Source organism: Falco cherrug, chromosome 9 (assembly GCF_023634085.1).
Source record: "Falco cherrug isolate bFalChe1 chromosome 9, bFalChe1.pri, whole genome shotgun sequence".
Classification (NCBI taxonomy): domain Eukaryota; kingdom Metazoa; phylum Chordata; class Aves; order Falconiformes; family Falconidae; genus Falco; species Falco cherrug.
This window is the reverse complement of record NC_073705.1, coordinates 18,096,515-18,330,218: the sequence shown is the minus strand read 5'-3', so window position 1 is coordinate 18,330,218 and position 233,704 is coordinate 18,096,515. Positions and strand designations below refer to the sequence as shown.

At 43.5% G+C, this 233,704-nt stretch overlaps 1 protein-coding gene across 13 annotated transcripts; it reads left to right on the top strand.

Moving 5' to 3' along the window:
* The first annotated feature begins 11,214 nt into the window (after positions 1–11,214).
* On the top strand, positions 11,215–233,347 carry SORBS1 (sorbin and SH3 domain containing 1). 13 transcript variants are annotated; one of them, XM_055719727.1, is made up of 39 exons: positions 11,215–12,335; positions 12,454–12,541; positions 12,974–13,150; positions 13,926–14,110; positions 53,490–53,589; positions 105,218–105,274; positions 161,715–161,770; positions 163,008–163,073; positions 165,213–165,308; positions 168,277–168,396; positions 169,927–169,953; positions 170,112–170,227; positions 172,629–173,432; positions 174,005–174,376; positions 177,318–177,465; positions 182,541–182,570; positions 186,138–186,313; positions 187,173–187,236; positions 188,344–188,418; positions 188,753–188,815; positions 192,786–192,833; positions 192,948–193,077; positions 195,148–195,262; positions 198,457–198,540; positions 202,367–202,432; positions 203,007–203,108; positions 204,450–204,499; positions 207,423–207,598; positions 209,127–210,647; positions 211,377–211,462; positions 213,058–213,225; positions 214,675–214,721; positions 216,417–216,531; positions 216,639–216,764; positions 217,838–218,032; positions 227,899–227,958; positions 228,745–228,803; positions 230,225–230,337; positions 231,156–233,347. In XM_055719727.1, exons 5-39 carry the CDS (start codon positions 53,495–53,497, stop codon positions 231,221–231,223), a joined length of 5,694 nt encoding a protein of 1,897 aa, XP_055575702.1. In that variant the 5' UTR covers positions 11,215–12,335; positions 12,454–12,541; positions 12,974–13,150; positions 13,926–14,110; positions 53,490–53,494; the 3' UTR covers positions 231,224–233,347. The 13 variants fall into 13 exon arrangements, with proteins under 13 accessions (XP_055575702.1, XP_055575706.1, XP_055575704.1 ...); XM_055719731.1 differs by lacking the exons at positions 11,215–12,335; positions 12,454–12,541; positions 12,974–13,150; positions 13,926–14,110 and adding exons at positions 85,431–85,507; positions 145,213–145,323 and having other exon boundaries at positions 53,531–53,589; XM_055719732.1 differs by lacking the exons at positions 11,215–12,335; positions 12,454–12,541; positions 12,974–13,150; positions 13,926–14,110; positions 53,490–53,589 and adding exons at positions 60,107–60,212; positions 85,431–85,507; positions 145,213–145,321.
* Positions 233,348–233,704: the final 357 nt, after the last annotated feature.

Sequence of the window (233,704 nt, the reverse complement as noted above, 5' to 3'; positions counted from 1 at the left end):
GTTGGCTCACACAAAGCCCACTTAGTACAAAGCTTGCATAAATTTAATGATAAGAAAATCAGTCCTGTGATAGTGCTTGGAGCAGATGTGCCCAAGCTACGAAACTGTTTTTCCTTGCTGAATGGCTACTGAAAAATAAAGATCTTAATAATTAATGTTCCACAAAGGACCAGTTCACTAGTTACCAGTTACACACATTAATGGTGCCTGTTGCTGAAAACTTAGTGTCCATCTAGTGAGATGATTAAGATGTTCAGGTACTACCTTGTTACAGTAACATCTGCCTGCCTAGAGGAGAAACAGGAGACACATCTGTACATGAGCACGGATCAGCGTGGTAACTCAGGGCCTTCTGATTTTACACGTTTCCTTGCATCTGATTTTGGTGATTAATATAATTAACCTCCTAGCTCTGCTCTTGTATAATTTCTTCTTGTAGTCCTTACATGTGGCTGAGTCATTATTATTGCATTTGCTGTCATGTCAGCTGCATTTTTGCAGGTGATGTGTAATTTCTTTATCTTCTCATCTTGCTTGTGTTACTGGAAGTAACATCATCTCTTGCTCTAAGGAAAAATATTTCTTATGTTGCATTACAGGTAAAATATTTACAACTTGCTTGAAGTGTACTGTTGTCTAGGTTTTAGGTTTGAAAATGGAGGGAAAATGCAAGAAAGGAAACAAAAGGATGAAATAAGAATAAAAAAATATATAGGACATGGAGAAAAAGAAACAGGATAACAAGAAATAGGATTGTTTGGGAAATGCGAAGCTTCTTGTCCTGTGAGATTGCTGGCCATTGAGTGATGGGAGAGCTTGTGGCGGCTGCTAGAAGACAGACCTGGCGTGTCTGGGTGCCCCACCGGCAGTGCTTTCCCTCAGGCCGATGGCCCTGACCGACGGTACTGTCCCCCCGCCCCAGGGAAAGGCCGTTCATCCCGGTGTTCTGCGGGCGGTCTCCTTGGGCTGACCCTTCTGGGCAGCGGGAGCCCCTGCCCGGCTCCGTGTTCCCACCCGCGGCCGCAGACGGAGAACGTGCTGCGCTGGGCTCCCCGTCGGCACCGACGGCTCTGGGCGTCCTGGGGTGGCGGCGGGGCTGCAGCCGGCGCTGCCCGCCAGGTGGCGACAGGCACCCGCGAGCTCGCCCTCCCGCCCGCCGGCGCTGCCCCTGCAAGTGTTTCGTGCTTAATTGGATTTACTGATCATTGCTAAGAGACGCAATTTTATTTTCCTCTGATACTAAAGCAATTAGGTAGTCAAGAATACAAACCACATCCTTTGTAATCAGTGCTAATTAATTAGGGACTTAACTCTGCCTGCTTCGAAGTAAGTAGCATAAGTGGGAATTTGTGCGTAGTACTTTTCACAGTAATATTTATTATATGTATTTGACTTGCCATTTTCTTTCTTGAGTTAATGAAGTAGGATCAGTGGGGTGGAATTCATTAATTTTACCCTAATTCTACCTTAATTCTTCTGTGCCGTTTCACATAATGTCACAGAGAGATTTACTTATGGATGTTACGGCTGTGCAATCCTAAAATGTGCTGTACAACCCCAAATTTTATTGAAATATATGGTAACGAAAGGTGTTTTGGGTCTCTGATGAAAGCACAAACTCCAGCCTCTCAGGACACTCCTGCTTCTTAATCTATGGTTCTGATTATTTTCTGCTTTTGACTGAAATCATGTTGAGAGTCAGCTTTCAAGTGAGAGGCGTTTTATATACTACTTGTACTTAAAACTAAGAATGTGCTTGCAGTGACCTAGTGAGACAGTTGGGCGCGCTACCTTGCAAGATCAGACCTTGTGTCATTATATTATATTACATTCTTCCTGCCTACCCCATGCAGTGAGAACTGAAGAAAACCTAGATATGACTCCTGGCTTTTTTTTTTTTTTTTCCCAGGGAGTATAGGGTAGAAGTGTGGCAGTGCTGCTGTCCTTTCCATGTAATCAACTTGAATAAGTAATCTCTGGCAGGCAGCCTTTAACACAGTGTCCCTTTGGTTACTTGCTGCTACTGTGCTTGACTTAAAAGCATTTGTAACAGAGCAGTGCTGTGTCCTTGAATACCTACCGACTTCCAAATAAAATGAAGTGTAATGTCACTGATAACAGATAAGTATGAAAGCTCTGTGCAGGCAGATTTCAAATATTAAAATTTTCTAACATTTGTAATCAAACAATGTATCAGTGTGCTGTTTGTTGGAAAAATGATCTCTTCTCTCAGTCCTTTATTCTTCTAAAATCACTTTACAGCTTCTTTTATCAACAAGCATGTCTTTTCCTTGGTGTCCTTTACAGCGTGGGTTAAAATCACCACTTTCCATACATTTGAGCCCAGACCAAAATTGCCTATGTCCCCAGAAGCATTGAGCTAGACCATGGGACTGGAACTGTTAGCTACGTCACTCAGCACAAACATTTGCTTTGGTGCCTTGAGATGGAATCTGCATGCAAAAGTGAAGTAGCTAGACTGGAAAATACATATTTCATTTGATGGTGTGGGGAAGGCTACTGAGAGAATGGCAAAAATGTTTTTTTGTGAACTCTAAGGATTATATAATTTTTACGTCACCAGAGTCTGCCAGTGTTGTCTGTCCCTTCACAGCTCTGGGTTCTTTTTCCAGTTTGAGGCAGCTGCATCATGATGTGCTGGATGAATAAGCAGGCAATCAGGGAGAAGGTTAGAAGATAAGCATTTACATACAGAAATGGGAGCTGAAAAGGAACAGTGGTAATAAAATCTAGGGGACGGTTTCTGTGTAGGAGGCTGAGACACCTGAGGTCCCATTGCATTTCTGTTACTGGCATCTTGGGCAATGTTAAGGCAAGTCATCCACACAACTGAAGTAATGACTGAGACATGCTTTGGGCAGTGTTTTAGCTCTTTCAGTGTGAAGTGTTTGATAACAACTAGAGAGTATTTTCCTCCTATCTGTGCTACTGACTTTGGGGAAGTCATTTAACATTTAGATCTCAGGTTTCCACTTCAGCAAAATATGACTAATGATATTGTAGTGGCTAGGTTTGTATATTGGACAGGCACAGTCTACTGAGGAAAAGCAGGAAAGACCTTACTCTTTGAGGAAACAGCTTTGAGAGGAAGATGAAGAGTGCATTTCCTGACTCAGAGACTGTACACTTTGGAGAGGGAGGAAGTGGTTGAGTAGCCTAAGCAGGAGAACAATAATTTTATACTGTTTTCCGGTAACAAACAGAAATAATTCTTTAGCTGAGGTGAATTCATGATGCTACCTCAGGTGTAGCAGCAAAATTTGATTGCATTTCATATCAAACCTGTTCATCACAAAAGCTTGGACTATACTATAGTATTTGCAAGGGCTGGTTTTGCTAAATGCTGTCCTAACCAATCTGTCTGTAGATTTGGAATACCCCAAGGGCTGACATATAAATTCACCTTCTATATTCTGTTTGCCAGTTTGTCTTTCTGCATCAGAAAGCATGATACAGCATTGGCTGAGTGTACTACATGGGACTGGTTGGACTGGTCTGCACAAATAGAGAATTGACTGTGCTCCAGCTGAATGACAAGGCTTTACAGCTCTGATCAACGTTATTGTGGCAGAGAGGGGAGTGCACAAACACAATTAATTAGGCTGTTCAGGTGAGATTTCCAGCCCCCTCTGAAAAGTCAGATTTCTGTTTGCAGATACCAGTTCACAGCCTTTTTTTTTTTTTTTCCTGGTGTAATTTGACCTGAAAAGTTCAGAATTTGCCTCATTTTTAAATGTACCAGTATCTTACACTTCATCTATATACACCTTGGGATATTCTGTAGAGTTCATTAACATAATGGTCAGGTTCAATAAGTACATCTTATGTTAAAGACAGTGGAAGTCACAATCTTTTGCATTTTTATGTCTTGTCCCAGTTTAGCAAATATGAGAAACAAATCTCTTCCTTGTTTCTGAAAGGAAGGATTTTTGAATGGTAAGAGAAACTTACCCAGAAGAAGATATTTCTTTGACTTCCTAGTAAGAAGTCTCTCAATTGCTTTAAAAGATAAGAATAGGTAGATGTTGCAGCCTTACTATTCAGTTCTAATTCCTCTTATACCTCATTTGATATTTTAAAAATTAGGTAACAGAAAAGTTACTGGGTGATACTTTTCTAATAACTTCTGGCCAAGGGACAGAAGCATAGGTAGTATTTCCATAGTCTACCTTCTGTCTTGGGTGATTGCCCGTGTTTGGAGCCTAAAGCCTGTATGTTCTCTCTGTGATCAATGGTAAGAGAAGTACTTCCAGAAGGCCAGTCAGTCACCTTGCTAAAGTTTAATATAGTTGTTCGTAGTTGCCCTCTTCAGGCAATTGTGACTCTGAGTATTGATTGAATGGATAGTCTACAGAGCCTAGATGGCTAATGTAAGCATCTAATGTACATGCTTAATGCAAACCATCTGAACATAGCCCTAACCTGTGAAAACAGGATGAAAGCACGAAACGAAGAACTGAGGTGGCATCAGCTTGTGATAGAGCTGGCCAGCAGTGGGTTAGCAGATTTCTGAGTATTTGGGAATGAAAGGGAGACTGAGCTAGCAGCCTGCTTTTCTGTTCTTGCTTCTGCACTCTAATCACTGTACTCGAGTTCATTATTGCATCCTATCTTGTTCTGAGCATGCTGGCTGCTATGGTTTCAAATAAATCTTGTCTGTATAGCTAAAAAAAATGTTTTATTGCAAGAATCTAATTTTTGGGGAAAGTCTTCATTTGTTTCTATTTTTTTACTTTTTTAAAAAACATTTTTAGTTCTTAGAATTGAAGAACTGATAAGAAACAGGAGAACAGAAGATAGAGACTCATTTGAAGAGCTGCACAGCATCTCTCCAGCAAAATGAGTCTGGAGCACTGGACTTAGAAACATATGTTCTCAGAGTGGTAGAGGTTAATGTACATTGTGCCCAGTGGAACTGAGTCAAATTTTACCTCAGTCCCTTCACTGAGTTCTGTATTGGATACTAGTCTGTAGGAAACACTAAACGTAGGGACATGGGTGAAATATTGGTCATCTGAATATAGCCTAGAGCCTTTCTGCATCAGAGTAAGGTACGGATAACAACACCGCCTTGCTTTGCAGGAGAATCATGGAGGCAATTATTTTAGTTTGTTAGATCTTGGACGTTCTGTCCTGGGAGTTGTATTGTGGTAGATAAATTGAGGGAGTGAAAAAAGCTTCTCTGTATTTCTTCTGTAGAACATTCCTGAGACTGGCAGTCTGCAACCTTTCAGCAGTGTTTGAATTCACTGTCTTGAAAAGCAAAGCGTCTTGCTCTCTGTGGTACTGTTTGCTGTTTCCCTGTTTGAAACTAACTAGTAGAACCCCAGAGGATTTCTGAAACAGCTGACCGTTAAACACATTGAGGAGCAAAGATCAATAGAAAACACATTTAGATTTAAGCTTCCTGGTCTGCTTTCAATTTTTTCAAGTCATCATTGGGAGTTATTACCATGGTCGATCTTGTTTTATGGCTTATTCATATAAACAATCAACTTCAGGGATGCCCAACTGCTTTCTGGGGGTTTTAATTTGCTTTTAATATCTTCCAAATATTCCCAAAATTAACAAAGGATTATGGTTTTAAGTGCAGAAAATGTTAAATAGAAGCATGCTATTGGACACAGAACTATATTTATGAATTTAGAGGGAGCCTGCAAGAAACTCACTTTGCAAGCAGAATTTGGGTCATGGCACCTGAAAGCTTCAGTAGCCTTCTTGAGTCTGGGATCTGGATTATTATTTCTGTTCAGATGGAGCTATACAGGCACAAAAGGATATATAGCTCCAAAGAGTATGCATTTCAGATAGAAATCAGGAATAGTCGGTGGTTTGGCTGAGCTTACTTATGCCTTTAGGGGACAGGAAAGAATCCTAAATATAGTTTGTAGCAATCCCATGGCATTAAAATGACTGAAGCACCTGCAGTTCTGTCCATGGCTGTTCTGAGCCCTGAACTCTTTCTCTTGTGTCAGATGCCATGCTACTGTATTGCCACCAGAAGTGTGATGCCAAACACATCATTTTTTTGCAAGTCTTGCAATAGTTGCTGTTTTTGGCGTTGGGTTTTGTTTCTTTTTCTTTTACAACAAGCTACTGTAGTGCTAAAGTTAAGTGGTAGTATCCGCTTTTAGAGTTTTGTATTATGTTTTTAAGTCATGTTACAAAATAAAAGTATGACTATAGGAATACTGTATCAAGCAAATATTGTTTTGTCAATATGCAAAAGCTTTCACTCACTTTCACAGTTTTGGGAATCGTTAGGCTATGTGAGTGTTGAAAGCTGATGGCAATATAGCATCACTGTCAAGAAGAAAATAGTAATTAAAAAACATACATATGTTTGTGTTATATATGTTAGAACAAATACGTTGGCAAATACATTGCAATGCAGACACGCTCAAAATAGTTAAGGTACAAGAAGCCCTAAAACCACGTTAGTACAGTAGCCTTCCTGGGCTAATATGCCCTTCACAGGGGGGCCACTTCATTTCTGTGCTCAGTCAGCTGTACTATTTCCATACCCAAGCTAACCTGCTCAGGTACCACAGCTCTCACTGTATGGCGATGTTTGCAATGCAGGCATGTAACTTCACGAAAGGCCAAGCACATGGGAATGAACAACATCCCCAGCAGAGATCCCAGGCTCTGAGTCAGTATGCTAAATCTTTTTAAGGGAATAGCATTAGTGATAGCTTCAATATACAGCAGGGTATTCATTATTAATAATGGTAGCCTAGAGCCAGCTAATTATATTTGCAGAGTGGTTTCCCTAAAAAGCAGATGTTGGACAGATGGTAGTCAAATGATCAGTCACGCCACCACCTACAGCAAGTCCAAGGGCTGTGGGGAAAAAGGTAGTGTGTGGAACATATGTCTCCGTCCTGTGGGAGCCTTGTACTTTTTTACAGGTATACAAAGGCTCACAGTAATCTATAAAGTGTTGGTTAAGAATTGTAGAGCTGCTGATGGTTGGATACAGCAAGTGGGCAAAGCTTCACCTTAATGTGCTTGTTACCCTCGGATGCCTGAATCCTCTAACAGAGCTCTCCAGAGATGATGAGACTGCATGCTAGCCAGAGCTTTGCAGAAGCCTTTGTTAGGCTGGAACACTTCTTGCCCCTCTCCTTATTCCTTTGCAAACTTTTCTATACTTTTTTCAGTCTGCTTTCTCATGGAAGTTCTCTATGCTGTTGTGTTGCATGCCAATAGTACGGGAACAGCATGCCTTCAAGCGAAAACTGTAGTTCAATATTCTGTTGCAACTGAAGTGCTTAAAGCAAACATGACTGCCCATGTAGATGACTTGTAGCATAGTCCAGTTTTTAAAAGTGCTTTTGTAAGGTAGTGTTCAGCCTTTATCATCTTTGTTCAGCAAGGGAACTAGAATTTTATTTCCTGTGTAATAGCAAGCCTTTCCTAAGACATAATTCTGATCATTGTTTCATAACAATACTGATTTTAATGTATCTTAATTGTTGCTAAATACATCTATTTTGTCAACTGAAGTAAAATTACAGGACACATGCTATGCAAATAGAGCATGGTACTTAATTGTTTGAAGTGGTATGTGCAGTTTGTGTTGCCACAGGAGTTGTTCTTCTGGGTTTTGGGTAGAACTTTTGCAAAGGCTCAGGACTGCTCCATTAAAATTAAATCTTTGATTTCCATTGCCCTGTAATCAAATGCAAGCCAGAGCTTCCAGGGATCGTAATGGTTTGTAATAATGTCTCAAGTTGAATTCAGCTCTTTCGCAGCCCATCAAAAGAAGTTGTCCTTGACAAAAACAATATTTTAAATATCTGCTCACAAGCACTGGAGCCAGAAGGTTGCTATTTCGTTTGGCAAAACACCTTCCCAAGAACAAGACTGAGACCTGAAGCTGAGCCAAAATAAGCTCTAACAGATGCTTAGCCTAGAAAGCACTACACTGAATGGCTAAAATTGTTGAAAGAGGGTACAGGAAAAGGGAAGGGCAGCTAGCTAGCTCTGCTTCTGACTTGCTGTGTGGGCAAGCTGCATCCCTTCTGTCCTAGTGCTCTGCCAGCTAGAGGACCTGTCTTGTCAGTCTGCCACTTCAGCTTCTGGGGATTAATCCATTTCTTGCTGTGAGTACTGCTGTAGTCAACAATAGACTTTCATCAGTTCATAATAGCTGAAGAGTCTAATCTTGTCCTTTCCTAATGGACTCTGTTCAGCTTGAATAGCAAAACCTGTTTGGATCAAGAGGCTCTGCTGTGGCCTTCCATTCACACTTTCCATGCTGCATGTTATACTTGAGCTTGCAAAAAAAAACCCCACCAACTTTCAGATGCTAGTGAGATTTGAGAATTGTAAAAGCTGTGCTCCTGTGATGACTGAGGTTGATCTAGTTGGCCACACAGGCCTCCTTTCCTTCCCATTTTCTGGTTCTGGCCTTTATCTGTCCTCATATAATGCTGTCTTTGCTCTCAGATCTGGTGAGAAAGTTAGTAACTTTCTTGGTGTCTTTTCTGTTAATGCAAAGAAGGTGTGTGGGATTCTGAGGCAAGGACAGGGCAGGCCCGTGGAGGCCAGCAGTTGGATTGGTTCAGGTTGTTGGAAACATACAGCCTGATGATGTTGTTCTGTGAGTTTCTATGAAACTGCAGCTTAAGTACTTGGTCATTCTCCAGATCCTGGCAGTGATAGGAGGTGAGGACAAACAAGCTAAACAGCTTTCCTGGGGTACAGAGATGCCTGATCCAAAACGAGAAGTGAAGCCCTGGGTTCTTAAGTCAGACAGTAATCACAGATATCACCAGGATATAAACAGCTAATTGCTCTTTTGGAAACAGTCAGTCTAGATGGCTTTGTTCAAGTTAAGAAATGCCAAGCGTCAGTGCTCAAGGGAAAAGCTAAATAAAAGCTGGTTATGCTGCAGTAGAGGGTGGTACAGATTCTTATCTCATTGACTTTGATGCATGTCAGGAGTAGGCCATCTATCTGGTGTAATTGATACCAGGGTGTCTTATGAAATTAACATTTTCTAGAGCTTGAGGCAGAGAGAAGAGCAAGTGGCAAGGATACCAACTCTGTTCATAAATCTCCAAATTCAAAGAAGTAGGTGTGTGTTTCGGTATGTGGCTTGCTTTATTTATGGTGGCTTTGACATTGGGTTTCCTCCCTGGGCAAAGTTCAGAAGGAGCTTTGCCTTAACTGCTTCTGTGAAGGCTGTGCCCATGGAAATAACACAATACGACTGATGCTCCTTTGCAGAAGCTCCAGTGTGGCTGAATCCAAGGAACAGGTAATCTCATTTGGTAACTGTAACTCCCAACATCTGAAAGCCAGGGTTACAGTGGAGAATAGTAGTGGGAGAAAGATAGATTGCTTAAAAAAAAAAAAAAAAGGTGCCATTTGCTCTTAAGAATAGCTAGCATACACTTTCTCAGAAGCATGCCATGCTGTGATGTGATATATAACAAATTAAGGTAACATTAGTGGCCAAAAAGTACTCATAATGAACAGGAGATATCCTTTGGAAGGTGTTGGTTTACATTGGTTTCAGTATCTTACTGGACAAAGGTGGTTCCAAAAGCACTGACTTGGACTTGTCACAATTCTGGTGAATTGTTATCCTGATATTGCTCTAATGAGGTGCTATGAGCATGGTGATAGCAGGCAAAGCTCTTGGGAAGCTGGGACTCAGGGAAGCCATTGAAAATCTCAACTTGATTAGGAGCATCTGACTGTCCTTAGAAAACTGACTTTGTACTAAATATATGGCAGCACTGTGTTAACCAAGAGTGCACCTCGGAAAAGGGCACTGCCAGAAAAATCTCTTTCCCAGTATTTCCTAGGAGTCAGTTTGACCACATCTGGAACAAGATCACTGCACTGCAGACTGCTTGGTTTGTGTGACTTGGCTGGAGCTGCGCTTGGGGGACACTTGAGCTTTGATTTGCTCACTGGTCCAGACTGAGGTCTGGTAGAAGAAGTTGCTTTCTCCATCCTATATTTAAACAAGCCTTAGTGGGTTGCTCTAAAGAATGGGGATATTGGCTTCAGCTTCAAGTTAATGAAACCATAGCAACATGCTGTGGGATGCAGCAGCTGACAGGCTATATATCAAGAATTGTTCAGTCTCTGTGAAAAGTGGGAATGAACCTCCAATACCTGATTTTAAAGAACTCCTACAAGTTTGGCTAAGACTCTGCATTTAACAGTCAGGGGTCTAGGACATAAAATAAGCTATTTAGGTTCCATCTAGCAGAAGCTAGATGTGCTTGCTTTAATGTAACTACAAGAAACTGTATATTCACAGAGGGACTAAGAATAATCTGAAACCAGAAACCAGTTGTCTATAAGCATAGACAAAATCACAAGAAAGACATGCTGATCATTGGCTAGAAAAAGCCATGAAAAAAGTTGGTGGCTCAAGGAGCAGGCATGTTATTCTCTATAATGGGAGGAAAGTATTTTTTTTTTGCTCTGATTTGACCTCAAATCGTATTGTTCATTCTGTTATCAGAACTAGTGGCCTATAAACCCAGGACACTGTCTTTTAAATGATGCCCGTATCATTTATCACAGTTTTTCTCCCTAGTTCATCTCTTGACATTGCGAAACACTTCAGTAAAACCTAAATTGCTGAGGTTAACTTTTGTGGTGTGTTTGTGGGATTTTTGAGTGCTACCCTGAAGAAGCCATTTGCAATGCCCCAAACACTGATGCTCTACAAAACCAAATTACAAGCAGTGTTTATTCCTAAGCATTATTCACTTGCAGTGTTTCTGGTTTATAGGAAGTCTTAGCTCAAGTTTATCCCAACTCAGAATAAAAACATGGCTTCCAGTAATCTGCAAATCAGAAATTTTCACATACCCCCTTGGAAATGACAGTTTCTGATTGAAATCACCTGTTTGCTTGTTACACAAGGAAGTGTTGAGCAAGGCAGAACAGCTGATTAGAACTTGGAAGCTTTGAGTTTTCCTCTCAGAGCTGCTGCTCTGAGAGGAGTGTTGGAAGCACTAAAAGTCTGTGCTTCACCTTGAGTTCTTCAGGTTCCAGCTTACATTGGAAAAGAAGCCTAAAAGCCCTTACTGTCTGTAGTCCTGGTTACTGCACTAGTTTACTAGTCAGGCTAAACTAGAAATCAGAGTAGATAGGGCTTGAATTAATTTGGTTTCTTTTTAATTTTTGACCAGATCTACCAGTGAGGTCCTACCTGCTGCGTGGTCCTCTAGCAACTAATGAAACAGAAGTGTTGTGTGTACATAGAGGTATTATAACAGGATGTGTTGTGCTGTCCAAAAAGGTAACAAAAATCTGCTGTGGTTTTTTTTTCCCTTGCCAAATTCAGAGATATCAGCCATTTGAGGCTCCTTTTTAAAATCAGTTCTGTATTGCAGCTCTGCTTGTGCTTTCTATGTCCCGTATGTGTTTTACCTTGAGAAGGTGCTTGGGTTTCTTAGTCCTGAGACTGGGTTGAAATTTAGCACAGACAAGTGCACTGGCAATTAGGGAAGAATTAAATACAGCAATGCCCCTGACTTGGGGTGTATGTTTATATTGGGGATCTGTGGTCCTGTTCTACTCTCTGGTTTTGGTGTGTGGGTTGGGAGTGAGGAAGGTAAGGACACTGATGCATAAATATAAGGGTTTCTTTGTATTGCAGCTCATAGCAAGCTCATGTGCTTGCAGAGTCTAGTGTGACAAAATTAAACCAATTTGTTTCTCAGTAAGAGAAGCTAATAGAAAATGTGCCAATAAGCATTTTTTCCTGAGTATCGATTGTGATTGTATATGTCTGCTCAAGGAATGTGGGTATGGTGACCGGTCATGGGTGCGGTGTCTGGTCACATAGGCACACAGCTTTGAGGAGACGCCTGCCCTTCTTCCTCTAACAAAGGGGCTATTTAAAAAAGAATGAGAAAAGGATGAGAGACATTCAAATGCTATCTAGAGGGAGGGAATGCTAAGTCTCCTTGCTGGAGAAGATCAGACGGTCACAAGGACATGAATCACCTACAAACCTGCAAGACCACCACATTCCAGGCAAAGGACTGGTAAGCTAATTAACATACGAAGCGGGAGTAAGCGGGTTTAGGTAACGAGTATGTATAGGCGTTAATTGAATATTCATTTGTTTTATTGTATAAATGTGAGATGGTTCGTCACTTCGGGCACGCACGCTTGTGGAGGAGCGATCCCCCGTGCATCTGCGCGCAAGAAACATACCTACTTTATAACTTTCGAGTTATAGAGTCTAATTCCGTACGCCAATGTAAAATTGCAAGTGTGTTTCCATGAAAAGCTATCATACTCCACCTGACTATGAATACAACATCAGGGTAAGTCGGCTGGTGGCATTGGGTGGAATAAAAAAGCTGTTTCTCGAGAGGAACTTATCTTGAGGCTTTTGTCACTTTTTATAAAATGACATTGTCTGTGTTGCATCCTCTGTTTTAGCTGACATTTCCTGTTTTCAATTTTGCTGATGGACTTCAGTAGTATTTTTGTCCTACAGGGATCAATTAAGGAGTTCACCCTCTGTGTTGTAAGTAAATGGCCTCATGCGGTGGGAGTTTAAGTCACTATTAGTTGTAGCAGGAAAATGATGAGGGTTATACATCAGCTGTCTAGCTCTGTCCATATGACTGAATTAGAGGAAAGTTGATGACTTTGTGTTACAGGAATTTTGAGAACTTTATTTGGACAAGTGACCTGTTTTGCTGGGATACCTTGCATCTGACAACTGCATGCAGAGCAAGCAAGTAGGAGCTACCACCTGTGGTTGGTTTGGGTTTACAGGCCAGCACTTCTGTCCCCATTTACACATACTTGCAATTCCTTCTTGGCCGTTGCAAGGGATGGGCAGTTACTGTGCACCGTGAAGGTGTCTTCCCAAAGGAATAAAAAAAATTTATCTAAATCACCAAAATAATTGGAAATAACAAATTCCTCTGTATATCATCTATTGCCTTTTCAGACCGAGGGATGCAGCTTGAAGACTCCATGAACATTTGAAGAATCGCTAGATCCACCCTCAATCCAAACATCTCTGGGTGGTTCTACTGTGCTTGGAGGGAAGGAACCAATTCCAGGAGCACACTCCCCAGACTGTTATGCAACCCAAGCATGCAGGCATTCAAAGCATTTCCCATAGGTGAGCTTGATGGTTTCAGCTCCCTAAAGAGACCAGACTTTTTGCCTCCACTTTGATGAACTCTGGCTGCCTTCTCTACATGTCAGGGAGGGCAATAGGAGTGGCTTCTGATCTCTCCTGTGAGGCACTGTGGGATGCCATAGTGCATGGCACTATAGAGGTCCCACAAGAAGGACGCTTGCAGCAAACAGTGGCAAGGGAGAGCTGGCAAATGTAATTTGCCTAGAGTTTCAGTCTGCAAGACGTGAAGAACCTTATGAGCTGTGCTTTATGTGGGTAAGGCTAAGCTGTTTAACCATGCTTTGTGGGGCTTGTTTTTAGCTGTAGCAGACGCTGTTAGAAATATTTAGACAGATCGTCAAAGCATCACCAGTCAGCTCAGTGGGCCTCATTTTTATTAATATGGTATTTGATACTAATAAAAATCAATACACGAGGGCATTTACAGCAGAGAACACAGTTATGACAGTAGAAAGGCAGGATATTGCAGTTTGTCAGCCTCATATGTACAATGCCATTGATTTGAAGATATATACTGTAATTTTGCTTCCTAGTTGGCCATTTCTCTTCTTAGAATGGAGAATGGATGAAAGGGTTTCCTGGAGAGCTGGGGGCTAGGAGTGAGTCAGGAACTGGAGGAAGTATGGCCAGTTTAATGGACCACTGAGGTAGCAATGGTGGTGCTAGTGTTAAGACACCAAAATAAAGCATTCTGGAGATTTGTCTGTGAAAGGTCTGAGTATATCTGGTGAGAAAGCTTTTTTCTTGGTTTCAGTGGAAACCCAGGTGCTGAGGAAAAAGCGAAAGAATAAGAAAAGACATGAAAGAACTTGTAACCAAGATTGCTTGTGTTGGACTTTGGATGAACAGCAAGATCCAGTTCCCATTGCTGTTGGGAATCTTTTAACAGGAAGAAGATGAATACGTGAAGAAGGAAACATACAAAGCTCCAAGATGGAGGTATGTGGGAATTCTTGGCATAGCCAAGAAATGTGAAATTGGTCTTAGTATATCTATTTAATAAATCCTCTATTAGAGTTCTTGCTGCTCCTCAGAAAATTCTGCCTCTTTCAAACTGTATCTTGTATGCAGGAAAGCACAGTGTTTACAGCTCTGTGAAGACTTATCCTGGGTTTCCTGCAGACTTGTAAATCAGCTGGTTTTTTCCTTCAGTCTTAATCTTAACGCTTGTAAGAAAAAGTGTTTGGAAGCATGAAGTTGGGCTGAATTGTCATCCCATTCCTTCAAATCATGGTCACAGCAGCTGGTTCTGATGCTTATTACTAGTTAACCATGGTATCCTAACTGCTGAATTTGTCTTGTTATCTCTATAGACAGGCTGCTCTGTTACCAGGCACTGTTAGATTGAAGAAGGGAAGGGTCTGGCAAAATAATTTGAACAGTTGTGTTTGTTTAAATATTTAGATCTAACCACCAATTTCTTGTGATTGTGTTTTTATTTCCTGTCTATAAAATGTGACAAACACTTTCTTCTTCCCATCAAATATAAAATTATTTGCTTTTTAGGATAGTGACTTTTCAGCCGTAAGGCTCAGAGGACCCCTTGTTGACCCTTAAGCACGCCAGTGCTGTCACCAATAAAATGATCTTAAATCTTCAGCCACTGGCTCATTATTCAAGAAAAGCAGCATGGTCAGAGTTAACACTTGCAGGGACCATATCCTAAATGAGCTCTTGGTGTAAAGCAAAGCACTATTTCATGCTATTCTTGACATCAACTAAATACTATTATGGTGTTTCGGGGTCATTTTTTTGCAGCCTGTCTTATTTTGAAGAGTGGGAAGAAGAATGTTTTCTCTGTTGTTGTGTATTTCTTCATGGAGTACTCTGTTGCCTTAGCAAGTTAAAAAAACACACAACCACCCACCCTGGAAGTGTTCAAGGCCAGGTTGGAAAGGGCTTTGAGCAACCTGGTCTAGTGGATGGTGTCCTTGCCTGTGGCAGGGGGGTTGGAACTAGATGGTCTTTAAGGTTCTTTCCAACCCAAACCATTCTGTGATCTGGCTTAAGTGTACTGTTCTGCAAATGCAATTTCTACTGGCATGAATTAACAGGCTTCCAAAAAACAACTATTACATGGAATATACAGTTCTGTTTTGACATCGCATATATCTAGCATTATATATTTATCTAAAAGATAACTGACAAAATGAAAGTAGCTCAATACCATCTCCAGCTGAAAAAACAGATTTTATACAGCATAGCCCTTGGGAAGGTTGTGTTTGTGTCTTTTGGATCAAATTACTTTTCAAAGTTGGAGACCACTTTGGAATTTTGGATCCTTTTTGTTGAGTTTAAAATATGATCAAAAGGGCAAACTTGGCATGTATCTACTGGTTCAGAATTTATTGGTAGGAGTTCTTTGAAGGATCAGTTCAGTATAATTTTTGGAAAATAATCAATTTTAATAAAGTATTATACAATGAGAATATACATGGCTGATTCTGTACTAGACCTCTATGTGTCCCCAGAGATGAGTTTCTAGGCAATTGGCTGTATGCTAAAGCAACTGCATGGAGAGGAAATTGGGTAAATGTTAGCTAACATGATGCCTGTCTGAGGGAGGTCTGAGTCAGGTTTGCTGGGATGTGGAATATCTTCACTATAAATACCAACAGTCACTGCAAAGTTGGTTAGGCATGCTGGCAGGAACTGCACGGTTAGGTGTGTACTGCTGACCACAAAATTCCTCAGAAAATCAAAGCAACAGCCATAGAATGGAAAACTATTAGATGAGTGTGCTGTAGAAGACACAAGGGTATAAACTTAGTGTCTAGTCCTTCCCTTTGTTCCTCATTTAATCTTCCCTTAGGTTGAGTACCTAAGTTCAGTTTAAGTTGTGAGTTCTAAATCTGTCAAAACTACTTGAATATTTGATCAGTAAATATAGGTCACCTGGAAGACAGAGAAGATGATCTCTCACTTGCCCATCGTAAACATACTGCATAATACTGTAATGCAGTTTGTGGTATTTGAGGTTGACCTTTCTCTTCTGGCAGTGCAGAGTATTTTCCAAAATAGGCACAAGTCAGTAAGTTCCAACTCGAGAGCTCTCTGAGCTGTGAATCCATTCCTAGCAAGCATCTAGCTTTAAGTTGTCTTGAGATGCAACTCCTTATTCTTTCCAGATAAGGAGTGGTGTTGTTCTCTTGTAGGGAATTAAAATGTCCTGGAAAAATTACATTTTTAACTATCTTTATTTTTTTAGAGTTCTGAAGTTTATTGCTAAGTTGATAAATTGTGTTTTTCATTCCTCCCCGTTCTTTATATCATTTTTTCCCCACAGACATTCAGGTTTTATTTTAATCATTATTTGCCTAAAACCTATCTAGCTATGACACTGGAAATACTAAATATAACTGATTACTTCACACTGCCAGACTCTGCAATACTTCTTTCTCCTGTCCTAGTTAAGATTAAAACATGCAGCACAGTGGCAACAGGGAACATCTTGCATGTTTGAGAATTACAGGATGGCATTTTGGTACACTGGCTTGCAGCAGGACCAGGAGTTAACTTTGCTGGAATACCTGACAACCAGTGGGGTCAGAGATCCCCTTAGTAGCGATCTCTCTGTTTCTGATGAAGGTTCTAATGTTTGTCTGCTGCACCTGCAGAAAAGTCAGTGGTGTGCCCAGATAGGCAGTAGTTTGATGCTTCCTACCACACAGAAGACCTGTGCACAGACTACTTCCATGAGACAACATACAAGGAGAAAGAAGATGGTTTTCATTTTTTATTCACCTTTTAAAAGCATCCACTACCTTTTGGCTTAAGGGAGTTGTACATATGATGACTTTCAGAAAACAAGTAAAGCTTTGTTGTCAGAAGAGGAAAGCAAAGGACAGGAGATAAGAGAACTTTCCTGTTAGCCAATTTCAGTCTATTCCTGACTATTCCCTGCATGTATTTAGTCTTTGTTCCTGTATTTTTTTTTTCCCCAGGGGGACAGCATGATGTAAATACCAATCTGAATACATGATTCACAGCCTAATGTTCTTGCAAATCTAGTGTCCCTTAACCGCTGCAATTTAATTGGAGTTTTGATCCAGGGCTGGAGACTATGGCTGATCTAAAAAAAAAATATAATCCTTTCTTTTGATGGCTGGTGGGTAGTGTTAAATGATGGCAAGGGTACTCACCTGTGTGTCAAAAAAAGAAAATAATATCAGCTTGGTTCATATGATCTATGTTTGTTGTATAAACTCTGAAGTCCGCTTATTGTTAGAGAAGTGATGGGTGTAGCAATCAAAGAGGCTCTGTTAATTAAACAGTTTTCTCCCAAAAATGCATGGAATGATCAAACAAATATGAGCAAGTTTGAAGGTACAGGACCACTTTACTGTTTACAGCAAATATTTTGTGGTAGCAGAGAGAAGCTTCTACAGTGGTACTAAATTTTGTTGCCAGTGTGATGACATGAGTAAACTGGCCATAACAAGCAAAACCTCAGTAAGCAACATGGCCTGTGAGCTTGTGTTGGTGTCACTGTCATTCACATTATGCAATGGACAGTGTAGAAAACTACCTAGGGTCAGCAGAACCTGAAGACGGGTTCCTCATGTGGCCCTATTTGCTGCTTTTTTGTCACTAACTTGTTTGTTCTGGTAACATGATGTGTTTCCAGGGCACAAAAAGAAGGTTCTCTGCTACTTCCTGGAAAACTGATAGCCCATACTATTAACTTTCTAGTGTTTGATTCCTTCTTTTATACACAGAAAACTGTTAATTCATTTGCATTCTGACACAAAACTATGTGTTCCTGCAGGCAGTTGAGAGAATAATCTGTAAGTATTGTGGTTTTGGCTAGTATACTAGGAATGCTGGCTCAGGCCAGGCTGCCTAGGGGCATTCCTGGGACTGCAGAGCAGTCCCAAGGGCATATTGAGAGCAGTTGTAACAAAAGGCAAAGGGCAGTAGCTAGAGAGCTGGAAGTGTCTCCCCTCCATGGATTTTAAGGTAGCGCCAGTGTGGAGAATAAGAGACTCCAGTTTCTTGTGAGCGATTTTTGTTTTGGAGGAAGTAGCATGTGTGTGTTGAAGTGAGCTTTCTTTATGGAAATGGATGGAGAAAGGCTTTTACAGAAGATTTCAGGATGTATCACTGCAAACTCAGAGTAGCTCACTGAGTAAGTGATCAACAGATTTTTTAAGGTCTTCTTGGAAGACTTTCAGTGATCTGCATGTACTGCCTGAAAGGAGCTAAAAACCAGTCTGTCAGCAGTACACATCTGCACTACCCTTCTGCAGGCCCAATGTGAAGAAGGTTATCTAAGGTTAGTTGGTAGTGGCATGAGTTAAGAAAGATCTTGAATTACCCAAATTCATAATGTGAATGAAAAACATACTACAGAAGTAGCTTCAGTGGTAATTTGTTCTTGCTTTTCCTTCTGATTTCTTTTACCTTTAAGCTTCCCCTCATGAACCATATCCCAAGAAGGCAGCTGGAAAGGAATAAGGAAATGTAGAAATAAAGGCTAAGCACTGAATGCTGAATAGCATTGCCTCCCTGATAGCTATGCTTGCTTAGCATAGTCCGACATTTGGGAGGGTGCTGGTTTCTTTGTAAGTTTTTGGGTTTTTCTGTTTTACTAACATAACATTGTACATAATACATAACATTATTCATGTACTGCAGTTTAAGGAAACTCTGGTAGAGTGATGACTCTATGAGCTAGTTTGGTCTTTTTTCCTATGTAACACTTTCCAGGAAAATGCTGAATTATTTTAGAAAAACTTATACCACTTGTGGATTTTTTTATGCGCCCCCCCCCTTTCCCTTTTCAAAGAGAAATGGTAGCTGGGACTATTGGGAACACTTTTTGCAGCTCGTTATTGATATTCAAAAGCTTCTATTCTCAGAAATGATGCTTCCAAACTTGTCATGCAGCATGAATTCCAACTTGCTGGTGAGCATAAAATTGCCTGATTTCCCTGTAACAGAGAAGACCTTCTGTTTAGTGGTTTCTGCTGTTACTAGGCTTTCAGGTATTTTTCACAGATTGTGGAGAGACTCTACAGAGCTCTAAACCACCAGTTTTCTTTTTCATTCAAGGATCAAATGCATGTCCTCTGGGGCAGTTTTATGTGGAGAAGGAAACTGAGGGGGAGAGGAGGGGGAATATCAGCTGAAAATATTGCAGTGAGTTAAACCTCCAAAATTATACCAAGACTTAAGTAATCTACTGTCAATTTTAAATGATAAATGCCATTATTTTTCCAATGCAACTGATCAGGTGGTAAAGCATTGTCTTGTTAAGTTTGCTAGCAACTGCAGAATAATATCACAGTATAAAAGCACAAATCAGTGGTTGGCACAACAAAATTGATTTGCAAATTGTGTAGCTCTGTTGAAAAGCTATATGAGGAATCCTTTTTTTCCTTTTTTTTTTTCTTCTCCCCAGTTCTGCAGAACATTTTTCTATTTCTGCAATGTGGCTTAAGTTCTTAGGGTTTGGTATTTAAAGGACTGATGGTGCATGCAAAAATCTGAGCACAGAAATGTTGCTGTTGGAAGGATATTGTAGTTGAAACTGGAGAGACACTGAACTAAAGAGCTACGGCAGACTAGGAAGGAACAAAAGTACTGAACCTTGGATTTGTTAATGTAGTTTCCACTCCATGAAAACAGAGCTGCCCCAGAAACTTAACTACTGTTCTGAACAGACTTCACAATGAATCCCTACAGCTTTAAGCTGGCCTGCATGAAAAGCCCGGTATTTTATGGGACATCTCTTATTCATGTGCTAAATGAATGACTTAGCTGTTCAGTAGCTTGAACTCTGCAGAAAACCACTAAGAAATATTGTTACCAAACACACTCTCTTCTTAGTGTGGATTTCCACCTGAAAAAGCCTTATGTTTGATCTTAACTCGCTATATTAGGTTCAAGTGTGTTGTCTGAAGACTGTACTTAAAATAGTAGAAATTGGGGGGAGGGGCGGCAAGAAATCATGGATGTATTTGAGACTTTGCCATTGAAATTACAGGTCAGGGTAAGACATATTTTGTACTTGTGACCCAGACAAAGAAATGACATACCTTGTACAGACATCTGAAAAGGCTCTTTAATGAGTATGTAAACAGCAGGTAGACAGTGATATATCTGAAATCTTTCAGCTGATAGTATTTCCATGATAGGGCTTGTTGGAGGCATGATTTTGCAATAACTCATCTGACTGGGCCGGCGTTTCTAGGTAGAGGCCTTCTGGAAATTGTTGTCTGGGTCCAGAGGCTATCACAGTGGAAAACTTTACCTCTGGGGGACTTGTTGTTGCCATGCTGATAATAAGTGGCCTGAGGGAAAGGTTCAGGGTTGAATGAGAATTGGAAAATGAAATTGCTTCCTTCAAAGTTGAGCTGGGAGTCAGGCTTGGAAGACATTCAGAGAAGAAGGCTTTGTAGAAGTTTTGGGATGATGGAAGTACCAAATGCCTAATATCTCAAATAACTTCTGAATGATGGAATCTTTTTGGGAGCACTTGACTGTGATTTCAAATTATACTTCATTTTGCAGGCTTTGAATATCTGGAAATGGGTGTGTTGTCTTCATCCCCAGCTTTTCCCCAGCACCCATAGGGATCTCTTAAACTCTGTAGCTGAAGGAATTTTGAATGTTTTTCACAGGTTAGAAACACTTTTGTACATTGGACAAGGACTTTGTATTTGCAGCTAAGCTCTTTAAAGATTTCTAAAATGATAGGCAAACTATAATGATGATACAAATACTAATTATTGGGAAAATAGGACGAGTTCTAATTTTAAGACTGCTAAATACTCAGAACTGCTAAGAACTGTTTTTTCAAGACAGCTTCAAATTAACTTCACTTTTAATTTAAGTTGTCTTATGAAATTGATTGCAATATTTTGGAATGTTATAACTGGTGAACTTTAATAGTTCAAAGTAATTCATAGTTGAAGCGGATAGAGACTTGTGAATGGGGAGAATCATAACTCTTTGAAGGGAGTACACTTGCTATAAAATATCCTGTAGAAGAGATGTAGTAACTTTTACTTTTAAAGAAACATGCTTGTACTAGAACAACTAGTGACTGACCTTGATATGGAGCCAGCCTCTATGAGTTCTGTGCATCCTTTGCTGTTCCATTCTCTGTCCCGTGCTACTATAACCCATGGCATTGCTAGCGGTTAGCTGGAGCTTCAGCAGATTGTAGACAAGTCCTGCCCACTGATGCCTGTGCAAGAAGAAATGAGTGGAGAAATAACAACAGGGATGCTCTAGGTACTCATTATCACAAACACTGAGCCTGTTCACTTCTTTTAAATTGTATTCCAGTATATTACTAAAGTTCTCTTTAAAATGTTTGGGTTTTCGTCTTTGTAATTAAAAGAAGCAATGTGTGAAAGTACAAAAGACATGTAATCTCTGCGACCCAGCAAATGGCACTTTATATCCCCAAGCAAGGAATCAATTGGATGTAAATTGATAGCTTATGAGGTTTGTCAAACATGATATATAGTATGAATTGGAATATAAACCACGTGGATTAACAAGTCAGTTGCCATAGAAACTTCTTCTGAAATTGGATCTGAAACTTGCTGAAGAACACAGCCCATGACATTTCGCTGGTTCTAAGCTTTTTATATGTAATAGCTGCAACAACAGCTATGTGATGGGATTTCTTTTTTTGTCCTCCTAACTTCTATTAACACTGGAAATGGGTTTTTTATGGTTAACTCTGCAGTTGCTCTGGTTGTTCGAGCTGCTAGGGATCTCCCCATACAAGTGATCACTCCAAGTCCTGTTGTAGCAGGTATTTTGTAGGCAATAATAGGCTGCAATTACTTAATATTATTAATATAGTAATATTAATATACTTAGAATATTAATATATTGCATCCAAATGGCTTTGACAGCCACAGGCCAACTTCAAGAATATGCATGGACCTAGCAGTTATATATAGCTTTTAAAGAGCGAACGCTATATAGCTGAATTCACCAGCTTTCACAACTCGACTGCTAAACTGGATCTAGAGCGACCCTATATGCAATAACAATTAGCTGGTTCAAATGGTGGATGGCAGCATGTGGACCTTACATTTCTGAGACAGTATTTTAAATCTTGGTGTCTTATTGCTGTCAGTCCTGGATTTTTCAGTTCAGTGCATCTGCAAATTAGACATCTACAGCTTTTGAGAGGCTTCCATTACAGTATGCAGAGACACATGTTGCTGAAGTGGAAGTCTGCATTTAGAGCGAGTCCATGTTCATATCCACTAGCTGAGTCATGGTTAGGGGGATGAAAGGCTGCTCTGCTATTCTGCTGTGCTGTGTGCTCTCTGTAGCCAGGTCTTTTGTCTTCAGAGCTGTTAGTCCAATATTTCTTGTGCTAAAGTCACTTGAAATAGAAATAGAGCTGCTAGGATATAAAACTAAAATAACTTTGAAGTTATTTACTGCAAGAGAGAATGTCAAATCATTGTTCCACTGAAAGTGAAGGGGTTATAAGACAAGAGTTTTGATCCAGCCTTTAAGTGGGCTTGAAGTCAAGCAACAAACATCCTTAGCCATAACTTTGTTCAAAGTTGTTATTTTCAGCAGTTTTGTCCTGGAGAAATCTGAGACTTGGCTTGAAAAGAGATAGCAAAATCTTTAAGTGATGACTAGACACCCAGGCCTGGCTAACCCAGATAGCTTTTTAACAGAGCCTACATTGCTGACCTATTGGTTTGCTTACACTTTAAGCCTTTGGATACCTGGATATCTGGATGAGGCATCCATGGATTAATGAAATCTCTGTGTAGTAATAGCTGAGTCCCTCTTTAACCTGTAGCTTGCTGCTTAACACATATTTACAAGTGCTCGGTGTTTTGTGCTTGCCCAAAATATAATGTACTCATTGCTATTAATCAATGCAGAATCATATTTGAAACAGTACTGTCTTGTGCACCCCGATTCCTCAGTTAAACTAAGTTTGATTCATTCATTTTCAGCATTTTTACAAGTTGTAGGATCTAGCCTCTTGCTGCTGTTTTCAATATGTTGTTCTTCTAGGACTGTTGTTTAGATTTTAACTATTTATAGGGGCCTTGTGATGTGCATTTTGGCTGTTCTTACCTCTTACTGGAAACTGAGACTGGAGTATTATGAAAACATAACTGGTGCATGCAGTATTGGGCTGTGTGCCAAAACAGAGAAGGGACTGAGAGGTGGGAGGAGGTAGGAATAACTGGAATGGAAAAGGTCACGTTCTCAGAATCAGTAGCTGCAACTTGGAATACATTTGGAAATGGCATCTGTTTACGCTAGTGACAGATTTGGCATAAAGTAGTCGCCGGTTCTCTTCAGTCTAGAACTTAGTTCTGTAGCCCTTCTGATTATCAAGTGGAATTCTAATCTTGACCCCCTGAGTCTTGTTTCCTTTATTTCTCTAAAGTTGATGGATTAATTTGGTTGGTTGGCTAGGTCAGAAGATTTGGAAAATTATTTGCACATTTAAAGGGACGGAAATCCTAAAGACTCCTCAAGTGAATGCAGATATAGCAAGAGCCTTTAATAGAGACTCTGTAAAATAATAATTTTTAAAAAATCATTACAGCTGTAGTTAATGGATATAGTGGACAGAGATATTAGTCCCTTTTGAGGCCATATTTCTAACTGGACAAGAATCCAGAAAAAAAGAGGTGGGCTCTGTTACATAAACAATTGATGCAGTTGAGACTTTGATTCTTTATGGAGCTTTGCAGAAAATATGCAGTTTGCAGGACTGAGACATAGACTTTTTAGTGTGTGAAACCGTTGTGGTAAATACCCTTTTAGCATATTGCAGCTTACTATTTTCATGGATCAGATAATCTGCATAGCAGTAACAGTGAGCACTTAATGCTATTGGAGTTAACAAGTCTGGACTAGTTTCTGTTGTTGTGACAGTGCTGCTGTATCAACAGGAGCAGATTCAAAAACCTTTTCTGCAGATGGGTTTCTCTTTTTTTTTTTTTTTTTTTTAAACTGTTCAATTTATAGCCCAGCAAGTTACTATGCAATAGTAGAGAATATAATTCCTTAGTGTCTAAAAGCTAAACAATTGTTTATAGAGTTTATTTATACTTGAATCTTTAGCAGTAGTGGAGTCGGGGATGGGGGATGGTGTGGGGAATAACATAACTGTAAAAACAAATATAATTGGAGTGACATTTCATAAAATGATGAAATAGACGAATGGAAAACTACAGATAAAGAATGGCAGGAAATGTATACAAAACCTGATTCTGTGGGAATTGCTTTCCACAGCCCTCCCCTTTTGACAGGACATTAAGGGCTGGATCCTCAGTTGGTGTTAGTCGTCCCCTCAGCTGAGTCAAAAGAGCTGCAAGGATTGCCGGCTTAGGCTCTGACATAGCCCAGCTGGCTTCCAGCTTGCACTTGTGCATCCAATGATAGATACTTCATAGGTGTAGGATATAAACACATGCATGGCAGAAATAGGAAAATGACACTTTTTTTCTGCAAGAATAAAGCCTGGCAAACATGAATCCCACCCCCCTTCCTGACAAACAAACAAACCAGCCACCTCCCTGACAACCCTTGAATCTTACTTTATTTTCTATTAGTATTTATCCTTGCAAACTTTTGCTTACAAGAACATTCCTAGAAAGAGAAGACTAAAATCTTTGCAAGAAGTGTTTGCATGAGTACTTGTGTGTGATTTTGTGTAGTCACTATGATTTGAGTCATGCAACGAGACGCAAATTGATACCATATAGGATACGGGAATGAACATGAATGGTGGGTGATTGATGTAAAACAGCCTTGAGTTGGCATAAAATTGTGAATTTGCTCATCCTATTAGGAGTTCAAACAATGAATAAGGACCACACTTCTAAATAAAAAGTCTGGTCAAATGTTTATCTGCAAAAAAAATTAGTTAATATTTGTTGAAGATTTCTGTTGTTATGAGCAATTATTTGGATCAGTTTTCATGCATGTTTTGCAAAATTTATTAGAACCATGACTTTGTAGAAGTGCACACTTAAAAATCTGAATCAAAACTTTTGCAGATAGATTTATATGCTGTTATTATTCCCAATGCAGTTGACCACTTTTCAGGAACAGTTCCACCGAATTCAACCGGATTATTGATGGAATAATAAAAATAAAGTCCAGTGCTGAGACCTAAGTAAGAAAATGTTTCAAATGCTATAGCTAAACATAGGTGTGCAACATCACGTTGAGACAATGTTACAGACATAAGGGGATGTGGATCTGCTGTGGTCATTGCATCCTCCATCCTTAGCTACAATTTATTATAAACTTTTGGTCCTGACAGTGATTTTCACATAAGTACCTTGAAACAGTAACATTAGAGACTTGCTGCTACTTTATCGCGTGATATTGCTTCCCAGCTGTAAGAATTGACCTTACTTTCTGAAAAGCTTAATCCTAAGGAGTACAGATGTCTGTCTTTACCTAGTCATAAAATATCTGTGCCCAAGAGTGATGCAAAAATTCTGAGAAAAAATCTTTCTTACCTGCTTCACTGAGATTCCCTGAATCTCATTTGCTAGCACCTTTTTGCAGCTATGAATAGGAAGCCTAAAAGGAAGGTCATGTTGTGCTCAACTACAGAGGCAAAAATGAATTCACAAGGCGGCCTGTGAAAAAATCAGTCTTTTTTTGTTGTTGTGGTTTAACCCCAGCCAGCAACTAAGTGTCTTGCAGCCACTCACTCACTTACCTACATCCTCAGTGGGATGGGGAGGAGAATTGGAAAAAGGTAGAATCCATGGGTTGAAATAGCAACAGTTTCATAACTGAAATAAAGTAAAATATAATAATAATAGTAATGAAAAGAGGGATAACAAAAGACAGAGAGAGAGAGAGGAATAAAACCCAAGAAAGAGAAGTGATGCACAATACAATTACTCACCACTTGTTGACGGATGCCCAGCCAGTCCCAAGCAGTGATCAGCAGGCCCTGGCCAACCACCCCCAACCCACCCCCAGTTTATATATTGAGCTTGATGTTCTATGGTATGGAATATCCCAGTGGCTAGTTGGGGTCAGCTGTCCTGGATACGCTCCCTCCCAGCTTCTTGTGCACTTGCTCACTGGCAGAGCATGGGAAAACTGAAACATCCTTGACGTAGAGTAAGCACCACTTAGCAACAACTAAAACGTCACTGTGTTAGTAACATTATTCTCATACTAAATCCAAAACACAGCACTGTACCAGCTACTAGGAAGAAAACTAACTCTGTCCCAGCTGAAACCAGGACATTTGTACAACCAGATGCAAGTTTGCCAGAAGAAAGGATATGGGAGACTAAAACCTCCATAGGCTTCCTATAGTACTACTTAATGCACACAAACTGGCGGTCACATAACGCTTTTACAGTCATGTTGGTTCATTGCTCCAGTGTCTTCAAAGTGTCTCAATGCAGAACCATAGGCAGTGCTGAAATGTCCTTCTTGGCGTGACCTTGCACAAGTATGGCCAACTGTGCACGATGATATGAATGTTGCCTAATAACATTGATGCATGAAAAAACTAACAGAATATTCTCCACAGGGAATACTTGCTTAAGGCTTAGTAGACTCAGGGAACGCTTAAAATGCATATTTTAAAAATATGTGACTACATTAATATGTTTACTCATTCCTTAACTTCTAATGTGAGGTAACACTGAGATGCTGATAACATTGATATTGGCCTCATTTTCTACAATATGCTACTCAAGCTGGCTCAGTGCTAAAAGTCACTATATCGTTATCTGTGATAAGGGTAAAATGATGGTCATTTTTAATTTTATCTTTCATTTGCAGAGAGATGTTCAGGCAGTACTAATGATGTCAATGTTCCATTGCTGTCTTGTAGAATTTGCACAATGCAACAGATGAGAACCTTTTTCTTGTCTTTTGTAACATTTCAAGCAGCAATTTCTTTGCCTGTTAAATGTGTTTCTGAGCATTTGAAATGTTGAAAAATGATTCAAGAGTAAAAACCTAAATACAAAACACCTTAGATCATCACGTTCCTTTTGTCTAGTAAGCCACAGTAATCACTATGTACCCCAGGATTATCTCTAAAGAAGAAAATTGACTTCAACATTTTGCCTTCGCTGAGTTATTAAGACCTGGCAAGTCATGTGTAATTGTGTTAAACTATGCTTTGTGTAAAGCTTCTAAGCTGACCATGGTGACTAGTTTAATTTTATTTCAAAAGTGTAAACTGAAAGCCTCTTACTGGTCTGATGAACACACAACTGAGGATTCAAAAGCTTAAGGAGAAAGTTTGAAAGGCAAGAGATGACTGGACAAGATCACTGTATTAAAAAAAAAAAAAGGAAAAAAATGCATGGGGATATGGAGTCAGTAATGTTTTCTAATCTAATGTTGTTATCAGGCACTGAATTTGTCCTGTTTGTAGGCATTCTGTATCCTGCAGGGAGAATTACTGAGGTGGGAGTCTCTGAAATAAGCCAGAACTTAGTTTCTATCTTGCCTATGCAGCTGAATTTAACCCTGATAAAAAAACCAACAGTTACTTTTCAGCTCTCTGTTGGAGCTCCTAGTAACTGCTATTAAAAATATAATGAACTGAATATGGCTTTGTCAGTAAGGCTCTGAAATTTTCTACATTAGGTACAAATCTGATGCAATTTGAATAATGGAATATTCTTGGGGTTTGTGGTTTTAGCTGAAGTTGGCAGAGTGAAATATCTCACAAAGGAAAAGCAATCTCGGTAGCTCAGACTGAAGCACAGATAGATGTGGTAACTGGAAATCAGCAAATTTAAGCTAGAAGTTAATGCCATGGATAAATGAACAATTGCAAAATGTTCCTAGAATGCAGTGGATATGTAGTTTGACATCTTTATATCAAGACTGGCTCTCGCTCTAAAGTCTTTGAATAGTTGAGTTACTGTCTTCCTCCTCCTTAACAGGCAGTGCATGGTATTTTTGTGTGGCAGCCATGAAACACCAATGCCTTGGAAAACAGTGTCACAGTCAGCTTTAAGGGGGTGAAGGAAGGTGAATCCCTGAAAGATAGATCATGGTATACCAAAGCAGTGTTGTGGCTTGACTGGTAATTTTTGTTTGCCCAAGTTGATGCTAGCTATGGGAAACTGTGCAGCAGTCTTCGCATTCAGCTGTGTGCTTTGTCCCTAGCTACCTAACCCATGGCCTCCTGCAGATATAGATGTTCTGCAGTTTGAAGTTTAGGAACTTAGCACACATTTTGGAGACTGCTTAGTATTTCTGTGTGACTTGCATGCACACTGTGAGTCTTGGCTGCCAGCTGTCAATAGTGGTTTGTAACCAAAACAGACCAGAGGGGTCAGGGTCCTAACATGAGGAATGTCATGGCCTGATGTGAGTCCTCACGTGGGGGGGAGGCTGTCTAGGCAAGGCAGACTCAGTGCCTACCTCAGGCTGTGCTGTACTTGGGTTTAGACATGCATTATGGAGACGATGCCGTATGTCAGAGTGATAATTTCCCTTTTCTGGCTCCACGGGGAGCAGGCTGAACCCTCTGATAAGGATGCTGAGCTGACTTTTAGCCCTCTCAGGCAATGGATTCTGACACCCTCATGCAGATCATTTGGACAAGTTCAGCTTGTTAGAACAGGAGATTACATTTAAGCTACTGCAAGTAAGGACTTTGCCTGCTGTCGCTTTGTTTTGCCCACAATGTATAGCAGTCCAGCACAGAGTACAAATCCATTTTTGTCTTGCCTTCTCTGAAACAAGATTACCTTTGTTTCACCCTAGAGTGAGGAACCTGTTGCTTTTAAATACCTTATGGTAACACCTGCTGTTTCCCTTACCAGTACTTTCAGCATCTTTAGCACTGTATGCCATTTTCCACTTGCCATGCACGTGGATTTATTAACTTATCAAAGATGATAAATTTACTTGGAGAACTATTTTCACCCCAGATCACAGTCCTGCTTTTATTTGCTGATGGGCCTCTGTATTTCTCTGCCAACATTCCTGCATGTTTCTGGTTCTTATTTATTTTTCTAATGCTAGTTTCCTCTCATTAATCACTCTAAACCTATACAGAAGTGATTTTCTCATATTACAAGAAATATCTTACAGGGCATGAACCTTATGTTATGTCCTGAATATATTATAATATCTTAATTAGGCTGCATATTAAATAGCAAAATACTTGATTAGATCACTTACTATTTCTGTCTACGGTAAACTAGTATCTGCAAGCTTAACCCTAGAGGCTGATTCTGGCTAATCATATAGTGCATAAATCATGAGTGGCCTCAATGTAAGCAGCTTTGTAATTCCTCCCTTTCTGAGCTCTGATGGGACTCTTCCCTAGAGGACAATTCAACACCTCGTTATTAAGTATGAAAAGACGGAAGTATGTAAGGTAGATACATTTGCCTCCTCCTTACTGAGCATAAAATGAGCTGGCTAGCTCTGATTTTTGGGAACCTGGTCAGGGTCTAAAATAAGGTTGGGCTTTTTTAGCATTAGGTGATTGAAGTACATAAAGCAATCCCTGCAGCACAAATATGTCTCAGTTATAATTAAACATCATCTGTATGTAGCAGGGGGAAGAGGACTGATATGAATGATTTAAGAGCAAGTTCCTCCTACACTGCATCACCTAATGAGAATGGGCTGAACCTTGCTGCACTGCAGTGGTTTTTAAATTTCTTCTGTTTCTGAGGACCCAAAAAGTAATCAGGAAACAAGTGAGCACCTAAATGGAAGGGAAAGAAGGGATTATAGGGAAAGAATTCAAGGCGTACTTATCCCACTTGGTAAGTCTGTGTCAGTCTGTAAGGTTTGGGACAACTGTGTGTTGGGAGGATGGTCACTAGAATTTCAGGAACCAGCCCTTGTTGAAGAGGAAAGTGACTTCTTGTGCCAAGTTGCATTTTCTGGTTATTACTCATTCATCCCCATTTGAGGTTCATGCAAGCAATTTTGGGGAGTAAAACTACATTACTTTTAAAATGCACTTTCTTATACTGAAAGAACAGGTAGTTTGGAAGGGGGAAGGAGGAATACTGAGGGAAGGATCAATCTCATTCCCTGCACAAAGCACTGCTTTGGGTTGTACCTGCTGAGCTCTGTGCACAGTTATTGAGTATGCACAGTATGGCTTTCAGGAGCAGAGAATAAACACTTCCAGCAAATTTACTCAGGAGGAGCCTGTCTGCCAAGTGGAACCACCTCCCTCCTTGGTTGTGTTTATGAAAACGTTGTTTAAACGGGGAAAACAAGAGAAGAGCAAACAGATTCCATGACCCACCCAGCACTTCTCTCTGCAGCACAGCCACTCCTGCTGTGTGGGATCCATCACATGATGAGGAGATGCTTCTGGGAGCTGTTATTTTAAAATACTGGCAGCACATCATTGGGTGGGACTGCTCTATCTTGTATCTTCTTACATTCTCCTACTAGCTACTTTTCCTGTTTTATACATCTTCTTGCTCTAGCTGTATCGGCTATAACAACATAATTCTTGTTTGTCCTCTGTGTGACTGTGTTCGTATGCTTTGATTGAGGGTTGTTCTGTGGATGATGTGCCAAAGACCAGTCACCGAATCTGACACTTGTGAGCCTCTGGAACCCCGATGAGGAAACACTGATCTCCAAATGGCATGGGTGGCTTTTGACACTGTATTAATGCATGTGGACGGGCCAGAGTCTGTCTGTGCGCAGATGAATGAAGAGGTGGTGTTATTCCAAACACAGAGTATCTATGCAAGGCATGATAAATGTCATTGCGTGTGCTTGTTCCCTGGTACAGTGGCATAGCCAGATCTTCAGTCTGACTCCAGGTTCCTGCTGTGCATTTTACAGCAGCTTGCACTTAACTCTGAGCCTGGCTTCAGGAGGTCCTGCCTTACAATATCCTGTTGCATTCACTAGACAGCAGCCTCCTGCCCTTTTATTGTTTGAGGCAGTGGTTGTACATAGGGAGAGGGAATGGCAGAGAAGTGATAAAGCATATGTAAGCCCTCGCATTCTGTTTTTTCTTGCTGGTTTGAATAGTAGCCAATGATATTTGCAAAGCTTCTTGCTACTAAATGGAGTTATTCCATTCCAGTGAAGGAGACCCTTTGCTTCTTGCTGGGTGTTCAGAAACAATGGACCTGTCACAAAAGGATTTTGCTTTAGCAGTTATTTCTGTTGGCTGGCCTGTTCCTGATAACATCTCCTGCTGTGTACAAAGAGTGCTTGAGCTAAGGGCTTTAGTATCTTGTATGGTCAAGGTTTTGTTTTAAAGGGTGTAGTAGTTTATTTTTGGAAGGAACAGAGGAGCGGCCACATAGCATTGAACTCTCCTATCCTGTTTATCACCTCCAAGCCCAGCCCTTCTCCCAAAATGGGTTTTCAAGATGCAGCACTGTGCTGAACTACAAGATAAGATTTGGCAGTCAGTTTTCTGCTTTTGGCAAAGTATTACTTGGCACAGGAGTTTGAAAATGGAAGTTGCTTGGGGATAAACTACTTAGGCTAATTCACACCTAGAATAATATTAGACACTAGTGGAGTTCCTTTACAAGTGAATTTATTCTCTTTTTTCCATGTGTTGTTTTAAATCTGCTGGAATGTGGCTGCCATAGCCACCATGGAAGGACTGATTAAGTCGAAGAAGGGCTAATCCACACCTTAGCTGAAAGCATTTTTTAAGAAGTTGAATTCTAGAATTTTCTTGTCTTATATATCTGGTCCTGTCTCATGTTTTGCTTGTGCTCTTGGCAGAATCCTGCACAGGGCTTTTTCTGCATTGCAGGCAATGTAAGAGAAGAAAGTAGAGAGAAAATTGCTAGTTAAAAAAGCTGTTTAAGCTAGACGGATGGATACCAGCAATCTTAATTTGCAGAGTCCTGGAGTTCTGAATAATCTAATTTAGCTGTCTGAGAAGTATAATTTTGCTAGACTTCCAGTTGTGTGCTCCAGGAGCATGACTAGAATGCTGCAGTAGGAACTCTGGTGTGCCTAAATGTATCGCCTGTAATAGTGTCATGAATGGATGCTGATAAGCAATGCCGCAGCAGCCCAGGTGCTTAGATCTGTTGACTTTAATGAGACTTAAGACCCTTCTTCTCAAGTGCCCTTCTTGAACTGGTGTCTGAATACTCCAGGACTTCCTAAGTGGTTGAATCCAAGTCAAGAGAAGTAAGAAAACTCAAGTTGAGCAAAGCTCTGAAACCTGCCTCGGTTAAAGGGCAAGTGTTGAATATTCATATTGCAGTGATGGGCAGGAGATAAGGAATACAGAAGACTGTAGTGTGTTCCCTATTGCTTTAAATGCATCTTTTAAAACATTACCAAAATCCCCTGCCTATCACTTTGACTAATTAATTGAAATAGGGCAAACCTTTTTGTTTTGAGTGTCATCCAGCCTGAGGTAACAGGGCTTCTCTTTGTACAGGGCTATCTACCAATACCTGTCTACAGAAATGGGTCTTCCAATTTTAGAAAAAATTCATGAGTGTTTTAATCATGTTCTGCTTCCCTTCTGCAGAAGAGCTTGGCATATGCATTTGAAATGGTAGTCGAGCACAGAGCTCAGTGCCAGCCACTGTAACAGTGAACAGATGTTATCTAGTGAGGTTCTGAATTAATTGGAAACACCAGCTCCCTGGAAGTCTTGCATGCTACAAGACTGTTTTCTTAAATGTAATTAAGTGCTGAATGCAAATGGAAATAGCGTTGGGGACAAGGTTAGGGGTGCAGAGAACACAGTAGTTTCCCAGTTTTGTGGCAAGCTGTTCTAAACTTGCCCCAGCAAAATTTGTCAGTTTGTACCTTGCTCTGAAAGTTACATGAATGGTTGCTGACCCGTTATTCTGGAAGCTGGGAGCAGGGGAATTGTTGCTGTCCAGGCCTTACTAACTTTCCCAGCTGCATTTCCTATAGCAGGGGCCAAGGAAGGAAGAGCTGCAATTGTCTTATGCTACAAAAGGACTCCATTTCACAGGAGAAATCCTCTGGTGAGTGGATTCTCTACATTTTAAGCCTGCTTAGTGCAGAGCATCAGACACAGGGCAGCTGTAACAGCTACAGAATTGGGTCTTTCAAAGATAACACTAGATATATAACAGTTGGTTTCTGAGAGGTGGTGTTAGGGATACTTTTTCTGATTTTCCTCTCTCATGGATTTTGGTGCATACTTCTTGTGCATCCTGCTAGGCACTATGTATGTGGCTTGCAGTTCTCTCTAGTTAGCACAGTTAATCCATAACCATGAGGTTTCTGGGCCTTGTAAGTAGTACCGTCTCTGACAGTAATGCTCTACTGTCCCCCAGAAAGGATTTTTTTCTCCTGAATACTGTATGAAACTACAGCCTTTTTTGGAAACTGTTCATCTAACTGTAAGCAGTCTCTTTCAATAACTTAATCTATGACCTTTGCCTTCTCTAGATGCTGTGTGATGACCGTCTTGTTCCTAACAAGTGACATATGTAGCTATCCATGTGCACTACATAGGTATTTCACCTTTGTCTCCCCTTCCCTCAGTCCCTCTTCTTTATTAAAAATAAAGGTGATCTCTTCTTTATTAAAAATAATAATATTGACTGGGTCTGTTTCACAAAGAATTAGAGGGATTAGTGGCAGAAACTAAATGCCGAAGCAGTTGCTGTTTCTTCAAGAGGTCAATTTGGCTTGTTAGAAGTGAGAAGCCTCTAGCAGTTCCCCTGCATCCTTGCTCTTTGCATACAGATCTTGGGCTTAGAAGTGTTTAGCAGAGGCTTGATGCTAGGTTAAAACAACTGTAATGAAAATAGAATATTTATGTGTATTGGAAAACATTTTAACAGGTCCACAGATTGTTGAAAACTGGTCAGAGCAACTGAAATGGGTTATGCTAAGTGTTGCAATTTCGTTGTGTGTTTTGAACAACAAACATTTTAATGAGTGTTTGAATATACATCATAGGGATAAAAATTATCACCAAATTTTCCATTCCTTTTAATAAAATACTGCCACCTGTCCCAACCGATGCTGCAGTAGTTCCTTTTCCTGCTGAAGGTTGTCTTGTTCCTTGAACAGTATTTACTTAAGCATAGTAAATTCCTTCATGTTTCCTGATAGTTTGCTTGGAAAGCAGTAGTAAAACCTCAGTGCAAGCCACATAATTATTGTGGTAGTAAACTGCAATATGATGCCCATGCATTTTCTGGTATTTAATTCCTGTAAGCTTTTGTTATGAAACACTTTGTAACGCAGATCAACACATGCTAGATCAGAGGTTTCCAGACTTTTGCTGTGACAGCACATGTGGCTACAGAAAGTGCACAGTGGATGGAGTCCTGATGACAGCACTAGTAGTTACTTGAAACTGTGCTGGCCTTGCACAATGTTTCTGGTGGCTTCATTTGAGAGATGCTGTCCCAAGCCTGTTCCAACTTGAAGGTCTTTAGGACAATAATTTTCATCCCATCTTTTGTCCTGTGAGCTATGGAAGGGAAATGAGCGTGGGGCAGAGGGACTTGCCTAGAACCAGACTGCAAGCCAGTGGCAACAGCGAAATACAATATGTGATGGTGGGAGGACTGCAGTGAATCGCCTCTCCTGCTAGTTTATCTGCAAGATCTTCTGTGACTGGGAGAGAACAGATGGGATTGCTACAAAAACACTGACTGCCCCATTACCCAAGCCAGACAGCTGAAGCAGAATGAGGCAACGTTTAGCTAATGTTGCTGCAGCAGCACAAGGGAACAGTACAGGCGAGCTCCCAGCACACCCATTTGAAAGAAAGGCAGGTATTGTTGCTGAAGGCTTTATTTTGGGCTGTATCTGTGCTAGCAAAATAGAAAGCCATGTTTCTCTTCCCCAGCTAGGTCTCCAGGTGTTCTTATCGCCATGGTATCTAACGTTATTTTGATATCAGTGTTGCTAAAGGCAACACAGGCAAGATTGCCTGTGGTTTGAACTCTTATCGTTGGAGCAGACTCAGGGTCATCTTTGCTGGGGAAAGCCATTCTCCACAGCCTCCTGGGACACACTGCAATAGGAAGAGATTTGGTCTCTGGAATTCCCATAAAAGAGACTTGCTTGACACCTTTTCATCCATGCTAGTGGTCTCATGCTGCAATGATTTACTGCTTTGAAAGCCTCAGATGATTTTAAGCTGCGATTGGATATGCTCATTGGCAAAATTACATGAACTGCAGTAGCAAAGTTCATGCCATCTATGCTATGACTTTCATTACTGCTGAAGTTGCTTATGTGTGGACAGATTCCTAGAGGATCTATAAATAGCACAGCTTTCAGTGGGCTAGAGCTGATATACACTCCCAAAGGATTTGGTTCTTTTTGTCTGGAAGACACTGGGTGATGACATTTCTGTCAGAGAGAGGGTCTCTGTCTGTAGCAGCTGTGTTGGCTGGAGCACTAGAAACTGATCAGTCACCTAACAGGCCCTTGAGTAGCTGCAAGAAGCATTCACTAAGAGGAAAACCTTAAATTTGCCAGACTAGTACCATCCACTTAGATGCACTTCGACCTTCACTGTGCAGCCTCCTCTCCAGAACTGATGCTGCAGCAGCAGCAGCAGCACACCAGTGATGCACTGACTTGGGAGACAGGTTTCTTTCGTCCGATGAATGAACTGCTAGAGTTCATCCAAGTACTGCTGCTCTCCTTTGGGTTGTGAAATTCACAGAAAGTTGTAACAAACGCAAAGTTTTGTCCTGTGAGTTTGCAAAGTGCATTTTTTTCCTCCATAACAAGCAGTTGGAGAAGTTTTCTTGTTAGGTGCTGTCCTAAGCTTGGATCAGCATTACGCAAACAGATTGGTGCTTGATGTGCTCTTTGTTGCAATTACTTTTAAAGGAAGTTTGTGCTTATTTGGAGAAGCTGTGTGTCAGATATGACAGCTAAAAACAATTACTCTTTCATCTGTACAGTCCAGTATTTAGGTAGTGTTTGGAATATAAAAGCATGTGCCTAAAAACACCCTTCCCCTGAAACAAGACTTTATTTTGGATATTTATCTTTCCCACTCCTATTGTATTTGAGAGGCTACAGTCTTTATGTAGCAATCATCTGAGTGAAAACAAGCAATGCATCTGGGAGCTAGGGAGGTGTGGTAATAGGTTGCTGGATGACTTTGGCTTTGATATGTAATGTTCATTTTAAACATGAGTAGATAAAAAGACTTATCACTGGAGCTTTCTAGCTTTTTCTCAGCACTTGCCATAAATCAAGAGATGCTTCTGTGAGACATACACTCTGCTTTGTGATCAAATGGCATTGCTGAAGAAACCTCAGTATTCTCCTTGTGCTACAGCTTTGTGTGATGTGACCTGAAGGCTGTGACAATGAGACCCTATACTCTGGCAGCACCAGCCAGGGCTCTTGATACTGCCCTCAGCAAAAATGCTAACAGAAATTATTTCCTGAAGTACGTTTTAGCAGCTGCCTTGACACAGAACAATCTGTGAGCAGAATACTGTGTGTGATTGAGCTTTAACCATAGACAGGTGAAGGGAAGAAAAAAAAAAGTGTCTGCCCAAGCATTACAAAGGAGGAATAAATCTCAGCAAGCGCTATGCAGAGACAGAAGTTGAGTCGGGGAAGGGCCTTCTCTGTTGTCACCCAAAAAGCAATGGCACATCAGCTTCATTTTTCCATTCTGTGTTAGCTGTGCTGAACCCATCCCTGGTTTGTTTTATGGCTATTTAGTTACATAATCAGGGAGACCAAAATATTGTTGCGCTTGAAGTAATTCCTCTTTGTCAGAGAAACTGACTAATAAATAAGAGAAATTGCTGAAGATGGCTGCACCAATGTTAGAGTTGTGAAAAAGAAGGCTAACATTTGAATGAAATCCTCACCCTTGATATATTTAAATTGAAATGCATATAACTTAAAAATTGTTTTCAGAAATGCTGCAGACTGCAGACACTCAGTGCTTGTGAGAAAAAAAGTACAGGCCCAAGAAAATTCAAATTGGGCACTTGCAATCAGCAATCACGTGAAACGGTTTTTACTGTCTTTGTTGCTATCCTCAAATCTTACTGCTTTTCTTTACATAGTACAGCTCTGTTCTTAACTTTCATGTACTGCATTCCTAATGTCATGTAAAAAATGCTACAGGACATGTTTCTACCTCACCACATTTAATTTATTTGACATCTATGTCAATGAGATACTTGATCTGTGCATTCAGAATGTCAGCTTTAAATAAACATCTCTCACTTTAATACTTTGTAGAAAGCTGTGTTAAAAAAGACCTCACTCACCATCACTGATTTTTGGAAAATGCAGCCATTAAATTATCCTGATATGCAGTTGTTGGAAATGCGTAATGCTTTTTGCAAAATAGAACTATAATCACATTTAGTTACAGCTTGCACTTTGCCTGAATTTGCTGACCTGCAGCTCAGACTAACCAGAGCCTGTGTTTTTGAGGTTCGTGATCAGAGGTCAGGAGATACTTGTTGCAGCTCTGCTACTTACTGACTGGCTGTGAACAAGTTTCACCTGTCTCTTTAAAGGCTTCCTCGTATGTCAACAAGAATAATTAACAGGATCTTACCTTACCTGTGATTACAAGAAAGCATTTGAAAATTGAAATGCTGTCAAGCCTCTAAGTTTCCAGGTGCAGAGCTAAGCAGCCCTGCATTTATGTTTTGGTAACAGGGATCTACAGCACTGGCAACTTCTGAAAGAGATAGATCTGGTAACAGAACATAAAAGGAAGCCTACATGGGATAAACCACTCCTTGTGTGCTTGACCCTACACTGCGTGAAACTTACTACCTTTTCCCTCTAAAGCAAAAAGACCTCTCTATTGATGTAAAAAAGAAGAAAAAAAGCCGACCCTCTGTGCTGAGAGCTTCACAGATGCCTTGAGATGCAATTTCAAGAGCATGTAGCAATGTTTGTCAGAAATGTGAATGCAACTATATTGCACAGATCTCATCTTTATAGAATAGAGCAGAGAACAGGACTGTTCCATTTAGGAGAGATTTCAGGTAGATACAAAATTGTTTCTGTCAGAATAAAGGAAGTGCTGTTATGTAGAGAAGCATCATGAAAAAGCCACTCTAAGGAGACCAGGCAGTATATGAAAGCAAACATGCCTTTTGGTATAGAAGGCAATGGGAAAAAAGAAAGATGAAAGAGTCAGAACATATCATTTATATAAAAGCAATAAAGATGCTATCCATTATTTGGCAATTATATTTCTGCTATAGGGAGGAAAAAAGTGAGCATTCACTGTTTGAACTTTTCTCTTGGGATTCTTGAGGTCATTATTTCTTGGTTCATGAAAACTATGAGTACTGAGAAATAGGGACAGGGAAGATAGATGGACTTACACTTTCAGGCCCCAAGGACCTACAGGTTTTTCCCTCACTGGAGCAGGAGGGAGCAAATAGTGTATGTGCGCCCAGACTCCAAAAATCTTGCGGTTATTCCAATTACTATGCAAGTACTGACTACACAGGGTCCTGATAGAACCTCAGTATTCCCTTATTTCCACCTCAACATGTTACCGAAAGATTGGTTGAATGAACATTCTAAGATACGTTTTGAAGTTTAGGAAGCAGGCATTCTTTATTACAGTGCTGGGAGCAAGGGGGATATCTCCACCTAACATGCTCACCTTGTCCTCGAATACATGCCCCTTATATTCTGTATAATCGTACATACGCATTACATCTCCCTGAAATCCCATATATATCTGATTATTTCCCAGAATTTATGTTAGTCCCTCCTCCTTTTGCATATGCAGAGTTTTCTTATTTGAGTCAGAGGGCTGATTTTGGGACTACTGAGATGTTGTTGGTTTCTAAGTACTTCATGACCTGGTCATCTTGGTCCTTTTACAATGTTTTCTTGGCAAAACCTGCTAGGTTTCCATGAGACTCAATCAGTTATTTTCTTTCATCCTAGATGTTCCTTTCAAGTTGGATCATAAATCTTGTCCATACAATACAGGTGTTCTCAATCGCAATCTAATAATTATACTAAGGTTATACATTAAACTTCTGGTATCACTGGTATCATCTGAAGTCCTTTAATTGATGTTTCCCTTGTAGCAGCAGATCAAGTAGTAAGGAAAAATGGTAATATGACACAGGAAAAAAAGACATTCTGTCAAACAGAAATGGCAACAGCTTCTCTTAAACAAATAAATCGACACTACCACAATCTGATCACTCTGTGGCATAAACCCCAAAGCAAACCCCACAGTGTGTGGCAGACAGAGCAGAGGGAAATTGAAGACTAGGAAGGGCTTACAGGGCTTTGAAGGAAAATGTCCATTCCACCTGGCTTCTCGTCTTCTAAGGACTTTCCTTAACAGTGCTCTGGTGCTACACTAGATGTGGTTATTTCTGTACTGGGCCATTGGCTCATGCTGTGAGGTTTAGTATAGAAGATGAGGCCAAGGCACATGTTTCAGACTTTGATAAGAAAATGTTGATGCTGGAAGACTGCAGTTGTATCATGGCATGTTCACAAACACTGTTAAATAGTGTAGCATTCAGCTGACAGCACTTTTGGGTATGTTAAAATTAGTGAGTTGACAAAAAGGAGAATACACACCAGAAGTCTAACCAGTGTTGGCAAAGCTGACCAAAACCACATCAACTGTCCCAGCATCTTTGCATGCTCCAGAAAGACAATTTTTGTGTCTTTACAGAAATAACATCATTCATGGAAGAGACTGAATAATTCTGATTTGCTTTCAGGCCACTGATACATCATTTGGGATATTAACCTGGATGCAGAGAAAGACAAATTTACTGAGCCAGAATGTAGAGCACATGTAGCATTCACATTCAAGAGAGTTACAAATTATATTCATATACAATTATTTTGTTAGTGGACAAGTCTATATTATTTAAATTTCCATTGGATAATAACTGTAGTGCATGATATGGTAATGTACAGAGAATTTGGTTGAAAAATATGTGTTTTAGGAAATAAAGCAGTAATGCTTTCAAAACTAATCATAATTTTCTCATTTACTGATGAACATTAAGAGCATAGTAGAGAGCAGAAATATGAATTATTAGTGTAGTCTTATCTGTTGTTAGAAACGTTAAATAGGACATAAATGATACTGTCATGCTGCATAACACCTCCCACTAAATGTAGTTCTGCTAGTGATGACGTGCGGAATTAGACTCTATAACTCGAAAGTTATAAAGTAGGTATGTTTCTTGCGCGCAGATGCACGGGGGATCGCTCCTCCACAAGCGTGCGTGCCCGAACCATCTCACATTTATACAATAAAACAAATGAATATTCAATTAACGCCTATACATACTCGTTACCTAAAATTGCTTACTCTCGCTTCGTATGTTAATTAGCTTACCAGTCCTTTGCCTGGAATGTGGTGGTCTTGCAGGTTTGTAGGTGATTCATGTCCTTGTGACCATCCGATCTTCTCCAGCAAGGAGACTTAGCACTCCCTCCCTCTAGACAGCATTTGAATGTCTCTCATCCTTTTCTCATTCTTTTTTAAATAGCCCCTTTGTTAGAGGAAGAAGGGCAGGCGTCTCCTCAAAGCTGTGTGCCTATGTGACCAGACACCGCACCCATGACCGGTCACCATACCCACATTCCTTGAGCAGACATATACAATCGCAATCGATGTCCATTGTCCCCATTTCACACTATTTCTCCATATCAGTGACAGCCCCACCTTTTCATGGCCTAGCAGCTTTGGATAAACAAATCTGCAGCTATGTCCTGACTTTTCCATGAAGTAACAGAACTGGTTTGCCAAGACTTTTCATGTTGGTTTAGATGGCTTTAGTTTCTTCTACTCTGTCAGGGATAGACCAAGAAAGTGGCATTTGAATTTTGTAAGCTTTTGGCCAGGTTTCGATCAGGCTTTTGTAGACCTTGTGGACTGTGGCTTTAGCTCCTTCTTGGTCATGGTAAGAGAAACTTGCTCTCAAATGATTCCTGGATTTTGTAGTCTGCAATTGGAAAAAGTATTAGCCATGTCCAAACTCCTGTCTGACAGAAACTCAAAATAGCCGAGGGAGAGGAAATAGCAGCCAATGTTTAGATTTACCCCATGGATACATGGATTGCTGTAGAAGTTTTGGCCTTGTTCCAGTTTGTGTATGAACTTTGCACAGCACTTGTGAAGTGCTCAGCATCAGTTTGGACACAGCAGGTGGAACAGGGACCTCCTGCATTCCCCTGTGTTCCTGCTCTTCCCCTGAACATGTGAGAGCAGCCTGTGGCTCAGCACCCTCCTGGGGACCTCCTGCTTCCTTCCACTCTCAACAGAGCAATACAACGATCTGTAACTCATCTCCTGCATTAAAAGTGCTGAAGTTAGGGTTGGTCATTAAGTAACACCACCAGATACCTGCTAGTGGAAGAGGCCTTCTTATCAAGTCACTAATCATTAGTCACTCTTTCTCTTATCTGATTTTGTTGTGTTGGTTTTTTTTTAATTTTTTTTTTTAGGTAACTTTATACAGCGTATGTATTTCAAGTACAGTGATGTGGTTTAAAATTTATTTTTGACCAGTAGCACTCCACTCAGGCTCTAATCAGTCACTTTCTGAAGTCAGATACATGCCCAGAAGCAGAGTCTTTGTCTTGCAAAGGAAGAGCTGGTTCTGTAGATTAGCATAATACCAAGTCAAATCAGTGAGCCAGTGAGTGGCTCCTAAAACTGTAATGCTTTATGTTTGGATACTTGCCCTCAATACAGGGCAGTAAGGAAGGTGTGAAATTTCTCATTTCCTAGATTTGTAGAAATCTAAGGAAATCAATGAATAGGTGGTTTTGGTTTGTGCGGTTTTGTTTTTTTTCCCCTTCCTCCTTCCCTGCTGATACACAGAGAAATTGAGTAATGGTTTGCTAGATCTTCAATAATACTTGAATGGTCTTTGCAAGTGCTCCCCCCTTTTGATCGCTCCCAGATGCAAATGAAATGCATGGTCTCTGTCATGACCTAAATAGGCTGGGATCCAAGTTTGCAAATTTGTCCTATAAGGATGGTTATTGGCAACATCAGATTTAGGCTCTTCAGACAGTAGATCCTTGGTAACAAAATTTTTCAGTGAACAGCTCCTGGCAAGAACAAATTTGATACAGAAGTGAAGTAAGTAGTCTGAACATGTCCATGTCTTACCCAAGGCTTGTTATTCTCTGTAGTTATATATACTAGTAAGTTAAATGTCATAATGAAAGGGTTGTGTCAGAGGGTCAGAGAAGGTAAATCTGCTGGGAATGATGGGAGTGTTTCTGTCAAAGACTTAGGAAGCAGACGTCACCAGAAGCTAGTCTGTTTTTTCTCAACTGTATCAGTTAATTTAGGAAGAGATAGTACCTTTTCCTACAAAACTTGCCCCAAAGGATTTTACTAGTAACATTAACATAACTGCTAGCTAGGATTCAGTGAGAACTACCCAAACATGGTATTAGTGAAAGATACTATCAGTTTAAGCAGGGATATGAATTATTAAATTCTGTTGTATCAGATTGATTTCCCATGCACCTTCTTTCTTAACAATATACTGATATACTTGGCCTTTCACCACTCCTAGTGAAAATTCTTACTATTTTTAGAATGTGAGTGTTCATTACTTCTCCAAGTGGAAAAACCCAAGCTTGTTGAGGTAGTATAAGCTGGACACTTCAAACCCAAAATCATGTTTCATTAGAAAAAATACAAGCCTTGGTAGTTATAAAAAAGCCAAAGGAGCAGTTTCTTTTTCATTGCAAGGACTTAATCCACTACTTAATGCAATACCTGATTTCCTGTGCCTCTGCTTTATTCCACCAATATTTATCTCCTTATTTGCCTGCATTTTCCCATTCAGGCATTTTCTCTTGCAGATGGGAGGAACTCATGTGCCAAACTTCAGCTACCCACTAGCTGTCCTCCAAAAGCCTGTCTTTGCTGCACTGCCTACAAATCACTGTCACCTGGCAGTGCTGAAGCTGGAGGCCATCTGTGACCATGGTGACTGCTGATTTATGTGAGCACACCCATCGTCATTGTTATTCATGCCACCTTCTTTCACACATTTTTGCCTTAGTCGCCCAATTTCTTGTCTTGGGAAGGTGGAGTGTAGAGTCTGAGATGGGAGCTGCCTAAAATAATGAATATAAGGCGTAAAATAGGTGTAGAGCTTTGAGCAAAATATGTTGAGAAATAGTAATATGTTTGGAGCACATATCTGTCAAAACAGGACTGTATCAAATATAATTACAGAGGAGGATGATGTATCTACCAAAATACTTAGGCCAGAATCACTGATCCAGCCAAAGACTGGAAGGACTCTGGTGACTTAAATCAGTCACAAACTTCAAAGCTAGACAAGCCTCCATCTAACTCAGGATAACCTTGAAACTCTTCTGAATTTTCTTCTCTTTCACAGCTCTCAAGGTACACCAAAGCTTTGACGTTTTTGGGGCATATCCTCTTCCATATGGTTAAACCTCCAGCACTGGTGGCTGAGAATGGGGCAGATCTCTGGTGTGACAGATTTTTCTGGTAGATCTGTCCCGTGGAGGAACTCCTTTATCCCAGACGCTTCTCAAGGGACACATCAGGAAAGCTTTATGGCTGCCATGTGTCTCTGGAAAGGGCTGAAACATTTACCCTTTTATAAAACTTTATTAGGGGAAGATAGGAAAATATGTAAGTGGGAAGCACCCAACTCAGTGTAAAGAAAACTTGTTATATAAATCAGAAAATACATTTTTTTGGGGGGGAAACCTGTGTCTAGTAAGCATAAAATTAATTTAGTGGTAGTTCAGACATTTTAGAGGAACATGCTATATTCAACAACAGAGGCCCAGTCCTGCAATCACTGGAGCAATAGTAGTGCTGACATAGGACAGAATTCCCAAGGTGTTAAGTGAAGTTTTTTTATTTTTCGTAGCCATAGATGACACATAATCTCTACATTGCCCCATCCTGCCTTTCTACATTTTTACATGCCATAGCGGCAATCCAAGGTGATTTTGGAGAAAGCTGGCTTACCTGTGCACAGAGCTGTGCTGCAGCATCAGCCTAACCTTTTTGATTTATTTTTCAAAGCTCTTCTGCATGGTTTCTGTCTTGATTTTCTTGTCAACATGATTTAGTGCAAATCTCTGGGGATGCCTTGTGCATTATATGAAACTGGTGTTATTGTTGTTGGAGCAGACTCAAGCAAAGAGCTTCTGTTTGTGGAACTGTTTTATTTTACATGCATTAATAATGTCAAACTTCTGAAGGAAAATCTCTTGGAACAATCTGAACCTGCCTTTGCAGAGCAATCTCTTTACTCTTCCCTGTAGTCTTTATTTGTCTGCATTCCTTGCTTCCCCTGATGGTTTTTTGTTTGAGACTTGGCCGATTAATAGCTTTGTGTCAGTGCCCTAATTTGAGCCTGATTTTCTAGCAAGGTGCTGAGCACATTGGGTGAGTCAGTGGGAGTGCCTGGTATTCAGCACTTTTGCAAACCAGGATGCTTACTTCAGTGCTTCAGTATGGGTTCAGGAGCCTCATTTAGGCTCCTATTTTTATAAAACAGAGTCATGACATCCAAATGTATTAAGTGATGTGTTCTTTGAATAATCACAACTAGTATTTTTAAAGAAGATGAAGTCACTTAGCCAATTTTTAATGGGATTTGGGTGTCCAGTGCTCTGAGCTTCTCTGGAAATCCTGTCCTGTCCCTTTTGTTCAGCATAACTCTGGGCCAGGAGGAATTTCTTTTTTCTATGTATCAGCTTTGCTGAATATGTATTTGGTTCTTCTGCTTGCTTGACACTTCCATGACAGTGTAATTGGGACATGGTGAATGCCTTAAAACGTGAGGACAGTCAAGGTGCATAGATGACTGTAACTGATTTCAGTACATGAGTGTACTGAATGTGTTCAGGGCTGTAAAGGGTGAACAAGGAGGTAACAATAAGAAACTCCATGTTAAGCATTTTTCCAAAAGGTCCTGTGAATCTCTGGTCCTACTGAATCTCTTGTTGCATAAACTGACCCAGTGAACATGTCAGATCCTGAAACATAGCAAGCTTTTGCAGGTGGTGTCTGAAGTGAGCTGCAAAACAAGACAGCCTTTGATAGGTGTATGAATTTGTTTAAGTGTATGAGGAACTGCTCACATAAATCCCTGTGCTGCTGCGGTGATTTATTACATGTACAAACCTCAGAACATCAAAATGGAACTGTAGCTGTGCTGGCTAACAGCTGGACCTGGAATGAATTAATACAATATCATAATTCACTAAAGGAGCTCTGCTCATGTCACAGAACGAAAGCACAGTGTATGAGTGTTTTATCATCCTAGCACTGACCTTGAGAGTATATAAATAAGTATGTAGTCTATAGTGCTGTTCTATCTGTTATCCTATGCATTAACACTGTGGCTTCATACTCAGATTTAACTAATAAATGCAATTCAGGTGGTACTTGGATAAGAGTTATCTGGTAGTACTAATTCATGATTTAATGGGATAATTCTTTCCAAAATAATGTATATGAGTCTTTTAAATTACCCCTCCAGAGCTCTGCACAATGAACAAGTCAGTAAGTAAATACAACTGTTTCTTACTGGGCTTCAGCTTCTGACAGTACTTTTTGTCCTGTCACGCAGAGCTTCCCACTTCTTTTCTCTGTCCTTCAGATCACTCCCTTGTCAAATTAGACCTAACCTGCACGGTGCCCCAGAGGCCAATGTGCATCTCTTCTGCCGATAACTAGGAGCCTGGTGGGTCTCAGCCGGGGGAGGCTCTTTTCTAAGAATACCCTGTCCCATGTTTATACCTGGGCACTGCCCTTCTGAGCCATTTCATTTCATATGAAAGCCATGTTGCCACACAGAGAAGGCGGCAGTACCCAAACTAATGAAAATGTGACCCCCATGCAGCACTGTTCTCCATTAGTTACAATTTCAGAGTGGTCTTTCACTAGAGTCAGTTCTGTCCATCCTGGCTGAGGCGATGAATAATATCTGATTGGAAAAGGAACAGCTTTTGCTCTTACCTCAAAAAACTGGTAAATGAAATACCACTGGCTACCTCAACTGCTTGAATATGTTGACGAGGCCAAAGAGCTAAAAACATACAGCTAATTGCAAATGTTAGTAGAAAAACGATTAGAAGGTAGGTATTGCTTCTTCCATTTCCTTTGACTTGTTTTTTTTTTTTTTTTTTTTTTAAAAATATATATATCTAATATCCTGTCATCTTCCCTATCTGAATTGACTGATGCACATGGCCGGATGAATCAAAGCCTCTTTCTCAGTTAAGCATTAGGAAATCTGCACAAGATAGATGCAATACGCTCAAACTCTGGAACTGAATGTCTCAGACTCTGGGACTGGATAGCCTCATCCTTCTTATCACAGCCACTAGCAGAGACAGTCAAGTGGTGTAGGCTGTGATATATTGAGAAGCTTACCTGTAATACATATTACTCATACACATTCCTGTGATCTATAGAGGTTTTCAGGCAGGAAAAAAGTGGAAATCCAAGTTGTGTGAAAGCTCGCTTGCTTGCTTGTTTCAGGTTAGTTGAGGTTTTGCTGCTTAAGAAGGCAGCCTGCTTCAGAAAGCTGCATGATTCCATCTGTCGTGAGACCCGCCTGTGCACTGGAGATGATGAGTGACCAAATGGTGCCTTGTGCACCCACCCCAGAGAAAACTGTGGAATCAGCAGGAAATTACCCAGTGTTTTGTACTTGGTCTGATCAGAAAGGAGAGGTATTACAAGAGTATTTCCTTCTGTTTTGAGGGAGCCTAGAGACTGGTCAGCAGCACTTAATGGTCCCTGGAATAAAAGCCTTAAGACTGATAGCTGCTTTGCAGTTCCCACGTTTTTTCTGCAGAGGTGGCTGTGTGGGGTGGCAGTGCTGTAGGGCTCAGCTGCACTGCACAGCCAGTTGCGTGGCAAGCAAACTCAGCAGATGTGAAAACTCATCTTTTCCCCCATCCCAACACAGAGATAAATGTAACACTTGCCGATATATGGAAAAGGGGCATGACAGGAGGAAAAAGATGATGGTCAAGACAACTTGAAGACTGCTGATGCCCAGCCTTTTGGCTTAGGCTAACATTTTTTTTTTGCCCTGTATTTTCCATATAAGGCTGCTGGCATCTGGAGCAACTTCAGAGCCCTCTAGTCTAACCCTGGAGAAAGGGCCAGTTCTCAAGTATTAACACAAAAGTAAGCCCGAATTCTACTTATCCTGCAGCTACGACGTTCATATCACAATGCTTATTTCTGTGCACAGCTCGTGTATACATATATCTCACATACAATTTGTAGAAATTTGTAGGTGAAAGAAGCAATCTGCAAAGTAACGTCACAGAACTCTATAAATTACCATAAGGGATGCTATTTTTCTTACTTTCCCCTCATTTCTTTATCAACTGTTGTTTGAAGCTCTCTGTAATAGTCTAGAAGCCTTGCTGGCAGTTTGAGAACTGCCAGGAAGCTGATACTTTTATTATGATCTTTCCAGATATGATATTCTTCATTTTTATTGCGTCATAAATCCTGGTCATAATGTGTTTGTCTAATTTGCTTTCTCTTGCTTCTAGGAACAGGCACTATCTCTTCATTACTCTTGAGAGTTAGCTGTGAATGCATTACAAACTCAAGGGGTGCTTTTTTCTCCTCCATTCTGTGCCCTTTTCAAAGCTCCCCCCCATGACTGGGGCAGCCCCCGTTAATCATTGCCATGTGTGCCTCGTTTTGCAGCCGATACTCTGGGCCACTCCTGGCTGTTGAGCAAATGTGGCAGACGCACATGAGTTGCTGGTCATACTTCACAGGGTGAACAGACCACACACAGGCACAACCTCCAAAGGCTGAGAAGTCAAAGGCCCCTGTTAATTTAATACGGTGCAGCTTTTTACAGTCAGGGAGAGGGTGGGGGGAACACTGACTTTTGGTTTTGCACAGAAGATGATTACGTAGTGATTTATTTTAAAGGAAGATCAGGTCAGATCTCTGTTGATAATATATCCCTAGGAATCTATTTTACTATTTATCCAGCTTGAGGTTAACCTCATTAGTTTAATTGGAGTTTCACAAGACAGGTATTTGGTCTATTGTTCTTCAAATAAAATGTGCTTCACCTAGGTGATATAAATCTATTTGCATATTCCAGGATGTGTATAAACAACATGTAGTTGCTTTGAGCTGTTCAGTTGGTTCCAAAATCAAAGTTGCTTAATTGTATGGGTCTTCTAGGTTCGTGATGTGTCTGGCTGCTGCAGCAAAGATGGAACAACAACAACAAAACACAAAGAAATATGCTGATGTAGCAATAATGGAAATATTTTCTCACACAGCATGTAATTAAGGAATAGAACTTACTATTGGTGAATGTCATCGAGGCCAAGGTTTTAGCAAGATTCGAAGTGATTCTGGATTTTTATAGGTCCCTCCTATAGTTACTCTGCCTAAGGACAATAAAGAAAAAAAACAGAACTTATGAAAAGTTCTGGGTTTCATAATGAAGCCTTAAGTTTGTGACAATTTTAGGCTGTCAGCTAGTAAAGACATTAAAATCTGAAGTTTATGCTAGACCTTTCCACAGTACCAGTGGTGGCTTGCCTGAAATCTGAGTCCTGGTATTGTCCCAGTACCGACTGTTAATCCTGTTAACACATCCCAATTACTTTTTAATTTTGTATGCTTATATTCCTGTCTAAGGGTTCCTAAAAGCTAAAGCAATGAATTGTAGTGGATTAAGTTTGTGTAAAAATACTAGAATTAACATGTTGTGTAGCATGTCCCCAATGCAATTTTGCTATATAATGATGTTAACTTTTCTTTCTCTTTCCTAATAGTTGTAACCCAGATTGGTGTATGTATAATTGTTGTGTTTCAGGAGTATACATCACTTTATAAACATATAGAAATGATAGAAAAAGAAATTTACAGAAATGTGCAGCATAAAATTAATAAGGAAACAATAAAGTCTTTCCCAATCTTCAGTGCATGCTTTGCATGCCCTATTGGGCCCTCCAGGGAAATGCAATTCAGTGTTGCCAAATACTTACTTTTGGAGGGGCCTTTCTCTGTGTGCTTTCAATCTGTCCATGTTTTGAGGGTGAAGGAAACTCAGGTGCCAGCATCACGTGCATAAACCCGTCAGAGCCCTGTTCAGCATGTAGCTCATGTACCATGTTGGGTCAGAGCTGTGCTAGCTTGGTACTAGAGGTATGGAAAATCTTTTGATGCCTTCTCCTCTCCTGTTTCTAGTTTGAGCCTTGAGACTTTTGGCAGCACAAACAGCTCAGCCTACAATCCTGCTGCTGTGACTCAAGGATATGACAAAACATTTCAGAGCACAATCATGTTGCTAGCATCAGGTTTCAACATGTTCACAAATACTGCTCCATCAAAAATGCTGGCATCAATGGCAGGGGTTGTACCTTGAGGTTGAAAGTTGCTTTCCAAAGTAGCCATCAGATTACCATTTCTTTTGCCAAGGTGATCCTTTTGCATTGCATTTTTTTCTATGAACCTTTCAAGGTTAATCTCATGAACCCCAGTGTAGCAGGGTTTGTGCCATTGACAATAGTCCTTTTAAAATGTCTTTCTCTAGACCATTACCACCTAGTCTAGTAATTTCTATTTACATGAAAAGTACATTCAAATTAACGTATGACATTTTCTCCAAACCATATACAATATGGCCTTTTTCTGATTCTGTTGCAGTAGTCTCTATTGCACTGTTGTCCTCCTGCCAAAGATTGTATTTGCCTAGTCAGTGAAGGCATGGTGTTGGTGTACCCAACTCATGAAGGGATGTGTGTGTGTTTATTTTTTTTAAGCACTAGGAAGCTGGTGATAGTCTTTCTTTACTGTATGCAGTTAATTTTCCACAGCCACTGAGCACCTTTTACAGCACCTTTTACAGACTCAGGGTGCAATGTAGTAATAAAGGGATTAAATTTTCCAAGACCACATTAATTACAATCTGTTTATCATAACAGCTAACATTCAGGCAAATTAAATGTTCACTGGAAGGCAGACCAACTTCTCTGTAGCTTCAAGAATCACGAGAAGATTATGTTCACAAAGTATAACAATTTTTACATAATGCATTGTGTGGCATGGGAACAAGAATATGCATATATACGTACATGCATACGTGGCTTTTCAAACAAGAATGTACCTGGCAGACTTATATTTGTCCATACCTTGGAGTGTGTCTAATTATCAAAATTGCTAGTGAATGTGTCCTTATATCAATCACAGCAAAGTTCTCGTTGAAGAAAGAAGAAGTACACTCTGTGTATGCAGTGCAATAAATGGCACATGGCAATGTTCTTAAAATGGTTGCTACAGCCAGTAAAGCAGGAGTGGTCCTGTTGCATATCCAAACATATTTATTAAGTCAACTGATGGTTTTAACGCTTGTTACATTTGCATGTATTCCCTTGGTTAATATGCAGAGGACAAAAATCTGTCCCCAAGCTTCTCTTCTGGGTAATAATGACAATCAGGCTGACTTGGCACAGGAGATTCATCGTTGTAGTCCAGTATCAAAACCAGTAACCCCAGGCTTTGCCCAGTAGACCCCAATGTTGTTATCCTCTTGTCACTTCTGGAGTGTGCACACTAAATGATACTCAGTCTCTTTTCCTTTGTCCATCCCATCAGGGTCAGTCAAGCAAGGTGCCAGCTAAATAAGGAAGCTGCTTATTTGTTGGGAACAGGCTCAAAACAGTCTGAGCACAACGACAATGTTCCAAGCACACCACTGAAATACCTCGGTAGCAGCAATCTGTGTCACTGTGTAACCTGGTGGGGTTTCACATTCATAATCCTTAGGTGGAAGCTCTGCATCGCCCTCCTTCAGCTGCACTATATTACCTGTTTCAAACGTTTATTGATTTATTTGTCATAGAAATGGTTTCTATTGATAAATGTTCTCAGACAAAGGCTTTTGTGCAGATAGGTTTCCTAAAATACCGTGCAATCTCAAAGGAAAGCACTAGTTTAGCAACTGACAGAAGTGCTGGGATTGCAAAACAAAACTGTGATTATTTTAATGGCTTGGAGATAATGAATGGAGTTTTCAGGGTAATTCACAGATATGAAAGGACAGATTTCTGTTCTGGAATAGAAAAAATGTCTTAATTTGTGTTAAGAGACATGATTACACCTTGCAGTCACTGTCCTGTAATGGAGTGTTTGGTGCACAGGACCTCAGACTGGGAGTCAGAACCGCAGGATTTCTGTCCTGGATCCATGGCTTGGTGTTAGACTGTGTGCCAGTAATTTAATTTTCTGAGTCTCAGAAATAATGAGCTTTGCTTTCCATCTGAAACTGCTTTGAAAGCTACAGAGGAAAGTTGACTCCCATCTTGGGCATTAAGGGTATCCCAAAGTAAATAGCAGAAGTATTTCTATATGCTTATAAGGTATATGTCATAAAGATGTGGCTCTTTGATCCTTTGTGGTTACGATATAAAATACTGACACTCCCAGAGTGGAGTGGTTTATTCAGCGAACAACAGTGAAAGCCCAGTGACTCAGGGTATGTCTTTCAGTAATTCTCTGTAATTTGTATGTTTATTTCAAACAAATGCTAGCACAATGACTTGATATTATCTAAACGTTTCAGAACATTAGGGATTCCACATACACAGCTTGCTTCTCACTCAGCAGTTTTAAGCCTCAGACTGAGACAGACATAGACTATGCAGCAGAACGCAAATGTGAGGACTCGAGTTTTGTTTGACTAGTTGTGATAACTTTTAAAACAGTACTGCATCCGGTTTTCCTTTTGCCCCTTAACTGGAATTAAACAACCTGTCAAAGGGGTGGCAGAGCAGGATTTGTGCTCTGTGCTAGAACTTTTGCACTGGTACCTTTGCTTAAGCCACTCGGCAGATCAGCTGTTGGGAAGCAAGTCCATGTCTAAGGTTTGTGGAGAGCACTTAACTTACCTCAGTGGGATGGTGACTGCTTACAAAACTAGAAAATCCTGATTTTCAGACTGTGGATTACATAGTTAGTTTTGGGAATTGGAAGAGAAAGGGCATGAGGCAACAAGGCATTACACTTAAATCTGCCATGAAGAATACAAAGGCCTGGAAGTAAACTGGGTACTGAAAGCAGGCTACTGGTGGCAGGCTGGGACTCAGCATGACTCCCAGCTTCAAGTAGGTTGGTCAAAGAATGAATACCTGGAGTTACTACTTTGCTCTGTCCCTAGCATTATACAGGTTTCAAGTTAGATGTCCACCCATTAGGATAACTGCCCTGGTGGGAAATGGATTATTTGGGGATGTTTTAAGTTAGGCTTTTGAGTGAACCTTTCCAGGTTATTTTAGCTTAAATTTTAAGGTGGAGAGAGGGAGTACTCACCCCATAGTACTTTATTCTTTGATGAAAAAGAAATTTGAAAAGAAAATCTGTCTGTGCAATAGCTGGACTGTGAGTACTAGTTCAGTGATGCTCCCAAAATGCCTGTAGAGCCTTTAATGGAAAGCAAGATTATGATGATGACAACTATTATTATTTCAAAATCTGAGTGTTAAGTTTACCACTATTTATTATGATTCTTTATGCAAGATAGATCTGAACTTAGATCTAATGTTCTGTACAAGCTTAAATCTGTGATGAAAAAGAGGTGAGGGAACCTGGTTTTTATAACGCTTTTTTTCCCAACTTTAGCTTTGTTTCTGGTTTTGTTTCTGTTTAATGTCGCTGTGCTCAGTTCCTTCACACTGCAAGTGTTTTGTGCTTGCTGTGGATAGGTAAAGATTCCTTCTGGCTGACAGAAATACAGGCAGAAAGCAAATTAAATCCCAGCAGAGAATAAGTGCTTTGCTCCTCTCTCAAATTGCTTTCAAGACTTCAGTTTCACAAGTGAAAATACTGATGAATAAACCTGGCTGTCACTGGTGCTGAGTAAGAATCCACAGGTCAGAGACTTGGTGATGGGCCTTGGTCTATATATAAAGCATTACAAGCTTCGGTTCTCTTGCTTTATTAATTTCCAAAGATGTTTAGATTCAGCACATCTCTCAAGTTGTTTCTTTACCTATCTTTTGGTTAAAAACAGGTATAAAGAAAGGCAAAGAACACAGAAATCCTAGAAGTTATATCAGAACTTTTCCAGATCTGTTCAGTTCAATTTGCATTTAAAATTAAAAATTAGACTACAGAAGCTGGATTGGTATTTCATCTAAACAATCAGTCCCAAACAGTTCTGAATGAAGGGAAAAAAGTATCTATCATTACCTGCACTTTTGCTTTTCCATTTGTCCATGTAAACAGTTCAATCTGTCTCTAAACCTATGTTCTTTCTGCAATTTTACTTTAAAAATCTTCCCTCAACAACACAGCTCACCTTCTCCTACAGGTTTTTAAAGTTTTTTTCATTTCTTCTGTCTACTTTCCTAGGGTGGATGGGGCAGGAATGGGCAGAAGAGCCCTCTCAGTTCTTCGGTGAGTGGAAGGGAAGAAATTGTCCTGAGCCACAGAGAATTTCTGCTCTTTTAAGGTAGGAAAAATATCAAATCTTGGAGAGGAGGATCACAGGAAAGGCAGACAATCTGAGGGAGATATTTTTATGGTTAGTCACAGACATTGCATAGTATTATTGATTGCTTACCATTTTCCTCACTGTTTACTTTTGAGATCTGGCACACTTCGTGCATTGTGCCGGCTGAAGTTTCCAGCCAGATAAAGGTATTTTGCTACCTGTAGAGACAGATGGGAAAAGTCTCCCTACTGATGAACCCTGTTGTTCCCTAGGTCAGATCTGATCCCTCTTTAGGACAGCATGTCCCTGTGAATTCTATTAGAGATGAGAACGTATCAGTGAAAGAAAAAATTTGTTTAGAATTACTCAAGCAATGTGAAATGAACTTGGACTCTGTACCCCTTTAGTGTTATTATTACTAGTATTATTTATTCATAAACCATCTAGTCTGTTGTCAGAACTATTCTTCACAACAAAAAGTTGAAGCAGCCATTATAATGCGTTTATAGAAAGCATTTATTCTAAGCATTATCTATATTTTATCAGGGAATATAACATTACCTGTTAAAAATATGAGCTGTGTTTAATTAAGAAAGATGGCTTTGTGTTCTCTCTGTGTTCATGTGTTTATGTGCATGTATATATTAATAGATATGAATGACCCTGCGTAGCCTGCCAAAGAAGAACTGGTTGTTGAAATGGTTTAATGATTAATTAGGCCAGGCAGAAACATATGCCCACACACCCTGTCACAACTGCACAGCAAGACACTCCCTTTGAGGAAGCATGGATTTCTTGCACATATGGTCTGCAATAGGCTCAGGGAAATGAAAACTTTCTTGACTTTCTGCATTAGGGACAGGGAACAAGTCTGTGGACACTGGTATGTGTGGCAGCCCTTACTGGAATTGATGGGGCTAGAAATACGGGTAATGTGGTAGAGTGGACAAAGTGTTCTTGTACAGGGCTGCATGAAGTAGTGGCAAAGTGGGAAACAGAGCTATGTGTCTGAATGATTTCATCTATACATCCTCCTCCATACCACCCAGCCTACCAGACACAGAAAAGGAATAGGCTGTGGTGGTGGAAGACAGAGGCAGAAGAGTCAAACTTTGTCTCTGCTCAGAAGAAAACTGTCTTGGTTTGCAGAGCCTGCTGTTCCCTTTACATAGTTCCCAGCAAGGGAAGTGTTAAACCAGTATTCAGAGCCCTCATTCCTCCTGGGATTCGGAATATAACAACAGATGCCAAGGTTGTCTTTGTCCTATCTCTATAGTGAGGCTTTAGAGCAAGCACAAACAGAATGATGCTTTCTTCCCTTTTCACTCCCAATACCAACGCGAATCATAGCTCTTTGCTGTGATTCCATTTATATTACAAAGAATAAAGGTAGTGGAACTCTAGAGACTCTAAAATGGTTTAAAAGTAACTCAGAGTCTTTGGAGGACAAATAAAGGCTGCTCATTGAACGAGTGCAAACCCTTCCAGAAGACAATGCTGTCCTGACTGCTCCCATAGCAGCTGGGAGCCTGCAGCATTTACCACAACCAAGGTTGAAAACTGTGACACAAACGCCCTGAGCTGTTCAAGATCAGCTCATAGCTGAACCTTTCCACAGAGTAGTTTCTCAGCTTCCCTTGTTTGTCTGTGCAAAGGAGGTATAAATCACCGTGATCCTGGTTTAATAATTTGTAATAATTCTGATGCAAAAACAAGGTGGAGCTGCCTAGTGGATACATGATGAAATTAGGCCTCGAAAAGCCTGAGATCTCTGCTCTGCTCTGCCAGTGGTTTGTGGGGTGGCCATGGGCATATTGCCATTCTCTGCTGCTATTTCTCCATTTGTAAAATGGAGGCAATTTGTTCACTTTGCATTTGCTCACCATGGATGCGAATGGTTGTCTGTTATGTAAATAAGGTGGATTCTGGCTTTTAATTTTTTTCCTGTCCTTTTGGCCATCATCCTCAACAGCTTTTTACCTCACGCCATCATTTCCACTCTGTGTTTTTCATACAAGACTAAACGGGAGAAGACTCCTTCCTTGATGGTAGTCCATGTGTATTAGCCAAGATACAATGTCAACAGAAAAAGCAGGGGGGTGAAGATCCAGGCCATTCATCCTGACAGCAGAAACAAATGTGTCTCACTTTTGCTCTACTATTTACTCAAGCAGAAAACAAAACAATAGAGATGGGAAAAGATCTGAAAGAGCTGTCACAGAGCAAGTGCACCATGCCAATAATTTGAAGGATTAAGGACCCCAAGCTGTATGTACTGACACAATAGCTGGGGCCATCCTGTTCACTGGGTTCATGGATTAAAGGGATGTTTCATATGATTCTGGTTTTCTTTTCAACTCTAGTTGAACAAACATAGCCTGTGTGCTTGCAAATCCCTTGTTAGAAATGGAAAAAGTCAATACAATTTCCCTTTCACTACACTCTATGATTTTGCCGTTGGAAAATGTTGCAGTTGCTCTGTCTGGATGCCTTCACAGAATCAGCATGACTTTGTGTCTGGTTTAAATTGAGTGATGGTGAATGGTGGGAGCCCAGAAGAGGGGCCTGCAGTCAGTATACCTGCACTGAGGCAGTGACACTGAGAGGCTGGCCAGAGTTACACCACTTGATTTGCTTGTCTAAACTGCTGTCTTAGGAGGTGGGGTAGTTCACCCTGGCAGTGCGCTTTTTCTTGGACTATGGCTATGGAAACAGCAGGGTTTGGGATCAGTGGTGTCAGATTTTATTTTAAAAATGTCTTTATTTTACAAATAAAAAGCTGGTTTTGCTTTAGTGCTGTGGAAAGTTTATCTGGGTTTGAGTCAAGCAGGGATTTTTCCTCCTCTCACGCCACTGCCAGCATGCTGCTAGCCAGCTCTGTCCCATGCAGTTCCTGTGCCACCTCATGCAGGGGACCCCCATTCCAGCACTAAATGGCAGCAGTGGGCCTGTTCGTCCAAAAGCCTTATGTGTGCCACCTGTGACATAATCTAGAGATGCAGTTTGGGAATTTCATGGTCAATGTGATAAACTCTCGTCATCATGAAAGATATCACAGAAGTCCCACAAACTGCAGCAGTTAGGAGTATTTATGCCTATATATTTATTACATATTAAGAATCTACCAAGTGACACGGTTTGTGTGAGCACAGAATAATTTCAAGGGAGAGGTATGACAGCTCCTGGAACTAGCATATGGATTCAAATGCTAGCTATCTAGTGAAGGGACACTTTTTTTTAAAACTCACAGTTCAAAATTTCAGTGGGAAGGGGGGAGGGGGAAGCAAATGTGCAGTGAAGCCGAAGTCTTCCTATTCTGATATACTTTTGTGTACTTTTTGTCTGTGTTGCCCCATAATCCATTTATCTCTGTTTTCTCATACCAGTTATTTAGCCATTACATTTATCTTGTTTCAGTGAGGTTATTTAGATTAGCATTAAAATTCCAAAGCACCTGGCTAATGTCTCAGGGTTGTAAGTGTGGTGCAGTCTTTGTATTTGCACATAGGACAAACCCTTTAAAGAGGGGGTGCCTGTCAATTGATATTACTGTGGAGGCTATTAGATAGTTGTTCTTACAGGCACCTGAAGTGTTGGCAGTGTTGGTTTCCTCCTTGTAGTTGTCCTTGGGAGACACTGTTGAAGAGAAAAAGAGAGTTCAGTCCTTGTTCTCTGGGACAGTTTGCTGAGGATGCAGTCACAGTGGGGAATATTCATTCATTCAGCCTGAGCTGCCTCTGCATTGGATTCAAACCGGTAAACTTGCGGTCAAGGATTTGCTCCTTCTGGTAACGTAGCTCCCTCCATGGAGGAAGCGCTGGGTTCACTTCTTCCTAATGAAACGATTAGCCCTGCTACGTACTTGTGTTCATGCTCTCATGTTCTTGTGTCATCTGTGACTTATCTTACTAGCTTGGCTGCTAGTAACATCACAGTCAATTATATGCCTTTTTTTTTTTTTTTTTAATACAGCAGGGGCACAAGCAGGAAGGCAGGCTTCCTGCTTTTGAGTAGAGCAGGAAGATGGGGCATTGCAGGAGACAAGTGTTTGCTGTTTACAAAATGGCTTAGCAGATGGGCATCTGTAAAGTCACCTGCTGACAGCAGTAAGGTACAAAGCCCTCTCCTGTTACAGAGGAAACGCTGGCTTCTTGCAGATAGCCTGGGGATGGTTTGATGGGTTTTTTATCTGCATGAGCTGAATGGTGCAAGCTTGGGTTTAGAGCATTTTATGAAAGATATCTGCTCTTATTTAAGTGGATGTTCAGAAAAGCTCAACAGGTTTTGAAAATTGGATTGTGTGTGTAAGTACGCTTTCACTTGAAGTAGTTTCTCCATGGTTTGACTGCGGTTGCCTGCTGCTGTGGGTGGGACTAGCTTGGTGGCCATGTCAATGCTAAGCTTGTATCATAACAGACCCAACTCCTCTGTTGCAAGCAGAAAAGACCTTCATTTGCACATTCACTGTGATCCCGTCAACTCATTTGTAGTGCTGCACAGGGTCCATAAGCAACTGTATAATCTTTCTAAGGACAGCAGGAGTGGTACTTACACAGTGCAGATAAAAAGTGTGGTCCAGGACTTCTTGCATTGAGAGGCGTTAATCTGGTGGAAAGGCACTGCCAGCTTTGTTTTGTGCTGCTGGTGGCTCTTTGCCACCTAGCAGGATAGGTCTGATTGATGAACCTATCCTGCTAGGCACCGGCCAGCCTTCCCTACGCAAGAGCTGGAACAGGATAGCTATTCTACATGGGCAGATTGACATTCCTGGGTCTGGGGATGAACCAGGAAATTCCTGGGTTCAGGGATGAACTGGCAAATCCCCAATCTATTTAAATGAAAGGTACTTGAGCTGGCCCTTGGAAGCACTGTTTCAAGAGCAGAGACAGGCAAACAACCCTTACAGACCCTGAACAGATCAGGAGAGATCAAGGCTACAGTGATTAACTGGCCGTCCACCTACACTGATCCTGGGCTCTGCCTCTTTTGCATGGAGCTGTATATACATATTTGCACATATTTTGCACTTCAGTGAGCCTCTAAATTGAAAATGAGCATTTCAGCTCTTAGGTCAACCCCAGGCCTTGCTCTCAGTTATTCTCTCAGACCATTATTCTTATGAAGCATAGAGTCTTTTTTTTTTGTTTTGAGGGATGGGGATATTGGTGAATCAAATGTCAAACCTAGGGGTTTTTTTTCCTCCTTGATGCTATTCAACCTGGGTAATATGAGTTTTTGTGCATAAGTGGGTTCAATGGTTTTGGCAGGATGCCACAAATTTTATCACCCTTCTCTCTGTCAGATGAGAGGAAAACAGACATTTATTTTCTGCCCAGGCTGGATTTCAGATTTGAGATTTCATGGCTGTCCATTTTGCTCGGCGATGACAGTCACGTTCCTCTCTCCTGAGGACTGTAAGGAGCGGAGGGCTGCTCAGGATCAGTGCCGCAAACTTCCGGGCCCCATCTGGACGGCAGCTAGCCTGCCTTTGTACGCACGCATCTCTCGGGAGCGAAGGAGGTTGTTCCACGGCCTCTGAGAGGTTAGTGTGCTTTTAGAGGGAGCAAAGTTTGGTGCTAAACTTCCTTTGTGTCTTCTGGCAGCTGGAGCCAAGATAGGTCTGATCTTTTCTCAGACTTGTTTACAGATTGAGATCTAAGTAATTTCTTTTGGCAATTGGTTTGAATCATTTGGTGATGTTTTTGATTCGTGGGTAGCATTTGAGTAAAGACAAATAAATTAGATTCCTGTGGCGGCCAGTGTAGTAAAGATGAGAACTTTGAAGGTGAAAAAGAAAGCAAGTAGACCTGTAACTGCTACGGCAAAAAAAGGACACGGTATGCCCCGACAGGCTGACAAGGATGAAATCCCCTCTACGTCCACTGCGTTTCCTCCTCACACAAAGGCGGCGCAATCAGGCCTTCGGTGGGTTGGTGCCTTTGCGCGTTTTGTGTATATGCTCTGGCGCACGGACTGGCTCACCCTTGCCTTTGCAGAGCACCTAAGCCGACCCAGGAGTAGTGCCCTCAAGCATTCACGAAACCAGAACGGTGGTACTGACCCCATGCAATGCAGGGTGAGCGAGAGAGGGATTTGTTAGGGATTTCCCCTCCGTTTGATCTTTTTTCCCAGATGAAGCAGTCAGTGATGTACCAGTCACCCCTTCCCCGCGCCTCCATCCCTTCCTCCTTATTTTTCTGTGATTTCTATTACACGCAGCCAGTACAAGGACGGCTGCACCGACACCCCCCCTGCACGTACCGCTTGCCGAGCCCCGGTCCTGGCCGCACCGATGCACGGCTTCCCCAGTCCCACACCCTCGTGTCACCCCCGCCAAGTGCCAGCACCCCGGCCACGGCCGGCAGCCACCGACCCGCGCAACAGGTCGGGCGAGGGGCTGCGGCTCGCCGGGCTGCCCGCCGCCCCCGGCGGGGCAGCGCCTTCTGCTTCCGCTGCCGGCACCGGGCTCGCTCCGTGCCGGCGCCGAGCGGGTGGCTGCCGGGGCCGCCGGGCGGGCGGGCGGGCGGGCGGGGGGCGGCGCCTGCCGGGGAGCCGCGGCGGCTCGGCTCGGTACGGCTCGGCAGGCACGGCTCGGCTCGGCGCGGCGCGGCAGGCACAGAGCCTGCTGCTGCCCCTCCAAGGTAAGCTCGTCTGCGCGTTGAACTTTCCGTGCCTTCCCAGCTGTGGCAGCTGGTCATTCCCCCCCTGCGATGAAAATCGCTTTGGCTCCATTTTATTCTTGCGATTATTTATACCCATAAGGACTAGGTGTTCTTTAAAGGGCCATTATGCTGTGGGATGTTAGCGCCTCTCTCTGTTCCCCCCCAATATCTAGGGGTGGGCTTGGTGTCACAACACGATTTTCGCAAGCCTTTATTTAAGCCTCGTTGCTTGCAGGTAAAATACCTTGCAGATGCGGAGGAGTAGGTTTGGGAATGAGTTTCTTGTGCGCCTGAACAGAAATGTTACGTTTCTGTCAGCGGGAAGGAGGAGCAGAATACAACATTGGTTTTAAAAGCAGAGCGAACGCACACGGGCATTTTCTGTGTGCCTTCAGACTCAGCACACTGAGTGAATCTGGTGGGGGGAGACTGTATGTACTTGTCCCGAGAGAGCTAAACCCAGGATGTATGCATTACGGTTGTTCATTCATCAGCGGCTGCAGATAATGCAATTACCAAGTCAGCGGCGCATGGATGCTGCCCTGCATGTGACATGCTGAGAATACTGTAGTTTAGGAAGCCCACACTTGCTGTAGTTGGGTAAAACAGAAGCCGGGAATGGCCGGGTATGAAAGCCTTGTGTCTTTAAGTAGAGGAGAGGCTACTGGTTAGTCTCGGTCGTTTCCAAAAGATGTGTGTTTTATGTGCTTCTATGCAGAGGTGTAAATACCTTTTGCAATCTGTTCATAAGAAATTCAAGAGTGAAAATTAACTGGCAGCAGCTTCAGGTATCACCAGCGTCTAATGAATGGTAGATGGTTTGTATGCCTGAGAATTCACAGTAGTTTTAATTAAATCTTATCACAGAAAGGGCTTCATTTAGGTCTCAGTTTTTTATTTACAGATCAGATTCTGCAGCTTTGGTATGGCTACCTCTTTTCTAAGGTGTCTTGGAAAGGAAGGAAAAAAAAAATCACCAGCGTGATTACCATGGACACAACTATCCCTTATTTATTTATTAGGCTATTAGGGTAATGAAGAAAAGCCATGCCTGCCCTGCTGTGCAGATCTCATTTCAGCAAAACTGCCTGTGCTCCTGCTGTTGCCCATGTTTGATTTTTAACCAGTAAGTGCCCTGTGCTGGTGTCAGTGCCATGGCTGCTGTACCTCCACATGTGGGTGTTTGTCGTAGCCCCCAAATCAAGGGGATCAGAGCAGAGCCCAGATGATTGGTAATGGGATTTGTTCTAAGCAGAATGTGCTTTTCACTCGTCTATCCATTGCTTCCTTGTAGTTGCTGCTTCTTTATTCTGCCTGGCACTGCTGTTAACTGCTGTTGTTCTGGGGCAATATTTGGTATATTAGTATTTCATTTTTATGAATTATGCTACTAAAACATTGCTTTTCTTTACATTTGTTGCTACCATGTCAGAAAAAGAAACAGCATCTGTCCCAGGCAGCTCGTCTACATAGAATGTATGGGAAGGCAAGAGGAGGTTTAGCTTGCTCAAGGTTACTAGCAGAGTTAGCGTCTCATGACTTCTAAAGGCTGGACCATGTTGGTTCTGCTGCACGTATACACATACAGAAAACATCTGCCACATTAGTATCCCTAATGACTCTTACTTCTTTTATGCTCCCCTCTTCTTGTTCAGTAAGTATACTTATCTTTAAACAGGAGTGATTATTTTTAAAGATAATCCTGTTCCACAAAGCCAATATTGTTTGATAATACCATAAAGAAGATACAAGTAGTGATATTTAGGCAGTCAAAACACAGCAAGTTTGTCTTTTTTGGAATACATCAGATTTTTTGTAAATGTAAACAGAAACATACACGTACACACTCATGCCTAAGGTGTCTACAGGAAGAAAGAAACAGTGCCTAATAAATTTTCCATGCCCAGAAGGCTAACCTAAAAGTCAGGAAGGTAAGAATTATGTGCTCCACGTGAATATTATTTGCAGCTTCCTTTTTCTTCAATACATCAGTGATTCAGAAAGTACAAATGTAAGGATTCCTCCAAAGGAAGGTCATGTGATGAACAGGTCTCTTCTTGTGTTTTCTGTTTGTAGGGGAGGGAAAGTATTTGGAGTCGGGGGGGGAAAGGAGAGTTCAGAGAAACTTCTAACCACTCTGCAAATGTTGAATTACAAGTTTACTGTTTTTTTAAAGGTTGAATCTGGGGAAAAAACAGGAATGTTAAACCTTCGTGCAAATTACATGTCCTATTTTTAACAATGTGCTCTGTGCCTGTGTACTTGGGTGCAATTGATGTGTTTGCAGACACTCGGGTCACTAGTAGGAGATGGCAGCAGATGTTTGTCACAGGGTTTATTTATTCTGATGTGTTACTGTATACAATGTGCTAATTAATTGATGAAACTACTATAGAATGCTTTATCTCAATGGTATCCTGCATCAGAGAGCTACACTGTTAATTATCTGTTCCTCTATGCTTCTTTGGTGTTTCTTCAATTTTCTGGTCCTTAACCTCACTATATGCCTCTTTGGTCTGTTATAAGAGAGGGCAGATGGGGATACCAAAGCAGTGCTGTTCATGTTTTTGTTTGTTTTGTTTTGAGCAAAGACTGCAGCATGTATCTGCCAAGATGGATGAACAACCATCGTGTTTTAGCTGCTTGCCCAGCCCTTTGCAGTGAGCCAGAGAGGTTCTGTTAGTCTCATCCTGAAGTCTTCAATCCCTTCCATAATCCCATTAACTTCTGTGGAGCTATATATGTGAATGAGCTTTATGGAATTAGGTTGTACACTGTGTGTTGTTTGTGTGCAAGTGTTAAGCCAGGGTCAGCACTTTCATTGCCTAGCATAAATTATATCAGAGCAGAGGCTACCTATAGGGTTATGGAAACTGCTTGCGCCTTTAAAACTGGACAAGAAGTTTTCAGCAGAGAAGCTTTGTGTGTGTGTGTGTAAGATCTTTGCTCTGGTTTTATTCAGCATTGGGAAATGCACTGGCAGCATGGATAATGTTCAGTGTTCTTTGAAAATTGTTTTTAGTTCAGGCCTTTGAAGTTCTCAGTCATGGGTAGGTTGTTTTATTCTTTGCTCTTATTGTGTAAAAGAGTATGTTAGGGCTTTTGCTTGCTGCTCAAGATTTTTGAAATAGGAGCCTAACAAAAGCCTGAGTTTTCAACAATTCTGGGTACCCACATGCTTCCCTTTATTTTTCCCTTGAGTGATTGGCACTTAATCTGTATATCTAAATAGGGATTTATGAACCTGACCTTCGACTTCAGTATGAATTCAGCCTCTGTTCCTGTGCAGATTATACTGTGATCCTTCTACGTGCCACACTATAGGCAGGTTTTAGACTGAATTGGTATTTGGATCAGTTAGAGGAGAGGGTTTGGGAAGTTTTGATGTTGTATCTTCACACTCAGCTAAGACAGTGCTTATCCAAGCATGGCAGTAAAGGCAAATGTGCTACTGAAGGTGTCTTTCAAAGAAGGTGCCATACTAATGTCATGCCTGCTTGGGTTCTTCCGCACTCCACAGTTCTTTTTGCATGAAAATTGATGCATGCCAAACTGCAGCTTGGATAGTGATGGTTGGCCGCTCTGTAATAACTCTGCTAACTAGATAGTTATGCTTCCTTCTCCTTGTTGTGTGTGGTTGCTGAGTGTTGCTAAAACAGACCCAGAGAGAAACGCTATTTAAATACTAGAAGGAATAGTACCTTTATGTGTGCCTTCTCATGGTCTCAGTAAGATACCATGAAGCATGATTAAGTAATATTGGATTCCTGCATCATAGAGGCTGTTTGTTGGAATGTGTTTAGAAAAAAACAAAATAGTATTGGATGAGGGTAATTAGGTAGAAAAACTGGTTTGTGATGTCCTTCTCAGATCAGACACTTCATATCTGAATTTGGGCGTGTGAATGCCTGTATGTCAGTCAGTATTTTATTCTCTCTCTCTTCCTTTACTTTTATACCTCTCTAGCATGTACGATGTAAAGCTGTGTGTTTGCGTTTCCTACCCATTCTCATTAAGAGGAGATGATCTGCACTAATTTTTTAGGCAAGTTTGTTCCATATCCTGTGTGAAGTTTCTCTAGCAGCAGAATTAGAGTGTAGCACTAAATCTGTTTCTTATCTACAGATGCCAGCATGGGCAGGCAGCTCTGCCATCACTTTACAGCTGAAGGAAACGAGATGTGGAGAGGTAAAGCAATTTCTACAAGAAATTGTCTTTTATATTCATAGCCAATCTTGTAACAGTTTATTGATGTTTGCCCTCTTCATAAACAATAAAAACTTTGAAGTGAGTGGCCTTATCTTAGAAAGCAAACTGTTGCTAAAATCATTCTTTGTTAGGAAGACTTCCGAAATAATTCCACTTCCTCTTATCCTGAGAACCAAGAGAAGATTGTTCAGTACTGTAACGGCTGGGGTTTTTCAATGCCTCCATCAAAATGGGAAAACAGGAAACAGCAGCATGCATGAAAATGTAGTTTGCCTACCGGTTTGATTTATAGCTATTCTGGTCTTTCAAAGAATCAGTTATTTACATAATATGAATGAAATACGCTCCAAGACCAGAAGGCTGTTCTGGTTTTGAATAAACACTGCAACACTCGTTCACATAAGGAGCAGAAGTTACATTTTTCCTAGAGCAGAATGGACATAATTAGGATGAAGATGACTGTGTGGAAAGGAGGCTGATAATAGAATATGAGTCCATTTTAGTTTGTTTCTGTGTCTGTATTGATCCTAACTTTTAAAGGTCAAAAGCAGTGGTTGTTCAGTTATTATGAGTTTTGAGTTTCAGCCCACTTTCCAGCGCCTGCAGCCTTGCTGCTAAAGGAGACACCAGTGGTGCCCGTGCAGGAAGGCCAAGCCTAATGGTCCTCACAGTCAAATGCCTTCCATAAGCATAGGCATGGCTCTTCTGGGTCGGGCAAGGCCACTTCGTTGTGTGAGGCCCTAAGAGAGGAAGGCCAGGTTTAGGGACACTGCACTGAGAATTTTTCCCAGCTATGTCAATAGCAGTAATGACGTGTAAGGTAGGGCTATCCCTCGCTTAGCTCAAGCCCACAGTTTTGAAGAGCTAAGAAAAAGCAATGAGCCCTGCATTGGAACAGAATCTTATTTGATATAATGTAGAATTACAGCTGTCATTATCTCAAAAATATTCAGATCAAGTCATCAGAGTGTTTATACAGCATTTATGGTAGATGAAGGTATAGTTACAAAACTGTCCCAGTCTAGGTGAGTTTATGGGTATTTATCCTTTACCATTGGTGTTATTTAAGCAAGAGAGAGTACTAGATTGTACTAGGTCTGTTTCCTACCCACCATGTTCTTTGTTGTGGTGCGCTGTCTCTGAGCTCTCTAAATACCATGGAAAACTATTTGCAAGTGGTTGTTCAAATAAGACATATCTTTGCAGTGGTGGTACTCTTAACTCCTTTTGTTGGCTAATTTTGTAGAGTTTTATGGAATAAAGTGTTAGTTTTACAAATGTTTATTTTTCTGAAAACTTAGGTGAAATTTATGTACCTCTGATCCTCATGGAAAGCCATTCTTGTGTTCTTGGGATAAGCCAGTCACAAAACGTAAGCTGCTCTGAGAGCTTAGCCAGTCACGCAGGCTGAGCTCCACAAACACTCGGTGATACCGAAGTGTGGTTGGCAGTCTTCTGCTTAATTCTGTGTTGAGATTTGTGTGGTTGTGGTGGGAGGCAGCCCAGCCAGTGCTTGGTAGGGGGGGAAAAAGCCAGGAAGGTTAATGTGATCTGTTGGTGTCTACATTGTGCCCTGGAGGATGATCCTGGTCCTAGGTGCTGGGTGACGCACTGGCAGCTGGGGTCTGACACCATACTGTCCCTAGCAAAGAGTCTGAACCGAGCGAGTCCAGCCTGCCTAAAACCGCTACAAGTCCTTGTATCGGGTAATGTGAGACTGCGGGGTATTTTCAAAAGATTCCCACCTCATCTTGACCACGCAAAATCATCACTGCAAGGGTAGATGGCATGACTAGAGACTGTACCATGTCACATCTCCTCACTATGCTGGCTGTGTCTCGGCTTTTCTCTGGGAGTATCAGTAGGGTCACGAAATGCCTATCCTGAGGTTCCTTCCAGGAAGTAAGTGGATTTGCTGCTCTGGACAACTGCGAGGATACAGCTTTCATCTCTAGAAGCTTTAGAGAAGCTCTGTGTTAATTACAATGGAGTCCCCTCCATCTCGTAGTGTGAGAGATACTGCACATAGTATTCTGTGTATCATCTTAGAGTTACTAGTAAAGTGTTCTGTCACAAGGACAATTGCAATGGATTACTGCTTAGCACCCCATACCAGTATAATGTGTCTTGAGAAGAAATCTTCTCAGAAACCTGTTGGCTACAGGTCTGCAAAATTGGGAAAGAATATATCACATACACAAACATGTTGGGTGACAGTTAAAAGCCATACGTGCCCCAGCTTCATGAAAAAATGAGTAAGTATTATAGTTTCTCCTGATACAGTGTGACATTTGAAGGGCTAGAAATAGCATTTTGATTAACACAGTTTGGTGACTAGATACTTAGTTTTGTTCTCTTGAAAGGTCTGGCTGTGCTGTCAGTACAGCTAGACTGAAAGCTCTTTGGCTCATTAATTATTAAAAGAACCCTCTAAATATTTTACACCTTTATATTTTTTATCTTTTTATCTTACCTATTGATACTTTTCTTCTAATAAGAGTTTACAAATCCAGAGGGAAACTAATCACAGTATACGCTAAGAACTTCTATGGCTTTCTATAAAAGATTAAAATCCCCCAAAGATTGTGTAAGTATTTGTCTCCTCACTCTATTCTTGCTTTAATTTCTTCTCACTTTCTCTACAGTACCTCTCTGAGGGTGTTTTGTTGGGTAAGTAACCAAATAATTTGGGTTTTTTTTTAGATTTGTTGTACATTTATATGTCCAGCACATTTGTGCTCCCCTTATGCAAGATGGTGTATGATTGTAGAATAAAGGCAAATCCATGTGGCACAAGGTTTGTTTTCTAGGTGAGATGTGCCAAGCAAGGGTAGCATGCTTCTATAAGACTAGGGTAGGCACACATTCACGTAGAATACATGGTTGGTGCCCTACGTAGCCATGATATTAGGCACCATTTCTCAGCACATCTGTGAGTTAGGAGTCTTTACAGCCAACTATACAAATGTACAAAAAATCATAGAATCAGAGACCCCAAACCTAGAAATCATGTTTCCTCAGACACTGAAGACACCTGGATATGAATTTAGCATCTTGAGCACATCAACAAAATACTTGTATGGTCTTTGCTTGCTCTTCTAACATCCAGATGTTTCAAAGAACAAATTGTGTTGTGGTTCTCCTAAAAGTGGTGCTTAGTTACACATATGGCAGTGCTATAATATAAACAATGTATTATTGTGCTTGACCTTTTCTTGCAGCAGGTTCTTTTTTATTGCTTGGATTCGAACTACTGGCACCAACTAAGATCAAAGTCTTCATAACAACAGACCTTGTGCAAATACGCCAGAGACAGCATTGGCCCAGCACACTGCTGGGCTAAGTAAGTGGAAAGATTGGGAGGAGAACGGAGAGGCAGTGGCAGGTAGTGCTGTTGATAGGGACTCTTGGTGAGGAGTGAGATGGGGTACTGGTGGGCTGCCACTTTTTCCTTTCTTTGGCTTTGTAGCTCAGCTTTGTTCTGTGATCTGGCATTGTTGTACAGTTTACATATTTGGTAGTGACTCCTCTCCTGCCTCAGACAGGTGTGAGACAAAGCAAGCACTAGAAAACCCACAGATTTTTTAACCTCTCTTTCATAGCAGTCCATATAGTTTTGTGAGACTTCCTCTATGAAGACTTTCATAAATAATACACTGCTCATTCAATCAAGAGATATATTATCCATAGAAAAAAATGCCTGAAAGTACTTGAGAAGAAACTTAACAACACCTTCACAGAGAGATGGCTATCTTACTGATTGTAAGACTGATATTCATGATAGAACAGATCTTCAGGCCCGGGTATACTTATTAACAGTAAGTTTTTAATAAAAGTGTTCTTTAAATTATATGGCATTTATTGCTTCAGTTTGCTAGGTGGTCTCTGGAACCCTGTTCTAAAAACAGTATCAATATTTTAATCACAAGGCTGTGCTTGTTTTCTTAAAAATTATTTATACTTATGAAAATAAAACAAAGCCCCCAGGGACTTTTTCCTATTACAATTCCTGGGTCACTGTGCCCGATGGCACAATAGGCATCAATGGGGCAGATGGCTGGTGATGGCCAATGCTTGTGCCTATGGTACTGAATGAGTGATTATTAGACTTAAATCATGTTGCTCATTTTTTATTTTTGGTTAGCTGAGAAACATGATGCATGTATTTTTACATGATGGTTGTGATCTATAAAAACGCTAGTCTGTATCTTGGTGCTAAAACCGAACAGTAAGAACTCTGAGAGAAAGGGTTTATCAGGCAAGTAAATTAGCTGGAGATTCTTGGGTTAGAAGCTATGGAGGCACAGAAGGGAATCCTATTATTTAGCTCTGAAGGATGGAAAGTGGGATAGACTTAGCAGTCAGACGTTCCGCATAAAATCATTCTGTTCAGTGCAGAAAATAAATGAGGCAGAGGTGTTCCTTCTCCCTGCAGCTGGCTTTAACTCATGGCACTCCTGCCAGTAAGTCTTTTTCCTCAGTCTATGTATTTTGTATGGCTGCTTCTCTTTGGGTGGAATTTTGATTATAAAGAACCCAAGTCTCTTGTTTTGCAATCAGATTGCTGGCCTGGAGTAGAAGCACCTCAACATCTCCCCTTGTCTCCTCCATCCCCTCCCTTGGAGTGGGGGTTATAATATTAATGTCCTAATGTGTGCATTCATAAGGTTGGGAGATGGCCTCTGGAGAATCATCTGCTATCAAAGACAGGACAACAACCCTTTGCCATCTCACAGCCTTCACTTTTGTTCTTTCTTGCTGTCTTGCTTTGTTTTTTACTAGAACAAGCAAGCTATGAGTGCACTCAGATGTGTGTATTTGTGCCCACTGAAAACCACAGCGTCAGGAATGTGATCATGATGTTGATCCAAATAAATGTTCTGCTGCTGATACTGTGCTCAGCAGAGCTCAGACACAGTGTGAGCTGTGGTTATTTTGTGGCTCATGCTTCATCAGACTGTAACTGTTAGCTGTGTTCCAGCCCTTGCCAGCACAAGAAACCCAAGGTCTGATCCAAACTTACTGGAGTTGGTGGAAACAATCTCATTGGCTTCAGTGAACTAGATTCATCCAGAAAGGTTTTGGGCTGAGTTGTCAGGACAGGATATTAAATAATCTCTCCCTTTTGGTTTTTAAATTTAAATAAGTTGGCCTAGAATAATATATATATATAGAGAGAGAGAGATAGAGAATGTGGAAATACTGCAGTGGCATTGTAGTTGGTTGTTACTTTTGAGCAACACTTTAGGCTCAGTGGATGGACTAGCCCCTTCCTGCCGTACCACAGCTCACGTGGTTCACAGCCGATGCCAGAAAACTGTTGAACACCACTCTGTTTGCCCTGTGGTTCTCCCAGCAGAGATTCCCTGCTGTGAAGGGAGGATGCTGGCAACTTCCAAAGGCCAGCCTGCAGGGCAGGTGCTGTCACAAGCAGTTGAGTGTTTCCTGTATAGATTCCTCAAGGAGAGTTGATAGAGAAGCTCTGGAGAGGGCGAAAGATACTACTAGCTCACAGTCCACTAGGAGCAGACAAAGCGGACATCTCCACCTCTCCCTCCCAAAGCACAGCTGCTGGAAACCTCCCCCATCTTAACATGTCTACATGAACATTCTAATTTACATTTTGGTTGTCACTAGAACTGGGGTTTTCTTTTTTTATTAAATGTGACATTTTTCCTCTTTTTTTTGAACATTGTCCTGCTGCCTTCTTAGGTAAAGCACTGTGTTGTGATTTTTTTATTTAAAAGACCAATATAATCTAATTTACATAGCCTCGTATTCATAAAGGCTTGTAGTTCAGCCCTGTGAAATCCTGTGACGAATTCATGATATGCCCTTGTTCTATTCTAAAAGCTTCTAAGCCCTCAGCCAAGAGATATGATGGATGTTTCAACACAGATAGTTTCTTTTCTTTTACAGGAAGACTAGAATTTTATGATAAATTATTTCATGCCTGTCTATCATAGGTTTTATCCCTGTACTAATATTTTGCAGTACTGTTGCAGTACTAGGTCACCGTGTCTCCCACCTTTGTGATGAAAATGGAAGGTTTGTAGGAATTTCAGGCCAATTATAGGCTTTAATTAGGACCCATGTGCTCTGGTATGTTCCCTGCTACATGCGCTAAAGCAAAATTACTCTTAGTGGGTAATGGCTCACTGCTCAGCAATTGGATCTCATCCAGGTTTATGTACTCATATAACTCAATTCAATGAAGTTTTTTCAAATGAAATCTGGCTGTTGAATTAAAAATAATAAAAAAAACCCTTAAAAATTCAACTACAATAATTTTATATAGACTCATGTCCTTCAAAAATACCACGCTGCTTCTCTGGCACATCAGCTAAGACAAGAATTAGGTGACCTGGCAACAGAAGTCCTTCGTGAGTCCCAAGCACAAGGACACCCCAGAGCCTCTGTTCACCTTGTAGCAATAAGCGACAAGAAATCCTCCCTGCTTGAGCTGCTGGATGTCACAGACCTCCTTAGGTGGCTCCTCGATGCCTCTGGTTGACAGTTGCTTCTCAGCCAAAGCTTAACCCTGTGAAAAGTCTGCTTTACTTGGCATCTTGTCAAACCATGGTCCGTCCTCGTATTAGTTCAGAATTAATTAATTAATTCTGTTTCTAATGACTTAGTAAACTAAGGACAAGTCTAAGAATGCAATTAATTTTGTATTTCAGAAGGCTCCCACTGAACTGAAGATCATTTTGCTTGAATAAAGGAGCCTAGGGGTCACTGCCTTTCTTTATGAAGGCTCTATTAGAAGTGAGTCACTGTTACATTACCTCCTCTTGTCACTATGTAGCTGCAGACTGAACAATAAAAATTCATCTGCAAGCTGGTGACTGCATACAGGGTAGATGCAGGGGAGAGTATTCACCAGCAAGCTTAACAGAGCCTGTCTCTGCAGCCGTCCTTGCCTCCCGGTGACGTGATGCCCACGTTCTAGTTGACACGTGCTTTGGAACAGGGCTCTGCAAAGCACCTGTCATGCCTCTTGATGTGGTGTCTAATAGGGGAGGTTTCTATTTCCAGCTCTGTTACTGATATAGAGTAGGGTGATGGGTAAATTACACAACTTGTTTTTATGCTTCCACTCTCCCATCTATGATGTGGCCAGAGGATTTTTGCCGGCCATTCAGGGTTGCCTTCTTCTATACAGTTAAGAGCCTTGGTTTATTTGTGCTAGCACTCAAGGTGCTTTTGGGGCAGGAGAGGGATGTTCTGCCCACATCTAACATTCAAATTTTGTCCTGGTTTCAGCTGGGATAGAGTTAATTCTCTTCTTAGTAGGTGGTACAATGCTATGTTTTGGATTTAGTATGAGAATAAGGTTGATAATACACTGATGTTTTTAGTTTTTGCTAAGTAATTTTTATACTAAGTCAAGGACTTCTCAGTTTCTCAGGCCCTACCAGGGAGAAGGCTGGAGGGGCACAAGAAATTGGGAGGGGGCACAGCTGACCCAAACTAGCCAAGGGGGGCATTCAATACTATAGAACATGGTGCTCGGTATATAAACCAGGGGTGTTGGCCAGGGGCTGCAGCTCAGGGACTGGCTGGGCGTCCATCGGCAGGTAGTGAGCAATTGTATTGTGCATCAGTTGTTGGGTATTTCCTTTCGGGTTTTATTCCTCTCCCTCTCTCTCCTTTTCATTACAGTTGTTATTGTATTTTATTTTATTTCAATTATTAAATTATTCTTATCTCAACCCACAAGTTTTACCTTTTTCCCGATTCTCCTCCCCATCCCGCTGGAGTTGAGGGGAGGGAGGGTGCAGCTGCATGGTATTTAGTTGCCAGCTGAGGTTAAACCATGCAAAAATTACATGAAAGCATAAATGATGCAGGAAGCAATGCTGATGGTTCAGTGCAAGGCAGTCCTGCTAGGTGTGTGCTGGTTGTGGTACCATCCATGGCAAGTAGTTAGCGGGCTCGTAATGTGAGCAAGGGGTCTGACCGTCTCTGTCTGGCACTGTGCAAGTGTACAGAGACATTAACTCTGGCAATATCCCCTCATTTTGGATATAGAGGCACAGTTCCAAGCATCTGTTGTAACCTACCCCAGAAGTGTCTATGTTCCCTGTAGTGAGTACAGGAACTTTCACTGCATGTGGCTTATGGGAGTGACTCTGAGTCATTATGAGCGGAAAGTACAATAGACGAGTGAGACGCTGTCTTTGCGGGGTGTGTGTGTGTGTGTGGTCATTGCTGGAGTTGTCTTAATCATCTTCATTACCATAATCTTCCACTCTAAATACAAGAGCTTTCTACATTTTCTTTTGTTTGGTCAGTGTTTTGTACAAGCCTGCTAGTCACAAGATTTTCAGAAGCAGTGTATGTTACCTTTCAATTCTGTTTTGCTTTCCCCTCTATGAAATGTTGAGATAAACACTTTTATAGCCACTGAGTGCTTGTGGACCATATGTTCTGTGAAAGCTGTAATTTCCCGCTGAGGGCTTCTCTTTCCATTAAGCCATTCTGGTTGTGTGCTACGTGCTGTAATACCCACTGATTTGAAGAGCTGCATTGTAACCCCAGCTGGGTATAGTGCTGGTGCCTGATGCCGAGACCTGAACCCAGAATATAGCTGAACTATTTGGAGCCTGACCTGGCACCAGATCTGTGTCTGAGAGAGAAGCTTTTCTTCTTTAGTATGCAACAGAGAACACATGAAAAAAGTGTCCCAGTGTGGTCAAGGGCGGAAGACTGTTGTTTATGCTCCCAGAACAATGATCGCATAGGGGGACTCAGAGACAGATACACAGTGTAACAGAGGAGCAGCTACTAAACACTCATAATTCGGTAATCACACATAAATTAACTCACTGGATAGCCTGGACATTAAAAGAACTAAAATAAGACTCACTTTCCCCAAGTTATTTTATACCCCAGACAGTCACCTGATATATCACATGAAGTTAACAATGTCACAGATCTTCCCAAGGTCCCTAGTGGTTCCCATGGAAGAGCCCCTGTTCCCTGAATTTCAGGCTGGGTGATGCCGAGTTCACTCAGTATGCCACAGCATTCACATCCTTGGGTGTGAATTACATGCTCAAGCCCTTCTAAAGTAGCCATGTAAGTTTACTCCATTTTTATTAGCATTGTCAAGGATGACCAGCCTGTGAACTAAAGGGACTATCAGTTTGCATCTGGCTTTTATTTTTTTTTTTTTAAGACCAACTCAGAATCAATCAATAGCAGAATTAACTATTTTTTGGTTATTGTTGTGGCACATGCTGGCGTAGCATGTATCACAGATGGGGGCTTATGTTGAGAGGAGGGCTGTACAGCAAAGTTCACCACGACTGTTAAAGTAAGGTGGGCAGTCTGCCTGCTGGGAGTTGGGCTCTCGTGCCTGGGAGGCCCAGGTGTGAACCAGGAGACCCTGGTGTCTGTGCAGCCCCAACCAAAATGAGGACAATCTCAAAAACAGGCCATGGAGAAGGAACAGCAGAATGATAAAGTACATGGGTTTCTTCTTATTTTGCTATAGCCTTCTCTGGTTACTCCAAACAATGAGTTATCCCAGCTCCATTTGTTGTGGAAGGCATCTGCACAGCTTGGTTAACTTTTGGATGGCCAAATGAGGAAAGCTGGAACCGCAACCAGGAAGGAGCCCAGGGAAACAGAAAACAAGTACAGTTAGCCACAGGAACGGGGATTCAGCATACATGCCTGTCAGCCGGGCTCTCACCCAGCAACTGTTTTCCTTCTTTAATCTAAAAAAACTTTTCTAGGTTTTAAAATGCTTTTAATCCAAAGAAATTTAGTTTGTTATGCAAATCCTATCATAATTTCCCTCCCATAATTATGAAATCAGGATTTCATAAGAAAATGTAATTTTAAATCTAAAGATTATGTTTATGATATGATTGCAGACCAGCTAACTGCCTGCTAGATAGTTGTCCTTAAGCAGAGGGTTGTTAATTTCTATAACCTTCCCATATTTAGTGGATGAACTAAATAAATGAAGTTTGATGTCCTTCTGGGGACTTTTGCGAGCTTTCATGAATTAATCTATAAAAGATAAAAAATACACTTGTGATCTATTGTTTTGGGTTTTTTTCCCTGTTATATATAAAAAAGGCCCAAAGGTCCCTCTGTTTTCTACCTTTGTTTGTTTCTATGTAAGAAAAGCATGTCTCGTTTCCTTTATTTTTCTTATTTTTTTAAAAAAATAATTTCCAAAGTGTATGCATAATTGATGATTTGGTGGAATTATCACAAGGGTATTATGAGAATAAAAGCTAAATAAGTGTCCTGGGAAGAGATGTGTTTATTTTGATGGCTTAATAGTTTAAAACAAGCAAACAAAACCCCATAGCTTTTGAACACCTGAATAAATATTTGGGAGAAAAGTTTTTGTTTGCCAGAATGTAACAGCTTGCTCACATAGATGGCTGAAGGAGCTTCAAGTCCATGTCTAAGACATCTAAAGAAACCACAGAATTAGACAAATGATATTTTAAATTAAAAGAATAAGTGGCAAAAAAAGGCCAAAACACCGCTTTCTCTCTCTCATTTTAAACAGTTTCCAGGTCTTTAGGAGTTAAAAAAGAAGTGGGCACAGAATTGGAAAGGCCATCTTTTATGTATTTTACCATGGAAGTCAATGTTATATAAATTAGACTGATAAGCACAATATTATTTATGGTAGTAAATATTAATCAAGTATGTTGAACAACTCTTTTTGTATGAAATTAGCCAGGCTGCCACTGTTTGCTATAAGTGAAAGATCTCCTAAGTTGCACCTTTCTTCCCTGCACCAGTTGTACAAATAGGTGCCCGGTTTCTGTGCCACTGAACCTGCAGGAGCTCAGAAAACATCTTTTTTTGCTGCTGTCGATTAGTAATGACCCTGGCTTCAGGGAGTCATTCCATTGCTTTGTGCATGAGGGTTTTGTTCTTCATTTTATCAGCTCCTGATCGTGCCGCTGTGTCTTGCTCGATAAAAGCTGACTTTGAGGAGGGGTCAGTGTTTACTTGTGTGTGGCTGAGGGCGAGGGAGATGCGCAGGGCTGAGGTCAAAGGAAGGGGCAGGAAAGCTGCTAGGCAGAATCTGTCTGCAGTGCAGATCAGGGTGGTCCTCCCTGCCTGGGAAACAAGGTAAGTCATGAAGTCACACTCTGTCCTTCAGTTCAAGACAGAAAAAAAGAGTCGAGACTGCTGCTTCTCTCTTAACTCTCTGTATCTTAATACTATGTATGTAAGTCTTCTGGGAAATGTTTTTCAGTTGCATTGACATAGCTAGCCAATTCAATTGATTGGATTCCCTGAGAAGCTTAAAAGAAGTATAAAAAATTAGATCTCTTTTTCTTAAACTAATTTGTGTATCTGAAAGCATTTCCCATTAGATGTTGTTTGGGATTATGAAGTATTCTAGTGGTGCTTTGTGATGGGCTGGTTTGGTGCGTGATTTGTGTGTCTGTATACTCAGTGCTCTGCAGGATAAATGGTAACTGTTTTAACTGTGTATTGTAAGTCCTCTACTGCCTTTGAAGTAGCTCTTGGAGAGTATGGCAAAGCATTATCTCCCTGCTTGTGATTTTGTGCTTTTGGAGAAGCTTTTGGATCCGTGCTTGCTGTCCTCACTGAGGAACTGCAGGTTACACGGGTGCTGCCATGGGTAACTCACGTGTTGTTTCCATATTTGAGGAGGTTGCACAGCCTTAGTGCAGTGGGGTGCTCCTTCTTTGCATGGGCTGTTGGTTTCTGAATACCATAGGGAATGTGTGTCTTGGTGCTTCTCTGTGAGAGAGAGAGGGAGAGCAACCATGAGAAGACATTGAGAAGAATGCCAAATGCAAAGGGAGAATCCTGAGGCTTTGGAGCCTCAGCTCTTCCCCACATTGTTGCTGCTTTCTTTTAGGAAATGGGTGAAGAGGTGATGCTTTTTTCTCTGCTGGTTTACTTTAAATTCCAGCTTAAGTTCCAGGCAAGATTAGAAAGAGTTTTGATCTGGATTTGAGCAAACTGCTGTCACTAGAGCTGCGGTTCTGATGGGCACTGACACTAAATTGGGCAAGACAGCCTTGCAAAGTTAATGTGAAAGGACAGCGATGCCTTCTCCGTGTGAAATTCATCATACCAGCATGCCTATCTGTAAAATCTCTATTGCTAAGAGGAAAGGAAAATATTTGAAAAGGGAAATGGTTTCTGCAGCAAGCCCTGTGGTGTGTACCATGTTGCTGGGATGCTGGCAAGTACCTGGAAAGTCTGTCCTTGCTTATGCCATGCTGTCTTTCTAGGTACTCCAAGATAGGCAGGAATTCCAGCTCCCTCTTGTCAAGAAACACAGGAACAGCAGAAGAGTACTGTGGGTTTAGTTCAGTTGGTCCTTCTTGGCCTTAAGGGACATCATCATCTTGGGTCTGGAATGATCACTAATGCGTATTTTCCATAGAGTACAGTGCTGTCCATTTTCTCTGAGGGAAAATGCCTTCACCTGTTTTTAGCTCTTGCTGCAAGGAACCTCAGTATTCTGCATGGAAATTAAATTTTGTTCTTTCCTTTTCTGAGCCAGCTCAGGGCAATGAAAGCCCTGTCCTTATACCTGGACAGAGTTCACATTCTGGTCTTTGTCGCTGATTTTTTAGTGCAAGTTCAGGTGAGGCTGTGTGAGGCTCCCATGAAAGGCCTGCATGGAGTGTAGGGGGGCTCAGCTGCAATAATTTCATCCCCATACCAGTGCTGTAATTGTAATTGCAATATATAATTAAGGTAATCTGGAGCTGTGTTACTCACGTGTGCCATTTTTTCATTAGAAATGCATGATTGTATTTAAATTCTCAGGTGACATAATCCAATATAGCCACTGAAGCCTGTAACAGAGGCAGAAATGTCAATGTAATCATAAAGACCTTTACACTTGGTTCACTGAACCTGACATCATTTCACTCCAACTTTTCTTTCAATCTAATCAGACTGTACTAGAATTCTAAATTCAGCATTTTGTTTATATATTGTCATGGTTTCTGTCTGGAACATTAGACACTGGTCTTTTTATTTCCCCTCCTGAGCAGCATGATGGTAATCAGTAAAGAGCAGTAAAATCAGCGGCAGTAACAGATTGTTGAGTGATTGAGGAAAGTATCTACAAAAATTCCGTGACTGGCCTATGAGGGTATCTCTACAGCTGACCCCCCCTGCAACCCGCCCCAGCAGTATCTGAGCAATGTGGGTGGTCTCAGAATTCTTTGTTGTCTTCCTCTTCTTTCACTAGTAAGGTCTGAACCAGAATCGTTCATCTGAGCATCCTTTAAGATTGTGTATATGTAGTATTTTAAAGCTGAGATAAAAATTGGATGGCTCAGATGGTCACACTTAAATTAGTTTATTAGTTATTGATGTTTTTCAGGCATTAAAAATGATATATTAAGTACTTCAGATGATTAAATACAGTTGTCTTCTCCTTTCCAACCTCCCTCTTAACCTACTTGGAAAAGGAAAAATGAATTATTTTTGTGACAGTACTGAGGTATCTCAGTGCAGGATTATTATTTCTCTGGAAAGCAACAGAAGAAATTTTCAGAGGAAAGCATCAAAATGTAATTTCTAAAAGCTCTGAACCAGAGAAGAAAAAATGAAATATAATAGATTCAAAATGTATCATTTATGAGGTTATCTGAAAAACAAAGCAAAACCTCATGATTAAAACTATTGAGAGAGCCAGCTCTCCTGATTTCTGAATGTTTAGCTCTAGTCCTGGTTTCAAGGTGGTCACTTCTAAGATAGCCAAATACTGAAATTTGAAGCCCAGAATCACTCACAGAAATCTTACTTCAGAGTTCATCGTTGTAGCTCTTGTAACTCTAAGGAGCTATAGTGCAGGTCCGAAAAGCAGGTAGTGCTCCCCATGGCTGTGATGAGGTGCAAAAAGCATCCATTAAAGTTCTCCAATAATGGTAAAATGTGTGTTAGACCCGGGCTGGCTGGGACTTGTGATTGCAGTTTCTGTCTCTAAATGTCTGCATTAAATTTGTCCTTCAAACTATTACAGCTTGTTTTTTCAACCACTGACTTAAAGTCAAAATCTCCTGCTTCTGTAATTCTTTGCTGGTGGGAATGTTCTTGTGTGTGTTTGCAGCTATTCTGAAATTTTATCTAAAGTAATATTTAGCAACAATTTCTTGCTGGTTGTTGCTCTGACCTGGCTAAACTTAGGCATTCCATTTTTCCTAAATGCTTGTGTATCCTGGGTTAGCATATTACCACCTGCTTCTTTTTCTCTTTTGTCAATCTGATTTCTATTTCAGACGGGCTTTTCCCTCTCTTGGCCATTATTCTGATGCATCTGAGATGCAGATTCTCGATGATCAGATCCTGCTAACCGTTTGCATGCATGCAGGTAGTGGGCTTGCACGTGAAATGTCCCCATGCTTCCTACCAGGTGTGTTCTGGCACGCTGCAGCATGCGCTGTGTGTACTGCCACGTGTGTTTCAAAGGCGGTCACAGGGAAAGCGTGTGGTCTGATGTTTTAGAGAAGGGAGCTCTGAATCAGTGTCTGGTTCTGATGCCAGCTCTGTCAGAGTCTGACTGCCACGGTGGGCAAATTCCTTCATTACCTCATGAACAAGCACTGCTGTGACCGGCAGGTGATGCAGGCAGTGGCAGCACAGTGAGGCATCGCAGCCATGCGCTGTTGTTCTGCCTGAGTAGTGTCTCCCCAGCGTGCCCGGGCTGCCTGGCACCCCTCGCTAACCCTCGTTCCTGTTGATGTTCACCCACCGCTTTACATCTTCGTTAATTCATGTATGCATGGGAAGGAGTGCTATTTATCTCACCAGTTCCATCCCACACGTGTAACGAGTTGAAACATGCTTTGGTAAATGTTTGTGGTGCACTGCGAAGTCTTCAGCTATGAGATGCTGCATGAGGAGGGAGATGTGTCCCGGGGAAGGGAGTCAGGGGTAGGGAACAGGCACTGCTGAGGGCTGCGTTTCAAGTGGCTTTACAACATATTCCATTTGTTAATTCTGGTCCTTCACTTTCTATATAAATCCACGTGGTTCTAGCAGTTTCGTTAATCTTTATTTTCAGACATTCAGAAAAGTGTGTGAAGTAGAACTAAAAGCCCAAAGAGTTATTTACAGTCTGTTGTTCTGTGTGCCTGCTGATCAAACTTTTTTCTCGTTTCTCCCCTCTGCTCCCCGATAAAATGAGAGTTACTGTACATAGTGCACCAGGAAGCCATGAGGGTTAATGACTCATCCCACGGCGATCTGAACATTAGAGTTCTTGAAAGATTTTTTATCTATAAATACAGATTCTGCCTTTCTGATCTAAGCTGAAGGGTGCAAGCAGGTATTTTGAAAAGCATCCGTTTGCATCTAAGTCGGGCACTCCAATAGCTGTATGAGACGTTTGTTACCAAGTTTATTGGAAAAGCAGCGGGAGGACTTCTGCTACCGGTTAAGTTGCTTGAAGAATAGAAAGGGCAAAGCTTGCACTGTTTTCAAATGAGCAAGGCCAAAATTCTTCCCACTGTGCTTGGACCTGCTATTGTTTGGTGAAATTGAAAATAGCCTCTGAACATGTTTGTAGTGAAAGATAAATTTGTAGGAATTGTTGCATTTGATACTTTTCCTTTTTAAGTAGAAACAATATAAAGGGCTTAATTCAGCACAGAATAAATCTCAGTTTTGTTGCACTGATTGTATAAAACTAGGCTGCTGTGCTCTACATTTGCCTTTAAACTGTTTATATTACCCAAAATGTCATTCCAGAGGAGAGTTTGGCTTAGGACTGCAGTGAAAGCCATTTTATTCCATGTATGGACCTGGTCTCCCAAGGCTATTTTAGTGAGTAGCTAAAAAATATTTTCTAGTGAACCATAATTTCATTTGTGTTTATGTGCATTGGCCAGTTTAGTGAGGGAGCTATGCTGTTCTGCAATTCTGCTCTGCATTGTTTCAGGGAGAAGAGGAATTTTCAGGTGCAGGCTGGGATTGTGTTTTTTTAAATGCTTTATTTAAAACCACATCTTGAATTCACTGTGTTCTCTGTTTAGCTACTGAGGAATGAAAGCCTTCTGTGCTTGGAAGAGGCTCTGTTAAAAAAATGACATCCCCTGTCGGTGTTAATCAACATTGCCTTTAACAGAACCAAGCCATTTTTAAACCTTTGCAGGTGCGGGTTCCAGCTTTCACATCTCAGCCTTCAGAAACTCAATCATTTAACTTGTTAGAACACAGTGATAGGCGAGTGAAGAAGGTCTGCAGGTTGAGCAGTGGAATCAAAAGTCTTTGTTTCAGCTATTATCCTTGGGACTATGTCGTGGCAGTCCCGCAGAAGCCTGATGTAAAGCTGTGATATAGAGCTGTGCTGCTCTGGGGACGGCGGCAGCTGGATGCTTGCTCTCAGGACAGCTTCCCTTAGGGTGGATCCTGAAAGGGTGGTAAGGATTTGACTGTATTTTTAATTTGGCATTACGCCATGCTAAAGAAATAATTTTGAGTCTTTTTATGTTTGAGACACTGTTTGGTGCCTGTTCAGAATACACCCTGGTAATAATGGATATAATGTGATGTTTTAACTTGGAGGAAATGTTATAAAAGTGGTATGTAGATATATGTATAATAATGGATACAATCAGAAATGGTCATCTTTTATGATATTGAAGTACAGAACCTGTATCTTCTCCTGCTGTAAGCAGCTGTCATTCTAATATGGCTGCCCAGTTTTCTCTATATGTATTCTAGAAAGTCCTTTATTCCTCTTCCAGGGGATTTATCTCTGGAATTAAAGGGAAAATTGCACCTCTGATAAGGCCATGCAGCCTTTTCTTTGAGACTACCTACTGCTGTCATCCATTGTTAAAATCACTTTAAGTGACCTGGAGCCAGGTTATCAAAGGTATTTGCTGAAGAGTCATTAGACTCTAAATGGGATTTCAGAATTGCTGAAGTAAATTAGACTCCTAATTCACTCTGTAGGTCTGATTAGGAGGCTTCATGTGTCTCTAGGTGCCTAAAAACTTTTGTATAGCTGCCTGCTGGATACTGGGAACTGGCCTGAAAGGGTCCCTGAAGGCCACAAAACAGTAGTCAGAACACAATAGTTTTTGATAGATTTTTGAAATTAGTAGTATTCAGCTTATTGAAGAAGAGGTGAAAGGCTCTGAATTTGGTTTTGATCTTTGCCTTCGAAAGCACTGAGTCATCAGCTTGAGTGAGCCCATATTTTAGGGCTGGGCTGGAGTGGATGTGGGGCTGATAGGATGCATATATAGCCTGTGCCAGTTCCAGCACCAGCTGGGCTACAGTCTGGAGCCATTTCATGCTTCTGTTGATATGAATAAAGGCTTACAAGAGACATTAGCAGCTGTCAGAGAAATCCATGGTAGATACTCACTGGCTTGAACCTCAGTGTCTCCTCAAAATATTGCCATTCCTTGTATTGGTTTCGTTCAGCTTTGAGTTCTTGCAAAAGTAAGTTTGTCTTTCAAGCACGTGTTCAGTAGGCAGTCCTTTAGAACTTCTGTCTGTTTCTGAAGAAATTCCTAGAAAATGTTTTAAACTTATCCTTTAAACTTGGTACTTACCTTGGTCTTTCTCCTAGCAGAGAAGTGAGAAAAAGTACAAAAGCTTCAGAAGCTGCAGGACTAGGCTCTGTAAATCCTGAACAGGTCTTAAAAAATGCATTTGTGCAGCAGTCTTATTTTTAGATATTTAGAGTTAATATGATTATTATCAATTCCATATGTCTCAGGGAATTGTGACTAAGTTCTTAACAGTCAGCTGAGAATATTCTTGCACGAGAGAGAAGTTTCCTTTCAAGCATGTGACTAAATTCAGCTAAACTGTAAGTTGATCCCGCTCATCTGTCCTTGACTTTGGTGTTATATTAGTTAAAACTCATACAGATTGTGTGGGTTGAGAATCCTATGACCTACCTGGGGTATCACTTTGGGTTATGTTCAAATGCCAGTGACAGGTATGCAACATGGACATTATGTTTTCTCTCATCCATTGATGGTGTCAGGAGTCAGGCTTTTCTTGGGTTTTAGGTAAAGTGCTTATTGCAGTCTTGAACTAAACTGGCATAGTAGCCACAGCACCAAAGTTGGGCACATGTGGTGGGCAGTCTGAATAATGCCGTTTGTCTCAAGGCTGCTGAACAAGTTTGAGAGAGACTGATCTATCTCAGATTTGTGTGTGACCATTCAACACCGTTGTTTAAAGTAAGCAGTGAACTTCAAGGGGAGAATTTTGAGTGGCCTGTCTAGGTCTTACATCTTATAGCATCACACTGTCACCATGTTTTTTCATTTGCTGTTATGGCTTTTTCAGAGATGAATGCAAAACTGTTCCTCAGAAACACTATTGAGAAATATTTTTCTTTATTTACTTTTAAATGTCAAATATTTGGTTTTCCTCTGTAATCCTTGGAAATTATTTCATTGCCAAATACACCTGGAATTTACTGGATACTGAACAACACTGTTATCATTAACAGTAGTAAAGGCAGAGAAGCCAGTGAAACCTTCCCTAATATGCAGCGTCACGCTGGAGCAGCTCTCAGTAACACAGCGTGGCTCTGTATACCCCTGAGCTAGACCACGTTGCAGAGCTTTGTCTGTTTGCTGCTTCCTCTGAGCTGATCGACAGTCTTTTAATCTGAAGCAGTGGAGGTTCATACTTTTGAGTTAGTGTTCCAGCTTTGCTATCTGTGTGAATGATGTTCCCAGCAAATTCTTGTACTGGGACAAAGGAGGATAATCAGTAGCAAAATACCAACAAAAAGTTGTTGATTAAGCACAGTGATTTTGAGAGAAGCATACCATGTCATAAGATTTAAGCCCCAGATTCCAAAGAACTATTTTGTCTCAAAAACTAACTTTGAAAAGTCAAGACAAATTCCCTTGTTCCTTTTACTGGGAATTTCACAGGTGCTGAAAGGCACGGGATTCTTAACAACAGTTAGGTTCCCAATACCTTGGGCCTGTCTGAATATCCTGAGTAGAAAAAGTCGGTAACCGTCTTCTGAGAACGTACCATATGGAGAGGACAAAACACCTGTTTTTGAGCAGTGGTTTGCAAAAAGCTGTAAGTACAGCTGGGAAAATATTACTGTACTCATAGTCATAATGGCATACTGCTTCATTTGGAAATGCTGAAACTCTGTAGTAAGCTGTTAAATGGAAATCCATTAATATACCCTTTAAAGTTTTCCACTGCAGGTTCTTGAATGCATCTGCCTCCTTTTTTGCTATAATAGGCAGTTTTTGTTTGCGCTGGCTTGCATACCAAGTACAGTTAGTTAATGAATATTTAATTGACATCAATGCAGAGACTCTTGTTACATAGGAAAATATATTATAAAAGACAAGCCTCAGACCCTTCCTCATGCTAGAAATGGAAGTTTGAACATTTATTCTAAGTCTACTTTTGGAACATCTGCTACTTTAAGTTATCTTTTAAATGGCTTGGTGTGGAAGCTCCATGTTTACTGGGTTTTTATTGTGGCTGTTGTGGGGAAAAATGATGCTAGATTGTTGAGCATGCTAAACGAGGAAGGATCAAACATAATGGAAAGAGTCGTGTTGTCTGATTTGTAGGCTGTAAGTCTCTGAGACAGTACGTTACATATTTGCACAGTGTTCTTAGGTGTTGTGATAATACAGATAGTGCATAACTCATTCCAGCTTTCATCACTGTCTAGAGACATGTGGAAGTAGGAGAGGAACCAAGTGTTAAAGGCTTAGAAATGAACATGAGCAGAAGTTAAGATCGTGCAGTATCTGGAGCAAATACAGGTGGATGGAGGGTAAACAAACTCAAAACATTACAAGTATGGATGTGCATCTCTAATGCCTAAATCCTCAAATGATGTACCCTTTGAGACACAAGAAGGCTGTGCTGCCATTCAGTGAGACCTGAACAGGCTGGAGAGTTGGGCAAAGAGGAACCTAATAAAAAGGAACCCAATGAAGTTCAGCAAAGGCAAGTGTAGGGTCCTGCCCCTGGGGAGGGACAGCCCCAGGCACCAGCACAGGCTGGGGCTGGCCTGCTGGGAGGCAGCTCTGCGGGGACGGGACTGGGGGTTCTGGGGGCAGCAAGTTGCCCGTGAGCCAGCAGTGGCCCTGTGGCCAAGGAGGCCAGTGGGACCCTGGGGGGCATGAGGAAGAACATGGCCAGCAGGTGGAGGGAGGTGATCCTCCCCCTCTGCTCTGCCCTGCCGAGGCCGCCCCTGGAGTGCTGGGTCCATACTGGGCTCCCCAGTTCAAGAGAGACAGGGAGCTACTGGAAAGGGTCCAGCGCAGGCTGTGAAGATGATGAGGGACCGGAGCATCTCCCTGAGGAGGAAAGGCTGAGGTCGCTGGGCCTTTTAGCCTGGAGAAGAGAAGACTGAGGGGGGATCCTATGGATGCCTACAAATATCCCAGGAGCTGGTGTCAGGAGGACGGGGCCAGACCCTTCCCAGTGGTGCCCAGGGACAGGACAAGGGGCAGCGGGCACCAACTGCAACACGGGAAGTTCCATTGGAACCTGAGGAAGAACTTTCCGACTCTGGGGGTGACGGAGTGCTGGAACAGGCTGCACAGAGAGGCTGCAGGGTCTCCTTCTCTGGAGACATCCAAACCCGCCTGGACGTGACTGTGCAGCCTGCTGGAGGAGAGCTGCTTCAGCAGGGCCTGGGCGATGTGATCTCCAGAGGTGCCCTCCCACCCTGAGTACCCTGTGACGCTGTGATTCTCTGTGCGACAAAAGGTTGTGCTGTGGTCTAACTAGTCTGGTTCACTGCTTAGCAGGTATCAGGTTGCCTGTGGTAAGGGATGTTGAATTAGTCCAGAGTCCTCACAAATAGGATATTCAATGCTTAGACAAACAAAGTGTTTTGGTAAATGACATTGCAGCATGAGAACAGAGTGATGCCTGTGTGTGTCTGCTGGGTCAGGTGATCTGTACAGTGTAACAATCTGTCCATTTGATAGCATGCTTCAAGTGTCCTAAATATTATGTTTATTTGTTTGGCAGGCATTGTGCTTTCCTATTGAGAGCCTGAATGTTTCATTGACAGTAGCAGTTCATCTGTAATAATCTACCTTGAGCAGGTTGGTGGTTTTTTTTCATTAAATATGAACTAAAATGATTTGTTAGGTAATCAGAATGAAAAGCCATTTAGATTTAAAACATTTAAAGCAAAACTGCTTTTCACACAAGTTCCTTTGCAGTGTCTTTCTCTTTTCAGTGCTTTTTGTAGCACTGTTCCCAGAGAGATGAACTCACTAACAAGAGGCAGGGACTGTAAGATAACAGTCTAAAGCCTGATCAGATACCTCTGTGAGCTGTGGGAAATGTGCGTATCATGGAAAAAACAGCGTTTAAAAAAGAACACCACCAACAAAAAAAAGCCCTATTGTTGTGAAGATTTGTGGATATTATTCTTTGTGTAGTGCCAAGAACAAGATCCAGACTCAGGAAGTGGTATTTAACTTTATTTGTTATCGTAGAGTTTAAAGTCCATGATCTCTCCTCTGTAGAGACAGAGTCAAAGAGGCTAATTTTCTCAGTAGCTCACAGACTTCTCCAGGACCTGTTGTCCCCAGGTCATTTAATTTAACTGCTCTTTGACTACTAAAAGCAAAATGATAAATGGTCTTTTACTGCAGCCTGGATGTCTGCAAAGGGTGGTAAGGATGAAAGGATGTTGTATATATTTCCATATGCCTACATTTGGTGGATGTGTGACCTCATAGTTAGGAAGAAAAACCTGAAGCTATGTTCTAACTGCCATACAAAACAAAGTTGAACACCCGCTTGCGTCGCTGGTTTGTCTGTCTGTCAGCCTTTTTGTTAGGTCTGTATAATTTATATGGATTTCCATGGCATGGTGAAAGATTATGAGGACAAATTCAGATCTCCTGGTGGAGCTGTTCCGGCAGGTGACCTCCCAAGTTCTTGCACCTGATTCCACAGATCTGAAGAGGCAGGCAAGTTTAATTAGGTGAAGTGTTCTGTCATCCTGCCTTGTGAAGAGCACTACCTGGATGCATTTTGGGTTCCCATTGTTAATTTGAGTCTCAGCTAAAGTTAACATTGCCAGAATTTCTTCTCTGTGGGATGTCAGGAACTGTACCTGATAAACAAGTCAAAGCATCAAAGGCAGTACATTTCTGCCCTCAGCACTCCATCGTATTCCATCTCAGCAGTTTGTGGCAAGGTTGCTTCCATTGTACACTGGGCTGAATATGTCTGTAAGGGATTCTTTCTGCATATCAAGGTAACTAAGCCAAATTAGTGCTAATAAAGACACTGGGCTGGCTTTTCAGCTAGAATAAATCTTCTAGTGCAGTGTTTGAGGAAGTTCCTATGAAAATGCAGGTTTCTCCTTCCTTGATGTAGGTATAGATTCATCAGGCTGGTTTGTACCTCAGCTGGTTGTCTTTTATGTATGGTTCTTCCAGTTTCTGTGGAACCACTCATTCAGGTTTTGCTCAGTAACTGTCAGTGAGTAGTGTTTTATGTTATGACTTTCAAGCAGCAAATAACTTTTAGCATGTAGCCCAAGAGGTTTTAGTATGTGGGCAGCTGTCACTCAATTGCAATTGAACACAAGACAGTATTTTATTATGTATTATAGTAGTGCCGGTAGGACAGTTAGGACTACAGCCTCCATTTCTCAGGCTCTAAACAAAAGTAAATCTAGTTCTTGCCCCAAAAAGCTTAGAGTTCAACCAGATGATGTAGTACAAATACATTTTATCTGTGGTCAAATGAAAGTATCTTTTTTAATCTGCCTAGCTGAAGAATTGTATAATGAAGTGTAAGCTTGAGAAAAAGTGGAAAGCAATTTTCACTTAGCGTAAAACAATACTGTGTAATTCTTCCTTATGACATTACTGAGTGGTTTCTTGCACTGTTAAACTGTAGTAATGGCTGCTGCTGAACCTCAGTTTATCTGGTTTTGGCTCAGACCTCTTCCAGTTCATATATTCTCACTTTAGTTGACATTTACATCCTGAATCTATCTGTCAACCATCAACAACAAAGTTGTTCTTCAAGTAAAATGTTGTTATCAGTTCAACAGTACTAACTCAGCAGTGGAAGCTGGACATATTGTGGATTTGAAAAGAAAAAAAAGAAAAAAAAAAAATCCACCCCCCCGCCCCCCCCAACAACCATTTAGTTTGGAAGTCTTTCCTCGTCTTGTTATCTTGGTTCAATTTGCAGTGTATTTTGAATGTACATGGTACAGACTGCATGGGGCCACAGGACAGATAAAACCATGGGTTGAAATATCGCTGTGCTATTAGAATCAATTTTGTATGGCATTTTTCAGCGTCTCGTTATGGGAAGAGCATTTAATTCCAGTCATGCACCAGATCTGTTTGACTTATACATACCACAAAATATACATAAGTGAAACAAAATGACTTCAGGCATCAGGGCTCTGGGAACTTTCTGAACAAGTGTAACATTCCAGACACTTGGCGCAACAGTATACACTGAAACAAACATTGTCAAGAGATACACAGGGGAGGTATTTTTTTTATATATTACGTTCATGCTGCAAATCACATTGACTTCAGCAGGTTTCTTGGCAAATCACCAAACCTCTGTGGTGATTTAAATAAAGAGGAAAAATATTTTGTTAGAATGGCAGAACTGTGATGTCCTAAGGGGTCAGGAAAAGCATGTAAATGCTGTTTAATGTTGTGTTTTGTTGTACTGTTACAGTAGCTTCTTCATTGTCATTAAAATTTGGTTATATCTGTCTAGAAAAATGCTAAACATGTTTCTGTAGGGAATACATTGTCCTTCTAACACTGAAGAAACTTGTGTGGATGGGTTGGTTTTTTTTGTGGTGGTTTTTTTTTTTATGTCATAGCTGAATCAGTTGTGGTTTGCATCCTGTGAAAGGGCTGAAGCCTTTTTATTTGAAATATTGAACAGCAAATGCCTCTTTTATTCAGAGTGTCCCAAAGCAAAACATAGGAAGGTTCTAATTCTGATGGACTCCTGCAAAGACATAAAATAGCAGCTTAAAAAACCCAAATTACCCAAATTTTACCCTAGTTTGGGTGAACCCCAAATATCACTCATTGGAGTGAACATTCTCAGTCAGTGCATGAAACCAAGAAATATTCTGTTCATCAGAGCTCTTCATGTCAAATCTATAAATACTGTCAGGAACTTAGATAATGTTGATGCACATTAAAGCACATTACAGTTTGGTTCCAATGACTACAAGGTGTTGGAAGAATTCCAGTGCCATATTTTTAGCAAGTCACAAATTCTCTGAAATTGAAATGTGCTTCAGAGATAGCTCAGCTTTGACAAAATGCTGACAGGATCCTAACTGCCAAACACATTTCCTGTCTGGGTGCCTGTCTGCTTCCTTGGTTGTCCATTTGCTGGGATGCCTTGTCCCAGAGTCACTGCCTTGGGGAGGTGCTGAGTGAAATGCTCTGGGCTGCAGGTTCTGGCTCCCAGGATCCAGAGCTTGCCCTCAACCAGTGCTCTCCACCCTTTTGCAAAGAATGGACGACGATTTGATATGCCTTCATTCTAAGGAAGAGGAAAAAAATAATTCAAGATGAAAAAATGCCCCACACTTAAGAATTGCCTTTTTGTGCACTGTTCTAGAGCGTGCGTCCTGTTGGCAAGTAGACGGACAACTTCAGTTGTCCTGTTGATTTAGATTTAAGTCACTGTCACTTTGCAGATTCAGCTATTATATTGCCGCAAGGTAGAAGATCAATGCTAGCCTTAAATTTTAGATGGGGGGTGGTGCTAGGAGCTTAAATGACTTGTCCAAGTTATTCAGAGAGCTTCCTTCCAAGGAAGCTAGAGTCAAGCTCTTCAGCCTTCACCACAGGGTCACCCAGCTTCCCTTTGTGAAACAGAACCAGTGTGGTCTTTGGCACTGCAGCCTTCCCCTCTCTTGGCGCTGGTAGTCTCCGAGTATTTGAAGGTCTTGTCAACTGTCATGGAATTGATCACGTTTCAAAATGGAACCACCTTCTTTGGCCTTTAAAGCTGGCTCCAGGTGCCTGTGTGGGTGTGATGATATGGTTTTGGGTGATGGTAAGAACTGCAACTAAATTAGAAGCTCCGTTCCTGTGTTCTTCAGCTATAAAAATAGGGATCTTGTTATACGCTTTGGTTCAGGCACAAAATGCTCAAGAGGAGCACATGGGTGTTGTTGGGAAAGACTTCTATTTTCTTGGCTTTCAAACTAAAAAATGGTTAACTTAGATCACTTTTTTCTTTATTGTATTTCTTCTTTAGCTTTAACATAGCCTGGCAAAACCAGGAAACATCCACAGAAGTTGCAAGCCTTATCTACAGTAGTGTTTCCCTTCCCTAAGCTGCAGTAGTGCTCACAGCAATGATAGCTTCTGGTATTTTAATTGGTGCCTAGTGTCCTCTCGCTGTCAGCGTGCCTGGATTATATGGTAGTCCCAGCTGGTGGCCATGGGCCACTAGGGTTAATAGGAATGCAGGCACAGCTGGGCTGGGTCAAATCCATGCATGCTTTAGTTTGTGAAAATTTCCGATGGCCTCCAGTATGTGGTGGAAAGGATATAGCAGTTAAAAGGTATCTTTCATTATCATAGACTAATTAGGGCTGTCCTAGCTTCCTGAGGGAATACATAGTAATACCCGGTAGTTACAAAAGATTGAAACCAGGCTGGGGTTACTAAGCTGTGGAGGAGAAAATGTACTTGTTTTTGCTCCTCTGCCCTTTAGCTCCTTCCTATATCTTAATGTAATTAACCTGGATGAAAAACAAAGCTGGGAAAAAAAAATGAAAAATATGTTCTCATTTCTTTGCAGCCTGTATGATCAGCCCCTAAAGGAGGCTAGAAGTGTTTTCTTTCTCACTGTGGAAGTGTGATTACATGGCAGCCTTGCTTTTTAAAATTTGGAGATATTTTTTCCTCCTTTTCTCCTTCATTTTTGTTTTGTTTCTCACTTGCATCACTGAGGCTGGTGCTATTTTGCCTGCAGCTCTGGAGTGAAAACAGGCTTTGTGTTCCTGAGCTTCTAATCGGAAGTGATGACAAGCCCTTGAACAGAGCACCGTTGCCCTTGTCCTCATGAAATATTTTATCCTTCCTGATATTATTGGACATGCAACTGTAATAAAGGCAAGTTTCTGCTACTGGGTATGTGTAGAAGTGGGTCCCTGTTATCTTTGTGCAGGAACACCTCACGGTGACATCTGTGGCTGTGCTGAACACGATTTCCTCCGTTTCATGGGAATAAGATGATGCTTGTGCATTACTAAAAGGGCCTAACAAGTTTCTTGGGGAAAGATTGTGAAGTGCAGTGTATAACAGTATTTACGTAATTAACTCCTTGGGATTTTAATGAAAAATACTGCTGTTTTGCTACCCTGATTTTAATTTTCTGGCAACCTCAGAGTAACAAGGAAACTGCAAATTGTACAAAGTTCTTACGCTGTTGTCTCTGATAGGAGAAGTGGACAATATTGCTGTCTTGAAGTGATGATTACCTGGGATCTAATAATGATATTAGCATATAATCACAAGCATTCAGTGCTACCTCATTGAAGTATCATTTCAAGGATTAGGAATAGTAAGAAAGTTGCTTCCTGCCCTGAAGTTTTTATTTGAGAAGAGGTGAAGGAGATTCAGAAAACAAGCAGCAAGAGGTGAAACAAAATATGTGTGTTGCCTCAGACTTCCCACTACACCCCCTCCCATGTAGAGCTAGATCAGATTCCAGGTCAGCTACTAGGCACTCCGAATGCACTAGCTTTTTGAGCTTTCACTCTGTTTTCCTGCCTGGACCACCAGCTTTGTCTGAGCTGCCTGCAGCTGTGGCTGCAGTGCTATCCATATCCACTCCTGAGCTGGCAAAGTGAACAGTGTCCTACGCCTGATGGTTGCAGTAATGATAAGGGTACATGTACCTGCAGCTCCCTCCTCTTCGAGCTTCAGAAGTGTAATCTGCAGGAATGTTGTGCCTCCATGCTGATGGCATCCATCCTGAATGCCCTATCCCTTTGTGTGGGACATGATTTGTCCTGAAGGTAGTGCCCTTGACCTGACTTAGTTGAAAGTATTGTAAAGCAACGGACCAAAGGTCCATCTGTCCTCCAAACCCAACCCCGCTGAAAGTATAAGTTTCTTTCGTGCCCGAAGACTAGCAAAATTGTCTTCATTCTGTACCGTCTCCCTGGTGCGGGACCTCCAGCCCTCTCCAGGGACCTGGACATGGTGTGTCGTCCTACTGTGCTGTTCTGATGACAGCAGGGTTTATGTATGGGGAACCTAACACAAGCTGTGACAGTCTGCTTGATAGTAGATAACAGTTAGCAGCTGTCTCCTCGGAGAGCCCTGGCACTTGGCTTCATTACAGTAGGGAAGACAGTAAGGGAAGGTGAGGGGAAGAGCTAGTTGCTGGTGAACAGGAGGGTAGTCAGGGCCATCTGGAGATGGGGCAGTTGCAGTCAGGTAGAACATAAATTGTGAAAGTTTGTTTTGGTGGAGGATGGTATAAAATCCTAAGCAGACTTGTTCGGGGCATCTTTTCAGGTTTTATGTTCTGCCTTGTACACAGTGATTACTTTATCTTATACATTTTTTAAAATGCTCTGTGCAGCTCAGTCCAGGATGTTTTTCCTTCAGACCAAGTTTTCTGGGGAGGTTGCATGCTATATGGTGACACTGGGAAGCCTAATGCCTTTTTGGTCCCAAGAAAATTTCTGGGAGAGTTTCTCAAGCGAATGATTACTGTCTCTTGCCCCTGTTCCTTCTCTAACAGACCAGAAATGTTCTGATGACCTCAAAGCTAATGCACTCGAGTGCCTCTGGATGGAGACAGTGACATTTTTGGCAATGTAGTTTTGGAACATTACTCTCCCTTTCATTTCCAGCATTTTTGGGGATGCTTCTTGCAAAAATCATGACCTTAGAAGCATCTGCTGGGAACTAGTCCTTCCAGGACACTGGAGTGATGAATTTTGCTCTTTGTGCCATGGTACCCTCTGTGAAGTTGAAGGAGTTTCCTGTGTGTACATAAATGGAAGCATTTAATCTTCTGGCTAATTATGAACTTTCATCTGTATTGTCTTAATCAGACCACTGAAATTGTTTTATTTATTAAACTTATGATCTGTGGCTACCGTTATATGTCAGAAGGTCTAGGAACAAGTTTCACTGTGTCATTTCACATCTGAAACTTTCAAAAAAAGCCATTGACTTCAGAAGGTAGTCTCACTGTACTTGTTGGGGATCTGGTCTTCTGAGCCTATATATACTCCAATTAATGTTGTTAATACCATAATAAGTTGTCTTAGTTACTTCTAAAAATGTTCTCTTCATTTTGCAGATGGTGCCCTGGATATGACGGGAACTTGCCCAGTCAATTTTGCCTTCTATAGGCTTATAACAACCTTTTATAAAAGGTTTTAAATCCTCAATTCCTATATTCATGTTCTGCTTTGGCCTTGTTTATTCATAACTGAATGCCTCTGATTATTTTAGCTGTCATGTGCTCAGTATTTGTTGCTTTGCATAGCAGAACTGGAATAAACTGGCTGTGCTATGAGATGTTCAGTGTATACTTAAGACAATGACCATTTAGCTGTCTCATCTCCTTAGCGACATTTTAAAGATTAATCATAGAAACTGGTGCAAGTCAAGAAAAAGATAGTTGAAATAGAACAGAAATTTAAGTATTTTTCTTCACAGTGTTTTGCTTGGGCTTAATATTTTGGTAACTTTCTTGCACAATTCTCAACAACCCTGATTTGTTTGTGTGCCTGAAATGTGGATGAACAGTGATAGAGCAATTCTCAGATACACAAGGCTGAATTTGCTGAGCCCATTACTCAGTTTTCGGTAAGCCTGTGCTAAGCATTCAGATGTTTAATACTGGTGGCAGAAGTGGGTGTGTTTCCCGTGGGGGCTGGAGGAATGGCCACAGCTGATAAATCCCAGACAGCCTACAAGTCCCTGCAGTACAGACTTCCAAGCAGCAAAAGTTACAGCCTCCTTCATCTCGGGGAGATGGCTCTTGGGTTCTGCATGTGAGAAAGAGCTCCTGGTTTTTGTAGTTTAGCAGCACGGGGGAGAGAGGGAAGGCTTTAAAACATCTAGGGGAAGTGTTTTGTTTTCAAGTACTCTTATGTACAAGTGTATTCTTAAAAATCTTTGCCATTGGTGTTTGGTTTTTAACTGTTTTGGTTGTTATATTACCAATTGTATGAGACTGATTCATTACTTTTTATATATTTTAAAATATATTTTATATTTTTATATTAAAAATCAAGGCATGACCTCAATACCAACACATATTACCTGTGTAAAAACCCAAAATCCCCTGGAAAACACACCTCTCCCCCCCCCCCCCCCCCCCCAAAAAAAAAAAACAACAAACACAAAAACACCAAACCCAAACCAACCCAAACCAAACCAACCAACCACAACCAAAAAAACTCCACAACCCACCACCAATGTCACCAAAACCCCAACAACCCTGCCAAAAGCAACCTCCCCAGTCAACATTATTGCTTATATCAAAACAACATTATATGGTCTCTCTTCCCTTCCTTCTGAGAAACAGGTATAGGCACTGCTGCGGGATGCCTCTTAGTAAGTCGTAATTCACTCGTCCAGGTGGTTGAAATTCCACCGCAGGCCTGAAAGCTGGGAACGGTTGCTGCTCTCTTTCCCTCTGAAATACCGTGTTGGTGTGGTGTGGTGGGGTTTGGTGTGATTTTTCTGACAGGCAGTCAGCCAGTCTCAACTGAGTAGCTCCGAGTGGAAGAATCATGAGATCAGCTAAACTTCAGGATGAGGATTTAGGCTGAGGTTTAACAGTGTATACTGTAGTTTGTTTAATTGCTTAGTAATGCAGCAAGGAAGGACTGGGGAAATTTATACCTTACCTGATGTGGATTTGACTGTATTTTGGGGAGAGACAGCATGTTGCATGCATGCTGGCTGCTTATAATTGGAACACTACGCATTTACACCCTGAGTGGAGGAGATGGCTGGGAGGACTCTGAAGCTCCGTGAGGCCCGGATTGCCCGTATGCAGCTTTAGAGAAATCCTTAGAAAAAGTTCCCTTGTCACTGCTTAGGCAAGCAGACCTTTGTCAGGCCGTTTCTCAACAGTTACGCCTCGGCTGCGTAACGGGCCCTGTGAGCAAGTAAGTACAGATTTGACAACAGAAATGGTGTTTTTAGTGCTTTCAGGCTCAAGCACAAACTCAAGCTCTCAGACATGGATTTCAGCTTCAGAAGATGTCAGTGATCAGTCATGGTTCCTAAATGAATGGGTTTTGTGTTCTGTGCTCTTGTAGCTTTTCAAGTATCCTCCATACATCCTTGGTTCTGTATACATTTTTAGTTATTTTCTTGAACTTTCTCTTATTTCTTGGTCCATTATACATCAGCATGAAGAGAATATGGAAGTCTGCCACTCTGATAAGGTGTAATTTTCATCTTTAAGCACATAAACTCTTTCTACATGGTTATTCAATTATTTGCATTTGATATAGCCTAGGCTTGTCTCAGTCGTGAGTCAAAGTCTCCTAGGATTTTCACAAATGCTGCACTGTCCCTGGGAAAGACCTTAGACCTACTCAGACCTATCCTGCTTTTCACATAGAACTAGTATGAAATTACTATAAGGTACAGTTCATCAGTTTTGAAAGCAGATCATGGTGCCAGTATCTGAGAGTCAGAGAAGGCATAAAGCGTGTCTACTTCACCACTTAGTTATTCAATATTGCAGCTGGAGATGGGGAGGCCATATGCAATGTACTGTCCCTGGGTGACACAAAAGATTTCATTTGGCTGGGGCCCCCTCAAGCTGTCACAGGTGTTCTTCTTTCATTTACAATAGCTCCCTTAAAATATAAATGACTGCATTTATTACATCAGCTTTTTTTCCTTCTTTGGAATACCCCAGCTAAAGTTACATTACACATAACAAATGTTCTTGCTCTCTTGAGAATTAGTTTAATTACTGATGTAGGTGGGTAAAGGATCTATCGTGTCTGAGATGCTAATTTTACCATGCTTTAATTAAGAGGTCAAGTGTGAAAGGCTGCGGAACATCTCCCACTTAAAGATGGTGAATAGAATGGTGGGGGGATAGAAGGCACTGATACGATGAGGTTTTTACTGTCTGTAGGAGTATCGACTTTCCTTCTGCATCTTGTAACAATGAGGCAGGCATCTGGAAATGCATGCCAACTTGTATTCGCTCATTGTGTTTTCTAACATTAATGGCTTTTTCCACCCAGATTCTTTAAAGTACCAAAACAACACGTCTGTCCTTCCAAAGGTGGTGGTCGCTTCTGGGTACCACTAATTGCCATTAGAAATGTCAGGACAGTGTCCTCTTGCGCAGTGCGTTTGGAGAAAGGGGCTGTGACTGTCCTATGCCCCATGCTCTGGCACAAGGGATGATGTGGGATGCGTGTTCACCAGAGGACAGCAGGTGCTACCATCTCCGAACACCCGGTTGTTTCCTCCTTATGTCTCACTGTGAGTGTGGGCAGATTCCTTTCAGCATTTAATTTTAAAGTCTTGTTTCTAGCTAACTCAAAAACCAAGGAAAAACTCGGACAACATCTGGGGGAGGAAAAATGGGCAGGCAGAAGGAAAGAGTGTCTCATAACAAGATTTGAGAAAACTAGACAGTGCAAACGCTTTGCAGTAGGGTGGCTGGGATGTCCCTGACTGAGCTTGTTATGTTTGCCCTGGCAGTTGGAGCAGCAGTGCCACAGATAAAAGAGCAGATGTTCACTGGCCAGTGCTTGAAGGTTATCATGAGACTTTGCACTTTCAGAAAGACAAGTGACCAAGTAAAGCAGTAGTGTGAAGTACAGCTGTGTGGAGGACAGCTGATGGGTTTTATTAACATCTTTTTCATCGCTTACTGTCTATGTGAATTGCTGATTCATTAAGATGTTCTTGTGACGTGTAATACAGAAACTTTCTTTTCAGAAACGTTTCTCCTTTATCTTGTATTTTCTGTTGCTGTTTTTTTTGTAGTGGTCACTTCTCTTGCTTTTAAAGGATAGTAACAGGTCAGCTATGCCAGTACCTTCCTCAGCATCCCTGGAGGAAGACTGGTGTAATATTGGAAAAACACAGAGTTAAATATTAACATGTACTACTGAATGTTCCCACTAAAAAAATCAGGACCATTTCCAAGCAGTGAAAGCAGACTTTCCTTTCCTGTAGTCAAGTTTTGCTGCTTAATTTTTAAAACTACAGCTTGCTTGGTCATTTTAACATGGTTAAAATTTAGAAATTGAGAGTGCTCTGTTTCTCAAGTGCTCTCACTCAGGCTGCTTCTCCTTTCCAGGTGATAGACTTAGGGGAAGAATTTCACGTGGTGGATTAGTGCTGAAACATGGAAGTTTTTTTCAAGGTAACAGGTTGAATATTTACTTACTTTTCTTTCCTCTGCACTTTGGCTTGGAAGTGGAAGTTTCATTGCTTGATCTTTTAGTCAGAAAGGTGATGTTAACAGATGTTGTGATTTGGTGTCGATGCTACAGTAACTCCTTAAGGCATACTCAGAATTAGCGTTCCTCTTGTGTTAGGAAGACTCGTAGCTGCCCCCATTTGTATTAGCTCATCAGCTAATGCCACAAATGTGGCATTTTTTTCTGCCAACTTGAAATGTCACAATCAGTCTCTGCTGAGGTAAAAAGGTGCACAAAGGAAGTGGTTTTGATGAAGAGGAGTCTTTCACTCTTAACAGTTTGATGTATTCAGAACACGTATTTATTCTGTCGTGCTGGTTGTCTCGGGTGTCACGACTTCTGCCTCAGTGGCTGGGAATCCCTGCTGGAGGTGTTAAAGCTCTAATCTTTGCAGAGCAGCTCGGATAACAGCTGTGGTGAAGCAGGAGCAGTAAAGCCTATGACCCTGAACTGGAAGGGCTGGATTGGTTAATGGAGTGGTTGTGGGGTGGTGTTGCTGAACCTCCTCTCTAGATATATAAAAAATATTCATGAGGATATTGACTTAATCCTTCAGAAATGAAATGATGTGTTTTTGTTTTAATTCCAATTTACTTGCATTCGCACAATAGCATCCCAAAGCAAGAGATGTCTTGGCATTTGCATGAGGTACGTGCTGCTGCCCATAAAGAGCCAGTAAGATAAGTCAATAAAAACAAGCCATGCAAGGCATGAATTGCTTAGAGGTGGAGGAGACTTATTAGGCTATCTAGCCCTCCTGCATGCCAGCAAAGAATTGCTTCAGCTGGATTTGCTTTAAAGGGCAGATGAATAGCTGAGTAAAACACAGGATTGCATTTTCTGTATGGTACGGTGGAAGGCCGCCTATGCTTCAGTTTTTACATGTGCGCCTACCTCTGAACCTCATAAGCAACAATATCCCAGAGAAATTTTTTCCAGGCGGCTTTATTTAAGGTGTAACAATAGTCTGAACAGAAACTGCTCTGATTGCGCAGATGTGTGGTTTTGCTTTGCGGGGTGATTTTTATCTCATCAAAGGAGAACAAGAAGAAAGAGCAAAAATCTGTGAGTATGGCTATGTATGAGGGAGTGTGTATGTGTTTGACAGAGCGAGAGGTCTGACCATGTTATATCAATTGTGAGAATGAAATGTCTACTCTGCCTGACTGTAGGGAGGGAATTTTACAAAGGCAACACGTTGCAAAGAGAACAAAGGCCTCACTGCGTTATGGCTGTGTGCGACACTGTTAATGCTAAAGCAAGCTACCACTTCCTATTAAAGCAGTGTCTCGCATGTTCATGAAACAGGCTGTAATGCAAAGTGATTTAGTTCACTGGGAGCTAATGCATCTAGCCCTGGCACAGACATAGAAGGTCTCTGTCCTAGACAGAAAAACATGTTGGTGCTGGTGTTTTAAGCAGCTTCTTCTGGTGACTGGATGGGGAACTGCAGGCACATTTGTTTCATTGCATTAATTTCTTTCATTATTCCCCTTTTGTCTGTTATTGTTTCCTTACCAGTATTTCTATTGCAATAGAAAAAGAGCTCTGTGGTAAGTTATGTGCATGCCCCACTTCTTTCCAGGCTTGGCATGTTTATATATACAAAGAATTATAAAGGAATTAAAGAGAGGACCAAAGAAGCTCAGAAATTCCTTGGGAAAGCTTGTCAGATTTTTAATTAATGGGCATATAGCAGAGGGAGTGAAATCTGTTGCTCAGTACCATAATAGGCAGTGCAGTGCTTCTGCCTCTCTCTGTCATCCTTAACAGACGGATTTATTTTTGGTAATGAGACATTTATCTCCTTTGCATCTATTAAAAGCTAGTTCCAGTGTCAAAAATCATTTGGAAATAACATGAAGAAGTTTAATGGTGAAGCGTGTTTCTTCTGGATGCTTGTCACAGCTCCATCAAGTGCTGGGGATCCTTTTTCACTTTATTTTGGTGTATTTTTGTCTTGCTGCAACTTGCATTTCCAGATGTTAGATGTTTTTCTGATACCACCAAATAATGGTGTGAATATTTAGATTGTATGAAGAGGCTTAATGAAATTACTTTCAGGGCAGTAATTAATATACTGTCGCTGTAAATAATGGGTTTTCAGCACTTTGCTGTGTGTGAACCCTTTAGGACTCCTTGTTAGCTGCAGATCCCTGCCTACCTGACTTAAGCCTGTTGAAAGCAGACTTGCTTTTATTCATGGGCATCCTTGAGGCAGCCCACAGAAAACCATGTGTAAGCAGCCACCTGGTTGAACTCACTTGCTGTGGAGGAGTCCACATAGAAGTAATTGTGGTAAAGGAATGCCGTTAGTCAAAAACTATGGGCTCTGCCTGTATTTCTGGTCCTGATACAATGCAGCTAGGAAAGTATTTTCACACTTGTGGACCGAGTAATTAATGTCATACTACAAGCAGGTCAACAAGACGACCATTTTCCTTAATCTGTCCATAGAGAAGCTTGTATGGGCTCTAGATGAAGGCAGTGGTTTTTTTGTAGGCATTTGTTTTAAATCCTGTGGGATTTATTAGATGCCTTTTAATAGGTTTTCAAACTGTTCTTAGCGTTCTGCAGGTGGGATGTGATTTTCCTGGTGAAATCTGAAGTGCTTGACAACCGGTGAAAAAAACAACTGCCGCCTTTTAGATTTGTAAATAAGATGCCTTTATAAAAGTTGTCTGATGCCTCTGTGCTCCTCCATTTTGTTAGCTATAAAAGAGGGGAAATGGCCAGGATATCGGAAAGGCTTACTGATGTAAGTGACCCAGAAGCTTATTCCAGGAAGTTTATTTTCAGGAAGTGTTGAGTATTCATACTTTGAAAACCCTTTAAAGTATTTATAATTCACACCAGACATTCTTTGCAGTCTTAGTTGGTGACCATCTCATAAAGGTGACGTAGGACTAAATAGATTGATGCAAGGAATGTTTTGACTTTTTAGCTGATAATGTGCTAATTATAAGAACTGGAACCCGTCTAGTAACAGAACCACAGATAACAAACACTGGAAGGTTACTATTCCAGAAGAGTTATGTCATCCAGCTCCATGGATGAGACATCTTTTCCATGGTATTCCAGAAGAGTTATGTCATCCAGCTCCATGGATGAAACATCTTTTCCATGGAAGAAATTGCATCCTGCATGGAAGGGATTCTCTTCTGTACTGTACAAATCCTACAATTGTCCTTACCTACCCATTTCCTTTCACTCTTCCTTTCTTACACAGAAGTTATTCTCCTCATTTGGCTCCTGCCACAGTCCCTGTGTCTGTGTACCATAAACAATGCGACCCTTTCTTCCCCCTGTCCTCCCACACATGCTTCTGAACAATGCTGGTTGCTAGGATTACAGTCCTCATAAGGCTAGAGGTGGGGAAAAAAGTGTCCCTTCATCATCAGCTTCCTTTTGTGATCTGCTGTTCTTTGAATTACTTAAGTCATTTTTTCCAAAGGCATGTTTGTTTGAAGACAGTGCTGCTGCTGCTGCGCTCCTTGGTGCTCTTCCTGGCCTTTTGTTTAAAAAGGCACAGAAAGTCAGTGACTAAGTTGGGGAAAATGATTTAATTTCATTGTACGCTGTGAGTTAAACCTTGACTACCTTCCACAGGGACTACGTTAATACGTGATGAAAAGGGACAAGTGCTCCAAAACAGCAGAGGCAGTGACACTCTGTTCTGTTCCCTCTCCTTCCTCCCTTCTCCCCCACACTCAGGTTTTACAGACATCAGTGTTGACTGTGTGATGCGTCACGTACACTGCAGAACTGGGCATGTTTCTCCTTCACAGGAGGTATGTGGAAAATGACAGCCTTCACATTATTTCAAGTGGCACAGCAGCCATCCTTTGATGTGCCAGAATAATTCTTGCAGGCGTAAATGGAGACTGAGTTAGACTGTTGTGGGCAGAAGGATGGATATGCATGCTCTTTGTTTCTTAATAAATATGTACTTCTGTATAGTGTGACCACTGATTTTTTTTATTTTTATTATTATTGTTTTTTAAACATGGATCCTGTTTGTCAGCATGCTTGAGCTACAGAGTTCAGCTCCGGGAAGTTTTAGTGCTTATTCCAGGGACCTCCCATAGAGTTTCCCTGGAAGGGATAAAAAGTATACTCATTCCAGAATCTATATAAAACCTTAAGTTTGAAACACCTTCACTGTGCTCAAAATAGTACAGGTTAGTACCAAGTTCTTCAGAGCCCACTGGGCCTGTTTCACAAGGCAGGAGCTCGTTTTGGAAGAACCCGTGTTCCCATGCGTCTTAAAATTTTGCCTGCAATATTCGGGAGTGAGCTGTTTAATAATAGTGCTACAGTTGAATGATCCCTCTTGATCAAAAGGCACAGCATGCAGCTACGAGGTGGAGTTGAACAGCCTGGCGCTGATCCCTGCATCCCACCCGCCTGGCTGAGCCCCACATTGCCTTTGGCACCCTGTAGGGGTGGGCAGCACTGAAGTCCTGCCTCTGTATCGCTGAGCTGTGTGCTTTGGGGATGGAAAGGACACGGGTCAGGAGGACGTGTTGTCCACCTGGAGAGATGATGTGGTTAGGGGAGTGCAGGCGTTCAGCAGTCGATGCAGTAAATTCAGGACAACATTTGCTCCATCAGAATCAAAGAATAGGGGAATGTTCTTACCCTTTCTGTCACAGGTAGCGTTGAAAGACTTTGGTTGCAATAAATTCCTAAAACAAATGAGCGAGTCTCCCATTCCCCCATAAAAAAACCATGTATTTATTTCTACGCTGCAGCTAAGAAATTGCACAGGAACAGAACTCAACATAGCAATTCAGCGAGAAAACTGTTTCTTGGGAAAGCTCACAACTTCTTCGAAAACAAGACCATCAGTGGAAGCACGCACACCCTGACTTTGTGGGTCTTAACCTGCCTGGATGCGACTCTGTGCAACCTGCTCGAGAAGAACCTCCCTTAGCAGGGGTTGGACGAGATGATCTTCAGAGGTGCCTTCCCACCCTGACCACTCTGTCACTCTGTGATGACTAATTTAGTGTGGAGCCCTAAAACAGTGAAGCAGTCAGAACACGTTTGTACATTTTGCATACTACTTAATTTAAAAGTTAATTCAGATACTGTGTTCTCGTCTTGCTCAAGCTGTTTGGAAGCTGCATGGCTGCCACCTAATCAAAAGTTAGACCATTGCGCTTGCCAAAAAGGAAATCTGTGCATATTTTGCCCTGACCAGACCATTTTGCAGGGAGCGGTTGGCATCCTGGATACTGTTTCTTCAAGCTGTAAAACAGCAGTTTAAAAGCAGAATTTCATTTTGCTGTTACTGCCTTTCTAGCTGTCAGGAATGTAGTTGCAATGTGTGCCTGATCCTCGGGGATATCTGTAGGAAGCATGTGTTAGTGATTGAACTTAATTGGACTCTCAAAGAATTTCTCCTCTATTGCAAACCAATGGAAACAACAGTCCTTTGGCGCTCTGGATTAACATTAGATAAGAATGGTTCATGTTGGGGTTACTTATCTAATGGCAACGCATAATATTACTGCTATTCAGAATAACATTTGCTCCGGTATACTTAGGCATGTTGCTGTCTTGTGGTGTCTGGGAAGTCCATGACTTTCCTGGAGCAGTGTTGCTGCAATCAGGGTATGTCACTTACTGTTCTCAGCCTTTGACTTAACATTCTAGGCAAAAACATGCAGGACTGTTTTGTTTTGTTTTGTTTTAAAGAGGTTTGACTGGTTTTTTGTTTTGCTTTGTTTCTCTTTTCAGAGGCATTTGTTTGTGCAGTGTGGCTGAGGGTAGGGCAGGATTTGAATCAAAAAGCTTTTTGCAGGTAAACAATCAAAGTTTGACACATTAAAGGCAACCTGTAGGCAGCATTTGCCCCTCATAAATTAACACGTAATATGTGTTTTCCATAACAGGACTGGCATTAGGGCATGAAATATGCGTTGGGTAGGGAATTTGATCCAGAGTAAGTACAGGATAGAAAGGGAAGATACAGCTGTGCCATTTGCTAGTGTGCCTCTCTCTTTTTCTGTATTAGAGTTCCTCTGTAGGAATGTCAGCACATCATAGCACCCAAATTGGATAGGATAGTGTTACTCTTCCTGCTTCAGACAGTAAGTGAGAAATTAAGAGCTGAATGGCACAGGAAGACAGGTAGCTTAGGCACGGAGGCAAAATGTCTCTGCCAGTAAAAGCGGCTTTAGGGTGTCAGTGGTAGTACATGATACCTGACTGGTATAGCCAGTGGTGTTATAGCGTTGTCATGGGTTGCACTATCCAGTGTGGTGGGCTTGATCCTATGGACTTTTGAGGAAAATGAAGCTCAGAACCTGTGGAGGTGGGTTGAAGAGGGATGAGGTGTTCTAGAGCCCTAGTCCTTACTTAGGGGTTCATACATCCTTACTAGTGGGTTCAAGTAGCTGGTGAGGTAAGTTGCTTTCTGAGGAGGAAGAAGTAGAAAAGTTAATGGGAATTCTGTTTACTCTCCAGAGCAACACTGTGGGGAGGGAAAAATTCCTCACTGATTGGAATACCCACAAGAACACATCAACATGTGCATAAATCTTGCAACTGAGAAAGGAACAGTAGGGTAGAAAAACAGTGGGGTGCTGTGAGTCTTGTGTAGAGCTCCCCAGAAGGGCTTCTCCTGCACAGGACGATGGACTGATGTTTGATGTGAGGGGTTACCTGCCAGGGTAGGCGGGAGCCCTCCCCCATGACAGGTTGTCTTGCAGAGATGTTGGATTTTTTCCCTTCTGCTTTGGGACTACAACTGTCCTGACTCACATGTAAAACTTCCAGGATGAGAAAGGGAAGTCTGGACACGATATATTCTGCTGAATGAATACTTTTCATCCTATGGTGCCCTTCCCACTGGGGAGAGGCTTGTGTCTTCTCCCCATCCAGAGGTACCTACTGATCTACCATTTGAGAAACAAAAAAAGCACCTTCTCCTGTACTGAGAACAGACAGCTTTTCACTGCGAGTATGCAGGAGGTGTAAATGTTCCCTTACCAGGATCCAAATACGAGGATGATGCAAAATTGTGAGATCTGCCTGTCCTGAGGCTCTGTGCCACAGGGTTAAAGACAGCTTGGAGCATGGGCCCTGCTTCTATCACTCACACTGGGCTCAGAGAGTTCGAGCTGAATTATGCTGCTTGCTTGGCATTTCTAATTGTATGTCCTTGGTGGTGGCAGCAGCAAATGGAATTCCCAGCTGCTATTACCTGCTCTTCAAAACATGCAGAGAGGTGCCTGTTGCAGGTGGGGAGATTGTCAGGTGATTTCCCACACTATGGCCTTAATGAGGTGAGAAAAAACTAGATTTAACCTTGAGCAGAAATCCTGAAACCGGATCCTCTACAGGGCTTGGATCTCATTTAAACACTCTAGCTTTTGCACATCTGTCTTTCTGCTCCCAGTTGCTTCTTAGGGAGACCTGGAGGAAGAGACAGGCAAAGGCCAACCTCTTCAGGCAGGAGGAGGCACTTCTCTGAGAGACTCCAAGATGCAGCATAATGTCCGCAGGAGGGAAATAGCTCTGCGGCACACCCACAGTGTCCCTACGTGTAGGCATCCACAGGCTGTGTCCTTGGCAAGTAGGAAGACACTTGACTAAATAGCGATGGCCAAAGCGGTAAAGCAGACTTCTCTGTACATGAGAACCTTTGTCCTAGTCCTGACTCACATGTAACTTTGTATTAAACACAGCATAGTGAGAGTAGTGTTAGAACATTTGTATACATCAATCAGACTGTCATTAATGTGACAAGCTAGGAGACTTTAACTATTTACCAACTTCTGTGGTATTTTGAGAATGCTTAGAACACTCTTGAAAAAATCCACAAGTGATGAGTAGAAGTTACTCTGTATGAGTTGCATGTAGTGCTTTCATATTTGGCTCTCTTTTAACCTGTTATGCAACCTGTTACTTTCTTGTCACCAGGCAAGCCTGTGTCTGATGTATTACATCAAAACATATTCCTGTCTCCGAATGCTAACAGCAGCACATTCAGTTCTCTGGACTTCAGCAGCTGAAGTGGGTGTTGCAGGAAGTTTGGCACTGTTTCTCTTCACAGAATAATAAACACAGATGATGTTGCCTTGGCTTTCATATAGACATAGAGGCTCTTGCCTCATAAAAGCTGATTCATAGACAAATGGTGACTCTTAGCTTTTTTTTTTTACTTAGTTCAAGTAGATGGGCTAGAAATAATCATCAAATTTTCTAGCAGACCCTAGGATGGTGGTTTCTTTTATTTTAGAATGAGAGAGCATTTTATAGTTTGTTTTTCTAACAGCTGCATTAGATTATGGTGTTTTGTAACATTTACTGCTTTTTTCTTTTCCAGGAGGAGTCCAGAAAACACCTGTAGAGCTGTGGCTTCTTTCTCCAAGCTCAGCCAAAGGTATGTACTTTCCCCACTGTTACTCTCCCTAGTGTTCATCTCAAGTGCAGTATGGAAACTTTCAGAAAAGCGAGTTTCAAAGGTATTGGCAGGAGATGGCTACTCCCTTGATTTTTGAATGCAGTATTTTAAACACAAAGGTCTTCTCCAGAGAGTTGCATTGAATCAGAACTAAGCTTGAGAATTCACGTTCATGTGTAGAACAATGGCCATCCTGCTTGTACTGGCTGTTGCAAGTGATGTTCAATATCAGGCTGCCTGGTAATGGGTAAATGCTTGGTTTCACAGGCTCCAGAAAAAGAACAGAGCTATTTAGTAGCAGGTCTACAATGACTTCAAAATCATGGTCAAACTGTTAATTAATATGATTCCCCAAGGTTACACCCTAACTCAGTTATCATTCTGGGAAAATAACGTGGCATGACGGAAGCGCTGTGTCCTTCCCTTGCCCAGGCTGTGAGTCTTCCTGGCTCTCTGTAAGAAGGTCTTGTTTTGTAATTAAGCACTGAATCAGGGTTGTACTGCTCCTCCTCAGCAGCTTAGTACCTGAAGCACTTTTACCAGGAGAATTGCCTGGTGTAGAGAAAGTGCTTTCAGCAGATGTGCAAAATTTTGACCTAAAAATAGGATAACATAATAAATAAGAACCTGATGTTCAACTGTTCAAAGCTGTCCTTGCTGTCTGGTTTGTTGTATAACTTGGAAGAACTGAAATAGCTTTTGTGGTGATAATTGTTAACACATGGTTGCATAGTTAAGAATAAAGAATAGTGTTTTTCTATAAATGTTACTGTAAAAGCCCATAACATAGCATGAGATTTCAGTGGTTTTTCTGAACTAATGCAGAGAACTATGTAGCCTAATGATTATTTTCTAGATCTATAAAATAATGCAAAATTCCCAAGTAAAATTCTAATTCCTATTGAACTCTGCACATCAGCTTGACTGTGTCTGCCTGGTAGCAGAGAAAGCAATGTATGATAAGGAACAGTGGAATTCTTTTTGTTTGTTTGTTTTTTCTTCCTTTCAAGCAGATGTTGGTGGGAAGTGGTTCCTTTGAACTATCACACCACATAAGCTTTGACTGCTGTGATTTGTCCTCACCGCCATACCTTCTGAATGTACCACCCCCCAGCCCTTGCCGCTGGAGCTGATGGTGCCCCAGGTTCTCAGCGAGCCCTGGGCAGGGAGGGTGCTGGTTCTCTCTTTCAGCGTCCCAAGAACCGTGAGCATTTTCTAGCTCTGCATTTGCAAAGCCAGATATTCCCTGACCCTGTGTGAACTCACAATGCTTTTCTCCCTCCATAGACCCCTCTTTTCAGTGTGGAAGAAAGAACTGAGAATGATTCAGAATTAATTTACGCAAAGTTTTCCCAAGTAATTCTCAGCCACCCATGGGTTTTCCTGGAAGAGTGGTATACAATAGGCCTTTGTCTCCGAATGGATTTATTTATTATTTTTGAATCTAAATGCCTAGTTTGACCCCAATCTTAAAGGGCTTTTTAGTCCCCAAGGCTTAGCAGTTCATTCTCGAAACCTTTTGAAGATGTGACTCTGCTGTGAATATACAAGGTATCATAAATCTGTTCAGTAGTAGAATGAATGCAAATTATTCTAATTATATCTGAGTCAGAGCTTGTTACATTTTAAAGGAACTAGAGACAAAGCAAAATGGCTATGAAAGAAGTTTTATGGTTTCTACAGAAATTTATTTTTGTGAATTAGGTCTGTATTCCTTGACAAAAACCAGTGCATCTGTGGGGGGAGGCATACTCTCAGCAACAGGTTTGGAGTTCCTACAAGCTGTGAGCGCTGAATTGAGATGAGTTGCTCAGTTAACTATTCTTTTGATTATTTCTTTGGATACTTGAAGCTGTGTTCTTTAGAGACAAAATAAAACAACAAAGGGATCTCCATCTTCTCTTTGCTTCAGATTAGTTTGCATTAAGCACAAAGGCATTGTACCACTTGTCCAGCTGGTGACACAACAGTTACTTTAATTTGAAAATATTGCTCATGCAATGAGGACTTCACCAGGAGGTTTGCATTCTTCTGCTTAAAAGTGGTTTGGTTTTTTTTTGCCGGTCTCTGATCAGGTAGAAAAGGAGTGAGGTTTTAACTTAGTCGGTTTAAATGTCCCCTCTCCATTTTAGTTTGATTCCATTAAGTAGTTTGACCTTGTGGAACACAGATTTCATGTGAAAATCCTCTCATGTCAGCTCTGGTATTTGATGAGCTGAGAAGTTCATGTAAATTATGATATCTTCAGAGAAGTGTTTCTGACAACTGTTACAATAGGTAGAGAGCTGCAGCCAGGTTTTGCTGGGTGTTTTTCTCAAGAGCTAAACCCTTGCAACTGAGTGGAAATTTCTGTAAAGCGTTCAGCTTCCAGTCGTATGGGGGCAGATTATCTGAAGTGTTTCTGTTCTGATCCTTCTGAAAGTCTTTGTCCCTAACTCACTTGCACTGAGCTGCCTTGTCCCTGCCTGCCCCGCCTTCAGAACTGTTATACTGCTCACTTGATAGATGGTGCACACCTTTCCTCCCAGAGAGGTGTTAATTTGCTCCAAATCTGGACTCTGAAAATTGTGTTGGTTGCAGGTAAATAAATTTTACTGGAATCTTGTCATGCACAATCCTGAAAATGAGAGAAAAGAGTTATTAGCTCATCTGTTTTATTGCTGTGCTGATATAGCTGTATTCCCTGCAATATATTTTTGTACTGCTTGGTCCAATCTACTTTTAAATGACTGAAGTGGTGTAGTATTTTTTATGCCACTGAAGAAATGGTATAAAGTCCAATAGATTTCACTGTTACGGGAATTTGTCCTAATAGAGTTGCCTCTTGTTTAATTTTAGACTTGCTTCCATCAGATATAGCTCCTTTTCTTTCCTAATGCACACTGACAAATGTGAAAACCCTCTCAATTAATCTCTTAGTCGAATCTCTTTCAAGGATAAAATAACAAAAGTGCTGTTAGTGAAACTGTATTAAAATTAATAGGAAAGAACTCCTAACCCTAGGATGCAGCTGTGGAGGTGGATGGCTGGATGAACACTGTCCGCCGCTCCTTGTTCAGAGGCCCTACAAACGTGCCACAACAGCAATTCATCATATCCCTGAATTTCATGTTAACAGTGTGCAAATTGTTGATATTATGGGATAAGACTCATCACCAGCTTCACCATTAGGAGCAACCTGATGCAGAGAGAACAAACCCCAAAGATTTCTGTTTGTACAGGTTATGGAAATTTGCAATGTGGTTGGTTTGTCTCCACGAGCGTTACCGCGAGGCTGGATGACATGAAGGCCTGACACTTCTGCTGCCCTCTTGGGTTTTCTCCATTATCATGAGCATATTTTATTCATTGGCCCTGAGGCCAAGATATCATACATCCCCTGTTTGCTTGAGCCTTCAGTGCTTGTGTGGTGTCAGTGATGAAATCACTCAGCTCTTGTCTGGTCCCTGAAACTGTGCATCCGATCTGCCACCGGGGTTTCTGTTTCGCAGTTAATTCCACACAGGGCATGACACACTCAAAGCCAGAGAAAAGTCATGTCAAGAATGGTGTGAAAAATGGACAGGACCATTCTAGACTCTTCAGCCAATATTAAAGATAAAGCTGAGATTTGAAATAGTCGTTTAAATTTTTGTGAACATGAGGGTCTGGAGGTAGATAACATAAAGGAGAGAAGGCGCCGTGGGTGTAGCTGAGCGCAGCCCCACGTCCATAGTGCTGAGCTCCCAAACTCCATCCTGATTCAGACGTGGATGTAGTAGATAGAGACATTTCCAGTGCTATGACATTTCATTCAACTTGCATCCTTCAGCTTTGAAACTGCAGTGTCACCAAACAACTGCATATTTTTTAATTCCAGAAGCTTCTGACAGTCAGCAAGGATTGTATCCAAACAGTTGTGCTGCATATTAGCACACAGCTTGTTCCAGCAAATGCATTAGCACCTATTAAAGATTTATACAGCGGCATAAAGTTATACAAGGTTTCACAAACATAAATAAGACCTGTTCTTTGTGTTGTAGAGCATCCAGTCTGAATCATGCCTAGGTGATGACATACAGCACAGCTGCTTACAGGAAGAAGGGTGAAAAATTTTGAAGGAAAAGTGATTACTGAGAAGACGGTGACTGGAGAAGGGGATTTGCAGGTCTAGGAACTCACAAATCAGAAGGTGCAAAAAGAGTGAAAATAGGAATTGAAGCTATATAACAAGCTTAGGAGGTAGTAAAGAGTGGAAAAGGTGTTAGCTATGAGATAAGCTTGAATATGAAGTGGCCAGGAATGGGTAGGAGAATTCTGTCTTGCTGCTTTGTAACATTCAAGCTGATATGGCTTTAGTATCCAGGTCTGACTGAAAGCATGTTGCAGATTTTGAGGATGGGACACTTTGGGTGGCTTTCTACCAACATTCTCTGCATACCAGCAGAATGGAATGAAGTCTGCGAAAGTCTGTCTTGAAAAGCAGTAAGTATAGTTTCTTTGGTCTGCCCTGATCAAAATGCAAGTGTTCCTTCATTACCTACTGGTCTTTGGAGCACCGCACTTTTATTTTTTCTTTTTCTTTCCCCCTCTCTATGCTCCAGCTGGGAAACTGCTTTTATTGATTTGGTGCTTCTAGAACTAAGTTTCTTTTCTCTAGGTTAATACTGAATTCTTCAGGCTTCTTGCAGTTTTCCCCTTTTTTTTTCAGCAGTATCAAGGAATTGAAAAAGCAAGGGTGGTACAGATGTTTTTATCTCTTGCCTGGAATATGTCCTATATGGGCACTACAGGAAGCACTGCTTAACGAGCTTCCAGCCAAATGCAATCTCAGTAAATCTGTAAGTCTAGTGGACTGTATAGGAAGAGAGAAATGGTGGTGTTATTATCTGGGGCTGGCTCTGAGCAAAGCTGCCTAGGGGACTAGATAGCCCTACAACTAAAAAAATAGTCATCCACATCCTCACTGGTCTGGAAAACCAAAACTGTTGAAGAGGAAGAGTACATGAGAGAGAGTTGGTGTTGAGAAAGCAGTGGCATCAGTTGCTACTTTTCCTTCTCAGTGTCTCTTGGCAGTATTGGGAGCAGCCGGGCTCCACAGCAGTTTTGACCCAGCCAGATTCATCATTCAAATGCATTCAATCTCACCCATACTGCTAGGAAGCTTCTCACCTATTAAAACTTAACAAGTGCAAGTTCTTAGTAGTTCATAAAAATAATTTCATGGCAGCGTGACAAAATTATGGATGTTTCTGCCAGTTTTGTTTTGTGGTGCCTTGAGGTTTCATCTGAGATCTGGGTATAGTGAAAGACCCTGGGTATACAACCTTGGTATGCGTAGCATTGATGTAAACTTTTGCCTGTTTATGAAACAGCAGAAGGTGAAGTGACTCAGCCCCGGTCCTGGAGAGAGACTCTGGGTAAGGCTGGATGTGAAACGAAGGTCTTTGCCGAGGGCTTTTCAGTGCCTACGCACCCATTTTGTCCCTGCAACAAATCTGCATGTGGAATTTGGAAAGCAAAATTTTTTGTTGCCCAGCAAACTTAATGTCCTCAGACCATTACACTTCTCTTTGCTTTCCCTCACACCCACAGCAATTTTTGATATACAGAATCAGAGGAGTTACTAAACGTTTGGCTGAATTCAGGAATTTTTATGAGACCACTCGTGGAATGTGGGAAATCACATGCTGGAGAGCCACTTGCACAGAGACAGCAAATTCAGGAGTAATATGGTCAGAAAAGGGATGTCCTGTCACCAGCTTTTGTTCTCCAACAAGTTGCCAGCGAAGCGAGGGGCCGGTCACACTGTCTGTCCTGTGCCTGCCAGCTCTGGCAGCTCCAGTCTGTTTGTGCGCGGTTCCGCAGTGTGGCAAGGGCCGCTTGGGACACAGGGAATTAGCCCGGTGGCAGGGTACTCCTGGCTCGGGGCTGAGACCAGAGTCAGATGTTGAAGTGTGAAATCCCTGCTGACAAGTACTCCGTGGACTGTGTGTGTAAGCCTCTGTTCCGAGGGTTTTGACCCTCGTTTGGACAAAATCTGTGTGACTTCAGGTCCTGGTTTCAGATTTCTGGGTGCTTGGGTTCCTTTGCTGATAGGATCTATTGGCAGCTGCCAGTAGTCTGATGCACCAGCCTACGGAGTGCGGTTACGTGCTCCTTTCGTAGACTGATGGCAGTGTTCAGGAGTTGGCCTGCAGTGAGTAAGCCAGCTCAGAGAAACATAATATTGCACAGGAGGGGATAGAATCACTGCAGCCACCCCTCTCCCCACAAAACCTGTCTCTGTGTACGAGTGAGTGGAAGTTGTAGTACCCTAAAATTGGGGTGACAGTACCAGTCCAGCTGGAGTGTGTTCTTTTAGGTTTGATCTACAGTTAACGTAAGTTTGTGAAACTGGCTTGAATTGGCCTGTTATTGAAACCAGTTTTCACGGAAACATGAAGCAGAGCAAAGGTAATTTGTGAAAAAGTCTACTGCTGCTGCAGACGCTGGGTGCCAAGGGAAGACAGCTGGAGAGAGGGAAATATCACAGAGAAGGGGGAGGGGACCTGTGAAGTATCTATAAACTTAAGACTTTAGTGGCAGCTAGAAAATGGGGGTGAGGTAGAAGGGGAAGTGGCAAATGATGCAGATATTAATCCTGCTTAACAAAATATTTCCAAGAAATAAAACGTTGTCCCTGGAAGAAAACCAAAAAATGCTAAAGCCAAAGCTGATGGTCTGAAGGTGAAATGGGAACCAAAGACTGTGCCAAGGTTAAAGCTTCTTCTTTTTTTTTTTTTTTCTCCTCCCCCCCATGTATTATCATGGGGGAAAGGCAGAAACTGCTGGTGTTTGCCTGCCCCAGAACCAAGCTGGGCAGGTTGACTGAGGGATGCTTAAACTATTTTAGGATTGCATCTGAAAGATCAAGGCGATAAATAATTACTTGCATTGGAACAAGTCGGGGTAGGGAAGAAAGTAAAGGGTGGGACACATGGGAAACATCTGCTCCAAGGAGGCATTTCAGAAATAAGCTTCAGCAAGAGGGAAGAAGCAGCAGCTATGCTGCATGCAAGGTACCACCAGGGCTGCAGTGAAAAACAGGAGAGAAAAGGAGCCAGAGTTGGTGGTAAGTCCGAGAAAGAGGCAGAGGGAGGATCCAGCCTGCAGCTCTGTGGCTGAGACACCTCTCTAGTGTAGACTGAAAGTGGGAATTTGGAGTGTCTGTGGGTGGTACACTGCCTCTGACCTAGACCAGAACAGGGTGCTTTGGACTTTCCACGTTCCTCATGGGATGCTGATCCAAAGCCCAGTGAAAGCAGTAACAGGATTCATGTTACTGATAGCAGACTTTGGATCAGAAATAAATCCATTTGTTATGCCCGGGGATTGTACTGCTTATATCCACAGCTCAGTTTCCATATCCCATGGTGTAACGTTAAAGAGAAGTTGGAATAAAATTCATCCTGTATATCCAGCTGTCTCTATAACTCTTGGCATTTATAGGAAGTCCTTCCTACACTTAGAGACCAAAATTGCCCTAGAATTGATCTAATCCCTGTTTTTATAAAACCTTTGTTTGTATGAAAGCATCTTGAAGTGGTCTGCAATAACTGTGCTCCAACCATTCCAGTACAGCTCTTTCTGTGGTTGTGCTACACCGCCATTCCCATAATAAGCCACAAGAAATTGCAGTTGTGGGATTGCTTCCTTGCCAGCTGAAAAGAACTGTCCACAGATGGGCAGAATTGTTATACTGCATTTTGCTTGGGACTAATGTTTTTTTCCAGCCTAGGTGGGCCAGAGAAAGAAAAACAACAAAACTTTCCATCAGCCACATTAAAAGAAGGTTTCTCTTCCCTGGTGAGAAAAGCCGCTCCCGAAGCAGAGTGCTTTCAGGGGGTGGGGGGAGTCAGCTGGGAGGGAGAGGCTTCACTCTCCAAAGAACAGATTGAGGCTGCCGAGGTTCTGCTCAGCACCTCTGATGCTTCATCATGTCACCTCAGCCTGCAGATTTCTGAGTTAGGACAATCTTGGTTTGGTTCCATAAAGTGTGTGCTTTTTTTTTTTTTAAAAAAAAAAATGGGTCCTGAGACATTTGAGCCTTCTGTGCTCAGGTTGGATATTAAAATATCCCATGGGACTTCATCGTAAGCCTGGCAGTTTGTGGTCACCTCAGTAGAAATGAACCTTATCTTCCATGGTCATGAAAAATGCTGGGTATGGGCAACTTGCTGGTCTCTGTTGAGAAAGTGCTTATTTTTTAAAAAGAATTTGTTAGTACGTGTTAGGCTGAAAGTGGGAGCTGAAAGCTTGTCCAAAAATACTGCACTTACAGTTGAGGGCTGTGTGCGATTTCTGAGGCTCTGATCTGCTCGCAGGTGCTGGTTAAAGGAGCAGTAGCCCTCTGTTACCTTGTAGGGGTTTGAGATGAGATAGCAGTCAGGACAGATGTTGTCCACTGGCAGCTTTTCAGTGATCTTTATCTCTGTGAAAACGCAAAGCTGTTTTTCAGGGTAGACTGTAGAAATGGCCTGAAAGAGTCAAGTGTGGCAGAATTTGGGAAAGATCCTATAAACCCCTGATTATGTTATAGAAATGATGGTCTTAAAGCCAAAGTTAATAATCTGGGTATTAATAAGATTGCTGCAATTTTTCCAAATGTAATAACATCACTAGTAATACACTGCAGGCCATCCCAAAAAAGTTGTTGTTTTGATACATTTAGGCATCCAGTCCATTTGTATTGCAATTCCTCTCTCCCTCTCAATATTGAATTTGAAATGATTATGAATGTTTCCAGAAAGAAACAATTGCTGATGAAAATTGTAAAACAAAATGTGTCAAAAGAGCTTAAGTTTTAATGGCAGAATTAACTGCATTATGTTTTCAGAACAAGATGAAAAGTTTTTCACTTTTCAGCTTTGAAATCCCTTCCTTCCCTTGAAAAATTGTTCTCCCATTCTTTGTGTTTCTCCTTCTCTAACCTAAATGTGTTTGCTCTCCTTTCCTTTTCATTTCTTCGCTCCATTCAATGGAGAAGAGGGTAAGGAGGAAACAGAATTGGGAGAAACTCACTGTTTTCCCAAACCTGATATATTAATAAATAAATAAATAAATAAATAAATAAGACAGGGTGAAAACTTTGAGGAACTGCACAGAAAATCTTGTTGGATTACAGTTGCTGCAATAAATTGTTATGCTGTTTCAGCTCAAAATGCAGGTGTAACTCTCGTCAGCTGGGTGTGCTGGAGGCTATCCAGTTGCACCTTCAAACACTGTAGTGACTTTCCTGATCTGTAAAAACACTTGTGTTTGAAGGCTTTGTGCGGAGGCACTTGTTCAGAGGAAAACTTCATTTATTGAACCTCCATCTCCGTCTCTTAGCACCTAAGGGACTTCCTATGCAGTTATTGTCACCAGTCTGCTTATTTTAGGAGATTTTGGTGGAGCTGCTGTACAAAGAGGAATGCCTGTGGGCACAGACGCATCCCAGAACATGTCCCACCAGCGTATCGATCTCTTATTCAGCTGCTGAGCAGAGTATCTGATTGCACCTTGGCTGTTGTTTCGATAACCAACATCCCACCACGTTGCACCTACATGAGTTACTCCATCAGTGATTTCCTTAATGTCTTCTGACTTAAGAGGTGTAGTTGCAACTAAATGAAGATAACGAGATTTCCTCTAAGCCCCTCTTGATTCCTCTTGATTTACCATGCAACTTTTAATTAAAAGAGGCAAAGAAGGAATGGGGAAGAGAGATCTCATCAGCTTTAGTCAAGCCTCGAAGAAGGGAGGGTAAGACTGCATCTAGAAAAGGCAAATTGTCCCAAAGTTATTTTTAATTCTGCTGGTTCTCTAGCAGTAGGTACATGGTAAAATGAAAGAGAGAAAGGATGGATCTGTCAGGACATGGGGATCCCAGATTACTGCCCTGAATGCGTCAAAGATCAGGACGTGAAGGTTATTGATTAGGGCCTGTGTGGGAGGGTAGAGAACATCTGTTCTTGTTCCATCACCCCCTGACCTGCTGGGGAGGGGATGGCACATACTCTTCTGGTTGGGTGAAGTGAGAGGGGATAGGAGTAAGAAGTGAAGCCTTGTTTACATTTATATCTTCACCATTTTTCAACCTGTTAGCACTGAAACACTTGAAATTTTCCCCAAAGGGTATCTCAGTGTAGGTGTGCAGCCTTGCACAGGAAACAGGCATTTTCTCGGGTAGACCAAAAGCCTGTGGTTTGCTGGTTCCTGGTGACCACATGACTTGTGCAAACCTAAAGCTTTGACCAACCCAGGTTCAGAAACCAGCTTTCTCTTGGTGAGGGTCTTCAGCAGCTTAAAAGAACTACCTGGCAAAGATGGCATCAGAAATTTCTTTTTAATGTGAAGAACAATTCTGTCAAAGGGAACAGTACCAGTCCTTAACCTGCATTACTTAGACAAGAAGTAAACTAAAATAGACAGCATCTGTATTTACGTTGTGGACGGAAAGCAGTAAATATTTATCTGTCCTTTCCTTCCCTTTGAAATAAACACTGAAGACTGCTGTCAGTCAGATAATGTCTGTTTCCATATGAGACCATCTCTTGAAGGGCAACGTCTATTTCCTATTACAACCATAAAGAGGCCCTGAACTAAAATATTTTGCATGCCTTTGCAGGCCTCCAGGAAACATTAAACACACACAGACGGACAAACAGCTATGAAGCCCCTGTTTAAAATTAAGACCAGAGAAGGGAAGCAGAGTTTGTGGCTGCTTTTCTCAGACCTGATCTGAAAAAGATCTCAAGTCAATTTGCTTATTTTGCATAGAAGTATCTTGTTTCTCGATATTAATTAAGACCAGCTGTTGAGCCAGCAGGGCCAGTGGGCAGTTACGTCTTTTACCACATGGTAAATGCTTGGCCACAAGAAGGGTATTTTTAAAGTGTGTCTCTTATTAGAAAAAAGCACCCCACAACCTTGATTGCACAAACTATCTGGTAGCTGCTGCTATAAGAACAGCCATTACCCAGCGATAGCCTGCTTGCCTGACATTGAAAAGTGCTATTTGACAATATACAAAAAGCACGTATGTATTTAGAATAGCTTTGCTACAATAGGATTTCACTATCAGAATGCATTAGTTTTTGTAACTGTAGTCAAAGGGAGAGAGAGCAGAAAATGGGAGTAATAGCTGCTGAAATTGTTGAGAAATGGGAAAATTCCTGTTGGTGAGTACCTTCGCTTATGGAAGTTGCTAGGCTGGAGAGCAGTGAAGAGTCCCAGGTGCAGGGGTTTGGAAGTCAGGCCACCTCAGGCACTGCCCTTCAGAGGTACAAAGGCACTTGGGGATGACTTTTCAGGGTAGTACCTAACTGTGGAGTTGTGGTTACTAGTCAGCATTTCCGAAGAGCTGTGCTGCCCCACCTGTGAAACGGACCTAATAATCCAGCTTCTGGTGAAGGACTGTTGTGAACATTAGGTAAAGGGGGAGGTAAGAACGGGCACAGCTGTGGCTCAGAGATCCTTCTAACACAGCCTGCTGCTCTGGCAGCGGTCTGTGTCATGGGCTTAGGGGAAGGGTTAATGTCGAGGGCAGATGCAAATTGCTGCTTCACCTGGGGCATCCACACCTTCTAGTAACTAGTGGTTAATAACTTCCTAAGCTAAGAGTTTTAGCTTAGGACTGTTCTTTCAGTTTATGAGCTTGCTCACACAGTGGATCTCCACAAGATCCTGGGGCAATGAGCTCTGTAATCCAATGATGTGTGATGTGAAAAAGTACTTCCTTTTGTTTGTTTTAAAACTTCTGCCTAAAGATTTCTTCCGGTGCCCCTTAGTTCTTGTGTTACCAGAAGGAATGAGCTGCTGTTCCCCGATAAGCATTTTTGGTGCCTTTCAGGGTTTAATAGAGCTCTCTCCTCCCCCCTCGCCAGCTCTTCCTCAGGCTCAGAAATACTCATTTATTCAGTGTGTCCATGTCAAAAGTGGAGGAACTTTCCTTGTTCTGCCCCCCACCTCTGTCCTTACCCAGTTTTACCTGTGAGGTGATCATCTGTAAGAGGTATGCCAGCAATTCTAGACGTTGCAGGCTGTGAGCTAGGATTTGTTGTCTGCTTGGGGCTTCTTGGCGGGCAGTCGTTGGAGGTGAATTGAGTATTACAGTACTGGAAGACTGCAGCGTTTTAAAGCGTAGTTGTACTAGTCCTTGCAGGGAGAAGGGGGAGGATATTTTAGGGATCTGTTTTCCCCTAGTGAGATGTAATGATTTTGAGAACAGAGGGCTGACTATCTACTACGCTATACTTGTTTCTGAGCTGAGTTAGAGCCAGTTTCTCTAATAGCAAGGCAGAGGAAGAATGAAATTCAGAAGAAAATTTGTTTTTCTTACTGACATTCCAGAACAGAACCATTTTACACCTAAGAAACTTAATCAAAAACTGCTTGGACATCCTCTTCCTTTCTATGGCAGCTGTTTCCACTCTATATTTTAATGAGTGGGCTGAACTAAAATCTTTGGGGAAGGGTTTTCCCCTCCCTCCCCCTCCTTGGCATCCCGACGTAGCAGGCTGCACTACAGTATCACGCTCTGCTTCTGTTGAATGAGTGACTGCCTATGGCTGGACGGTCCAAAGGAAAGGCTACATCATGTTCTCAGCTAGTTAAGCTGCTTAATGCAAGCTTTTTAAAATTTTCCTGGATATTCAACTGATGTGATTTTGGCTGCAAGAAGTAAGTATTTAAAACCTCAGAAGATTTAAGACCTTTCTGATCTTTTCTAAATTTTCCGCTATAAATAACTTGTGGAGTATTTGTTGGTTTTGGAAGTAGATTCTGTTTGAATTATTTCATTTTACGTTTCCTGTTAACTGTTTCTATCTCTTCTGAATGACTTACTAATTCCCTAAAGTTGCATACTGAGATTGCTGGAGGAAAGTAGCTCAAATGGTGTCGTGTATGATGTACAGTGGAAGGCACTGGTTCCCTTTCCCTGTGTAACAACATGAGACTTACTTATGGCTACAGATGTTGTTTCCAAACTACTTTTTGAGTCCCCTATTTCTTGATTTCTGTCTGTCTGCTGAGTGACTGTTCCCCGCTCCTCGGCTGTTTAGTTTTATTCAACGTCTAATCAGTCCCTTTTATGTGTGCTGAGAACATCTGCTTTGCAAGTTTCTGTCCGCTTTCAAAGTAATACAATAATTTCTCTGTCTTTTGTATACTTTCTTATACGAAGCAGGACTGAGAAAATGGTGAAAGCAGTGGCATTCCCCCCCGCCCCCCCCCCCCCCCCCCGCCCCGGTTTTCCTTCGGCACTAGATTACATTCACTAAACTCAGCAAATAGCAGAATTCCCTCTGGAGTGCTGGGAAGCAGCCCAGACACACTACAGTTGCATTTTGCTGGACTATTCTTGTAGCAGGGTTTTCTTTTTTCTTCTCTTTCTTTTTTATGGTCTGCTGAAATTCTTTCTGTTGTAACTGCATTCCTGATTGATTCCATTCTCAGCTAGGCATTCTTGCCTGTTAAATTTCCCCAAATGCACGTCCTGAAACAAAAGTAAAAGAGGTACCATGTGTCTAACTGCAAATTCAAGTTGAGGATTTTTTTACTAAAACTGGAGTAAGATGGGCTCAACTTTAAGCCTTCCTAATAACTTAATTAATTTGAAAGTATTGTCTTAATTTAACATAAAATTGAGGCTGAAATTAAGCCTTAGAAATTTAAAATTTGGGTTTGGTTCTAGATTTCTCTGCTGCATCTGGAACCATTTAGGGCCAGACTCAAACTTGATTTGACTCAATAATTAGTAGCACAGTTAAAACATTTTAAGTGAGACCTAGGGTTAGGTCTTTCTTGGTTATGCTGGCATAAATATGGGAGAATTCCTTTCATTTTAAAAGTTCCAGTCTCTGTGAGCGTGCAGATGCTTGGACCTCGAGACAAGCATTGTGGCTGATGTCTGGGCAGGATATTCACTCTCATTTTCCCGTTTTACTCTACTCCAGTCATCACCTGCACCTGTCCTTGCAATATTCACCTCACCTGAGTTTTGCATGGGAGCAAATACCCCATGCTTCCCCAAAATGGGGTATGGCTACTCTGAGCACTTCCACGGCCACAGGGAGCCTGTGTTGTGTAGAGCAGCCCAGCAACTGTTAGGTACTGGAGTTCTTCTGTAGGCTTTGGTTTGAGAAATTAAAACTGCAGCTAATCCAGGTTTTATTCTGACACAGCTCCAGGCTATGACCCTGTCTGTTCTGGTTGGGAAAACCAGGTTTGAATTCAGCAGACAGAGGTTACAGTAACTGCACAGTCATTTAAAAAACGCTTTTTGATTCATGTAGATGTGGGTGATAGCTGAAGATAGTAACCCTGTCTCTTTCTCATGGTGGACTTGAATATTTCCTTCAGGTATTCATCTTCTTGCCTAGTAACTTACAGTTGTTCCGAAAGGCTGGAGCTATATTTTATATTGCTGCAAATAAAGGGCTACCTGCTGCTGCTGCTCCCAAGCAAAGAGGAGTCCCACTCTGCGAGGCCATCTGGGGCACCCATGTGTACCTTCCCAGTTCTCCCATCACTGGCTGCAGATGGCTGTTAATGGTCTGAGCTCAGGGAGCTGAACTGTGTTGAGCACCGTGCCTCAGTTTCCTGTTAAGCTTTTCCACATGCTTTCCTGGAAATTGAAATGACCAAGTTTGTTCTTCCATAGCTTCCTGAGGCAGACGGCTCAGTGGAAGCAGTCACTTAGAGGAAGAGCCAGAACCCCGAGCATGGTTAATAGCTTTTAAAGCACCTACTAGAGAGCTTCCTGCTGCTCCTAGAGATGCCTCTTGTGGGACTCCTCTGAGGTGACTGAATGATCTCCCCTTACACAAAATAGCCTCTCTATATGACTTTCATACGATCGTTTACTGTCTTGCACGCCTATAGTCCATGGCCAACAGGAGAGAGAGAAATGCCTAGATGCGGGCACAGCAGCCTTATCCAGCCTGCCCTGTGGCAGATGGAAATGAGCTTTGGCAGGGAACTGGGGCTTGCTAGGAGGAGTAAGTTTAATACTTAACTCTGTGGCATGCACTGTGTGATCTCTAGTATGTTATTTGATCTGTCTGCATTAAGTTTCCCCACCTGTGAATATAATAATGCTGTGTTTGTCTGTCTTGGCTGTGAACTAGTCTGATAAGGACCATAGTCTTATGCACACCTAGAACATTACAGGTAGGATTTGACAGGACCTTTAGATAATACTGAAATATGAAAACCAATTATTTCAGGTAACTGCATCCTCTCTGTTTGTCCATACAAAAGGTATATGATGAATGCAAGATCTAATGAAAGCTTTATTAAGAAAGAGTCACATCTCTCACATAGAGCATGCCTGTTCGCCTTACTCCAATTAATCCACAGAAGTGAGATACTTGTCTCTTACTTTTGATTGTAAGTTCTGGTAGTATCTGAATGGAGGGAAGCAGAGATTTACATGTTGATATCCCCTACTAGGCAAGCTGCAGTAATATTTAGCACATTAATATCCTTTAATGTAACTTTTTACATTATTTTTAGATTCCGTTAAAATCCGCTGGCTCTGTATGTGGTAGATCCCCCAGGGCCAAAAGCACACAACTCAACATCTTGTCCTGCTGTACGAGAAACTCCACCCAGCCCTGGACTTGATTAGTTTCTGAATTCCCACAGCTGGGCATTCTGAGCTCCCAGGGCTCATAAGACCCACTTAATTTTCACAGAGAATAAACTCTAAAGCCTGTTTCTTTTTTGTCTGCCCCTCATCATTTTGCCAGGTTACGAGAAGCTTTTGGCACTCAGTCTTTGCTAACCTGTTTTGCAGCTCACTGTCGGACAATTCTGCAGAGTCTTCGTCCTCATTCAATGCCCTGATATCTTCTGTGTGAGAAAATAATTTGCAACTCTGCTGATTCTGATGTTGGAGTAAAAAAAAAAAAAGAGAAATGGCTAAACAGCAAATTTAGGTCCTCATTAATAAGTAAGGGAGAGCAAGTAAAATGTGAAAAGATTTGTAGGGAGTATTGTTTAGATATGACTTTCTGCGTGATGTGTGATTCTTTAAAGATTATATGAAATGAATGTATTCTATGACAAATAGAGTACTAATTATCTGTAATGATATACTTTCTTGTGCATACTATTCATAGAAAGACTGTCATCCACGACACAATTAAAAGGTACAGGGGGTCTTTCTTTCAATGTACTCGGTATTCACGTTCTTCCAATTTATTCATGTTGTGATTTAGGGAATGGCTGGGGTAGGAGGGAAGGTGGGATTTGTAGAAGTAAAGGAATCATCAGCAATGCCATCAGAAATTAAATGGCATAGGAATCATTTTGGACCCGTCAGTCTCTGCATTACCACCACACCCCCCCTTTTTTTTTTTTTTTTTTTTTTTTTTTTTTTTTTGTGATTGGGCAGACTAAGGCACTCTTTTTGGTTGGGATCTTTATGGCTGAACTGGCATGAATCAGATTCCATGACAAGGACCATAACTTGGATTTACAGCAACAGAACTGAGATCTGGGGTAACTGCACTTGAAATCAGTTATTCTGGATTGACTCCGGAGTAAGTGAAGTCTCTGCTCTTGAGTAATGCTACTGTGGTTGATTGGCATAGATAGCTGGAATATTCCAGGGGAATACAGCAAATAAATGTGAAAATCTGGCTGTTTTGGGGTGGAGGGAGTGAGTACTTAACATGTGATACAAGTGCAAAGCTTTTATAGAGTATTGATCATTTTTTTTAAGTGCTTGAGAAGGAGACGTGGTTTTAGTTCTGTTTTTTAATTGAGAAAATGAGAGACTGCTCTGTAGTGCAGTGGTTGCCAGAAGGCTGGGAATAAAGCTCAGATTTCCTGAATCTTAATTCCTCAATGAGCTCTTTGAGAATCTGAGTCCCTATGAATTATCTTCACGGAGGAAACATTGCACTGAATTGTGATTAATTAGCAACAGTCTGAATGGGAACATCCTAAAAGGTTTGAAAGTTGTCATCATAAAATCTGTTTTTCATAAAGGCAGATCTGGTAGATGTGTGGATACAAGTTTTCTAAAAATATGGGGTGGTGGTTGTGGAACAACGACCTCCATATTCATGAATTCTGTTTGCTTCTTGCAGTATTACCGGGAGCAGGATGTTGTCCATGGTGAATTCCGCGTGCCTAGGAGTAATATCTTATTGTTGTGTCAGCTTCTACACAACATTTCCTGTATCCTGAATCTTTCCTCAAAGTGTTGTGGGGATTTTTGGCGTTTGTTCTTGTTTGAGGTTTGGGGTTTTTTTTTTTTCTTTCCTGAAATGTCTGTTTCTTACGGGGAAGAGGAAGACTGCTGTAAAGTTCTCCCCAGTAACATGTGCTGTGACAGGAGATTGTAACTTTAAATTGCGTTAGAGCTTTTTGTGTGATCAGCCACTCTGAAAAATGGCAAAACCTCACTGTTTCATGCACACTGAAGGATTGTAAATAAGAAACTATCCAAAAATACCATCGTTTTTGGCAAGGACAAGCATATTTGGCAGGAAGTTTGTCTGCAGATAACACACATAAGACTACTACTTTATATGTTGGTTTCTTCTTCTTCCTTTTGATTAAAAAAAAAAAAAAAAAAAAAAAGGCTTCCTACAGTTTTTGACATGGTAATCTGTATTTGAACCGTTTTTGGGGCATATTGCATGTAATTAAGTTTATAGATTTTTCCAAAACCCCAAATTGTCAGCTCCTACACATAAATGGCAACTCATCTATCTCATCTTCAGTAGCAAGAGGGAGCAGCCCATTTCAGAGCCATTTAAAATGCTTTTCTTTCATATTTGCCAAGTTCTTTTATTCTCTGTAGGTTTTAATGACTCAGACCTCTGAAATCTCTTCCATACATGGTTAAAGTGTAACTGTTGGTTGGGGGTGGAGGGGGAGGATGGAGGGAACAACTTACTGAACTCCTGGAGTTTTAAACAATCATGAGTGGTTTTCTTGAAACAGCATTTCAGTCCTAAGTCATAGACTCACAGACAGGGCATCTCTCAGCCTTAGTAATGCTGGAAGTTAGTGAAAATAAGTATCTATATACAGTGAATGCATTGTGTTTGCAGCCAGCAAGGGTAGCTAGCCTCGGTCCTCCATCCAGGCCCATCTTCTTGGCCAGGATCCTTTTCTGGGTTCTTACTTCTACAAGACTCCTTCAGCCTTTTTGCCTTTGTCCATCTTTCAGACACACATTAATGAAATAGCTTGGTTGCTATCACCTTCATTTAACAGTGGGCACCCACTGGAGATCTATCTTGTTTTCCCCTTAAAGTTGCCTAGTAGAGGCAGCAAGAACTTTTTGAGCAGGTTAGGAATGGATGGTCAGCAGAACTATCAGATCAAACGTTTTGCACCCATTTATACGTTTAAAATATCCTTTAAAATAATGTAAAGTTTTCTGTGTGATGGAGCCCTCTTCCATGCTAGAAACCTGTTTGGAGGGGCTGGTTTGGTCTAGTGCTGACTAATGCCAGACACACCGATTTGTCGTACTGGCTCTGTCACAAGCCTGTTGTGTCATGTTGGTCAAATCATCTTACTGTTGTGGGCAGGATTTTCAAAAGCACACAGTGCTTAGGTAAGTTCATTCCCATTCAAGCTGATGGATTCCCAATTCTTATTTTCACTACAGCTTCATTACACTGCCTGGCAAGGTCAAGATACTTAAAACTGGGGGGTTTGCCCTGCTAGAAGGGAACAAAGGGGACCCCATGCAGATCTGGCCCTGACAATTGTTCTGTTGATATCAGTGGAAGTAAAATAAAATGAACATAGAAACCTTTAAAAAAATTCAGTTTGTGCTTCTTTGTTTCTTCAGTAAGCCTAATAGCACACACCTACTTCATATCAATGCAGCGAAGCTAATTTAATGTTTGCACAGCCATTTGAAGATGTCCAGTGCTATGTAAGTGTCAGCTCGCATCATTAACTTGAACTAATTTGTCTGCTGATCAGGGAAAATTTTTTATGGCATTTTATATTTCTCTGAGAAATATCCCCAGATCCAGTAATTTAGTTTTATTAAGACAAGCAATGTATCGGTCGTGAATTTAAGAGCCCCAGGCATCGTGTGGACTTCTGATGTGCAGGGCTGCATCATTGTAGGAGGGTGTTTGGTCCTGTGTTAACCATACTGCAGGTCAACAAGACTGTTGATGGGAGCCAGGTTCTTTCTGTCCCAACACTACCACGATCTATCAGTTGCTCATGGCATTTTGTAACAGACTCTTGCAAAAGTTCACAAGGGTATGAGGATCTCTGTCTTCTAAATGCCACATGTATCTTGCAGACTGATAATGGAGCGTTTTGTTAACCACGATGAACTGCCTTTTCTCCTGTTGACACTCTGGAGCTCAAATTAATACCACACCCTGTAGCTCAGGATAACGTGGCTCAATTTGTATTGAAAGCGCTAACAGAAGTAAAAATAAAAATTTATTTCAAGGGTGTTCTTGTTACGTGTGCTGAGATGGTTGTTAGATAAATTAAGAGACCACAACAATAAGTGTCAATTTAATTAGGAACATACAAACGTATACTAGTGGATGCCTGCAAACCCTTGCTTGCATGAGAAATCCCTGCCTGTGTGAGCAACTGCCTTGCTGTCAACAGACTTGCTCATGAAAAGGCTGTTTGTGTGCAAAATTGCAAAATCAGGTCCTAAATAAAGAATACAGCATGGTTATTCTGTGAAAGTGAAGGGGTTATCCTGAGGCGTAGAGCTTTTGCCATCTCTTTCAACAGATGAGTGTAGTGCAAAAATGATTGTGATCTAAAATGTTACTTCAGGAAACCTCTCATTCCATTTTCATTCCTTAGTGCTGTCTCCGGATTTAAATGATCAATAATGTACATAAATCTTTCATGGACTTAACCTGTATTCCTTTTCTTGGTAGGTGGTTTTGTTCCTTTCAGCATTGGAATAAACAGGATCTGCCAAAACAGATTATTAAATACAGCTTGTAATACTGACTGTTGCTGGAATGCAACCTGATTTACAATTGGAAAAGTAACTGGGGTTTGTTAGCCCAGGAGCAGTAAGGCAGGCTGGAAAGGAGTAAATCGGCACTTTTCCTGTAACCTTGTAGCTGGCTGAGAGCACTCCTTACCATCTCTGATGCCCAGTGCAGCATATGTTAAGCAGCTTATGTTTAAATGCATTACGCTGTATTGGCTACAATATTTTGTAGTTCGTACAGTTGTCCAGATCCCCCAGTACTCCAAAGAGGTTGCATCCAGAGACCACCAGTGATGAATAAGCACCCTCAGGACTCTGGCTGCAGCCCGGGCGCAGGCTGCCTCTGAGGAACCTAGACCCCAACCCAGCTTTTAAGAAAAGGGCCCTGGCCCCGTCTGTGCCAGGGCAGAGAGAGGAGTGCCAGGGCTTGAGTCTTGTTTGGCTGCTCAGCCCCACAGCCTCCATGGGACCCTTGGGAGGGTGAAGGGGTAACAGTGTTATGAAACTGCTGTTCTAGTGTTCCAGACCTACCACATTCACCAAGGAACCGTGCCATCGGGCATTGGATTAGTTAATGCCGTGGGATCCCAAATATTCCAGCATAGCCTGGTCTATGTTTAAGTACAACCACGTTTCCAGTCGGGAATTGACACCTTCAACTGTGGTATTTGCCCCAAATGCGGTTGGTTTCAAACAGCCTCTCTTCCAAAACACAAACCAGAACTTTCAAACCCACAGCTTTAAGACTATTACGAGCTGATGCTACCTAACTACATATATACTGTTCTGGTGGGAAAAGAAATCTGTGTGGCTGTTTAGTGCCAGTTGTTCCCTTTCTTTTTGTAAAGGATTAAGCATGTCCACATAGCAGGGAAAGAGAGCAGCCCTGCAAATGGGCATACTGCCTGCGTGCTGTGATCTACATCTAGCTAGTTGCCACTATCTTGGCCATTGTCGCCCGAGGCTGTGACAGAGGATTTATTGCTGTGTTTCCTAGGGGAAGTACAGCTCACTCCTCTGTGTAAAAACTAGGTTTTGAGGCACTTTCCATAGTGAGAGGGAGAAGCACTGCCATGTGATTCATTCCAGCTTACATGCTTGTCTTAGAACAGGGTGGCTTGTCTTCTCAAAGCCCTTGTTGTTCACCGTTGACCGGAGAGGTAACTGTCTCAATGCCTGATAATTGGTTAACGGTGGTTAGGTGAAGTGTATCCTGCCATTGATATTTATCCCTCATGTTTGCACATGTGGAAGTGTCCATGTTTAGAATCAATGGTGTCACTAATTATTATCTTGAGTGAGTATTATGTTTTACAATGTTTCTGTATGTGTATGCTGGTTTGCAAGCCACACTTTGGCAATATTTTTTTTTGGAAGATTCTCACTGCTGTAAGGCACTGAGTAGCTGATCTTGTTGGGAGAAAGAAAGTAGAGGGTCATGAAGAGATGGTTAAAACTGCAGCTCTCTCCCAGATCTAAAATATCTGAAAAATTAAAAAGGTAAGAGTTTTGTGCTATGAGTGCTTCAGGTGTGTGGTGTCTTTGGTGGTTACTCAGACCTGAATGGGGTTCACCTTTTGCCTGTGTAAAGTTGTTAATTAGGAATGGACAGTTCTGCTCTGAACATATCACATGGTTGTGGTGAAAATTTACTTTTAGGAATTTGCAACGACTGTAGATATCCAGAGGAAGTTAGGGGCGAAATTAAATCTGTTTAGTAAAGTCCAATGGCGCTTGCATGAACGGCATGCTGCCCCAGAAGCCTTCTGCAATTGCAGCTGTTTACATCGTTAAAGTCACGGTAATACCGAATTCTGTTTCGTGGAAGTGATCATGTGTATAGAATTAAATACTTGCAGGGATAAATCCTAGTTTTGTAATTTTTTTGAAACCTGGACCTGTTGGTAATCCAAGCTGTACTGGGAGTTCCTTAGTGTATGGTATGTGGGGAAACTGTTTATCGTTCCAGCTGGAGGGCTGTGTCCTGTGTTCGTTTTGTCTGGGGCAGGAGGAAGGAGTTGCAGTAAGATACCGTGTCCTTGTCTTCTCTTGTTGCATTGGTGGGGAAAGAAAACCTGGTTTGATTGCCAGGTGTATTGAATTCCTTGAGTCAGCGGCCTGGTGTACCACGGGCAGTGGTGATGTCAGATTCCGCTCTGCCGTCTGCTGAGCTGAGCTGCCCTGAGCTGATTCCTGGTGGGGCCACTCTGGATGGAAGTGCTTCCATGCATGTGTAGCAGGTTCCTCTTCACAAGGTGCTGAGCAGCTACTTTGGTTTGCACAGTCCAACACAGTTGTGATATGGAGGTGACTTCTGTTTGCCCCTGGACTGGTTTCAAGATCCTGTTGTTGTGAATCAGTTATTACACAGAAAGCGGTGCTCTTCCGAGTCATCCATTGTCTTCATTGTGTTGTTTACGCGCTTCTCTAGTCACGCTTGTGGTGTGTGCCTTTTGAAGGGTGTCAACACTTCGCTGTATAAGCGTATTAATTAACTCTTAATATCTTGACTGTAGACATGAAGCCCCAAAGCACTTAGGTTATTTAGAGAAGCAGAGCCTGGAGAGGGCTTGCTGTGTTATTAAGGATGCTCTTTGTTGATGAAGTTCAGTTCATCAGGCCTCTCGTGGCTTCCCTTGGGACTTTGCAACAAAGCATCCTGCCTGTGCTTCAGTTTCTCCATTGACGGAGTAGGGACAGCTCTTGTGTACTCATAGCAAGAGGGACTTCTTGGCTTAGAGTTGCTATGAAGCTGTTGAGATGACATATGCTATAGAAACATATTGCTTGGTTCTGACTGAAATGCAGCATTACTGTTCCCCTCGTAATTCTCTTTAAGAAGAGAGTGCCAGGACTTCAGTGCTGATAGCAGTTCTCTTACTGCATCACTGGGCAAGTTCTTGCTATTTGTACCAGCATAGTTTCCATTTGTCATGACAGACTATTTCTAAGCTTTGCTCATTATTTAGGGCTGGATTATATTGCTTTATTTGTTTCTGTAGATGCTTTCATTAGAAACCAAGTCCAGATGTAGCGGGTTGGCAGTAGATCAGGTTGAACTACCCAAGGTTTCGCTGAGGCTAAATAAGGCTTAAATATTTTCATTCCATTTCCTCTGCACCTTATTTATTGTGCTGGCATTGACAGAAGCAAGGCTGCTTGCCTAAGTGTTGGTCACCCTTCTGCATCATCAGAAAGTGCTGTTAGCAGTGTTTAAAATACAAGTGACTTGTTGGTGCAAGAGAGACAGGGGTTTCAATAGCTAACCTTCCTTGTTTTGGCGAACCTATTAAGATGTCAAGTGGCTCATACGGTGGACAGAATTCTGAGACCTGCAGCAGCACAGCGCTGACATTTGAAACTGGCAGCCAGCCCTGAAGGTAACCACGCACTCAGTCTGTTTTCACAGTGATTCTCCTCACAGGTCCATAGCTGGTAATAGGCTGCCACTGGCAATTTGCATGGCAATTCAGACTAATTGCCAACACTGTTGTCACCTGTCACAAACAATCCATAATCAAATACTCCGCAGCTCTGGGCAATTACCTCGTGCGTTACAAGATGCGTTATAACGTTCTGTGATCAGTGAACAGCAGCGCTGGACTGACTTCTACCTTCTACTTCCATAAGAGTGCTGGTGGAAGCGAGCTTGCTGCAAGACGTGGCTACCTGTGGCCCACAGAGGACATCCGTTGTTTTCAGTGTGCAGGAGCCACGAACGAGGGGTGGCTTATGCTTGGAGCGGGATGTGTGACAAAACACTGCTTTAAGAGCATCGATACCCACAAAAGGGCTTCATGGTACGTACAGCAGGTTGACTTGAAGTCATCCTCTCAGAATAAAAGACGTGATCTCCAACCCCTCAAACTAAGATCTTAGAGCAATGTGGGCTTTATGGAAAGTGCTGGTCTGATTTTTAGCAGTTGAGTCAGTAAAACAGCATGACTTGGCATCCAGTTATAGAAGAGGTTGGGGAAAGATATTGCTTGCCAAATATGCAAAGTGTTTGTGTGATTTTCTTCAGCAAAGATGCGAAATACATCTTACTCGGTCTGGGCTAAGGAGGAACCCTGGGGCTAGGAAAGTGCAGAGCTTTGAATGTCAAATGGAGAGTGGAAAAGCTGTGAGCCCCCCAAGGAGATGCCTTGTCTCCTTCCTGCTTGAGGCCAGCCCATGGTGGTGGTAGACCTGCTTCTGGGTTGAACCCCTAGGACTGCTCTCTCTCTCTGACACAGTGGAACGGTGAGGTTTGACAGAAGATGAAAGTGAGTTTAGGCTGCTGTTTCAGAAGAGCTCCCGCAGTGTTCTGTTGAATGCAGATTGCTGTTGGAACTTCCTGATGGGGTCAGGGCCAGTGCTGCTTTTCTGCTGGTAGGGAGGTCTCTGATTTGTGATACAACTTAGTTATGCATGAAGATAAAATGTCTACTGTTCCGGTCTGGTTTTTTTCCTTACAGCTCTCACAGGAAACATCTCAAATGCTGCAAGCTAATTAAGTGCAGGTACTGTTTAGTTACCAGTGTCAAATCTGTGGTATCATCTTCTGTATATGGACTCCTGGCTTCTGAAAGCTGTAAGTCAGAGTCGGTCCTTTTATCTGTCTGGGGTTAGGCTTCCTGAATACTTTCCTGTGAATTATGCAAATGATGAGGAGGACAAAATGGGCCAGTATATATCCAAATTTGGTTGACAGAAGTTGCTAGAGTAGAATTACTTTGCATTACAGAATTCTGCCTCCTTCCAGGAAACACACGTACTGGTGACCTCAGTGAATCAGGCAGTCTTCTATGGAAGATCTCATTCTGTACAGTGATTACCTATTTGAGAGCGAGTTACCTAAACTGCATTAAAATATGTTCAGTCACCCACCCCTTCACAGAGCACATGCAGCATTCTTTCCTTGTTACTGCATGAACATTTTCTGATAGCAGAGCAAGAGAGGATTAATTTGTACAAGAAGTCAGGTCCACATGAAGAATGCATCACTGGTACACTGTGACTGAAATGTGTGCGCACTGTCAATGTAAGTTATGGACAAACTGCACCTTCTGGAGAGAGATCACTCCACCTGCCTCATTCTCTAAAAACAAACAACAGGATCCCAGTGCACGGATATAACTGCACCGACACAACCTTGGTGAAGGTAGTTGTGGATTGTGCTTCATGTTAGTAGTACCTTAGCAGATCTGCGTTCTCCTTCATCAGCTCCCTCCTTTTTGGAGGGTCCTGGTCTTACTCCAGTTAAACAAAGAGCTGCTGCTTTATTGCTTTTGCCATGGGGCTCAAGAATTCACTTACATAAACATGCCTTGAAATCAATGGGGGTTTTGCCATAGAGTATGCCACGTTCATCTCCGGAACATAAAAGGTTTATCGTCATTACGTCATCAAGACAAAGAGGTGTGATAATTGCTGGCTCAAGGGGCTCTGGAAATCTGTGGGCCTGGCTACAGAATTTGTCTGATGTGGAGGTGATGCTGAGGTGGAGCTAAGGCTCAGCAGACAGAGACTGCTGATGTAGTTACCTCCATGGCATGGATGTACCTTGATGGCCTAAGCGGTGTGTGCTTATACCTGTTGGAGAGACTCTTCGGACTATTGTGTTGAGCCCTACTTTAAAAAACACAGGAAGCATCTGGCTCAGGAAAATGTGGGAAACGAAGAGAAGATTTTTAATAATTATTGTGGAAGTTTATTTAGCTTCTATTGGCACATAACGCAGCTGGGAGCCTCTATACCATATGTGAGCTGTGTAGAGTTTAGAATTAAATAGTTCTCCTTCTAAGGTTTGAACACATTTCAGGAGTAAAATATGTCTGCCATGAGCACACGTTACAAATGACTGTGTAACAGTTTAGCACAGCTGCCCTCACTGCCTACAGGCCTCGCGGAGTTTAGCAATCAAGAGGCAAGGAACTGAGTCTGTAGAGCTGCAGTCCTCCTAATACTGATCTTTGGAATGCAGCTATCCTCCTAACTCATTCCAGTCCCGCTGTGCCGGGAGTAGCGCTGTTTGCTCCGATTATGGGGAAGTGTGGTGGAACAATGCTGGCCACACGTGTGGAGTACAGTGCGGTGGAAGTTCCCAGGATCCTGGCAGCTTAGCTAATGGACACTGCATGTCTTTGTTAGTGTTTGAACATCTGTTTAGTTAGTAAACCTCAAGACAAGTGAGTACCTTGCTCTTATTAGGACAAAACTAATAATGTTTGAACAACTTGTTGGAAATGCTTTGGCCCAGCATAGTTACAGCTAGCCCAGCTGTGTTATAATGAAGCCAAGCCCTTTATTATCTGAATGGATGGATGGGAAAAAATATTTCTTATCATAACCAAATACAAATCAGCTGAGTTACTGGTCTTCTGAAACATGGGTCACTTTTACTATGAAGTCATGTTCAAAAGGTCTTTCCAGCCTTTACCATTCAGAGGAAATTGTCTGCTTGAGCCCAGAGCCTTCTCCAGCTGTGAATTCATGGCCAGGCTCTGCATGGCAGCCCCTTGGCTAGGACAAGGAGCTGCTTACACAGGGAGTGTCTGCTAAATTCCCTGCTTTCGTTAAAAAAAAGTGCAGGTGTGGTAGGTGGTAGAAGGAGTGAGAAGAGAGTATATCCTCTTTCTGTTGGTGTCCTTGTTTCTCCACAGCACTGATGTGGTCTAGCCGGTGAAGATCCATGAAGTCAAAGGAGTCTTTAGGGTTGAATTTCAGCCCTTAGGTCTGAAGGGGAAGAGGCTCTGCACAAGATCTGGTGCAGGGTTAATAGAGAATTCTTCTAACCATGATGTGGTCTCATAAATGGCAGTACTGTCTCAGGTTGAAAGTGTTGACTTGGATTAAATATGTAATAAACATTTACAAAGACATCAGTGCGAGTAGCTAGCTAGAATTTTATGCAGCACTGAGTAAGAAACAAGCCGAGTTTGATCTGGATGTCTAATGCCAGATAAGTTACTCATGTGCTTCTTTCAGATTTGAGTACTTCTTGTTCTTAAAAAGGGAAAAATGGAGCAATGTCACCTCAGAACCATTTTATAAATCACTGTCTTAGCCTTACAGCAGCATCCTTCCTCTCTTGTGAAATTCTGAAACCATATTTGACTGTTCTGCCTGCGCTATCCTAGATGTCTTTGCTGCTCTTGTCAAGCACATGGCTTAGTTGTCTCTTGGCACCAATTTGAATCTGCCATAACTTTTGTCACTGACTTTTTTTTATTTTTTTTTAAATGATAAGTCTGAAGAGTTTATAGTTCACTTGAGTATCTGTGGAGTGTCCTCATCTCTCAGATATTTAATGACCATATTAGGGAAGCTCTGGAAGCCCAGGGAGTCTGGTTTATAGAATTAGTTCTGAAAGTTTAGTATGCTTACAGAGTTTGAAAAACAGCTTTACTTGGTGGCTTGCGTTTTATGCAAAGCTGTAAACAAGAAGAGAGTAATCAAAGACTGGCTGGTTCACAGATATGAATACTTTAATAATATCTCACAGGAAATACAAGAAAAGCCCAGTTATCCAGGTTCACAGATAGCATCTGCTCTGGTGAGTGACCTCTCGGAGTAGGTACAAAGTTGACCTATGGGTTGTGTTGCTCTGCTAACCTTTCACCGTCCCGAGTGACACGTCTAACATGTGAGGGGCCAACATACCAGCGGGGGATGAGGAAGCGTTGATGTTCTTAGTGCTCTTCTTGGAGACAGAGACATTCTGAGAGATGTTCTGCACAACCTGCATAGGTGTACTCCGTTCCTAACTGGATTACCATTATATCTCACATTCCATGGGATATTTATCAATGAAGTGTGTCTGCCTCTGCATTCGGATAGAATCTCAGTGAATAGGACTTCCAATGCAGTAACAAGGCTGTTGTGGTTAATCTGTTATGAGGTATGTGGATTTTTGAATAGTACCAGGATCTTCCTGTGCTATTTTGATATTTGTTTTCACCTGAGCCTTTGGTAATGTTTTTCAAGCTGATTTTCTGTAGCCACAAAGGCAGCTGCCATTCTTAAATATTCATATGGTTCTTCAATCTTTTTAAAAAAACAAACAAACCAAAAAGAAAACAAAAAAAAGAAGCAAACAAAAAAGAAATAGGCCTTTAAGGATGGCTATACCTACTCTGCAAGGTGATGGAGCCATTACAGCTCTTCTGCAGTGGAAGCCCAGTGCCTGCTTTTGCAGAAAACGCAGGTAGTTATTGGCTCTGGTTGATGATGCTGACAGCCTGGGCCTTCAGAGGTGATAAATAGGGTCCCTAAGGGCAAGTCAGTCTTCAGGAATGTGAGAAGTAAACACTGCGTAGGCCTCATGTATATTTACAGTAGCAATACCCACATGAACACTTAATTGATCCCGCCTGAGGACCTGGTGCAGCCTGCCTGTGCCCAGGAGCACAGTGCTGTCCAGCTCAGCACGGCTCGGCATGGCCCTGCACTGGCCAGAGCAGGCATTCCCAGAACGTGCTGCTTTGTTTTTTCAGTTGAAACCTAAAATTTCTGGTTTCTGTGTGAGCTACAGCAGCTCAGACTTTGCAGAAAAACCCAGCTATTGTGGGAATCGAGGTCGAAGCGCATGAGCCGGCACAGCTCTGCACCTTCTGCATTCGGTCCGTGTTTGACTTGCAGCTGGTTGGTGTCCCCTAGGGGTGACCCTCCTGCCAGGTGGGATCGAATTCTAATTCATGCCTGCTGCAGAGTAAACTGTGAAAGGAGCTGGACCCAAGGAGAGCCACTGCTTCTTATGCCTCTTCTTGCTGAGCTTGACACCTCACTCCCATTTCTCAAGTCCTGGCTGACCCAGGCACATCCTCCCGCAGGGGAGGACAGAACTTCCCAGCAAACACGTTCATGGAAGACAGATGGGAAAGCGGTGTCTTCTGCAAGGTTCAGCTCTCCCCTACTCTTGAGCTTCTGGGATTACTGGACACGCTAGTCTTCAGCACTAAGAAACTGCAGAAAACCTCTGGTTTCATTCAGGTTTGGGTCTTCCTAGCCCCACTGGACACCTGGCAGGAGGTGGCAGCAGTCCCAGGCGTTTGCTGCTCCAGGCAGAAGTGACTGAGTGCTGCTGGGGGATCCTTGACCAAGCACAGCATCATCCTGCCCCCAGCACCCAGAGCGCTCCTGTGATGATCAAAGGGAGGCAGTGGCCCCTGAGAAATGTCACCAAGTATTTAGAGAATCATTCTGCTTGGCAGCATTTCAGCTTCTTATGTTATGACTCTCCCCTCCCTTGTCCTTTGATACTGTAGGCCTTTGTGTCAAAATAGGATCTGTGTTTCCCAAGAGAGGATGCCCGGAGGATGGTGGCAAATCAGATGTTGTATGTTCATGGTATTGCTACTTCAGATGTTCCTGACTCAGCATGTGGGTTCTGTCATCCCCATCGTGTGTGGTCGTCCCCCCTCCCCACCCCAATGAAGCAATCTCATATAAAGACTCATGAGGGGGTTTTGTTTGTTACATAAGAATATACATTAAAATGACCTTTATTTGTCTTGTGGTTCTCATCCTTTCTGGTTCTTCAAGTTTTTCTCTTCACCATGACTGTCAGTAACTCCCTGTTTTTATTTTGGGGTTGTTTTTTTATTTCTTTTAGATGAAAGCTGAGATTCTCATGCAATCTTTTGTTCCCATCAGGTGAGGCTTTATGAAAACATCACACATTGTAACAGCTGACAGCACCATACTAAATGTGCAGCACCCAAGGGTGTATCAAACTGGGAGGTGGCACTTTGTGCTGTGCCCATTCTTAACTGACTGGGAGATTTTATATAGTTTTGAGCAGCTCTTTAAGTGATTGTGGGTGATTCTGGATGGGTTTAAGCTTCAAGAATTCCCCGGGAAATTTTTTGTTAAAGACTGAATGTTATTACTTGACTAGAGCTATGTGAGAAGACTTCAGTGTTTTTGCAGTGACATTTTGGAACTATTTCAGTTACTGGAACAGTGGATGTTAAAAATCTCAGCCATATTTCAGCACCAGGCCTTTGTTGAAGACAGGGTGGCTTTTATGAGAACAGCATCTCTGTCAAATTTTGTGCATTTTGTGGTGGTCTGAGTATGAAGACCAAAGATGGAGGTCTTTTGGTGCTTGTCTTCATTCATAGGAGCAGGCTGAGTCACAGCTGGGGCAGACTTTAGAGGAAGAAGGACTCTTGAGCTGAAGCAAGTAACATGCTGCTGTGCTCTGCTCGTTAGCTTTCCAGCTCATTAGAGGAATAGAAATACCAGTTGTCGTACCAGGCAAAACTGAAGGCTTGCTCACTGCTATCTGTGCAATCCAAAACTTTTTGAGAGCTTGACCCAGTGCTCCCCGTGGTTTGTGCACCCATTACACACAAGCCCATGTAAGGGCCAAATAGGAATTTTACAGCCTTTGTAATTCCGACAGTGTCTCAGAAAGGGCAGACCCTGCCTGAAGGCACAAATATGGGGCTGCAAATGGGCGAGAGGTGCCTTTGGGCTGATTGTTCTTGTAACTCTTCATGTTGCTGTAGGTATTATTTATGTTGATATAATTGTCTAATCCTTTTTGAAAACTGGTAAAGCTATTTCCCTACAGTATTCCCTCCTTGCCCTGTGGTAATAAATTCCTTGGGCTGATTTTATGCCACCTTTTAAAAATTATTTTTATAAAAGAACATCTATTACATTTACTGCCTTTTTATAGCGTGGAGCAGGATAAATCAGCACATCCCAATCTCACTTCACAATTATTCATTCATCGCTTCACTCCCAGCCTGAAATCAATCAGCTTTTCTTCTTTGCTTCCATCTTTACCAACTAAATATTCCTCTAATCTTTTCTTGTAACCTCAGTATATGTTTGCCATTTTTAGTCTCTTAAGCATTGATTAGATTCAGTTGTCTAATCTTACAGGGTTCTTCAGTATTATTTAATTATACGTTGGTTAACAAGTCAGATTTTCTGGGCGGCTGCTCCGAGAGTCTGCCTGATTCTTCTATGGCTGTTGCCTGGAGCATTATGAATCCCAATCCAGGTAATTATGTGCTCCCCATGACTTTTAACAGCTTCCATATACCTGCTCCAGGGCTGTTACTGCCATTACTCCCTTCCTGTGCTTAAGGCAAACAGGAATTGTCTGAAATCCTATTTGTGGGGCTCTACCACCATAGGCAGAGTGCTGCCCCGTCCAGCAGCAGCCACTGCAGCCTTGAAACTGCCTCCTGTGTTCCCCACTCAGCATCCCTTAGCAGCACCCTGCAGCGCAGGAGCTGTAACCCGGTGTGCTCTGGCCCAGGCTCTGACCTTCTGAGAGCTGCTCTGTAATCGGTTTTAGACTCCTGGAATGGCCGCCTAAGCAGGAGGTGTTTTGTAGTAGGTTGTTTTCACCTACTTTAAGGATGCCTTACTATTAGTGTAACCACAGTCATACCTGACGTAACTTTGCCAGCTGCTTTGTCGCTTGCAGTGTTCAGACACGAGGTACAGAGTTGAAAGGGAATCTCAGGAGAATTCTTCTCATGGTGATTACAATCAATTGTCTTTTCTTCTGTTGTGTATAAAGACATCAGAACAACATGAGGTTTAAGAAAGTATGAAACATGAATTTGGCTTTCAGAACAGGAACCCTTTCACTTTTCCTGTAGTCCTGCTCGAGAGCCTTAGCGTTCGTCCTCTGTTTTGCCAAGAACAGATCATGTTTTCTGGGCCTGACTAATTTCTGAATTAAAAGAGCAACAAAGAGAAGAAGAACTCAATTTTTAAAGTCTCAGTGGAATAATAAAATGGGCACGTATGCAAACACGTGTGTGTGTGTAAGCACATGCACGCATGGACAGGGACAGAAGCTGGCAGTGTGACCTGCTGCCATGAGACACGCTTGCAGTTTCTCCGCAACATGGAGCCCACGTACAGGGAAAGCAGAAGGGTGTTTCACATCAGTTACTGTGCGGCTCATGGGTGGTATGCCTGTATTGGCTTTTCTGTGAGCTGACAGTGACCCCATGCAGTGCATGGTTCCTTTTCTCATTTCCATCTGTTCAGCGTTTCAGTTTCTCAAATCACTGGAAGCCTGCTATTGATTTTCAGACGTGCCCTATGTTTGCCATAGCTTTTATACAGTGACCTCATACTGCCAGAAAACAGGATTTCAAGACACTTTCAGCCCAACATGTACCCTTAAATGAATGGGAGATGTTTGCAAATCATTACAATCTATTTACAACCCTCTGGGAATGCCTGAGCTGAAAGAGAATCACCACCACCCTTGGTGGTTATTGATCCCTGCAGCATAGATCTTTCCTTTCATGGGATAATTCAGCCACTTTACTCTTTGTTCTCTACGTTTTGGTTCATGATCATCTCCCTTGGTACACACACAGCAGCACCAAATTGTAGCAGTTGTGCCTGCCTTTGGCCAGCGCACTGTGATTTCACTCGCAGGCAGCGCCGGCGCTGCTGTCAGTCAGGGGATGCTGCTCTGGCAGTGGTACCTCTGCCTGACATGCTCTGCTGCTCCTGCAAGCTACAGCCAAGCCCTCTGTGTGCCATGCCGCTGTTCCTTTTCTCATTTCCATCTGTTTGTCGTTCCGCGCTTTCTTGAATAATGGTGGAGATGCAGCGATTGCTTTTGAGATGTGTCAGAAGCTTGTCGTAAGCATTTTGTTTCCTTTAATAGCTCCCTTTGCCAGGCAGTGCCGTTGGAGGATACAGTGAGGGGAATTGACAACTTATTCCAGCTGTTCTGCTGAAGCTAATGCCAGTGGCTCTGCTGCGTGTTTCCCCGCTCGTTGTCCGCATTGATTCTCTATTATTCTTGGCAGAAATTCTGAGGCCCGTTATTGCAGCCACTGAAAATTAAGGAGGCTTTGTCACTTGAAGCGCTAGAACAAGAGAGGTTTTATCATTAGGGAGATGAGGAAAATAAGTGCTTGCACTTTAAAGGGTTATTGATACAAAATCTAAGACGAGAAGCTTACTCCTGTTCTGTGTTTTGCATGCTTCACCATTGCTATGTTCATTGAGGTAAAATTAATTACCATAGTTGTTAGCTGTGAAAAATGGTATTCACCGTGAAGTTAACTCATGTGGCTGGATTTAAAGCCCCAGCTTTATTTACAGCCACTTCGTGTTTGCCTCAAGCTGTGATAAAGATCTTACACCTTAGGGCTCCAAGTGATTTGCAGAGAGCTCAGGTAGAAATAAAATACTGTCCTGCTTGCATCGCCTTCCTGAAATGCCCTGGGAGGGTGCAAGGGGCAGAGCCACCGACTGCCGTGGTCTCATCCTTGTACAAGTCCTTTGTGAGCCACGCCGCGCAGGCTGGAGAAATCCTGCATTGCCTTCTCTTTCTCTCCCTCCTTCCCTGCTGCGGTGACTTATTTTTCCTTGGTACTTTCATAGTTCTCAGCCTTTTTGAACCAAACGTGGTGAGCGTGACCTCAGTGAGATTTTGTTGCGGTATTTTTCCCCTCTCCCTGGAATGAGGGGCTATTGTTTCCTCCTAGAGAAGTGTGATCAGCGCAGGGCCTGGAGGCCAAGCCACTATGTGTTTGACCCCTTGCCTTGGTCACTGACCCACATTTCATTCAGATACTTTGGTAAATAGTGGCACTCCTTATGTCTTTAAGATTTATGTAACAGACGGGGGAAGATTAGAATTGGAGGTATCTCTTACTATTCCGGGGCCTGGGCTGCCTGCCAGTTTTACTTCTTGAGAAGCAAGTGTTTGGTTTTGTGAGTATGAAGCGTGTGACTCATTCTCCTCCTTGACATGCTTTAATACATGTACTGAGTGGTGATTTCCATGAGGATGCACTGAGGCTCTGCTTGAGCTGACAGCGCTTGGTGCACTTTAATCTCACATGTGGAAAGAGGAAATGAGTTAATCTGCGGTTAAATATAGAGGTGATGAAAGAGGTGGGAAGGGGAGGGGTTGACTCTAATCTCACTTAGGTTGGGGTCAGTCGAGAGTAACCTCTGAATCTGGATGGTGTTACTCTGGGGTAAGTTGTATCTCACCTCTGGGGAGCTGACAGTATTAGCTAATGGAAAATGGCAACCAAGTGAGAACGTGCCCCGAGCTTTGGCATCGCTGCAGTGCCGGTCTTTCTGTCCACCCTCTACATCAGGGGTCCTCAAACCTACGGCCTGTGGGCTGGATACGGCCCCCCAGGGTCCTCAATCCGGCCCCTGGTATTTACAGAACCACCACCACCACCCCCTGCTGGGGGTTGGGTGGGGGGGGGAAACCAAGCAGCCGCAGATGACATCCTGCCACTTAATCCGCGCGCTGGCTCCCTGTTTAAAAAGTTTGAGGACCCCTGCTCTACATGCTGGTAACACCTTCCCCCTGACTCCCCTTCCAAGAGGTAACTGATGGGTTGTAGGGGTAAGCGACTGCACATTGCTGAAATTACACCTTACAGACTGAATCCAAGAGGGTATCGATATTCACCTACAAGATTGGCTCTCTGTGATTGTCGTGAAGATGTACCATGACTTTGTTCCTTGATTTTGCAGTGTATATTTGTTTTCTGTTTATTCCTGTCCTCAGCTTTGAGCTGGGATGCAGAAGAATTGAGAAACCAGGATACCTCCTCTGCAGGTATCCCCTTCTCTTCTCCCTTCGTGTGCAGATGTGTTCTTATACTCTGTGTCAGACTGAGAGCTGCCACCAACCGTTCTCGCCACCTTCCTGTGTGCCTATGTAGGTTTTGGGGGAAGGCTGCATTATCGTACACCTTACTGGTATATATTAGCTGCTTTGGAGCAGTTTTTCTCTGCAACGACCTGCTGGTATGCTGCCTGCTGGTATGCCCAACCAGGAGGATAGCCACACTGGAGCAAAGAGGGGGTGCGTTGCTCCCAGCTAGCACTGCTACCTGCACCATGAAGGTCTGCGTTGCCTGCACTGTGTTGGAGGAGGTGAAATGGATTTTGCTGATTTCGTTGGGCTGGTAAAAGCAGACTTTCAGGCATGGGCTGAACAAACCTGCAAGAGGAATTTCAGCAGCAGCCAAGAGTTGCCTCTTCTGAGAAGGCAGCTAGAGCTGATCTCTTATGTGCTGGCAGTGTTTTCTCAACAGAGCTGAACCCAAGTAGTCCGTGTAAGGAATTTGCATTTGGAGATCGCATACTATACGGGTCATCTTAGTTGAGCAGTGGGTGGGGAAAGACACTAGCTTACATAAGCTCACTAAGATGAAAGATTTGTCAGTGAGAAGAGTTCATTTTTGTATTGGAGAAAATCTAAACCAGCTTTTAGAGCTCAGGATCTACCCTGGAATGTACTTGTGCCTGCTTTGTTGACTTCACTGAGAACCACATGCTTTTGCAGGATTTGGCCTTGCGTGTAGATTAGCAACAGCATCACGTTTGTCTTCACTCTCCCTGCTGGCCCAAAGCAATATTCTGTGAGTCATTCCAGACCATGGACACAGGCTGAACTCTGGCCATCTGTCCCTAAGCAGTCCATATAGCTTACAAACGGTTTGTTAAAATCTAATACGCTGTCCAAAGGCCAATAACATTAGATATGGATTATCAATGACAGGCTGATTCTCAGTATTATCATTAATTGTAATTGCCAAAAACGTTACCAGAGTCTGATCTTTGCTGCGCTAGTGGAAGATGGCTTTTTGTTGTATTTGGTACTTAGTAAGCTAGAACTCACAAGATGGAGTGGCTCAGAGAAGACATTTGTAAAAGATCCATTGATAGCTCCTCTTATCTGAATCACAAGTCTTACAAATTCCAGAGTGGAAGAACACAACCATATCTGGGACCAAAGGCAAGCATCAACTTAGCAAACAGTTGCCCGGGCTGAAGACAGGGAAGCCTTGTCCTGCCTTCCACACTGCTGCTTATTGCTGTACCGATACTGATGGTTGACTTCACTTAGAGCTTTGCCAGCTGAAGGGTGCATGTGAGCACTGTCTGATCAGCATTGAGAAAATAATGAGCTTCATTTATCTCCACTGGTTGTTCAGTTTAGCTTGGTGGATTCAGCCTTCTGTGGATTCTGGAGTGCTCACATGGACACTTCTGCTACCAGTGCCATGCAGGGAGTAGTAACTTCCAGCAGGTGGGATGTTGACAAGCAGTTTTCAGTGGGAACACCTTCAAAAGATGGGTGTCAATTTCCAGCCTTAGAGGCAGTATAGACCAGTGAAAAGAGCATTGTGCTAGGAAAACAGGAGCCACAGTTTGTTCCTGGCACTGATCCTGGTGTTGTGTGATCAGGTCAAATCACTTCTCATCCATGCATCTGTTTGCCCTTCATCTGTCTCATCCATTTAAGCTCCTTGGGAAAAGGGGCTGTCTGTTCTTATGCGGACAATGGCAAAATAATAATATTTTTATCCTGCTAGTCTTACAGAGCTGCTTAAAGTTGTTGTTTTCTAAATGGCCTTTAGGTCTGAGTATTATTGGTTGGTTTTTTTCCTTTCTAACCCTTTGCTTTTCCATTGCAAAGCTGACCCCACACTGATGTGTTTGATTATGTTTTCATTGCCATTGTGCTTACTTTGATTTTGCAGCTCGGTGCCCAAACGCAGGGCGCTGTACAAACAACATGATGAAGTCAAGCAGGGTCAGCCCCTTGCTCTTTTTACCATAAAAACAATATGAAACTCCTATGTTTCTTTTGCTTGGCACCTCCAGTTCTTGAGCTTGAGGCTGTGTGTGTGTGCGCTGCCCTCCCATCGTGTTCAGGTGTGAGATCGCTTGGACAGTGTTTTCCATTGCTGCCTGTGGAGGCACTGGAAGCTGTGCTGTCTGCTGGGTTGTGTGTGAGATCAAGCTGTGAAGTGTGGAAAATTAATGCGAGAATAGCAGCGTGCTGAGCTGATGTCCATGTCTACAGTGGGTTAGCTGTGACTAGGTGTCATTACCAGGGCTCACAGATGTACGCAGTGACTTTTCTTGCTGGATCATCCCTGGCCACTGCCTGTGACAAGGAATTTTCTCCAGTTTCTCACCTCTCCTTTTTGCTTTTGGCAGCATTCCTTTCTCCATGGGGATGCGGTTTGAACGTGGCCTGTGTCCAACCCTTTTAAGAAGTGCCAGGTTACTGGCTGTTGATCTGAGAAAGGGAGAAGGAGCCGGACAGCTTGATTCTGCACTACCATCGTGTTGTCAGCCACTGCCTCAGCCCGCTGTGTGAACAGGGCAGCCAGAAACACATGTAAAAATGGGGACCTTGGTACTTTTGTACTTGAGGCTCATCCCTATCTTGTTCCTGCTAGTCCCTTCCTGTGTCACTCTGAAAAGCCCCTTACAGCAGGTTTGCATGTGGGGACAGACTGAGGCTGTAACTTGAATGCATCAGAACTACACAAACTGCAGTTTGCCCTAAGCCACAGGGATTGATTTGACTGATGATCTGAGCACTCTGAACTCAAGGAGTGTTTAGTTAGGGAAACCCCTACTTAAAAACAAACAAACCAGCCAACCCACTCACCTGTTACGCCGCTGCATTCATTCAAAGTCTCTGGGTAGGAGCACTGGTCCAGTTTTATGCTGCTTTTTGTAGCTGGCTGAGCAGTTGGGTCGCTGTCGGGGCGGTGCAGGCTGCTTGGGCAGGAAGCCTCCAAGTACCTTTTGCATCATTCAGTGGAACCTCCTTCTGCAGACTTTCCTGTTGCAGTGGAAATCAAACTCTCAGCAGCAGATAAAGCCAGAACACAACTGAAGACTAACAATTAAAATTAAAAAAACATTGAAAACTTTTTGGCAGTGTCCTTCCTCTCTGACACTGTCAGCTGCCCTAATTCTGCTGCCACCGGCAGGAAGGGACATTTTGTCACTAACAGCAGTGGGTGTAGAATTTGTCCGAACTGAATTCTTCTGTGAATCCTGCATTGATTTTTCAACAGAAATAGCTTTTTATGGTCCTCCAGGAGCTAGCACAGGGCATATTTCCAAGGGGAATGTTTGAATGTTTAGCTGTCTCGTCTAGATTGGGGCACAGACCAGCCGTAACCTGTATTCATATTCCGTGTCCTGCTGCGCTCCCCGGCTCAGTGCCAGGTTAGAGCCCTAGCTGCAACAGCTCTCGGCACCAGAGGAGTTCCTATCAGTTGCTTTTTCTGTCATTTACTCTCTCCTCCCCCTCTCAGCCTAACTCTTAGTCCTTGGGATAAGTAATGAGTTCTGTGCTTTGGGCAGCTTTTGGTAGCTGGGACTCTGGCCAGCTTCTGCCTTTTGCCCACTCACAAGGACAGGGCAGGTTGGGAAAGCAAAGAAACTGCAGTTAATGCCAGGGCAGCTCCTTGTGCTGCAGCGAAACCAGGGCTTGACCTTGTCGCTGGAACATTAACTCTCTCTTAGTGCGTACTCCGGACAACTTTACAGGAAATTTTCTGGCTGGTACTATCAACAAACCTTTCTAATGGGTGTCCTTTCACTGATCCCTTCCTACTTGTTGGAGACAGACAAACTACTAGACCGTCCTAGACAGAAAACTCTAATTTGTTGCAACTTTGTGTTTTCCTAGGACTGTTGCAGTTTTATTGAAAAACTAGCCTGGTTCTTCTAGGCTCGTTGTCTGGGTTGTTAGCAGGTCTTGCAAGAAGTCTGGAGGCTTGTAAAAGCATTGCATTATTGGAGCTCTGTGAGCACGTCCCGTGGTGGCTCCCAGGCAGGTCCCTGATCCTCTATCAGAGTTTTTACCTTTGAGCATCACCTTCTGTTTTCTCCGTGTGGTGTTTATGCCCCACCTGCACTGTCATGAGGACATCTACCTGGTGGGGCTTATTGGCTGACAGACTTGTGGTACCGGGCCCTTGGAGGTTCTGGTCTCGTGGTGCTTGTTGAGGGGAATGTGACTCCACTCCCCTCAGAGCTTAAGGAAAACACACACGAGGGTTTGTTCAGTCATCCAGCGTAGGTGCAAAACCTTGCTAGGTCGTCTCCTCAAGTTCTTTGTGAAGTTGTTGAATACAGAGAAGTACGAGGAAGGCAGCATTAGGGAGAGGCTGGGTTGCCCTCTGGAAGAACCCCTTTCTCCACTCAGTGTGGAAGAAGCTTCGGGTGACCGGCTCGCTAGTTCAGCCTGATAAATGACATGATTAAAGTTGAGGAGTGTTAATACGTACCTTATAAATCAAACACCAAAGACATCTCACTGAAGCCAGGCTGCTGTTAATGCTATTGAATGAAACAATAAAGCTGCACAGCCATCTAGCAAAGCAATGTCAAATCTAACCCTTTAGACTTAATATCGGACTGTTAACCTTTGGACTTAATATTGAGTTAAATCATCATGTTTAGTAACCGTCAGTGAATGCAAAAAAAAAATAAAAAAAAAAAAAAAATTGCTCTCTCTGGATTCTGCCTTTGTGGCTGGCTGTCTAGCCATGTACCCTAACCAAGGAATTTGTCCAAGGACAACCTGATGTATGTTTCTTGGTACATGCCTACTACCTGCCCTTCCTTCTAAGAGTTTTGATTCCAGGTCACGAGGAAGTTACGTTTTGTGGTGGTTGCTGCCCCTGGCTCCCAGCCCAGGCTCTGCATAGCACTAGTCTGTTTGTGCATCAGGGATAGCTGCATAAGATCTGTATTTGCTTCTTTTTTTCTGCTTTTTGCAAACCTAATACTAATCAAAATACTAAATTAAGCTGAAATCAGCAATCATTGACATTAGTGACCAGACTGTAGGTTGTAGGGAGGTGTGCTGTTCAGCTGGCCTTGCTGCTTGGCGGGGAATCTCTAGCAGAAAGGCAGGAAAACGGATGTGGTTTCAGCCTTCCCTGGAGACAACCGTAATGGCCAGTTCTCACATCGGGGATGCTAGGATGCGGGTCTGGTCAGACTGCTGTTCATACTAACTATGCTTCTTGCATGGTAAGCGAAGGGCATTGCTTCGTCTAAAAGTAACGTTATTTCTGTGAACGGCTGATTGCTTTGGTACAGCTCTCTCAGTAACTGTGTTGGACAGCAGGACCAGTGGCACTACTAGCGTTTTCTTGCTCTTTTGTAGGTATGTGCTGTTACATAGCAGCTGCATGTGAAGAGACAACAGAGTGGAAGTTGCTGCCAGAGGATCCTGTCCTTCTGAGCTGGGCCTGAATAGTTCAGCTAGCTGACTGGTGTGAGTATCCCGAAGGGGTGGGGAAGGAGTACATCACTGGGAGACCTCATCCTGACTTGGGTCACCAAAATGGCATCTATCTCCCATCGCTTGCAATGAAGGATATTTTCTTCCTGGCAGCAGCCTACCTGGGTTGTGCAGCAGAAGGCTACATGTTGGGGAGAGCACCACTGTATTACATGAGTTTTTTTGGTAGGTGAGCCAGTCAAAAGCTCTAGTTCTTGGAAGAGGATCAAGCTCCAAGTTCTATTTTTGTGGCAAACCATGGATGTGTTAGATAAAACACAGTAGTCCCAGCAAGAAGGCATTGTATTGGTTTTCAATGTGATCTGCAGTGTATGCTGCAGGTCAGCTCTTCATGTCAGACCTTTAGTCCAGGCATCTAGCACTTGGTGGAGAGAAACCAGTTCCAGGCCTGACAGGCTGGACCAAAGGCATGGGGGGCAGTATCTAGCCAATACACCAGAAAACAAAATAAAGTCTATGAAAACACAGTGGGGAAATCCTGACTATCTCTTTTGCTGTCACGGCGGGGAAGGCAAAGTGCAGAAAATGCTACAGGTAGGTCCAAGGCTCTGTAATTGTTTCTCCCACAAAGGAGAAAAACTGCACTTAGTGCACGCAGAGCACTGTTGCAGAGATTGCTGGAGAGTTGCTGTTCTCACTGATGGCCAGATTTCCCAGGGCCCGCTGGTCAACAGCTGCTGCCTTATTCAGTTCGGTTCAAGGGAACGCTGAAAGGTACTCGGACAGGCTGCTGCAAGGTGCAGAGTCCTCCTTTTGCCGCTTCCCCTGGGGGCAGAGCAGGATGCCTTCTAGAGGAAGGCATTGCCCAGAATGTCATTTTGCTCCAGTCAGCTGGTCACACCAGCTCTGTGCTGGCTCTGCTCATCTTATACTATAAAAGAGGTTTAAGTGGTGCAGCTCTGTGCCAGAAACCAGAGCAGTAACAGTGAGAGTCAGTTTTAGAAAGTGGGAAGATGGAGTTTTCATTTTTTCCATTGAACTTTTGGGAACAGATGGAGAATCGCTGAGGCAGAGATGCTGGAAGGGACAGTGTGTTTCAGATGTTTTCCTTAATGTCTTCCCAATCTGCTCATAGATTCATAGCTCCTGCCTGTTCAGTACAGGGCAGTTAGTATAGGCTGTGCAAACTTAACGCCCCCAGGCCTCCGGAGGTGGATCCCCAAGGTCTGTTGAGCTGTGGGTTTTGGGCTAAGGAACTTCTGACATGCAGGGTCGTGGGAGCAGCTCATGGCCTGATAGGCAGTGTCTTTGTTTACTTCATTTGAAGTCACCACAGTGAAGGATCTGGACTTTCTGGATAGAGACAATGACCCAGGAGCATCCTGACTGAGCCCTGTGCCGATGCTAATAGGCCAGTCCTGCCTCTATAAATGGTCAGTGTTTTTTTTTTTTAATTTGGTTAGAAGCCAGGAAGAATCTAATCAGAGCACAGCAGTGCACTGAGCAGCAGTCATTATCATTACTTAGTCATCCAGTTGCTGTTGCTTTGCTCTGACAAGAAATGTTGGTGTGGTGAGAGGGGATGGGGGAAGAGCAGCATTTGCCTTTGTCTCCTTGAAGGGGTTGAGGCACATTTCCCCTCAATACACCGGTACTCAGCATTGCCCATGGAGGACAGATTTAAAGTTGGTGTGGCCTTCAAAACCCTGTGGCAGCCGCGGCTTGAGGGAGAGACATCAATGAGAAGGGGGAACTTAAACCCTCATTAACTCCCAAAGGCAATGACTTTCGGCTGTGAACTGTGAGATATGATTACTCTCTCATTAGCTTTCATAGTTACAAATGTAACTGGTGAATAATTCCAGCCAGCTGGCCAAATTAGAAGCAAATCCAAATTTCTCCTGAGCCTGGTGTTTTGGGCTGGATCTCGACACTTACTAATGACATACATGGGAAGTACATTGGGCAGAACTGCTGGGGCTTAATTTCCATGGCTGCCCAGGCTCGTCTGCTGGAAGACATGTTGCTGCTTTTGGCTTTTAGTTCTGTTCCTGGAGAACAGAGAATCAGCTGTGGGTAGTCTGGTTTGACATTCACTTGTCTTTAGCAATTAAGGTGCAGGGAAAAGATTTGCAGGAAAATACCGAGATGGAAAGAGAGCACAGTCTGAATTTTCTTTGCTGCTTCTGCTAGTTCCCTTCTTTACTGCACTGCTATCTCTCCTTTTTTACCCTCAACAACCCACCAAATCACTGTTATTGGAAGAGGCAGTCAGCTTGGGCGCTGGCTCAGAGATTATGCCAAATATCTGAATATTTTGAGTCTGAAGAAATATGAGAGAATTTTTGCAAAAATCAGCTTCCTTGCATGTCAGATAGGAGACGATTTTGTCCTTGCTGCACCTTAAGGTTAATTTAAGCTCTACAGCACAAAGGTTAAGAGCACTGGCAAATGGCTAGTGCCATTACAAAAGCTTTTAATATTGATTGGGCTGTATTCTGTTACCTTCACAGCCAGAAGTGCCTTTCATTGAGTGAGGTGCTGGTTGGATGGCTCTGGCCATACAAACTGCTGTCGATGGTCTTCTGTAGTACAGAAACAGAGACAGGGTTCTTCTGCCACTCTTATGATCACTGAGCATAATCCTTGTGTCCCATGCCCAAGTTTGGCACACATGGCACAAGTCACAGCATGCAAGTTTGGCTTCCATGTTGCCGGAGTGTAGGTGGTGGTACAGGGTGCAAAGGGCTGGTGATGCTAATGTGCAGGTGAGGATGCTGGTATTGTTGATTGCATGCTGTTGCTGCCATTAATTTCCTTAGGACTTTTGTGAACACAGCTGAGCCCTAGGATTTTCCCCTGCAGTGTTGTATTTAGCAGGTCCTGAATTCCACAAAATAGCTTGGACCAGGGTCAGCAACTGTTCAAGGTAGATGGGCAAGGTTATACTTTCTTTATGCATGAGAGTTTAAATGGGTCAGCAGATCAGTAGGAGCAGGGAGAAACTGCTACTCAGGTGACTGCTAAACAGCTGATCGCTCCCAGCTTGTGTTGGCATGAGGTAGTGCTTTCCAGCTCCTGCTGAGTTCTCCAGTCAGCAGAGACCGCAGCGGGAGCCATGCCTCTCAGAAGTCTCTCTTAAGATGCTGTAGATCCCAGATGCTGGTAAGCTGTGATCCTACCAGGTAGTTGGGTTTTTTTCTTCCTGTTTTAAATGAGGGATCAGTAGCCTACAGCATAACCCCCATCTCCAACAGCCAGGAGGGGCACTGGGGGAGTTCTTCAGTCTTCAGCAAGGAAGCCAAATGATGCATTTGCTTTTCTCAGCTCTTTGAGAAAATATTCTTGCAGTTTGTCTTGTAGCCAATGCTGTTCTCGCTGTATGCTTAGCAAGTTATGTGCTTTCACTGGATTAATACACACATTACTGTTACAAGGGCTTCTTACTAGGCCTTACCTTCTGCCCTGCAGACTTTATCCTACTGGCAGATTAAGTGCTTACCTAGAGTTCTTAAACAGGCCTGTATACATCTTTACAAGGAGTTTTGCTCCGTCTCTGGTGACAGTCTCAACCCTTTTGTGCCATGGAGCTTCAGCTGTACGTGCTTCCTGAGTCCTTGTGCAGTTGCCCTGAGCTGCCTGGCAGGTTTTCTGTTTCATTCTGTGGTGACAGTGGGCTCCCCGATCTTTAAGCTGGGGAGGACTGAGCTGCAGAGTTCAGGCTCAGGTCTGAGGCATGCCAGGGGAGACCGACCTGGGTGCTGGGAGCACTGGGGCAAGCTAGGGCTCATCTCTGATCAGCAGGGAGGGTGCGGTAAAGCTATCTGAACCAGAACGTGGGTGGCTCTTCTGCAACCAAGTAGAAGCTCTAGCCCAGCAGGGTGAGGATGATGGGTGAATGAGTTTGTGCTCATTCGTGGTACTGGGTGTAACTCTAACAGCAGCTTGTTGTTCTGGCTGAGTTTTGTTTTGCAATCCAAACCCCAGAACCTCAGAGGGCACCGAACTAAAAGCACGAATGTGGTGTAGGTTTGCTTGCCTTCCTCCTCCATCTGCAGAACCAAGTAAGCTCAGACACTTTTGCTTAGCATCTCCTGGATCTATCAAAAGTGCCTCCTTTTCTAAACTGCGTGTCACAGCACCTTTCTGACTTTTTCTGGTGGCTGGAAAGCCAAGCCCCATGGCATATTGGGGTGGCATAAAGAACTAGCATGGCTGCGTGACGTTTATCAATACACAAAAACTGTATAGATTGTGCAGCAGACGTTCCAGGGTAGCTCATAACTGGAACAACCCACACCTTCCAGGGAAAGGATTTGTTTCTGACTTCGGTAGCAAAACAGACATGGTGAGGGTAGGCTCGTCCAGTGGGTACTGGAGCAGTGGCCCAGAACATCCTAGAACTGGCATCTGCCCCTTTTATGCCAAAGACTTCCTTTTGTTGTACAGATTGTTTTACCAGTTTTGCTGTTCCCTTCAGCTGTGATGGTGGTGCTGTCTTTCACGAAGACGTGGGTTTTATGGGGGAAAAATACAGCAGTGATTGTGCAGCAATAGGGGCGGGGGAAATTGCAATGCGTAGTATGCTATTAGTGTGGGTTGATGGTAAACCAGCAACACTTCATAAAGCTTTTTATCCAGCACTCAAGGTTGACTTTAGAAACAGCCAAGCTGTGTGGCCATGCAAAGCTTGCTGCCCGGTTCTCCCTTCACCCAAGCAGAGTAGCAAATTCCATGAAAACTTCGTTTTCCATTGAAGCAGTTGTCTGTAGCAGTAATTCCTCTCTCCTTGCCAAGTGGTTTGAAGGTTCTCTGAGCTGGTTCCTGCAAAGACCAGAAGTGTTTCAGACCAAGTCCTCGATCTGAACTTTCCTATCTTAAGTTTGGACCTGATCCAGCCCCTGGATCCTTCCCTACCGTGCCTCTCCCTAGGTGCCATTCTTTCGTTCACTAACTGTTATTTTTACAGTATGGTTTCTACTCTCTCAATGTTTTAATCACGGTCATTTTTATTACCTGAAGACAAACTGTCAGAGGCTTGTTTATAAACCCCTGCAACACAGCAAGGATGTTCCAACTAATGTGCTCTCATGTGATTGAGGCTCCACAGCAGACCTGAAGGAGATCAGGGAGTTTATCTTCGGGGGTGAGGGAGGTCTCCTGTTGTGTACTGTTGCATAAACAAGTATGTTTCAAGTAACTGGAGCTGGTGATGACTGCACAGCTTGCTTTGGACAGTGTGGGCTTTTTTGTTTGCTTTCCTGGTTTGTTTTTGAGAACAAGGTGGGTTTTGTTTGGTTTGGGGTTTTGGGGTTTGGTTTTTTTTCAGAGAGGGACAGTAGGGTCTGACTGTGCAAAAGCTGCTATTTTCCTTCATTCTTTATTTTGACTGTTGATATGTCTGAAATAACCCTCTTCCTCCTTCACCCAAACTAAATATGCCTGACTTTTAAAGGGGCTGGAGTCTAAAGCTAGATCCAGACCCAAATTTTGCAAATACCTTCTGATATCTGCTGGGGTAAATGAAACCAAAACCCCATGTACAAGCTCCCCAGCATCATTTTTTTGGATGTGGTAGTAAATGTAGACTCAGGGGCCCTTTGTTTGCTCTAATTAGAACTACCAGTGGCATGCTTATCCTGAGGTATGGGATTGGTCTTAAATGAAGTAAGATAGGGGAGCATTTTCCAACCTTTTCAGGCCCCTTAGCCCAATAGAGCAAGTCAGAATTGTGCCTATTTGCTTCATTTGTTGGGAAGTGAGTATTTGGATGCTAAAAGTTGTATTGGGGAGGAAAAAGGAGAGCTTGTGCTGCTGGCAGAACCTCAGTCAGCATTTTACAGTGCATCAGTATGGGTTTCCATGTGTAGGTATTTGGAGACCTTTGCTCTGTGTCCTTTGCTAACGTTTTACTGAAAGAATCTGAAGTTAGGGTGAGCGCTGACCCACCCAGTAACCTTTGCTCTGTGCCCTTCTGTATCAGCAACTCTTGCCATCTGTGTTGCTTTCTAGGTCTAGGTTTGAATGCTGAGATGCTCGCCTTGCAATAATTTTCGGGACATTTTTTCAGTCTGAGTTTGGCAGCAGATCAATGCCTGTACATGCGTATTTGAGGAATCAAAATCCAGAGACAGGCTGCAGACAGGAAAACTATGGAGTGTCGGTCACAAAAGCCAGCAGTGCTTGGTGCACTGGTTGCTGTGGGCTGGTGACAAAGGACAGGACCAAGAGACCTGACAGTCTCCTTCAAATTGTTTCCGCTATTAAGCTGCCACTTGGTCTTGCACGAACCAGCCTCCAAGGTCTGATTTCAGGAAGCCTTGGTCCCAATCCTTTGTTCCGTAGACATTCACTGTGGAAGGAAGGGTGATCCTGTGCTGCTACTCACCTTCCTCACTGAACAGGCTGCCCCGTCCCGGGGACATGTGAGTATACCCTCGCTTTCCTAAAAGCTGGCACCACCTCCACTCCAGCGCAGGTCTCAGGCTGTCTGAAGGGGAGCCAGGCTGCACTATGGTGGGGACACCCTGCTCCAGGGGCACCCTAGTACATCTTGTGGCTGAAAGCTCCATTGATGTCTCTTAGGATGCCCATGGGGTTGGTATGTAATATGTAATAGCCATGCAAACATTTAGTTTCCCATTGTGTCATGACAGGTATTTATGCTACAAATCTCTGCTGCCAAGTGCAGAAACTTTAGCTGCCCCTTCAGCTCCTGCCCATTGAAATAGGATCTGCCATGTCCTGCGCTAATGAAAATATTCCTTCCTTGACAAGCAGATGCTGCCTAATTTAATGGGGGGGTGGGGGGGTGGGGGAAAGGGAAAAAAGTGCTTTTTCAAGTATTTTCCCCATCCTTTAATATGTCTTCAAAGTCTGCCTGTCACTTCCCTTCTGAAATGCATCCCATATCTGTGCTACCGTGGAGTGTCACCGCCAAACTTCCTCTTTCCTTTTCCCAGCTCCAGAGCTGCAGGAAGAGTCAGTGTCTTTGGTGATGACAGTGGCAGGCTGGGTGGGGGTGGCTGATGGTGAGCAAGCCTAGTGACAGCATGGGGTGACTAAGTACCAACTGGCTAATTAAAGCACAGCAGTAGGAGGAGCAAAGTATTTAAGGGTGCCAGAGAGAAAGAGATGCCTCCACAAATTTGTTACACCTCAGCAGCCAAGTGGCAGGGCAACTCAGTGAAAGGTTTCCTTAACTCTTTCGTGCCTCTTATGGAGTAAAATCAAGGGACTAAGAAAATGGCACCATTAACTGAAAAGCCTGAATCAAGGTAAGGACACCAGTCTGTTTTTTTGTCACAGTTATCAAAGCTAGCCCTTTTAGAGCCGCTGTGGGCTCAACTCCCGGGGCTTTCCATGGCACTGGCCAATGCTAACGTGCCCTGAGCGGGAAGGTCTTTTGGGTCAGCATATGCTGATTTTTAGATTGTTTCTTTCATTTGGATGGGTATTTCCAGTTAACGCTTGAAAAGAGAGGAGTTATCAAGGTCGTCATTACCTGGGTTTGTGCTTCTGTGTAGGGAAATGGGCAGGTCCTTGCCTCTTTATCCTGGTGACTGGATCTTCCTCCTGACTATTTTTATGGGAAGGAGGGATTGAAAGCAATTCCTGAATGCTGATTCTGAGACAGTTGCTAAAATGAAAGTGATGAGAATGGATGTGGAACTCTCACCAATATGTGAATTTGGTCACCTGAGGCTGGAGGAGTCAGAGGGAAGTGAAGATGAGGACTGGCTTCTGGAATGTAACTTTCTGCTATTTCTGGAGACACTTTGCATGTCAGTGTGTTGCCTAACCCAGCAGCTCAGTTTTCTTGGAGCATTTTCAGTACTGAGTAGAGGAGCAGTCGCTGTATTCTTCATTCTGGTGTGTAGGTGACTTTAGAGGCAGCACAGCCCAACCAGGCTAGCAAGCCAGCGCTCCAGCCTGAATTCTCTGGCAGGCATGGGTTTGCTGTCTGGCCTTGGGCACGTGATGGTGACCAGCCTTCTGAGTTTTGCTGGGACCCTTTTGTGCCTGATACTCCAGTAGATAAATCAGTTTCCTGGCAGTTTTTCTAGTGTAGCAATGCCTCCAGGTTGGCAAAGGCTGAGGAGGATGACCCCGTCTTAATTTCATCTTGCATCTGTAGGCTTGTCAAAGGTGTGTTAGAAGTGTTGCGTGCCTGGCTCCCCATATGCATTGGCTAGGCTTAGCTTTATGTGGTTCCCTGGAGGTCACTGTGGTTGTGTGTAAACGAGACCAACTCTCAAACTGGTTTTGCTTATTCTAAAAATCAAAAAAGAGAGCTGTAAGACTTGTTATACTGTGCCAGCTAAGCTCATTTCAGATGCTGCATAGAATAGAGGCCCTCAACTTCCATCTCTGCATAAAATCTCAGGGTGGGAGGGCACCTCTGGAGATCACAACGCCCAGGCCCTGCTGAAGCAGCTCTCCTCCAGCAGGCTGCACAGTCACGTCCAGGCGGGTTTGGATGTCTCCAGAGAAGGAGACCCTGCAGCCTCTCTGTGCAGCCTGTTCCAGCACTCCGTCACCCCCAGAGTCGGAAAGTTCTTCCTCAGGTTCCAATGGAACTTCCCGTGTTGCAGTTGGTGCCCGCTGCCCCTTGTCCTGTCCCTGGGCACCACTGGGAAGGGTCTGGCCCCATCCTCCTGACACCAGCTCCTGGGATATTTGTAGGCATCGATAGGATCCCCCCTCAGTCTTCTCTTCTCCAGGCTAAAAGGCCCAGCGACCTCAGCCTTTCCTCCTCAGGGAGATGCTCCGGTCCCTCATCATCTTCACAGCATCTGCTGGACCCTTTCCAGTAGCTCCCTGTCTCTCTTGAACTGGGGAGCCCAGTATGGACCCAGCACTCCAGGGGCGGCCTCAGCAGGGCAGAGCAGAGGAAAATCACCTATATATCCTGAAAAGTGTTAGCTGTTGCTTAGTGAGTGTTTGTGCAGAGCTTCAAAACAGGTAGTGCAAGCAGAGGTCACAATTAAAAAAGTTCATTGTGGTTGCCAAACTGAGTACTCATTAATGCCTGTGCAATTCCTCTGCCTTACACAACTAGGAATCTCAGGAGTGGCTGGGATGTTATAAGGTGGTCTGCACCATTAAAGTATCTGGTTTATAGGTCAGATTCTTCTCTCTACCCTCATTTTTGTGGAGCATTTAGGATTTGAACTCTGTGACACTAGTCAATCTGTAATCAGTATTTCTACTTAATGCAACTTCCTCTTATTCACTAGTTCGCTGTTTGAGAGTGTGTGACAGAGGTGAAGACAGCCTTTGTAGTCTTTGTTATACAAAATCATGCAAGAGAAGCTGCTGGATGTTGTTTAGATGATCTAATTGATCGTATTTATAGAATGCCATTCACTGTAGTAAATGCAATGTAGTGTTTGTGTCCCTCAATCCTGCAGTCAGCTGAATGGATCCGTTGTTATACATAATTAGGGCTTCTGGAATTTGGGTCTGTTTATTTACAGCAATTGTTCTGCAGAGGCACAAGTGGCCCCACATCAGAGGTGTACAGAGAGTCAAGTGCAGTACACAGAGCACCCCAGCTGCACAGCTCTTACGAGTAGATGCACAACAGCTTGGACTCGGGGAATCTTCTGTTTCTTCCAGCTGAAGCATAAAAGCAGCATCCTCTTGGCTAGGTGTGGTCATCGCAGATGTCTGAAAGATTTTCCTTTTGCAAAAAGGTAAATCTGGTGTCACTGAATTAATTACCCCTTAACTGTAAATAAATCCCAATTTCGTTAGTTACGTGCTCCCTGCCCAAATTCTTCTACGAATCTCTGTTAAGTGTCCTGAGTGGTCCTAGGCTGCAGTATGCTGTTAAATCAATCATCTACAGCTTTCCCTCCAGAGCTGGCAGCCTAAGCGCTGTGCCCGGCAAGCTCCCATGTATAGGATATACATCAGCTCCTTTGTAAAGTGCTTCCATCTATGAGGTGTTAGTGTATGGATCACAGACAAATCTGAGCAGAAATCTCAGCTTCTGCTGCTCTCAAATGATGTGCCTTATGTCTCCTGCTAAGATGAATGTGAGATCTTATTTAAAATGTCCTAGAAATTTTTATTTTTCTTTCTGAAGCTTTAAAATGTCTCTGTGAGCAGCTGGGGCGTACGGGTGTGGCGGAAAGGCATTTGTTTCTTTAGCATGCATGAATGATACATGGGCCACGGCTGCTGTCACTGTGATCACAAGCCATCAAGTACAAAAACCAGAGGGCAGTCCTGACAGCCTCAGGAGGACATCAGAGCCCTGTTACAGCGGATTTGAAATCTATTGCCATGACAAGAAATGTTTTTGGCCATAAGGCTACTGATAAGAGCAGTTAAGTTGTACAGAGGGAGCCGGTGATGCACTGCACATCCAGTTACTCTTGGCAGCTGCTCTGTGCCAAGCGACCCTCTGGATGCTGTTTTCCAACCCCTGTGCTGGTAGCAGAGCAGGAGGTTGATGGCTCAGGCGGGAGCTGCCTTGCAACCCCACAACCCTGCAGGTGCAAGTGATTGTCACTAATGAAAGTTCGATGGCTGATGTGAAATTATTTGCATCTACTTCTTTGCAGGAGGGACCCTGGAGACATCAAATAGCTATTTGAACTAGCATTGACCATAGAACTGGTTTTAGTAGACAGGCCAGAATTAGAATGGACTAAAAAAGCCAGTTTACTTTTTAAACCTTGCTTTTTAGCTGCTGGGCATGTCAGCTGTAGGCTTTGCTCTCTGGTTCTGTGACATTAACCAGAGTTCAGACTTTGGACTGCTGGCCTTTTACAATCTTCCGCTCTTTGCCAGATTTTAATGAGATTGCTGACAACATGCAGACCAGTTGCTTTGGAAATGCCTGTTTACAGGCTTGCAAAATGACTGCTCAGAGGTGCAATCGCTTTCTAAAACTGCATGGATGGGGGTGAGTGCAGGGAGGAAGAGCTGCTTAAACAGAAAAATTGTGTTGGTGCAAAACAATTTAGCTGTAGCTGTTTGTGAATTAAATTTAGCTTGCAAATCAGGAGCAGCATTCAAGCCATAAGAGGAGTGAGTTCTGGAGCAGGCTTCCAGGAGTAGCAGTGGAGGCAGGAAACCTTACCAGTTTTAAGCTGGAATGTGAAATGTTCTTGCACAGGATTGTATGACACAGTTGCCTGCAATAGCATGGGAGTAGGCTTGATGACCCAGGAGATCCTTTTCTGCCCCCTGCTCCAAAAGTGGTGACCTTGAACTGAGTTAACTCAGGTCGCAGCTAAAGTTTGTTTACTCTAAAGCTGATGACTGTAAGATGACTTAGTTCAAAAGCATCTCTCAGTTCTTAAAGCCATACCTCTGAGTTTACGTTTTCTATTTGACTTTTATTATTGAGGGGCACATTCCTTTTAAATTGCACAAAAACTGGCACATATGCCCCAGACAACTTAATTTTGCCCATTAGGAAGGAAACAAACATGCACTATATTGGGGGGAGGGGGGGAAGGCAGTGCATGTGAAATGTGCTGTTTATTTATTCTAACACCTGTAAGTTCAATTATTTATAAGAACACCTTATCCAAGCTTGTGTTCTATGCTGCCATTTGTTTCATTCATTTAGTGAGCTTTCGCTGCTCCCTTGCTGCTGTCTTAACACTCGCCGAAGAGTGTGGGGCAGCAGTTGTCTTGTACAGAATTGGTGTGATTCTTCTATATGTGCACTGCTTGCTTATTCACAGTCTTTTCATGACATTTATTCTTAGCAGCATAATGTCTTCTGAAGGAATGACAGGATGTTCTTTAACCCTTAAAATAAAAATGACAGGCAACATATTTCAGTATTTCAGGATAAGAGAATAATGATACTTGAAGAGAGAGCTGATTGCCTGGGTCAGCCTGGGGCTGCCACCTGTATTCTATTCTTTTTTTTCTTGCCACATTTTATGTGATACAAAGTGAGAAGCACAGAGGAGATGTGCTTTCCAGCCAGTTCCTTTAAGAGGAGGAACCTCCCGGCAGGAGGCACTGGCTGCAGTGCAGCCCTTTGCCCGCTTCCCAGAGTTGGGACTCGGCGCTGCTGGCGAGGCTGGTTGAGCAGAGCCTGGGTCAGGGGCAGCGGTGCCAGTGTGAGAAAGGGTCTGAGCCAGGGGCCAAACAAATTAGTGCTGTCAGTGACCTGACCAGGGGAAAAGTAAGGTTTGTGATTGCTGATCATCCTTTAGGTCTGAAAGCTTCCCGTTTTTCTGAAAGCCTACTAGATTATACTATTATAAATAAGAATTTGATTTTTCATATAAGTGCAGCCACAAAACACTTAAAGCTCTTGTATATGGAGAGAAAACTTTGGAAATGTAAAAAACTGCAGAACTGAGGAGATAAAGTAGGAGTCCAAAACTCTGGAATATAAGGAACCTGCCCAATAAGTTCTGAATGCTCATCTCATGTTTAGCAATTGTTTTAAAATCTTATGCAAGTCATCAGAGCTGCCAATAATAATGAGAAGAAACAAAAGGAAATTACTTTTCCCCACACACACACATTAGACCACCAAAAATAACCACCACCTGCGACTCTTAGCTGAGATACCAGTGACTTAAGAGCATATGTCCTTGCACGGAACTATTAATGAGCTGTTTGTTCCCCCCTGCCATTGTAGGGAGGGTACTCGGATGTTTAGAGCATGGGAGATTATCCAGAGACGTGCTGTGCAGTAGTTGCCACTTATCTGCATTCCTCCTAAATAGGCTTCCAGGCACGCTGTGCTCTTTTCCACACCAAGTAGGGAAGGAGCTGCAGCCTTGGGAGAAGTGTGCTGGGGGGAAGGGGGGAAGAAGCATTAAACATCCGTCTAGAGGTATGGCCCGACTGGCAAGGAGCTGGTGGATGTGACGTCCTGACATTGGCATGTGCCAGGGTTGCAGCTGCTGGCTTAGGCCCGAGGAATTTGTTACCTTTCATTGTGTCTGTGCTTTGGAGCCTCAGTCACGATGCCTGCCCCGCTTCAGGAAAGGCACTAACTCTAGTCTGGCCAGGAGGCACGGGTTAGCTGCTTAGAGCAGGCGGCTGGAAGGAGACACTTGGGGATTTTAGAGTATTTTAAAAATTATTTTATTTTTTTATTTATGTTTTAAATTTGTTTTGTTTTGCCTGATCTGGCAGTACTGGTTTCCCTGTTTTTGATGTTGACACAAGGGATCTCATTTTCGTTTCCCTTTTGAAAGTCCCTTCTGCAGAGCCGCTGTGCATCCTCGCCCGTGTGCCTGGAGGAACGGTTTGGCCGTGTCTACTGGCAGGTTTTGAAGGGAACTGAGACCAGCAGATGTTTTCAGGCCCACAGAGAGCCTGGCTGGCCAACCTGGCAGGGACTGCTCTGCCCGAGGATGTGCCACCCAAGCACTCATGGTGCACTGGCTGCAGCACCTGCCTTCCCCAGTGACAGAGGGCAGTGCTTCGCAGTGCTGGGGTGATGGAGCCCACCGTGCTGCCTGGCCAGACCCCCTGCCTGCTCCCAGCAGCGGCCGCAGGTGGCACTTCACCGTGTGGCTTAGGTCAAGCACCTGGGAGATGGGTAGAGTAACTGTAGCCCCAACACAAAAAGGCACCGAAACACATCCTCCAAGCAGGCACCGGGGTTTCCCCAATCCAGACAGCAGTTACCTCCACCTGCATGCAGCAAATCTGTGTGCAACTTCTCAGCTGATGAAAATCAACTTCTAACTGGAGTTTCTGGAGTTAGAGCAGCCCAGGCGCTCAGGATTGCTTACTCTCGCCCCAGGCATGCGGAATCCTTGCTGTGGATGGGAACCCACATTAAGTACGTGTTCATTTGAGGGCTTGGATAATGCTGATTAGTTTCACAGTAAGTGAACACTGAATGCTTGTTATTTTAATTGAATTCTGTAATTGCTAGTAAGCGTGGGGATATGTGGAAAAGTAATTTTTCTAGATCTAATGAGTTTGTACACCTCCTCCATATAATTTTAGCAATCTTACTTTAATTATCACTTTATTTTTAACCTCAAATCACTTCTTGTGAAAATAATTTGTTCTTTTAAGGCCAAATAATTGCGCTGGCTTTGGTGTGAATTCTTTCATTAATGCTTCTCGTAATGAAGTGAAGGCTGGTGCTTCAGATTGTAAGCAATGTCAGGACTCTTGAATCAAAAAGACATCACTGAAATCAGAGTTTTGTGGCAGTTGTGATGTCACTATTCCTAAGCAGAGGTGAGACGGTTTGAAAAGTATGGAGCATGGGGCCACAGCTTTAGTTGCTCAGATAGTGATGTTGTGGAGGGGGATAACAGCAGCACTGGAACCCAGCCTTTGCCCAGGCATGAGAGTTAGTATTTTCTCTTTGCTCTCCTGAAAAGGTGATACGCCAGATTTATTTCTTTTTCCTGCCTTTTTCAGCATGTATAGCAGAGAATGCAACCTTTGGGGGATGCTCAGAGTGGAAGAAATGTTCTGTTGACTTGCATGAAGGTTTATGGTGAGGGCTCATGCTGAGTCAGAACTTCCGGGTACCAGCAACCTCTTCAGCTTCAGAATGGCTCTGATCCTAAAGCAGAGTTGAGACCTACTGCAGTATCGCCGCCTCTTGTAGTTTTCTCCCTACCGTGTGGAGAGACTTGTATTCATCAGTGACTTTAACTTGTAACAGGTTTTCCATACGTAGAAGAGCATGATACTACTACAAACCTCCTCAGGCTGGCCAGCCTGTCATTTTAGCCTGTTTCTTTCTGCTTTGCTTGAACTAAGGCATCTTTCCATAACCAAAATGTACAGGGATCAGAAAGACCATTATTATTGAGTACGTTTGTCTAAATTTTCAGGCTGCGTCAACTGTTCCTATTTCAGGGTGCAGAATGGTAGGAGCAAAAAGCAGACGCTCTACAGGCAGGCAAAGCGGGGCAGCAGAGCTTTAAGTTGGGCTCAGCTTTTGGTGCTGACTGATTTTAGACTGCACCCTCCACTCCACACTGTGCTTTTTCTGGGATCAGCTTGGAGTTAGGCTGCGTCCTGCTGAGCCTTCACCAACCCACAATGTATATCTTATGTGGATTTTTTAATGAAGGAAACATTTAAATAATTAAGTGTTGGCGGCTGTTGCTAGGGTGGCATGCTGGAGAGCCCAGATATTGGCTGGTTTTACAGACTGATCTGTTACTATTTTTGCTTGTTAATTTTCTTTTCTTTCCTTTTGAGTATCTGTTGAACACGCTCATTATATTCTGGCTGGTAGGAAACATGCTAGTTAAGAATGGGGATGCTTGAGGCAAGAGAGTAAATTCAGTTCTCTGAAGGCAATTTCCACCTCTTACAACATCCCACTGCTGCCTCCAGTTCATGTAACAGGAAAACAAGTACCTCCAGCTCTCTTGTTTAGTTTCTTGTCTCTCTGAGCAATTTTCCCTTATACTTTAGACTGGGCTCTTTGTGCATAATTTCACAGCTTCGGGTACCTATTTCTGCTCGTGCCTTGGAAGCCATTAAGCGGCTGGAGTTTTACACTTGAGCTCGCTCTCAGCGCTCACTTTTTTTTTTGTGGGGGTGTGGGGAGAAGACTGGAACACAAAATTAAAGGGTTGGTAATTCAACCTAGGCCTTTGAGAGCTGAGAGATCCTGGCAAACATGGACTTGTTCTGTAGAAACGCCGCTCTTTGACTACTTAAACCAGCATCTGTGGTGCAGCACTGGAACCTGTGTGTTTGCTGCAGACACCAGGTGCCTGGGGAGTGGGCGCTGGGTGTGAACAGGACCCACAGCTGCCGCAGGCTGGCGTGACCATGGAAAGGGACTTTTGTCTCCTCTGGTGCCCATCTGGTAATTTTTCTCTTGGGTTGGTAATTTTACTGTCTTTGGTCCCAAGAGGGTTAAAGCTTCTAATTTGAAAGTTTCACTTGCTGGAGTCTGATCCTGAAAAATCAGCAGCCCCGCAGGACTGGAGGTGATTGGGGCAGAAGTTAATATGCATTTTGGCAAGTGTAATCTCTTCTGTATTCTAATATCTCTCAAAGGAGAGACTGACTTTGATCAGATCGCCTTGAAATCTGCCAGTGGTCTAAGTTGGGGGGTTTAGCTTAAAGCTTTTAGTCTCACTGAGATTTATTTTTTTTCCTTAAAGGTGTTGCACATTTTATGCATTAGAAGCTAGCCAGGTTTGCGCTTTGCCATATATAGACTCTTGGACTTTAATCAGTATCTTCAGATTTGATGTTGAGAATTAGTCTTAATGTCTGAAAATAGTACCTATATTGGGTGGAAATACTCTTGAATTTCTGATAATTATCAGCAAAAAACTGATAGTTGACATAAATCCATTTGGGTTTCGAAACTAAATTTCTTGAAGAAACTGTGACTGTTGAGTTTTGTGATGAATGTTCAGCATCATGTCCAGCGCTGTCTGGGCAGACATGGAACACAACATAAGCATTCTGCCTTTCTTTTTAAACAGACATAAACAAAACCCAGAAGTGAAAAAGGCAAGTCCCTCCACCACGATGAGCTCTGGTAAGTCTGTGTTGTTTTCCACTTGCCCTCATTGACATTCCTTTTTGTTGCTAGAAATATTCCTGTTTCTGATGCAGTCACTCTTTTTGACTCTTCTGCCCCCCAGAAAAAGAGTCAAAGCCCTTGAACGCTCAGGGAGTCTGACTGTTAAGGCAACAGCAGAATCCCTTCATAATAAAAAGTGTCCTGGCTTTGCATTTGTTGTTTTAGTTTGGCTCGTAATGCTCAAAAATTTAGCAGAAACATCTTGAGCTGGAGTAGGTCACTTTAGCTTTTTTCCACTGTGGAATGAAAGAATTCAAAATTATTGATTACCTGAAAAACATATCGGAAATAATTTGATATGTTTTAGTAGGGGTGAATGCAAAGTTTGACATCTAGATAGGAAAAATAAGCTGTTCAAAGAAAAATGAGGGACCAGGAGATGGGGGCTGGTTGGGAAAAGGCAAACTTCTGGGCTTGTCTGGGTGACAGGCTGAATCAGAGTGGAAACCAGAGCAGGCGCCATACTGAAGTGCCATATGTAGGACCCGGGGAATAATATTCCCACTTGATTTTAGCACCTTATCAAGTCTCAGCTGGAGTATTGTGTCCAGTTTTTAGCACCACATTTTGAAAAAAATGTGAACCATTTGGAGAGAGTCTAGAGGAAAGCTAGGAGACTAATCAGGGTCTGAAAAACATGAGCTGGGAATTTTGCTTAAGCATTGATAAGCTTCCATGTTGTGAAGCACTGGAACAAGTTGCTTTAGGGTGATGCTGGAAGTTTGTAAGAACCTGTTAGGCAAGCATTTGTCAGCAGGGAGAGAGGCAGGTTTGTTTTGGCCATGGGTCAGGAATAGGGATTTAGATGACCCTTGGAGGTTCTTTCCAGCACTATCTTCTGTCTTTCTCTGGATTCACAAGAGCCAGTTTTATTCATATCAGCTAGGAACAGTGTGGACTTGAAAATTCTCTCTTGAAAATGCCATCAGCGAGCTGGCTGCTGTATGCACATACAGAGACAGTCCCTGTTTATAAGAGGCTGCAATCCAGGTAGGCAAAGAGAAAGGACAGACACGGGTGTCATCCAAGGGAGATTTGTGTCTCCAAGCAAAATCTCCTGAGACAGTAGAAAATACTTCCTGGTTCATTAATCAAATCGTGCCGACCTGTGGCATCCCCTCCCAGCCAGAGGTTAAATTTGGTTGCAGAGCTTTTAACCCAGAAGTAATCTGCTGCTTCATTTGTCTTGCAGAACACGAAGAAATGGATGTTACAAAAACTGTTGTCAATGGGCTGAGCACCAATGGACAAGAAAAAGGTGGGTTAAGAGCTTCAGAGACATCTCTGCAGCTCCCCCTGCATGTCAGCTGCCTGGTGTGGTTGATTCCCGGACATTCACTACAGCAGTGGTTTCCAAATTTAGTTTGCTTGGCGACTGGCACAAGAAAAGCCTTGTGCTGCACCATGCCAGTACCAGCAGCATTTTGTAGCTCAACAAGTGTTCTTTGTCTCTTAGAGGTGGCAGGCTGGATTTGCCCCTTTGTATATTTTTAGTGGTGTTCTGAGGAAAGCTGTGTGCTACTTGTGGTGCTTGTGAGCACCTGTGAATCAGTATCTCGGTGTGTTTAGACAGCATGGGTTTGTGGGTGCCTGTGTGTGAATCCTGCTAACTTCAGTGGGAGGTGAAGGTTTGAGCCCAGGATTAAAGGGCAGGAACTAACCAATTAAGTAATGAAATTTAAAAAAAAAATGAAAAATTTGTCACTAGCAACAATGATTTAAACCCCAAACTTACCTAAACAAACCAATCGTCACGTTAACATCAGTAGGTTTGCAGCATGTTTTATAGCATTCAGTTTTGCAGAGTGATGCTGTGTGTTTTGGCAGGGTGAAAATACATGGTTGTATGGGTTGGTTTTCTGCTGGTTTCATTTCCTTTCTTTTCCTTTGATGCCTTTTTATAGTGGTTAGTATTTTGACTGCATTGTAGATGGGTGAATTCAGTCAGTTGCAAAGCAGAACGGAATTAAGGTTGTTTCCTAAACCACAGCCTGTTTAGATTTGAGATCTATTGTATTCACAGGATCTCCAGTGCTTGGTGAGAGGCATGGAGAACAGGGTTTGATTTGGGTTCCTCTTTTGTTTAAAATAATAATAATAATAATAATAATAATAATAATAAAAAAAATTTAAAGCAATCCCATCAAATTAAAAACTAATTTTAAGCTTTGAAAAAATTCTATCAGACTCTCCCATCATCCTTTTGCTGAGAGCTTTTTTTCCTAGGTTGATAAAGTCTGTGCTTTCTGGTTTGCCAGGGACCAGAAGGGTCTGCCACGAGGGTGGGTGTACACACTGCCGGGATGTCAGTGCCTTCCTCAGGCTGGCCCACTGCTCCCTGCTGGTGTGCAGTGTTGGGGAGGTGGTGCCTCTACTGATTCTGCAGGCCTGAGAGAGGTGGCACAGAATGTGACGAGGCACCTGGCATCAACCGGTCAATGTGTGCAGAAAGCCGATGGGTTTTAAAGGCGAAAACCCTGGCTCTGCAGAAATCAACTCAAGGTATTCAGGTAGAGCCATGATTTACAAGATATTTATCTTGGCAGATCCTGTTGAGCTTCACTTCTGAGTAGTTTTGCCTTCGCCTTTTTTTACCACCACCTTCCCACCCCCCCACCCCCCACCCCCTTTTTTTTTTAATACGAGTTCCACATTAGCAGCAATACAGAGCCAGAGAGAAGTAGTACCAGCTGGTTTGGACAGTTTTGTAACAATTACTAGAATTTTGCACAGTGCTGTGGATGGTTTTCCCCTGTTACTACATCTAGTATAATTAGCGTGCTAGTTGATGGAGTCCAGTAGAAATTTTTTCAATTAAATGTTTACATGGATGGATTTTTTCTGAAATGGATATTTTGTTGCTGCCCTTTGGCATGGGGCTATTTTCAAGATTATTTCATGTTTCACCTCCTTCCATTGCTGAACTTGTAAAACAAGTGCCATAAAATCCAGAATTCATGTAATGTGGCTAGTTTAATGATGCTCTCTCAACCTTTCAATCCTTGTTTTTTCACTTGGTTTTGTTTTAACTGGGCCATATTAATGTTAACTTAACATTTTTAGTTTTGCATGTAGTGTATCTCAGCTAAATGATTACACTAAAATTTGTTGATGGCTTCTAAAAACTAATGCTTCCAGATTCTTTGTGCCTGCAGCACAGTGGCAGTCAGCAGTTAGTCAATTCAGTAAGCACTTCTGTATGCTACATAAAACAGACACGTCCTGAGTTAGGGCTAACGAAGGGATATTTTTAACGGTTGCATCACTGCTCTCTGGACTGCTTTTGTATTTGAAATTTCCTGCTATTGTGTCTCCAAGTACATTAGAAAATTTTGTGGCATGCTTCCCAAACTGTTCTTCCTTTTTGGATGTGCCATTTACACTTTTGTGTTTGCAGCTGTTGGCGTCCCTTTATGTACACGCTCTATTTCTGCCGTTAAAATAATCCCTGTGAAGAAAGTGAAAAGTTCTCCTCACCTAGTGCTGCCTACAGGTATCTTCTTCCTTCCTCCCCCCGCCATGCATTAGTTGGCCATCGTTCTCTCTTCCCTCCCTCCCCTCTCTCTCTGTCCCTCTCTATCTCCCCGCTTCACCCACGCACTTTGGCTGGTTTTCAGCTTTATCCTCTCCTCACTGTTTCCAGAGCTGTAGATTTCATCAGTAGGTAACCAAGTTAGCTCTTGATGGCACGATACACTGTTCTGAATTATGCTGCTCCTCTGCAGACATAATTGTGTCTACTTGAATCAGGAATCATTGTACGCTCTTCTACTAATGCTTGATTATGAATAATATTGTTATTACAGCCTCATTTTTAACAAACTCCTGATGAACCAAAGAATGTTTCCTGCCTATCTGTAGTCTTTCTGAAAGTAAATGGGTGTCAGAGGTGGTATTTTACAGGTTCAAGCATAGTTCAACATTGGTAGAATGGTTTTATTTTTCTATACGTGACTTTAAATACATGTTTTTAAACACTGACTTTACAGAATCTTTATGTGGATAAATAAGGATATTAGGCTGTCTGTCACCCCCTCCCCAAGCACATGTTCTCCCACTATAAGCACAAGATTATTTTTGTACGTTGCTGGATTTGGACAGTCAGCCTAGCCTAGCTGATACGTGTCTCTCCTGTTCTGTCACACATGTGCTCTCTAGGACTGGTACAGTGCTAATGGCGTGTTTATTACATCTGGTGGGTTTCTGTACTGATGAGCGATACAGATTTTTGTTTTTCATCATTTCACCTAAATTGTGAGGGAATTCAACATCTTAGGTATTTGTCTTCCTGTCCCAAATTGAAATAGTCTGACGTCTTCAAAATGTTTTAATTTTTTGAGTTCAAAGCTTTTTTTCTTGATTCTTATTCTTTTGATTTGCTATACAGGTTTAATATGTTGTTTGAAAATAACAAAAACTTTGCATTGATTCCCAAATTTGGTTCTTCTCTGATATGATGGAGACATTTATGGCATGTTGAACTCTGCTTCCATTTCTCTTCATCGCCTGTGAAGGGAATCTAGGTGTAGGAGCGTAGGGAAACAGCTACCTGCACTCTTTGTGGATGTCTTACTCAGGCGTGGTGACTCCCAACACACCTCAAAGTTACAGCATTCTTGAAACTGGAGTCCCAGAGCTTAAACCTTTGTCCTCTGGTTTGAAAGTGGCTCCGTAGAGTCCTCAGGCTGTGTGTTGTGCTGTGAGGATGGGAACAGTAGCCACAACTGGACTTTTGGGCAAAAGGAATCCTGACCCCATCTGGATCATGTGAAAATCAATCAGAGAAGTCAATTTCTATTTCACCAGGCATGTGGGTGACCTTAAGGCATGGTCAGTTGCGTGGTGTGAGTGCAAATGTGGTGTATTTAAGGATTAAGCAGCATTTGATATGTCTGTGTGGATAGCCTTTCCCTTCGCAGAGGCTGCCCCAGTGCTCCTAGATGAACTAAAAGCTGAACCGTAGGGAAGTATCCTCTGACTCCTTCTGTGCTCCATCCTTCCTTCGGTCCAGAGGGTGGGTCTGAAGCTGTGCCCTTTGCGACATCCCGAAAGCCTGGGAACCCACCTAAAAGCTTGGACTGTGGTGGTTCCAGCGTAGAGGGCTTCCGATGTGGGCCAGGTTTTTTTGTTTCTCCAGTGTTTGTTGAGCCTTTCCCCTCACCGCTGTTGTCCATCTGGCACTGTCCATGTTTCCCTGGGTTGTGGCCACCTGGGTTGTGGTTTGAGTGTTTTGCAACCGCAGCTGAAGGGTTGTAGTGGTCTATAGGCACTGTACTGGTGTGGATTTAATGGGGCATTTGTCTCGCTGAAATCAGCCAGGGAGTATCGATTGGCACAAGAGTGGGCTGTTGTCAGGGCAAGAAGCAGCAGCTTTTCCCCCTCTGTCCAGTCTGATGGCATAACTTTCAGAATATTAACAGTTGCTAGAGAGGAGCTGGTAGCATGAGCCCCATAAAAATAAAAATCATGTTGGTATTTGTGTAACACAGCAGATACTCAGCACCCCTTCGGGCTCACTGTGTAGTGCTGCAGTAGGACTGGCACCTCTGGCTGGGTAGGTGGCAGTGCAGTCTGATGGCAGCTGGAGGGAGGTGCTGTGTTTTCCTGTGGAAGTAGCTGAGATAAGTGAGAGACTCTTTAGGCTTGTTGTTTCTATAGGTATCTTAGAGGAAACAACTCTCCAGAAGGATTTGAAGTAAGGGGAGGAAGATAGCCTTGAAGTACTAGTTTGTTATTACTTAATAGGATGGCAGGAGGGAAAAAACCAAATCCATGGACTGAATTACACAAAGGTAAGGCTGCACAGAAGCTGAATCGGGCCTCCGCAAGGGTGCTGGCATGATCTGGTGCCTGGCTCACAGGGTGTACATTAAGCATTCTAGTTTGTGGGATTTGGGTTCCTATGTCAGAAGGTGAAACACTGCCATGAAACAGAGTGAGTGGCCAGGAGGCGGCTTGCAGTGCCCTGCCTTTAGATCATATTCAGCACAGTTAAAAGATTTTATCCTCCAGTGGTCATAAGAATATTTTTTTTTCTCTTCCAGTTCTGCACAAAAGGCATTTTCAAGGCTTCAGCACACAAATCATACTGCTGGGACATCCCTATAGAACAGCCACACGTGTGCTTGTAGAATGTCCTTGCTAGTACAGTGTCTCCACACAAAGGACAAATAAAGCAAATGGACCTGTGAAATTTCATTCAAACACTTTTCCTCTCCTTTCTTAGCTCTGTTACACTGACTCAGAACTTACTCCTACATTCCTCAGTTACATGAATATTGAACTGCTTTGATTTGTCAATGCTTTAAATCCAGAGCTAATCTTCATCTGCATAAACATTACTAGATTGATTCACCCAGAGGCAGCCATGCTAAAATTACTCCGTAGAGCTCCGATGGCTCCTAATAGCTTTGTATCATCTGTTTCAATGTGTCTCCTCTGTGCATGTGCATTTCCTGTAGAAACGGATCCCACTAAAGTCTGCAGTGGAAAAGGAGCAGTGACCCTCCGGGCATCTCCAGCCTACGAAGAGAATCAGAATATCACCTCGCCATGTCCTCAGAATGTTGAGCAACCTGAAAGTAAGTGGGTAGAAAGTAAGCTGGTCCTCACAATAACCTCAAGAGGGGGTGGCCCAGGGACTTGGTGTGACTTTTTTTAGCAACGATTTAAAGCCCAAAATGCTGTAGCATGGTTGGAAACTGCTTGCAAGAACCAGACCAGTGGAGGGAGACTGGCTTCTGTTCTCTCCTGGTGCAGGTTTCATGACCACTCACTCATTGCCTTAAGCTTGTTTACAGCCCCCTTTTGCTGTCAGGAGCACCAAACACTCTTGAATTTTTTTTTTCTTTTCTTCTTCTTTCCCCTGTCAGGCCCATGTCACCTCCTTTTATCCCAGGCGTGAGGTGGAACAGAAAGAGGCCGAGTGGTGCTACTGCCACAGCAGCATTCACTTAGGTTGTCAAGGGAGCAGGGATAGCGTCCCAGACAGACAGTGTCCCCACAGAGCTCTGCCATCTTTCAATAGCAGACGTGTAATTACTTAATTGAAGGAGACGGGCAAAGCATAACAAACCTGGCCAGTGCCGTGGGTCTGGCAGAGAGGAAGAACTCCCAAAGGCAAGATGCCGCTGAGGGAGGAGGGGGTCAAACTTACTCTTGAAAGCAAAGCATACATGGTTTCTAACCGTATTGTTGCAGGAAGGGCAATTCCATTAATTCCAGCCCCAATGTACGGCTTTTTGCTCTGTCTTCTCCTCCCATTCTGTCCCTCCCGTGACCTACCCTCTTTTCATGCTTGCCATTCTCTGTTTCTTCACTCCTACCCCCCACCATTGCCTCTCTCCTTTCTGTTGATGGCTTCATAAATTTCCAGCAGCTTGAATGGCAATGAGCCCATTACTATGGAAATCAGCTCATTAATACTTCCTTTGCTTATTCTCTCAGTCGCTTTATGAAATGTACTTTGGAGATGGAGGAGCTTTTTGCATTTAACTTAAACAGCAAAAGGAGTAGCGGGGTGGGGAGGAGCCCAGTGGGAGGTGGGTAAATAAGTGATGAGACCAGTGCATCGAGCTGCAGGGACTGGGTTGTAAAGTGACATATTTTATAATTCCCTTCACTTAGTCTATAAAACCTGATCTGTTTGTTGGCATTTCTTTATCTCAGTTAATCATACGTAGCAATGTTGATAAGGAAAGATACATCTTCATAGCCTATATCATGGCTAAATACAGGGTCCCTACATTTCCAGTAATTTGTGGTGTCTGGATGTCAAGATGCAGCTTTAGAAAGTAGCTAGCTGAGCTGCCTTTTTGGCTCTTGAAATAGGAATGTCAATGAACAATTGTTTCTTCATTGCTCTGAATGAATTGCCTTGTGTTTACAAAGGTCAGAAACAAGGAGGGCATCATGTTTAGGGCTGGTCTCTATGGTAATTAGGCAGCCTTGTCAGAAAGCATTTTATGTGTGAAATGAAGTAGCTGGACTCTTAACTTCAATTGGTACATGTTATCTATAAATGTAATGGTTTGTTTTTGTCCTCTTTCTTTTCCGCTGTGCCTGTCCTCTGCCCCAACCTCTTCCATCCCTCCTCTCTGTGAAACGCTTAGGTCTGGAGCCAGAAAACCCAGAAACAGGTACAAACATTGGCTGTTTATGTGTTGTTTTCTTGGAAGTATTTCTTGTTGCCTGGGGGTGGGGGTGGGGGGGAAGGAAGAAAAGAGTCCCCTCCTTTCACTCATCCTGTAGCTGGAGAGGGAATCCTCTGTGATCTGAGTTTTCCTTCCCCTCGTAGATGAATGGAGGTCATCATCTAACACCGATGCCAATGGGGATGCCCAGCCATCTTCTCTGGCTGCCAAGGGTTATAGGAGCGTGCGTCCGAACCTTTCCTCAGACAGCAAGCCACAGGTAAGCCTTTTTTCTGTGACCCTGAGGGTGATCTTCTGGGTTCAAGCACTGGATTCATGGTCAGGAGTCCTGGGTTGAACTCCAAACTTTGCTGCAGACTCGGGTAAGTTGCTGTGCCTCAGCTTTTCCTACCTTTAAAATGGGGGCAACACTGATGTCAGCAGAGTGCTGTGGAGCTCGTGAGTTCAGACACGCCACAGTGTTTCCTTGGTGGATGAAGGAGGAGGATGACATGCTGTTTGTTTGCAAGAAAAAAGGTGAAGTAGTCATCTGTTACTGTTCTGTCTTTTATGTTGGTCATTTCCTAGAAGTTCCTATAGGCTGAAAGTGGAGTTACATGCTATGTTAAAAAAATGATGGGGAAACACCTTTCAGTTTTAGCACTGTAACTGATACAAGCCAACAAGGGAAAGGTTATTTGTACCTGAAGGTAAATTGTTGAAGTCAGTCTGTTAAGAGAAGTGTAACTTCATCCTTTTCCTTTTGGGTGGTCAGTCTGCACAGAAGCAGTCTAAAAGTTGATAAGGAAACCCTTTGCTAGAAACTGCTTTCTTATGTGAAACAGAGTCCCTTTGTAGCCTTGGTCCCTATCAGGGTGACTGCTTTGGTCATCAGGGACCCATAGCAATGCTGCAGAACAGGCGCCGTCCCTGAAATCATAAGTGAAAGTGGCAGAAGGCACAACTCCGATGAATGCACGGGAAGGAGCAGCTCCCTAAAGAGAGAACCGTCTACTGCCCGATACTTAAAGCTGTTCTGTAGCCCCTATTGGTCTTATTGATGAACAAACAGAGAGTGCTGATGCATGTAGTACTACTTACAGCAGTCTCCAGGACCGCTGTCCAGGCTAAGCTGAAATGGAAGAAAATGGAAAACAGCAATCGCAGGTGGTAAATTAGTATTTCCTGATAATACTGCGTGGCAGTAAATTGAGGCCTCGCCTAACCTAGGGAGGTATTGTGGCATTCTGAAGTCTCCAGACTGAAACTACTGTCCTTAAGAAATCAAAAGGAATGAGCCTGTTCTAGAAGCAGAAGCCCTTCAGAAGGAACACTTACCAACCCACTTCTGCCCTCCCTTACATATGAAGGAAGAGGGGAAAAAGGGGCACCATGAGTACAGTAGACTATTGACTGCAGCTGTAATTTTATGAAGCTGTTCTATGTCTACATACATATAATGAGAATAGGTGCTGGCCAGAACCTGTCATTTTTGAGTAAATTTTAAAGGAGGTATTTTTTCAGATTTGAGTGTTGCAAGCTGTTAAGGCATCTCCATTCTCTGGTTTTAGCCAATTTTAGCATTGGTTAGCCATCCTGTGCCTACAAAGATATGACAACAGGCTGTGTGTAAAACCTACTTTCATAGCCTCCAGAGGGTTACTTTGCAAGAATGCACGGAGCTATTGTTCACTAGGTGTGTGGTTTATTTCTTTTCCTTTCAGTAGTTTATAGCTTTCAGCTGCTGACAACAAAGCAATAAATAAAATGAAAACCTCTCTATTGCTAAGTTACTTTACTTCAAAACAGTTTGGCTTTCAGAGACAATTTGCTGTAATTGGAGTTGGAGTTGCAGTCGGCAGGCAGCTGTGGAGTTAGCAACCTATATGTTGCAAAGGACCAAAAGCAGTAAAGCTTTTTGTTATTGATTAGAAGCAGGGTTTCTCTGTTGGTCATCTTGATTCTGAAGGCAAATTATTACAAACTCGGTTTCTCAAAAACTTTAATTGTTCTGGTATTCCTGAAAGCATTTTTAGGACTGAAAAATCCTGAAGACTGCTCAAGAGCTAGCTTTTAGGAGGAAGAAATGCTGACTTCTTACTTAGCCAGCTCTAGCAGGCTACAGTATTCACGTGACACCTGCTGTCATTAGTGTTGGTGAAACCTCGCAACATTCATTTTTCGGCATCGCAGTTAACATGCAGAGATGGCCTAGAGCTCTGAATTTGGCTTTGCCATTCAAATCTCCCCAGTGCTGGCAAGTATTTACTGACAGAGGCATGAGCCTGGGATTAGTTGGCCAGGATGTTAAATCTTGCCTGTGGCTTTCCCGGGGGCACGGTGGGTGTTGCTGCGCAGGCCTCAAAACAATGCAGCACTGAGATTTATGTAGCCCAGAGAGAGAAACGTGTAGGCAGGGACTTGGGAGCTGGGCAGAGTTTGTGTGCCGCAGTGAGCAGTGCTGAGGAAGAGAGAATGTGCGCAAAGATGTACGTGAGTGAGTGCTGCGCTGGCCTTCCAGATACTGTATTTGCTTTTTGTTCTTGCTGTATTAAAACCTGCTTAACCCAAGTCTAATGACAGAATTAATTCTTCAAATTTATTTATTTTTTTCCTTCCTTTTTCCTTTCATTTGGTGCTGCTTCCTCTCTCCCTCTCTTCCTTCTTGACTGCCTGGGCAGGCCCTTGCTCCTCCCCGTCCTCCTCTTCCCAAAGAGGAGAGCTTTGCATGGCGTCCTCGCACTGACACTAAAGTGACCAACCTGTTGCCCGTGCCCATCATGGACTGCGTGTACCTGAATGCGCCCAAGCCTTATACACAGCGTGCATCACCAAACACCAGTGCACGGTGTTATTTCTCATCACCGACCCCCTACGGGGCCATTCCCCGTGGGAAGCAAGGCTTGCCAGCAGGGCATTCTCTCTCTTCAGGCCCCAAAGATGAGATGCATGCTGGGCGGCCTCTCTTGGAAAGTCGCTCCTCGTTGGATGCATCATCCATACAACGCAACCCTGACAGGGCAGATCCCAGTAAGGCTGGAATGAATTCCAGTCATGAGACGAAGGCGGATAAAAAGGTCACCAAACTATATGTAGCTTGTTTATCTAACAGCACTTGCTCAGCTGCATCTGAAAATTCCACTGGCACCACACATGACCCAGCAGCCAGCACCAGTTTGGGTGCTGAGCTCACTGAGGCACCAGCCACCGACATTGTTTCCTCTGTAACAGATACTGGAAAGTCTCTTCCTGCTCCTCCTCCTCCTCCTGTTCCTCCCAGGCCGTACTTTTACATTGTCCTCAGTAAAGACGCAGTTAGTTATGGTGCGGGCCAGCCCTCCTGGACTCAGTCGTCACCTCCGCAGGCTGTGAGGGACAGAGTGCTAGAGCCCCAGAGCACAGCTGCCACAGAGGACAGGATGAGAAAAGAGCCTTACCTTGCCCAGCAGCGACAGCCGCCGTACAAGGCGATGGGACGCAGCATGGTACATGTTTTCTCCATAACCTTGTTTTCTTTCAGCCGTGTGAACGGTTCTTTAATTCGTTACAATGTTCCCTTAATGCTTTGTTCCCCTTCCGCCTCATTTCTGAGCACTTGTTGTGCCACCTGAGTCTTGTGGTCTTGTACTCGGTAATACTTAACACCTCGCGCACCCCCCTCAACACTGATCGGTGTGTCTGTGCGTGCCTGGTGTTTGTAGGGGGTTGGTCTGGCTGGCGAGGACCTTTCTATTTTAGGGTGATGTGAAAGAAGCAAACTCTGTAATGTGACAGTTAGTGCTTCTCAAGTGATGGTGAACACAGAGCTTGCAGGGAGGCTAAATCAGAGCACAGGACTGGAGAAGAGGGGTGGTGAGGGGAAGGAAGATCATTGTGAAAAACCGTGCGCGTTCACAGGGGCCAGGGCTGCCAGACTGAAGAAGTATGTCTCCCTATGGAAAGAAAATCTGTTGGGGCTCTGTATCGTTTTGGGTGCATCCTTGCATGACACTGTATGGCTTCGTTAGAATAAAGTGCTGATCTCCCCCATTGCATAACAACACCTTGTTTCCTACAGGATGCCACTGCCACCACCACAGCTCAGCCTGGGGTTATAGTAGTCCCCCTCCTGCAGGTTAATCCAGAAAGACAACAAGAAGGCAGCTCCAGCACTCCACCACCACCTCTGGTTCCTTTCGGGCAAGGCTCCATATCCCCTGAGACTGTTCCTCCTGGCTCACCCTTGACTTTCCCGACTCTAGACGATTTCATTCCCCCACATCTCCAGAGGGGTTCCCACCATAACCAAGCACCCTCTGCATCTGGCACATTACCCTCTGTTTACCCGAAACTGCCATTCTTCTCATCACCACCTTCACTTGTCCCTCCAGTCACGGGGGCTTTGCACAGGGGCTTGAAGCCTGAAATCACTGGAGTCATCTCACGTACAGTAAGCTTGCCAAGTACCCTCCTCGCCCTTTTCCTAAATTTGTATTCCCAGATTAAAATTATTTTCTCCTTGCAATACTAAACTTGAGAGAGGAGTGATGACTCACTCCCTGCCAGCAGCATGACAACTGAAACCTTGTTTACGTCCTGTGCTAGTGCATGCGTGTTGCCTGCCTTGTGCAGCTTTGAAATTTCTATTCACTTCTCACAGCAGTATTTGACTGTCTCCCTTTGTGCCCGTTCTGCTAGGTGATGCACACCTTAAGAGTCTTCACGGGATTTGCTCAGAGTAATGAATTCTGTATAAGTAGAATAGCTGCAACTAACTGATCTCTTCAGGCTCTTTTAATAGCATTCTTAATTGTGTTTGAGTAACATTTAAAGCAGCAACAGCAGACCAGTTTAAGGTTAGGGCTGACTTTCTGTTCCGCTTGGAGCCACAAGACCTTATGGTCTTTACACAAATCCCTGCTGAAATCAGTATAAGATTGCTGCCAGTATCCAGTGACCTACAAGCGGTAATACCAGTTACTGAGCTTCCAGGTATGTAGGTGCTGTGGGATAGATGAGGGGGAGGGTGTCTTTTCAGTTTGGAATTGCTTGTGTTTGGAAAATTTTGAAGAATTAAATCCGCAACAGTTTTAACTTAGTGTTCTTGGGTCAGGTTTTGTTTCTTTATGAGTTCATCACCTGTTTTAGGAAGTCCTCAGGGACAAGGAGGAAAAGTAGCTCCAAGTTAAAGTTGCAGAGGAGGCAAAAAGTACCTGACCCTCCTTGTACTGGAAGTCGTACAACCACCGTGTTTCTTTATAGGGTTGCTTGTAAAGGACAAGTAAGTTCAGCAGAACCCTCTCCTCTCATGGTGATGCTTTCTCTGCCTTTGCAGGGGTCTGTCAAACAGGCTTTGGGGAGCAAGGAAAAAAACCCAACCCTGGAAGCGTTGAAAAAAAATGCATAGATGTGGCGTTTAGGGACGTGGTTTAGCGATGGCCGTGGCAATGCTGGTTTAGTGGTTGGACCTGATGATCTTAAAGGTCTTTTCCAACCTAAATGATTCCATAGTACCTTCAAAAGTTCTCAGCATTGGCATTTCTGCTTTTGTTGAAATTGGTGGTTTGTATATGGGTTTTTGATGGAGCCTAGCTGCAGGCTCCAGAAAAATTCAGCAGGCAGCCAAATTGTAGAGTAGTAGAAATTATGTTGTAGGTGATTTTCATGAGATGAGAATTTTGAAACACTTCTGGGTGCATTGACTTAAGTCGCATAGTCACAGAGCCATTTTCCACAATGATTTAAATGGTCTTTGCCCACCCGCTTTGGTGACTTAGCTGGAGCTGCTGAGCCTATCCTGATCTGACATCCTTCTGCTCTGAGGGTTTCTTTATAGTTCAGTTCTCAAGTGAAGCTCAAACCCAACTCTCTCATACTTCTGCCTGACTCCCACTCCTTTTCCTAAATTGTGTTGTTTGGAATATTATCACAGCCAGCAAAACGGGGCTGGGGCTTCCCTCAGGGACATCTGTTTCTGAAGACCATTGATTCTTTTCTGTCCTCATGGAATGTCTGTGGCCTGCTGAGATGCTGCTTGGAGCAAGATCCCCTCCATCCAGCAGAACAGGGTTGTTCTTCCCTGATTCCCCTCTCGGTTGGAGAGACTTGTAGGTGCTTGTTCTGATAATGGCCAGTTCTCAGTATGATTTATCTCTCGGTGCTGGTGCCTCGCCTTGCTCCAGCCCCTGTTCAGCCCCCTGCCTGATCTTGTACGTCCTTTCCCTAGGCACTGGTGGATATGAAGGGCACAGAATTGCATTTGGCCAGAAGAGCCAGAAGTAGGGATTCTTCTGAGGCAATATTCTGTGCATATTCAGGTTTTTTACAGCAATGAAAATCCTCCTGAATGCTCAGCTCCATTTTGCGGGCCAGAGCCCTGCAGCATTTTAGTCTGACAGTGGAGTAACAGGAGTGCAGGCATCTGGTATGCTGTTCCGTGCTCTGTTTGGATGCTCGTTCCCCATTAATGGTAATTGTGTGTCCAAATTCCTTAAGAAGCTTAAAAAATCTCAGCCTAAACTGGCACACACAGTCTTAGTCATCGTCCCTTCTTTATCTCTTCCCCTTACTGCCAACAAAAGCCTGGCACCCCTGGACTGAGACTTTTCAAAGATGACCCAAAGTCTCCCTCCTGCCACAGCCGGTGTTTGCACAGAACCTCCAGGGCTGTGGTGATACCAGAGGTGGGTTTGAAATAAGCAAATAATGGAGCTGGGTGCCTTAGAGGAGCAAGAGCGGCTTGCTGTTGGTTCTCCAGCAGCAAAGCCATGTTGAGTATCTTCCTTGCTAGACTCCTACTTCTTACCTTCTATCAGTTTTGGGTGGTTTTGGTTTTTATTTCATTATTTTAACGAGGTAGGTGTCACACTGTCTCCTGAGTGATGGTGCTAACCTTATTCCTCAGACCTTCCTTATCAAACCAGCTGCAGTAATAACGTTTCACTCCAGAATTGCATGAATTTTGCATGTCTGACTTCTTGCTATGAAAGGAATACTTTTAAAAAAAAGTTTGTGTCTGTATCTGTCAGGGGAAAGATGTCTGTGTCTTGCCCCCAACAAGATTTGCTCATTTCTGGTACCCTGTGTTTGATCCAGAGCGTCTGCCAGATTAATTTAGTGCCTCCTTTTGGGGTTGGAGTTGTGAAACCCAACACCAAATAATTATAGTACTGCCTTAGCAAACTAATTGCATTAACAACAAGCAGGGTATGTACAAGGAGCAGGGTAATGCTCATGCTTGTGCCTTTTTTACTAAAATTTGCTGTGATTATGCTTCTCATTCAGCTTAAAATGGGGTTTTGTTGTTGTTGGGTTTTTTGCACGCCACCCTAGATTTTGCCAGTGTAGCAGCCTTCTGCATGCTGCTAATGACGTGTTGCTCTCCTTTTTAGGACCCAGGTTCTGTGCTAAATGAGGTGCCCCAGCCTGGCGCTGGCACTGATTATCCAACCTCCTTCACTTCAATCAACAAGTCTTCCTCTGCCTATCCCTCTACCACAATTGTCAATCCCACTATTGTCCTCTTGCAGCACAATCGAGGTAAGGAGACTTGCGTATAGATATTTGTGGCTCAGGGTGAGCAACCTGTTACGCTATGAGGAACTGGAGAATGTGTGTGCTGTGGGTGATTAAGTCCAGACTACTAAGAGCTAACAAAGCTGCCTCCAGAAAGTTGTAGTGACTGGAGCACACAACAGGCAAGTAAGAGGTTAGAGGCATGGGATGATGCCTACTTTTTCCTAATTAAAACCTGTGGAGAAGCCACTCTAGGTTGGGGGAGAGGCTTATAACTGGGCTCTGGGCATACGAGTAAGTTATTATAGGGTAAGTTCTTATCCCTCATCAGGATTCCTGTTACGGTGGGAAAGGGTGGATGCTCACATCTGTCTGTCGGTAGGAGCAAGGTAGCTTGCCTTAGGTTCTCCCTCCTTGGAAAAGGGGATATGTTCTCAGCTCCTGCAGTGTGAAAGCAGAGCAGCTGTGTTTTCAATTACTGTGGGGAGATGTGACCTCTGAATTCTCAGCAGTTCACCCAGTAGTAACTAACCCCTTTGCTCGTAAGCGTGAGCTCGGCGATTTGTTCCTCTGTCCGTAATTGGATCGACTCAAACTCGTACTGCAGCAGTCCTCAAGCTCTGGATTTGTGTATGAACAAAACAGCCTTGTTTGAGCACTCCTGTGTTTACTGATCTAAGCCTTTCTCTGCCTCACAGCAGCTCTTCTGAGTGGATAGTTTCATCTCTTTACCTCTGGCATCAGAGGGAAACTTTACTTCTCCTTTTTAGTTCTCCTGATGGCTGGCATTACCCCAGCTCCCAGTTCCATTGTGCATCACTAAAGACTGGCTCACAAAGAGCCACACAGATGCAGTCCAATTTGCCTTGGTTTCCAGTGGACTCTGGAAACTCGAGGGCAGGCAGATTCAAACCTACAATGCTACAACTTTTTGCAAAGAAAAAAAGAAAATAAAATCAGAAAACAGAGGTAAGGCCTGTGCTCCTCATACTGTGTGCACAGGTGTGCACTGACGTGCTCCTTTGCAGCCCCTCATGGGTTGGTTTTTTTACAGTGCCTTTTTGAAATGGACTCCAGTCTTTGACCCTGAAGATAGCATCCTCACTGTAGCCCAGCTGATTGTAGGGGTTATCTCTTCCTTTTTGCCAGCATCTGGAGCAGCTTGGCTTATGTGCGTTTGAATGAGGGTATCTGGATTCCTCAACTGCTTCAAGAGGAGAAAATAGTATGTGAGGCAGCCTTTTTTTGTCTCAAAGCTTTTTGTTAAGTTTCTTGAGGTAGGATACTCTTTTGGTTGTTTCTTGCATTCAATCTGTAACCTGTACCACACGAGGATATTTTATCTCTGTAGATTGTAAGAGCACGATAGTTGCATCTGTATGTGATATATATGATGATCCACCCACAGGCTCCAAGGCAACTGATGCCACATTGTTCTGTGTGCTGATTACCTTCACAGTTAAGAATTTGTCCTGTCTGCATCTGTCTTGCCTCTGACAATTAGCACTCATGACACAGTATCTGATAGATTGAAGAGCCTTCTTTCATCACATTTTTGTTGACTGTGATATAGATCTTGCCTGATAAGCAACTTGAACGAGTTGTGAAGTATCTCATTCTAATGCGTGTTTTTCAGTTTTTATTAGTAAAGCTTATAATTTTCAAGAATCATATTGAACTGGTTTGACAAGGCATCTTAGTCATAGATCTGTATTGACTGACATTGCGTGTCATACTATGTATTTATTAATAAAATCTCGTATAAGTCGTTACAATATTTTGTTCCTGGCATTGTTGTTGACTTGACAGACAGATGCCCGAGCTATCATGCTGATGCCCCAACCATCATGCTGATGCTTTTCAAAGGCTGTCACAACATTTGCTTTCTTCCTTGTCCTGTGGAGTTTCCTGTGTATTCCAAGACATACTGAGGATGAATGTTAATGGTCCAGTGAGCTGCCCTCTCCATAACTGCTTTAGAGCAGGAAACTGCTCAAAAACACTTCAATACACTCTGTGTGAACGTGCTAATTTTCAAGCGTCTGACCTCAGTTGTTGTCATTCGGCATAGTCCTTAATTACCATTGAAGTGTAAAGTATTTCTCCATCAGGCAGTAGGACATCAAACTTTTTTCTTTTTCTTTTTTCCAAATGCAGAATGGAAATAGTACTCAGATGTGTCATCTTCTCTGCACTCTTATGAACACAGTTCCACTGTGCTTATTCGGTAGAATAACTAGATCATTGCTAGGTTTTTGTTTATTATTCATGTACCTTAAAACCGACTTTTGAGTCTGAGACATTCTGTTAATTCTTTTACTTCCACTGCAATTTTCTTTCATTTCCCAGCATGTGTTACCTACTCATAGGTATAAATTTTCTTAATTTTCCATCTTTTTATGTGTTGGGGGTTTCTTATGGTTCCTTATGCTTCCATTCCTATCGAGGCTTTATCCCAGGATAGCATTAAGATTTCTTTGTCCTAACTTGAACTTTTTAAATGGTTCTCAGATCTCAGTTATCTATTAAATTTCTGTCCTGGCTGACATGATTCATATTTGATTTCATCTTTATGAACCTTTTATATTCAAAACTGGTCTGATGGCATATAATTGTTACTAGTTATGATCCACCTTCCCCTGAATGGTTAATCGTGATTTGTGCTGAAATAAATTCCTTCATGTCAAGATGAAGTTTAATAGAAATTTCTCTTGCATGCTATGAAATACCCTCTGAATTAGAATTTTCAAGGTTATTTTAATGCTGGCAGTCTGAGATCTCCAGTAGTTTTAGTCCTCCAGATGGATAATGTGCTTTTCTTTCTCCTCAGTGGATTATTGATTGCTTTTTAAGGAGCTGGTTATCTTATTCTCTGGAGCAACTGTTGTGGCAGACATCACCTACTGTCCTATTTTATGCTTTATCTGCTAGTTCATTAATCTGTAAGCACGTAAGACCCTTTGATTTGGAGTTATCGGAGATTTAGAAACAGGTAATGGCCATTTGAAGTGCAGAAACCACACCATATGCTTTTTCTGTCGGCTTGATCTTAGTAAGTTGTGATGAGAGACCTCAGAATATTTTCTACTGGATTTCAGTAGTACCAACTGAATAAGATTTATGCTTAGATACAAGTAATTTCAGATCCTCTTTCTCTTTCCTAGCACCAAAGTAAGCATTTCTTCCTTTCATATCTATTTGGCGTCTTGATTTTCTTTTTGACACCTTTATTTTGCACCAAAAGCGTACTCAAGTACTTGTTTCCTCTTCCCCTTCTGTTACTGGTTTCAAGTCTTGGTATCCTCCAGTGCTTCCTCCTCTGGGAATTCTGAAGGCACCTGTAATCATTCCTTCAAGGTTGCCAGCACTTATATTCCTCTGCTTGACCCTTTCTCTGAGAAGGGTACAAGTTCCTGGCCCTTGCGGTCCCGGCACACAGGATCAGCGTGAAAGCCGGAGCAGTGCATGCCTGGGGCTGCAGGCTGGCTCTGGTGGGGCGGTGAGGGGAGCAGCAGGCACCTCCTGTTCCTTCTGCTCCTATCCATCAGCAGCTCGCTTTCCTGTTCAGAGATGTCAGTGAAAAGGAAAACTTTTCTTCTTGTCAAAAGCACTTATTCTTTTTTTATTATTTTTCATGGAAAGTCTATTCATCCATGATATTCTCTCCCCTGTGGAAGAAGAGATAGGAAGGAGCTCTCAAGCATCGACTCTGAACCACACGCTCTTGTGTGTGAGCTGAACGCAGTTCTCCTCTGTGAACGGGATGCCTGAAGCTGAGCCCATCCTCACTCATGTCCTTTCTCATAATACAGCAGGCTGCTCTTGCTGGCCAGCCCAGAAGGGTGAGGCCTGCAGCTCTTCAGGTCCAGATCGCTCACCCTCCCTCTCGCCCGTTGCACACAGGGGTTTCTTTCCCCTGCTGGTAGCTGTGGCGGGAGCGTAACGTGTGTGAGCTGCTCACCATGGGCCGTTAGCAGAGCAGAGGGGCCGAGGGCAAGGAATGAAGCTTACAGATACCGGTGAGGGAGCTGCGCGAAGTGAGAAGTATCAGTCTTCCTGGCTGAGATGATCCCCTTAGTACAAATATCTAGCGAGGATGGGTTCTGCTAACCAGCAGCGTACACCTGGAGGATCGTTACCTACCACAGACTTCCCTGGCCAGTGTCCCCTGCTGTCCCAAAGTGCAGTTATCCCCCTGGCAGGCATTGCATGGCATAATTTATTATGAATATATAACAGGTGTGATTAATATATTAAATTTTTGGAATCTTTGCATTAACAATGTGAGCTTTCAAGAGTGTATTTTGTATGTCAGTAAAGTAGCTAATTATTTTCAAACGGCTTTTTTGCTTTAAATGAAAGAATGAATTGCTAAGGAGTAGAAAGAGCAGAGAACGGAGAGCTAAGAATTCCTGGTTCATTCCCAGCCATGACTTGGACGAGTCATTTGGGCATCCCTTTAGGAAACAGTGTAAGCATCAACTTTAGGGTCAAACACACTGGAAGAGACCACAGATATCCCAGTCTGGGAACTCAGTAATGAAAGGCTCTAAACCAAGAAGGACCGTTCTGAGAATCAAAGCCTTAACCAAGCTGTGTCTGTGCACAGATCATTGAATCCATGCCTCGGTGGTGCCTGATGAGACTCAGCAAGCACCGACAACTCAATCCTTTCCTATATCGCTTCAAAATGCTGCAGCATTATTGTTTCAAAATGTACTTCATGCTAATGGTAACAAAGTTAGTCATCAAGTTGTTTCTGAGTCTTTACTGTTTTTCAAATAGTCTCCTGTCCAGCTTTTTTCATTCTCTGATGCCAAGAAAAAAACCCCACAACCAAACATAAAAATGTTCTTTGCAAACGTATCAGTCACTGCATCATGAGATTTGTATTATTCCATGAGGCCGCTGTGTGGAGAAGGGACTGTGGGCTGTCACTTTGGCAGAGTATTTGAAAACAGATTCTCTCCAGCAGCTGCTGCCGTTCTGTCTACTGTGTATTTCTTGCCTGTCAGAAATGCAGCACCAGAGCACTTGCTGTTTATGTCTCACCCATTTGTTCTGTATTTCTTTTTGTTTTGTTTCTTCCTTTACCACAGAACAGCAAAAAAGGCTTAGTAGCCTGGCAGGTATGATGTGAAAGGTCTGCTACCCCCCTGCTGCTGCCTCTGCTGGAGCAAAGCCGCTGCTTTGTTAGCTTCTGGAGCACCTTTAGCAAACACACTTCCCAGGAACTGCAAACGAATTAGTATAAATATTCGTCCTGGCTTAGTCCAGGTCACTGAATGTTTGATTTCAGTATTTTCTCCTAATGCTACCTGTGGCCTCATGTTAATATGCCAAAACCCGAATTACTGGTCTGTTCCTCCTAACTCATAAGATTTACATACAGTTTGGTTGTTCTAGTTGACTTTGGGGCTGCCTTTGGAGCCTTTAGGTTTATTCCCTTCGGGCATTATTCTCACATTCCTCTACACAACCGTTAGAGTTAGTCTTGCTTGTAGTGAGGGGAGAGGAAAAGAAATAAAAATCAGTATTTACATGACTCCAAGAACAGAACTATTTGTGCCAGATGTGAGGAACTGAATGATAAAATTGTAGTGTGCAAGTATGCACGTGTGCTGCCACCTTGCTCTTGCCATGGGTGTGGGAGTCTCTCCTTGAAAGAAGAGCAAGTTGTTTTCCTGGTCATCTTTCCCCCCCTGCACCCCAAGCAGAAGTAGCTCACTCTGCGGCGGGTGTTACAGGAACAGCGCATGCACACTGCTTACCTGTTCTTCTTTGTTTATGGCCTTGGTGGGGTAAACGGAGAGGTGGGGAGAGAAGAGAGTCACAGAGAGTGCCTAAACCCTTGAAATATCACAATATTAATAAATAGTGTAATATATAAATATACACGCTTTTTATGTCCTCTTGGTCACAGCAGTAACACTGTCTTGCTGTGCAACGTGTGTGTCGCTGCTGCACTTGCAAAAGGATGGCTTGGGTGCCATGGAGGGAGCTGGCTGGGGCAGTCTGCTTATTTGGGTGGGCAGGCACCAGATTTGGTGCTCTGATTTTTAAATACCTCAAAGGCCAGTACATAACTCCATAAACTCTTGAAATCCTTGGAGCTGCAGGGCAAATAAGTCAGTGTGACGTTTAGCTGTTATCTACAGCTGCCTGATAGGGGCTGTAGGTGGTGGTGGGGGGTGTCTTCTCCCAAGGAACAAGGGCCAGGACAAGAGGGAACGGCCTCAAGCTGCGCCAGGGCAGGTTTAGGTTGGGTATTGGGGAAAATGTCCCCACGGAAAGGGGTGGCCGAGTGTGGACCAGGCTGCCCAGGGAGGGGGTGCAGTCACCGGCCCTGGGGGTGTTTAAAACACATGTAGATGCGGTGCTGGGGGACACAAGTTAGTGGTGGCCTTGGCAGTGCTGGGGTAACAGTTGGACCTGACGATCTTACAGGTCTCTTCCAACCTAAATGATTGACTCTGTTCTCCAAGTTGCAGGGTACTGTCGGAAATCTGTGGTGAGAAATGCCTGCAGCAGTTCTGCCTGCTGTGAGACACCCCCACAGCAGGGGTCTGTGTGCACTGTCACTGAGCACCACACCGGGGCCGGCGGTTCAGCTCCTCCTGGCTGGGTCCCACGGACCTCAGAGGACTTACCTGGCAGGGAGCATGGGGGGCTTGCCCCGGTACAGCTCGGGCTGTCAGACAGGCCTTTCCCATCCCCAGCATTGTCAGTCCAGCACCTTCAACCAGTTCTAAGTGCACTCTGAAAAATATTTTGGAAACTCCTTCAAAATACATTTAGCTGACTGGCAGATTTTCCCCCTGGCTATGCCACACTAGATAGCTCCCAAGCTTTCAAGTTATTATAAGGTGTGAATTCATGGTTAAGAGGTGACTGGCACAGGACAGAAAGTGGGTTTTATTTTTTGCTACAGCATCAAAATAAAGATTTTGCTTAGATCATGGCTGTGGCACTGGGAAATTAGATTGTGATATGTTTACCCTGTTGTTTATGTCTGTATTGGGTATTTTGAGTGTTATCCATCATAGTTTCAGATGGGGTCTACCTGGCGAGCAGCCAACCACTTTCACAGTGCAGGGAGCTAGAGAATCAAAGAGAAATAATATGTGCCCTGTCACAGAAGGACTTTGTGACCTTCTGTGGCATCGGATTCTTTAGCCTGCAAAAAATAATGACTTTTCTAGACCAGAAGCTCAGGAGTTGCAACATTAGCAATGACAATGATAAATAATGGAGGAAAGCTGTGACCTTTTGTAAAGTTTGCATCCTCTTCGCATCCAAAAACCCCACTTCCTTTTGCTCTTCAAGGTCATGGAAGAATGCTCTAGTTTCAGTTGCTCTTTCCGTGCTCTGTTCCTGGAGGCTTAGTGAGGAGTTTAGGAACAGAAAAGGACCAAATACTTCCTATGAAACGGAGAGCCCTGTATGCCAGGGACACGAAAGGACCAAAAGACAGTGCACACACATCCACATGGAGCAGAAATAGGATGCAAATGCTAAACAAGGATTTGATAGGTGCTTTGCCCCATTTTGAACATTTATGAACATGATTTCATTTTTTTCTTAGAGGAGGAAGACTTAAAGTTTGATGGTAATTTCAAACCAACCACTCAAATGCAAATCATTCACGTACTGAGTTTTGCAGGGCAGAATTGTGTTTGCTCAAGGTACCAACAGACCGATGGTTTGTTACGCATGAGCCTTTCCTCTGCTAACTGCCCCTCTTGGTTCTCTGCACATTTAATCGCTTTGGGCAGTATGGTGATGTGCATGTGAATAAACATATCTCTCTCTCTCTCTTTTTTCAGTGCATGCAGTGACATAAAAAGGATAGGACTTGGCAAAGTCTTGATGAGGCAGACTGTAAAATCACAGATGTTTCCTCTCCAGAAAATCCAGACCGAGAAAGTCCTCAGCAGAGCCTAAGGGTTGCTGCACTGCAGCTCTCCAGAGCATGGTAGAGCTTCAGAGCAACACGAGCTCCCTTGACATCTTGGCTGCTGATGGTGCCTGCTGCTACGTGTGGGTGTCAGTCATGCAGCATCAAGGAATTCTAGGCAGAAGCAAGGCAGTCTGAAGCAATTACTTGTTTTTAATTGCTTCATGCAGACTCGTGTGCAAGAGGAGACATACGTATGCTTAAACATCAGTGGAATTTGTTGTTTACAAACTCTGGATAGGGCACAGAAATGAATCGGAAGCATCATATACTGACTGTAATGAGTGGCATCGTCAGGCATGCGAGAGTAGGCTGTTAAAAAGTGATGCCCCATAGGATGCTCCGTTAGGTTGAAATTTTTAGCAGAAAAAGGTGTCTAGGAGACCATATCATTTATGCTTTTTGATGAAGAATGAAGTTGCAGAGTCACAAATTAGTCAAAAAGACACAGAAACCGAACCCCCAAACAGTCCTTGAAATGATATTTTCCATTTTCTTATATGACAGCTGAGACTGTCCTGATGTGTGTGAAGGTAGCTCCCTGAGAGCTGCCAGCCTGCTTTGGCTGGCATCAAACTACCTCTCGGTAGATTCCCTTCAGTCCAGGTGCTAACCGCAGCTAGCAGTGACACAGTCTGTCTCATCAACTACTTGCTAGGAGTTTTGCCTTAAAAGAGTGGAATAGGGCGATGTGGTGAAATGCTGGGATGGGATAAGAATCCTCCATTGTCATTTCCAGATTCAGTGCCAGACAGAGTAGTTTCTGATAAAGTTGATTCAGCGCTCATACGGGACAAGCCGGTTCAGGAGGCAGTGCCGAGTGAGAGGAAGGCAATGGAGGAGAAGAGAAGCATCGTCAGGAGCCCTCAGCACATGGCTGATACCTCCGTCGATGACATTGGCATTCCGCTGAGGGTAAGACAACACTGAGCGTGTGGTCGATGCACAAAACCTGAGCCAGATGCTGCCTACCTTAATGCTCAGGGAATTCACTAAAGCTCCAGAGATGGCAGAGGTTTAAGGAAAGCTAGAATTCCAATGTATTTTATATATTATTTATATATATATATATATATATATATATAAATATAACATGTTGAAATCCAATGTATTTTGTTATTAATGTTTCCATTTGCTATCAACAACCTGTTTCAGCTGCCTCAGGGGGAAAAAATTAAAAATTTATATATATCTTCATCGTATTTGAGAATATTGTTTTCTATTCTGTTTCATTGACAGCTAGCAGCTAAGGGAGAGTTTTGTCTCATTTTAGCCACCTCAAAGGCAGATATCTCTTTTATACAACATGTTTAAGTTCATTCCGTGTTGAGGGAGGGGAAATCATAATAAAAAGCATTATTAACTTGTTCTTACAACTAGTGTCTGGAGTGACTTGAATGCTAAATGTTTCTTAACTGTCCATTGAATACTTAGGAAATCAGGATGTATGACTGAAATAGGCAAGGTGTCTACTTTTAGATGTCAAATCAGATTAATACACAAAACCTTCCACACAATCTACAGTCCTGCACAGGTTGCAACCTACCCCTCAAAGCTTGCACATTAGTAATAACTAGAGTGAAGCCTGTAGTTTCATTATGCATGAGATTTATATATCTGAGCAAAATCACTCATATTTCAAAGTATTCATTTCATATAGCCCTCACATAGCAGAGTGTAAACCTTTTTCATTACTAGAAGATTCACAAGAACTTTGAAAGGCTGATGGAATTAACATTGTGATTATTTATGTGTATATTTATTTTTCCAATAGAATACAGACAGATCGAAGGACTGGTACAAGACGATGTTCAAACAGATTCACAAGCTAAATAGAGGTACTGTAACACAAATGTTTTTTATTTACTTTAAAAGACCACTTTAATGATATTTTTATTTCATTCTTGTGAAGAATTGTATTAGATGTTAATAAGTGGTTTATGTTAACTAGTATTTACTCTGCACCACAGAACTCCACCAATCTATTTGAAATCTCTGAAGTCAAAGGTGAGAGAACAGTGAAGTCCAAAGAAGGGCCTGGGTTGTTCTGGAAGGTGAACTGCAGTGCCCTCATGAAATCAGGAGTACTATTTAAGATCAGAAAGCTGCTAATAATTCCATTGTTAGAGAAAACAGATCCCTGAACTCCAGTTTCAGCAGCTAAGCCCCCCTGCCCTGTTAAAGGACAGCAGGTTATCACTGAAACTGCTCCATGCACAAGGCTTTTTATGCTCTGAAACATAACAAAGCTTGATTTAAAGCTTGCCAAGACTAGTGAAGAGGTTCCCATTGATTTTTGGTGGGTTCAGAATCTGAACTCTGCTTTTTCAAAACCTCAGATTTTCTCCTTTCAAAACCTGAAGTTGTGATGAGCACTTGAAAATGTAGTGGTGCACCCAGGGGATCTCCTGCTTCAGGGCACTTCTGTGCCTGGCTGCTGATACACTCACGTTCCTTCTTCTGGGAGAGAAATGGCTGCAGTAGCATTTGCAAACTGAACCCTCTAAAGAGCCTGATGTGCAGGCAGATGCCATTCAGAACTGCGCTTAATAATAAAACACAGAGCATGCACAGCTGGAGCTGTCTTTGCTGCTGCAGGTGCTGTCGTGATGAGCTTTATGCGCACATAGATGCTGTCTTGTGTTGGATGGGATGAGAAGGAGTTGAGCTGTTTCCTAATCCCAGTGCTCCTAACAGAGGTTCTTCAGCTCAGCCAGAGCGAGTGCTTCAGAAGGAGGAGAATTAGTTTGGTCCCCTGGGCTTGCAGGCTGTCCCGCAGACACGCCAGGCAGCAACGAGCAGAGGCACCAACCTTGTGTCGTGCTAGAACATCAGCAGGAGAAGGGCTGTTCTACAGTCAGCTTGTATGGGTTCTTGTCTCGCCCTCCTTCCCCTTTAAATCTGTCCTCTCTGATCTTTTTTGCCAATCATGTTCCTCTCCTTAGACACTCCTGAAGAAAACCCTTATTGCCCTACCTACATATTTCCTGAACTTCCTGAAATCCAGCAAAAAACTGAAGGTACCAGAAGTTTAGTCAGAGTATCTGTTGTCTTGTGCTTTGAGTTAACTATACTATAGCACCCTAATAGTAACTAGATCCAGGTTCTAGATTTCCTTACCCATATGTTACACTGGCTGGAAATTCAGTTATGCCCAGTTTATCTTCTTGTGTGATGCATAAAATAACTAAATCTTTGCTAATCCATTAATCTTTTTTTAAAGTATGATGCCATTTACTGTAGTATCATTAAAGTAGGCAATAAAATCATATGGTGATAGGAAATTGGGGGATGAAGCAGAACCTCCACTTCACTGTGGATAGTCTCAAAATCCACTGCTTTTCTCTGCTGCAGAAGACAATCCTTATTCTCCTACATACCAGTTTCCTGCGTCTACTCCTAGTCCTATATCTGAAGGTAATAATAAAGGACCGTATATATTTTTCTGCACAAATGCTGCCTTATCCATTTATTTTCTTCCTGGAGTTTTTTCTAGTTGCTGAGCATTTTGCTGCCTCATAATGATTTGCTGCACTCTAAGCATTGCCTGGACTGTATGATGCCTTTTTGGCTTTGCGGTGCTCCTCTGGCTTTGTAACTAGTATTTAACTAACGCTACGGACGTGGGGTTTGCTTGGTTTTATGCGCTTATCAGTTGTATTTAGCCATGTGTGTGCAGTGATTATTTAACATGCCTAGAATGCTGACTTACACGTAAAGATGTGGTTTAACTGAGATTTCTTCCACCCCCCTTTCAGATCAATTAGTTTCTTTAATTATTTACTTCTGGTTTTGACTATTAACACAGTATTGGGGCCAGACCCAAAATGCCACTAAAGTCTGTTGGTAAAAAGGATGCCTGCTTCAGTGGGTTTTGGATCAGTCCCTCAAATGTAATCTTTTAAAATAAATATAACTCAGTAACAAAGGTTCAGGGCTGGCCTTAGGTGCACTTGGCATATCTAGGCAAGGACAGAGTTTGACAGGCTCATCAGCACATCTGACAACTTAAAATAACATTGTCTTCACCGTATCCTCTTCGTGTACTCGGCAGATTCCTTTGAACTTCCATGTACAAACCAGAATCCTTTACAGTCGTGTTTCGGGAATGGTGAAATAGCAGCTATTGCAGTGATAATCGTGTAACTGTGTGCATATGCATGAAAACACCGATACATGAGAAACATGGAATCCACTGTGCACATCGGACATACAGACGTTTCCTGACTGGGAATTTGTTGGTGGTGACAGCCTTGTTGACTTGGTGCTTTGGTATCACTTTAGATCCTGCAATTTAGGAGCTTGCCTACTTAGCCAGTGCCTCAAGCCAGCCCTGGTGAGACTATTAATTAACCATTTCATTCAGTGTTTACATTGAATGCCTGGTGGGTAGTGTGTAAGAAGAAAGCATACAATATGGGTTCTGGCTGAGGTGCTCAGAACCCACTAGGAGATGCAAGGTGCATTTCACTGTTAAAATGCATGTGGGCTAGTGTCATACGGGTGTCTGAGAGATTGGCTCATTTCTTGGAGAAACCTGTAGGTGAAGGGTCCTGTCTTACAAATCATAATGCAGAGTAAATTGTTTTCTACTGGCGGAATGGTATGTGGGTATCAATGGGAGAGAAACAAAGAGTCTCAGTAATTATAAGTGATTGATAAAGGAGTTTTACAGAGATTCAATTTTCTTGTTTGTAATGAAGTTTGAAAATCCATTTTCCTCTTGTCTGAACTAACATTGTTTGCAAAACCAATGACAATAACAGATTTAAGAGTCTGTTTTCCTGTAAATGTCCCCTGTGCACTTAGAAACATGTATATGAAAGTAATTTGCTGGTTTAGGTAGTTGAAATGTTATTGGACCAAAGACTCTTTTTATCCTCAATACGTTGGGAAATGTTTCTCTAATATTTGCTTGGATTCTTTCCTTGATAAGGAATCCAGAATATTTGGTGATGTAGGTGGGTTGGAGTGCATGTTTCACATTTAGAAAACATTTCAAGGTTTTATACTCGGTGGTAAAGTGTTTATCCCAAGGTGGGCTGAAGCTTAATTTCATACAACCAGTGTCAGAGTTTTTACTTTGGATTGATGCATAGGATCTCCAAGAAGCATCAAGATTTGGGCTTCCCTCTAAAATACCTTTAGAGTCTCTAGAAACGCAGAGAATATGGCCAACCCATGAAAAAAACCCTGCAGATCCTCTAGAACTACAGAGGAACAGCCTCTTCTCACTACAGGAATCAGATTTTGAAATCAGAGACTGGAGATACCCTGCTCCGTTAAGGGGGGTCTCCCAGGCAGAATGCAGCTGTGAGCACCAGGAGGTCTGGTTTGAATGCTCATCTCTGATTTACTCATTAATCTTTATCAAGTCCTTCCAGATTTCTGTGTTTCCGCATTCCTTGCTGTAAAAAGGGCAGAAATATAGATGCTTTTCTTCATAAGATACTTGAAGAGACAACACATGCCTGTTCTCCATATGAGTGTAGCTATTAGAATATTAGCAACTGGAAAATAGCACTTACCTGAAGTGGATTTTTTTGTTGTATGTTTTTCCTATCTGAATGATGAGCTATAATGAATATTGATCTTTCTCTTGAAGTAAGTGAATAATTTTTTCATCAATGACCAGCACTAAATAAGACTGAGAGAGGTGAATGGCCATGAAGATAATTTTAGACACTTGTTCATCTGTGTTTGTAGGGACCAAGAGTTTTACGATTTACCAAGTATTTTGCTATCTGAATAAACCAAACTTTTATAGCGGAATGCCCGTCAATTTGCCAACAATTCAGTGTAATAACAGTAAATAAATAGATACTTATTTTCTGTCATTTAGGTTTAAAGTATGGGAATTGGCCTGAAATTGACTGTTGCTATTTTTTTAACCTGAAGGCTATGATAAGCGCACCTGAGTCAGTAACCGGCTTTTTGAGACTGAAACCTTCTCATTCATTCACCAAGAAGAACTCGGCAGAGAGGCTAAAAGTTAAAACTGGTTGAGCCTTCCTGGAAGGCTTGATCAAGGCTTGAGAGCCATTTCAAGTCAGCTGTGTTAGCCAGCCGCTTTTATCCAGCAGATGAGGTTGACTGTATCAGCTGATTGATGTCCTCCTTGAGAGAAGATCTGGAAATTGTTTCGATATGTGGATCGGCATCACTAAATTGACATAATGGGGTTTTTTTAGTATGTACTTTTCTTATCTGGCTTATTCCAGCCTCATCTGTTTTGTTTTTCTGTCTTTTTATCTCTGTCACTTCTAGTGGTTTCTTCATGGAGGTGCCAGTAACACCTTTGCTGGCAGTTCTCTTTGCAGTCACTGCATTGTACTTTCCTGCCTTTTGCCTTGGAAGTCCCGTAGATGTCTCAGATTCACATCCCTACAAGTGTGAACCCTGCTCGGCAGTGAAAGGTGATGGGCCTGTGGGTCCCCTTCACAGGTCTGATCCCAACTCCCCCTGCTACTGCCTGCAATTCACTGAGGATTCATTCCAAAGCCTGCTGAAGGTGGTGGAAAGATACCGCTAGGTTTTGATCAGGTCAAAGTCTCTCCGGCCATCACCTGTAGAGCTGGGGGGTGGTAATGCTGCCACCCTCCCACCTTCTTTGGGGGCACGTCTGCCTTGAGCACTACAGTACCACATCCTCTGCAGTGCCATGCTTTCACTATCAAAGGGAGGAGGTTGTTCAACCGGGGTCCAGACTGCACCACTTGGTTATGCTGGTGTCAGTGCCAGCTCTCTTAGAGCTTCCTGAATATCCTTCTTGCATTCTATGGACATATCTTTCCTATTTAAAAAGTAAGCTCTTCAGAACAAGGACAGCCTCTTGGTGCAAGTAGACATGTGTGTCCCGTGCCAGGCATGTTATCTGCACTGGAAAGATAGTCTGAGTCAGTGAACGTACTTCAGCTTCGCGTGCAAGTTAATACAGTGGATATGTCCCAGTGATTATCGTGTGTGACTGGGATCAGGACTTTGCAGCTCTATTACTGTGCCTAGCACCTAATGAGCTGTTTTAGGCATGTACTGCAGCTTTTAGATCCTCTGTTTATCCTTCAGCTTTTGACAAAGTGGATCTAATAACTCTTGCTGTAGAGGAGTTTTGTGATAAAAAGTGAATGTTTTCTAAAATGCTTTGAGAGCCTGGAGAAAGGTATTACTGTGAGGAGTACATTAATATTTATATCTAATCTAGGAATTCTATGTAAATGTAATTTAAACCTCATTGGAATTTTCTTTTTTAGGTTCCCCTCCCTGTGGTAAGTATTGGGCACATCACTCAAATTATGGCCAGTGTGTTAGTAGAAGAAATGAGAAGGGTCTCTGATGTGGCTTCTTTGGGGCTTTTTCAGCTCACTTGCAAAATGCTTTTGTCTTTCAGATGAAGATTCTGATTCATACTCTCCTCGTTATTCCTATTCTGAGGACAGTAAGTAACTCACATTTCTTGTGTCATCTGTCAAACAGAAAGGGCATGTAAAGCATGTATTTATTTGCCTCCTTTCCAGTTCACCAATATACCTATATTTGACTCACCCTACAGGCAGAACCCAGCTTTCAGTTCCCCGTTCCAAGAGTGAGACGGACAGCATTGATTCGGAGAAGGTTGTGAAGAGGTCTGCCACCTTGCCACTGCCAAACCGTACTTCATCACTGAAATCCAGCCCAGAAAGGTGACATGAACCAAGATGTATTTGGATCAGTAGTGGAAGAATCTCTGAAAGCTGTGAATGGGGAGGGGACAAAGGTGGAAGCTTTAGATCCAGAACGCCAGTTAAACATTCTGGGAGAAGTGCAGGTGTAGTTTTGACTCTGGCTCTTTTACTCGGCAGCAGTGAACTCCTTTATTCATAGAATCATTTAGGTTGGAAAAGACCTTTGAGATCATCACGTCCAACTGTTAATCCAGCACTGCCAAGGCCACCACCAAACCGTGCTTATCATCACCCAGTCTCCCATTTTCTGTCTTTTTTCACTGGGCATCCCACAGTGTGTTGCCTGGTGTTCTGCCTGGGTGAGGAATGTTCCCCTGGGTGCTATGCCTCTTCAGTGCCTACCACAGAGACACAGTGGAAACTCTTGGCTCAGTGTGACACTGTCAAAGCACTTCAGAACACAAGCAAATAGCAGTAATTTTGCAAAAGCAAAATGTGGATTTATATTGTGCCTTGGTAAAAGTTTTATTGCTTTTTCCATCTTGGAGGAGTCCCACCCGCAGGAACTTTATTGGAAGTGGGTTCTACTTAGTGTTGTCAGTTCTGATCTTTCATGATGACTTCCCTCCTGGTTTCTTGCTGTGTTTATTGCCACGTATTTTAACCCCTCTGTACCAGTAATGAAAGTGTTTACCAAATGAAGTGAAAGCAGAGAGAGCGATGAGTATTTTATGTCTTGCTGAATTCTCCCAGCTCTTAAACTGCTCTGTCTTTCCTCACGAACTTTCACATGCTCTTAATGTTTTTCACTTGCTGCCTGAACTGAGAAATACCGTAATTTGAGATTTCTAATTCAGCGAGCATCTCAGGCCACTGCATCAGGTGACAAAGGCTGCTGGTAGAACACATCTTCCTTACGCAGGAATTGAAGGCATAGTACATTGGCCCTCTGAGAAAACTTGCAATGAAAAGGATTACAATAATCAATGCTTCCTATTATCTAGTGACAAAACAGTGTTTCACCAGGGAGAGGTTTCCTGGGTCTGGAATCTTAAGCAGTCAAGTTTATTCTAGACAGAAAAGATCACCCTTGTTGAAATTTGTAGTGTTTGTAGGCCAGTCATTTTGGCTGTTATCTTGCCTTTAAAAAAAATTAAAAAATAAATTAATTGTTTCTCCTAAACCAGTGGAGAGAGTTTGGGCAACTCAGTGAGTTGTTCCTGCCCCAAGCCAGGTCAGTAGGGTAAGTGGGAGGAAGCCTGGAGCAGCAGTCCTTGGTTAGGTGCCTCGCTTTTGTTTGGTGAACGCTAGGTGAGATGAATCCACGTACAACGTTGCCCATCAAAGGGAACATAGCAAGAGCAGGACCAGAATTAGTTTACCGGCTTAAATGGATGATTTATGGGCTTTTCTCAGGGCACTGGTATTCTGCATGAGGTATTTGAGTGTATTACTTTTCAGATTAGCTGGATGTCATAGGATAGGGACCCTGAATGTTTTGTGACTACTGTTGTCTGAACTGTGCCAGTGTGGACACAGCACAAAAATATAGTGGTTTGGGTGGTCAATGGACTGCTTTTAGCCATCTGTAGATATACCAGCCTGAGCAAATTCATTCATGTCTCTAGAAAAGACCCCTTCTTGGACCCCCGAGTGCCCCCAGAACGCAGAGCAGTACTAATCGGGTAATCAGTGAGGGGGCTGAGATAAAGAAGTTTAGTAAAAGCAATCTAGTCTGAGTTCTGCTTGAAGTTTGGACGTTTTCATGTTTATGAGCTTAGTTGAAGCCCATTACTAAGTATTTCCACTGAGGAAAGGTACGGAAATCTGGAATTTTATGGAACGTACTTGGAAGAACCCCCCAGTGTTTTGAGCAGCTGAGCTGTATCAGACTCTGCCTCCTATAGATAAAGAAATACATGCCCAGAGGCCTATCTGAACTGTTCCTCTTGCAGCAGGCTCCCTTCCCAGATTAAAAAAAGTACCCTGATTAAACCATGATTAGCAGGGAAAGGCGCCTGTCAGAAGGAAGTGCTTGTCTCCGTGGAAACGGCAGCGGTTTGGGTTAATTGAACTTTCTTTCCTCAGGACTGACTGGGAGCCTCCAGACAAGAAGGTGGATACCAGAAAGTACCGTGCGGAGCCCAGGAGCATTTATGACTATCAGCCAGGAAAGTCCTCAGTTCTGAACAATGAAAAGATGGTAACGTTTGTTTTATCCTATTTTGTGGCTTTATCCTGTGGTTGTAAAATACTCCCCAAGTGCCTGTCCAGTTCCATTCAGATGGGATTCCCTATGCTTACATTGCAGTGCTCATGTGATGTATTTCTTGTATATTTTGTTTTGAAAACTTTTTTGCATAACTTCCTAACATTTTTGTTCTCTATAAAGCAAGACCCAGGGGGATTGAGAGGCTTCTTTCCTTTTGGACGTGTTGTTTTCTGTGTTAAGTATGGATCACTAACCCTAGTTTTTAATCCGTGTTTGACACTGTGACCTGTTCAGCAGCTGTTTTCCCAGCTGTACTTTTTCTAGGGCACAGCATTAGTTGATGCAGGATGGTTGAAGGCATTCTGCAACAAGCAGGATGCTTCAGTTTCTATGTTCTTCTGATGCTTTAAACACCAAACACTTTTTCAAGGGCCTGTAATGTGCCCCAGGGAACGCCTCTGAGGTGCATTAGGACGTGGCCATCTCCCCTGGGCTGCTTTCTTGCTGAGCTGGATCTCAGCAGGGGGGAGCAGAACTGAAGGTGAGCTGGCTCCCCAGCTGTGCCGGTGTGTAACGTGGAGTATTAAGTGAGTTGTTACTGATTTCAGGTTGAATTAGTAACGCTGTGTGTTGTGACAGCTAGGGAACATGCAAAAGTCTCATTCCGAAGGCAAGGCAGAGAGGTGGTGCTCATCTCGTCAGCTGGTCCTGCGTAAATCACCACAGCTCACTTAAGGTGTCCTTTAGTGGTACAAGTGTGACACTCCAAGTGTGAGAAAATACTGAATGAGGTTACTAGTGAATCACCAGATGGTACGTAAAGACAGAATTGTTCTATGTAGGCATTAATTTGAAGGATTCAATTAGAAGCACTAACTGCATGTCAGATTCCAAATGTAAACTGGACTTTGTGCCTTAACAGCTCAGGCATTGATCCATGCATAGAACATAGAACAGGTAAAGGAACGCTCCTGAAAAACCTGCCAAGGATTTTATGCAAGAGCGAACAGCAATTGAAATTGATAGAAATGTAAGAATAGAGTCTGATCTGGGACCTGATGTTTCTCCTTAGTATTTTGGTGGCTTTTCTTTTTTCCTTCCAAGTGCAGTCAAGGTCCATCACTTTTTGAAGATCCTGCAACCAACTTCTTTTCACACCCTTGTCCCTTCATTGACTTTAAGGAAGTTGCTGCTGACAGCAGTGTGATCCTAGTGCCTATAGAAATGGGTGGTAGATGACTCTCCCTCGCTACGACTGGCCATTGACTCAACCCGTTAGAGAAGTGCCACTGAGGAGCAGTTTGGACACGGTAGGACGACCCCATTCCTGCAGTCCATCCTGGAGCAAGATTTCTGTTAACTGAAGTGGCAATTTTGTCTTGCTGTAAACAGCCAAGATTAAGCCTTGTGGCAAAAGGCCTGCTTCACCTGCGTACTTAAGCCTCTGCGAAGGGTCCATCATCACCAGTGGCACTGTTCACGTGTTCAGACTTCATCAGGTACTTCATTGAGCTGTTGACTCAAAGTCTAAAAGCCACAAGCAGGACCATCATCAGCGTAATTGAGAAATATTGTACAGAGCTCATCAAAGGCAAGAAGACTGCAATAGCTGTGTTACTTCCAATGTTATTTTTTTGAGCTTTAGTTTCAAGCTGTACATTACAGAAGAAAGAAGGTCTTGAAATAGTGGCTTCATGATCTCTATCAGCCTAATTAAATACAGTGGTTAGCAATGAGATCTTTCAAGGAGGCTGCCAGAGATTTGTGGCTATCTCCTGGTAATCACGCCCAGAGCTGTGACTGTCAGAATCCCGATCCAAAAACGTTCCAGAACAATGAAGAGCCTCCCGTTGACACCAGTGGACTTTTTTGTTAATGTAAAGGCAGTTATATAACAAGATGAGTACTATTACTTGGAGTACAGCAAAGAAAAAACCAGAGGCATTGCTTCTATTCTGCCTTTAAGAAATAGCCAAACGTTTCTCCAGGCCATCGGAAATCAAACGCAATGTAACCATTTATCTTTCAGATTGAAGCGTTGCCCCTCTTTCAGCATCAGCCCTGAGCTCTTGTCCCAGAGCTTTTTCTGTGATGTGTAATGGCTGTGGCAGAGTCTGGGACAACTAGCAAAGCCCAGCACCATTGGAAACTCCCCCCACCTCTGTCACCCCCTCACAGGACGATTTTCATCAGGATGCTTTGTTATCCCTCTGTGCGTGTGTGTGGCTCACCACCTGTTGTGATGGAGAGCATGGGATTACACTGGCATCTCAGACATACTGTATTTATATTTTTAATGCACTGGGATCCATCTTGTCTAAGACTAGGTACACTGAAATGCAAGAGTTAGCTGCTCGTCTTTTGGAGTGTGACACCTCATAGCCCTCGGCAGTGGATTTGACTCTTTTCTCTCACCAGTAGTGTTTTTAACTGGCTACAACTATTTCAACAGGTTTTGTTTCATTGAAGCAGATTGTATGAGCAAAAGGGAATTTCCTTTTCAACTGTACTGTTTTCTGTCCTGTCTGATTTTTCCTTTGTTGTAGTTTTGTCCGATTCTCTAACATTTATTTGTGAAGAAACAAGTAATATTGTCTCTCTGTCCATCCCTTCAGAGATCTTTCAGGGATGTACTCTCTCTGACTTGTGTCTCCTTTGATTTAGAAAACACCTTTCACTCTGTTTGCAGTGTATAGAACAGGGTTTCTCACATATTCATGTGCTGTTAAAGATGCAGTATTTGTTTCAGGTCTCACTGAATCCCTCTTCTTTTAACCAAATGAAGATTAAAATTTTAGTTTTTAAGTACGAGCAGCTTTGGACTTGATGGAAGTTGCTGACAGTAGGACTGCGGGACTGCTTGACTCCCAGCTCTTCCATTGAGTCTCCTTGTGACTCTGGGCAAGCTGCATAATCCCTCTCTGTGTGGGTCTCCTGATCTGTAAAATGCAATTCATTCATATTCATGTTGCTCACAATGATGCCATTAGGCTTAACTGATGTTTGCAAAGCAGTTCGTGGCCTTTGTGAGAGAGGTGCTATAGAAATTCCAAATTATAAAGCTAAATATCTACATTTTAGAATGGAAACCATGGCATCTGCATCTCTAACAGTCCCTTTCCGTGTATTCTTTGCATAATGTTATCCTTCTCTTTCTTCCATTCCCCTATCACCAACTCCTTTAGACTCGGGATATAAGCCCAGAAGAGATAGATTTAAAGAATGAACCTTGGTATAAATTCTTTTCGGAATTGGAGTTTGGGAAACCGGTAAGTTTGATAGTTGCGATGACCAATGAAGTCAACCTGCCTTTTTTTTTATTTTTTTGATGATTGTCACATCTCCCTGCTAGGCCCTGAACCTGGAGCAGATGCCTTAACTGATTTTAAAATGTGATAGTTCATAGCATCATCCTGCTACTGACGTAAAGCAGCTGTTCTGTGACCACTTTAAGTATTTTGAAGCCATTTACAAACATTCCCCACTTTCCAGCTGTATGTATCAACTACGCAGTATTTTTTTCGCACACCGTAGCTCAAACAGCATTTTGGTTGTCAGTGCTAGAAGTAATGCCCTGCTTTCGTTCTGGAAAGCCCTTACACAAAGCCCTTGTTCTCCCCCTGCCTGACAGGCTCTGGGACAGCTGACAGGTAGCTTTAAGTCAAGAAGAATCTTTTATTCCTGGCCTTGACCTGTAAGCTATGCATCAGTAATTTCCAGCTATATCCATAAAGGGATCATGACCCCCTCTCCTGCTCCTTTCCCTGTGCACATAGCTGCCCATTGCCTAAACGGGGTGCATCGGGTTGTGTTGAATTCCTGGCCATTCCCCAAACCCCAAGGACTCTGAGAACAGTGGGCTGCCTTTTCATGTGGAGCTGGATTGCTGTGGGAGAGCCGGGGGTGCTGGTGGAGAGCCTTGATCTCCTGCTCTGGAAAATGATGAAGCAAAGCTTGATTATTCAATAGGACAAAGGATATTTTGATAGAGGGAACACATCCGTGATCATGGCTACTGGAAAAAATGTGACTTTAAAGCATTTTGTGGCCTGGTTCTTACTGATTAAACACTATTAGCTTCATTATTAAATACTATTTAATAAGCTACTGGTACTGCACCAGGGGTCAGTGTCAGGCTCTCACGTCTGTTGAAGTAGAGAGATGGTTTCTCCTTTCTCCTGGAGGTCAGTTGTCACTGCCCATGCACACCGGCTCTGGGTGCTGCTGAGGTGTCCCTGCATGTGCGACAAACAGAAACTTAGTACTGGCTTCAAAGGCAACAACACGTGGACACCAGAGAGCACTAGATTTTCTTTAAATGTAGTTTTTGTTCTCACAGAAGTGACAGAATTGCTCTGTGCAGGACGTGGCTGCCTGAGACTGAGAGCCCAGTCTGATCACATCTTACAAACAGTGTAATTTTTGCTGAAAAATAAACATGTACAGTGGCTGGGTGATCCATTCTGTCATAGAAAATTACAGTTTATAGCTATGGAACTTCCATCCTCAGCTGAAGAAGGAGCTTCAGCAGTGTTTGAGATGAGACCCTCTAACTTTTAGGCAGTAGAAGTCAGGTAAATCCCATCTCACTGAGGCTTTTAAGTGATGTCAGTATAAGGATTTAGCCCTTCACAAGCTGTCATGGTTTAAGATTTCCACAAAGTGAGAAGAAACCTGCTTCTCTCTGCTGCCATGTAATTAATGGCCGTATGCTCTTGCAATGAATGAAGGTTTGTCATCTCTGTGGTACTTCGAATTAGCGTAAGTTAATGGAAAATGAAAGAACGAACATTTATGCCCTTGAGTGTCTCTAGAAGTGAGGGTGTACCTGTTCTGTAGAAGCATTGTGCTTGCTACACCAGCAATACATCTCCTCTTCAACGGAGCATCTGTTCTGGTGACCAGCTCCCTGCCTTGCTCAGGGCACTCTTGTTAGGGGCTGCTTTCTTACAGCTTGCCATGAAATGATACCCGTGTCAGCTCGCTGCAGCTCCAAAGGCACGCAGCTGTGCTCCCTGAGCCACTGTGCCAGCCCCTGCATGTGCTATGCAGTACATCCTGCTTCGGCACCAGCCGCTTGAATTGAGGATGCTGTCTCGGACTTGTACAGCTAGCGAAGCGCCCTGTGGGCTTCATTGCCACAGCCAAAGCAGTGTGCTCTCTGTAGCTTTGCTCGCTCCAGCCAGGAGAGGACCAGGTTTTTGTGACCGGCTAGTGGCTGAGCCTCATGCCTAATCAGAGGGTTTCAGCTGACCTGTGGTAGCGCCTGGGATTTTCAAAGATTCTCCGCTTGTCCCAGCTGCTTTTTCACCAGTGCTGGAGATAATGTGTACTTCTACAGGGTGGTTTCCCCTGGCTCTCTGACTTTATTTGCAGTGATGTGACACGGGCAGGAAACACCCCGGGTAAAAGGGAGTGCGGGGTCCATGTGAGCCTGTGCCTGCAGCTCTCCAGACGTGCCATGGGGGTTTAAATTAAAAAATGGCCGTGCTGGGGCTTTCCCCATGGAGGAGAGCACACACACCTCCCCGGCAGCTGGAGCCGCGCTATGCTGGACCAGCATCCCAGGTGCATTTCTGGCAGCTCCCGGGCAGGCGCGTGCCCTGCAGACAGGTGGGTCACTCTCTGCAGCATGGATGCTTTTTGGCGTGCTGCTGAGGCTGCAGCCCACACGCTCACTCCTTCCTTCTCCCCAGCCATGTGCCTGCCACCCACCCACAGCCTCAACGTTCGGTCAGTCCAGGGCTCGGTTGTCTTCTGCTGTGATTGCAGGGTCACGCACACGGGCACTTTCTCCCAGCCCTTCCTGAGACAGCGCTAATAAAAATAAAAACTGTTGTAAATGGAGAAGCAGGGGCCTGGACAAAGGGGTGAGTGTCCTGCCTTCTCACCTCCTTCCCTCCAAATCTCAAACCTAAATCTTTGCAACGCTATCTACACCCCCTGCTCCTGCAGCTGCTGATCTGATGGGTCAGAAATGGGTATTTAGTGTTTGCATCCCCATGGTGGCTATCTGAACATAACGTGGAACAGATTCAAACTGCAGATCCAGGTGGTCTCAAAAGGGATTTGGAGCAAGCCCTAAGTGCTGTAGCTCAGCCTCACCTTTGATAGACGGACACTGGGAGATTCCCGGTCAGTGACCAGAGGGATCCGGTCAAAGGAGTCAGCAGGGTTGCGCAGGATGATGCAAAGCCTGCCAGCCCCAACACTGAGAGAGGTTATTTCTTCGGGGAGACAAAGCAAATATATTCTGATTTCACAAAGTAAGAACAAAGTCTCTTTATCAGTGAGAGGTGTGTATCTAGTGAAATGAGGATATTGGTGTGGCGTTATTTGGTTAGGAGCGGCAGGACAAAGGTCTTTAACGTTGAACGATCCTCCCTGATATTTACACGTGCATCCAAACAGGAAAATCGGCACCTTCACCTATAGAGTGAATTTTAAAAACTTAGTTCCCAAACTCCTGCATGTCCCGCTCTCTCCACCAACCCCCACACACAAACACATCCCCAAACCAGTGAAATAACAAGTAACAACTCTGCGTTCTCGTTGCCCCACAATGCCACCACTGGAAATTCAGCCATTTGTTCACATGGTATGTATTCGTAATCTGTCCAGGGTGGGAAAGTTTCTCCCTTTTCTTTATCAAAGGCCATTGTTTTACCCTTGCCATTTGAAAAGAAGAATGAGCGAAACAAATGCTTTTTATGACTGTGTGGGTTTTTTGTCCCCATTTTGTTTTGGTTTTGTGTTAAGAATGCTTTAACTGCCAGCTGTGGGCTCTCTCTAGAGTCCAAAACCCCTTAGAGCACCTTGCAAAAATAAAAATGTCCTCAAAGACTACTGAAACAACCCCTCCCGGACTGCATGTATGCTCCCGTTTGCCTCCCATGATCTCTTGATGTTTGTGCTATAGCGGATTTATCCCTCTTTCTATCCCTCTTTCTCTGTTGTGGTTTTTTTTTAATTTCTTTTCAGTGTTGATGCAAATCCCCTATTGTATTCCCCCTCTGTTCTAATCCAGTTTCCATATTCTCTGTGATGTCTTTCCTTATCTTCATTTCCTCATTTCCTTCCTCTGCTTTCCATCAGCCTCCAAAAAAGATTTGGGATTATACTCCTGGAGATTGCTCTATCCTTACTAGAGAGGATAGAAAGGTAATTGTGCCTCACGTACGTTGTACTACAGCATCTAGCGCGTATGTATGTGTGTATGTGATTTTCTTTTTCTTTTTTGTTTTTGTAGCATTGCTTGGGTTTTGTGTGCTTGTGAGTGATTTTTTTTAATTGGGCTTGAGCTCTTTAGCCTAACAATTAAGTAGCTATTAAATTGATTTGATAAACAATCCTTAAAGCATAATCAGCCATAATTTAGAGTGATGGTTTTGCTATCTTGACTTGCAATGATAATTATACTAACAGCACATTGCATATTGTTACAGTATCTTTTTCTTTTTTTTTACAGGTGGGTTTTATAACTTTATGGTTTGTAGAATTAGATTCTAGCAGGCCTGCGCATCTCTTAATTTTGAATATTAAATGCCTAAAACTATTTCCAATGTAATGATTGAAACATGATTAATTACTAGTGAATTTCTGTGTATTGTCCATACCATCTTTGTCTTTTTTCAATTAAAAAGGCTCGCTTTTTTTTTTTTCAAAATTAACATTCCTTTGGTTTCCCCTAACCCTAAGCATTATTTTCCCATTCTTCTTCTCCTTCTTTAACCAGAGTGATCTAGAAAAAGACCTCTACCTCTACCAGACTGAGTTAGAGGCAGATTTAGAAAAAATGGAGAAGCTTTATAAAGCGCCACATAAAAAGCCACAGAAGGTATTTCCTATTCTTTTCATGCTGCCAATCCCTGTTTCCAAACTCTCTGCTCTAATCTATTCACTGCTGGATGATTATTAAATGAGGTTGGGATAAATAATGGTTCTGACCGTTCTGACTGCATGGCTTGCTGTGTTGCTGTCAGAAATAATAGAACGTGATGCTGAGAATCCGGCTTGAAATCCATTTCAGATACAGTGATTTCCTCTCTCTCCCCTGTTCCCTTTCAGCTGCCCCTGCCCCCGTCCTCCTTTAGGGTTTTGAGTTCAGTGTCTGCAAAAAAAAAAAAAAACAACAAACCATCTCTCTATTTTTCACATGAATAGGCAGCAGCAATCAGCTTAAAATTCTTGGTTGGTGTCACGTCATCATCTCGTGCCTTTGAAGCGTGTTGCCATCTAGCCTCCCTTCATACAAGCCCTGCTCTCTGCTAGGAGCTCACGCCTACCCGAGATTTGGATATTCCCAAGAGATTTTACACAATTTTCCTTATGCTGCACCTTGCTGTGGCCTTCTAGGGCAGGTCAGCTGCTGCTGCTGCTTCCAGGGTCTGCAGGACCCGAACCATGAAATGATAGCTCAATTTGGTAATGTGCCATTTTTTCTATTTTTCCCTGTTGATTTTTTTTTTAAACTGCGGCATTTCACCAGGACTTGAAAAAGCTGCTTTTTCAGACCCAAGATTTACTTTTTCTTCCTACGTAAGAATCCTCGCATAGATGAGGGGACACCAAACAGAGCATTTTTTTCTGAAATTGCCTTCAATTTTTTAAAATGACGTGCCTAGCGTTAGATGGATTTAAAGCAAGCGGATAAGAACTGGCTTTTGCTATTGAACCGGTGCAGCTGGCATTGCTTCTCTTAAGTAAGGAAACCGAACTGAAACATTGCTTTTCTTGTTAGCGCTTTGATATTTTTTTGAATGCTGAGGAATGTATTGTGCTGCAGAAATGTAATATACCTTTAAAGCAAAGGCGGGCAGTGACCGGTTGGGGGAAAAGCTTGGGGAAATAATTATGAGCATGTGTCTCCTGGTCATGGCCCAGCTGGTTATCTCTTCTTGCTTTTGGCTTTATTCACAATGACTCATTTGCGGACAAAAGAATAGGCGCTACGAAAAGGCATCGGCTGTGCTAAAAACCTGTCACTGCCCTGAAGGAACTTAGGAAAATTGTCGCTTTTCTGCAAAGACTTTGACAGCTTAAATTGCATTTAGACTTAAACCTCAATGTCTCCTAAAGGCTAATATTCAAGCAATAGATGGAAAATTACTTAAGCAAGCCTTTTTCTTTCTCCTCATGTGTGTGTGTATCAATGACTCCTTTGTTTGGACTTTTGCAGAATACAGCAGGTGTTGCTCCCCTGGAAACTTCCACAGACCATTCTTCCTAGTAAGTTTTTGGATTGCTTTTTGACGTCTCTTTTACAGTCTGAAGGCATGTAGGACAGGGGTTTGGGTGCTGAAAATGGGGTGTCTTTATGTTTTGGTGATGGAGATAGACAAATACATGTACCGTGAGAATATACAGGTGCTTTAGATGAGTCCAGGTACAATATCCACTCTATGATCTCAAATTAATTTTGAAGTGATTACATGAGTGATTGCATTGCCTAGATAATAATTGCTGATTGTGATAGGCAGTGACTAAAAAAAACCCTAACAAACAGACCTTTAACTCTGTCTTGATGAAGTTTACAAACTGACTGTAACTTCATGCAAGTAACTTTATTGCATGGAATAAACAAAGTTTGTTTCTGTTACACACATAATGATAGATCGGCTTCTGTTAGATGTGCCCAGTTGTGTGCACCAGATTGAAAGGATGCTGTTGATGGAAGGCAATTATTTTCCAGCTTCCAGGAAGGGAGCAGCAGTAGCCATAACAATAATTCTCAAAGACCTAATGAGGCACTGATTTTCTGGAGGAATATGTGATAAACAGTATACTCTGCCTAAATGGGTTGTACATGGAGCTGGCTTGTCTTAAAAGAGGAACACGAAAAAACAATATTTTTTTTGTTTTTTCATCAGAGCAAGATGTTGAGCTGTGCTGAGTTACTTGAGCCATGGAGCCAGCTCCTGCTGCGAACCTGCTGCTCCTTGTAATTGGACTGAGCGCTTAACATTGTCCGTAGGCACAGTGATCCCCTCTGCGTGAATGGTTTGTTAGGAAAGGCATGTTCTCCTCCAGATGCCCATTAATGTCACGGGTGTTCACCACCCCTCTGCCTTAGGGGTCTCCTGTACTTCTCTCAGCTCTGTTCCCATCTGTGTGTATTCTGCTGGGAATCTCGCACGCTGCACGTTTTGTTGGTTGCTCCTGTGACTTTTGTTTTGTTTTGATAGGGAGAGAGCAATAAAATAAATGGAAATCTCAGAGATTAGCATAAATAGGTGATATCTGCCGAAGACTGGTAAGGTTTCGGCCCAGGGCAGTGCCGTCTGTGCCCTCTCTGACACCAGCGCACAGGAGTGCCAGCGCTGAGCCAGGGAAGGGGAAGCAGCCTGGGAATGGGGCACAGCAGCGAGGCCCCGGCATGCTGCACTTTCCTCCCTGCCTGGCCTTTAGAGAGCAGGGAGAAAAGATTCCCTGAGTTTATTGTCTATTTTGCTGCGTTGCTCTTCCCTCCCTTTGCCTGATGGTGATCGTGCAGGCTGCTTGGGCCCCAGGCGGGGCTGCCTGCTGGCCCTGCTGAGGGAGCTGCCATAAAGGAGCTTGGCCAAATGCCTCCTCTCTCTCTCCGGTGTATTCCCAAAGGAGGATCATTTTAACCCTTTGGTTTTAAACAGCTAGGCTAAAATGCTTTTACCTCCCAGGTGAGGAACCCCAGGGCAGTCGTCGTTCCCTTCAGCCACTGGCAGGGCTCCCTTGCAGCCCGGCGGGGAGCAGCACTGGGGCAGCCCCGTCAGCTCTGTGGCTCTTCGAGCATTGCTGAGGTTGAAAAAGTGACAGCATTCCCTTTCTCTTCCGTGTTGCTTTTCATGAGCTTTTACTTCAGAAAGTAATTTATGGAACTGTGTGTGACCTGGTTTTCCTCGTCCGGAAACTAAACTCTTCTTTGTGATCCAGACATTGTGTAATTCCGCCTCCATAGCCAATCCTGTGATGTGTTTGAAAGCTTTCTCTTTACCCCAGAAGTACAGCATCTCTCCAAAATAAACAGATGCATGTACAAATTTATCTGCAACAAGCAGGCATAACCACGAGCATGTCCATGCCCGCATAGATATGAATCTCTCCTGAACATCAGGATGTAAACCAGCTTTCAAAATGTTTCCGTGAATTGGAAAATGCCCTATTTTTTTATTTTTTTCAAATTTTCCAGCAGTCATGCTTTGGCCCCAGAATAGTTTTGTGTGAGACTCCATTATGTTCTGAAGAGCCTGGCTGAGCACAAGAACTGGGATCAGATGAGTTTTGCTTTTGGGAAAACATTGCCTGCCTGGCTGCTCAGTGAGTCTCTTGTACCTGGAAAGGCCATTCGTACCACAGCATTGTCAGCTGGGGTGTTTTTAGACAGAAAACATGAAATCTAGACATCAGATGTGGTGGCATACTTGTGCTTAGATTCATGGCTGAAGAAAGGGATTTGTAATAAATGTCCAGTCTTTCAAAAACTAAGAAATTAAAATTGTACTCATTTTAACAGCATTTTGTTTATATATTTGCACAGTAGACCTCGAGTCTGGGATTTTCCATTCCCTGTAGTGGAAGCCTGAGGCAAGGCTGAGCAGAACTGGGCACGTCTGGGAGTTTCTTTGGCATTTAGAACAGCACTGTCTGTAGCCCTGTGCTCTTGCTTCTCTGCGTGGTCCCTCACCAATGGGCTTCAGAAATTGCTCTCTGGAAGTCTTGAACTCCAGTGTTAACTGGGAGGCTGAGCTGGTTGAGGTAACTCCTGAGCAGGTGTGCTTTGTAACCAGGGGACAGCCATGACCAGTGTTTAAGGACAGAGGACTGGGAGCTGGAAGATCCTTGGCTACTTCCAGCTAGCCGATTGCTTTGTGTCTGCAGACAGCCGCCACGCATCTGCTCTGTGACTCTGTTGCCTCACCTGTAAAATACAGGGGTGCCTTCCTGCCACCCGTCTTCTGGGGGCGGAGCTGGGAGGGTTCCCTCAGGCAGAGAATGTTACGGCAGTGCCAAGCCTAGAACATTATCTCAGTGCATTCATAACCTCTTCTCACTCAGCACCAGTGCTGCGTACAGTCTGTTGTGGGTTCACAGGTGTGGTTTTCTCTGACTTTACATGAAGCTCTCGGTAACCAGAAGTGACCCGCTGGTGTCCCTCCCCCTTTGTTGTGTTTTCCAGCTCCACGTATTCACCCATCTATCAGGCAGTGAAGAGGGAGACAGAACCAGCACTGGGGGACCCTGCTGGCTTGGAGAATGAAAGGCAGATTTACAAGAGTGTGCTGGAAGGTGGAGATATCCCGTTCCAGGGGCTGAGTGGTCTCAAGAGACCTTCTAGCTCCGCTTCCACAAAAGGTAGGTGGTCAGGGCACTAACCTCTTCTCCATTCTGCACACAGTGTGAAAAGCCAGGTGATAGGGGGCAAACTGCCGCAGGCTTTAGAGTCCTGGTGAAGCCAGTTGAGGTTTCCTCTGTCCTTCCTCTTTGCCATCCCCAGTTTTTTCCCCCTCCTTTTTTCTCTCAGACCACACTGGCCAGTATTTTTCATGACCCCTTTATCTGATCCAGGTTCCTCTTCCCAGCAGGGACCAGCTCCCTCCATCCAGCATCTCAGCCGCACCCCACGCCCTCATGTTCTTCCTCGAGGCTGCTCGGGCTGGCCTTGCCATCCATCCGCTCTCACTGCCTTGCCGTGCTAGAGCCCTCCCCTGCCTTTTCTGCTTTTCCTGCTGTGGTATCTCAGCAGGTCACACCACGTCTGCTGGCCTGGCTACCCTGGCGTAGCCGGTGCTGCGTGCTCCACAGCCCCCTGCCTGCGAGGGGTGTGCAGGGAGTGCACGGGGCACTGCGCCCACAACAGGGACCGCTGCCTCTGCTCCCCATTCCTCCCCTGCCGTGGGAGCCTGACTCCCATCGGGGAGCTGTGCTGGGGAACTGCATCTCTGAGCCAACTTCAACCTAAAAATGGCTTGAGATGGGGAGAGGACTGGGGAAGGAATGCACTGGGTTTCTGAACAGCTCTCCCTAAAAATAGTACATCACACCAAAAAGGTCTCTCTGCCTCCCATCCTCCAGCTGGTTTTCAGCATGATGGCAGGCCCGCAGGGCAGGGGGTCAGACCGGATCTGACAAAAAAAGTCCGTTCAAACAGTTGTTGTTCCCCAAGCTGCAGTTGAACCTGAATGGTTATTTTGACATTTGACTTTGAACTCAAATCGGAAACAGACCGAAAAGCTGCAGTCTGAGCTGAACCCAGACTGGATCTGGCTTGAAAAAAACCACATAACGTCCCGATCTGACTCCCTGATTTTTAAAGCAGACACGCCAGCCACATTGGCTGAAGGACGCAGCTTATTCCTAGCGTGGGGAATCTCTAAGCTGGAGGGCAAGGCCAGCTGGTGCGGCCTGCCTGCGCTAGTAGGGTCAGCCGCCGATTGACTTCTCCCTCCCAGGAATAAACTGCCTGGCAAGCACTGTGCCGAGACCCTAGTAGGTGTGATTACAGACTTGGTATTAAGCCATTTTTGCCATGTTAGTGCCTCTGCATTCTTGCTGACACCCTGCTCCTGCCCCGAGTTCAGCTGCCCTTTTCCATGGTGCCACAGCTTCCCTGGAAGCTTCTGGTGCCTAGCACTTTTGAGGAGGGTACCTTCAAAGTGCTCCAGAGCTGCCTCTGGTTTTAGAGACATTAGCAGCAGCACTTCACCTCCTCCTGCGAGCGCGGCTTGTTGTGCAGTTCCTTCCTGCTTTTCTTTTATGTTTTGGAACTTTGTTTCTTTAAAGTGCATTTTATGAAACCCAAGCATGTTCTTGCTCCTTTCTGAATAGCTTTCTAGCACTTGAGCTAACAGGTTGTATTTATTTTATTCTGCATGCTTACCAGTGGATCGTAAAGGTGGGAATGCTCTTATGACTGCACCCTCTTCAGTTAATAGCCGAACCTTTAACGCTAGTCATACCGGTATGTTAGGTCACGCATGTAAACATAAGAAGCCCTTATCAGCTGCAAAAGCCTGCATTACTGAAATCCTCCCTTCTAAATTCAAACCCAAACTAGCAGCTCCAGCTGCTCTTGTGCAGGACAAGAAGGGTATCTTGCTGTCTCATGAGAAAGCTCAAAGCTGCGAAAACCTTCGTAGCTCTATTGCCTTGTTTGATAATAAAAAAGCTTTCATGGTAGACATAGGGGAAAGCATAGAAAACATGTTGATGAAGTCGAAGCAGGAGTATGCCATCAAATCTGGCAGTACCATGAGCCTGCAGGAGTATGGCACCAACTCTAGGAAAGGCTGCCTGTTCCCTGCCCCCAGGAAGAGCGGGATGGAGTTTACAGTGCTGTATAAAGACATGCACCAGATCAACCGGTCCAGGATCCACTTGGGCCCAGTCTCCTCCTGCAGCGTGAGGGATATTGCATCTCAGTTTGAGAATGAAGCGAAGGGCAGGATGGAGCACAGCCTTAGTCGAGAGGACTCAGAGCAGATCCCCAAACACACCGTTTCCTCCCGTATCAGTGCCTTTGAGCAGCTGATCCAGAGATCCCGATCAATGCCCTCGCTTGACTTTTCCACTGGACAAACCAAGTTCACCGCTTCTCTCCAGTCTAAGACTTGCCTGAGTTCTGCCTACTCTGCAGAGTTTCTTCTGGATTTGCCCAAAGCACACCAAGAAGAGAAGGATGCTGCCAGCTTGGCAGAAAAATCCTCCCGCTCCTGCAGCAATGTGGAGGACACAGCTTCAGACGTCAGCGATGCCATCCCTATGGACACGCTTTCAGCTTGCACGGACGAGATCGATCTCCTCTCAAACGCGTCCAACGACAGTGGCAGCAGCAGCAGCAACCTCAATGGGCCACAGAAGCATAAAACCAACAGATGCAAAGGCGCATGCCCAGCGTCCTACACCAGGTTTACTACCATCCGCAGGCACGAGCAGCAGCAGGCCTCCAGGAACCCCGATTCCAAAGGGGATGTCTATGGGGACAGACACGTGCTCCCCAGAAACGTCTACCTAATGAGCCCGCTCCCCTTCCGATTGAAAAAGCCCTTCCAGCACCGATCCTGCAGGACTCCACCCCCAGAGTGCCCGGGGAGCCCGGCCGTGGCCAGCCCCGAGAACCCGGGCGAGCCCGTGCCGCCGCAGGCGAGCGTAGGAGAGCAGAGTCACCACTGCCAGCACCAGCCCTGCTCCAGGAGCGGGCCGCTGGCCCCCCGCCGCCTGTCCTCCTTTGACATTGTGGAGAGGCTTAGCTGCTTCCCCCCCACGGGATCTAGCCGAGATAGCTTCGTGGGCCGGGCTGACACTCCTGACTCCTTAAACAATGGGAACCCTGTTCCATATGCCCTCTGTCACAGCCTGGACACAAACAACAACCCGCAAAGTGAACTCGGGACGTACCTAGGAGGTGGCTTTTTGTGTTCTTTACCAGTGTCCCCTCACCTGTCTCCTTGCTTCCCTTCCCCTCCCCTTTTCTTCCACAACCCTTGCATTTTTACACCCCGCCTTTGCATCCCCTGACTCTCTCTGTTTTTCTCCCTTAGTGTGTCTAACGTCCTTTGCGTGTCTTGCTGAGCATTTTTGTTCAGGACTTGTTAACAGCTGCACTTCTGAGAAACGATTTCCGCTGCCTTTCTAATCACACCGAGTTCAGTTTGTCTCTCAAGCAACTCTGGGGATGCAAGCATCTCAACACGAGATATTTCTAGTCCTGTATCATTTGCACACATGGGAATATAAAAAGAACCCAGATGATTTGCTTTAAGGAGTAGTTTCTCAAGGTCTAGTTGTGTGTGTGTGTGTGTGTGTATTAATTTTTTCTCAACAGTAAAATGCCAAATCATACTTTGGCAGCGAATCTTTTCTTCGCAAAGTCCTTTTATGTCTTTACACTTTGCCGTACCGTTATTTTCTCCCTGTTTTTGGATCTTTGTTCACAAGTACAGCCCAAAAAGTGGGAAAAAAAAGAAAATGGATAAATTATCAACATCTGATTGGCAATTTGGACAATGGCAATTGAGCACCCTTACTGTCGTGATGGAAACAAATTGTTTAAAAATACCTGTGTTTTTTTCCTTTCTGGTTATGCTAGATAAATCCATCTGTATTTTAACTTCCTTATGTTGTTTCGAAGTAGATTCAGAATCACCAAGGCATTTTGCACCAGTTGATTACATGGAAACTCCAGAAGAAATTATCCGCAGACGGCATGACGATAAAGAGGTAATGCCCTCCTGTACAGCCTAACAACTGTTGTAGCAGCTCCACATACAAGAAATACAGCATTCAGCCTTGTGTAAGGACAGCTTGTGTGCCCATGGCTGTGGATATTGGAAGTCAGAACAGCAAGTTGGAACTAGTATGTTTTAATTGTAATACTATCCCTGCCACTGGTTTAATGTATAACGTGTAGTCCAGTTTAGCTTTTGTTTAAAATGAACCTGATAGTTCTCATCAACAGCACAAAATGATATATGGGGGCTTTAAGGAATGTGAAAAGGTCGGAGATGTATGTGAGATGCGGTACAACACCCCAGTACTTGCAGGGAAAGATTAAGCAATTATTCTGTAAGTGACTTAAGGTTTTATTGTTGTCCAAGCAAGCCACTGGAGTCGGTATTAATCAAATGGGTGAGAACAGTATTTTTCTTTTGGGAGCCCTCAGTTTTTGAACAGCAAATGTAAGATATTTTGAGCTATCAGAAAGTGTGAAGTTCCCCTCTGGTGCGAGCTAGAATTCTTTACACTGGCTCAAGTTGTTGATGATGGAATGTAGCAGTTGTTGTTGAAGTGGCTGGGCAACACTGAGACAAGCCGAAATAATAGGAGAGCCACAAAACTTTTCAGTGCTGACTGTATCCAGGCTGAGTTAAAGAACTCATGAAGTGATTGCTTTCCAGGAAGCTGGAATTAATTTTCACTGCCTGGGGGGATGGGGAAAGAAGGCATATTTTTCATGTTAAGTCTCTGAGTTCATATAATATTTATGTGTGCTTTGAAATATGGTAAAACCTGCTCTTAATTCCTACGTGAAAAATATATTTTTGCTGATTTCTCCTGTGACACAGTCAGTAATCCCCCCACTTCCAAAATCCAGCACAAAAACTCATGTAAAAGCAAAACTCTGAATTCGCTGAGACCTGCTGGCTTCAAACGAGCTAGCACAGGGCTGAACTCTTCAGCCTGCAGTCAGCCTCAAAAGGTGGAAGACTCCTTCTGCCCAAGTGCTCAAGAATGCATGTTTCCGTCAGCATGCCACAAACTTCAGAAGTCAAAAATAATTCTTTGGGGGTTATTAACTTTCTTTTACAAAGCGTGTTACGTGAGCCCAAAGGAAGCGTGGGAGAACCTGATCCCTGGAGGTGGTCAGGCGCTTTCCCAAGCTCCCTGCAAAGCTCGGGGCAGCTCAGTGCCTCAGAACTTACCTGCGGGGCTGATTCAGGTCTCTTGGAAGTCAATGGATGAAACTCCTTGTTGGTTGAAGGGGCTTTGGGTCAGCCCTCTGCATTATCAGCAATCTTCTTAGAAGCTTCCATGGCCTGGCCCAAACTTATAAGAAGTCCCTGTTGACTTCCATCAGCTTCGAATCAGATCCCCGCATGAGCTGTATTTCAGTCGTGCCATGACGGTGATGTACTTTCTGTGCTTGCGAAGCGGACGGGTGCTGTGTAGTTAGTACAATCGGCGTTTTATGTTGAACTGTAAAATCCCAGCTGTTTGCTGGGACCTCAGAAATTTTATTTAAGTCACATTTATGGCAGCTTTTGAATGCCTTTAACTAGATGATTTACTGCCCATTTTATGCAATTTTATGGCAGAAACTTTTAGAGGACCAGAGACGGCTTAAACGTGAGCAAGAAGAAGCTGATATTGCAGCTAGAAGGCACACAGGGGTTATTCCAACGCACCATCAGTTTATCACTAATGAGCGATTTGGGGACCTCCTAAATGTAGACGATACAGCAAAGAGGAAATCTGGGTCAGAGGTCTGTTTTAGTTACCTCAGTCTGCTGCTTGACCCAAAGCAATATTTGCCTCTCACAATGTTGTGCTTTAGGCCGACATTAGCTCCTCAGAGAATGTCGTTTGTTATTTTTTTTCCCACCTTCCCCTTTCCCATTCTGGCTTCATTTAGATCTGCTTCAACTCTTGTGCCTGGTAACTTAATTGATATCTCTATACCAAGCTGCATATGTTAAAGCATGCCTGCTGAGGATTGCTGGTGCACACCTGTGATGCATGCCTTTAAATATCAGCTACTTTTAGTGAATCAAAGGCATTCTACATCCTTTGCATCATATTGCTACGTTGTCTTCTTGTCTGTGCCTTACGCTTAGAAACTTCGTGTCTTGTTGATCCTGGCCATGTGACTGTCTCATAGATCATTTTTTTTAGAAATAGATTGTTTCTTCTCCTCTTGAAAGCTGCTTGACGTCCTTTAGAGACAACTGGAAAAAGTCTCAGCATGTTTCATTGTGTACGTTCTGAAAGAGACAAAGGAGGAGGGAGACGGTGTTCCTATGAGCCCAAGGCACTTTTCCTGAGGGCTGGATGCTCGTCCAGGTGTCCTGGCCAAACGCTTTTTGTCTGCCTTGGGGATGGCTGCTGGGGCTGCCAGCAGTGGCTGTGTCTCTGCAGGGTGCTGGGCTGCCCCAGGGGTGCTGCGCTGCGGTGGGCGAGGTGGTCGGCACATGGGTGGCGTACACTTGCCTGCCCTGTGTGTAGTTTTGAATGCTCTGGCACCATGTGAACGTGACTGCTTCTTATTTTATGCTGTGTTACCAAAATTACTTTAAAATTGTCTGAATATGTTGTGGTCATTAGAAAACCAGCCAGGTGAATCAAGTTTTAAAGCCCAGGCCTGCTGTCAGCGTTCTCTTTGACTTTAGAGCCGCTGAAGAAATTTTTTCAGACACGTGCTTAATTTGTTCACATTTCCTCCTCGCCTTTGTCTCTTTCCTACCAGTTTATACAGAGTAAGTGGGTCACATTGCAGGATTCAGCAGGGCCAGGTAATAACCAATAAGAGCCACATCAAATAAAATCCTACTGTTTTTTTCCCAGCTAGTAAATTTTGCTTTTCCATTTGCATGTCAAGGGAAATTTGGTCCTGGAGCCCCAGTAGCGGTAGTTACTGGAGCAGCTTTTGTTCAACAGGGTTTGTCACATTTAAAAGTTTACTTCTGTTAAATCCATTTTCTGCAGGGCTCTTAATTACTGTTACACCAGGAGTTGGCACTTATTGCCCTGGTGGGCGAGACCCATCCAGCACATGTGGACTGTAGTAGCAGTTGCACACAAGCTTGTAGTGGAATACCTGCATTCAATGCCTTCCTCAGACTAATTGTAGTTATAGAAGAGTTTGGGTGCTTTTCCTGAAACAGAGTTGAAAATCTAATTATTATTTTAATGTGTTGATTTTTTTAAATCTCTAGATGAGACCTGCTAGAGCCAAGTTTGACTTTAAAGCACAGACGCTAAAGTGAGTACGGCTTGTTACTACTGCCTTGAGTGTTCTTCCTCTGCTTTTTCCCCAGGATGCAGCATTTAGGAAGCATCGTGTAATTGAATTCATGTTTGGGGCGTTCCTTTGCAGCAGCTCAACACAAAGGTGTCCATAGTAAGGCAGGGAAAAGTCATACGAATCTTGTAGGTCATAGCCTTGAAAGGACCTGTAGGAAAATGTCTTCTTTCTCGGTGCATCCCTATCTCATGGTTTTTAGGGCAAACCCATGTTCTTTGCTGGAGCAAGTGGGTGCTGTGCTCTGGGGTTGAGTGGAGCTGTGGGAGAGCGCTCTGGCACATGTTGCTCCTTGCATCCTGTTAGCTGGAGGGCTGGGGGAGACCTGCTGGCAGCGGCTGTCACTGCCCTCCTACTGGAGACGGGGGGATGCCCCTGCATGACATCCCTGGCTGTGCTCTGCTTGAGGAGCTGGAAGACCTCTGTTAGTCAGTAGCTCACTGTGTAAACCTGCCGTACAGATGGTCAGAAGAACGTAGAATCCGCAGAACCACAGCATCCTTTCCACTGTGCTAAGCACAGCCCGCAGGCACCAAGGGACTTACACGGATATTAGCTTTAAGCGTGTAGCTGGTCCCTTGCCTCAGGATTTTCCTGATTCAGGACCTGTCAGTGTGCAGAGTGGTCACTGCTTGCTCCCCTGGCATCTGCAGATACACCAGCAGATCTTTCTGGTGGCATAGTTGTACCTCCACGCCCTGTTGTGGTCCCTCAGGTGAATCACACAGCACTACTTTTGGGGGAACACGGCTGTGAGGAGAAAGCCTTTCCCTCTGCATGAGCCCCGAGAAGCTCACATTTTAACATCAGTGAAGGACTTGCTGTTTTTCTTCTCACGTGCTGATGTCCTGGGAATGTTCTTTTCTATGTTCTACAGGTGATGACTTGTGGTGATTTACACAGCATCTCCCCAGCACCTGTGGTAAAATGGAGGCAGATGTCAGGTGTAACTGCTGTGTCCCTTGAGCAGAGTGTACCAGGGTGCTGGGCAAGCGAAGGAGAGCTTGTGAAAATCATGTTAGGAAAGGCTGGGTTGTTTGCTTTCCTGTGGGGACCCAGGTAGTAGGTTTATGAGCCTAGTGCAAGCTGCCCACAGTCAGAGGTCCTCAAGCTATGGACATTCATAATTTTGGCACTGAAGACCGTAGATTGAAATGCCAGTTGTAAGCCCAGGTGAGGTCAGCGATTGCACAGCCACAGGCTGGCCAGAAGTGTAATTGTTGCAGGACCAATGTTGGCTGTGAGGGGGTTCTTCTAGTCAGCAAGCTAGTTTCCATTAAAATTGTGTCTCTTTGGAAGGCACTCGTGACATGACCTGTTTCAAACCAGGAATTGAGCACTGCTCACCCTATCCAACACAGAAAGCAGCCGGGAGCATCTTTTGCTTGAGCCTGACCCCACTGCTACCAGAGGGTGTGTGGTTAGTAGGGCCCTCACAGAGCTGCTTTTTTGCCAGGATGTCCCAAAAGAGCAGGAGAGTGCCTGCATATCGCAGTGCCAACAGGGTAATTCTCAACACATAGCTTTCACTTTGGGTGGCGTGTGGTTTGTATGGACGGGGCTGGTGCAGACTCTGGCACCTAGGGATTGCTGGACAGAGAAAGAACACGCCTGTTCTCCGGTGAGGTCCTGATGGAGTGCTTGTGTCCTTAACAGGGAGCTTCCTCTGCAGAAAGGAGATATTGTTTACATTTACAAGCAGATCGACCAGAACTGGTATGAAGGCGAACACCACGGCAGAGTTGGCATCTTCCCACAATCGTACATAGAGGTAGCTACTTTCCTTGCAGGCGTTCTCTTTGTCCAGTCCCCTTCTGCTGGCAACCAGTTTATGGGCTTTTTGTATATGACTTATGTGATTCTGTTTGTCCATTCCAGCTGCTCCCACCAGCTGAGAAAGCTCAGCCCAAAAAGCCATCACCGTTGCAGGTATTGGAATATGGAGATGCTATTGCCAAGTTCAACTTCAATGGGGATACCCAAGTGGAAATGTCCTTCAGAAAGGTAGGACTTTAGTCATGCTGATGAATTCAATCCTGAAAAATGCGAAAGATTTTTAACACTAGTTAAAACTTGGAGTTTCCAAATGAAAACTCCAGGAAGATAAGCTCTGTATTCAGGAAGGATTCATTCTCATTGCCCACGTTTTTAGTCCATAGCCATTATGTAGCACATTGCAGCAAGAGTGTTGCTGCTAGGCTGAGTCAAGAAGTGCCAGCTGCTTCCTTAGGGCTAGCTGAGAAGATCCTTTAAGGACAAGTGCTGGAAGCCTGGCTCTGAAAGGCAGATTGGATATTTGGTGACGTGTGTCCAGTCTGATCCTCTCCAGTGGAGATGCACAGAGTCACATCAGAGCGGCAGTATAGAAAGAAGGATACTGAGTTCGCCTCCCTTCAGCCTATAGGCCAAATCATTGAGCACAGGTGGGTGAGGTTCTGCGATACTGAAGTGAGTGGCTGGACCTGACTGCGGAGTGAAGGGGTAGGGATGGGTTGTGTAATGGCTGTTCAGCACAAGGTCAGCTCTATTTAGGTTAAGTAGCAGCATTTCTCCGTCCCACCCAGCATTCTGATTTGATGCTCAGATTAGATCTTCTCTGTCTGCTTTTTTAATTATACATGAAGGTGGGGCTTGCAGTTTATATTAAGGATCTGGAAATTGCTTTGTTTGTCAGCAAAACAGAAGGGAGCATAGGGAGACCGAGTTTTTAAACTGCAAACCTGTGCATACTCCCTGTACACCACATCCCTGAGAGTCATGGTCAGCCTGAAACTGCTGGTTTCCATTTTTTTAAACTGGCTTTTAGCAAGTAGAGTCTTGGAAATGTGAGCATGACGGAGTCTGCAGACAGCCTGTCCCCACCAGAAGATCTGCATTTCCTCCTTCTCTGAACTGAGAAATATCATCACCACGCAGAGGTTAGGGTTAGGACCACCTAACTGGGAAACAGGGTGCTGAAAGCCAGCAATTGTTTTAAGTCAGCTGCAGCATCAGCTGCAGCAAGATTAAAAATGTAATCTGCTTTGGAATGATGAAATATGTTAAAGTCAGGGCTACATTACTATTCCTTCTCACAGGGTGAAAGGATCACATTGATTCGACGAGTGGATGAGAACTGGTACGAAGGAAAAATCTCTGGCACCAATCGCCAAGGCATCTTCCCTGTCACTTACGTGGAGGTGCTCAAACGGCCAGTGGTCAAGAATGCCATTGACTACCCTGACCCACCAGTGTCCCTCTCCCCCAGCCGCAGCATGACAGCTTCACCACAGGTATTTGGACTGGACGCAGCCACTTACAGCACCTTGCAGAACAGAGGGATGTTGCCATTGCTGTGCAAGAAGCAATAGCTGAAAAAAGCTGTAGCCTAAGACTAGTGTTTTGCACTGTAAAAGCCATGAGCTCCCTGCAGTACGCTGTGACTGCAGGAAAAGGTGATGTTTCATTTACCAGAAAGGTTAATGAACGGGTTGTTTGGGGATTTGGAGACTCAGCTTTTAATCTCTGATCTGTAGCTTGAATTCAGGCCAGGTTGAAAGGGCTACAGTGAATAAATTTCACTGCCAGATGGAATGAATTGGTGATCCAGCTCCTCCTGAGTGCATATTTACACTTTACAGACCTCCACTGTGATGAGTGAATTTTTTATTGTGACTATTAAAAGGGTATCAGACTGTTACAGTCTGTAGGAGTCATTATGTCGATTCCAGTCAGATTGAATCAAGCTGTATACTTGTTCCTAAATGTTCCAGCTCACAACCAAGATTTTGGGAGACAGGATTAGGAGACCTGCCTGTATTATTTGAAATTGATGCTAAACGAACTCAAGTGTTGAGAGCAGGCTGGTCTGAGATCTTTCATGAATATTAGATTCACTATAAACCATACTGCAGTTCAAACCAGAAATCAAAACGGCAGCCAGCAATTGTATCGGGATCCCAGAATGTTTGCTGTGAAAAACCTATCAGGGAGACAGTGAGTCTCTAAATCCCTTTGTTTTGCTCTCATCCTGCAAATACTCGTGCTTGAAGGTCAGCATACATGTCTGGGTTGCAGCCACGAGGTTGTAGTGCATCCCACTCTCACCCATGGGACCAAAGCAAGGTCGTTCTGAGGTCAAGACTACAAGGAACAGGAGTGAAGGATTAGGATCGGGAGGAAGGGGTATATGGTACAGGATGGGTGGGAAGGGCTGCCATGGCTCATACCTGGTGTCTGTCTGGATCTTCCCTGCTTTTATTCTTAGGCACTGTGTAAAGGGGAAAGGCTGGGGACCTCAGCTGAGCAGTTCTGTTTGAGCTTGGCAATCTCTCCATAGCTGTTGCCTGCCTGCCACCAATCTCTGCAAGCCTCTCCCTTCGATGGAAGGGATCGTATCCACCCTTTTTTGGTTTCCTTTGCTATTCTTTGGATTCCTCCCGTAGTAAATCAGTTCTCTCCCTTTTTTGCCTAACTTGGCAGAGGACTGAGAAACACTGTGCTCAGTGCTGGTGTGGCTGAGCTCCCTGACATCGCTGGTGGTAACAGCTAAGGGCAGGACTCGGCTGCGTGCTCTGCCTTGATAAACACAGGACCTCCTTTCATCACCTGAAGGCCAGATAGCCAGAGCTGGCTGTTTTGATCCCTTTCTCCTCCACAGCTTCAGCAATGCAAGTTTCTTGAGGAGCCGGCATTGCTCGTGCTGGAGGCGGATAAAGTCAAAACCCGTTGCAGCGGTGAATGCTGCCTGGGTCGGCAGCGTGAGCTGCTGGGGCCCCGGCTGCTGCTGCCAGGCGAGTCAAGTGCTGCGTGCTGCCCCCATGGGTGGGGGCTTCAGCTGCTCCCTGGGGGACTTCGGGCATACGGTATGAAGTCCAAGGTCTTCCACAAGACGTTTTGTGTTTGGGGTTCTGACGAAGGCTGGAGAAGGGTGTTAGCAGCACAGGTGCAGAATGGACCCCGTGGCTGGAGTAGCTGTGGGCAGGGTGTTCTCCAGTGCGGTGCACCGTCTGCAGAGAATTTACGTACCACGCTTGGTCACAGATCTGTTCCTCTCCACACTCGCTCTTTCTCCTTTTGCTCAGTTGTTTTGTATTTTCCTTTATTACTTTTTTGTTCATTTCTTTCTTTTTCTCTCCTGCTTTTGTCTCCTTCAAGTCTCCCAGCTCTGAGCTGCTCCATACACCAACTCCTCCGCCTTTGCCTTTCGCGCGCCGCGCCTTATCTCCAGAGGTGCAGGCGGTCACATCCGAGTGGATTGCTCTGACCGTGGGAGTGTCTCCTAGCACCACTCCTGCCATAACTCCTCCATTGCCTCCTCCGCCTGAAGCCTCCCTCTCTCACACTGGCTATCTCTCGCCTTCTGCTGCAGCCAGCCCTTCTCCCACGGTCAGCCTCCACCATTCTCATCTCTCTGGCTCCTCGACTCCCAGGTCCATTAAATCCCCATTGCCCTCTTACTCATCCCGACCTCAGTCCTCCGCCCGCAGTTTCTATCAGGCCACTCCGCAAAGTGAAGAGAAGTTTGCTGGCTCCCCTTCTCCCACCGCGAGCCACTCTAACTCCCCTCGCTGGGCAGTGGAGAGCCCCGACAGCATCCTCGCGGAGCAGCATGGCACCTCTGGCAGCCAAGCCTGGCTCCAAAAGACTAGAGAGGGCAGCAGCCACCCCCAGCAGGGTGCTCGTGCTCTTCCCAGCATCTCTGTCGAGCGCTGCCTGAAACCATCCCAACTAGACATGCGTGTCAGCCCAGAAAAGAGACCTGTGGGTTCCTCTGAGGACAACCAGTTGTGTCAGGAGCTAATGGCTATTGTGCAGGGAGGTAAAACAGAGAAAAGAGGAGTGAGGAAAGGTGATCTGGGAAAGTTTCAAAGCGGGGAAAAGAAGGTACTTCTGCATGTGTGTGTGCTGCTCTGCATTGCTGATTTTCACGGGTGTGTTGAGGTTTGTGCTGCTCGGTCAGCCAGGCGGAGCCAGTGGCTGCCATGCATCATTTGGACGATCTTAAGCCCTTCTTCCAGGGGTCACCAGTGGCATTCACTGTGTAGCAGATCAAAAGGTTTTAGAAGGCGCTTCAGGAGCAGGGTAGTGAAAATTATTTCAGAATAGGTAACAACACAGGACTGACTCAGTTGGTCACATCTAACGAGGTGACTGTCCCAGAGAGCAGCCGTTACCAGCTGTGTCAGATGAAAGTCTCACGTGCCCATATACCTCACTGTGTGGAATACAGGAGATTCCTTGCTATTCAGGGATTTTCCAGTGTGCAGTGGATCCTCTTTGGTTATAGGATCTATTTGTTCCTTTTAAAGCCAAGGACTGAAAAGCCTTGTAAACACTATCCTGGCTCCTAGAGTCACAAAAGCTGTCCCCTCTGGATCCTGGAGCCTGCGATTTAGTGAACCTTCGTCTGGGACGTGCGTGACTAGGTCAGGGAGGCTTGATTGTTATCTGTGCCTTGAGTGGAATTTATTACCTTTGCATTTCCAAAGTTGTGTGAGAGGGTCTAGCCACACATGAGAGCTAGACCTAGTGGTAACTTTTCCCCGGGAGTTTTTAGTTCTATGTAGCTATATGTTACAGTGAGAGGGAACATGGGGGAACCCTCTCGTAGATTCTGCCCCATATCTTCCACCCTCAGTCTTGACATAGGAGATCTGCCTTACTTTGCAGCTCTCAGTTGACTTGGGGGTCCATTGTGGGCTACAGCGGGCCCAAATACGGTGGTACCCCCATGCTGCCCCGTGTAAGAGTGGAAGTTAAGAGAGCTCAAAATTAGAGCATTATAAATACTACCTTGGGTGCACTGCGATAGCCTCCATGCCATACCCCATCTAGCCAGCATTAAGTGATGAGGAACTGAGGGTTCAAAGATGATACATTTCACACTGGGAAATCTTATGAAAAATTGTTTGATTTCTGCTTGAATCATAACCAGAAGTGTACTGAAAGCTGTTTAAAGACTGTGATGTTTACTATCTGGATACATTTTTAGTAGCATGCATGTTTAAAACAGAATGAGGTGGTCAGCTCAGACAACTGGAAACTGCACTTGCCCTTGCATGGAGTTACGTTTGCTGTGTGTGCATCGAATTTACCGGGTAGTAGATGCTCTTATCACTAGCAGCGGTTGTGATAAGAGGGTGTGTGCCAAGCTGACCAACTTTTCTTTTCTTCAAAAGACTGCAGACTCAAAAGCATTCTCTTCATCTGCTCCTCTCTCTTCCTCTGCCCTCTCTTCCTCTACTGTCACAACACAGCCACCTCCCAGACTTACACGCAGAGTCAGTAAGCCACAGGTAATCATCTTTGCTGATTGCTTTTCCATTACGTAGAGTTGTATCCATGCCTTGCCATTGTTTTGTCATATGCTTGTTTAGCCATTCATTGATTCCACAGGTGAGGTATTTCTCCTGTCGTTTAATGCAGAATTTTTATTTCTTTTTAAAACAATAATTTCAAATTATTTCCAGGCTGTGCAGAAGGGCAGGTATGGGCAAAACCTTCAGCTGGTACAAATCCACGCAGCTCAAGCCCAGGTTTCTGCCAGTTTGTACCAGCTAAGGATCTGATTTTCTGTCCCTCCAAAGGATTAACCCAGGACTGACTCAGTTCTGACCTTGGGTTCCTCCAGCTCAGCTGCACTGTTAGGCAGTGTCCGAGCGATGCAGGGCGAGGTGCTTCGCTTCAGGTTTTGTTTAACCACCTGAGATCTGGGTTCAGGGTTTGAGTGTCTCAGAGCTGGGGGTAAGGCACACGCAGCTTGGTAGCCACAACATCAGGGACCTGCTCCAGCCTTCCCAGGCAGGGTTCAGGGGGTCCCAGCTCTGATGCTCAGAGACGCAGACGTCTCTAGAGGGAGATGCAGCGGGGTCTGTGCAGCAGAACCAGCTCAGTCCCACAGCATGCGGCTGGGATGGCTGGGGTCCGGAGCCGGGGTGCTGGCAGCTGCTAGCGTCCTGTCCGTACTCCAGAACCTTCCACAAGATGGCAATGTCTGAAACGGAAAGCTCACAGCAGCGGGACCAAGTTCGAAGCGATGGGCATTGGGGAAGCCACCTTGGGCTTGAGCAGTGAACCGGGCAGGTGCTCCTGCAGGGCCAGTGTGGGCAGTAGTTGCCAACGGTAATATTTTCATCATCAGTTTCTGACAGCCAGATAGTTTTAACCCTGAATTTTGCCTGTTACCTTTACTTACCCCCTTTCCCTCCGATCGTGAGATTGCACAGCTTTTTACTGAACAGTCACCTCCTGCTTCCCTTTCAGTCTCAATAGCTGAGGCCAGCAGGATACATACCCTCCATGGTAAAAATCCATCGCAGTTTTCTGTGTTGCCCTTTCTCTTGACCTCTGAGCTGCCTGGTCCGGCTGTGCTCGCACTGGGTGTATGCAATCCAGCAGCACAGGAGCCGCATCTGGGGGAAGGTGGTTTTCCTGAGTGCTGCCTACAACACAGTTCTATTTTGGGTGTTGCACCTGGTTGTAACAGGACCCTGCAGCCTTTCTTTGGCATCGAAGTCAAGCCAAAATTTATATTTTACATGCCTTGACAATCAGAGCATTGTCAGTGTCAAGTTAAAACTCGGTGACATTGTCAGTAGTCTTGGCCTCCTTTCCAGCTCTGGCTCTACAGTTGTTCAGGGAGCAGGAGCGGTATTTGTATGTGCAAATGACATGTGCAAATGACTTCTTCTTAGCTGCATGACCCATGCAGAGGCTGATGGCTTCAGGTAATGCCCTGGAGGCCTTTTCAGAAATCTGTCCTCTTTCCATTGATTTTAATCAAATGAGAAGAGCACTTAGTAGATGTGGAAATGGGACATTACATTTGGGGTTTGTTTCCTTTACTGGCCATCCCCTGTTGGAGGTATTTTACCATTTGGGATTTTAGTTTTCTTTCTCGCATTAGAGACCCTCCCCAGTTATGAAATTCTGACCCAGGGTTTTTGGCAGGTTTAAGACCTTTTTGGTGCAGGGCTGGTATAAGGACCGTGTTCCTGCCTGTTCCATTAGGCAATAATATAGAGTGCAGTGGCTCTTTTAGCTATTCTGAAGTTATTCCTTTTTGTTTAGTTTCGCACTCCAAACTTTTTTTTTTTTAAAAAATGACCCCACAGCATGTCAAAGATATTTTAAGTACACCTTACAGATAATTCCAATATTCTGGTAAAACACGATCTTAAGCAGTAGCATAATCTACCAAATTAATTTATTTCAGGGGACCCTCGGAAATTTTCTAGTGTACTTCCCATTTTACGCTGGGGTCCTGTTGGCGCAGCGTGACAGCCGGTGGTGGTGCTGGCGAGGGTGCCCGCGGTGCAGCAGCTTCGGCCTGGGGCTGGACTGCGGCTGTGAGGGGGGAGGGCAGGAGCGGCTGGGCGAGGGTCCCTGTGTCATCTGAAGGTCCCTGTGTTGCCCGGCAGCGTGAGGGGTGTTGGTGGGGGGCTGGCTGCTCCTTGGCGCTTGTACAAAACCCCTCGGGCGGAGCGGGGAGTGATTTCACCCCTTTGTGGTGGTGTGGAGCAGAGAGGAGGGTGTGCGAGGAGGATGCTCGGACCCCAAGCTCCCCAGCACAGGCCAGCAGTGCCCACGTACCATGCTCCTTGCTTAGCACCTCTGCCCAGGTCAGCCTCTGTCCTTCCCACGGGCTGCTGCTGCCGCTGCACAGGTTCAGCTGGGCAGCGTTTGTGCCCAGTGCATTTATCGCCCGGACTGGAGCTGCCCGGCCAGCATCAGGCGGTGGTACCTGCGCCCCGGGCAGATGCGTTTTCTGCTGCAGACACAGCCTGCACCTTCTGACCCGGGGGCCAGGGAGTCTGTCCGCAGACTTTAACAGCCATGAGGCCAGGCTGCTGCACACCGCAGCCTTTTCCGCATCCTTCATGAGAGCTCCTTGGCCAGCTTTCCCCTCGCTTTCACCAGGGCCGGGGCTTGCTGTGTGCCACTGTTTCCCTTTTTCCTCCTGGCTGGGCTGGGGTGTCCTCCCTGCTCATGATTCTCCATTCACGTGTGGGATGTGTGCCCTTCTCCGAGGGGTGTACCGATTTGTCTGTCTTGTTTTGTCTGTCTGTTTGTTCTGCTTCGCTTTCTCTTTGCCTGTGTGGTCCTCTGACTCCCACCAGAAAGGGGTGGAAGACAACATGTAAACATGCTGCAGTGGATAGACACGCAGACGATGCTTGACTTCACTAGGAGCAGGGAGGGCACTGCTGAGTAGCCCCAACATCTTTCTTCCCAACAGTTAAAACCTGCCTCAAGGTTTTTCTGAGCTCTTAATGTATAACCTTTTTCTGGTGTTCTTGCAAACTTGTGGTGCTCTTTAGGTCCATCCTCAAACACTATATGAGGTGTAAAAAGTGGCCAGCTGTGCTTCAGGCTGAGTGTACCACATATTCATATATGTGAGTGTGTGTATATATCCATATATATGCCAGCAATAGAATTTATACAGTCTGTAAACATGACATAGACATAGACACTTCAGCACCTGCTTAAGCCTATTCACTTAGTCTTAACAAAGCACGTGGTGTGACTGAGAGGGTCGGAGTTGTCCTGATGGATTGGGAATACTTGGTCACTTGTAGGGCCCTCAGTTGACCTCCAGCAGCAGTAGAGCTGGCTCAGTGTTTTGAGGGAACCTCTGTGGTTTATGCTTTGGAGCTGTGCCCCACACCTGCTGATTCCTCAGCTGCCTTGGGCACATGGAGCCACCACTGTAGGTAGGACACGGGCTTTCTGCACTCATGTTTAAAGGGCATTTGTACCTGTAACACCTTCTTTTTTTGTCATCCTTTATTCTCTTCTCTCCCTGCGAGCATAATATTGGCTGGTTGGTGGGGGTTTTTATTAAAAAAAAAAGCCATCTGGGCCATGCCATCGAGGTCACTTGTTTGAAGCAGTGGGGTGGTACATTTACAGCCTAGAATTATAGGATCTGATCTGGTCAGTGTTCATCCTGTTCAGGTAATGCTGCATTGCTGCTGGCTTTGGGGTGCTTTGTCACTGCACTGTGCGGCTCTGCTGTAGCCCTGGGGGTTGGTGCAGACACCCACTGCTTTGGTAGGAGCTGCCTGGATCTCTGGAGCAGAGTCCAGAGGGGATCCACTGAGTTTCGTGTCTTGTTGGGAACTGGGGGCTGCTTGGCCCCTGCCCGGCTATCTCGTGGAAGTCCCCCCACCAGGAAAGGGGGTGCTGGCAGGCTGCACCTCCTGGTGTCACACTGCACCACAGAGCATTCAGAGGTAGTGTCAATTTTTTTAGCTTTCAAATAAGTAGCTTAATTCATAGTGATTAATGCTTTTCAGAGGAAAAGTCATCAAGGAGGTGACAAGTCATCAATGAGAAATGGACCACACAGTTGTTCATGGAGCAATTCCAGCAGTCAGTTTATTAGCATGGAGCAGAGAAGTACTTTCTTGAATTTAAAAAAAAATATCACTCTTACAGCTGCCTCTCGCTTCAGCCTGAAAATTGGTTTTCCCACCTAACTGACCACATGAGTTAGCTCCAATCTCATCAGATTTGATGTGCTATATCCAGCTGGTCTACACAATATTAATTTTAAATTTCTAATTATTCCATTTTCCTTTCAGGGCTGGTGATAGACAGGCAGGAATGACTTCCAGAAATCCTGTGATGGTTTCAGGCTTCACAGTAAATGCTTTGAATGTGAATTCCACTGCAATTAGCCCATCCAACTTACACTTTATTTTCTCTCTATAGAAATATACATGGTAACAGAGCCTTGTTTCTTAAGGGCAGTGACCCCAGACTCCAGCCCCAGGCAGTACAGCTGCCTACAAAGAAGTTGCGGTGGGGTTGGGTTGGCCTGGTCACAGTCCTCAAGAAATAAGACAGTTTGCTTTAATACAATGATGGGCACAGCTCCAGAGCTCCAAGATGTGGTTCAGAGGAGCTTTGAGAATGGGAATTAGAGATGAGCTCATCACCCTGCGCTTCTCCAAGCTCTTGGAGCATGCTTGGGCTGAAGGTGTCACAAACCCCTTTGTCCTCTGCTCCTGCTCTGTCTCAGGATGCCATGAGAAAGCAAACCCTCTACTGAAGGGCACGGTTGGAGTGAATAAAGAGAAGGAGGGAAAGCAAAAAATGGAGGCCTTTGGGATTTGGGTTGAAAATTGTGCAGAATGATCCCAGAGGATGGCACGCCCTGTGCCTTACCCGATCCGCTTTGCAGGCGGCCCTGCAGGTGGTACAAACAACCCTGCACGCGTTCAGCCGTCCTGTTTGCTCAGACAAATAAATATAAGTAATATTTATTATTAAATAAAAATAAGTTTGAATAAATGCCAAATAACAGACAAAACACCTCGCTTTTGGTAGGTGTTTGAATATGCCAGAACGATGCAGAACCAGGCTCTGGATACCTGTGTGACTTTCACAGTGACCTTCCCCTTCCCCATAAAACCTCCAACCCCAAAGACCTGGATTTTCCCTACTGTGCTGGGGACACACGTGTCCCAGCGGAAAGCCGTGACAGGGCAGGGAGGCAGGGCAGAGACCAGGAGCTTCCCAGGGAGTGGGGGTGTCTGGAGCTGGGCTTTCCAGCCTGACCCAAAGCTCTGCCTCATTGTGGGAATGAAAGAGCAGCTCGGATCCTTGCTCAGTACAGGCTAAAGTGAGTTTGGTGGGGCTACGTGGCGTTGTGCCTTCGGAGAACCTGAGCTGGGCTTCTGTAAGAAGCGAGCGAGTTCTGTCGTGTGTCAAAGTCATTGCGGACCTTTCTAAAAACAGCAGCAGATTCCTCTCAACATGCTTTTGGCCGTTCAAGTCTGATGCTCTCAAGTGTGTGCTTCTGTTCTTGTTTTTTCCCCCCACAGGAATGCAGTATGACACTATGTCCCATTTCTGGTTGTAGCGGTGTCTGCAACCTTGCACTCCGGTTCCCTGCTCTGAGCTTCTGTTTCACTGTTGCCTTTCTCTGGGCAGCATTCTGTGTGCCGCAGCCGTCGCATTACCGTAGCCTGAATGTCTCTCGTGTAAATGAAAGACCTTGTTGTCCAAGAAGTGTGGTGTTGGGGTGGGGAGGGGATGAGTTGTTCATTTTCTCTTGTTGTCTGCACTCCATTTACATTTTTTAAATTCTGACCACTGTAACATCTGCTAAAATGTCTTCCTTATCATTTGCTTGGTGATCACACAGCCTTCCCACCATTCATTGAGAGCTGGACCAGATCTCACAGAGTCTGAAAAGAGCTATGTGGTAAGGCCACTGTTTAAATCAGATGTGTAGTCCTAGACTCTCTTCACCCAGACAGTAACTCCTCAATAAAGATAAAATGCCAGCACTATTTTTAGCTGCAAAATAGGTACATGTTTATCTATTTGCATACAGTGTCTTGTTTGCAACAGAGAAAAGGGGATTAAGCAATTAGAAAAACTGTCGTAGCCAATGAGAAGTTGGGCTAATTGTGCTGCCGGTCCCTGGGTATAAGTTAAATGAAGCAAAATGCATGAATGGAGCGGCCTGCCTTGCATTCTTGAACTGACTTCATAGCATTTGTAATGGTGCCACTGCATAACTAATTGCAACCTCTTACGCTGCTGCTTTTAAAAATATATGTATATGTATTTGTTACAAATCTTCAAACTAAATGCCAAATTCTTCTGTATCTTGCCTGTTTTTCCATGCTTACACCTGGATCCCTTCTGCACTCCACTACCTGGATATTTACCTGGATCTACAACTCTTTTTTTTTTTTTTTTTTTTTTTTTATAATTTTATTTTTTTTTCCCGCACCGGACTTATGTGCTGCATCTGGAATGTCCCATCTCTTCTTGTCTATATTTTCCCCTCCCTCCCCCCTGTTGACTGTCCTTTGGGTGTTCTTGGATGTCAATGCTGCCTACCACGCAGGAAGCTGTTTGCAATGAGATCATAAACATTGCAGAAAAATCTGTTCATTACTGCAGTACTATTTCTCAGCCTCTTGACTCTCGCCACAAGGTGACCCCTAATGACCATAAACCATCTCTCATCATTTCTCAGCAACCTCAAGCACAGCAGCAAGGAACCAGCCCTGACAGAAGTCAAACGCCACGAGACATGTAAGTCCTTTTGGCTCCCATCTCTGCCAGGGGCCTTGCCTCTGACCGGTGGTGCAGATGGGGAGGTGTGAAAGCTTCAGTGTTTCAGCAGTTAAATTAGAATTATGGGAGAGTGTTGGCTTTCCTTTAGAGAACAAAAATAGCCGCATGTCATGGTAACGAGTCGTTTAAAACTGGGACCTTTGTGTCTGCACCTGAGACAATGACCTCACCATCTGGGGCTGGGTCTCCTTTGGGTACTTGATTCATGCTGGGCATGGAGACTCCCTCAGTGTCTTTGTGTCTTGAAGCTGGAGACAAATCAATACCCACTGGCTACACCTGGCTCGTGTGATAGAGCGGGTCGGTGTGCTCACCCCGATGTCAGCTCCTCAGGGTGCAGCGAGCAGTGCCACCAGCGTGGCAGCCGTGCACCGTGGGCCAGCGCAAAGGGGCACTGCTGGCTGAGCCATCGCAGAGGCCAAGGCTGAGGTTCTCAAAGCTGAGATTCTTCAGTGGGTTTAGACCTGGAGCTGCCATTTAAGCTTAGTGAGGCCCTTCACTGCTGGTTTTGAGAACAGTAGCCTGCACTGCGTGCTGGGGACTGAAGGTCCTTGGCAGTTGGCTCCTGAAAGGAGCCTTTGCTTTTGCCTGCCCCTTTACGTGGCAGGGAGAGTCTCACACCAGCTCTGTTTTCACTCCCTGCAGGCAGGGGATCCTAGCCTCCCCAGATTTGCCCAGAGATTGTTCCCACTCCATTAGGTTCCTTTCTGATAAATACAGAGTGCCTCTGATGCAGGTGGTATCTCAGGGCAGGATTCAACCTTAGACTTTGCTTGCACTGTACCTCCTCAGCCGTGGTTTATCCAGCAACCTCAGTGCAGTAGGGTAGGCAGTTATCTTTTTCCAAATCCTTTGCTCTGCCGTTTGGTCACCGGTGCCCTGCTGATGTGCCTGGGCAAGGGAACACCTGATGTGCCTGGGCAAGGGAACGCGTGCCTCATTTAGCCCAAGAAGGAACGTATCCAGGTTTTGGCTTGCACTCCATGGGGTGCCTGCACTCGTATGCTCTGTAGGTGCTACGCGTTAGGAAGACTCTGGTGGTTACAGTCTATGGAGACAACCACACAGAATCCTTTAGGTTGGAAAAGATCTTTAAGATCATCAAGTCCAACCGTTAACCCAGCAATGCCAAGTGGCAAAAAGGACAGAGAAGCTCTCCGCATATCCCACGCAGTGCAGGTGTGACACCTTTTACCGCCGTGGCCTTGTGACCACAGCCAATTTAATGCAGTTGGCCTCCACCTCTCGAATGCAAAGCACAGGTCCAGACTGCACTGAGCAAAACATAATAGGAATTAGAAAGGGGATGGGAGATGTCTCCTTCTGAAGGGTTGTCAGGGAAATCCAGTGGCTAATGTGCAGTATCTTTCTGGTTTTAGAGTTAGCTACCAAGCCCTCTACAGCTACACTCCTCAGAATGATGATGAGCTGGAACTGAGGGATGGTGACATTGTTGATGTCATGGAGAAATGTGACGATGGCTGGTTTGTGGGTGAGTGTGACGCTTGTCTGTCAGCAGAACTTTTTGATATGCAGATGAGCCATTTTGCAGAAATTCTGTAAGTTACTTCCATTTGTGGCATCAAAACATGAAAAAAATCAACTCCATGTTTTTCACAGTTTCTCATCTGTTCCCACCAAGAGCATTAAAATTAGGGTGCAGGGTGGTGGAGTTTTGTTTTCCTTGCTAGGTCTCTAGCTTTTCCTTTTTTCTTAATCTCCCCATTCCCCTCTTCCTCCTGATCCTTCTTGTTCACCCTGATGACACAACAACGGGGCAACCAAGGCAAACTGGATTTCTGTAGCTTTTCCAAAGCTGAGGTAGCCAAGGCGACTTATGGAAAGCGGCAAGTAGGGGGATGAAGGGGACAGCGTGTGGATAGGACTTGCCACCCCTGAAAATCCAGCTTCATCTGTAGCTGTATGTTTAGCAAAATCTAGCCCTTTACCTTCAAAGGATGCAAGTCTGGACAGTGTTCTCCATCTCAACACTGCAGATTCAGGCTTGTTATCTCTTCTTGAGGGAGATTAGCTCATTTACACTGATAGGTGTTTGGCTCCTCGCCTACAGGCCCAGGAGCTTTCACCAGCACCTTATTAATTGTTAAAAGGGAAGACCAGAGATGATTAGTGGTGGAGTGAGCTGGGATCTTGTCTGCACCAAAAGGCTCTTTGACCAGGACTCCTGTGTACTTTCAGAAGCAGTGCCTGCAGGCACAAGAGGCTACTACCTCTACCTTTTCAAACCCCCAAGCCCTCCCTGCGTGGCTCCATCTTACTCTGGCTTTCTTGTGTTTTATTTTGTGACAGGTACGTCCAGGAGAACAAGACAATTTGGCACCTTCCCAGGCAACTACGTGAAGCTTCTGTACCTGTAAAACAGCAGCAATCCCACTGTGACAGGGGTGGGCTTGTTTTCCGGATGGTGTTTTTAAACAGTGAAGAAACAGACAATTTCTGAATGTAATCGACAGGAGACGAGATGTGTTAGAAGGATGTGGTTATGTGGTACAGTACGGAGTTGACCGTGTAGCCCTGCTGCCACAGACGCAGTGTGCGATTTGTTTGCTGAAGAAGAGACAGTTCCTAGTTTACAGCGCTGCCTTCGTGTATTCCTCTCCCCTCCCCAGCAAGAGTTCTGGTGATAATCTGAGTTTGTATGGAGTACTTACCTCCGAGAAGGCTTCAGGGAAGCACACGGTATAGGTTTTGTTTGTGTGTGGCGATAGGGTAGTTCCTGGGGGCAGTCGGTGGCTGCTCCCTTCCATGGCACGGGTCAGGGGGCCAGGCTTTCCGCCTGGGTTCTGCCTCGCCGGAGACTCGCTTCGCTCTGCCTTCCACTTTCACCCAGAACCTTCCTCCCTGGCACACACCTTGAGGCCCGGCAGAGGCGGAGGGCAGCTGATACGGTCGGACTGCAGAGCTCTAGGTGGAGAAGGTGTTTGGGGCTGGTGGTTTAATCCAGGGAGGTCAGTCATAACGTCGCGGTGAATGTGCAAAAACCCCAAACCCTTGACCAGCGTATTACCTGTCTCTGCAGGGGGGTTGCTTTTGTGCAGGGTGTGTGTGTGTGAGTGTATTGTGTGCATCAAAACGAACAGAGTCCTGTTTTTTTAAAGAGAAATCAGCCTGGCTTTGACATTTATCTGCACAAAGAATAGAACCAATAAACAGAACATCCGTGACAGCAAATCCTGGCTGTGAGTCCTACGGCTGTTTGCTTTCTCTGCTCCTCCTGCCCTGTTGCTGGCCCTAAAGGATCACTCGCTTCTCAAAGCATTCATACTCTTTGGGATGAAGACTTTGCTTCTTTCCTGGCATTAAATCTTAGAGGCTCCGAAAATCTGAGCAACGTGCCACTGAGGGTGCCGCTTTTTTTTTTTTCTTTTTGGTTACAGTGTCAATGGTAGGTCTCGAATAAATACGTGCATTTTGGCTGCCTCTTAGTCATACAAAAAAAGTCTCATCGATTTGGAAAGCTGTTCCCAGCTGCTGATTACCAGTTACAGGGATTCGTATTTCCTTGAGAAAAAAAACCACGGCTTGGCTGTACGCTTGCCTGTAAATCCACTATGAATACTCTTTTGATAGACATTTTGTTATTAAGAAAAAGCATAAACAAAACTGGTTCTATCAGTCTCTGCTTCCTACAGTTACCATACAAATAGCAAAGGGTTAGATTGCTATTTTGTCATAAGCCGTATTTCATAATATAAAATGCCTATTTTTATGCTGATGCTTTTATACAGATTTATTAAGAGTAACTACAACTAACTGTTAGCACGACTTGCAATGTTTTGATAAACGAGCCATGCTCCTGGGTTTGAAATCATGTAGGCTTGTCTTCCACCTAGGTCAGCGGAAGAGAAGACTCAGCGTCTCAGAAGTTTGACTGTAAATATGTATATTTAACTTTGTACAGACAATGTACTTACCTTGTATAGAAGAATAATTTAAACACATTGAGTGAAGGGAGGAAAAAAAGAAGGCAGTTGCGAAAGGTTGGGATTTTTTTCCACTTTTATTTAAATGATGGAATTCCATGTATGTTCACATAAAGAGTTTTAGCACAAAATATCCATTATAAAAGGGTTAAAGATAGGACACAAAGCACCGTTTCTTTTCTGCAGGAGATACCTTTAACCCTGCATCTTATTTATGGGTTTGTTTTTCCTGCTTTGGGTTTGCCCTCCAGTTATTTGCAGCAATATTTAGGCCTGTTGGATAACACCAAATTAATCTATCCAGCAAAGTAACACGATACTGACTGTATATAACATACTCATTTAAAGGTTTATTTTTTGTTCTTGCTCTTGCCATCTTAAGTTACACACACACACAGAGATAGACACACACACACACACACATTCAAACCGCAACTTATTTTTGTGTTGATTTTTTTGTTTATTGCAGTGGATTACTATTTGACAATTAATAAATGGAATTATTGAACTACTGTTGTGTTCCTTGTACAAATTATTAAATAAAAGTCTATTCCTGCCCTTCCTGTAGCGATGCCCCTTTGTGCCAGTGCCTGTCTGTGGCAGTCTTCGGCTGCATCCACGCCAAGTGGTAGGCGCCTGCTGTGGGCTTGCGGCTCGAGCCCACGGGCCCTCCCTCCTGAGCCATCGGCCGTGACTTTCCCGTGACAGCAGGGAAGGAGCCGGGTCACTGCCAGATCGTGGTGTAACGCGGGGTTGGGGTGCAGCCGCCGCGGTATGTGCACAGAGCAGGGAGCTCAGGAGCACAGCGGGTCGACCGTTTTGCAAAGGGTCTTTGTGATTCCCTCCAGATGAGAAGACCACACAGGTTAAGTAGGACGAGAGACCCACAGGCTCTGTGGGATGGGATGGTAGCTG

What these genes read in the sequence shown, in the direction of transcription:
- SORBS1 (XM_055719727.1), top strand. Translation starts at nt 53,495, where the DNA reads ATGGGGCAGGAATGGGCAGAAGAGCCCTCTCAGTTCTTCGGTGAGTGG. An exon ending in AAGGCTTAGTAGCCTGGCAG is followed by an intron (nt 182,571 to 186,137) that starts GTATGATGTGAA and finishes TGTCATTTCCAG; the next exon opens with ATTCAGTGCCAGACAGAGTA. An exon ending in GATTCACAAGCTAAATAGAG is followed by an intron (nt 187,237 to 188,343) that starts GTACTGTAACAC and finishes TCCTCTCCTTAG; the next exon opens with ACACTCCTGAAGAAAACCCT.